The sequence below is a fragment of the Mytilus galloprovincialis genome, chromosome 2 (genome assembly GCF_965363235.1).
Source record: "Mytilus galloprovincialis chromosome 2, xbMytGall1.hap1.1, whole genome shotgun sequence".
Lineage (NCBI taxonomy): Eukaryota > Metazoa > Mollusca > Bivalvia > Mytilida > Mytilidae > Mytilus > Mytilus galloprovincialis.
In genome coordinates, this window is record NC_134839.1 from 1,468,719 (window position 1) to 1,709,681 (window position 240,963).

Sequence of the window (240,963 nt, forward strand, 5' to 3'; positions counted from 1 at the left end):
TTTACATTGTTATAAATCAAATATGAGAACTTGAGTCAAATCGGTGACCATGAATTTGACAGCTAGTGCGCCTTTAAATACATGAAACTTTGGTAATGTTCTTGATTTCCGTTGGCAGAACACAACAACCTTTGTCTTCGATAAATTTACGTTTAACTTCCATCGAACACATGCAGTATCTTTCAAAAACTTAAGGTGTGTTGCATTGATTCGGCCGTTTCAGAGTTAATATGACATTCTCTTTTGTATAATTTATTTTTTTCTTAAATTCATAGAAACATAGAACAGTTTTTCATAAACAAATATGTCGATATTGTGATATTTTTTTTTTTTTTTTTTTTTTTTTTTTTAATTAAAAAAATTAGAAAATTGTCCATTTTGAAAATCTTTTGAGGTAACATTTTGGTATATCAGTTTAGGGATATTAATCCTTCGGGAAATTTGCTGCTTTGTTCATGAACATGTTCCAATTATTGTATATAGAAGACTTAAATATGGAGTATAATACAAGGATCAAGGAACTTGGATGCGTATGCACCCCGCTTGATTGCTAAAAAATATATACATCTTTTGTTTTTCATGATAAAAATAGACCCCCCCTCAAAAAACATATTCACCTTGATCTGCTTGGTAGTATATATTCAATTATTGGTAATAACGTCCCCCTTTCAAAAATCCTGATCCGCCAGTACAACCTGTTAAATAAATATGCATTACAATATGATTGGTCACTGTTCAATGTTGGCTTGAAAAATTAGAAAAAAATAACTAGTAAATCTAAAACTTCTTTGGGCAAACGACGATCTTGACGATTTACAGTGCTGTTGTCAATGATTTTGAGAAACGTCATGTCGGATCTCTGAAAAACCTCAAATAAGGGTCGGTAAGAAACCCTAATGTGTATCATAAAGAGGCATCTAATGTACGGGCAAAATGTTGTAATACATGCATCTGTGTGAACAAGGATGAACATAAGGTAAAGAGAAAAAAGGAATCGCGTAAGAAAATCAGTAAAACTTACCTAAAATCTGTCTCGATATTAAATCCACTTGCAAAATCAAATCCGCATGCAACATCAAATCCACACGCAACATCATCAATATATTTCATCGAAGGTTTTTCCTTTATATACACTATTTTACAAGAAATTATGATCCTCATTGCGAATGTTTATAGTTTAGATTTTACCTCCAAAGGCAAACAGACAGAGGGTGATAAGAAATGCCCGTGCTATCAATGAATACATATCATATGCATGCGAACTCATCATGCACGATTTTTTTATTTTGGACCAAAGACCAATGTTCGACTTTACTTACATCAAGACATGTTATGAATTATTCAGACAATATATTTTCAATTTTACAAATTCTGCAATTGGTGTTAAAATTCAATTTGGAATTAGATTGTATATTTACAGGTAAAACAGTTCGGCTATATAGAAATATACCCAAAATACAAATGCATACAGTGAGGTAAACATACTGTAACCAAAAGAAATTAAAAAAATACACTTAAAAAGTATTTCAGAAATAAGAACGAGCCGTTTTTTATGTGAAGTTTGAGACAAAATGCATTAGCTTTTTAATGAAAAAAAAACCAACATCCAAAGTCGAATGTGTCGGCAAATCGTCGAATTCAAGTTCGATAAAAATTCGAGTTAGAGATGTGCTTCGAGTTAAACTTTTACAAGTGGAATTGTATCTACACATCTATTCTATGTTTAATATTCGTTCTTACTTTTGGAAACTGCTTCAGCAATATGTGGATATGGCATATCTTATTATTATGTTGTCGTTTGTTCAAAAATATTAACGTGTTGATGTACATTTTTGTAAACTTGGGGCGGTTAAGGGAGCTACCATTTGATTTTTATGATGGGGTCTAGGATGAAAAAAAAAATTGCCCTGCATTTTTTAGTTGTAATTTCTGTTCTGCCTTTTTATTTTTCACTCTATTCGGTCCTGTCTGTTTATTAGTTTAACCTGACTTTTATTTTAGATAAATTGTCACCCTGCCCTTTTTTTTTGGCAAAGTGTCTCATTCTGCCTTTTCATTTTTATTACTTAAATCTCCTATCTTGCCTTTTTCAAATATCCTCCTAGCCCCCCAACCATACCCCTAAAAGGCCCTAATAATCAAATGGTAGCCCTCTTAGAGCTTGATATTTTGTATAGAACTAGAACTCCTACCCACACCCTATTTAAATAGTAAGTCCTACTCATCGATACACTGGGATTATTCTATCCATCAAGTGGAAATATTATTCAATGTTAACATACCTTTTAAAAGACAATTTTGATATATAATGGCACATTTGATATCAATTTTGTTTGCGATTGTGTTTGTATATGATTGCACCAAGAGACATATGAGAACAAACTAAATTAGTTATCATCTGAAAGTGAAAAAATAACTGTAGTTACAATAAAATATTGGGTTCGTGCATTATTTTTCCGATTTTCGGTTCTAGTTCAATGAGCCAACGTTTTTTTGCAATTTTTAACTGAAATCTGGTTAGAAACTTTTTTTCTCAATTTTTGTATCTCGATAGCCGTGATCAGGTCCACTCGATTCCAAAATATTGGAAAGCCAGAATATATAATGTTTGAGAGCACAAATAGCCCAGCCTAGAACATTTAATGTCGTCATATGAGGTTTTTTTTCACATTTTGTCATTACGAATCTTTCATAGTTAACTAAGCGATGTCGGTTTTGCTCATTGTTGAAGGTCGTTCGGTGACTATAGTGCATGTATTCGTCTATACTTAATTTGGTCTTTGGGGCATATTTGTCTTATTTGCAAACATACAACATCTTACTATTTGAACCTATTTGAGGTCAACTTTGCCTAAGGGGTCGAGTTAAAACCTAGCATTTTAAAGCAATGTTGGTGATTTTTTTTCGCATTTTGTTATATAGGGGCTTTAATTTATAGCTGACTATAAGGTCTTCATCTACATCTACATGGGTAATCCATAAACAGTCGGTTGACTCATCGCACGAATATGCTAAAATCAAAGTTGTGTCATCCAAAATGTGCTATTTTAAAATCATATGTACAGGTGCCAGTGCAGATAAACACATTTGTGTGCTGATTTACGGATTTACGAATATCTGTGTGCTATGAGGTTAGTCTTGAATGTCTCATAGTCATCAATGTCCAATAGGATAGGCGGTAGTTCATTCTAATTTGTGATGGTTCTTACGAAGAAGCTATGTTTTCTTTGTTCAGAACTTGATCCTAATCTGACAAAACGTCGTTGATGGAACTGACGCGTCATTCTAATCTTGCTGGTGTCATTCTGGAATTGGAAATGCAATAAGTTGGTGGATTACTTTTTGAAATAGGAGTACACGTGATTGTTTTCGTTTCTCCTGTAGTTGTGGTAGTTTTAGGTCCTCTAATAAAGATGTTACTATGTCTCGAGAATACTCATGCCTGATGAATCTGGCTGCTCTCCTTTGGACCATTTCTAGCTGTTGTATGTGTTTTTGGAGATGTGGGTCCCAGGCACTGCTAGCATATTCTAGTGTTGGTCGTACTTGTAAGGGTTATTACATTCTAGGTGTTCCATAATGTGTTTAAAGGTTATGTGCTCTATTACTTTACACGGTACTGATGTAAGCGATACCGGTCTATAATTTACTGGTTTCGATCTATCTCCTTTCTTGAAAAGTGCTGTTATGTTTGCAGTAGTCCAATCGTGAGGGACTTGTTTTAGGCATAATGGTCTCTCAAATATTTGTTTCAGATAAGGCGATATTTCATCTGCTGTTTCCTTTAATATTCTACAAGATATTTTTTCCTGACCACTAGCTTTATTGATATTTAGTTGTTTTAGTAGCTTTGCCATTCCTTTTTCTTCATTGAATTTTGATGTCGTCAATCTTAATGATGGAACAACGTCCTGACTCCCATGTTTGGAAAAGAAGCCATGTCTTCCTTTTTAAAAACAGACTGGAATTGGTTGTTTAGTGCTTCTGCTTTGGATGTATTGTCTTCCTTAATTTGTCCATCTATATTGAGTGTTGATACACCACCACTCTCCTGTTTTCTTGACTTTACATATCTCCAAAACTGTTTGGTCATTCCCTGCTTATAGGCGACTCAGTATTGGTTTCATCTTTAATTTCTAATAAGTTGGACAAGTAGATTTTATGTTCAACTTCTAGTTGGTATTTTATGTTTCTTCTAATATTTTTGAATTTTGCCCAGTCTCTATCTTTTTTTTTTTTTGGTCTTTTTAGCTGTTATATAGTCGTTGTTTCCTACGTATTGCTCTCTGAATATCTCTCGTGATCCAGGGGATGTTCTATCTACTGGTGCACGTTTTCTGTGGTATATGCTCGTCCATGAGTGATGTGAGAAGGGTCTAAAAACGTTTCCCAACAAATTTCGATAGATTTATTATTTGTTCTCTTTATATATTCAGGAAATTCAACCTTCAGTCTGGTCTTTAAACCTGGTATATTCCCTTTGGACTTCAAGAATGTTTTGCGTGGTTTCTTTTTTGTTAGTAGTTTTACTTTAGTTTTTATGTCTACAATTTCTGCCTCGTGGTCGCTTATTCCGCTCTCTACAGATATGTTTTCTATGAGATTTTGGTTGGTAGTGAAAACTAAGTCAATAATGTTGTTTCCTCGGGTTGGTGTAATATTTTGTTGTTCAAGGTTATGTTCGTTAGTGACATTCAGAATGGTCTCATCTACCTCTAAGTTGTACTGTTGTGGCGAACGGATTGAATATGCGTCTTTCCTCTGAATATCAGGGATGTTAAAATCTCCCGTTAGTACTTTATTGGGCAAGTTTTGGTTATGAGTGAGTCTTCCAAGTGATTCGTCTAGTTTTACTGTAGTGATACAGCTTCATTGTTTGGTTGTCTATAGAAACATCCGGTGTATAGGGGTTTGTTCATTGTTGAAGGCCATATGACGATTGCTGTTGATCACATTCAAATCATTTGGCAAAAATACCACATCTATTTTTATACTAATGTTATATTACCAATCGAATACAAAAACAAAACAAAAAAATAAAGTCGAAAGAAACATTAAATATCCGACTATAAAGATCATTCATATTCAACGCCACATATCTCATGATAAAAACAAGAGTGCACACGCTGAAATGTCTCGCCTTCTATACTAATCATTGATATTATGTTGATAGTCCTTAGTATAAAGCTAAGCTTTATAACAACTGTCACATAAACTTAACATTAACCAAGATAACTAAACATAGACCAATGAACCTTGAAAATGAGGTCAAGGTCAGATGAACCATGCCAGGCAGACATGTACAGCTAACAATGCTTCTATACAACATATATAGTTGACTTATTACTTATAGTTTAAGAAAAATAGACCAAAACACAAAAACTTAACACTGTGCAATGAACCGTGAAAATGAGGTCACGATCAAATAAAACCTCTGCCCGCTAGACATGTACACCTTACAATAGTTCCATACAACAAATATAGTAGACCTATTGCATATAGTATGAGAAAAACAGACCAAAACACAAAAATTTAACTTTGACCACTGAACCATGAAAATGAGGTCAAGGTCACATGACATCTGGCCGCTAGACATGTACACCTTACAATCGTTCCATACAACAAATATAGTAGACCTATTGCATACAGTATGAGAAAAACAGACCAAAACACAAAAATTTAACTTTGACCATTGAACCATGAAAATGAGGTCAAGGTCACATGACATCTGCCAGTTGGACATGTACACCTTACAATCGTTCCATACAACAAATATAGTAGACCTATTGCATATAGTATGAGAAAAACAGACCAAAACACAAAAATTTAACTATAACCACTGAACCATGAAAATGAGGTCAAGGTCAGATGACACCTGCCAGTTGGACATGTACACCTTACAGTCCTTCCATACACTGAATATACTAGCCCTATTGCTTATAGTATCTGAGATAGGGACTTGACCACCAAAACTTAACCTTGTTCACTGATCCATGAAATGAGGTCGAGGTCAAGTGAAAACTGTCTGACAGACATGAGAACCTTGCAAGGTACGCACATATCAAATATAGTTATCCTATTACTTATAATAAGAGAGAATTCAACATTACAAAAAATTTGAACTTTTTTTTCAAGTGGTCACTGAACCATGAAAATGAGGTCAAGGACATTGGACATGTGACTGACGGAAACTTCGTAACATGAGGCATCTATATACAAAGTATGAAGCATCCAGGTCTTCCACCTTCTAAAATATAAAGCTTTTAAGAAGTTAGCTAACGCCGCCGCCGTAGCCGCCGCCGCCGCCGGATCACTATCCCTATGTCGAGCTTTCTGCAACAAAAGTTGCAGGCTCGACAAAAACTGATTAATAGTGCCGGGTACAATTCCATGCCACAGAAATCATTTTGACAGAGTTTGCAAAATCTTTTTTTCCCTGGTGGTCCTTGGAGAATATCTTCAGGTTCTCACTATTATTAGTAGTTCTATTGAAAAATACTGACATGGTGTCAGTCCTATGGCAAGTTTTGGTGGTAAAATCCTGAGGACCATCACTTTTCGAGAACTCTATTTTTACTCTTTGAACGGAAAAATCGCCTGTGTAGCATCATGCAAAATCATGTGAACGGAAGATAGTCATGATCAACTTTTCGACACAAGACTAACTTTTAACATCAATTTATTACGATCATTATAACAAGTGTACATAATAATATAACAAGTAAACATTGTATACAATAATTGTTTGCCATGTCAGTCATCGTCTTCATCTTCTTGGTCAGTGATGATCGGTGAGGCTACAGGTGAATCAATATGAGAATTATTTCTGGCTTTCTCTGGAGTCCTTAAATTTTCAATGTGCTTCGCAGCCGTCATCTTTACAGGTGTTGAAGTCATGCTGATTTTAGATGCGCTAAAAAAAGAAGATTTTTTAATAAAAACAATTATCAAATTTACAAAAGATTGTTTTCATAAGGGATGATATTTCATTTTGTTGGTGATTATATTTTGTTTCGCTTTTTCTTTATATGCATCTTGTAGTTTATTTCTACTGACTTGAAAACAGATCGCTGAAGGTGTCTGCTGTTTATTTGTGGAAAAGATTTCTTTGATGCAATCAGAATACATTTGGAATCATTAAAACTGGTTATTATGATTATTCACTGCAAAGAAGTAAGGTTTACAGTTTAATGAAAACTAAAAAGTTACAATACGTGGTCAGAAAATTTAAAAAAAAGCTTGGTTCACATTGATGAGTCATTGATGATTTACCATGGAAACGGTCTATGACGAAATTAGTCCTTTTCGTAAAATTAAGAAATGTTCTTGTATTTTATCATTTTGGACGATAAAAAACTGATACAATCCATGATTTATTCTTTTTCTTTAAATAATGCATGCTAATGCGTCATTTTTTACGTTGCTTGTTGATTTCTCATATATAACTTGCTTGAATGCTTTCAAAAGACATAACATTATCATGATTGCAGCTACCTTTGTTTTTGAAAAAAACTCACGGTTTTGCCTATTGAAAAGCAATTACATTACGTACACAATATTTTGTAAAGTAGATGTAGCAATATACATGCAAGACATAAGAAACACCGGAGAGTACATAGCGAGTGTGTACGTATCGAAAGTTAAAATATATTCTGACAAATAATTCTTAAACAATAAATACATTTCGTGCGTCCGAAACGTGTTCTAGAAATACCTTCTACAGGGGGAACACTCAAACCTTAACATAAACAAATTAATCCAAACCGAGGTTAACATTGTCAAAGGGAGTTGGAACCGAAACAATGTCTTCATTTTTAGACGTTATAACGACTCGTCATGGAGCATACACAGACAGTTTCTGTTGGTTATGACATTGAAAACAGTATTGTATTTCCTATTGTTATTAGTCTTTAACTCCTCTTGTTTAATTCTTTTCGGAAGTTCTTAAATAAAAAGGGGACCAAAGAATAAGGACACATTTCGTATCATGGCCTTGTTCTTCATGTAGCAGTTCTTATAATACTGGTTTGTACTAATTACATAAATATAAATATAAATACCTTTTCTTTAGAGGTTGCATACGTTCTATATCAGATATATCAAAAATTTCCTCTTCCGAACTAGACTCTTGGGAGCATACCGAAAAATTGTTTGACTGGTCCATGCTAGAAAAATAAAATATATCCATGTACATATCCTTTGATTTAAAAAAAAAAGCACAACAAAGAATTGATTTATCATGGAACTTTATTAAACAAGAAGGAAACATCGTAAATTTTGTTGAAAAAATGACAATAGAACATTTCATCAAGCTCATTTTAAGGCATAGATTTATCAAATTTTCATATTTGTATAGATTTATAGAGAGATATAAACATCTTGTAGATGAAACCAAGTCCCAAAAAATAAAATGTGAACTTATTGATAAAGTTTTGATGACCGAAGGTCGATCGTCAGTGCGATATGGAAGCATCGGCTTTTTTTTCGTTTTAATTTTCATTCAAAATGGGAAATAGCAACAAAAAAATGAGAGATTAGATTTAGTTTATTTTCTTGCAAGAGCTTTACTGTGACACAGAACAAAAAAGTTACTATAATTTTAACAAATTTGACCTCAGTTGAGACCCACGGAAATCAAATCGGGAATATGGATAATCGGGATTACTGGTCTGACAAACATTTTTTTTTGTGCCCCATTTATGTGCATTATGTTTTCTGGTCTGTTCCTCCGTGTGTCCGGTCGTCCGTCCTGCTTCAGGTTAAAGTTTTGTCCCGATTCAGGTTAAAGGTTTTAGTCGAGGTAGTTTTTGATGAAGTTGAAGTCTAATCAACTAAGTAAGCATGTTCCCTGTGATATTATCTTTCTAATTTTAATGCCAATTAGAGATTTTTCCCTATTTTCACGGTCCACTGAACATAGAAAATTATAGTGCGGATGGGGCATACGTGTACTATGGACTAATTCTTGTTTAAATCTTGATTGCACCAGCATCAATAAATGTTTTTGTTAAAGAAACGAGCATAAAGTATTTCAATTTTAAAATTTTGACGATTTCGAAGCAAAAACTTATAAGGAAGATGACACAACTGTCACACTATATTTTGATACGTACACACTAACTATATACTCCCCCGGTTTCTTAGATCTTGTATTATGAAGTTGAGACAGACGTACATATACTGGTTCTTTCTTTTGATACCCATTCCCTAGAGTACACAGGCTCAAGTTGTTCAGGTCTACACAATAGTTTCGTCTGCAAATGCAAAACAAAATTCGCATATTTAGTTAATATTATAGTTTGAGGGGCATTTATTTTTATTTTATAACTAGTAACTTTGTATAGAAGTAAGTTTTCGAGATAAAAATGAAAACGAAACGTTTCCGGTTGGGTTATGAACTTATCTCGCCTTTATCATTATTGATGATAAATGATAGGAAAATGACCATTCTCGGACTATAGCCGCACCATTGGATCTTCTTGAAATTGAATTTTTATGATACGCTCACATTAGTGTTCACAGTAAAGAGCTACTCAGCTTTTGCTTCGATTCTTGATGCTTTTGAAATACATTAAGGAACGATTAATTTAACTTCAAACATTTATTGATGCAGGATCTGTTAAGTTTTGTTTTTCATTTTGAGTGTCCGACAAGTATTCCTAGGAGCCAATTTAATATCTAGGGGTCAACTGAGGTCAAATTCGCAATTCTGTCACATACATAAATTTCAAAATATAAATTGCATGATCCAAGAGAGTCGAAAGAGACAAACTTTCACTTTTCTTTCATTTCTTTGCCAATTATCTTTCTATATGAGCACCCATTTATTCTACATCTTTTTTTATTTTTTGCCCATCTTCTGGTTTTTTGTTTCTTTTTTAGTCCATCTTCTCTTTTTTTTTCTCTCTCTTTTTGCATATAAATATCTATTATGGAAGCCCCCATTACAGTGCCCTTGCAATATCTTTCAATTTATAAATCTACAGTGGAAAAAAAACATAATTTCATAAAAATAAAAACCTCGATTCAAATAGGATGTGGTTTTACTAATTTTAGCTTTTTCACAATTTGTTTTTATTCTACTATTTTTTTTTTTATATATATAATTTACTTAATGTGAAAAGTCATAATTTTAGAGAGAAAAAAAACTGACCTTCGGTTCTTCTGAATATAATTGTAAGTGATTAAACTTAACACCACTGCTGCTACAGAAATAGTAGACCCTACTGCCATTCCAAGCCAAAGACTATGATCTGAAATAAAATTAGTATCAGTTTTATTTCTCACCAGGAAAAATATCCGAATCTGGAAAGGCAATTAAGCTACACGGTTACACAATATGAAGGCATGCACTGTATTCAGTCAAGAGTATTTTAAAAAAAGAGAACTTATAATAATGCGCAATTTTCTAAATAATGTCAAACCTGATGACGTCACATATGAAGAAAAAACAGTTCTGCAAATCGTTGAAAAGGAAGGATATACTTAGTTCTAAAAATCATTATAGAAAGAGATTCCACAACTATAACTCATGTATTACGATATTTCTCCACCTCTCAACAATTAAATTTTGTTAATTTTAAAGCTAGGCAAGCCTCGCGCTTTAAATATTTAACTTTCTCAGTGGAGAGACGCATTTGATGCAGTTGTGGAATCTATATAATTATACATTTCAACCCTGACAGTAACTGTAGATATTTATAGTTTTTATACCCCTGTATATTTGTTCTTTCTAGATGTTTAAAAAAAAGTCCAATCATTTATTGTCAGGCAACTCTTTTTTGTTTTATTGGAGAACCAAGTCGTTTGTTAAAGTTGACGCTGGCTTTAGGATACATAATCTATACTCAGAGCGAATCGAGTTGTCTTTCTTTTTATACAGACACTGTAAAATGATATCTTATATTCATGACTGCATGCACTTGCAATAGCAATGTTTAAACTTTTATCAATGGATAGTCTTAGATGCATGGTTTTTTTCATTAGTTGTTAGTGGCTTTGAACTAGCTGTCAGATAACTGCGAGTACTCTCAGATCTGTTCATTGTGTCTTTTTTTTGTCTGAATGTACAAGTACCCGTCCACGTCCACTTGTATTTTTGTACATCTGATGAGTTAAGCCTTTTTCAACTGGTTTTTATAGTTCGTTCTAATGTTGTACTGTTATACCACTGTCCCAGGTTTTGGGGAGGGTTGGGATCCCGCTAACATGTTTAACCCCGCCACATTATTTATGTATGTGCCTGTCCCAAGTCAGGAGCCTGTAATTCAGTGGTTGTCGTTTGTTTATGTGTTACATATTAGTTTTTCTTTTTCTTTTTATATATAAATAAGGCCGTTTAATAGTTTTCTCGTTTGAATTGTTTTACATTGTCATATCGGGGCCTTTTATATCTGACTATGCGGTATCGGCTCATTGTTGAAGGCTGTACGGTGACCTATAGTTGTTAATGTCTGTGTCATTTTGGTCTCTTGTGGACAGTTGTCTCATTGTCAATCATACCACATCTTCTTTTTTTATATATATGACAGGTATTATATATATTACGTTTAAAATAAATACTAGGTTAACATTCAAATGTTTCTTTTTGCAGTTTTATATGATCTTAATAAATCTACTGAAAGAATAAAATTGAGAATGGAAATAGGGAATGTGCCAAAGAGACAACAACCCGACCATAGAGCAGACAACAGCAGAAGGTCACCAACAGGTCTTCAATGCAACGAGAAATTCTCGCACCCGGAGGCGTCCTTCAGCTGGCCCCTAAACAAATATATACTGGTTCAGTGATAATGAACACCATACTAAACTGCATTCAACTTGTCACTCTAATCTCAATCCTTGCTCTAACAGAAGATTATAAAGACTTCGATAATATACGGTTTTGCATTGATGCTGATTATAATTCAATTAGAATAAACAATAAGAAATAGATAAATTTGGTGTATTTACTGTCTTCTGATTGGTTAAAAGAATTAGCTTTATTTTCAATGTTATCAATTTTTATGGAGACACGCCCACTCTAACGTTGTGTATTCATACGCAAACATCTGTGTACCTTGTTATTCGTATTAATATAATCTTTGAGCCTTATTTTTGATAGAAATTTATTTAAATAAAATACAAACATATTGGGACAAAAAGGTTTGAATACTAACTAATGGGCTAGCGTTGTTGCAAATTCAGTAGACAGCAAATAATCATATAGAAATAATGAGTATTTAAAACATTAAGCTATAAACCCTGAAAGTTATAATAATTTTAGAATTGGAAAATCAAAAAGTTTCAAAGAAAGAAATTTTACCGTATAGAAAACGTCTTAAGTTGGATGGTTTCTCAGGAGTTGAACTGGTTGTATTAATTTTGTCTGCCGAAAGGCTCTCATCTTTTCTGTGCCTGTGTTTGTCTTTCTCAGAATGCACTCTCTGGTCACGTAGCTTGATTTTTTCTTTAAATAAATGTATTAATTCCATTCGTTTTCGATGGTGATCTTCATATAATTTATTTGGGTTAAGCATTTCCTTTGGTCTGTTTTCAGTATCAGCCCGTATCCAGTTTCCCGGATGTCTAGTATCATCGTCTTGTTTCTCAATACTGCCTGGCGGTTCACCCAAGTGTCCGAAAGGATCATTTATTTGTCCAATTATTTGATCGTCGCTTTCTGGTACATTCCTAAATCGCCCTTAAAGTATATGAGAAAAAAAATGTCTAAATGGTATCATCATTTTCGTTTGGAAAATTATTTAAGGAATGATTGTAATATTTTTTTGTCTATGATGAAGTAACATAAAAAATGCATATTGAATAACCCGCGTACATTCATTATGATTTAATTCTTAATTCCGGAGTAAATCATGAAAAAACATTGATGACGTCACGACCACATGACAAAATTATGTCTATGAGCTGATAGACAAAACACTGTCAGACAATCAGAAGACACGTTACATCCAAAATTAAATTATTTAGATTTATACTTCAAGTTGACTCTTCCATATCTGACCCGTCATTTTCCCAATATCTTGATATTCGCAGAGGGCAAACCGACATTAAGCAAAACTTCCGATATCTTTGAATAGGAGTAACAGGAATTTGAAATTTAAAGAAACTAAAACAATTTAGTATTGAGGAATTAATAAGGTTTCGTAGTATACTAAGTATAAGCTGTGTAATTTCCTGTATTTTTTACTATCAATGCTCAACCACACGATAGTCCAGATACAGGCTGCTTCCTGAAGTATCAGGATTGCCATTGGATGTTTGATGTGTACTGATTGATATTTAAGTCTTGTACACATGATTTTTTGCATTAGTTGTTTTAGTCTTAGAACTAGCTGTTAGCCTGTCAGTAATTGCGAGTACTCTGAGATCTGTTCTAACTAAGTTAACTTCTTTTTGCTTTTGAGACGCCGTCTACTTTGTGTTTTTTTGGTAGATGTATAAATTTCTATTTGTATCCGTCTGATGAGTAAACCCAAATTGGCCCCAACTTAATCCATTTTCAACTGATTTTTATAGTTTGTTCTTATGTTGTATTGATACATCACTGTCCCAGAAAAGAGGGAAAGGTTCAGCGTTTTCACAAACATTAAGTTCCACTATCTAAGTGACAGGAGCCTGAAATTCTGACGTGTATATATACGTAATAACGTATGAACTTTTTGAAACTTAGCAATTATTTGTAAATCTTTTTTCGACTAATCACTTATGGTTTTTAAAAGCACATCTTGTAAGGGAGCTACCATTTGATTTTTATGGGGGTGGGGGTGGGGGGGGGTGGGGGGCTAGGATGAAATTTGAAAAAAATAGGCAGGACAGGAGTTTTGAGTAAAAAAAAAGGCAGGATGAGACACTTACAAAAAAAAAAGTCAGGACAACAATTTGGGTAAAAAAAGGTTAGGATAAACTAAAAAAAAAAAGGCAGGACCGAACAGAGTGAAAAATAAAAAGGCAGGACAGAGATTACAGCTAAAAAAAAAATGCAGGACAAAATTTTTCATCCTAGCCCCCATAAAAATCAAATGGTAGCTCCCTAAGACTTGTAATTTTTCTTCTTTTTGAAAATCCGTCGTGTCCTTGACACCAAGGAACTCTCACAGTCTCTGATATACATGAAATTGTTTATATACTGCAGCTGTGCTATTTGAGCAGTCAAATTGCATTGACCGTATATTCATATGTGATATACAGTCACTGACCGTATATCGCCTTGTTTATGACGTTGACAATGTGTTTCCGTAGAGTTTTATTTATGACGTCAATAAAACATACAGGTTCGCGGCAATTTTACGTTGTCCGCTCACAATTAAAGAATGACGGTTTTTACCCTAAATACTTCATTTTGAACAGTTATAAGAGTTGCAGTATATAAAGAATAACCATACATTGTCTCGAAATATCAATCTGTTATTTGTACTCGGCTCGAAACAGGTAGAAATGCTCGGCACAGCCTCGCTTTCTACCTGTTTCTAAGCCTTGTACAAATAACATTGATATTTCGAGACAATGTATGGTTATTCTATATATATGTTATAAAATAATGATACAATAAAGAGCACATCGGTCCAATTAATCTACAACAGTCAAGACCAGATTTACTTCACACTTCCTACCCTCTGTACATAATACAACTTCAATGATAACTATCGCGAATGCTTTCCATAAATACATTGTTTTTCACAGTAGGACATTTTTGTTGACGTTCCAAAATATGTATGACGTCACTCGATGACTTAGATAAAGATACGAAATCGGGTCGACTGTGTATGTTTTCCGGGAAAATGTTTACTCAAGTGATTTTGTGAAATGATGATTGCGATATTGACCATTTTTGGCCTAAAAATTAACACGAAAAAGGTGAAATTGATATGAATATTATGTATATGTTTTTGCAAAGTGAAACTACGATATAGTAATTTTTTATGGAGATAATAACTTAAATTCCTAGTTTTCTACCAACATTGACAAAATGGCCTTTCTATTCACGCTGTCGCATATTTTTGGATTGGAAATTATGCCGATAACATACAAATACCACAAAGATATTTACATGGCAGATGTAAACGTAGATTGTTTAGTTGGTACATGCGTGAGCTCTATTTGGCTGGTCCCAAAACCGGTTGAAAATTGACGTGAATTACCTTTTCCGTCCCACTTACTATCTATTGGGTGTTAGGTATGGTGCTTGGATAGGTAACTTTTTCCAACTCCAAGATGTATGATAAGGTCGAGAAATTGGACATAGATGACAAGATTGATGATTGAATCAAGTAGACTTTTCTGTAGGCCTATCTGAAACTTCTAGTAATCATGTCGATTTTCTCTGCCGGTCACAGATACGATTAAATGCATTATATATAGATTATTATCAAATCTTTTCATTTCTCGGCGGTGAAGTAGAGTAAGCATAAAAGTATATATATATATATGTAGATCTATGTAGATTCAAGTTTTTCAAATGTTACATGGGGTATTCTATTAGTCGACATCCTCCTATCCTCCGGCCACCTAAACCACAAAAATGTGGAAACGCCTTCATTGAGTGCGCTTTGTGATATTAAAAATATACAAAATAGTGTTTTATTCTTCAATTTAATTCTTTACATTGCCAAAACATATAATGATTATTAATACGACTAGAAAACACCCGTGATATCGCGGGTCCGTGATTGAATTCTAGTATATAACTATGCGTAAGCCTTATTTTAGTATTGGTATTGTTATCTGATAAAGCCGTTCCGATTATAAGATGAACAGTTTTCTCTACTTTCAAAATCTTTCTGTTTGAACCCGTCGACCTGGAACTTATAAATTATTGGTAATATCAATTATTTGGAAATCAAAAGGGCCTGGAATGGGGTATTTTTTAATCAACAGCATTGTCCTATATTAGTTATAAATAAAGTTGAATTCTTTGATTCGCTGTTATACGTAATGCTGGCTAACAAATTGAAAACTGTACCTATACGCCTTATTTTAAGTCCAGATTTTTAGTATTCGAATTGTCATCTTAGAAAGTCATACTGATTAAAATACTACAATAGGGAACAATGTGACATTGACAATGCTTGAATTTAGTAGTGTCAACCCTGTGATTATGACCCATGTATATAGCAAAATCCTAAATAAACCGTTTGGTGGTGCGCCTGTAAGATGCGGAACGTACAGATCAGGTAATAGGTAACAGGTGAATATATATACTATTGGTGTCGGGTATCGGATTGGACCCGGAAATTGTTAATTATTGGCAATATTGATTATGTGGAAAACATAAGGGTCTGGGGTGATGTAATTTTTAATCAACACCATTGTCCTATATTCAATTCAATTCAAATTCAATTCAAATCTTTATTGCCATAAAACTACATATTTATAGTATATGTGACACAACATAACAAAATTAAAATAGAAATAACAACAATATTTTAGCCATATACAAATGTGATTTCTTTGATTTGTCATTTTTACCCCATGACGGCTGACAAATTGGACCTCGTTATAGATACACTGAGGAAAACATGACAAATCGGGGAACATTCAAAAAATTGTTCAACCACAAAGTTTGTCAAAATATGTTTCCAAATAACATGGCATCTGTCAATGTTGCATGGTGCTGTTATGTATCGCACAAATAACATTTTTCACTTCTTCAATTTGAAAGATAATTTTTTTCACTTCTCCAAAGATGTAAAACTAAATAGCATCAACTAAGTAATAAAAATGACAATAATATAAAAGTTGTTTGTATGACTCTTTTATGTTGTCTTTTTCAGTAGCGGGAAAGCTGACCATCATAATACCTATTGTATGTGTGCAAGCAGAAGCAATGTGTAAAAATGAGAAAACGCAGACGACACATGGTTAAACTGTATTGAATTTCTATTAAAAAATCAAATTCCATCTAAGGTGAGAGAAAAAATTATCTCTGCATATGTTGGTAGATCTACAACACACAAAATATTAAACTAAAATCTGTAGATTCTGTAATATTTTAGTATATGTATAAAATAGTGAGCGGAAATGGTGAATCTGTCACTGAGAAAACAACCTGACCAAAGAGCAGAAAACAGCCGAAGTCCACCATGGTCTCAGCAAGAAAATTCCGTACCCGGAGGTGAGCTTCAGCTGGCACTAGTACAAAATGTAAACTAGCTCAGTGATAATGTCACACTATATACAAATGAGTTTATTTAGATATTTAACAAAAATATTTTTGTCTTTTTATTTGAACACTTTGCTGTTTCAAAAGAAGACCCTAAACCAACCACAAAATAAGATATATATGTATAGTAAAACTAATTTGGTGATGATGTTACTATAAAACTATTGAGCCCTCATAGAATAGACGTATGACAAAATCTGTATCCAAAGTTACTGACGGACTGGAGTTGAATCTAACAATTGCACCCCTTGACTCTGGAGGGAGTGATGAACAGCAGTAACAAAATGATTCACTATGAATGCCATAAGTTCACATTTCGTTTTGAATTTTTTAAGAACCAAGAAATTAAAATTACACTTCCATCATTGGATAATGTACGCCACAGTGCCAATATAAAGAGATAATTTTCTTTAATTTTCTTAAAGATAATTCAAATTGTTGTACTTGTGTCTTAATATTGCATATAGGAATTAAGTAATTTATTTTGAAAGAGATTTAATCGGAAGTGTTTTCTGCTGTGCGGTTTCATGGATATCCTTTTTAAACAAATTACAGGTCGTGAAATATTTTCTTGTAAAATGAAGCTTTAATAATAGCGTAGAAAACTCAAAACAAACTGTGAAGAATTGAACAGATATATTTTTCTCTTAAAAAATATGCCTTAAGCATATTTTTCAGTTTTTGAAGAAGCCGTCGAGAAACCATGAAAAGATGTGAAGAATATTCTTGTCGCAACACTAGTCATGCACATGACAAGTTCCCGCCAAAATTTTGCCGCAGGGAGCAGATGGTGAATCGTTTTCCAAAAACAATCGAAGCTTTAAATCGGTGACATTCTTGTCAAAATAATTACCATAAAAGTCTCTACAGGAGTAAAGAAATACTGGAAACCTTAAGGTTGTTAAATTAAATACGCTTCAGGAGATCTTTTGTCAGTTAAAATACTGTTTTCTACTCCTATATGACACAACAAGCAACTGACATTGTATAGAAACTAGAAGGAAGCTTGCAGGAAGTCAGTTGTGAGAAATTCCCATATCAGTTCCTTTCAAAGTTGACTTTATGTCTACGATCAGACATTTGTATCTAATGCACCGTGCACTAAGGGTTAAAAAATCGAAATAATCTGAAGACGATTACCTAAACCAACATGCACACACTGCATGCAGTCGCACGGGCTGGACTATCTTCTGGTCATCAGCTATGGGCAATTTTGTTCCTTCGGATTAATTTCACTTCAAAATTATTTATTTAATATTTTAGTTAGGGACGATGTAGGATAAAAAAAAAACTTAAATTAAATAGTTTGGGGTTAAAGGGGGGGGGGGTGGTAACATTGCTGCAAGTTTTGTTAATCCAAAATCGATATTACATATATCTATATTGGTCAATCAATTGTTCCCAAATAAAATTAAGAAAGGGGGGTCAGTGAAAACAACTATACATATTGTGCAATCCCATTTTTTACAATTGCATGTATGTGTATATTGCTCTTAGTGAAAAATTGTTTTTCAACTCTGCACACTTTACCAATGGTATGCCTTTATATTCCACTTAATTTGTGTAGAGACAGTTTTAGTTTGCCTCAACCATATTTTTCTCTTTTTCCAAAAATCCAAAATTTGGAAACAAATTCGGTTATTTTAAAATTGATTATATTGAAACGATTCTCTGAAATATACATAATTACATATGACCTTATGGTTACCTTTTTGTGGACCAATGTCCCGTGTTGTCATGTGTTGTGTGGATATTACCCTGCGTTGTATTGGTGTTGTCTGAAGATATTGTCCCGTGAAAAGGTCATGATACGAAAAACATTTAATTTTATTATACCTTTCATATATTTTAAACAATTCTATTGGGTGAAACGTTTTCACGTGACATGGAATAATTCAGTTGTTTTTCATTTAATTGCAAGGAAGGATGAATAACCCTAAAAATTTCCACCAGCGGCGAATAACCTTTTGAGTTTGTTGATTTGTACTTGAGTTATCTCCCATGAAAATGACGTCATAGACGTAAATAAACAAAATGACAGCGTTCACGTTACACTGGAAGCACAGGCGCTTGGGTCTATGATACAGATTTTTTTTATTTTTTTTTTTTTTTCATTAAAATATTCAATTTTTTATATTTATAATACATATCTATCACTTCTGTGCATGTCTCACCTAGTTTCGAGTGATTTAAACGACCCAGAGAAAAAAAACCAATTTTACTATCCATACTAGTATGGATAGTAAAATTGGGTTTTTTCTCTAGTATGGATAGTAAAATTGGGTTTTTAAAATCAAATATAGGGGGAGTCCCTGGGGGTCATCCCCACCCCCTTCAATTTGAGAAAATGCTTTTATCTTGTAAACGGTCCAGATCCCCACCCCTAAACCATATATATTCTTGAATGGGACGATAAAACAAATCAAATAAAATTAAAGGGAAGTCCCCAAGAGTCATCCCCACCCCGATCAATTTGAGAATGTGCTATTATCTTGTAAATGGTCCAGATCCCCACCCCTAAACCATATATATACTTGTAGGGGATAATAAAACAAATGAAATGAAATAAAAGTGATGTCCTTAGGGGTTCACCCCACCCCCTCTCGTTTGAAAACTTGTAAACGGTCAACATCCCCACCCCTAAACCATATCTATTCTTGTATGGGACAATAAAACTAATCAAATGAAATTAAATGGAAGTTCCTGGGGGTCACCCCCACCCCGTTCAATTTGAGAATGTACTATTATCTTGTAAACGGTCCAGATCCCCACCCTTAAACCATATATATTCTTGAATTGGACGATAAAAGAAATCAAATGAAATTAATGGGAAGTCTCCTGGGGTCATCCCCACCCCGTTCAATTTGAGAATGTGCTATTATCTTGTAAACGGTCCAGATCCCCACCCCTAAACCATATATATTCTTGTAGGGGACAATAAAACAAATGAAATGAAATAAAAGGGAAGTCCCGAGGGAGTCACCCCACCCCCTCTTGTTTGAAAACTTGTAAACGTTCAACATCCCCACCCCTAAACCACATATATTCTTGTATGGGACACTAAAGCTAATTAAATGAAATTAAAGGGAAGTTCCTGGGGGTTGCCCCCACCCCGTTCAATTTGAGAATGTGCTATTATCTTGTAAAAAGTCCAGATCCCCACCCATAAACCATATTTATTCTTGTAGGGGACAATAAAACAAATGAAATGAAATAAAAAGGAAGTCCCGAGGGGGTCACCCCACTCCCTCTTGTTTGAAAACTTGTAAACGGTCAACATTCCCACCCCTAAACCACATATATTCTTGTATGGGACACTAAAGCTAATTAAATGAAATTAAAGGGAAGTTCCTGGGGGTTGCCCCCACCCCGTTTAATTTGAGAATGTGCTATTATCTTGTAAAAAGTCCAGATCCCCACCCATAAACCATATTTATTCTTGTAGGGGACAATAAAACAAATGAAATGAAATAAAAAGGAAGTCCCGAGGGGGTCACCCCACTCCCTCTTGTTTGAAAACTTGTAAACGGTCAACATTCCCACCCCTAAACCACATATATTCTTGTATGGGACAATAAAACAAATCAAATGAAATGTAGGTAAAGTCCCTGGGGGTCACCACCACCCCTCCTGTTTGAATACTTGTAAATGGTGGAGATCCCCACCCGTAAGCCATATTATATTCTTGTATTGGACAAAAAATCAAATCAAATGAACATGGGACCATATAAATGGCGAGTTATGGGAGCTTTGTTTTGGGAGACTTCGTAACAGCATCCTGTTACAATTACTTGTTTACCATGGGATTGTCAGTTTATTTTTGAGTTTTTAGTGCATCTATGTAGCAACATTCCAGCAGCACCTCCCGATACGATATGCCCGGGCTTGTATTTCCTATCATGATTTCCTTGATAGAGGATTGCTCCTCACAAGGAAGCTATTAAACAAAGAGTTTAAAATATTAAAGTTGAAATCATCCCTTTGTAAATTTTACGGACGCCATCACGAGTTGGTTGACCATTATCGAATAACCGTTTCACACATGATATCGGATATGTTCCTTAGGTCGTAACTACAATACCCTTCCCTTCACGAATGTGATCTACCGAATTAGACAATCGGATTTGTAATAACATAAGCAACACGACGGATGCCACATATGAAGCAGGATCTGCTTACCCTTCCAGACCACCTGAAATCACCCCCAGTTTTTAGTTGGGTTCGTGTTGCTAAGTCTTTAGTTTTCTATGTTGTGTCTTCTGTACTATTATTTGTCTGTTTGTCTTTTTTATATTTAGCCATGACGTTGTCAGTTTATTTTCTATCTATGAGTTTATGAGTTTGAATATCCTCTAGTATCTTTCGTCCCTCTTTTTTAATTGTTATCTTTCGACTCTTTAATTATAACAACATCATCTGTTAAATACATTTATTAAAAAGTCTAAATCCTGAACTAATTCAGAAGGCATAACAATTTAATTGAAAAAGTCGGAGGGCAGTATGTCCTTGAAAATGCATGAATATTTTACATTAACTTTTGTTTTATGATTTATATATATGAAGGACTCATATCATTATGGGGTCCAGATCTATGGTAAATATGACGTCATGCCAGCCCAAATCTATGGCAGATATTTTAGAATACTAATCTATGACAAATTGTTTTCCTATCTATGACGGATTTATGTTATTTCCAAATATATGGCAGATTTTCTGCAAATGGAGCACAAGTCAAGTTAATTCATATCTGACAAAACTTTTAACAGAAGTACAGATATTCAGCATAAACAAAGCTAAAATTGCGAAGGATTATTTGATCTAATAGAATGGATGGATAGTCCATAATATAGCTGAAAATGCTGTAGATTAAATTTTAAGAGTATCTTAAGCTAAAAAAAAATGGCATTTCCTGCTCCTCATGTTGCACACGTCACTCTTTCATAAGGTAACGAAACTACCGGTAGTATGTAAAAGACAGTCTAAGAAAACATAATAGGTGTTCAACCACGAAAGAATATCCATAACCATTGGTGAAGTGAACTTTCCGTAGTGGTTAACCAAATTTATAGATGGCGACCATAACATTTTCTACGTGAGGAAGTGATACACACTGCTACACACTTTATGAGTGAAATGATGTGCCCAGGGAAAATAAGCATTTCCTATTCTATGCATGGAACCTTGTTAATAACCTTGTTATTTAATCAACTAGTCATGAGGTACAGCTACTTTATTTTAAGCAATCTTTTTGTACATGTCTAAAGTTGCATCTCAAATGTACATCTGTAAAGCTGTGTATAAACTGTGCATGTGTAAAGCTGTGTATAAACTGCACATTTGTGAAGCTGTATATAAACTACATCTGAAAAGCTGTGTATAATCTGTACATATGTAAAGCTGTGTATAAACTACACCGGTAAAGCTGTATATACTATGTACATCTGTAAAGCTGTGTATAATCTGTCTATCTGTAAATCTGTGTACAATCTGTAAAGCTGTGTATAGACTGTACGTCTGTAAATCTGTGTATAAACAGTACAGCTGTAAAGCTGTGTATAAACTGCACATCTGTGAAGCTGTGTATAAACTGTACATTTGAAAAGCTGTGTATAATCTGTACATATGTTAAGCTTTGTATAATCTGTAAAGCTGCATATAATATGTACATCTGTAAAGTTGTGTATAAACTGTACAGCTGTAAAGCTGTGTATAAACTACATCTATAAAGCTGTGGATCAACTACATCTGTTAACTGTGAATATTCTGTTCCACATTTAATGTGTATTACATGTTTTCATTTTTATCCGGAACAAATTGAACTGGACCGTTTCCTTAAATCACCGCATTTATCGACCACCTTTAATTTATGTGACACCGTCCGCATCAATATTTCAACGCATGGAAAATGGACGACTTTTCTACTTTCTGAGGAAATCGAGACATACCACTGTCAAGTACGTTTGATTCATTCATAAACTATGATAAATTATTCTGTTTAACTCCGATATTTTTAGATAAGTGATTTATAAATACATACGAACTGTAAGTTATTTATTTCCGAGAAATGAACTGTAAATTCTACTTTCGTTTTTGACACGTTTAATAATCTTGTATTTAACTTTCATATTTAATTCGTACACATTGTAAAATATTGTATTTTTATTTCTTTCAGTTTACCAATCTACTGACTACTTGTAACCTTTCTGGTGGAATATATTAATTACAATTTATCAAAACAAGTTGTGTTCGTTATATATTCATCGAGATTGCGATTGCAGTCACCTGGTTAAACTAGTTGAGTCCGGCTCAGCATAGTGAATAATCTGTATATCTGTAAAGCTGTGAACAATCTGTACATCTGTAAAGGTGTGTATAAACTGTACATCTGTAAAGCTGCATATAATATGTACATCTGTAAAGTTGTGTATAAACTGTACAGCTGTAAAGCTGTGTATAAACTACATCTGTTAAGCTGTGTATAAATTACATCTGTTAACTGTGAATAATCTGTATATCTGTAAAGCTGTGAACAATCTGTACATCTGTAAAGGTGTGTATAAACTGTACATCTGTAAAGCTGTGTGCAATTACATCTGTGAAGCTAGGTATAATCTGTATATATGTTAAGCTTTGTACATCTATAAAGCTGTTTATAGACAGTAAAGCTGTGTATAAACTGAACATTTTTAAAGATGTGTATAATCTTTACATCTTTAAAGCTGTGTATAATCTGTTCATCTGTAAAGCTGTATATAAACTGTACAGCTGCTGTGTAGTAACAGTACAGCTGTAAAGCTGTGTATAAACTGCACATTTGTGAAGCTGTGTATAATCTGTACATATGTAAAGCTGTGTATAAACTGTACACCGGTAAAGCTGTGTATAATCTGTAAAGCTGTATATACTATGTACATCTGTAAAGCTGTGTACAAACTGTACAGCTGTAAAGCTGTGTATAAACTGTACATCTGTGAAGCTGTGTATAATCTGTCTTTTTGTAAAGCTGTGTACAATCTGTACATTTGTAAATTTGTATATAGACTGTACATCTGTAAATCTGTGTATAAACAGTACAGCTGTAAAGCTGTGTATAAACAACATATTTGAAGCTGTGTATAATCTGTATATCTGTAAAGCTGTGTATCTGTACATCTGTAGAGCTGTGTATAAACTGGTCATATGTAAAGCTGTGGATAAACTACATCTGTGAAGCTGTGTATAATCTGTATATCTGTAAAGCTGTGTATAAACTCTACATCTGTAAAGCTGTGGATAAACTACATCTGTGAAGCTGTGTATAATCTGTATGTATGTAAAGCTGTGTACAATCTGTACATCTGTAAAGCTGTTTATATAGACAGTACAGCTGTAGACTTGTGTATAAACTGTCCAGTTGTGTAAAGCTGTGTATAAACTACATCAGTAAAGCTGTGTATAATCTGTACATCTTTAAAACTGTGTATAAACTACATCTGTAAAGCTGTGTATAAACTACATCTGTGAAGCTGTGTATAATCTGTATATATGTAAAGCTGTGAACAATTTGTACATCTGTAAAGGTGTGTATAAACTGTACATCTGTAAAGCTGTGTACAATAACATCTGTGAAGCTAGGTATAATCTGTATATATGTTAAGCTGTGTACAATCTGTACATCTGTAAAGCTGTTTATAGACAGTAAATCTGTGTATAAACTGTCCAGCTGTGTAAAGCTGTGTATAAACTGTACATATGTAAAGCTGTGTATAATCTGTACATCTTTAAAACCGTGTTTAAACTATACATGTTTTAAGCTGTGTATAAACTGTGCATCCGTTAAGCTGTGTATAATCTGTATATCTGTAAAGCTTGATATAATATGTACATCTGTAAAGCTGTATATAATATGTACATCTGTAGACCTGTATATAAAGTGTATATCTGCAAAGCTGTGTATAGACTGTAATCTGTAAAGCTGTGTATAATCTATACATCTGTAAAGCTGTGTATAATCTATACATCTGTAAAGCTGTGTATAATCAGTTAAGCTGTGTATAAACGGTACATTTGCAGGGCCGTAAATTACATAGAGGCATGTAGGCAGTTGCCTCCTATTGTGGGCTCACTGACAAAAAAAATAATAAATGGAGAAAAAAAAACACTGAAAAGAAAAAAAATGGTTAAGATCATGCATAATTTTTATAGCACTGGTTATAGTTAAAACAACAAGGTGATTAATCATAATTTCATGCAGGTGTGTTCAATATTTGGATCTGAACGGTCGGTACCCAACTCAACTCCTTTGCATACATAACATTTTCCCACCAAAAACTATTGCATCTGCATACATAGAAGTGACAATGTTGGCAATATTAAATGCATAGTGCTAAAAAGATGGGATTTGTGCAGTCAGAACAAATCACCTTAGCATTTGACAAAGCCAGAATAAATTTTTTTGGTGTATACAAACAATGTTACGTTTTAATAATTTGAACTTGATAGATAAAATTATGAGTTATTGAGTATGCATTTTAATTTTAAGGTTTGAAAATTGTGTCTTTGAAACGAAGTCAAAAGTACTTCGATTTGGACAACCAAATAAGCCGAATGAACCACAAAAAATTACCAACTTCAGGGGCTTTCATTTTAAGTCTTAAAACTTAAATAAAAATATCTTGTAAAGAGTCATAAAGCAGGATATAGCGAAAACAAATCTTACTCTACCGGGACACGTAATCTAACTCTGGTTTAGAACTATTTTTAATATATTCCAGGCGCATATTTATTGAAATGTAACAATAAATTAACAAGTCTTGTATTCTTGGGAGGAACATTGTATACAAGGAAAAGGCCTGAAAAAATATCCTTTTCTGCAGGGAATGGGTCCAAATATTTTTTGCCTCGCTCCGGTCTGCGATAATAAACTGCCTCCCCTTACAGGGCAGGTAATTTACGGCCCTGATTTGTAAAACTGTGTTTAAACTATACATCTGTTTAGCTGTGTATTAACTGCGAATCCGTTAAGCTGTGTTTAATACGTTCATCTGTAAAGTTGTGTATAATCTGTACATCTTTAAAGCTGTGTATAATCTGTTCATCTGTAAAGCTGTGTATAAACTGTACATCTGTAAAGCCGTGTTTAAACTGTGCATCGTTAAGCTGTGTATAATCTGTACATCTTTAAAGCTGTGTATAATCTGTTCATCTGTAAAGCTGTGTATAAACTGTACATCTGTAAAACCGTGTTTAAATTATACATCTTTTAAGCTGTGTAAAAACTGTGCATCCTTTAAGCTGTGTATAATCTGTATATCTGTTAAGCTGTGTATAATCTGTACATCTGTAAAGCTGCATATAATATGTACATCTGTAAAACTGTATATAAAGTGTACATCTGCAAAGCTGTGTATAGACTGTACACCTGTAAAGCTGTGTATAATCTATACATCTGTAAAGCTGTGTATAAACGGTACATTTGTAAAGCTGTGTTTAAACTATACATCTGTTAAGCTGTGTATAAACTGTGCATCTTTAAAGTTTATATATCATTGGCGGATCCAGGGAGGGGGTCCGGGGGTTGGAACCCTCATTTTTTTTAGCCGATCAGTGAATTTGAATAGGGACAAAAAGTTGGATCCCCCACCCTTTGTCCTGGGTTGTTGCCCCCCCCCCCCCCCCCTAAAAAATGGCTGGATCCGCCCTGTATATGTAAAGCTGTGTATAATCTGTACATCTGTAAAGCTGTGTATAAACTATACAACTGTAAAGTTGTATATAAACTGTACATCTATGTTTACAATCTATAAGTCTCTTAACAAATCAAAATACAGTATGTATGAAATTAATTAAACAGTTAGCATGCGATTTCCTTCGTCATTTTGAACGGTATTTGAACATACGTATGTGTTCCGCCAGTGTTAGCGACAGCCCAGCATTTTAAGACGGTATTTAGTTGTTACGTTACAGTTAAAATATGCAATCTCAAAATCTGCCATAGATTTTGAGAAAATAAAAAAAAATCATGAATTTATAATTTTGTTTGTGACGTCAATTTTGTCACAGATTTTAAATCAGTCATATTTTTTTTTTTTTTTATCTATTTTTCCATTTATGTTTGTGTAAAGAAAATTCATGATTTTCGAGTAAAGTTTATACGACATATACAATATATCACTCTGATGCTACTTTAAAAAAAATACATTAATTGTACCCGTATATCTGAACTGTTCACTCCGTGTAAATTCTGACTGCAGTTTCTGCATTGTGCATACGCGTGTAAATAACTGTTACTTTCCTAATGTTTAATTTTAGTGTCTTTAATAAATTACAGGCTTCAAAATACAAACACATGCGTGAAAATATTACTAACAAGTTCTTTTGTTATTGCAAGTGTTCTGTGTATTCTAAGGTCAACCTATGTATTTTGGGTGTAAATTGAGAACGCTGTAGAAATTATAGCTTCCAAATGCATTTTATAAAAATATTGGATATTCTTTTAAAATAATATTCTTATCTTTGATCAGTGTAGATTAAAAAATAACAGGTGAAAAGTGCCAAGGTAAGTAGTAGAAATTATCATTCAAGATTATTCTATAGTAGAATAAAATCAGAGTTATACCTGCATATATATAACATACAAAAATTGTAAACTGATTGAAGAAAAAAAATGAAAAAGTTTTAAAAAACGCCAAAGCCGTTATGAACATGGAGTAATTCAGATATTATTCGCATATTTTTGCACAAAAAACTCACAATAGAAACGGACAAATGAAAACAGTAACGTACTTTTCATATAGATCTATAGACACGGTTGAAAGTAATACTATAGTAAGTGTGAAGTCAATCTAACTGTGACCTGTCATGAATTGCAACTTCAGTGGTCAATGAGTGAAGATATTTGCCTACATTTTAATGTTTTAATGTAGTATGACTTTCAGGATTACAGAAATACGAAGATCGATGATGATATTTAGGATTTCTAACATTTGGTAGCCATATTTATATTGCGTGGTACTTTAAATTGATTTATTTTGTTTTTGCTAAATAGGCTATTGTTTACGAAATATTCATTGATAATTGTATAAATTTTTTATTTATCTATTGGCTCTTTTACTTTCTTTCTATTCTGTAAACCCAGTGCATGTCCAATTTTTGTTTTGTTGAGTTTTATATTGAAAGATCACGCATGTTTCACCGATCAAAACACTTGAAATATGATTTACCAAAATAACCAAAATAAACTTTTTCTCGGAAACAACATAGTACTTAAGAATGGGTCAATGGTACCAAAACGCCACAAGGAGGCTCTTGCCTAGCTACTTACTTTTATTATATATTATTATTATTTTTAATACTTTGTTTACTAGTATTTGGATGACTAGTCAGATAGTTGTACAGCAAGTACAATGTAGCTATAGCAGTTGTTTCTCGACTAAATCAGAAACGCATTTTGGATGCTGTCAATCATATCAAATATCTGTATCTAATTTGTATCCATGTCACGTGATTGACTTCAGATGTATCTAAATACTAACAGTATTACAATGGTGTGAACAAGTGCATGATTGATGTTTGTTTACGTTGAGAGCCAATGATATATAAACATGGAGAATATATCCAAAAGTTTGATTAAATATTGCGAGTCTTGTAGCAACACGAAAAATTACCTCACACGTGCCGCACGAGGATTTATGTAATGCAGCAGAAGTATATTTTTTTCCTGCGATCGTGTAAATATTTTGTGTGTCTGTTCTTGAAAAAAAACAAAAATATGTCTTTTGGTACAATGAAGGGTGTCGTTAGAACAAGCAAACAAAACCATAAGACATGACGTTTGTTTATAAACCAAGAAAACAATCAAGACATAGAACAATGACGGACCACACACTAGTATTTGTACGCGCACAATTCTCTTTTCTTCCTCGATGAAAAAAAGTAGTTGGTGTCATTCTTTATAGGCCAAGGAGTATTTTTATGTGTGCTAGAACACGATCGATTAGTGTTTCATACTAATATCGAGGCTGATTATCGTCATTTTCTTGATTTCTTCTAAATTTCAATATGACGTCATGAAAAAAAGTCAACATGCCTGATGAAATCACATACAAAGAACACAACTTTCCGCAAATGTTTTTAAAGAAAGGATAAACGTTGTTAAGATATCGTCTAAAAATCATAAGAGAAATAAATATCAACAGTTAAAACCTAAAATTTAATTGTCCCGAGTGGAGAATATCGTAACACACTCGATGCAGTGGTGGAATCTATATGTCTACACATGAGGCTTTCCAGTTTCGTTTGTTCGGTAGTGTTTCCTTGCGAATTAAGAGCCGTATATTTGCGCTACTAAAGATATTATTGTCCCTCTCAACATTTTGTTCGCATATAAAGATACTGCAGTTATTTATTGTACGGAACACCATGCAGCCAGTCGTTTTTTTCAATGAACATGCACTTTCTTACGTGAATGCCATGTGCAAGCAATATCAAAGTTTGATCATGGTGAGATTCGAAAAATTACTAAAAATTACTAATTTAACGATAGTAGGCATTACGAAGAGTTTTAGTCAGAATTATTTGCCTCCCTAAAACGTATGGAACTCAACACGACTGGTGCCGCCTGTGGATGGGGGAATCTGCTAACCCTACCACAACACCTACAGATCACCCCTATTAATTTATGTTGTCCATGCAGTCGGTAGTTTTCTATGTTGTGTTGTTAGTACTGTTTTTGTATGTTTGTCTGTTTGTATGTTTGTCTGTTGGTCTTTTTTTTTTTCTTTTTTTTTAGCCATGCAAAGCTTTGTTCATTTTCTACTTATGTGTTTGAATATAACTACCTTTAGTATCGTTCGCCAGTTTGAATATAACTACCTTTAGTATCGTTCGCCTCTCTTTTACTAAAAAGTTTAAAATGCTACATTCATGCACCAATGCTCGAAATTATACTTGTATAGCAATAATAAAACAAAAGTAAGCTATTTTAATTGTGCTATATACCATGAACAACCGTTATTTGGCCCGATTGTTTGCAAGATATTTTGTAAAAGAAATCATAGTTTTGCTAAATTGTTTTCCAAACTTTTTTTGTATATTTGTAAGGGAAAGTTTGATTTGGTCTGTGAACCGAGATTTATCGTTTGCAACTGTGAGTATTCCTAGGATAAAATATCTTTTTTTCTGGCAGTAGAAAGCTAGACCCTGACCGCGGAATAAAAGCAAATGATCAGAAAATAAGAAATATACATTTTTCATATTGAATAACTTATGGCCTTATGGCATATTCTTAGCACTTCAGCTCCAAAAAAAAAAAAGACAAAATATTTTATTCCTCATACACAAAGTTGAAACGTGTACAAGAGGTCAGACTACGTATATAGAAAAAGTGGCTATCACACCTCTTCAGTTTCCACCTTATGATTATTATGTACCGTTCAGTGTAAATTTTGTCAATATTTACAAACAAATATGCTTCTGTATATACACATGGGACACATATTAAACATGTACAAAGATTGTGTAGCATGTGGTCTTCGTATATACTTACACAATAACAAAATAAGCATAATAGTACGATATAAATATAACATTGTGTCTCTCTTATGCGTCTTTTATAGATTGTGTTGCAGACCTACAGTAAAACCTTTAAAAAAAAACATACAATGATGTGTTTCCATAATTTTTATTGTAAAGCCAACTTTCTTTTCAAAACATTTATCATTATATATATATATAGTTTATCTGTTGACAAAACCTCAGAAAAAGCGTTATGCCTGAAACAAACGGAGAATATAGATTAATCGGCTAATAAAAACATACAAAATTTAAGATCATAAATTAAAGACGATTTTAAGATTTACTTTTCCTATTATGTGACAGAAGAAATATCAAGCCGTTTAGAGAGAATATCTCACAATTTATTCAATGACCAGCGTATTATCCCCGCTGTTTCCATAAAGAGATAATATTTCCAAATCTGGATTACATGAAGTTTGTCGATATTAAATCAAATATAAAGAAAAATACACGTAAATTGTAGTAAAATAATGGATATTTTAACATTCATCCATTATGTGTATTCCGAAAGTATAATTATGATTGTACGCTCCTCCTTGTTTTAGAAAAATGATTGATTGTTTGTCCAATGAAAATTCGATGAAGTCGGATTATTCTCAAACTGTCAGCCAAATATCTGTTACAAGTGTTGAAATCTACATTCTCCAATCAGGCTCCGCCTATTTTATTATCAGAGAAATTCCGCTTGAGGCGTAATAGTGCTTCAATCTGAGAACAAACAGAACGTTAGACTATCGCATTAGAACAGTTTTACTTTGCAGATTTAAATTTTTTGTCATAACAAAAACTTAAGTAAATATTAATATTTAAAGGTGTTTGAAAAATCTTTTACAAAACAAAAAAATCTTTTAAGAAGCGAAAAGTTTTTTTAAAGACGACATTTATGTTATTTTCACGCGTGGACATGCACTAGGACACTTAAGGTTAAATTCGAACAGTGAAAAGTGACCGATTTCAGTGAATGTATACATGAAAGAAGAGGGAATGGTAGAGAAATCTAACCTCACCCTATCAGAGGGGGGATTTGAGACCTCTCATTACTATGGCACTGATTCACACTTTGACCATCATGCTGGAAGCAGGGTAAGTTATAATTATTTTTCTTATTATTTTATTTTATTTTATTGAAATGCAATTTGTTTTTTTGACAATAAAGCATGAAATGTATCAAATTATCGGCATACAGGAGCGTCTGTCAAGGAGGACAATATCAAAACAACCATAAGGAATTCCCAAAAAAAGACTTGAACTTACATTTCTTAATAATATGAACAAAATGCAATATTTTTATTATTTGCTAATAATATTATTACCATACGCAAAAGTAGGAAAATAAATGCGTGTGTAACAAACAAGAAAAATGATGAAATGAACTTTGAAAATTAGAAATTACGTCAACACTGCCCTAGACTGCATTTGCAGAGTCGAAGAATTTTTGTTGAAATATTTTTCAAAAAAATATAACATATTACAATTTTCAAAGTTTTGTTCAAAAGCATCATTTCATCAAAACAAAAGGCGGTATTTAGTATGATATTGATATTGATATTATTATTCCTAGATGTATCATTAATATTAAAATGATGTTGATATTTTTTAAAGATTTAATCCTTCGTTTTTCTTAAATTCCAATATTTGAAGAATTGATTTGAATAGGAAACTTGTTAACCATATTTCGTTGAATGCTATAATATGAAATTCATGGAATATACGTTTTAAATTATTGCTATGTTTTAAATTAAAAGTTGTCAACTATTTACGTGCAGTGGATAATATATATCTATTTCAAAAATTCAATTCAGTTATATATATTCATTGTCATATAAACTCTTAACAACAAATTTGTGACAAATTATCTCTTACAATCTTAAAGAGTTTGCTTTGAAATTAACGAATGCCATAATTTGTTAGTTGTTTTATGAGAATTAAATGATACAAATTGCAGACGAAAAGTAGACAGAAATGTTACAAATTGAATTACAAGATGGTCTAAAAATTGAGGAATAAATATGTGTGACTGTGATAATCTGGCGGCATGTTTCGTGTTGTACAAACTCGCTAATAATTGGTGTAAACGAGATTAATCTAACCGCAAATTAACCGATAATAAAGTGGATTTCCTTATATTAATAATTTGTAACATTTCCTGACCCTTTTCTGTCAACTGTTAAAATGAAATAAAGAGAAACTTCAAAGCGGAGATCTATTTAATATTTCCCCTATCTCAATATTAAAGTGATAATTTGAGAAAAAGACAATAAGAAGAATAAGGCTAAAATACCAAAACGTTGCAAATACATGTATATATATATATATAATGTTTGCTGTTTTTCTGTGTAGCATCTAGACGATTCGGTGCTTATTAAGTTTGATAGATGGACTGTTTTATAAAATATACAAATATATTTTTATGTCCACTGTCACTTTTATTTTATTTTTTGAGAATCACAAAATATATAAGTTTCAGTTGTTGTTTTGGAAAAATTTTTATGAATTATATTAAAAAAATTAATTCACCAAATTAGGACACGGCATACAGCTTATAAACAATAATATGTGCATTACAATCTAGACAGTAGATATGTACTATAAAAACACAAACACTCACCAAAATTACAACATATTTTAAGTCAATTTAATATATATTTTCATATTTTCTGAAGAAAAAAATGATCATACCAGATATATTGTATTTTGTTGTATTGTATATACGAAATAAGACGATGTGGTATGAGTGCCAATGAGACAACTCTCCATCCAAGTCACAAGTATATATATGCATGCATGCATACTATATACATATCTATCTGCTGCGAATTGTTTACCGGAGAAGACTTGTTTTATCACTTTTTCAAATTTAAGCAAGTAAAATAAGCGTATATCAAACAATGTTGTCTATGCATACAGCAGTCTAATTATTTTGGTTTGTCCTTACATATTTATTTCAAGTATAAATTAACTTTCAATTATAGAAACAAAACGGAGAAATCCCAGCTATTGGATAATAATTATGTAATATGATTTTTTTGTTATTTGAAATTTTCAGATATCATATTCTGTTTTGTTTTAAACTTTAAATGTGCATTTTTAAAACCAGATGTTCGGAGAGTCTGTAACAAAAATTAATCCTGACACATTCTTTTACATAAAATCCATGGCTAAGTAGCCTGATAAAACCCAGAACAGTTTTATGCATGCTTATTTTTTATGTTGCTTTCACGGAAAGAATTTTGCATTTAAAATAGTTCTCTGTATCCTGGGTGTTTTTGCTTATCAGGAAAGTGTCACCATCGAAATACATCGGCATTTATCACTCGTGTAAGATGCTTATCGAAAGTTGGTGATTGTGTCAGAAACCGATCGAAAGTGACGCCTGAAATTAAGGGGAGCAGATTGCAGATAATATTTATGTTGTTCTCAAATCGTTGTGAATCTATTTATATAAGATTTGACATGTTTTTAGAAATTCTAGTCATTGAACGTAATTCAAGTGTAGCAAATATATATATGCGCAGATTTTTTTCATTTGTTGCATATTAATATAAAATATAATGGTTTACTTTTACAAATTATGACTTGGATGATGAGTTGTCTCATGGGTACTCATACCACATCTTCTTATATCTTTTATATATTTACATTATCACAAAATGAAAATACAATATTAACAACATAGTACTTCCATAGGTATACCAATGATACCTACAAGTTTTTTTTTTATTGTGAAATATACACGGAGGTGTCTGATCCTATTGCTAATGCTATTGACAATAAAATATGTTTAAACTAAACTGCTATGGAAGTTTAACCTGAAACTATGGGACACAAATAAAACATTAATCAGACAGGCGTTTTAGCCAACGTAATGGGCGTAACAAAATGTATTCAATTTTTATGATTGCATGTCTTCAACCCAATTTTTTAATTACACTGGTCACATTCATACGACTACAATAACATTTTAATTTGATAGTAAGCAGATGCGTTTGATTCGACAGAATGCCGGTAGTATCCGATTATTTACTCGAAAATTAAGTAAAGATGGGTCACGTGCCTATAATAACATACTACAGTTATTTTAATTACCAAGTACTTTTGGTTAATTGCTTTAAGCATACGTTCTAAATAATAAAAATAAATCTTGGTCCAATTGTACAAACGATTTTTATAGAGTTGAAAATCTCGAGAATTTGTCACGCCGATGATACCCGTACTGAAAATGTCAGAAAGCTTAATTAAGCAAATCGTCTGACAGAAAAAAATGTCTTTAGGGAATGTTACAGATTTTTTCCAAAGATCGGTTTTTCTCACTGGAACAATATTTTTAAAAGTATATGTTTTTTTCTATTTATAAATTATCTGTAAACTTTTTTACCAAAGTATTATCAAATTTCTCTATGATGTCTCTCTATGCAGACAAACGACCATTTTTACAACTACAAACAATAACTTAGAATAAACAATATATTCATTATGATATTTCTCCGAAACTATTTTTTTGTTTAGACATATTTGTATTCTCATTGATTTCGTGTGGGAAGGTTGTATTTTTCATTTAATCATAGATACACTGTATATAGCAAAAACATAATATAAAAAAGAAGATGTGGTATGATTGCCAATGAGACAACTATCCACAACAGACCAAAATGAACTTAAACAGACATTAACAACTATAGGTCACCGTACGGCCTTCAACAATGAGCAAAGTCCATACCGCATAGTCAGCTATAAAAGGCCCCGATAAGACAATGTAAAACAATTCAAACGAGAAAACTAAAGGCCTTATTTACGTAAAAAAAAATAAACGAAAAACAAATATGTAACACATAAACAAACAATAATCACTGAATTACAGGCTCCTGACTTTGGACAGGCACATACATAAATAATGTGACGGGGTTAAACATGTTAGCGGGATCCCAACCTCCCCCTAACCTGGGACAGTGGTATAACAGTACAACACAAGCCCACTTTTGATATTGCATTGCTACACAAAGATACTCGAATTAGAATATGAATTTAGTAAGCTATAATTACTAGTAATTAAAATATTATAGTACAAATTATTTGCATCAATGTTTCTATTAAGATAAAATGGTTTATTCCTAACTTTTATCAGTCTTTCGTAATACCATATAGTATTCGTGTTTATTATGTGTTCTTTTTTTGCAGACTATGCCAGTCCTTAATAAGTTTGAAAGTCAAAGTTTTTGTGCTGGATGTGGTATACGTATACTAGATAGGTACTACTTACTAGCTGTAGATAAACAATGGCATGTATCATGCTTAAAGTGCTCAGACTGTAAAATTCAGCTGGATTCAGAGCTCACCTGCTTTGCAAGAGGAGGGAACATATTTTGTAAGGATGATTACTTCAGGTGAGAATTTACTTCCTGTTTGAAAACGAAGTTTTAGCTGACTATGCGGTATGGGCTTTGCTCATTATTGAAGGGCGTACGATGACCTATAGTTGTTAATTCCTGTGTCCTTTGGTCTCTTGTGGAGGGTTGTCTCATTGGCAATTATACCACATCTTTTTTATATTGACATATATATATATATAGATATGTTGGTATTATCTTGACTTTTAACTTTGCTCGTTATGTAAACTATTCAAATGATGAAAATTTAGGGGGCATTTAGTATTAGTTTTTTCTAGATAGCACCTTTCGGTCACGGATCTAGGATTGGATGTTGAGAGGGTCCTCACAAGTGTTAGTTAGAGGACCCTATTTTGACCCCCCCCCCCCCCCCCCCCAAAAAATAACATTTTTTAGATGGAGCCCATGCAGTCCGAATCCGCGCCAACCTTTTATAACTTAAGGCTCAATAAGTCAAATATATATATATATATATATATGTGTGTGTGTATTTCACTTTGTCTGTATATCCATATCGTGGGTTGTTGAGGTCAAGCTGTTCTATCCTAAATATAGAAAAAGATAAGTTATAGAGAGAATCAGGCAAATTTTACTGTATTGGTCCAATGTTGGTCGTTCGTCTATTCAAAGTATGCTTCTAAATACGACAAAAAGAGAAGAAAATAAAACATTAAAAATTCATTGATACATGTGAAAGATGTTCTCATTTTATGTATTTTACCACAAGATGTGATTTTGTAGAGTATTTACTTGACAATTGTATAAATTGCAAAAAGCACGTTTTACAAACAAATGCCCATGAATCACAAAATATAACGACTTATCATCTATTGAAAGATTATAAATAATTTGTTAAGTTAATAGAAAGTTTTTTCACTTTATCTTACGATTTCAATAAAGCTATTTAGAAATCTTAATTTTTAAATATCAAGTCTCCGGTTGAACATTAACCTTGTATATGAAAGGATACGAGTATTTACCCGGAAATTTGGTTCCATCCGAGATTTCTTTTTCCATTTACTTATTTAAATATTTGTTTCAATTTTACAAAATGCCAAAGGGTGTTCTTGAATTAATAAAATAAACATGAAACATTTGATTTTACTTGTTTCAAGTAAGGCTTTTATAAATTATTTAAATATTTACTGATCTTGTATGTCGAAAAGTAATCATGTCAGACGACTTAAATTCGGTCTTTTTAATTTTAGTAAAACTGAAGTTTTCAAAATTGTGAGTTCATCATACAGACGGTTAGATTCTTTGGAAATTTAAATATACCAATTGTACTAACATGTTTTCTTCTTATTCTGTATATTACTATGTATGTCTATTATATTTTTATAGTTCGTACTTCAAATTTAAGTAGTAGATTATTTGTTCCCATATATTATTGGTGTTGTAATTTTGAAGATTATAGTGCTCTTCTTGGAAACAAACAATGCTAGTATTTTTCTTCGTCTGTTAGCAAGTTTTAATCTTAAATTTCAATAGTGCATGTAAATTAAAGCACACATGAAACTATGTTATTATATGCAAAATTATCTTTCTTTATACCTTTAATATCTTCGGTTTTTTTTAAGAAATAAAGAATTTTTAATCTTGAACTCAAAAAAATCTATTTTCAAAAAATATAAAATGATTAAAGTTATTGTTGAATATTTTTTTCCAGTAAACAAAGAAACACAGTCATATTCCCCCAAAATGAAGTGTCAGCTTGTGTACTAAGTGTACATGCCTAAAACTAAATTGAAATATGCGGGTATGTCAAAGGAAACAATATCGATTAGCCAAATCAATTTGTAACGGAAAATGTTCTTTTTTATTCACTACTTAGCGACTCATATGTCGGCGGGTATCTTTTGTGTAACATTGGTAATCTGTATTCATACCTAATAATTTTATATGCCCCGCATGGCTTGGTATTCATCGTCCATACAATACAGTAATTTTCTAGCGTCATTCTCAACTCTCCCGTTTATTTAACCTTGCTATACGAATCTTGGTGGTCTTATTTCCCCTTTTCAATCCGTGTAAATATTTGATTAAGTTCATCATGTAGTATCATATTTTAATATTTATAGGAACAAGAGTGCACTTTAAAGGTAAATAACTACCAAGCATTGAGAATAAGTTAATGAAAAGGAACTTTCTTTTTCTATAGAACCAGGTATTAGCGCATGGGTTCTATCCCTGTTTGTTCTTTTGTATGCATAGGGGTTGTGATTTCTAAAATTTCCAAACGGAATTGGAGATCAACTCTGTATATGAAATAAGAGACAGATTTCTCTTTTTAACATAAATATAGATAAAACTCAGTTCGATATGAAATTTACATAGAAAATTGATATATATATATATAGCGTTTTTCAATCGACCACATTGATATACTATAATCATTTGCATTTTTGTTATCCATTAAGCAAACAAAGTAAGGAACTGGCTTGAAAATCTTCTGTTATAGGCTCCATATACATATTGATAAAAGTTACACTTTTGTTGTGCTCATATTGTATTTCATGGTATATCTTTGGATTAATTCAGTTCGCTATACAATTGTGTGAAACAACATTAAAGTGTTTTTGTTTCTTTTTCTGCACTTACATTCTGCATCAGTATACTTTGGGCATTGCACACAATAGTGTATTACTGCACTGTTTATGAAGTCGCTCTGAAGTCCAGTTGCCGATATTAGAGTGTAGGACAGCTATGCAATATATATACAACTTACTTTCTCAGAAACTTCTCAAACATATTATACCTAAATGTGTCCCAATGCTTACTGGAGACATCAAAAGTCTATAAATAAGTCTGAGTATAGAAGCAGTCTTCTTCCTATGTCTGTGAAAGTTAGAATGAATACTTCTTTCATTGAATTCATAAAAATCTTGCTTAACTGTAAGGACCTAAAGTGCATTTTGAACAGCATATCGGACTCACGTATGGCAAGTATGTCTGTGACCAAACCGAGCATGCGTAGTTTCAAACTACACTTATAAGGAATCATACTACGCATAAGCGCGGGTCACGATAAAGAAATCCAACACATTGCAAAAACGCTTATAACCTAAGCAGAATATAAGTTGCAAAGTTTTTTTTTTCTAATTCATCTAATAACTTAACGTTCTTATTGTAAAGAAAATTGGCCAAGGGTATTTTGGAGCTGTTTTTTTTCTTTCTACGACGTAGAGACATATATGTAGTATAGGTACATAAGTTTCTGTATATACATTTGCAATCAAATCAGCATCATTATGCATATACATAGGGCCTCTCGTTTATTATATACAGTGTATATAGAACACACAGTCAGCTTTCAGTCAAAACGCGTGTGAGGTTTTAAACTATGAATTTGATTTTTTGAAGAGCAAAATAAAGAAACAAGATATTTTTACGTGACGAAGATAAATATATTTCTGACAAAATCTTTCAGTTGGAGTATTTATAAAAAGTCTTTAATCTCTAAAACAAACAACACAGAAATTTGGAGTTCTTGTGTTAGAAATGTGCCGATATTTGTTAACCTACAAAGAGATTTAAACTACTCTTGAGTACAGCCTTGATTTGTTCAATTCTCCTATTGAATTTCGATCAAAGAGTGGTTTGCTCATCTAAAACAACGACAGAACTTCGAAACCTCGCGTACAAGCAGACGACAAACTGCAAAATCACGTCATCACGGCATTCATGCATCAACACACTTTTAGTTCTAGGTTTAAACAAAGGAAATTGTGTCATTTTTTCTCCAAAATTTAGGCTAAATTCATGATAGATTCGAAATTGTGTCAGGTTTTTTTTCCAAAATAAAGGCTTTAATAACAACATTCCTAATTTTATCAAAAAAATATGCAGTACATACATGTATATATAAATCTTTGACCGAAACAGTTAAAAAAAAAAACCTTTTCGTCTATGCCTAAAAAAAAAAACCTTTTCGTCTATGCCTTTTAATATGTTTTATGTTTATTAATCTTAATTCGATCTCTTTATTTTTCCTGAAAGAGAAAACAATATTTAATATGAACGTAAGAGATTAACCATTCTTCCAATTGCAAATGATTTAATAAAAACTTTGAAAATAAGGTGTGAAAAAATAAATAAATGGCCATTTATCTGGAAATAATATACATTTCTGTGTATTGATATTTTTATTACAATAATTAGAAATACTCAATATCAGTCAACTGTAAAAATTGGCACCAGAATTCCATGCTTTTAAGATTTTCAATTATGAATTTCAGAAAATATTGTTGATCCGTAACTTAACTAGAATTGATAAAAAGTCACCGAAGATATGAAATGCTATACGTATTCACTACTGCTAGGTGCTAATCTGTCAGTTCGGAAATTATTACAAAAATATTTAGTTATAATTTGTCGTTCCGGACCACCAACCTTGACGATCTATTTCGTCGTTTTCCTGCTTTTTAAGCATTTTAGAAGCAGATTATATCAATGCATTTAATACAATCACTGTTGCAGGAATCGCTAGAGTTTTATTGACAGACGAGACTTCGAGTTCATTGGCGGGAAAATGGCACGGGGCGAAACTGAGCTTGAAAATGTCATTGGAAACTTGATTTTTCATTCGCATGATTTAAATCTTTGGTTTTGTCAGTTGGTAAAGAAATCGTACCTGAGTGCTGTACTAAGTTGAACTACTGATTGGAGGATAAATTGTTTTACCAGAAATAAGACCGGGAGGGTACTTCGGTGCGTAACACTCGGATATCACTATACCAGTCGCAAGTTTATATGTTTTTATACAATGAAAGAGAAACATATTTCGAAAAATATCAATATTTCGGTTTATTTTCAATTAATTTGCTTCTAATTTTTGGCGTAATGATATGTTTTTATTGAAACGAGCAGAAATAATTGAACCAAATGAACTTTGATCCTTGAACTTCGATCGTAAGATAATGATATTCGATTGGTTACGAAATACCTTATATACATAACTGCATAACCAACTTCTATGATTAAATGGATATATATATATATAATATTGCAACTCTTAAGTTTTTAGCTGTATTACGAATCAGCAGTTAACAATAACATGAAAATAAAGAGTTTATTTTAATTGAAAATAATAAATTTTAGACTTAGTCATATTGATATAGGAGGAACACGTCAAGTTGTATACTTTTTTCGAAAACATGAAAAAGCAGTCAAGAGTTCCACTTGTATTTAAAGAGACATCAAAACTTGAAACCTTAAATACTATAGACATAATATGACGATCCGATTGTTTTACATAAAAAAATGTAGTGCAGATGAAGATCACATGTTTGAGTGTATAAAGATTTGCATAGAAATCATCGATGAGACCTAACAACACATTAACGCAACTGTTCTCTTCCTCCGAGAATAACGTGTACACCAAGTTCAGAATTTTATAATCATTATCAATTTGTTTTTACATTTGTGTTTTTTTGTTAAGTGCCTTTTTCCAATTAACTTAAAAATGACTTTCAATTGTCAGTGTATTTTACCTTCGATAATCAATGTATTCAACCTTCGATAATCCGTGTGTATCATCTTCGATGATCAATGTATTTTACCTTCGTCCCTTTTTTATGTATTACTTTAGAGTGCAAGTTTACCTTCGATAATCAATATATTTACATTCGATAATTGGTGTATTTTACTTTCGATAATCAGTATATTCTACCTCAATAATCAATTTATTACTTTAAAGCGTATTTTACATTCTTTGATCCATGTATTTTACATTCGATAATCAGTGTATTTTACCTTCGATAATCAATAACCTTATAAAGTATTATTTTCGAGTATGTTTTACTCTCTATAATCTGTGTTTTTTACTTTCGAAAATCAGTGTATTTTAGCTTCAATAATCAATGTATTACTTTCGAGTGTATTTTACCTTTGCTAATCAGTGTATTTTTACCTTCGATAATTAATATATTGACTTTCGAGTGTATTTTATCTTCGATAATCTGTATTTTACGTTCGATAATCAGAGTATTATTTCACTTTTCTTATCAGAAAAAACAAACGATTTTTCTCTACACTGGCCAAGTATCTGAGAGTATCTTTACGTTATGCTTTCAATATTAAGCAAAAACAGGTGGTCAAAAAATTGCAGGTGTTTAAAGACCAACGGAACTCAGCAAAATTCTTCCTGTAAGAAGAGGTCAAGGATCAAAGAATATAAAATTTGCAGAAATATGATGAGCATAGTTTTATAGTTAACTAAACATTAATCAAATTAATATAAAGGCATACCTGAGAAAGAACAATACAGATGTTATGCCAAACCCGGAACAGATGACGGGTCTGTACCAACTGTTGTGTTTGAAATTATTTTTACCAGATGTAAACGTACAAGTTGAAAAAATAAAAGGACGATCTGTATAAAATTTACTTATATCTCAACAAAAACTATATTCAAAGTAAACATTGAAGTATTTATTAGGTTTAAGTGCTAACACGTGCAGCGTTCCCCGCCCAGTGTACTCCCACCGCCAAACATTCGAAGTAAATACAGATAAACTCTTGAGAACCGTCCATTGGTCAAATTTAGGTTGTCAGTTGCAACGCAAAATATTCGGATAATCATTAAATGAATGAACATTTCGACTAATTTATTAATTAAGCCTTTACGAGTAGTCCTCGTGGCAATAAGTGTAAAAATATTTATAACCTAATTGAAAGCACCCGGTATCGCATGTGATAACAAATATACGTGTTTTAATAAAGAAAAATATGCAAGTACACCATCCATCACAAGCTATTATTTTATTATAACTTTGATTTTTAAAATGATGCACCTTTAACTATGCCTAATACAAATGTAAGAATATGCTTTTTTCGTTTGAATTTTTCACAAGTTTTTTAAGTGTTTCATGTTATTGGAAGTCTTGTAGTTTGGATAAATTCATTGTTGCAGAATATAAGGGATTATGGGTAATTTCAAATGATCGCTATGACATGATAGTGTATAAGTGGTCGAAGACAATTATCATTCGGAAAAAAAGACCAAACATAAAACTTAGGAAATTAGTTTGAACTAAAACGTAAAATTCGTAATTTATTTAAGCAAACATATTCTTTATAATTAAAACGCCATCGCTCGAATATTTCTGTGTAACGAAAAATAGAGGAAAGTTATTCTACAAATATACATACATGTAATACCAACAATATATGCACACAGCCTGAGACAAAACAGCATTGAATCGAATTCCTGAAGTCTTAAAAAAAGAAGAAAAAAATAAGTTCTTAAAGCACCAGAATTTATTAATACAATTCAAAATAATAATGAAAAAAGATTTTAAGTATCCGTTGAAGAAATATAATTGTCAAAATATAACTTTAAAGTTAAAAAAAGTTATGTTAAATCCCCAATGATTTCTTTGCATTTTAAAAAAAAAAGAGATTTCATTGAATGAGAATTCTTTACATGTTATGGGTGGTCTGATATTTAAAAATGAATCATGACAAAGCGATTTGAACTTTTCTTTCAGGGGCGTTTATTTGGTTTCCGGATCCACTAAGATACAATTGCATCCCACCCCAGTTCTAAGTATACCAACAATTCTTTGATTATCTTTTGAGATAGCAAAGGAAAGAAATATCTTTTCCGCTATTTCGAACCAAAACAGGTGAGCCTTTAAGGCGCACTTGCACTTGTATATACTAGCTAGTACTCAGTTCAAAAATGATGTAAATACATTTTTAAGGGATGTTTTGTTTTAAAGACTGTGACGGCGTGTTATAAGGACATTAATGTTCTCTTTCATTTCTTATGAAGGGGTTAGCAGAGGATGATAACCCCCCCCCCCCCCCCCATTTCCCCGACCAAAACTTTTGACTCGGACAAAAAAAAACAAAAACAACAACTTAAATTAAAAAAAACAAACAGTTTTCATATTTTATCATTTTCGGTAAAGCCGACCATACGGTATAGGTTTTTCCAATTGTTGAAGATCGTACAGTTGCCTATTAATGCTTACATCCACTTCATTTGAACTTTGGTAGATACATGTAGCAATCTTATTGGCAATCATACCACATCTATTTATTTTTAAAATAAATGAGAACAGCCAACCATACGTAAATCAGAATATGAATCTTCTTTTAATTCCTCCTTTTTTTCTGTAGAAATGATTTAAAATAATCCATAATCAGGAACTATCGTATTTTAAACATAGCTTAAGTACTGACCTTGTTTCTTTTGTTGACACACTTTTATTGTTATATTTTCTGAACATCTATATCTTGCAGGATTTGTATATAAATTTATAAAATGATTTTATTGTCTTTCCAGACGATTTGGAGTAAAAAGATGTGCGAGATGTCATCAGGGGATTGCAGCAAACGAACTTGTTATGAAAGCGCGGGATTTGGTCTATCACATAAACTGTTTCACGTGTTCATCCTGTCACAAAGCACTTTCAACCGGAGACCAATTTGGTATGAAGGAAAATCTTATTTACTGTCGAAATGACTACGAGTTATTATTCCAAGGAGAGTATTTTCAAAGTTTAACAGACGATTTATCTTGTCATACAGATGGACATTTGCCCTTTTACAATGGTGTTGGAACTGTACAAAAAGGACGCCCTAGGAAAAGAAAAAACTTACAAGACAATGACTTATGTCCCCCAGGAATGGGTGAGTCTCTTATTTTATAACTTTTATGTTTATCAGACAGAAACTACAATAAAACCTGCTTAAGAGACCACGTGTATTAAGCAGACATCTGTATTAAATAAACACCAAATTTAGATCCCCCTGTAGTACATGAATTGAACATTTATTAAAAGATTATGCATGTAGAAGAATGCATCTGACGTAACTCAGTGGATTATGCATACATATGTTTAATCCAATCATCTATACGAGACGGAGTCTTGTGCAATGGACATTTCCTTTTTATTTCTTTCGGTTTAAAAAAGTTTTGACAGGAAATTGTTCATGAAATATGATGCAGTTTCAAAAGATTTAAAATACATGTTTTTCCACACAACAATATGAAAGCTAAGTGATGGTACTAGTATTCCCTTCGCGGAATTTAGAGCCTTTGGGCTACTCCGCCGAAAGTGTGCCAACTAGTTCCCTAGTCCACTCGACAGACTGAGCTTGAATGAGATTCAGTAAAGACCAGAGTTAGCTTAAGCAGCTTATGGATAAGTGCTTTATAAACCATGTGCTTGGTTTCAGATAGTTGCTTTTATTATATTTTTTCGGTTTGTTGTATATAAACTTGCGTACAAGGTTGATTTTTTCTTATGCTTGCCTTCCTTTGAAATTTCTCATACCTACATGACCATAAAGCGAAAAGATTAAACAATCACACATCAGATTAAGGAAAAGGATTAAGGAGACTTTGTATATTTTTTTTGTCTGACGATTGTAAACAATAAAAAAATCCGGACTGGATTCTCGGAAGACATTTTTAAAACGTCCTTTATTGTTTTATTTGCGTTTACAGTGTATATATTATTGTTGGCAATAATAAAAGGAATTCTCAAGGTCCGGAGAATTATGTTTTATTTTATTGATGAATACGACAACAGGAAAATGAGGCATTTCTGGGTTTCTGTAAATTAAGTCTGTCTTGAGGAGTAATGAGGTGTCAGATATAAACGTTCGGAACTCTCAATTCTTCGATGAGGGATGAAGGTGACGAATGATAACCTACTGAAATCGGCAATGGTTTAAGAATTCCCAAGAAGTGTCAGAGTTGGAAAATGAATCCATTAATCATGAGTCTTGAGCTATCAAGATGGTAGTTATTTGTATAATATGAATAAAAGAAAGCATTGTATACAGCAATTTGACATTAGCCTAGCCGTCCTATATAATGCCATAGGTAAACCTAAGCTTCGGATCATTGCTGGACAGTTATGGAACAGAATCGATGGCCAAAGTAACCCTTAACGATGGATCTATAAAGTTTGCATATTTTAGCGCATAAATCAGTTGCGAACATATTTTCTGTGTTCAATCTTTTCAAAAGTTATAGTGATACTGTTTTCCGGAGCACAAATGTTCTTCCCGGTTTTTTTTTTGGCGTTTGTTACTGCAAATGTTTGCTTTCACTATTTGAATTTCATACTATTGTTAGCTTTTTTGACTTCTCAACTAGCTGTTTTCGTCTTCTGTCATCTTGTATTGCTAACGATCTACGTCTAAGTTTTTTTTAGTATTTAGAAAATGTTTTGATTGATATAATATCCAAAAACTTTTTTTTAGAATGAGATATTATTTGAATACTATATAATAATAGTCTTTTATTCAGAAGCAATACAGCTTATAGAATTTATATATACAAATATAATAGCATCAGTGAATAATTACATACATGTTTTATAATTACAAACAGTTTGTATCAATGGCGGAGAATGACAACAAATAATATAAATAATGAAATATAATGAAATAAATGAATGCACACCCATTTTAATCAAAAGTAAGAAAACGAGTACAAAGACCCTTTTTAAGATTTATAAATTCTATCAAAGCTGTTTCTATTCTGTCACTTGTAATAGTGCTTTTTCGTGTATAATCCTATAAAAATATCAGAATTTGCAAAAAAGAAACATAGTGACCTGTAAGTTTTTAAAACCTTTTTGAAATTAGCCCGATATAAATAACATTTTGGCAAAGTAAAAAAATATCTCCAACCCTCATTAATATTATGGACGTGCATTATAAACTTCTTTGTGTAAAGCACAAAAAGGCTATATAGCATCGTGTGAAAACCTTTCCATAATCATTTACAAAGTAGATGAAAAAGTTTCAATTACAATATGAAAAAAATATATAATAAATTTAAAATCTTGCTGACAAAGTTTTTTGAGAGGTCAGGATAGATCTCTCTTGCACTGTACCGTATTATTGAATGCATGATATTTAATTTTTTTTATCGACCAGCGATAACCTCAACATAAGTCATATCTTAAATGTACCAAAATGACATTCTAAAAATGTTGTCTTAAGTCTTGCATAAGTTTATTTAATACATGTTGTTCATAATCCGTTGTGTATTTTATTTCTGATAACAGTGAAAGATTTTTGGATAAACTGAGAATTTTGATAACAATTTCATCAAATTTCCAAGTTTCATCTGATATTACGATATTTTTACATTTTAGAATAACAAATATTTTTTTCTTCACATTTTTCCCTCTGGTCTTTTATTTACTCAAAAACATTGTAGATATTGAATTATACTATGTTCCGATTCAAATCAAGATAACGTAGGCTTCAGAAGTAGGATAAATTCTAAAATTCTGATTAAATGTATTGATTTTTTGTATGTGCTATTTAATACATATTTTTTTTAAATAAATAAAACTAAATAAAATAAAATACATTTTTGAATTAAACTACATTAGTAAAATGTCAATTCGGAACTGACTTCTGCTTTCTTTCACACACTAAGAATTTTATCTTAATTTCTTTTAAATTGAAAATTAATGACGTTGACCCTGCATCATTTCATTATCTCTCAATGCTAATGACAGATTTAACGTAACAAAGACGTAACGTCGAAATGTATGATAGTAACGCATCATTGCCTGTCATCGCTTTCTATCTTATAAAATCAACTGTGAAGATAACATTAGAAAATTTACAAGATATTTTTTTTATAAATATTTTAAATTTGAAAAAAAACTTGTAAACACGTATGTTTAAAATTCATCATTGATGCCACTTTACAATTTATAAAAAAAAATAAAAAATGCAGTAAATGAGGCAACTCTCATCAGAGACCAAGTAATGCACTAGTTTTAGTATTGGTCACCGTAAAACCTTCAACAATGGGCAAAACCCGTACCTCATGGTGAGCGATGGAAGGCCTTGAAATGAAAATGTAAAATAATGTTTGTTTTATTCATCAACAGCGCCGTCAAAATCAGTCCAGATCAGAGCACTAAAATAAAAAATGAAGGAATTTAAAATAACACAAAGAAACGCTTGCAGTTCTCTGTTTCAAAAAAATATTCTTGTTTTTACATATATTTAGTTTTAAAATATATCATTTTTTTTTTAATATATTAAATGTCTTAGACAACTCGTCAAACTAAAAAAAAAAAGTATGTGTATTTTTGTCACTGCAATCCCGCCTTCCAAGATCAATACAAATTAATAAAAATTGATTGACGGAAATTGACAATCAAAAGGAAGGAGCTAAATGTAATATGCATTATCAGAATCAATGAAGAGAAATCCGACCTTATTATACTCTTGTTTAAATAAGAGATTAGTTTTATTAAGAATCTCGTAATTGAAAACGATCTAGCCTTTTGTTGTTAATATGATTATGAAAAATCAAATAGGAAATTCATAGCTCTCTGAATATTATTGTTTGTTTTCATGCATAATCGAATGGTGTTGAATTATTTTCATGAAAATTGAAAATGACAGTATTGCGAAAATGTGTCAAGACGCAATTTGATATTTAAATGTTTGATTTTATTTCCAAAACGATATATTAAACTTGTTGGTTTATATAATGCACAGGACGTATTTTATTTATTTCAAGGTTTTGATCGAAATGATAAAAAATACAAGGCAGTATTTCGTTACTCAAAACGTTGCTCATAAAACTCCAAAGTCCTTTCTGGCGCGCTTGTCGGTCATTAGTCAAACTGGAGACCTAAATTCCAAAATGTCAAATGTCTTGAAGAATCAGAGATATGCGCATCATAAAATTAACAATTTGTATAATTATCGAAAGTTGTACATTTATTAAATCTCAGTGCGCGTGCCATATTGTCTTTAATGGTATAGCTGATACAGACAAATTATGTCTATTTTATTTTCAAGATGTAATCTTGGACGGGGTCGTGGCACCTACAACGGATAAATTCTGTCAAAACTGATTTTTAAGATAACAGACATTTTCTGACCACATAGCAGAGAGTCCTCGGATGTTTTCATGTTGGTTTTGTGTAAAAAAAGTAAAACTAAAATACTGAACTCCAAAAGCAAATTCAAAAAAGGGAAGTCCATAAAAACAAATACTATAAATATACACGAAAGATATGTTCGAATCAAATAGCTCCTCTTCTCGTTGTTTTAACTTTCAGTGCTATTAAATATGTTTAGCTATGAGCTCTTTGTTTATTTTTTAAGGGGACAACGCGTGTTGAATGTTGTTCGTATCTTTGAGTCCCCATAAAGAACAAATGCATATCAAACATACATTCTTTTGTTATTATGTCATCTTAATATTCATAGTTATTGCCAATTAGACGCAAATATAATCGGGAGCTTGTATTTCATAAAATAATGCACAAACGGCAATTTTTACTGTCAAACGAAAGTAAGAAAAATCTGTCTCACTGAATTCGAGTAAGCTGAGATTTGAAGTTGTTTTTAACAAAACGTGAGAAAATATATGTCATCCTTTATTTTGATTCTACTTAACACACCTGAAGTAAACCTCTAAACAAAGTATTGATAATCTGACGATTCCAACTGCGGCCATGACCGCGAACTGTAGATAATCCGATCCCGCGGCCATGGTCCCGACAGTGGTAATTCAATCCGCCATTGTTTCATACCTTTTCTGTTTTTCAGATTTTACAGCAGGGGTTTGGACAAAATTGTGACAATTTTCCCATTCATTCGCCGTCTCTAAAATAAATACAATAGCTTAACAATTGGTCAAGTACACTTATAACAACTGTACTCGTTCGGGCTTCAAGGTGAGATTCTAAGATGGCGGTCGGACGTTATTTAAACAGCTTGAAAGGTTGACATATTTGTTATTTTGCATAACATGTCTGAAGATTCTTTTTCCCCAAAGCAACATTTCAGTGAAAATTCGGATGTCGAAGAAATGAAGTGAATTAAATGTATTTGCAGTTATATAACATGAATAATAAGAAAAAAAAACACCTTTAAAACCTAGGTTGTAATCAAAGTTTGATGTTTCTGATCTGCCTACTGAATCTGAGCTCGAAGTACAAACTGAAGTCTGATAAATTTGAAATAGTTTTTAACATAAAGTAACTACATTGGGTGCTATTCATGAACAACGCAAACAATAAAATTGAGAATGGAAATGGTGAATATGTCAAATAAACAACAACCCGACCAAAGAGCAAATAGCAGCCGAAGGCCACCAATTATTGAATCAGTTTGTGTGTACCTTCCAAATGTTTGTTAAAACTTCGAAGTAGGTTCCATATCATATGGAAACATGGTTTCGGTGTGAAGCCTTCTACGTTCTCAGATGTAACGTTTCTCTTGTTTTTCTTACCTAAAAAAAAGTTTTATAAATTTACAATCATACAATGATAATGTTTGAAAGCGGTTTATTAGCGCGTTCAGTGACAAGTAAAAAACCATAAAAATCCTTTTTTTTTCTAAAGTAAAACGAACTAAAACTTTTTTCGGCCGACGTAAGAATAAAAAGTAAAGATAGCTGTTGAAGTTTTTCTGGTATAAATGTGATTTTATCAGTTTATTTTCCGTTAAATACAGATGTTTTGTTACAAACTTTAGATGTTTTCAATATCACTTAGATTATCTACCTTCAACATAATTCAAAATTGTTCTTTCCTATTTTTTATATAGGAGAGTGTATCATCAGAATCGTTATCACTTAGACGCTTTTTTCAAAGAAATGTCATACCATTTGTGAAGACGATACGATAAAATTGCCGTCATAACGACGTGCTTTTTACAGAAATCTTTTAAGAAATATGAGCCCAATCTATAATATAACAATTTAGCGTCAATTTGTTATTGTACAAGGTTATCATAGGTTTATGATAACTGATACATATTGTTGTACGGTTATTATCCAGGCAATGGGAATCTTAATAAAAACACGGGCTCAACATTTGTTTCAAATCAAGACCAAAGCTGTTAGTATATATATTTAATTCTGTGAGATTCGACTTGACTTCAAAGATTTCACCTCGATAATATATCTACATTTGAAAATTGATTTATTCACTGAAAATCAAGTGCAAATAGAATTCCATCCTACAAGCTCGGTTCATTTTGAAAGTTTATTTTTGCCTCAGTTTTAAATCGAAATTGTGTTGTGTTGCGTGCCGTTTTGGTTTGGTCGTACCGAATTGTCTTTGTTTAGGGTAGTATTTTTAAGTTTGTTTTTTGCAAATAATTAATTGTAAAATAGATTCCATTTAATTTACTATTGTTGTTGGATATATCGAGTACTTTTGAAGATGTAGTGGGAGAAATGTGAATTAAAGCATGCATGCTTATGGAATCAATTTAGTAAAAGTATACCGATTTTGACAAGAAAATGCAACAATTGAAATATTGAACAAGAATTTAGTTATTTTCATTTTTATTCAATCAAAAGGTTCATTCTTTGAGCATTGACAATTTGGCATTTCAGAATTCTGTTATCTTTCGTCATCTTAGATGGAGAAATAGCAGAGCACAATGGTTGTTGATTTTCAATCAAGTCGGCAAAATCTTGACGCAAAAATGCAATTTAGTAATTTAAATTTGTTTTAAATTAACATTTATTTGTAATTTAAATTTACACTAACAAATTATTTTTCTTTAGTTAGATTTTTGTTGCTTGATTTCATTTTTAGCTCACCTGGCCCACAGGGCCAAGTGAGCTTTTCTCATCACTTGGCGTCCGGCGTCCGTCGTCCGTCGTCCGTCGTTAACTTTTACAAAAATCTTCTCCTCTGAAACTGCTGGGCCAAATTAAACCAAACTTGGCCACAATCATCATTGGGGTATCTAGTTTAAAAATTGTGCCCGGTGACCCGGTCAACCAACCAAGATGTCCGCCATGGCTAAAAATAGAACATAGGGGTAAAATGCAGTTTTTGGCTTATAACTCAGAAACCAAAGCATTTAAAGCAAATCTGACATGGGGTTAAATTGTTTGTCAGGTCAAGATCTATCTGCCTTGAAAATTTCAGATGAATCGGTCAACCCATTGTTGGGTTGCTGTCCCTGAATTGGTAATTTTAAGGAAATTTTGCTGTTTTTGGTTATTATCTTGAATAATATTATAGATAGAGATAAACTGTAAACAGCAATAATGTTCAGCAAAATAAGATTTACAAATAAGTCTTACTACCGAAATGGTCAGTTGACCCCTTTAGGAGTTATTGCCCTTTATAGTCAATTTTTAACCATTTTTTGTAAATCTGAGTAATCCTTTACAAAAATCTTCTCTGAAACTACTGGGCCAAATTAAACCAAACTTGGCCACAATCATCATTTGGGTATCTAGTTTAAAAATTATGCCCAGTGATCCGGTCAACCAACAAAGATGGCCGCCATGGCTAAAAATAGAACATAGGGGTAAAATGCAATTTTTGGCTTATAACTCAAAAACCAAAGCATTAAGAGCAAATCTGACATGGAGTTAAATTGTTTATCAGGTCAAGATCTATCTGCCTTGAAAATTTCAGATGAATCGAACAATCCGTTGTAGGGTTGCTGCCCCTGAATTGGTAATTTTAAGGAAATTTTGCTGTTTTTGGTTATTATTTTGAATAATATTATAGATAGAGATAAACAGTGAACAGCCATTATGTTCAGCTAAGTAAGATTTGCAAATAAGTCAACACGACTGAAATTGTCAGTTGACCCCTGTAGGAGTTATTGCCCTTTATAGCTAATTTTTAACCATTTTTTCGTAAATCTTAGTAATCTTTTACAAAAATCTTTTCCTCAGAAACTACTGGGCCAAATTTAACCAAACTTGGCCACAATCATCATTGGGGTATCTAGTTTAAAAATTGTGTCCGGTGACCCGGTCAACCAACCAAGATGGCCACCATGGCTAAAAATAGATAATAGGGATAAATTGAAGTTTTTGTTTTTGACTTATAACTAAAAAATTAAAGCATTTAGAGAAAATCTGAAATGGGGGTTTAATTGTTTATCAGATCAAGATCTATCTGCCCTGAAAATTTGAGATGAATCGAACAACCAGTTGTTGGGTTGCTGCCTCTGAATTGGTAATTTTAAGGAAATTTTGATGTTTTTGGTTATAATCTTGAATAATATTATAGATAGAGATAAACAGTGAACAGCAATAATGTTCAGCAAAGTAAGATTTACAAATAAGTCAACACGACCGATATGGTCAGTTGACCCCATTAGGAGTTATTGCCCTTTATAGTAATTTTTTTATATTTTTCATAAATTTTTGTAGATTTTTAGAAAATATTTTCCACTGTAATTAAAGGGCCAAGTTCATTATAGATAGAGATAATTGTAGCAACAAGAATGTTCGGTAAAGTAAGATCTATAAACACATCACCATCATCAAAACACAATTTTGTTATGAATTTATCTGTGTCCATTGTTTAATATGCACATAGACCAAGGTGAGCGACACAGGCTCTTGAGAGCCTCTAGTTTGTAATTTAAGACTTTGAGGGGAGATAACTCAGAAATAGTATAATTTCTAGAGGAATCTACATAGCTTTTTTTATGATATAGCAGGAAAAAACATAAGGTAACCAGATTTTCTCGTTTGATATTATTGAAGCATTTTCTCAGAGGTATCTTCTAGTATTTTATTTTAAAATTCTTTCATTTAGTTTTCAAGGCGCGGAGACATATTTTTTTTTGAACATATCACAATATAAACTTCATTTTGGCAAATTAGAAAATGATCTTATATTTTTTTAGTTTATATTCTCATGCTTTTTTAATAGGAAACTATAAATCTAGAATGCAAATTTCCTTTTGCCGAATTTATATTTACCGATAAATAGTTTGTGAAAATATATCTTGTGATTCAAATAATAATTTAGATCTTTAAAATCTATGTTTATAAAAATCTTTTCACTCCGCCAACGGACTGGGATCTAGATAACTATACATGACGAATGTTATAAATATAGATAATAAGATTGAAAAGATAAAATTATAGGTGCATATAATGTAAATCGAACGGTTTTTCCTCGACAAAATATCAAGAGGCTCTTCCATATATAGTAATTGACATTAAAAGATTTTTGGCTGCATCTCAGACTCAACCGACATCTGGTAGCGGATGTATCAATCTGTAAACATCCTGATGGGATTTTAATTTCGATTATTTTAAGGGTGTGGGTGTTAAAAAATAATTTGGACAAAACATGGTTTTATCAGTTAATTGAGTTAAGTGTTGGTCCTTTAGAGATATTTTGTCACAAATACTTTTACGTTTTTGGCATGGTGTATTTTAGACCAAAACAGTCTATTTGGTCAGACCTTAATATTGAGACAGCAAAATTATCTTATTATGATATGAGATAAAGAAATATAAATGTAGATTTATAATTAAATGAACAGTTTAAATTTCATTTCAATGTAAAATTGATAGTGTATCATTTTGTGTCTAGGTGATTTTCATGTTGCCCATCAAATGTCCTTATTAATTAAAACAATACATATTCTTATTGTTATTGTTAAAAGAAAAACATTGAATGAACTTATAATTAAGCAACTAATTTTATGAAATATTTCCAGTAATAATTTTATAATACAATGTATTATATACATAGCTAGCCCCTCCCCACATTTGTGGGAATTCTTTTGATTTTTTTGTGAATCACGGAAAAATGATTGGAACAGGCCCCTCTTATGCCGTCAGTGCCACCCACCCACCCCCTTTTCTCCTCTCTTTTATGAAAATTTCTAGATCATCCACTGATTTCTTCGGTCTCGCTCCACTTAGATTTTATGCGATTCTTTCAGTTTTGTTATGTTTGTCTGTAAATTTCAATTAGATTATGATGGCTAAAGGATGTAGTAGTAACTACACTCTATATAGCTAAATTTCAACTACAGCACACACACATACACACATACATATAGTATAGTTGTCATTTAGTCTCTCGAGTAGATGACTTGAATATCAAAGCTGCAACGGATTACAGACGGTGTACAGACTATTTCGATGGTGTAAAGTACTTGCCATTGTTTGACCTTTATATATCAAATTTTCGTGGAAGTCTTTTGTGGGTTTGAAACAAAAAGGGCTAGCATTTTTATTTATCTACTAGTATATAAAAAATAATGCAATCTCGAAAAAATCTTTGCATTTTTTGTATGCTTTAATTCACTGTTTGATTCGTATAGAACTTTATACTATTTTCTGTTCATCTGACCTATTAACACTTGTATCTTTCGTGTACATCGGATGGAGTCAATCCTTGAACGGATCCCAATACTTGACACACTGAACCATAAAGAATTCCGAAAGACCGGACGAAAAGGAAGTAAGAATTAGGACACAAGAAATCGGCAATTGACCGGTCTTAGCACCCAATATACATGAACAGTAGCCGACAGGATGTATATAGCGAGTTTATCCAGAAGTGGTTTAAAACTTAATGATTAATATCCTTACTAAAACACAAGTGGTATTTTCCTTATACGTTTAAAATCCGATTGAATTAATGCTGTAAATTTTCATTCATGTTTCACTATCAATTTCTTTTAATGTTATGTAATAACTTTTTTTTCTAAATCTTCCAAGTATGGGATTGAATATAAATATATTTAGGTTTTCAATGACGACGAGGGTGCCCCTCAATTCAGACGGTTTGGTGCATTGTGGGAATGGATTAGTGTTTTGACATTGTGCACTCAGTTGAAAAAGTCTTACGAGAATATTACATGACTATAAACATGATAAAGTAACAGTTACATTTTTATGTGAAAAAAGCAGTATCTTGTGGAGAGTTGTCTCATTGACAATCATACCACATCTTCTTTTTTATAAATATTGGTTGGTCTCGACTTCATTTACCATCGTAACCATACCGCTAGAAATGCTCAACGAAAGTCGTTATGCTCATTTTCAGCAGAAGTTGAATTTCTAGATCGGTCCACTTGTCCATACAATTGAATTAACTATAGTTTTAGGAATTGTAAGGTACTTTAATGATTATTCTCAAAACTACCATGGATGATCGCTGATGTTCTTCTTTCATGAAATCGGAAATGTTTCGTTATGTTTCATAAAAAGGATGCTAGCCACTGTATAAATAAAGTTGACCAGTTCATACACTGTGTTGAAAATCGAAAATGCCAGATATTCGTGTAGCACATTTCAAACATTATCTCGGCGTATTGTAAACGAGTAGGTGTTAGCTTCCTTTTAATGTTCATTCATAAAACCAGAGACATATTATACAAACTAATGTTGAAGATGTAGTTTAAATATTAAGAGTTTGAAGTGTATGTCGTTTTCACACGGAACATCAAAAATCAATTCCTTTGATATTATGTTAAAGTTTTAATTCCCGAATGAGAAACAATACACATATTTAGTTGAGTATTTACAGAACTGTTGACCAGGTTGTTTATACTTTGAATAATTAATAAAAAGTGATTAAATTTTTGATTGCTTTTGAAGTGTAAATAAGGTCACAGAGGACAAGGTCTTTCGTAGAAATATGAAACATTCATGGGTTATTTTTTTAATCGTTTTCATTAGTGGAATAAAGTTGAATTTGCTGAATTCAGTTAGAGATGTTTACTTTTCTTTCCTATTTTAGAAAATTGAAAAATGTACCAACAATTATTTTTTTATGTTTAGGCCTAATTACTGTTTGTTTGCTTAATTTTATATTGATAAATTTTTCCGTTATATTTGGTTCTATTTTTCTCTCATGCTATGCCGCTCAAACTGGAAATCAGCTGGTACTTTATAAGGCCAATTAAAATTAATTGATAGATTTTCATCCCCGCCCGCCCCTCTGAAATCTTTCCGCCCCGATTTTTTTTATTTTTGAAAAAAAAAAAAAAACGATTTCCGGATTTTGTTCATTTCCGTTACCGGTAACCGTCGATGATTTTGTTTCATGTAAAACTTCCTTTCTAAAATTTCGGTTTTCGTATTTCTCGTATTCTTACTGAATGATTAAGTCCATATATTCTGCTGATCTATGATGACAACATCATTTCCCGAGAATAGAGATTGATTACGAGAAGGGCGTGAAATATTCGGGTTACAAGTAATACGATGTGTCCAAGGGTATCAGGTCCGTTCGCGCCCAATATACTTTCGCACCCTACACGTTCGCACCTCGCACGTTCGCACCCAAGGTCCGTTCGCACTTTACACGTTCGCGCCCAATTTTAATTCAAATTCCAGTTGAATAATTGGAAAATCATGATTGTTGTTTTTAATTGCTTTCGTGTAAATACTGAAAATTCAATTTATTTATAGCTTGGTATGAGTAAATGATTGAAGATTTTAAACTTGTAAAACACAAAAGATAATTTAATTGTTTTTAACAGCTTGGTACCTTTGATCTGAAACTATGAAACAATAAACTATAGCAATACACTAACCAAAACATGATTAAGAGTTATTCACGTTGACAGAATCCCAATTTATTTAGAAAGGAATAATATTTTCTTTTAACAATACACTATCCAAAACATGATTAAGATTTATTCAACACAAAAAAAAAAAAAAAAAAAACGCTGATTCACTTTATTTTGAGGACAATTATACTTATAAGAATACTACTTGCCAAGACTTGATTACAAAGTTATTAAACACAAAACCAATTAAAATTGGGCGCGAACATGTAGGGTGCGAACGGACTTTGGGTGCGAACATGTAGGGTGCGAAAGTGAAAGGGGGCGAACATGAGTGGGTGCGAACGTGAATGGGCGCGAACGGACCCGGATCGCCGTACGGTCACAAATGACACAAATCAGTAAAACACCTTGGATTTATTTTATTTATGCAATGACTTTGTGTCAAGAAATCTGGCCTGTGAATGAAACCCAAAAGCGTTAGAATCGTGGAACACATTTGACTTGAATAAAGAAATTAACACAAGCATGAACTTTTTAGATTGTTGACCGTATAATTATATATTGAGTTAAAAAAAAATCGACAAACATACGCATTTTTAATTTATTAATTATAGCAAGGTCTTAGATTTAGATTTAGCCTTAATTTCGTTTTTTGTAGAAATAGAGAAAACAACCTCTGTCCAATACCCACGATAGAGTCATTAAACAACTTTATGTTCTACATTGTAATTGTATTTGCATCTTGATGATATTAAGGCAGCAACCATTTGATTTTCTGGGGGGGGGCTATGGTTTTTTTTGGAAAAAAAAGTTTGTTTCCAGTTTTTGGAGAAAAAAATAATTTGTTTTTGATTCTGAGAAAAAAAAATTGTTTGTTTCACCCTCAGCTGTCACTATATGTAATGCTAAAATTGAAAGAAAAAAATTGTTTTCGACTTGTTGCGAAAAAAATAGATTGTTTTTCGCCACAGGCGAAAAAAAAAGTTTGCACAGAAAAAAAAACCATAGCCCCCCCCAGAAAATCAAATGGTTGCTGCCTAAGGACCAACCCTATTATTTAAACACTGTTTGAGTTTTCATTTTATGCTGTACTTTTCGTACTTTTGTTGAATACCAATGCATTTGCTTCATTTTATAAGAACAACAAAACATTGCTTAGAAAGCAAAATACATTTGATGTAGGTAATCCAACTGAAGAGAGCATTTCTCCACATTTCTGCTGTTTACTATAAATTAGGTTTCTAAAGCGGCAATTACATGTAGCACAGTTGTTGCCAATCAGAGATATATATTTATGAATTTGAAAAAAGCGGCACCAGCATATGGAGTATATGTGTCTCAATTGATACGTTACTTTAGAGATAGCTCAAAGTACGTTGGTTTTGTTGAACGAGGAATACTGCTTTCTCAAAAGTTGCTAAGACAGGGCTATGAATCAATCAAATTAAGGTCATCACTCAAGAAATTTTATGGTCGCCATCATGACAAAAGTGTGTCAGAAATCATATCTCAGTGATATTCTTCCTCAGTCATAACAACCTTTCATCATTACCGAACTGAACAAAGAAATAACATGACGGGTGCCGTATACGGTGCAGGAAATGCTTACCCTTCTGGAGCACCTGATTTCACTCCTGGTTTTTAGTGGAGTTCGTGTTGTTTCGTACTTCTTATTTGTAACCGTTGATGTAAATGTCTTTGGTTTTATAAGTCTTTGGTTACTCCTTGGTTTTGATTGTTATTGTCTTATACACGATACCTTATGGATGTATTATATATGCTTATTCGATTACAATTGCATATATGAATAACACATGACAAAAAGGTTTCATATGAAATAAAATTTAAAAAATAAAATCCTCCCACCCGCCCCATTTTTTTCAAAAATTTAGATGAAAATCTACTAATTAATTTTAGTTGGCCTAAGAATGAGGAGATGTGATATCATTGCCAACTAGACAACCATATTGTACTTCATCAATATTTCATAAAATTGCATTGAAGACCTGTTTGTGACCTTCTGCTGTATGTTGTCTGCTTTATGGTCGGTTTGTTGTCTCTTTGACACATTCCCCATTTCCATTCTGAATTTTATGTTGCATATAACATACTCACCTATTTTGCGTTACTTTGATTTCTGTTAACCTCTGCCATGCAGACGTTATATATATTTCTCGAATTAGTACTTTAAAAATTCAGAGAAAACAAAAACAGTGCGGTTGCGTTTTAAAATAACGTTTGCCTATTATGTTATTTTTATTCAATAAATCATTTTTATGTTTAAAATCCTCGTATTCAGTAGCTTTTAGATCTCTGTGACTTGGACGTATGTGCCGGATAGAGAAACTAATTCAAATATTTGATTTTTCTAATATTGACCACACTTGTTAGTCTATAAATAAATAGATGCCTCTTTACACAAGGAACCTGATTTAAATATAATATTTTAGTTATACATGCTCCCTTTTAAGTATAAATTCGAAGCAAACAATATAAATTTATGGTTGTTGAATTTAACAAAAGATTGACGCCTTCCTGACTATTTTTCTTGCAACAATTTTTTGTTGTACAATACATGTATCAAACATAATAGTATTTTAATAGACTTAATCCAGTGAATATAAAAAAAAAACAAATTCAATTTGTATTTCTGAAGTATTTATTAGAGCTAAACTGTGTGAATGTACGTTCTGACAGCAAACAAACGACACAAGCAATCAAGACAGGAGGTTATTACATTTCATAAACACTATGATTGTCAGAAAGTTATTTTAACGGACACTGTTTGCAGCAGAGCTAATTTAGTCCTCATTTTGACATCAGAAAAGGTAAAACTGAAATATTTATTACTGATGACAGAACTGAACTGTTCATGCAGCTAACTGTCTTTGGAACAAATAATTATATTTCAATCAACAGTCAATCTTGTAATTTAGAATTTACTTCACATATATTTCGTTCAACCTTTGTTTTACATTTTTAGCATTTGAATTTTAAACAGCCCACCCAAAAAGTTGCAAACATGAATGTTTTCAGTTGGTTTTACCCGTAATAAAGAAATATTAACTTTACTTAGTTTTAAGTTCTTGATTTTTCGTCCAGTGAATTTATCCGTGTATTCTTTATTTCATTACCCCAACACTAGCTTCCAATGTACCCAAAACAATTTTCATGACCACCAGTGCCATTATTAAAAGCTGATGCATATCACTTGAGTAAGCAGGTGATATAGCGATCGTGTTATTTACTGCGGAGATGATTATCCTCCATGGAGCGCAGTAATTTGTAGCTGATGATTTAGAGTGTTAAAACTATTGCAGAAATCTCCTGTTCTCCGCGGGGAAGTTCGGTACGTAGTTATCACCGATAACGAGCCAGTGATTTATTATTACCCCCAAACTGACATCAAACGTCAATCCCATACGAGTCACACAGACATTTTTAGGATCTGCTGTAAAATATTGTTCGTAATATTGATTTGATTTCGTTTTTAATGTTTAAACTATTTCATTTGAATATCATGTCAAAAGTTCCTAACACAATATGTGAAAATCCAAAAGGTGGAAAAAGATAATTAATTTCCGTATCTTCAGCCCAACCTTATTCTAAATAATTCTGAAGCATTTGAATGACTCGTTTAATTTTATGTTTTTGGTATAATAATGCAATTTGTACAAGTTATCGAACTAACTTTTTTCATTAAAAAAACACTCTATTTATGCATTTTTAATTTTCAATTAAATATCTGCAAAGGTCAATATCCTTTGCGCAAATTTATTTTTGCTTAATTATTGAATAGTAAAAGACTTAATTATTACGACGAAAAAGAGACTATATTTATCACCATGTTTTACACACTGCCTTTTCATGTCATGGAGTTTATGGTTTTCTAAACTTGCACATTTTAGCAATGAAAAGCTAATGAATGTTTCTTCGCGAACAGCATATGAGTGGCTACCTGAAAAATAAAATTAATGTTGACAGGAACATAAACTTTATCATGCGATTTTATCTTCACTATCAGTTTCGTTTATCCTGTATATAATTTGTAGTTCATAAAACGGGGTCGAATTTTTATTTAGGAGAAGGGAGTTGTGTAAATTTCACTTAGATGAATAAACAACTACTATGCCTAATAATTATATCATAAAAGTGAAGAAAAAAAAGGTTCACAGAGTGAGGAAATATTTTATATGTAATCTTAAAATATGAGATTATGATATGCATTTTATCAAAAGCTTCAATTGTGTCTTTCATGATAAATAAATAACATGAAGCCATATACCAACCTCAATAAAATGTTTTCTCTTTGTTGCCTACTTCGGAAGAGACAACATACTCTGCTTCAAATGTAACTCATGTAACCATAGTCAGTAATTTACAATATTGTGATATAAGTGTGAGGACGTGAAATGTAATGACAACATAATAAAGTCACTTCTATTTATTCAGATACGATGTCCACTATATCTGTATGTAGTCTTCCCTTGCGATAATTTTCTGAGACAGTTATATATGGCTCTGGCAAAAATGGAAGTCTTGATTGACAGTGTTTGACGGAGTTAACTGTTAAATACAAAATAACTTCGTTTTATTTCGACTGGGTCAACCCTAAAGGTGACTTGGGAAATAGAATCAGGTATTTTTATCTTCTTCCGACCATAAAGAACCTTCTTGGCAAAAGGGGGCGTCTGTTTGGTTAAACGGGATGAACAAATTGTAGAAAATCCTATATCATGTAATATGTGCATTATAACAGTAACAGCTCTGAGGGCCATGGTCAGTGGATAGCCTATTACAAGGCTAAAGTATCGCTTTTCAATATACCCTCATGTTCCAGTGGCATTCCTAACTTCTCGCCCTGTATCCAGGTCATCCGATATAACATGACCTACCTATTGTATTAATTGACGGTTTGTTCTCGTCCTGAGCATGTATGTAATATTGGCCACTGAACTTAGAAGTAAACAACAATAAACCAATCATGTGTGCGGCTCTAAACAATAAATTTTATTCACCTGGTTTTTTGAGTTGCCAAAAATCTCAATATATAATTAATGTTAGCGCTCGGTTTCTAAAACCTAGACGATTTTCAAAATTACTTAAACCATGATTAAAAGTTGTATAAGTTTTGATCATAAAATGATGGATGTGTAACCTTTCTTTAATAGAATTCATTGTAAAGACCTTACTAACCTTTCTCTTTATGTGGTTTACCAAAACATGTTAATAAACTTTCAGTGGGGCCCAAATTGAGTGGATCGGGGTAAAACACACTTCAGCAAAGTCAATCTATAGAATTAATGTGATTTATTGTTAAAACATAAATTGTTGAGAATGCATGAAAGAAGTCAAACTGATGCGGAAACCATGTTTGAAGCGTCTGATGAATGAATTGTATGAATATTGCTTGGAATATCAATCAAGAAAAACCAGTACAAGGTTTATCACTTTTTGTGTATCAATTGTTTCAACCACATGAGCAATCGACACATGATGTGATTGTATTTTTTTTTCTCCATTTCTGATAAAAATAGGACCAGTTAAAACGTAGAAATCAAAATTCATATGTTTTATGGTGTCTTTCAAGTATAAAGTGTGTAGGTCTTATCCTAGAAAGTAAACATGTACTTGCTTAATTTATTTTGTCTCAATGTGTTGATTTAAAACTTGACATACATACTTTCACAAGATATAATTTATAATAATAGACCCTTGGTTGATGTCCTTTTTTTGCATTATTGTGTTGTAGGAATACTGTCTCATTTTATGATATATTCTTATTTTCTAAGAACCAGAATAATTTGCACCAAACTAAAATTTAGCTGTGACAGAACTGTTTACTGATTAAAATATTTGAATCAGAAAATTCAGAAGTTTAAAATGAAAAGATAATGAACATGGTGCACTGGAAGATATACTTATCTCATAAATTTAAAATAAATTTCAAATGCTCTAAGTTAAATTTATTGGAATTTGACAATAAATCATATTAAAAAAAACTTTTAAGTCAAATTCATGTAAATATTTGTTGAAAAGGTGTGGAGAACATGTAAAATAGTCTGAAAAAGTAATGATTTAAAATTTACCCAATAATATAAATACGTACGGTATATATACGAAATTTTTTCTTCTACAAAACCGAAAAGAAATTGCACTTATCGATCTTATGCTGGTTAAACTACATTGAAAATAGTGTAAATGTTGATTAAAACTGCTTTCACATAAATTTGCAAGTGCTGAGAGTGGCTGTAAACTTTAGTGCCCAATAAATATATATATATATATAATTGAATTTCACTAAACTTACATGATATACACACAATATTTGCTAAAAGAAAGGTTGACACACATATAATAGTGATACTGTAAAACAGTAGCTAAAACATTGTCAAGCATGACCTTGGTCGTTTGTATACAACTTTCTGTGGTAAATCGTGGATGAAAAGCTAATAGTTACATAACGTGAGCATAGTTGTTTGTTTAATATGGATCAGCAATGCAGGGAATTCAGTCTGATTTAGGCGTCATCATATTCATGACGTTCACGCAACCGGTTTTCTCGTCAAAAATGCATTAGGAACACTTCGTATTGACGGACAAGGCGCGGGAAACATGGTGGTCTGTCGTAAATGAAAATATCTACAAACAGAAAAACTGTCAAAATCTATCGGTAGCTATAGATGATATTTTCGCGTCTGTAGTGACATCATATTCCCACTCTGACTGCAGAAGCGGTGAAAATGGATCTTGCAACCATCCATGACACGTTTACCCAACCATACGATAACATCCGTCAATCCAGAATACCACACATTTAGATGCACTGTCGTCTGCAAATCTACGTTTTTGCATATCCATATGTATTTCATCAATTGGCATGATTTATTGCTACTGTTTTTATGCATTTTGTTTGAAAATTAAAGATTTGAAAGCCTGAGCTAAAATGTGCCGAAAAGAGATGATATATACAATAGATTTTTACATTTGATAATAGTATTTTAAGCGTTGGATGCCATGAATTAAAAGGTTTTTTTAAGATGATAATTTAGTATGTATATACGCTTTGAGTTGATTTAAAGACCAGAGAAAATCTTGCAATGATTGATTCGAGTTTTAAAAAAATATGTAGGATATAGTCATAATTCAAAGAAGCATAGATATAAGTGATTATAGAATATGCACTAGAAATACGTAAGCGGCTTTTTAAAACGTTAATCTATGCAGACTAATCCGTCTTCAAATGGAACCCCTCAGAGGCGGATTTAGGGGGGGGCAGGGGGCCCGGGCCCCCCCCTTTTGGGGAAAAAAAAATTTGGTTGCTTATATAGGGAATCACTGAAGCGTGACTGGAGCGGGCCCCCTCTTAGGTCAGTCAGTGGGCCCCCACTTATGAAAATTTCTGGATCCGCCACTGCCCCTGTTAGCTATATTTGGGTTTGTTGGGATGAACGTCCTTGCATACTTTATAACATATATATGTGTATAGATTGTTGTGGGCTATAAAAAAAACTACATGCACAAGACCGTGAAACAAAACAAAAGACACAATGAACACATTGTGTATATATACTTGCATGTATTTTGGTATCGTTGAGTTTCTGTCTTATTGACGTTTACGTCAGCAACGGGCTTTTGAACACTGAATCACGGCATTTAAAAAAGCTTCTAACCCCAGATGTTTCAATATACTTTTAATATCGACTATTGTTAACACTATATATATGTCTAACTTATGTTATATTTTGCAGGTTTAGTCCCTGGTGATGGTTCAGATAGAGGAGGCGACATGATGAGACAGGATGGCTACTGTAGTCAGCAACCTCCGCGACAAAAAAGAGTCCGAACTTCATTTAAACATCACCAATTACGAACAATGAAATCCTACTTTAACCTGAACCACAATCCTGATGCTAAAGATTTGAAACAACTTTCTCAAAAGACTGGATTATCAAAACGTGTACTACAGGTAATGATTTTTTTTTATATATAGCAGTTTTCAATACATATAACAAAAAGGGTATGCATATATACTAATTTTATGACGACACGTGGTTCTATAAAGATTTAAAACGATTCAGAGCTTTAGAGCTTTAAACCCAAATGGAACAAAACAACTTAAAACAATTAAAAAAAAATTGATCATAAGTTTCATGCATGAAATTAAGTATAGCAATGTGAATCAAAAGAGACTGCTGGATAAACGTACCGGACGTTTAATAAAACAGAAACCTCGCGAACCATAGATAACTATAGATGTCATTTCACAGTCTTCTTCTTTATAGCTGTAAGATATGTCAAGCTCAAAATCAACCTTTGTTATACACTTAAATTGTTAATGAATCGAACAGACTATATCATACATAGATTAGTCTTTAGGATTCTACAAATGATGGAAAACATGAAAATATTATGTACATACCAAAACTTGTAGGCTTCATCCTTCAGTTTGCGACTCAAGGGGTACATATATACGCGAAACATCAGTCTATTTAGAATAATAATAATTTATTTGCTAAAATAAAAACCAGATAGAAAGACTCACTTCTATACTATAGAACTTTTTATTTTAAATATTAGCATTTATTACATTTTAATTATTTCCATTTCTGGGAATATGACGAAAAATAAATATAAACCCTTGATCTGAAATTCGAAACTTATAGCCTAGGTTGGTACATAGAGGCATGGTTAGTAGTATGTGTATATTGTTTATGCAGTAGAACAGGAATGGCTAACTCATTCTAGTTTTAGTGCACGGAAGTTGTGTCGCTAACTGTTTACTGTTTCCGTTTAGTTTTTGTTGACTATATTGTAACAGTTTGTCTTTCCCCATGAATTGATCCTTTGGCCTTGTAAACATAATTTCTGTTACAAACTTAACAAATTATATGCATATAATTCAATCAATATTAATCTCATTTTCAGGTATGGTTTCAAAATGCTCGAGCTAAACACCGAAGAAATCAAATGAAATCGGATGGAGATAAACCAGAAAAGGCCGACGATCAATCGGAGTCGGGAACAATGGATGACGACAAAATTAAAGACTCAATGTCAATGTCGGAAATTACCGACAGTCAATCTCCTATGATGTCGGATATAAGTGATTCACCGTCTTTGTCGGAATTACAAAGTGTTCATGTCGAATCCGACCACTCTACAAGTAGTTTATCAGACTTATTTACAAATTCAATTAACTCAATCAATTGATATTTGTCATGACAACATTTCTGTGAATTTGTGTTTTTAGTGCTATTTTTACCTCTGTTTAAATGTTTTATTTTTGTCTGTTATGTACTAATATGTTTATACATAATATTAAGATCCCATATTTCATTTAACCAAAACCAAAATTAAGAAGAGTACACTTATTTTACGTGCAGTAGATATTTTTTTGTAAGTGGTTCTTTCTTTTTAATTTTCTTAATTTTTTTTATGAATGTTTTAAACATTGTTTGACGTAGGGGAGCTACCATTTGATTTTTATGGGGAGGCTAGGATGAAAAATTTTGTCCTGCCTTTTTTTTATGTGTAATCTCTGTCCTGCCTTTTTATTTTTCAGTCTATTCGGTCCTGCCTTTTTTTTCTTAGCTTATCCTGACTTTTTTACAACAATTTGTCATCCTGCCTTTTTTTTTGCCAAGTTACTCATCCTGCCTTTTTTTCAAATTTCATCCTAGCCCCCCCCCCCCCCCCCCCCCCATAAAAATCAAATGGTAGCTCCCTAAAGTGTGAATGACATCTCATGTAAGGAACTAGTTATGGTAAGACAGTAGAAGGACCATCTCATTTTTCGTCATAGAACAATTTAGAAGGAAAGGATTAAGCGCCATACATAGTAAAACCAATTTATGCACCATTTTTAAGTCTATTTTTTTAGTGAAAAGTACAATTATCAATGACAGTTCTAGCAATAGATCCACGCTTCTCCTTCTTTACTACTAAAAAAGTAGATTTAGCAATCATTACAAAAATTGGCGTGTCCTGAAAGAAATACTAAAGTACGGAAAACAAACACTCGTAACTAAGTTATTTTTGTGAACTCAATTGCTACAAGTCTATTCGTTCAAGTCTAGATAACTTGAAACTCGACTGTTCCTAGTTCACTCATTCTACTCTAGAATAAAGATAATAATACTATAATACAGACTACTTAAAAAAATCGAACTATTTTATCCATGAAAATGATTTCTGTGCAGTTCATAATATTTACCGAGCATGTCCGTGCTAATTCTTGACGTTTCCGATACCTTTATCGATCCCATCCCATTACAGCATACGTCACATTATTCACTTTACTCTCCTCTCTTTGGTTTCAAACCGCATAGTTCGTTCCATTTTTAATCAAACTGTAAATGCAAACAGTTAACTTTTTAATCAAACCATCCAAAATTATTGTTAGCGGTGTTATAGTGAGGGCTTTTCTCGCTAAATTGGGCAATCGAAAATGCTAGTGAACTGATAAATAGTGTGTTAAAATGGACTGGAATATCCACTAGTTATTTGAAGTTTTCTCAAAACATTTAGCACCCTCTTTCTGATGTCGTATTCAAGCATTATGCGTCCCAACTGTCGACTTTATATTTATTTTTGGCATTGTACACGACCTATTTCTTGTATATTGCGACGATTTTGGCAAGGAGAATGTCTTGATTTATTTAAAATTCAGTATCTTTCGAGATTTTTTTCCCGTACGAGAATTATCAGTTGTTTTTGTGGTTTTGGAATTATAAAATAACACATTCATAATTTTTTTTTAAAGTTGTGAAATGATAACAACGAAACCAAAATATAGATTAAACTTACAATACATCAGTTTGATTGCAACTCATTTGATTGTAAATTTGCCGCGTCTATATTCTACCCATTTACCTAACCTATGCAAACCCAACACGACATCCAACCCTTTTACCTACAATAGGATAATAGAGAAGGCTATTTGACTTGCTAAATATGTATAATCATGAATTATGCTTTTAAGGCCTAACAAAAAAAACTTATGTTTCCACTCACTTTGTATCTACACTCGAGATTATTTTGTTATTTTTTTAAACATACTCTATCATAGTCGGAAGACTGTTTCCCATGTACAACCCATCAAAACCCTTTTATAAAACAATCATTTATCTATCTATCTACCCTTATTTTATCATCGCATTGTCGGGAACACAAGTATTTTTTTTAATTATCATTTAAATTATTTTTTTGCAAAAATTTAGTATGACAATCATGAAATATTTAGAATCAAAAGAGGATGATAGTGTATTTGTGTTTATATATATTTATGTTTGATAATGTTCGTTTGTCATCAGGACAAAGGTACGTTTAAAATGGAACTTAGATGTATCGTATATTTTGTTGAATTTTATAAATAAATGAAAAAAAAAAATCTTATTTTTACAACTCCTATACTCATTCAATGAATAAGAAATATAATTGAGAATGGAAATAGGGAATGTGTCAAAGAGACAACAACCCGACCAAAGAGCAGACAACAGCCGAAGGCCACCGATGGGTCGTCAATGCAGCGTGAAACTCCCGCACCCTGAGGCGTGCTTCAGTTTTAATATATCGAAATTTGGAATTTATCGACTTACTTTAGGAATTTCTACCACAGGAATAGATCGCCTGAGCTATATCTAGCAAAATCCTTCGGAGTTTTGAGTCATCGATGCTCATGAATTTCGTTTATAAACCTTGTTTACTTTTCTGATTCAATCGTCACTGATGAGTCTTTTGTTTACACTCTATAAAAATAAGATATTTTCAATGATTGCCACTGATACAACTACCCACAATGTATCAAATAACAATAATACTATCAACTATAGGACATCGTATAGTAAAAAAGATACAATGGGGTCGTTTAAAATCACACGTCGAGTAAGTTATAAACGGCACCAGAAAGAATAAACGTGAAACAATTCACAAGACAAAACTTACGGCATGATTCATGCTAAAACAATAAATGAACAGCAATTATGTTAGACGATAACCAACGACAACGCCTGTCATGGCGCCCAGAATCCTGAATTGGTTCATCCTTGAATTTTCAAAGAGAAGTGATCTTTCGGTTCTTGTGTGTGTTGTTCTTTTGCATTTAGGATTTGTTCGTTTAGGGATTTTGTGTCCTGAATTGATACATTCATGTTGATATTTCCACATAATAAACCGTAATTCGTAAGAGACATATATCGCCATTGCAAAAAAGAGACACGGACAAACAGTAGACCACGTCAGAAAGAAACTGAGATATCGAGAAAAAAAAATACAAAAAAAAAACCAAGACACTTAACGTACTATTAACTTGGACGATAAATAGTTCCTGCTGCACATACAGCTATGCTTTTTACTGTTCATTCCTGTAGATGCTCTAATGTTCTGTAAAAGTGTTGAGTGGACTTGTTGGGTTTTTTTTGTTATTGTTTTTTTTTTTTTTTTATTTTTTTTTTTGTATTTTTTTATCTCAGACGTCTATCTGAGGACGGTTCAATCATATACACTCAATGCTCTAACATGAATATATAGGAGAATTTATATCATGGGTAGATAAAAATTCTTTCAAATGTGACAAAGACTTAAATGTGTTAAAATTAGATATATTCCCACATCAAGCACAAATATAATAAATAAGGGTAACGGTGAATGCGTCAAAGAGACAACAACCTGGCCAAAGAGCAGAACAAATGTTTACAAAAGAGAAAAATAGCTCCAATTAACTTCTCAAGGAATACCAGCATTGCACTTTCACTGTTTATTACCAGTTTGAGAAGGTGCATTGGTAATTTTAAAAGAACGACGAAAATAGGACAGGAAACTGGCTTTTTTTGACGAATACAAAGAAATACCCTCAACAATCTCCTTCAAGAACTTCACAGGGAGGACCCCGCTGCAAAATTCATGAATTATTTAAGAATTGACAAAACGACATTAAGTCCTCAATTGATGAAGTTGAACCTCTCATCGAAACAAATTCAATAAATTCATCTTTCATTTCTTTCTCCGCAGCTGGTAATTTTCTTTTTAACACCAATATTGCTATACTGCTTTTGTTTTATAAACTAAATATTACATCATTTCTAAACCGCATTATGATTAACTTATTCCTGTCAAAGTCTATCAAAGATTCAAGGAAAAAAGGATGAAACTGTAAGTCCGTCAAACGTTTTGATCAAAGTTATCTTTGGCACTTGTCACTATAAAAAATCCTTCAAAACTTTTAAGTTCGGAAGGTGTCTCCTTTCTTATATCGCTTTAAAGGTATGTCGAAAATTGGCATGAAGAAAGGTGATACCTGTACGATTCAGGACATACCTGGTTTGTAAGAGGTTAAACTTAAGATAAAAAATTTAGAAAGCTATGAAAATTGCAAAATTTGGTTGAACAGATAGGGACTTTTAATTGGTGGTCTGACACCTGAACGCACACGGAAAAGTAGTTCATTTAAGACACAAGAACGTAGAATGAGGGAAATATATCGAGAAAAAAAACTTAATTATATAATTATGGTTTAATAGACATACCGGCTACGAGATATAAAAAAATCTAAAGTATGTTTTTTTTTTTGTTCAATCATTAAAATTTAACGAAAGTGAAATAGCGAAATAATAATTCACATTTAGCAGCGAGTATAGTTCATTTTTTTCAAATTAAGCTGAGAAACATTGATGATGAATTATTTACTTGCAAGGGAATAATTCGACCTCATTGAATCCGTATTCAGGTGAACTTCAATTTAACCCCTTAGCTAGAGATGGATAACGCATGCATTGTGCGGTTCGGTTATTTAAAGGAAAAGAATGTCAACATTGAAAATGAATTCAATAGACAATAGACAATACTTTATTAATAAACCTCAGACACATAGGTGTACAAGAGGACATCATATATACACGTATGCACATGATTATACTCAATATATTTACACTAAACATAATAATGCTACAAACATGGTAAAATATAGCAAAATGTCAAGTTACAAACTACCATAACATTCAACTCAAAAAAGACTACATAAATCACAAGTATCGTGTAAGAATTTTTAAAAACATTGCTAAATTTTTGTCAAGTTCTACATGACAAAATTTTAAAAGCTGTTTAAATTTGTACTCCGTTGGATTTGCAGTATAATATTGTGGTATATACTTATTTCTAAGCAGTTTTATTTCCTGTTTTTGACATTTAAATAGATAATGAAATTCATCTCCTATTCCATTTTCACAGAGATGACAAATTCGTGCATTTTTTTGAATTCCGGACCATCTTCCCGTTTCTACAGGAAATTTTAAATTTGAACATCTGAGTTTTGCCATATAAATCCTGTCACACAGCTTCAACTTTATGAAATAGGTTTCCAAACGAAATTCCTCTTTATAAAATGAATAAAATGCACCTCTTGAAGAGTTATTCATTTGTGAAAACCAATGTTGGATGAATTGGTCATTCAGTTTTTGTGAAATAATGTTCTTTAAACCCAGTTTATCCAATGGAAGTTGATTTTGCCAAATAAAACTAATTCCATTTTCGTCAAATATGGATTTAACGTACGTAATCCATTTAAATTTTGTGGGGTTTTGAAAATGTAATTTGAGCATTAATTTATACATAATGGAAGATAAATTCGAAACAAAGGTATATCATTTGATTGACTGATCCGATTCACGAAAAATACTTATACAGGTAAAAACAATGATTAACAAATGTTTTTAATCTATAATATGAAATTAAACAAACCTAGAAAATCCAATTGCACGAGAGTTCACTTCCTATTTTTATCTATTTTTATGTTTATATTGCTTATGTGACCCTCGGAGGTCTTCGGAGATCAACTCGATAGTTAATTAGTTGGAATCAAGACAACAATACACTCGAATCGAAGGTACATATTATCGAGCCCATGTCCTGTAAAATGTTTTTAGACTTGTTTATAATTAGTATGATTGTTTTACATGGCTATAAATCAATTATGAGAATTTGAGTCAAATCAGTTCTTACGAATTTGACAGCTTGTGTCCCTTTAAAATTACAATAGCGTTGGGAATATTTATAACTGTAGACCAATCTAAAACTCAATGTGATTTGAAACATAATGTTGATTTATAGACAATGCATATAACAAAATATTAATCTAGAAGTTTCGTGCAATAATATAACAGCAGCCAACTGTTCTGCATCAGATGCGCACTTTGACAGTAAATATAACTTCAGTGATGCAAGAAGCCAATATATTTGAAAATCAAAAACTTATATACAAACATGATGAGTTTATATATATATGCAATTTCAAAAATCTGTAAAAAATAATATTGAATGTCTGCATTATTAAAATAGTGATACGCTTAATTAATAGAACTATTTTGATACATAAAAAAAGTAGAAAGTCCAATCAGAACTCGATCAGTTTCCATAAATATTTTTTAAACAACAAATTACAAAGTATAAGAAATTAGTTTGTTGTATGATTTTTTTGGTTACATCTCTTGCCCCGCAAACAAAGGACGGATCTTTCTACATGGGAACTTGCAATAGATTGAGACTATCCATGTCTTCAGATGCGATAACATGTGCCTTATCAACGCCGTGAAATTGATGAAGAATTGTATCGAGTTAAGATAAGTTACTTATTTGATAACAATTTGTTTGGCTTGTCGGAATTGGTAATGGATTATTTCCGAACTAATGGTGTAATTAATTACACACCAAGAGACATTTCACATCTTCAATGTAGCAATTGACAAGAGTACAGACATCACTTCGCGTCACTAGCGATACCAAATGACGTTCGATTTGTCAGCTGTAAGGGTCTTATATGACAGTATAGAGATATTCCGATGACAAACTGAAAGCAGGTACCGAGCTTAATAAAGTTGAAAATTGTTGGTTCTGTCAGAAAACCATGATTAATGAAATATTGAGTCAATATACTGGTTCACAATGACTGTTATTTTATACCGATTGAAGAAATAAAGGATTACTCTTGATATGATCACGAAACATCTAGAATTTATTTATTTTTTAATTCCGAATTTCGGCAAGAAGAACATGAAATTTTATCAATGAAAGATATCTCTAAAATTTAATGACAAGTATTCAAAAACATTAAATCATTGCACCTAGTATTTACTCATCAATCACTATTGTACTAATATAATAAGATCAGCACATTTTATTTGTTTGGTGATCAACTCACTACCTGAATTGAAGCAAGAAACAACTTCATTTAAAGTTAATATAAAAAAGAAGATGTGGTATGATTGTTAATGAGAAAACTCTCTACAAAAGACCAAAATGACACAGAAATTAACAACTATAGGTCACCGTACGGCCACAAGAGACCGAAATGACACAGAAATTCACAATTATAGGTCACCGCATAGTCAGATATACAAGGCCCAGAAATGACAATGTAATGTTATGTAAACGGAAAAATTAACTTATAAGAATTGATTGCTTTTTATCAATGATTTTATTGGTGTGTGAAAGCGTTGACCGAAGCACATTTTGAACAAAGCGCTTTCTACAGCAAAAACATGTGCGCAGGATCAACACTTTTACAACCCTATAAAATAACTAAAAGAAGCATTCAATTCTTATAATTACATTTTTATGCAAGAACCATAAAATTAACAGGTATACCAAGCTTTTCAAAGAAGCCAGATTATTTAATTTCACTTTCAGATATATTGATGATGTTCTTTCCGTAAACGATCCGAACTTTTCTGATTAGGTTCCATTAATATATCCGCCAGAACTAGAGATTAAAGAAACAACAGACACGGCTTCCTCCGCCTCATTTTTAGACTTATATCTCGAATTTGACTTACACAGTCATCTTAGTACCAGAATCTATGACAAACGAGACGGTTTTAATTTTGAAATTATAAATTTCCCCCACCTTAGTAGCAATAACCAACTTCACCTGCATATTTCCCAGCTTATTCGATATTCAAGAGCTTGCAGCTCCTACTCAGACTTTGTAAAACGTCATCAGTGTCTGGGTAGAAAGTTGATGACCAGGGGTATGTCAAAGAACGTCTCTTCCTTTTTTCTAAAAAAGTTCATCGGAAGGTACCAAGACCTTGTTGATAAATATTCCGTATCAACTTCACAAATAGTACACGATGGTCTTGATGTATAGATTCTGCGTACTAGTGTTGTTTATCATCTTAACAACGTGTTTTATAGTTCTTTCATTTGTCTTTGTTTTATTATTAATATTACTTTTACTGTTGAATGGTTTTATGTGATATCCGTTTGACGTGGCTCGGTACTTATACATCTAGTCAATGTGTTTGTATTGTCTTTCATTTTTTGGTGGCGTGTTTTGTATATGCGACTTTTTGTATTTCTTTGGTTCTTATAACGTGACTCTGTACTTTAAAAGATCCCGTCAGTATGATATTGTTCTATTTTATGTCATTATGATATGTTTCTATTATGAATTACAAAATACGTTGAACCATAAACGCCAAAATCATTCAATCGCGTAGTGGAATTAACTATTTGTGGATTCTTATAAATTCTATATATAACTTTTGGACTATTTTCAATCTCGGTCTATTTCTGAAATTGATTCTTACATACTTTTGATTTTTAACCCTATATGCTAACATTGCCTATGTAAATTTTAAAAATGTTTGTATGCACATTGAACGACAAATCTATGTGACGTATAAAATTTTCTGACGTCAGATACACAAATCAATGAATGTGTTTGTAGATAGATGTTTGTGTGTTCTGTTAAGTTGTTCCTTTTTGAAACTGTTTTACGATGATGACTGATGTACCAATATTTTGACTATTTCATTTATTGTGTCTGTTTAGTTAACCTTCAATGTAAATATAACGTAATTTGATGAGACTGTCATCAAAGTGAGAGGGTTAGCGCTATAAAACCAGGTTTAATCCACCATTTTCTACATTTGAAAATGCCTGTATCAAGTCAGGAATACATGATGACAGTTTTTGTCCATTCGTTTCTGATGCGTTTTGTTATTTGATTTTGCCATGTGATTATGGACTTTCCGAATTGATTTTCCTCTAAGTTCAGTATTTTTGTGATTTTACTTTTTTCCCATTGCTTTTCTGTGTATTGTTTTATCTTGTCACTGAAAAAGCACGTGCCGTCATAGCTGTTGTATTGCATATGGAAATAAAACTATGAATTTTGAGTGTCTCGAGACTGATTGTTGTCTAAAATTAGAATTATACATTCCAATACTACATACATGTGATGTAATTATACTCCAATAACACCCAAAAACCTTTTGGTTCTGAACAGATTCTGAACAGTTTTGGTAATTAACATGGTCTAATAAAAGTATAAACCAAGGGAAATTCAAGAGTTCTAACACACTTATCACATACAAGTATTTTGAAATATGCAAATCTAATAAGAATTGTCAAATATTCAATCAGTTGTGTTATTGTCTTTGTAAATAAAATACGAGAACCGACCTTGCAAGACAGGCCCGTAGCCAGGAATTTCCAGGGGGGGGAGGTCGTTGGACTCATGAACTCGACTTTAACAGTCACAATTTGAACAAAACATTGACTTTAACAGTCACAATTTGATTTCAAGGGGGAGTTCTTCCGAACCCCCCTGACTACGGGTATGCAAGACCCTCATGGGTAATCTCAAGGTAGTTAACACCACCCCTCGCCAACTACTAGTAACTAGTACACAGTATACACATATAGTCTCCTGTTCTACTTTGAGCGAATTGGCTTTGCATGTAATTTTCAAATTGCAAAGGAGTAGGGGCATTAGGGCCTAGAAAATAAAATGTTTGAAAACCATTTCAAATTGGCACATAATGTTTAGAAATGCATCGAGTCAAGAAATATAAATGAAAAACATGAAGATTTTTATCTGATGACGTCACAATTACGTCATTATATGTACTGTTTTCACATAAACGATAAAAAAAATACAGAATTTATGCAGTTTTCTATCTTTATTTCCGTTGTGGAAAAATCCCGCACAGCCAAGAAACAACAACATAATTAGAGAGACTCTTTACTATAACTATTGCCATAATCTCACCAAATATAAAGTTGTTTCTTGGGTGCTCACATTCTTTGCCAATCTAAAATAAACTTAAAATTTGATGAAAAAAACAAGGAAAATCACGAAATTTAACATAATAGTCAAATTAAGTCATGATTTGTTGCCATGGTAACTTGTTCGATGTCAATTTTTTTTTGTGTTTCTTAGTTCCTGATACCTAAGTCAAGTTTTCAGTTATTTAAGAATATGTATGATAACTTATAAATTTGCAATAATTTTTGGGCCAAGTAAGGGCCTTATTGCCCCTACTCCTTTATTTGGGTTCTCTGAGCGGAAAATGCAGAGTGGCTTGTTTAGAAATGAGACTAAAAAGAAATTGCTTTGCATTCAAACCCTAGGCCTTTCGTTGGAAGGCGACCTAATTTCATGAACATTTGTAAATGGCAATTAAGACAACATTTTTAGCATGCAGTTAATATCTTAAGTTATGGAATTCTAGTTCATTTCCAATTGCTCCTGTTGAAAAAGACATTTTTATCTTGCATGTTAGGCGTCAGTTTAGTTGGTTCTATGTTATCAAAGCCATTGTCTTTGAAACAAACTGAACAAATCACTTGACAATTTTATCTGTTTATCTCCAATTTCAATTGATATTTAAGATGTTTATTTCTTTTTCATTTTGCCTCTGGGAACTATTTTGTGCTTGTCTTAGTGTAGATTTATCGATGTTAAGAGATTCCCTAAGTCCCATTCATCCGCTCACACGAGACAGCTTCTCATTTTCATTACGAGGCTCAGCTGCAAAAGAAAGGGTGGTAATTAGTGTCGCAAAACTGCCGTGGAACATCCGGGTCACGGAGTTAATGTTCCGAACGTTTCATGTTGAACTTCTTGTATTCCAAGGTTTTTTTTATAAATATGGAAAATATGCCCAGGGATAAGAAATATCCCATGTCGATTTATTCACTCAATTTTAAAAGTCGTAAAATTTTTATTCGTTTTCGGGTTTACCATACACACACGTCGCCTGAACCTACAACTTTCCTACAGCTGATTCGAATAAAGGTTATTCCATTGGGAACATAAAACTATAGTCTTCTCTATACTGAAGTGAAATAAAAGAATTATGAATTGTTCATCACGACTCGTTTGTCTTTTGATCTCACATGTAAATCATTCAAAACTTGACTTAACCACACCCACCGGTGGTAATAAAAATAGATAAAGAATCCTTAAATCTTGTACTGTGAAGCTCTCTTGATATATGCTGAAGAGAACATATGGATGAGAACCATGCAAAACTAATAAAATAATATACCTGATGCAATAAGCATTTCTCGAGTTTTCATATAAGAGAGAGCTATAAGATTTATTTTTCTTTAGTTTGATATACAAAAATCAAATTAGCTATATCTGTTTGTACCCCAATTGTTGCCACCTTTTCAAAGAAGTAATAAAGATTTCCAGACTGATTATATGACGGGTGGCGCAAGTGAAGCAAGAGCTGCATATCCGTTTAGGGTACATACGTTCCGTCAATTTATGGTCGAGTTCGTGTTCTACAATTTAGTTTTTCGTGTATAGAGGATGAGATTTTCTGTACATTTTGAAATTCTAATTATTTAATTTTGGCCAAATTCTTGTTCTCACTTTGTTGGGGTAAATACTACTTTTTTTGTTACAACATGCAATGTTGATATCAAATCTCAGGTTCCTGGAAATCTAAATGGGACGCATCTTATCCTGATGCATTTTTATTCGTTTCGTTAATTTTCGAGTCTTTTTTTTAAACTGTTATAAATCGTGTTTTAAATCTTATTTACATAATCATTAAACTTTAGAAAGACTTTATTAGCATTTTTTTTTAGGAAATATATGTAGTCTTTTGTTGAACTCATTTTGGATTGGATTCTTGAAGCTGTGGGCTCTTTTCGTCTTTTTTTAAATTTGGTTTATTTATTTTGATTGTACCCTTGATGTCTTCTTTTTTTATGATAAGCACATTCATTCTTAATCTGCAGGACTTCTACTTTTGTATTAGCGGACGATGTATAGCACAATTACATAGTCTGGTAATTCGAGGTTAAAAGCAATCTTAAAGTTGGAAAATGTTTTTGATTTAGAATACTTCGCCTAAACCTAAAGAATACAAAATTGGTCGTATAAAATGAATGACAATATTAACCTATTTCAAATGAATTCATCAATATGTTGTCTTTTAAATTAATACATTTAGACATTTAGCCTACTAGTATATATAAGATTGTGCATACATATAAGAATATGTGGTATTAGTGCCAATGAAACAACTCTCCATCCAAGTCATAATTTGTAAAAGTAAACAAGTGTAGGTCAAATACGTACTTTAACACGGAGCATTGGATCACACCGAACAGCAAGCTATAAAGGGCCCCAAAAATGACTAATGTAAAACAATCAAATCTATATATTGATTGATTGTTGCTTGCTTAACATCCAGTGGCAAATATTTCGTGCATGTTCAGGACGATATAATCAATATGAAAAACATTTATGAAGTTACCTGAAACGATAGTGTAACATAAAAAACATCACAACATAGAAGGACATGCAAACTTTAAAATATCAATTGAAATGGCTTAACTCAATCAAAAGACATCTGAAAACAAACAAGTCAATATACACTGAACGAATACATTTGATCAATAAAAAGGGTTGAGATAATAAATTTCAGAAATTCAACAATATGCTTGAACAAAATGTCACTATATACATGATATTACGATGTAAGCCTCGAACAAAAATGTACACATGTAAAAGAAAATAATTAATCGTCCTGATCAATCTTGTAATAGTTTTCTATTGTTTAGTGTTTTATAGATTGTTCGTTCTTTTTTTTGGGGGGTCAATTTTCGTCATTTGCGATGGAGATGTCAGTTTTTCTTCTTCTTGGAAGTTAAGAATGTCCCTTGGTATCTTCCTCCTGTTTTTGTTCTTGACTAAATTCAGTTTAGTTGCATGATGGTAAAAATATATTTGGTGTGGTATAAATGCTTAGTAAATTGAATGGTTCTAACTGTAAACTGCGTTTTCGTTTAATATTATAACCATTCTCTGATAGGCTCACACTTTTATCATTCCGAACAAATAGGTGATGAAAAGGTCGTGAGATCTTTAATGAACAGTCTTACATCATTGTGTTGTCAGTTTCATTTTCCAATTGTCTATTTACGAGCCGATCAGCTCATAAAAATGGCGGTTATTGTCGCCCTGTCGCACATTACCTCGTTAACCAATTAAGGAATATGCAGACACAAAGCGTATTAACGGATATCTGAGGCGGTGTGATATAGATCCTCACACCCAATAATACATGGAAAAATAAATATTTAGTTATGAATGCATTTATTGTAAGCAAAAACAAACGGCATCAGACACAGTTCTATTCTTCTCCTTTGTTAATTTTAATAACTCCAGTTACTATAGTTCAGCTGTCTTTTAATTAGTTTCATGATAATCTAGTGCTAAATCAGATACTATCAATATTTTTTTTGTGGTTAAGCATCGTTTATTCAATTGTCTAAATCAAATCTGAAAATCCTAGTGAATTTCTATCATATACCCCCCCCCAATAATAAAAAAAAACAACTAACATGGGACGTGGACGATATATATGGCAAAAACAAGGTAGAAAATTCCTTTACCCTACATAAAAATCGGCGGATTTGGTATTGTTACATGTATCGAATATGACCGGTCTGATCTTAGTAGAAATGAAATTCTGCCATTCTATCACTAAGCCAAACAAGCTAGACTTATACAGTGAGTTTGATCCTAAAATTTGTATGATGATGAAAAAGAAAAAGATCGTGAAAACATTAGTAACTTGTTGATTCCTTTCCTTCTTTGTATGGTTAGCAGATCATATATCACCTTATGAAATGGGTCTGTAAATATATAAGAAATCGCAACTTTAACTAAGCAACTCGTTTTGGAGTTGGAAGGTTACCATTGCGTCAAAAATAGTATTCCTAAAGAGACCGCTTGGTTTTGATAACCCTTTCTTTATGTAAAAATTGAAATATGTGATTACGGCGGGATTTTAAAAAATCATTGCGGTATAATCTCTATAAAAATGTTAAAAGCCTACATGTAACAAAATATTGTCTTTTTATCTATATGAGTATCTTAAACTTATTCAATGCAGAGAAAGAATTTACTGACCACATAAACTTGTACACAAATCTATAGAATATTAAGTAATTTTCTGGAATTTACTGCTTAGAATTCAAAATGTAAGAAACAGTTAGTGACCTATTGAAATTGTTTTCTCAAAATGGCAAACGACGATACTTACGTCGCCGTCGACAGACGACGGACATGCACATACAAAAACACGGAAATTTTGGTCCGAATAAATGTTGGTCTGTGTTGACGTCATAAAGATATCTATACAACTAGCATAACAATCGTCGTGAATATCAACACATTGCAAAAGTACACACTATCAAACATTTTACGAATGGAAAGTTTCCCGACATGAATTCAGAGGAGCCGGAGAGGAAAAAGAGAAAAATGGAGCCTCATATAGGCGGGGATAGTTGCCAGATTCAAGAACAGTCACCTTCGAAATCGTTTCATAATCTACCATCTAGCTCGGCAAGTGGAGATTTCAACGATGTCGTGACAGGGCACCATTTTGTATCGGTTGCAACATCCAGTAGTGGCAAACCCGAAGACAAGGACAATCTAGTTTTCTTTAGACAGAAGTGTGATCTTGGCGATGAATGGGAATACAAATATCCAATTCCTCTCAGTAAATATCCGAATAGACAAATTAAAACTGGAAATATTCATTATGATGCCATGATACCGGACCTTGAACTTTTGGGATACAGACCGTTACAAGTGATCGCAAAGGGTAGGTCTGGAACGATAATTTTGGCACAAGATCTGCACAAAAAACAAAACTTTGAGGAGAGCGAATTTTGTCCTGTTGCTTTAAAGCTAAACACAGCAAAGTCCCGGAGCCGATCTCGTTACTCTTGGAAAACCGATATGACATTTGAATTGAACCATCTAAAACAATTGCACCATCCACATGTTTTGACTTGGTTAAACAGTATTTGTTACGAAGGTCGGTATGGTGTTGTTTTAGAATTTTGTGAAAATGGTACTCTAGAACAACTTCTAAAAGTTCATGATGCAAGATTTTTGACCGAATCCGTTACACACAAGTACTTCAATCAGATATTTTCAGGAATCGAATATTTGCATCTCCAAGGAATCGCACACAGAGATTTGTGCACAGAAAATATTCTAGTAACTTCACGCAATTCTTTAAAGATATCAGACTTTGGCCATGCTATAGTTTATTTTTCTGGAGATCCACTGAGGACTGACAATTGTGGAACTACTGGATTTCAAGCTCCAGAAATACTGATGGATCATCCATACGATCCCAAAGTGTCAGATGTATGGTCATTAGGGTGCATTCTATATTTAATGTGCACAGGGAGGTATCCATTAGGTTTAATCAAATCCGAGTTTTTGAACCGTGCGTCCAAAGAAATAGAGTTCCCAGAAACGCGTGTCTTGTCATTAACATTTGAGCTGAAACAACTCGTAAAAGGATTACTGACATTTTGTTCGCACTCCAGATTTTCATTAAATAGAACCAAATATAGCGAATGGATGTTGGAAAAGCACACAAAGGTTCAAATAGGAAACTTTTACATGATTCGTCAACCCAAAAAGATAAGAGAAGGCCAAAGGGAGCAAGAAATTAAAACTCAGTATGGAATATAAGATGTAAATCAGGCAAAAACTAACGGACAGGTTCTGTGTTTCGATATGGCATTTCAGAGTTCATTTAATTTAGGCAATGGTTACGATTACCCGCAAAAAGTAACAATATAGTCAGTATGAATAATCTTCATTGCTACAGTACTCTCGAGACTAGTTGGTATAATTTTTTAGTGCTACCTGCAAAATTATACGTTTGCATTTTATGTTGTTTGCAACATTTGGGATACATTGTACGCTTCGTGTTATTGTCCAGTATACGTTGTTTTACATATTTGAACAAATTTATATTGATAGAAAATAGATTTTTTAAAAACTTTTCCCCAGACTTATCGGAAAAACAAATTTTGGTCAGGTTGAGATTAATGTCAAGTTTCGGAGCAATTGTCAGAATATGTTTTGCGGGTAAAAATAAAATCTATATTATAATTGTTACTCGCAATTTCCGTATATGACATCGGGTCCTGGCAAGAAATACCTTTTAGCAAATAGTCTCGAAGTTACTTTTTAAGTGTAATCGTAGCCAGTACTTTTAATATATGTTAGTTTCGACCTGCACTCGACGTTCTAATGCTAGGTGGTCCAAGTACTTAGTCCGGTTTCGTTTCAATTATGGGTCAAGGTTGTTCAAGTACTTTACTGAATTCCGACTACAAACACAGACCCTGTCCATATTATCATGCATGTAGCTGTGATAGAAATGAGACAATTAAATATTTATAAATCTTTTTGTTTTGTTTTCCATGTAATTTATATTTGTTTTGTTTTTTAAATAATATGTATTCTTTAAGTGAGTCTAAAACTTAGTTTTTGGAAATACCCCTTCAAATACTGCAAGATATATGCATTTTTGAAATACAATGTATTTTGCGTATATGTTATGTAAATATACTGATCAGAAATATTGCAAATACAACACACACTAAAAAGGATATACCATTATTGGCATTAAAGCTACTTTATTGTAAACAGCTTTTAAAAAAAAGTGTCTATAATAGCACGACTAGTCTGCAATTAAATTGTTGGCTTCTTGTGTATTTACAAATCGTGGTTAAAAGAATCTATGAAAAAACAAGAATGTGTCCACAGTACACGGATGCCCCACTCACACTATCATTTTCTATGTTTAAAGGACTGTGAAATTGGAATAAATTCTCTAATTTGGCATTAAAATTAGAATGATCTTATCAAAGGGAACATGTATACTAAGTTTCAAGTTGATTGGACTTCTACTTTATCAAAAACTACCTTGACCAAAAACTTTAACCTGAAATTTGCACTATCATTTTCTATGTTCAGTGAACCGTAAAATTGGGGTCAAAACTCTAATTTGGCATTTAAATTAGAAAGATCATATCATAGGGCACATGTATACTAAGTTTCAAGTTGATTGGACTTAAACTTCATCAAAAACTACCTTGACCAAAAACTTTAACCTGAAGCCAAAAACTTTAACCTGAAATTTGCACTATCATTTTCTATGTTCAGTGAACCGTAAAATTGGGGTCAAAACTCTAATTTGGCATTTAAATCAGAAAGATCATATCATAGGGCACATGTATACTAAGTTTCAAGTTGATTGGACTTCAACTTCATCAAAAACTACCTTGACCAAAAACTTTAACCTGAAGCCAAAAACTTTAACCTGAAATTTGCACTATCATTTTCTATGTTCAGTGAACCGTAAAATTGGGGTCAAAACTCTAATTTGGCATTTAAATTAGAAAGATCATATCATAGGGCACATGTATACTAAGTTTCAAGTTGATTGGACTTCAACTTCATCAAAAACTACCTTGACCAAAAACTTTAACCTGAAGCCAAAAACTTTAACCTGAAATTTGCACTATCATTTTCTATGTTCAGTGAACCGTAAAATTGGGGTCAAAACTCTAATTTGGCATTTAAATTAGAAAGATCATATCATAGGGCACATGTATACTAAGTTTCAAGTTGATTGGACTTCAACTTCATCAAAAACTACCTTGACCAAAAACTTTAACCTGAAGCCAAAAACTTTAACCTGAAATTTGCACTATCATTTTCTATCAGTGAACCGTAAAATTGGGGTAAAATCTCTAATTTGGCATTAAAATTAGAAAGATCATATCATAGGGAACATGTGTACCAAGTTTGAAGTCGATTGGACTTCAACTTCATCAAAAACTACCTCGACCAAAAACTTTAACCTGAAGCGGGACAGACGGACGAACGGACGAACGAACGGACGAACGAACGGACGAACGGACGCACAGACCAGAAAACATAATGCCCCTCTACTATCGTAGGTGGGGCATAAAAAACATCCATTATCATTGAAGATGAATGATAGATTGTGGGTTGCTCAATGTCCAGTTGCAAATATTTCAAATAATGGCGTTAAACTCATAAATATAACAATACCGGCTAATTCAGTTTAAACAGAGTTGTTTGTGGCATATTTAGTAAAAATCATTTCAAATTCATTAAAAGTGGTAAAAAGCAATTGCATAGCATATTGATTGCTTGCAATTTGATTCATATGAAGTGGCAAATATTTCATACATATTCAAGAGAAGAACAAAGTAAAATTTCATTATTTTGTTCGACCGGTCAAGATGAAGGGCAGGAATAACGACACTAGAAAATAAGGCTGCGGACCCTTTCTCCTCTGTAGATTTCAGTAGAAATGGCTTCTTTCCTATCGTGCATGAGGCATAATATAGCAATAATAAAACTTGTTTTATAAGTGTAATCGATTTTACCGATGCTAAATATGTTAAAATTTTAGCCTCCTTTATTTTGAAGGTGAATATTTTAAAATAGTATTTATATAAACGATATATGAAACCGTTTAAACGAAAATGTCATTTGAGACACATGTATTACAAGTTCAAATTTAGCGTCAGCAGCAATGTGCCCTGAGACTTAGAAACAGCACTTTTGTTCTATCATTGCAGTTTTTTTCCTCTAAGAAAATTAGTTATGTAGAATGTGTAGAAGCGACAATGTAGGTTGTACCTTGAATATAGTAAGCAATCATGCACAAATTAATGAGCTCATAAAACCGTCTATTGTCATATCTAAGATACTTTTTTTTTTATTTTTATAGTTTTTGTCCAGTACATATCAAATCCATTATGTTTTCAAGAATTTCTCTATTAATTAATGATCGCGGTCCGGACGTCGTTTCCCCGTGTGCTTCTATAACAATACAATAATCTAGCGTACACGTCTTTCCGGTTACCTAAACCATCTCACAGAGCTATTCCGTTCTTTAAAGAAACTCAATCTCCAAACAGTCAGTAAATCATGGATGAAAATCGTGTTTTTGTTGTAACGAAGCCACTTAAATTCATTAGTTAACTAACGGAAGATTTTAGCTCACGGTAAGGAAAGAAACCCACCGATTTTATTCTTAACTTGAATTGAGTAGAATCCAATAATCTACGTAAAAGAACAAAAATGCGTTGTAAATCTGTTGAAATATCAGGAGTTGAGTTTTCCGTTTCCTTTAAATAAAAATTATCAGGTCCTGTCTAGCAATTCTTTAATCGGTTGAGATGGATTTTCATGTTTTTTTTAGTCCTATTCATGATTTTATATATATATAATTAGTATAACTCAACTATGTCTTGGACGTCGAAAAAAACCTGCAAGCGAGCGAAAAAGGAGTAGGTCAAAGGGGCTTTTAAAACCATAAATGACCCTCATAATTCTGGGAAAAAATACAACACATTTATCAAAATAGAAACAATGAAAAGGCAAAATGAAGTCAACAGAACACTACACTATATAGAAAACTTAAGATTGAACGACACAAGCCTCACTGAGAACTGAAGATGAACTCATGTGCTTATATAGAGTGGGTCTCATTGGGGTCTAAGCGTGATGCGGGATTGCCGACTTTTTGTAAGCGTGACACGTGAAAGTCAAATTATTGTGCCGTGAAAACAGGAAATGAAGTCTAGCGGGACACGATTATTACAAAAAAAAAAAGAGAATTGCTTACGTATATAAAGTGTAAGCGAGATACGGGAATCTGACAAAACAGTAAGCGGGATCCGGGATCAGAACCCCCAATGAGACTCCCTACAGACGAGCCTCTACCCCATAAATGGTTCCTTCGTGTCCAGTGATTTCAAAATAGAAGAACTGTTGGATGACGGAATTAAGTCTATAGTCGCCTATTTTGATATTTATACTAGGTATTTTTCTCCTTATTATGGAGGATGATAAAACGCAGGATATTTCTATACTCAGAGTGTGCTGAACATTAATTGCATATAAACGCGTACTGCCGGTTTCCTTGAAGGTTTTTTTTTTACATAACTATTTGAATTGACTATAGGTGAAAAATGTCAATATTCTAGTAACATTTCGTCGCTTGTATATTTACCAGAATTCATCCTCTATATTTAGTAATAAGATTAAGCATGATACTATATTCACCGTGTAGAACGCCACATGTGGGGTGTCGGCTATGTTTGACATGGGGTGGCAATTTTGAAGCGACGAAAAAGTAACAAGGTAAGTTCAAGCATCAAAATTTCTTCAAGTATTTTTAGAACTCTCAGTACCATATAATGTATTGCACGGAAGGAACAGCAACCTAATCTATTTCCTGAAAGCAGAAGCAGTCGTATTCAGTGCTCAGTTTTCTCAAACACCTCGCCCTAGTTTTCCGTGTTGCCGTTTTTGAGGCTTTATATGCAAATTTCGATATAAAAAACTACTTTACATAGCTACCCTCCGTATCATTTATATAGAATTGTATTCCTCTCATTGACTTATACCAAATACCAGTTTCTTAAGTAAAATTCATTGGTTTTAAAACTGTTATTCATCAAAATATAAAGTGTCGCTCGGGGTGTCAGATTTTGCGTCGCAAGGGGTAGAGGCTTGTCATAAAAAATACATATTTGCATGTAAATTAGTCTTCATATGATACATTTTATTTCAAACACATCTACTTTACCATGACAAAATAATGGTTTTTCATTTTGCCTGTTTTTGGTCTTATAAAACATGTGCTTTTGATTTCATTCATAGTAAAAAATGACTCAATATATTTAGTTTTCAAGCTGTTAAACGATTTCTTTTCCTTTTCGATCAGTCACTATCATGGTAGATCAGATTTTGCGTCGCAAGGGGTAGAGGCTTGTCATAAAAATACATATTTGCATGTAAATTAGTCTTCATATGATACATTTTATTTCAAACACATCTACTTTACCATGACAAAATAATGGTTTTTCATTTTGCCTGTTTTTGGTCTTATAAAACATGTGCTTTTGATTTCATTCATAGTAAAAAATGACTCAATATATTTAGTTTTCAAGCTGTTAAACGATTTCTTTTCCTTTTCGATCAGTCACTATCATGGTAGATCAGATTTTGCGTCGCAAGGGGTAGAGGCTTGTCATAAAAAATACATATTTGCATGTAAATTAGTCTTCATATGATACATTTTATTTCAAACACATCTACTTTACCATGACAAAATAATGGTTTTTCATTTTGCCTGTTTTTGGTCTTATAAAACATGTGCTTTTGATTTCATTCATAGTGAAAAATGACTCAATATATTTAGTTTTCAAGCTGTTAAACGATTTCTTTTCCTTTTCGATCAGTCACTATCATGGTAGAATGGAATTCAAAACAGTGTGGCTGTGGCCATTGATTGACACATTAAATTCATCCATTGACTGGGACAATTTAGGTGAACGTTTGTATGTAACGACAACTGCTCACTATGTACTTTTTAAAGACACTTAAACTATGGGGTCACCAAAGGTTCTCAACACCTTAATAAAGTAATTCGAAAAACTAATCAGAAATAACACGATGTTTTGATTTATATCAATTATATAAATCAAAACATAAAGGTTATTCCTGATTAATTTTTTGAATTATTTTATAATTAAAGGCGTTAAGAAACCTTTGGTGACCCCACAGTTTAAATGTCTATCGTAGGTACGTCGTGAACAGTGGTCGTTACAGACAAATTTTCATGTAAATTGTCCCAGTCAATGAATGAATTTAATGTGTTAATCAATGGCCACAGCCACACTGTTTTGAATTTCATTCTAAAAAAAGTCAAGGCTATGGCTCAATAAACCAAAATATGGTGGAAAATCACAAAAAAGTCCTCAATATTAGATATGCCCGAAGCATCCACCAGCCAAAATGCATCATAGTTCATCACCAGGTTCATCTAAATGCGCTCGTGCACGCCGCAAAAATCCATCACTCCTAAAAGAATTAGAACACTCTCTCCAATGAAACACTCACCGGCATCTTTTTCAGCGAATGACAACACAACTTCAAGTAATCCTGAAAACGATGATACTACAATTGTAAATGAATTCAAAACAGCGACTCAAAATTTAAAAAAAAAGATAATTTGGCTACTGAATTTCTATCCTTTATCCAAATGGTAAAAGAAAATATATTTCCTTTAGACAATATTTCGCTTCTTCTTTTCCTGGAGACTGTCAGATTCATGTCAAATAGAATTACATCAGAAATGTCGTATCGAGAAACAACAAAGAGGTTTTGGAAAACAGGCTACAGACTTTTTCATGGTAAATTTTTATATTTCATGGGTGGACCAAAAAGTATTGAACAAATAACAGAAAATTTGTCTGAGCGCGGAATGGCCGATCCCCAAGACGCAAAAATCAATTTTGCCGTTCCAAGCCAGAAGATACTATCAGATTTCATCGCCATGGACCTTGATATTCCAAAGACAACTCTCCAGGCATTCTTTATCCGGTATTGAAAATGTTACTTAACCAACAAAATCATGATTTTTTGTTATGTGCTGACGAAAAAAAAGGTAACAGCAGGGGTAGATGGAAAAAGGTGGAGATGTAGATATGTTCGGGTTTGAAGATAGGATTACATTTAAGGAATGAAAAACACTTCTAGAAGACCAGATAAATATTTTGAATGAAACAATTATTGGGTACAGACAAGTTTTGGAACTTTATCTTTGTAAAAGGGTACAAGAAGCACTAAATGTTATGTAATATTCCTGTATATATTTTATAAGACCAAAAACAGGCAAAATGAAAAATCCTTGTTTTGTCATGGTAAAGTAGATGTGTTTGAAATAAAATGTATCATATGTAGACTAATTTACATGCAAATATGTATTTTTTTATGACAAGCCTCTACCCCTTGCGACGCAAAATCGGACACCCCGAGCGACACTTTATATTTTGATGAATAACAGTTTTAAAACCAATGAATTTTACTTAAGAAATTGGTATTTGGTATAAGTCAATGAGAGGAATACAATTCTATATAAATGATACGGAGGGTAGCTGTTTAAAGTAGTTTTTTATATCGAAATTTGCATATAAAGCCTCAAAATCTGCAACACGGAAAACTAGGGCGAGGTGTTTGACAAAAATGAGCACTGAAAACAACTGCTTCTGCTTTCAGGAAATAGATTAGGTTGCGGTTCCTTCCGTGCAATACATTATATGGTAATGAGAGTTCTAAAAATAAGAAATTTTGATGCTTGAACTTACCTTGTTACTTTTTCGTTGCTTCAAAATTGCCACCCCATGTCAAACATAGCCGCATGTGGCGTTCTACACGGTGATATTGTTATTATAAAAATAAGGAGATAAGAAGTGGCATGATTGCCAATGAGAAAAATTACTCCCAAAGTTCAAATGGAGTAGCCTTAAGCAATTATAGGCAACCGTACGGCCTTCAACAATTAGAAAACCCCATACCGTACACGGGAGGTAACTCTACCATTCTATATATATAACGTAATTCGAAAGAAGAATCCAAGGCATTTATATAATCCAAACATGTCTACCGAAATATTGGCCTTCATCGTTTCATCATCTTTGAGAGCCTCCGGTCCCGACCTTTCCACTTTCATTAGATGCAGGATTTTTTTTTATTAGTTGTTAATGACTTTGCACTAGCTGTCAGTAACTGAGAGAACTCTCAGATCATTAGCTGTCAGTAACTGAGAATACTCTCAGATCATTAGCTGTCAGTAACTGAGAGTACTCTCAGATCATTAGCTGTCAGTAACTGAGAGTACTCTCAGATCATTAGCTGTCAGTAACTGAGAGTACTCTCAGATCATTAGCTGTCAGTAACTGCGAATACTCGCAGATCATTAGCTGTCAGTAACTGCGAATACTCTCAGATCATTAGCTGTCAATAACTGAGAGTACTCTCAGATCATTACTTAGTGTAGTTTTGTTGTTGGGATATACAAGTATCACGCCACGTCCACTCTTGTTTTTTTTAATATGTATTTCTATTCCCACTGATTTTTATAGTTTGTTCTTATGTCGTACTGTTACATCCACATTTTCCCCCAGCTTAGTGGAGTCATTGGGATCCCGCTAACATGTTTATCCCCACCACATTCTATAAATATGTGCCTGTCCCAAGTCAGGAGCCTGTATTTAAATATGTCTTTAAATATGTTACTTATTTGTTTTTCGTCATTTTTTGTACATTAAATGATTAATTAGCCGTTAGTTTTCTCGATTGAATTGTTTTACAATTGTCATTTCGGGTCCTTAATAGATAAGATAAGATAAGATAAAGATATTTTATTTCCTAATCATAGGGCTCATAACAAGCATGTAATCACATAAAGTAAAAATAAAAAGCCTTTCTCTCCCACTCGCATACACTCACACATACAACTATCGTTCTGATTAAGGATGATTGATTTTACAGTACAACATGTAAATGAAAAAAAAAAAAAAAATACAGATAAAAATACCAATACAAATGTATTTTTTTATGAGGAGAGTCAGTTGCCTACATTGTATATATGGAAAGAAAGATAACTCTTACTGCCCAGAAAAGAACAATTCAAGTATATAATGTTACAATGAACTGGTGAAGACTATAAATAAGTTTTATAAGTTTCAGTTAAGCAAATATTTAGTTTCTCAATGTGTAAAATGAGGATAGCAATTCACATAATTTAGAGTTAAAATGAAGGCTATCGTTTGACATAAACCAAATAAGCAGATTACTATCGGATATTTGGGATAAATATGGGTATTTTGCAAAGAGTTCATCCAGAAAGGTTTTTCTTTCCTTATTATAAAGGGTACATTTAAATAAAAAATGTTCTTCGTCTTCAACCGAGTTCATTGAACAAAACTGGCATGTTCTCTCTGATCTTGGCAGTGTAATATTTTTTCCATGGTCATCAATTTTTCGTTCGTAACGGCCTCTCTCTATGCGGAGACAATGATTACTTATTCTAAATCTAGTTAGTATAACTCTCTTATCTCTGTTCTTAATATTGAAGTAATCTTCAAAAGTGAAATTATGTTTAAATTTAAAGTAGTTGCTCAATTTACTGTGATCATCTTTTTTAATTAGAATGAAATTCAAAACAGTGTGGCTGTGGCCATTGATTGATACATTAAATTCATCCATTGACTGGGACAATTTACGTGAACGTTTGTCTGTAACGACCACTGTTAACGACGTACCTACGATAGACATTTAAACTGTGGGGTCAACAAAGGTTTCTTAACACCTTTAATTATAAAATAATTCGAAAAATTAATCAGGAATAACCTTTATGTTTTGATTTATATAATTGATATAAATCAAAACATCGTGTTATATCTGATTAGTTTTTTCGAATTACTTTATTAAGGTGTTGAGAACCTTTGGTGACCCCATAGTTTCAGTGTCTTTAAAAAGTACATAGTGAGCAGTTGTCGTTACATACAAACGTTCACCTAAATTGTCCCAGTCAATGGATGAATTTAATGTGTCCATCAATGGCCACAGCCACACTGTTTTGAATTTCATTCTAAGTCTTTTTGATGGCTCCAATATGTTAAAAAATCAGTTTTGATACATTTTCTAAGTAAAATTTTGAATTTATTTTTACTGAGTTTTTTACAAAGTGCTAAATTTAAACCAAGTTTTTCACTAAAAAACTTTATGTTTGCATACCACGATTGATTAGCCACAGCTTTATCAGAGGAGCTTTCAATATAAGCATCACTTAAGAGATCAGTGGGCGAGTTTTCAAGGCGGTGCCAATACATAAACATTTGAATTACTATGTTAATATATAAAGGAAATCTACCTAGCTCTGATATAACTCCAATATTTGTGCAATTTTTGGAGACACCAAGTACATATTTGCAAAATTTAAGATTTAATTTATCAGGTTCCCAATCTTTGAAGATTTCAAAAAGATGCATGGCTCTTCTTTTTGGAGTCAAATTTAACATACCCCATATTTCACAGCCATATAAAGCTATTGGTTTGATGGTGTGATCAAATATATGAAGTAAAGTCTTAATAGATGGAGAACATGACTTAATGTTTTTGTAAAATTTAAAAGAAGCCTTTAGTCCTTTATCATATAGGTTTTTTCTAGCTGCATTAAATTTTCCAGTATTAGTAAGAACTAATCCTAAGTATTTATAGAATTTCACACACTCTATTCTGTTTGCACCTATATTAAATTCATCTGACAGTAGTCTCCCATTTTTATTAAAGATTATAATTTGTGTTTTCTTTGTGTTTATTTCAAGACACCAGTCATTACAATATTGGTATAAAATATTAAGTTGGGTTTGTAACCCCTTTTTATTATCTGAAAATAACACCAAGTCATCCGCATAGAGAAGGCAAGGTACACATTTATTATTTAATTGTAAACAGTCACAGTTGTCCTCTAAAGCTTTGGGCAAATCGTTTATGAAAAATTTAAACAGGTTAGGACTTAAAACATCCCCTTGTCGGACTCCAACTTTTGAACTAAAAAAATCAGTTATTTTATTATCTACCCTCACACAGAGTCTGTCATTGTTATACATACTATTTAGAATTCTATAGAAAAAACCATCAATATTTCCCTCCAACAATTTCAACATGATACCAACGTGAAGCACTTTATCAAAGGCTTTACGAAAGTCCACAAAACATGTATATAGTTTTTTGCTACCACAATTTAAATATTTATCAATAATGCATTTTAGAACGAAGACATGATCTGAAGTCCTGGATTTCTTAGAAAACCCAATTTGAGTTTGATGTATAATCCTGTTTTCAGACAGAAAATTATCTAGTCTGGTGTTTAGAATAATGTTAAACAGTTTGCCAATACTATTATTAATTGCTATGCCTCTATAATTTTCAGGTTTATTGGGATCTTCAGATTTGTACAAAGGGCATATGAAACTTTGAGACCAAGACTTCGGATAGTGACCACATCTAAATATTGCATTGACTAGTTTTAGAAAACATGGGACCATGTGAGATTGTGACACTTTCAACATTTCATTACTTATGTTGTCCAATCCAGGACTCTTTCCGGATTTGAGCTTTTTCAGAGCCTTTTGTAATTCAGACAAAGAAATTTCAAAATCAAGTGGAATAAAGCTTCCAACATTTTTTTCCAATTTCTTTAGTTTTTCTGTAATTTCATTTACTTTGTTTGACAGATTTGGAGAAACAGATGCCAAATTAGAAAAATATTTGAACCAATTCTCTCCATCTATATTGTTTGTGTTATTATTTTTTTGTTCATCTCTTAAGGAGTTTACCAGAGACCAGTATTCTTTTGGGTTTTCGGTTTCCAAATTGTCCAAGCGATCTAAGATAAGCTGTTTGAATTCTTTTTTCTTTTTTTCGCCTCAGTTTTGAGTATTGTTTATTTGTCTTAAAAAAAAGAGCCCCGTACGATTGGGTCTTTTGGAAATTTTGACATTAAATTGCCCTTTTCTTTGACAATTTTTTTAAGTTGTTCCAAATCTTGATCAAACCATTTTTTATTATTTTCGGCGAATTTTCTTTTTTTTTCTTTCTCAAGGATACTTTACATACTGTATCAAAAATCGTGTGGACTTTACTGGTGTATAAATCTATGTTTTCTGGGGTAAGCTCAAGCTTTTCATTCATAAAACTAATAGCTGACTATCAATGATTATATGTGGTATATGCTTTGCTCCATGTTGAAGGCCGTACAGTAACCTATAGTTGTTAATTTCTGTATCATTTTGGTCTCATGTGGAAAGTTGTCTAATTTGTCATCATACCACAACTTTTTTTTTTATACTGCGTGCTTTTAAGTCGTGAAAGTGCTTGTCGGTATACGGGAGGTAACTCGATAATTTATTTTTGAATGAAAATGATTATATATAAATAACATTCAAGTTATAAATAAAGTTGCGTCCAAAGAGCTCTGCTGATTTTCAAAGTGACCTGCGCGTGAACAACTTGGGGACAGGACAATTTTTTTTTGCCCTCCCCTTACTTTCCAAAAACAGTTATTTTATTCGTTTTCTATTAATTTCAATTATTTTCGCGTTTTTTCTGTATCTTAAATATAATACAAATAACTAGTAGTCGGTAGTTGCTATTTACTATCAATATAGTTTGCATTGTTTGTAGTAAATACAATACAATACAATACAATACAATACAATACAATATTTTTATTTTCCAAATTAAAGGGCCCATTAAGAGCATAACATTAATTACAACATGACATAAACATTACAGAGTGATTAAAGAAACATAAAATAATAATTGAAATTCAAATGCATGAAGAAAGGATCAGTGGTCAAGGGGAGATAATTTTGATATATTTTAGAGTATCTAACTAATTTTCTGATTTTCTTAGTTGCAGGCCTTTATCCAGGTATGCACATAAAATAGATAGAAATCTGCTATCTTCATTAATCATGATCCATGAAAAAAGATCATTTATATTTAAACTATCTAAACTGGGGTATTTTTTTATATAATCAGTGATATCTCTTCTGAGGTTATTGTAAATAGGGCATTCCAGAAGAAAGTGCTTTTCATTTTCAATACAATTTGTATTACAATATAAACATATCCTCTCATGTCGAGGTAATATTTCATATTTACCACATACATTGGTAATTCGTTCATGTCTGCCAGTTTCTATTCTTAAACAGTGATTGCTAAGTCTGTATTTTGTTAATAAATGTTTTTGTGGGTGCTTTAAATCTAAATAATTTTCATAGTCAAATGACTTTTTGAATGAAAAATAAGTGTCCAATTTGCCTTGATTCTGTAAATAAAAATCTCGCATTTTCTCCCAATCATTTTGAAAATTTGATTTGAGCTGTTTTTTCAATAAGTTTTTAAATTTATTTTTTCCTAGATTTTTACATATATTTAGGTCAATACCCAATTTTTCACTGTAGAAAATGATATTAGAGAGCCATGAATTATTGGAACTGGTTTGACCTTTACTTTCTATCATTTTTAACTCAGCATAAGCATTTTTCAATAAATCAGATGGAGAATTCTCTAGTCTATGCCAATACATAAACATATGTGTTAGCAAATTTATATAAAGAGGATATCTACCCAATTCAGACAGGACTGCTACATTTGTGCACATCTTTGTAACACCAATAATATACTTACAAAATTTTAAATTTAGCTTCTCAAACTCCCAATCTTTAAATATGTCATAAAGGGACAAATTTTTCCTTTTAGAAGTAATGTTAATAACACCCCAATTTTCACAACCATAAGTTACAATTGGCTGTATACAGTGATCAAATAAATGCAAAAGAGTTTTAATAGGAGGATTAGATGATTTCAAATCTTTATAAAGTTTAAAACTGGCCTTTTGACCTTTTTGGAATAATTGTTTCCTGGCTTCATTAAAGTTTCCAGTATTTTGGATGACTATGCCAAGATATTTGTATTGTTTAACACATTCAATAGAATTATTTCCTACATTAAAATTTTCATTAAGGAGTCTACCACTCCTATTGAATATTATAATCTTGGTTTTCTTCACATTTATTTCCATACACCAATCTTTGCAGAATGTGCACAAAGTATCAAGTCTCTTCTGAAGCCCTTCTTTTGAGTCAGATATTAATACAAGATCATCAGCATAAAGTAGACATGGTATCTTTTCATCATTTAAATTGACATCATCATAATTGTTAGATAATATATCTGGCAAATCATTAATAAACAGTTTAAACAATGTGGGACTCAAAACGTCACCTTGTCGTACACCAACATTATATCTAAAAAAATCAGTTATTTTGTCTTCTACTTTAACACACACTTTGTCGTTACTATACATAGATTTCAAAATGTTATAAAAAATACCATTATTTGTATGCTGTAATAATTTGTATAATATACCAATATGAATAACCTTGTCAAAGGCCTTGCGAAAATCTACAAAACATACATACAATTTACCTTTGCCTCTTTTAACATATTTTTCTATGAGACATTTTAGTACAAAAATGTGATCCGAAGTGCGAGCTTTCTTAGAAAAACCAATTTGAGTTTTGTTTATGATATTATTATCAGATAAAAATTTATCAAGTCTGTTATACAGAATGGTATTGAAAAGTTTGCCAAGACTATTATTGATGGCAATACCTCTGTAATTTTCAGGGTTCTGCGGGTTATCAGATTTGAATATAGGAGTAATGTAGCTCTCAGACCAATTACTGGGATAAATGCCAGATAGAAGAATGGCATTAAAAAGTTTTAGTAAGCAATCTTGCATATAACTCTGTGAAACTTTTAACATTTCATTTGTAATAGTGTCTAGACCTGGACTTTTCCCAGATTTTAATTGCATCAGGGCTTTTTGGAGTTCACCAGGGGTGATTTTAAAGTCAATCTCACTGAATCCAAAGTTTTTCTTTTCTAATAGTTCAAGTTTACTCTTTATCTCTTTTATCTTGGACTTTATGTGTTCATTTTCAGGAATGGATGACAAGTCAGAGAAATATTTATACCAAATGTCACCATCTATGTTGTTTTTAGTTTCTGAATTATTTTCAAGACGGAGTTGATTGACAAGGTTCCAATAATCCTTTGGATTTTCTGATTCTAGATTGCTTAAACGGTCCAAAATATTTTCTCTAAATTCTCTTTTCTTTTTCCTCCTTAGTTTGGCAAATTGTTTATTAAGTTTAAAAAAAGAGCCACGCACTATCGGATCTTTCGGAAATTTTGACATTAATATAGCTTTATCATTAACATGTTTTTTCAAACTCTTTAAATCTTGGTCAAACCATTTTTTATGATTACATGTTTTTACCCTTTTCTTCTTCTTTTTTAGTGATACTTTGCACACTTTTTCGTATATTGAATGAATACTATATGTGGCATCATTCACATTCTTTTTGTCTAAGATAATTTTGTTATTTAAAAAATATTTTAGCTCATTTTGTATGACAGGATGTGTAAATGATTCCTGGAAATTTTGAATACTTTCTGTGTCCCATTTATACCTCAAAGGAAAGTCTTTCATATGACTTTTATTTTTCTCCAATTGGAAAGATGCTAAAATCTTAAAAGTGATTTTGCAATGGCAATCAGAAACATTTGCCTTAAAATCTGATACATTAAAATATAAAATTTGCTGGAGTAGGCTTTGAGAAACTAAAGCATAATCAACTACACTGCATCCATTAGGTTTGAAACATGTAAATTTACCCGTGCTATCACCACACATACGCCCATTCAAGATACGTAACTGATTACCTATACAAAATTCTAGCAAGTTTTTCCCTCTGGAATCAGTTATTAAATCTTTACTGACCCTTTCCTCTGTGAAACAGTCTACATCATAATTTTCATCAAATAAAGGAACATGGGAGGTGCTGTCACCATCAATATAGTCTTTTTCTGACCCAGTTCTGGCATTAAGATCCCCTACTAACAGGATGTCCCCCATAGACCCATAACTATCAGTTATATCCTTTTCTATTATCTCCAGTAGGTCTGTTAATAGCAAGTACATGTTATTTTAAGAATATGTATGTACTTATAGAAATATAGACAAACGCGTAAATAATTGAAAGTAAGAAAAAGCAAAAAAAACAACAACGGATTTTGGAAAAAAGAGAGAAAGCAAAAAGATTGCCCTGTCGACTCCCGTCAAGCACCTATGGCTAGGACATATGCACTTGTTTCTATCCACGGGAACTGAGATCGATTATCCATATATCTTTTTGGGAAGGTCTACTATCCATATGTACCGTTGGCCTATCCATGGATAGACACAAGAATCTGAAGTGTCTGTGCCCACATGGACTCGGTTGGCAGGGGCGTAGCTAGGTATTCAGTCAACTGTAGGCACCAATCGGCTGGGGGTCTTGGGGCCGATTAAGGCCCCCACCAGGTCCAGGACAGAGCCCTTGAAGGGGTTCAGGGGTCGAAGCCCTCGACGGAAAACGGTTTTCAGCGTTTTAGCTGCAAAATTTTATGTACAAAAATATTAAATTTACTGGTTATTTAATCATAATAATTATAATATACATGATGAAAAGCTCGAAGAATTATGAATAATGTACCATGTTCATCTGACTGGTGAATTGAATAACGCAGTACAATCCGTAATATATATATATATATATATATATATATATAAAAAATATACAATATGCATTGCCATTGGCGGATCCAGGGGGGGGGGGTCCGGGGGTTGGAACCCCCATTTTTTTGGCCGATCAATGCATTTGAATGGGGACATATAGTTGGAACCCCCCCCTTTTGTCCTGGGTTGGGAACCTCCCTTTTTAAATTGGCTGGATCCGCCCCTGATTGCCCAGCGTAGATCAGCATGTCCCTTTAACTAAGCAGTGCACTCTGTTTGCTATTATCATATCTATTCCGTTCTGATTGATATATACGTTTAACTTATTTAATACTAGTAGTAAATATTGATGATCCTTCTTTAAAAAAATAATAGGCACGTGAACAATGATACTACTGTATAATAGAACTATCCTTTTGGCTAGACATCAATCATCAATCTTTTGAATCTTTAACCTTCATCCTAGCCACACAAATACATACAGCCATAGTCGATGCCTAACAAAATTCAAGAAATTCGTATTTCTTTATATCCTCTACTGTAAAATCCCTACCTGCTTAGGAATTTTGAATAATTGTCAGAGGCGGATTTAGGGGGGGGCGCAGGGGGCCCGCCCCCCCCCCCTTTTTGGGAAAAAATTTGGTTACTTATATAGGGAATCACTGAAGCGTGACTGGAGCAGGCCCCCTCTCAGGTCAGTCAGTGGGCCCCCACTTATAAAAAATTCTGGATCCGCCACTGATTGTGACCATTAAACGCAGATTTGAGAGTCCTCAAAATTACTGGAAGCCAGTTGATTGATTGATTTTTTTACAACCAGTGTCAAATATATATGCAAGTTCAGGACCGTTGAATTTTTTTTGCCAATAAATACAATTTGGAGCTAGGTCCTATAATAGGTGTCGTCCAGGACGAAGGTCTGGAAATTTAAAAATGCCATGCATTGGAAAATGAGGGATTATTGGATAGGAGCAGAAAATTTGCCTTTCAGTAGACCAACTACGAACTCATCAAAGAGTTGCATTCTCTCTACAACTAAGCATCGGATTTAGTCCCCATTCTGACCAGACGTGACTGCGTATTTATACATCCTGCACAGCCAAACGGACGACCAATATTTGCAAGTCGGGTGAAGACAAAGTGGAAAGATAGTTGAAAACTAACAACAACTAATTAAAAACTCATGTGTCTAAGTTTAGGTTCATTCAAGTTTTTCTTGGTAGAAGTGAAATGATCTGAACCAAAGTTCTAGTTTATAGTTTCAATATAAGGTAAAATCGTAATAACATTCAATTCTATCCAATATTCAATTCACTAAGGACGAGAGACTAGTGTACACATGACATTCGATAATTAAAGAGTTTTGACAACTTCACCGGCTTTCATCTACAGATAAAGTTGTTCATTATTTTTTTTAACAAAAAAAAAACTATTTGTAAAAAAAATATGTGTAGGCACGTGCCTAAAGTGCCTAACGGCAGCTACGCCCCTGGTTGGCAAATCTAAATGATTTTGAATACTGAAAAATCTTGCGAATATGGATAGTTAAAAAAAAAGTATATCGATGCCCGTGGAAAGCGTTGATAATGTATTATTAATAGACAGGAAGTACGAAAAAAAAGACTTGAAAAACATTGACGATAATTTTACAAAATTTGAAATTGCTATTTCAACCAGCCGCGAGTCCCTGCGGCCAACAAGTAGATAGGATTCGTGATCACTGGGTTTTCAAGCCGAAGTTATGTGATTGTAGCTGCTTATTCCAGTTTCTGAAGCAGTAAAAAAAATGAAAACGGTTAGGTTGGTCTCCTCCGTAAAACATTCAGTAATATCATGGGCGGATCCAGGGGGAGTTCCCGGGGGATGGAACCCCCCTTTTTTGGCCGATCAATGCCGATGATTTGAATGGGGACTCATAGCTGGAACCCCCCCTTTTATCCTGGGTTGGGAACCCCCCTTTTAAAATGGCTGGATCCGCCCCTGAGTATGCCTTCGGAATATACAAATATTAAGAATGTCAAGAATTTCAATAACGGCCGGAAAACAGACTAGAAAACGGTGAACTCGAATTATCATCGATTTTCTCAATCTGACATTTATCAAAAAAGATATATAACTAAATGCATATGTCTATGTTACCAACGATGAAAGTTATGATAGTTTTAAGAAAAGCTTTTAAAATATTGTAACCGGGCACGTCAAGGCACAATGTGTTAGCTTTGATAAAATTAGCTGTCTTGAGCCGATCGAATAAACGGAGAATTATTGTGGAAACCAGTAGGTACCAGTTTACCCGTCATCCAATATATGTTACAAAATGGCGGCGAATTTTGGAGTTCGTCGAGGCATGTTTGCTTAGCCAGTGTCTACATTGCGAAGGGATGACAGAAAATCATGCAATCAGAAAGAATAGACATTTATTATAGACAACACAATAATTGCTAATATTTTCATATTATAACTTTCATAAGTAAGTGTACATATAACAGAAACATTTGCAGTTTACTGTGTAACGAAGGCCCAACAAAAATATTATGAGATGTTTTGCATTTAGCTTACGTGCCTACGTTATGTTTGAAATGGTTTTACAGATAATCTTGACCGGTAAATAACGGAAAACACAGCTTTTATGTATCACTAAGTCTTAAATGCAGTTGTAAGTCTACTAAGATAATAATAATATTGACTATTGAGTATTGTGTTGCTTTGATATTTAAGGAATGACTGTAATATTTTTTCTGTCTGTGAAGTAAAAGTATACAAAATACTACATCCGTTCTACTTAAGCTTGGTAATGGAACTTTAAAACACAACAACAATCCTAAAATTCTTGGAGTTACACTTGACCAAAAACTGACTTTCAATACTCATATAGATAATGTACTGAAAACAGCAAAAAGATCATTAGGTATAATTAGAGAAATTAAGGGTATTGCTAATATTCCAACAAAAAGACTAATAGAAATTTACCAAAGTCTTGTTTGTTCAACCATCACATATGCAAGCTGTGTTTGGCAGATTGGAAATTCAACAAACCTACACAAGTTAGATGAGGTTCAAAGACATGGCCTTGCCTTATGCCTTAATATGCCTTCAACTTCTAGCCTTGAAGTTCTTCAGATAATTGGTGGAGTCTTACCTTTAGAACTGAGAAGAGAAGAAATAGCAATTAGAGAATTGGCAAAAATTACCTCATCTTTTACAACAGTCCCAATTAAAAAAAAGCTAGAAAACTGGAAAACAGAATCTAATCCGGAAACTTACATCTCTCCAATTGGAAAAATGATACTACAGGCAGATGATATGAAAAAGGAAACATCAATTGAAGTAAATAATATTGAACAGCAATATGAATGTCGTGGCATGTGTGCAATAAGAAGGGCACCGGAGTACTGGACTACATTGGGAAGTTCCAAAACAAGAACCAGTGAACAAGCCATTGAAGGACAAAGACTTATAAAACAACAATTAGAAGAACTTCCTCCAAATACAACAGTGGCATTCACAGATGGCTCATGCATGGGAAATCCTGGGCCCTGTGGTGCAGGAGCCATTATATACAATAATGAAGAGGAGGAAACAATACAGTACCCTGTATCAAACAGAGGATCAATACTACTAGCAGAACTAGTAGCCATTAAACTTGTGCTGGAAAAAATAGACAATTATAATTACCGCAATGTTAAACAACTTAACCTATACTCTGACAGTCAATCCGCCATAGGCATTATAACCTTAAATTGGAAAGCAGAAAATTATCACAAAACCATACAAGAAATCAAAAACAGGAAAAAAAAATTGGAACAAAAAGGTTTTATTATCAACATCATTTGGACACCGGGGCACTCTGATATAGAGGGAAATGAACAGGCTGACCGTCTGGCAAAAGCAGCGGCAAAAGAGGCAGATAATAGGGAGGAAATGTCTTCAATCACGACAAAACAAGACATCAAACAAGCGGCGAGAACATCAGTCATTAAAAAATGGAAGACACAATGGGAATCTAGTGAGGTTGGGAGAAGATTTTTTAATCATCACCCAGATGCATCAAAAAAAATCAAACTCGACTTCCCATCAAAAAAACACTTCAATATACTAAACAGTCTCAGATCAGGATACTCCAAACTAAAGGGGTATCAACATTTCATTAACAGACATGTAGAAGACAACATATGTACTTGCGGAGAAATAGAATCTGTAGAACATTTTTTATTATCTTGTGACAATTACAGTTTGGATAGAGAAAAACTCCGCCAGTCAATATATTTCAAAACAGGAACACTTAATCTAGATCTAGAAGAATTACTTAACACAGAAGCCAGTGCAGACATACAATATGCAGTTTCCGAGTTTATAGACGATACTCAAAGATTTGATCATTTGTTTTTATAAATCAGTATCAACAGCGTCTACCAAAATTAAAGTGAAAGTACAAAGAGAAAATACAAACGTGATTAATGTATACAAACGCGCAAGTGACCAAAGTACATATGAGAAAATCAGTGTCAAGATGACGCATACTAAAGACTAAAGACTCTGTGAAGAAATAACATAAAAAATTTGGTGCACACTGAATAACGCGTGTAGCGGATTATTTAACAGTGTGCACCACATTTTTTATGTTATTTTGAATAGACAGAAAAAATATTACAGTCATTTCTTATAATTTAATTCTAAATCCATTTTAAACCGTAGAAAACCATGAAAAAATGTTGATGACGTCACGGTCACATGACTAAATTATGTCTATGGGCTAATAACAAAATAACGTCGGCCAATCAGAAGACGCGTTGCATCCAAAATTAAATTATTCATATATAATTTTGGTAAACCCCCTTAAACTTGCTGAAGCTAGAAATGGGGACAACAAAATTGACACTGCTCTGATCCACGTTCTGTTCTATAAGACAATTATTAGTTGTGTTTATGCCTCAAAAAATAAAAAAATGTGTATTGCAACTAAAATCAGAGAATTAAAAACTAAAGTACATGTATTATAAATTTTGGTGGTAAAATCCTGACCTGAGGACAGCCACTTTTCGCAAATTCTATAAAAGACACTGTTTGGTACGGCTATTTTGAACTTATGGTACAGAAGTTTTGTAATTGAGATATGTCTGGGACTGAGCTTATGTGTGAAATTGCTGTCATAAAAAATATAACATCAGTGTTTTTTTGGTCGAAAAATTTAATGTTTCAAAATTTGTGTTCCGCTTCGAGACAAATTTTTTTTCTCAGCCATTTTAGCCAAACCTTAAACATTCCAAAAAACCCACTACTGTCCTACATTTTATTGTGACAGCATTGAATAATCCTGACCTTCACATTATCCTTAATGATATTCAATGGTAGATTTCGTCATTGTTCTCACCGCATGTGTGGCATGTGTTGCTGTGGAGTGCGAGTTTCATTTCATATCATGCATTTATGGCCACACAGAACTTTTTTATTGGAAGGTTATAATATAGAAATAAGGAGATTATTAGTAACACAGTGTGCAATTGTTCTTATACGAGAATTTATCAGGTCAATAAAATTGATATCGGGTGAGGCGAAGCTAAACCTTATACATTGTATGCCTTTTATTGACCTGATAAATTCTGTATTCAGACGATTGCGCACTGTATTACATATTTATCTTGATTTTGTTATATTACATATTATTAAATTCAAATTCATATTTTAGGACAATATCAACCAAATATATTTAGATATTTGATTTAAAACTGAAAAATGAAAAATGTGACTTTCATTTCATATTATCATGCATTCATGGCCACACAGAACTTTTTTATTGGAAGGTTATAATATAGAAATAAGGAGATTATTAGTTACACATGTACAGTGTGCAATTGTCCTAATACGAGAATTTATTGGGTCAAAATCGGGTGAGGGAAGCCAAACCTTATATATATATATATATATGCATTTTAATGACCCGACAAATTCTGTATTAGGACGATTGCACACTGTGTTACATATTTATCTTGATTTTGTTATTATATATTACATATTATTAAATTCAAATTCATATTTTAGGACAATATCAACCAAATATATTTAGATATATATTTAATTTAAAACTCTGAAAAATGAAAAATAATTTTTTATTTGGTCAATGGTATATGGGAGATAATTCCAATTAACGCAGTAAAAAATTGTACTGAAATTTATTAGGACAATGTCAACTAATGAAATTGCGAGAAATTACTCTAAATCAGGATAAGTGGTATGACCGTATGTGGAGACGACTATCCACCCCAGTTCAAATGAAGTGGATGTGAGCAATTATAAAGGGAACCATACATTTACATGTACAGCCTCCAACAATGAGAAAACCCCATGGAGGGATAACTCCAATTGTTTTATTATGATATAGGCACTACAAATGTATATAGTGTTGTGTAGCACAATTGTACAGTAGGCAAATCTAAACAAACTTTGGTTTGATACAGACACAATTTATCAATGTATTATTTTTCAATTTGTCATTCAAGAGGCTCAGGAAATAACAAGACAGTATAAATGCATGAGAATATCATTTATACAAAGCACTAAAATGATCCTTTATTTCTCCCTGAAGTGTTTCATCTCACAGAGACATCACTTTGGAATGTTACCAGTAAATTTACATGTGCATATTGATTACATTGAAATCTGTGGTAACCTTTCATTCGAGGTAGGGATAGTTAAGAAAATTAGTGTTAGTTTAAACTCTGAGAATTTCAGGGCATATAAACGTTGAAAATACGCCGCACAGCCCTATATTTTGACCTCTGAAAAAAATTGTGGTCCATATGAACTTTCAATTCTAGGATAAGATTTTTTTTTAAATTTCATAGGGCTAAAATTTTTTAATTTGTTGGTTTACAGATCCGCCATCCCGATTTTGCCGATTTCCAGAATAAAAATAAAATTCACTTTTCATATTTTTTCATTCCCGCCGACCCTAACAAATGCAATATCCCTGAAAAATAATTAAAATATTCTTTTTTGTATGAAATGAAATGCAATTATCATTCACTATCAAAATTGATAACACTTTCTGTAATGAAAAAATAAAACTTCCAGTTTACGTTTCTAAAAATAGACAAATCAATTATAACTGACCTTGAAATGTCGTTTGCGCAAATAATTTTGCAAAACGAAACCTGTGTTTAAAACCAATTACACAATAAGTTCGTTTCCCGTATTTGTCATCAGTCCCTAAGATGCATCATCTGATAGAAATAGACTTGTCTAAATGTGGACAGGTGGAAGAAGTCAAGTTAAAGTACTGAATATTAAATAATCATTTGGAATTTTCTAGTTTCATAGATAATAAAAAAATATCGTCCATTTGGATAAAACATAGGAATGCATGACAACAGATTAACCCGATATTCTCGTTTTTCCAGTGGACGAGTCTATTACGTTTGTTGACACGTTTGTTGAAACTTATTTTCGTACGGCATTTTTACATTTTTTTTCTTTATCAGTTTTCGTGCTTGAAGATCATAATTCACCAAGTTTTCTGGAATTGATTAAGAGCTACGCGAATCTGTTTTTCATGTTTGTGAAATGATGATTTAATTTCGTCTTTGTCCGTGCATTCCCCCCTTTTATTTACAAGAAATTATTAGAATGTTATGCAATGTTTATGACAGCTGATTTCATCGAACTAAAATCTTAAGAAATGATGACAAAATAGCATAACAAACATATTGTTAGAAAGGTAAAATATATATATTTATTTTGCATATTTTTCTGTCTTGAAAGATATTTTTTTTTCTTTTTTTTCCCCGACCGACAAACCCAACTTTTTCATGGTTAAAATCCGTAAACCAACAAATTAAAAAACCCTGGCCTAGTAAAAGTGGTACAGTTTTAGCCGTAAAAGGAGTTCCTATGCGTTCTATATATACCGGTTCATATATCCAATGAAATTTTTCAATAAAGTGCAGTGTTCATGTGTTTTAAATATTGAAAATTTATATGTTTGTCAAAGGGTCAAACTAAATTTATATCTTATTATTTAGGCGGGAAAATATGAGAATTTCCTTGTTGAGTTTTGATAATATCTACATCTTGTCATGCATAGACCTTAAGGGAGTTCGCTTCTCAATTTTTAAATTAACTTTTCAAAACACTAGTTTATATTGATAGGGGATTAATAAAGGAATACAAAGAGCAAAAAAAATATATAGGACCGTGCTTGTTTTCGAAATATTAGCCATTGAAATTTTGGCGGGAAACTATTCTCTCTTGACTTTTCATAGCTTTATCATTGACAAGTTTAAGTTCTCAAAAACTATTAAAAAGTAATTAAAATTTTATAAGACTTTTAAAGAAGGCTTATCATTATACATGTAAACGATTTACAAAAAGAAAAATAGGGGTTACCGGGCAAGTTTTTTCAAGGCATTCAAATGGATAAAACCAGAGGATTCCGAAAATCTGACAATATATCCAAAACATGACAAGCCAGCTTCCTTAAAAAAAAGTTTATTTAAGAGTTCTTTCTGTCTTTATCAAGATACACAAGAAGATTTAGATTTGATATCAGTATTACAGCTTTCATGCTTAACTTTTGAGTTCACAAGCCCCGAGCTCATTTTTTTTGAAAATTTTGGATTCTGTTGGCTTGTAGAGAAGAATTTTACAAGTCCAAAAGCAATTTTAAAAGCCAATACTGTAGGACTTGTGGTTAAGGGTTAAAGACTGCAGTATACATTGATTTTTTATCTTGACCCTAAATGATTTTTTAAAGGGAAAATTCACGATTTTTTACTTATGGTTTAAATATGTTCATTATGACATAATATATATATTCACAAAGTTTTATCGCTATATGTGCAGTAATAAAGGAGAAATTCAATAATTAATGAAAAAATATCAACTACTTCCTGTAGGTCGTGACGTTTTCTCCTGATTTTTGCATGCCGGGATTTAAAATACAATCATTAAAAGTCTTGGTTTTTAATCATATTTTAACGTAATCGTAAGCGCGCCGATGACTTATGCTTTATCTAATAACCATCCGATAATAAGAAGATAAAACGCACAGACGTTCAATTGTACTCATTCGTGAGATAAATTATCTATGTTAATCGTATATATTCGAATTATTTTTGTAGACAACACAAAAAGTTATAAATTTATTTTTAATAAATGCATTTTCGGACTGATAAGGTGAACAAATTAAAGTACAATAATCTGTAAAGACAATATGTTGGTGTACTCTTATTGCCCTTTTACTATCTCTGCTATGACTAGGTTTATACGATGTGTGTATCCACGGTTTTGTGGCAATACTCGTAGATGGCTTGTTGAAAGGTAAATTGTTATTTGCACTTCGGTATTTAACCACGCCTCTAGGGCACACCTTGCCAGGTGTGACTGTCTATTCGGATCAGTGGGAGCATTTAATACACACATTAAAAATACATATTCAAGTTGGTGACAAATAAAAAATGGTCGCCGTGGAATTATTTAATTATATCTGGTGCTATTATTTATTTGAATTCAAATAAGTTAATTTACTTAGAAATACACAATTTTCGGTTAAAGACGGGAAACTTTATTCATATGTCAGAATGAAATGATATACAAGCCTTGTCCTTGATTTATGTCTCATAAAAAGGGGGACTTAGAAATTAGAAATAGCTTTACTAAATCATTTTTATTTGTCTTTATTAGGCGAAAAAATCATGTACGAGAACACTTACATTTAGACTTTTGAAAGCCATGTATTAATTAATATCTGAAACTATCTGAAGATAACTCTACCGAAGCGGAATATGATATGTACGAATAAAGAAAAATTACTTTTGTACTTAAGAGGTTCAAAAAGTTGACAGGAAATTTAAGGATCTTCATGGAATGGAATCGAAAAATTACGAATAGATATTCTTTTCAAGTGTGAAAAACGTCAACCAAATTTATTCATAATCGGGAACGTCCTTATTAAAATCTGAGACTACTATAATGTGAAAAACGTCAACCAAATTTATTCATAATCGGGAACGTCCTTATTAAAATCTGAGACTACTATATTAATCGTCGTCTCCCAACGTATATATATACTTAAATAATTATTTGACCAACGATGTTTAAAATTAAAAGACAACGAATTTAATGTTATCTTTCCCTAGTTTTGAATGTTATTATAAGTCTGTTCAACTTGCAAGCTTAAGAATACCCCAATCTAATTAAAATTAAATCCTTTAATTGCTCCTGTTCTGATATGTCGCGCATCCTTGATGCGCGACATATCAGAACAGGAGCAATTAAAGGATTTAATTTTAATTAGATTGAAGAATACCCCTAAAGCGGACAAATATCCGACAAGCAGTTTATTCTTTAAATTGCTGTCATTGAATATCAAGAAAGAAAATAAATCCCGAAATTGATACTCAATAGTTTTCCTAGAAAATATTCACATCCCTTGGGGATTATTAGTGTACGTCCAGTTGCATATATTTTACATGATTGTTGGAACAATTGTGATGATGACGAATTTCGTCCTTTATTCGAGAACAATCTAATTGATATATAAATCTGTGAGTTTACTATGTTCTTAACTTCGATGAACCAAAGCAAGTTATAAATTGACCTGTATTTAAATCAAATTGTTTCTTTTTTTCTTCTTCTTCTTTTGGTATACAATAGTTTATCGAATTCGTTGATTACATACTGTTGGCATACGTGGACTAGTCTATTTACAAAACTTTTACCACAATTTACACAAAATGTATGTTTCTTTCTTATGTTCAATGTATACATATTTTAAATTGCGCTACTGACTATAGTTCCGTAACTTTCTACCCAGGCGTGTGTATACACGAATCGTCGACAAGTGCGCACATTTTTTAAATCAATAATTCTGGTATGTTCCAATCTGTCCTAAACTATTGACAACGAGTATATATTACATTTTCCCAAATTAATCCTTGGAAAAATATGTAAATAGATTTGTATTTCTTCAAAAAAATAAATTTGTATTATTTTTTTTTTATAAATAATATTCTTTACACCAGAAATGTTATTTATAAACTAGCGTATGAGTTCAGCAATGACTAGTATATTATATCACTTTCGGACACGCAAGACAAAAATGTGTATTATACATGCACCTCATAGTTTAAAATGGCAAGTTATAAGTTACGGTCGTGTACACTGATCACTACCTACAGAAGTGAAACGATGCATGAACTTGCAAGCCCGCCGGACAGGAAATCGATTGAATACCTGCACGTGTCACCTTACACCCCTTCCAATACCTTTGGGAGTAATACCTTTAGCCATGCTGGTGATCAGATGAGGGAAGATCCGAATTTATTTAAATAAAGTTTATTACTTTAAAGAATTATGAACGAATTAGATTTTCGAAAACAATTTCCACGGAACACTTATTTATGATTTGAACTTTGACTTTTTAACTAATTACAATATTATCAGTTTAAAAATAACAGACTATATGGTAATTTAAAAAATAAGACCATTTTCCGTATCAAGTTAGTCAGTCAGATAAAACAACCGTACGATTGACAAGATATCGACACGCAATTACGACTACATCGTTTACTGTAGTTTTGTTCCTTTGTGGTTTATAGACATATCGGGATTTTTCATCGGAGAAGGTGACAAGATGGCGGAGCTCAGAGAACTGATAATAAAAATTTAAAATCGATGGTGATCTCTTATTTAGCGGAATAAAACTTTAATATCTATAAATTTGAGCATTTTTATACAGAATGGACATCATATCAATTTTTGATTTTTTTGCGAAGTTTCCCTTTAAGACAGGAAAAAGTGATAAAAGTTGAATTAAACAATTGGAGTTATCCCTCTTTGTACAGATTATCTCCTTCAATGCATGCAATTTTTTAATAAAATTTCTGTAATTTTTCTTATTAATTTTCAAATTATTTTTTTTAAGATGGGAAGAGTCCTAGTTTCTTGCTATAATATGTTTTTAAGCACAGATGTAAGCAAATCCAAGTTGGTTTGATAAAGGATTTGAGATACAGACAAAATTTATCAATTTATTATTTTTCAATTCCTTCATCATATTGTCATGCAAAGGCCCAGAAAATAACAGTCAAGACAGCATACATGCATGAGAACATCATTTATACAAAGCATTAAAATGATCCTTTATTTCTCCCTGAAGTCTCCCTGTTGAGTTTCACTTCTCCCTGACATTCTGAATTGTGAGGACCCCTTAGAAAAAGCCAGTCAGCACAATAATGAATGATATACAAAAAAAATGTATATATGGTTCCACATGACTGAAAAAAGAATAACCAATGCAAACTTTTAGATGGTTTTCAGGACCAACAATAAAATCCAATTTAAGAGACCTATATGTAGTTTATTTTTTGTGGTCTGGACCAACATGACCTTCAGTGTAAGGCAACAATTGTGGACAGTAGTAAAAATATTTTCAAAATATTTTTTTAGAGATACCCCAGTATCTTTTTTCAAGAATGGTAATATATACGTGTATGAGTTCACTTACATTATGCATTTTTAAAAACATACTGATATTAGAATATCATAGAACTGAGAATACCAGGCATTACACATGTACATGTTTGTATACAACCTTGTAAAATGCTCAATCAAGGTCAGCTCTGGCATGTACAAATTTACAAAAAGAAAATCAGTAGATCATGTGTATTGTTGTGTTGAACATGATGTCAGTTGTTGGTATGCCACATTTAAATTAATGCATAAACCAGGGCACAATCTGGGAGCCTTTATATATAGCTAGTTGTACATGTGCATTTGTATATTTGAAGTAGATAAATGAATTCCTAACATGAATTGAAATTTATACAGTTTGAGTCAATGTTTGGTCTTTTGTTAAAAAAATTTAACAAGATTTATATTTAAAAACGCTTGAAAAATACATAGAAAACAGGGTCCAAATGATCCATAATTATATACATATTATTGCTACAGTCAATGACAGTTGTAAATATTAAATTGATGATTGTGAAGTTGGGCCTCTTGGGAGTGATTTACTTTAAAATGTATTACTGGTACTTATTTGTTATTTTCATTGTATCTTTGCAGTTTAAAGTAATTTTCAAAGAACTTTAATTGCTATTTAACGTTGTAGATCTTTACAGAAGTATTTTAACTTTAATTGCTCAAAGATATATGTGCAAAATTGACCTTGAAAATATCGGTTAAATAAAGCCTTTATGGTCAGTTTTTATACGACCGCAAATTTTGAAAAAATTTTCGTCGTATATTGCTATCACGTTGGCGTCTGCGTCGTCGTCGTCGTCGTCGTCGTCGTCCGGCGTCCGAATACTTTTAGTTTTCGCACTCTAACTTTAGAAAAAGTGAATGGAAATCTATGAAATTTTAACACAAGGTTTATGACCACAAAAGGAAGGTTGGTATTGATTTTGGGAGTTTTGGTCCCAACATTTTAGGAATTAGGGGCCAAAAAGGGCCCAAATAAGCATTTTCTTGGTTTTCGCACTATAACTTTAGTTTAAGTTAATAGAAATCTATGAAATTTTGACACAAGGTTTATGACCACAAAAGAACGGTTGGGATTGATTTTGGGAGTTTTGGTCTCAACAGTTTAGGAATTAGGGGCCAAAAAAGGGCCCAAATAAGCATTATTCTTGGTTTTCGCACAATAACATTAGTTTAAGTAAATAGAAATCAATGAAATTTAAACACAATGTTAATGACTACAAAAGGAAGGTTGGTATTGATTTTGGGAGTTTAAGTCCCAACAGTTTAGGAATTAGGGGCCAAAAAGGGACCCAAATAAGCATTTTTCTTGGTTTTCGCACCATAACGTTAGTATAAGTAAATAGAAATCTATGAAATTTAAACACAAGGTTTATGACCATAAAAGAAAGGTTGGGTTTGATTTTGGGAGTTTTGGTCCCAACATAATAAGGGGCCCAAAGGGTCCAAAATTAAACTTTTGTTTGATTTCATCAAAATTGAATAATTGGGGTTCTTTGATATGCTGAATCTAACTGTCATGACTGTGTATGTAGATTCTTAACTTTTGGTCCCGTTTTCAAATTGGTCTACATTAAGGTCCAAAGGGTCCAAAATTAAACTTAGTTTGATTTTGACAAAAAATGAATCAGTTAGGTTCTTTGATATGCTGAATCTAAAAATGTACTTAGATTCTTGATTATTGGCCCAGTTTTCAAGTTGGTCCAAATCGGGGTCCAAAATTAAACTTTGTTTGATTTCATCAAAAATTGAATAAATGGGGTTCTTTGATATACCAAATCTAACTGTGTATGTAGATTCTTCATTTTTGGTCCTGTTTTCAAATTGGTCTACACTAAAGTCCAAAGGGTCCAAAATTAAACTTAGTCTGATTTTAACAAAAATTGAAATCTTGAAGTTCTTTGATATGCTGAATCCAAAAATGTACTTAGATTTTTTATTATGGGCCCAGTTTTCAAGTTGGTCCAAATCAGGATCTAAAATTATTATATTAAGTATTGTGCAATAGCAAGTCTTTTCAATTGCACAGTATTGCGCAATGGCAAGAAATATCTAATTGCACAATATTGTGAAATATCAAATTTTTTTTTAATTAGAGTTATCTTTCTTTGTCCAGAATCAACTTAAATCTTTGTTATATACAATATACAATGTATATTCACTTTTTACTACCAACTGATAAATTAAAATAATCTTTACCATTCAGTGATAACAAGCAGTTTTTTTACATCTTAATATTTTATGATGTATTTAAATGAGTAGTTATTGTTGCAAACTCCATTAGAAATTTTAATTGAGATTAGTTTTGGAATAAGGGAAAGGGGGATGTGATTAAAAAAATTGGGTTCAATTTTTCTCATTTGAAATTTCATAAATAAAAAAGAAAATTTCTTCAAACATTTTTTTGAGAGGATTAATATTCAACAGCATAGTGAATTGCTCTAAGAGAAACAAAAATTTTAAGTTCATTAGAACACATTCATTCTGTGTCAGAAACCTATGCTGTGTCAACTATTTAATCACAATCCAAATTTAGAGCTGAATCCAGCTTGAATGTTGTGTCCATACTTGCCCTAACCGTTCAGGGTTCAACCTCTGCGGTCGTATAAAGCTACGCCCTGCGGAGCATCTGGTTCAACCATAGTATAAGTAAATAGAAATCTATGAAATTTTAACATAAGGTTTATGACCACAAAAGGAAGGTTTGGATTGATTTTGGGAGTTCTGGTCCCAACAGTTTAGGAATTAGGGGCCAAGAAGGGCCCAAATAAGTATTATTCTTGGTTTTCGCACAATAACTTTAGTATAAGTAAATAGAAATCAATGAAATTTAAACACAAGGTTTATGACCACAAAAGGAAGGTTGGGATTGATTTTGAGAGTTGAGTTCCCAACAGTTTAGGAATTAGGGGCCAAAAAGGGGCCCAAATAAGCATTTTTCTTGGTTTTTGCACCATAACTTTAGTATCAGTAAATAGAAATCTATGAAATTTAAACACAAGGTTTATGACCATAAAAGGAAGGTTGGGATTGATTTTTGGAGTTTTGGTCCCAACAGTTTAGGAATAAGGGGTCCAAAGGGTCCAAAATTAATCTTTGTTTGATTTCATCAAAAATTGAATAATTGGGGTTCTTTGATATGCCAAATCTAACTGTGTATGTAGATTCTTAATTTTTGATCCCCTTTTCAAATTGGTCTACATTAAAGTCCAAAGGGTCCAAAATTAAACTTAGTTTGATTTTAACAAAAATTGAATTCTTGGGGTTCTTTGGTATGCTGAATCTAAACAAGACTTAGATTTTTGATTATGGGCCCAGTTTCCAAGTTGGTCCAAATCGGGGTCCACTTTGTTTGATTTCAACATCAATTGAATATGGGGTTCTTCAATATGCTGAATCTAACCATGTATTTAGATTTTTAATAGTTGGGCACGGCTATCAAATTGGTCCACATTGAGGTTTAAAGGGTCTAAAATTGAACATTATTTGATTTCATCTAAAATTGAATTCTTTGGGTTCTATGATATGCTGAATCTAACCATGTATTTAGATTTTGGATATTTGACCATAATAGGTAAATGTCCAATTTAAAATTTTTAAGTTTAAACCGGATTTTTGTTACAAAAATGTCGGTTATTGATTTGGGGATGTACGGCGGTCGGTGGGGCAGGCGGCAACCAAATGTTGTCCGTTCATTTACTCATGAACCGTTCATCCCAAGCTTTTAAAATTTTAAAATGTTGTTACTGACAACAAAATGAAGGTCAAGTTCAAGAATGACGATTTTAACTTTTACCGTTCAGGAGTTATGGTTCTTGAAAGATTGAAAAATGGCATTTCCAGTCGTGTCCGTGCATTTACTCATGAACTGTGCAACCAAAGCTTCCCAAATTTTAATATGTTGTTACTGATGACAAAATGGAGGTCAAGTTCAAGAATGACGATTTTGACTTTTACCGTTCAGGAGTTATGGTTCTTGAAAGATTGAAAAATGGCGTTTCCAGTCGTGTCCGTGCATTTACGCATGAACTGTTCAACCAAAGCTTCCCAAATTTTAATATGTTGTTACTGATGACAAAATGGAGGTCAAGTTCAAGAATGATGATTTTTGACTTTTACCGTTCAGGAGTTATGGTTCTTGAAAGATTGAAAAATGGCGTTTCCAGTCGTGTCCCTGCATTTACTCGTGAACTGTTCAACCAAAGCTTTTCAAATTTTGATATGTTGTTACTGATGACAAAATGGAGGTCAAGCTCAATAATGTCGATTTTGACTTTTACCATTCAGGAGTAATGGTTCTTGAAAGATAAAAAAAATGGTGTTTCCATTCATGTTGTTGCATTTACTCATGAACCATTCGACCTAAGCTCTTTCAAATTTTAATATGTTGATACTGATGACAAAATGGAGGTCAAATTTGATATTGACGATTTTCACTTTCACTGTTCATCAGTTATGGTTCTTGTGATATTACCAGGACACAAATAAATGTTAATAAATCCGGTTTGCTGTCATTGTGACAGCCTCGATCTCTTGTTAAGTTTAAGTTCTTAGACCACATTCATTCTGTGTCAGAAACCTATGTTCTGTCAACTATTTAATCACAATCCAAATTCAGAGCTGTATCAAGCTTAATTGTTGTGTCCATACTTGCCCCAACTGTTCAGGGTTCGACCTCTGCAGCGGTATAAAGCTGCGCCCTGCAGAGCATCTGGTTATTGATTCTTGAAATGTTTTTTTTGGACTTGAAGTTTCTGGTGTCAGCTAGCACCAACAGTTGTTAAAGTTTGTGATAAGGTCAGCTAATGCTTATGGATAACCACTTATGGTAAGTCAATAATATTTGGTATGCCTGTGCAATAGCATTGGCAAATCTCATTTCCTTTGAAATTATTTGACCCTGCCTCTGAGCTATGGTCCATTGAATAATTTGACTTTAAATAAATTCAAACAGTTGTATTGTTTTGTGTTAAAAATTAAATTATTAATTAACCAAAAAAGGCTCAAGCCACAGTGTGAGGGCTGTATAGCCAGTCAAGGATGTTAAAAACTTCCATCATCATTTTATCAAAATACATTTTAGTTAATTACCTTACAGTCTGTGTCAATAGTAAATGATTTGAAATTTCAAAAATTATTAAAAGGCTTATTTCAGAAAAACTATAGCTATACATTGTATTTGATATACAGTTTATACCTTTCAGAGTTCTTAGATAAATGTAAAAATTGTATTAGTATTTAAAATAGTCTTGACTTTTTCCCTGAAAAACTATTTTTCTGCAAAAATAAGAAAAGATGTATATTGAAATACCAAGAATTAATATTATGAACATGTAAGGAATAATGATGACCAGATTAATGAAAAATGCTTTTCTCTGTCACTTCTACTGAGGTAAGCTTGGGCATAAATGATTGTCAGTGTTCTCCCCAGATATTGCGATATTCATATAGCATCCTGGTAAAAAAGGAAATTTGAAATAGCATTTAATTTCTAAAAATTATAGCATCACATCCATAACACAATCTATAAGAAAATGAATTCAGATAGCATCACATTCAGAAATATAGCATCACATTACCATGATGCTAAAAGGCCATGGGGAGAACACTGATTGTAAATGTTTAAATTGAATACAAATGTATAAATAAAAATGTACTTGCTGAAATTTTTAACAAATTGTTACCCCTAGTCGAACTTTAGACAACATAATTGGTAATTTATATGAAAATCACTTTGAGAATACATTTGGTTCAAAGAAAGATTGGTAAATAAAATATTTGGAATCATAATAAAGACCAATCTTTTAAAAGAGTTTATAGAATGAGTACATTTTTAATAGCTGGTTCAAGGACAAAAACATAATTTCCCCTTTCATAGTATACAAATAATATGTTTTGATAAACCTTAATTGATTTAATTCTTATCAAGATGTAGATCAAACACACATGTCAATCATAAAAATTCCTACAATAGGCAATACACAGAGGTATTTTAATAATAAATACAAACTAATTTTTTAACTCATTGTAGGAAATCATATTCTATACACGCAATATGATTGAGTTTTAAATCACTTTAAAAATTTTTGAATGTTACCAACTACAACCACTGGCATTCTTCATGTTCAACACCAGTGCAACACAGCCAACACTGAGGTTGTGAGGTCAAGCCCTGCCAGTGTGGGTGCACTGGAATACCCACACTGGAATCAAATCTTAATTGGCTAGGATTGTCAGTTTTCCTATCAAAGGTCAGTTGTTTTCCCAGGGCAACCTGACTGCCTCCACAAATAAAAGCTGGCCACCACTAAAAAGCAATCAATCAACATGAGTTATTATGAACATGAACAATAGTTATATGTTATTAAATTTGATTTTATTCCAGGTCTGTTATTCAGTTGTTGTATGTTGCTGTCAGTCTTATTTGAGTTTTCTCAATCGTTATGTGATAAATAATTAGCTAGCTATAGACTTGGTTATTGTTTGAATCGTTTCCTTTTTGTAATGTCTGGGCCTATTAAAGCTTACCATATGCTATGGGTTTTGCTCATCGTTGAAGTCTCATGGCTTCCTATAATAACATTTCAAAGACATGGGTAAAGGTTAACTTCATATTGTGTAATTTTCAAACATCAAACTCAAATATTCAAAAATCTTTTCATCAGCAATCGACAAATATCTTAAACCAACTAAAATAAATGACTTCATAGTAAATTAAGAAATGATATTAGCTTTTACATGTAGATTTGTGTTTGAAAAAATAAATAAACACAGAAATGAATTTCTTGCTGTTTTGGACTTGCATACATGTACATTTGTATTCTTTGATTTTTTATCATCTTTTATACTGCCCATGCTATAAAGGGACATTTGTGCACATTGAGGGATGAATCATGCATGTGTCTTATGAGAGTTTTTATGTTCATTTGTTATTTTGGCCAATGTTCATCTAACCAAGTGATGGCCTCAGTGGCCATGTGGTCTAAGTAGTTCTGTAATCACTAGTTAGTCAACACTGAGGTTGTGGATTCCAATGGTTGAGTTAACCCCACCTGTTCAGGTGCACTTGACTTATCTAAATTGACTAGGATTGTCAGTTTTCCTGTTGATGTCAGTGGTTTTCTCTGGGCACTCCTGCTTCCTCCACTAATAAAAACTGACCATCACAAAATAGCCCAAAGTGGCGTTAAAACACCAACTATCAATCAATCAATCTAACCAAGTCTTCCGAAATTTTATGTCTTGGAGCATAAAAACGTTGGAAATCCAGGATAATCTACAAAAATTCTTTGTTTGTTAGATTTATCATTTTCTTTAAAAAATATGGTCCAGCTTGCTCTTTTTAAATGATTGTTGATGTTTTTGTTTGAAGATTATCACGATCATTTAGTTTATGCTTATACATGTAGAATATGTACAGAATCCTATAAAATCAGAGTTCATGACCTCAATGGCTGTACATTTAATTTGTTTACATGTCTCGTATGAATAGGTTAACAACTGCTTTTGAAATAAATGTACTATATAAGTCCCATGAGAAAGATCTTTCAAGAAACCATTAATAGATTTATAATCCTATATCTGATCTTGCTATATCTAATACAGTAAAAAAAGACCTAGATATTTCTTATAACAAATTATATTTTGTAGATGTCCATGAAAACAGCAAAGAATGTTTAAAGGAAGGAAGGTGGCTAACCCAGTTGTACAGGGAGCTAGCAACTATCCCAAAGATACAGGTATTTATTGTACATGTGTTTATTTATAATTTTTTTTTTCTGTACCTTTAAAGTAGCCACAGGTAATTCTAGATACATGGGTCTGTATACGTACCCTTCACTGATTCTAAAGACAATAGGTAACTAGCCAAGTGGTACATGTAGGGATGTCTTACAGCAGAATGCATCGAGTGTGTAGGTAAAGGTAATATCTTTGGCGAGCTTGCTTGCTAGCTGAACCGGAAAGTCATTATTTGGTTAGGTAAACTACCTTCCCAGAGTTTGCGAAAACGGTTTTTGACCCGTCAGTCATGGGACCATCAAAGCAAGATTATTTGTCAGTCCTACAAAATTTTCGCCAGTCCTGAAAAGTTTGTCAATTTTATCCTGAAATAAAAATAATAACATATTTTATCGAAAAATAACTTTATTATTATATTCGTTTTATTTTTCACAGCCACGGACAAATTAACAATAAAGGAACAACTCTGTTCTTCTGATTGTTCTTATTTAAAGTCATCTTCACTATCCGTTCATCGGTTGAATTACTTTCTCAGTATATGTTATCTCCATAGAAGGGTTCAATTGCTGATTGTTTGCCTGGAATGGCTATATACTAGCTACATGAACAAATATAGCAGGCTCGTGGGGATCGCAACTTCGGTTTAAGTTTGTTTATAATCGACTAGTTACTGATAAAAAAGGCACTGCAACAGCCATTTTTTCATCCGTCATCGGGACTGGCACTAGCTTATAGTTTTAAAATTTGTCAATCAAATGTTAAGCATATTTAGTGTACATAATATACATGTATCTTTGAAAAAAACACGAACCACAAAATTTAGGATTGAATATTGTCTCTTTTTCTGCAAGACTGATCAATTTAAATGCTTAGATAACTTTTTGTACAAGCTGAATTTGAATTACCTCCCTTGGTATACATTTTTTGATTGGTTAGATCTAAGTCAAGTAAATTTGCACAGGTTCACTCTTGATTGTTAATTTGCATTTTATGCTCATTTGTGTATTTAAATTTCAAGTTCATCTAATAACAAAAATTATTGAATTTAGAAAAGTACTAAAATGTTAACCATGCTAGGCCATACTTGCCAACTTGCACATGTTCCTAGTTGCAGATTTGGTATTGCTCTTCTTTTGATGTAAGGAAGGGAAGTAAGCTTTTATAGCAAGGTTAAGAAAAGTTTATGAGATATCATTGAAAGTTCCATATATTAATTAAGACTGAAAAAGGTAATGTTCAAACGGACTACCCTATAATAATACATTTGCTAATTGTGTTATCCTTCTGATGACATACGTGTACATGCTTGATGGAACTTCCTGTTTGTGATTAATAAAGAGCCAATAATTCATCAAGATGGAGCATATCTTATCATCAGTATTCTTTTCATCTTTACTCTCTATGAAAACCTTATTTGACAAATATTGTCAAATTTCAATCTATATTATATTGTGTACACATGATGTTTACAGTTCTAAAAAAAGTCTCCTTGCCCTTTCTTTTCAGAGTACAGTTAGTTTAAGTTTTTGGAAATTAGAAGTCATAGTGGTGAGGGTTAAAACCCTACTTCATATAATAATTTGTACATCTATTGCAGCTTTACATTTTTAATTTCATAGACAATGGATTTCAACAAACAAAAATCTTCAAAATTTCGGGCAACTTTATTGAATTTCATGTTACATGAATAATAATCTTCTATAAATTAAGGAAGTTCTGTTTCTAGAAGTACATGTATACCTACATGTATATTGTTATTGGAATATTTATTTGTAATTATGTATGAATAAAAGTATGTAGCATGGACTATGATTTATATAAAAATATACCGATATAATTCTTCCTATTTGTAATGTAATGGTGGAGTGTAGCTAAAGGTTGTCATACTAATTGCTTTCTACGACTTACATCAAATATTCATTTCAAATTATAGCGTTGTGTCAAAGAATATGTCTTCCCTTTTCTTCTTTATTGGATTGAATTGGCATTGAGACCAGAAATATTTATATGGGTATTTAATCGAGCATATTTATTTATTTCGTTTTTCTTTCCCATGGTCCTTTGTGTAGTCAAACGTATTGAAAGTGTTAAGGCCATATATATAGTTATTCTTTGCTGAATAAAACTTTAGAGGGAAGAAGCCTATGTGATAAGGAGATTTCTAAGCACTAAGTTTAATTTTTTAGCACTTGACCAATACCCCTGCTGGTGGACTAATAGTCCCAGAGGGTCTCATCAGCTCTGTATTTGGGACTTATATTAAGTATTGACATGATTAAAAACATACCTTTCTTCAATCGTTATTTTATGAATTTAGAAATTATTAAGAAACTATGGTTCCCCTCCAGCAGTGTTGACCTTAGATTTATTTGTCTTTTCTCTTTAATTCATATTCTTTCTTGGCTGTAAAGTTTTTTGGTACAATATTAGATAATGCAAGTGCGTTCCTGATGAAGGTAAATCCAGAAAAAATTACATGCAACAGACGCATACAATTTCTAAGGTGATATTTTCATATTTATCATACATGTATGATGTATACATCCAGCCATCTCTATTGCTGGAAGATCTAAGAAGACCTAAATAGGTTCTTTGATAAATGTAAAGTGTGTTCATTAATACTCAGTGTGGATTCATTAATTTTTTTGGTGGGTACAAATTTATCAATTTTCGTGGATATTGGAACCATTTTATTTTTATGCCCCACCTACGATAGTAGAGGGGCATTATGTTTTCTGGTCTGTGCGTTCGTCCGTCCGTTCGTTCGTCCGTTCGTCCGTTCGTCCGTCTGTCCCGCTTCAGGTTAAAGTTTTTGGTCAAGGTAGTTTTTGATGAAGTTGAAGTCCAATCAACTTGAAACTTAGTACACATGTTCCTTATGATATGATCTTTCTAATTTTGAAGCCAAATTAAACTTTTGACCCCAATTTCACGGTCCACTGAACATAGAAAATGAAAGTGCATGTTTCAGGTTAAAGTTTTTGGTCAAGGTAGTTTTTGATGAAGTTGAAGTCCAATCAACTTCAAACTTAGTACACATGTTCCCTATGATATTATCTTTCTAATTTTAATGCCTAATTATATTTTTTTTCTAATTTCACGGTCCATTGAACATGGAAAATGATAGTGCAAGTGGGGCATCCGTGTACTTTGGACACATTCTTGTTTGTGGATATTTTATTTTTCATGGATTTACAAAAGTTTGCATTTAAGCCTATAGAAAATATGTTCTTATTCTAACCTTGAAATCCATAGATATTGGTATCCTTTGAAAGATAATAGATCCATATATAGTATATGGTGTTCTTGCTAGGATTTGAATTCAGGGACACAACATGCAAGTTGATCATGTTTATAGATTAAAAATTGAAATTATGAAATGAATTTCTCTCGTCTTTGTTTTTGTTTTTTGTGAGATAACTTTTCACATATTATTCATCTCCTCTAGTAAATTAGGTTGTCCCCTGTCTGTAATTGCTAGGATGACATCCACAATGAGACTAACAGGCCATAAAGAATTAACAGGAAGTGGCAGGAGCTATCAGTCACATCCATATTCTATAAATTTGTGAAATTTCTGATGAAAGCAAATCTTGTATGGGCTTTAATCTTCAGTGAAAAAAGTTTTGAACAACAGAAGACACCATTTGTAATTAACCGGATTTTTGTGACAAAAATGTCGGTTATTGATTTGGGGATGTAAGGCGGGCTGTCGGGCGGGCAGGCGGCAATTAAATGTTAACTCGTAATGCGTAAATGCACAGACACGACTGGAAACTCCTTTTTTCAATCTTTCAAGAACCATAACTAACGGTAAAAGTCAACCAAAGCTTTTATAATTTTAATATGTTATTACTGACAACTATACGAAGGTCAAGTTCAATAATGGCGATTTTGACTTTTACCGTTAGTTATGGTTCTTGAAAAATTGAAAAAAGGAGTTTCCAGTCGTGTCTGTGCATTTACACATGAACTGTTCTACCAAAGCTTCCCAAATTTTAATATGTTGTTACTGATGACAGAATGAAGGTCAAGCTTAATAATGACGATTTTGACTTTTACCGTTCAGGAGTTAAGGTTCTTGAAAGATTGAAAAATGGAGTTTCCAGTCGTGTCCGTGCATTTATGCATGAACTGTTCTACCAAAGCTTCCGAAATTTTCATATGCTGTTACTGATGACAGAATGAAGGTCAAGCTTAATAATGACGATTTTGACTTTTACCGTTCAGAAGTTATTGTTCTTGAAAGATTGAAAAATGGTGTTTCCCGTCGTGTCCGTGCATTTTCTCATGAACCATTCAACCAAAGCTTTTGAAATTTTAATATGTTGTTACTGATGACAAATTAGAGGTCAAGTTCAATAATGACAATTTTGACTTTTACCGTTCAGGAGTTATGGTTCTTGAAAGATCGTAAAATGATGTTTCCATTCACGTTGTTGCATTTACTCATGAACCATTCAATCTAAGCTTTTCAAATTTTAATATGTTGATACTGATGACAAAATGGAGGTCAAATTTGATATTGACGATTTTCACTTTCACCATTCATCAGTAATAGTTCTTGTGATATTGCCAGGACACAAACAAATGTTAATAAATCCGGTTTGCTGTCATTGTGACAGCCTCTTGTTTTATGTTGAATTACAAATTCCGAACAGTTTATTTCTGTGATGCAATACCATTTATGTGGTCAAAAGATAACAAATAAATCATTTCTTTGATACAATAATGTTTTATCTGTGTGGCCTGATCTTTTGCACCACACATGCCATTAAACTTGTGTAGTTTAAGATTTTATGCCACATGTGTTCCTGTGCCACTGGGTCATGTGACTCTTGTCTGTTATGATTTTATTTCATATGGGCTCATTTTGAGCATCACAAATGGCCCAAGGTCATCATTTGCAAGGATTAGAAGTAGAGTATTCAAGTGGCCTAAGTTTTTTTTTACTTTAAATATTACCAGATTACTAGTTTGATAGTGCAAATTCATGTGGCCCTTTTTATACGGCAAATGTCATCAGGTCATGTCTGTGCTTGATGCTATAGAATGTTTTTGTCAGTATTTATCTGTATATTTCCAATGCTGTTTTGTCCAAATGCAAACATGTTGAATAATTCATCTTCTTACCATTGGCACTCGGTTTGACAGTTGGCACAAATTCAAAATGTTCTTACTAAAAGATTTATTTATGTTCACACAGTTCACTAAATATAATCAACAAGCTTCAAAGTTTAAGTGAGATACGGAAAGAATTTTAAATCTGTTCAGTAAAATATTGTATGCATGTATATATACAAAATGACCTTTAATAAGTATTCATTCAGACAGGAATTACAATTATTGATCAGTAAAAAATAGAGCTGTATATATACAGAATATATAAAACTTGCAATTTATGGCTAAATTTATTGGTGTGTTTACTGTTTGAAACAATATCAAAGGGAAACAATTTTTTGGCAGTTTAAATTTTAAAAGATCAAAATTTCCTTTGGTGTAATTGGCACGTTGTTTAGTTTTGAATTATAAGAATTTTTTAAGATATTGAAATGTGACAGTGACTTGATACTGTGTACATAAAAAAATGTAGTTAAAATTTGTGAATTATAGATTTAATATTGTAACCATTTCCTGGTTCTTGGTAAACGTTATATATATGTCTTGATTGGATAGTACATGTATTTCACTGATAACTTACAGTTCAGGACAAATAAGAAATGATTTATAATGGTAGTTAATTAATTAATAATGAATGAAATTTGAAATAATCTAGTTTGAAAAAGATCTTTATCCCTCAATAAGTTGGATAGTTTATTTTACTTGATCCAATCTCATTTCACACACGCTAGTCACACGATAAGGAAGGGCCTCTCTGGCCGAGTGGTCTTAGTAGTTGAACTACTGTATCTCTAGCTAGTAAGTGTTAAGGATGCCAGTTCGAATCCTCAACTATGCAGGTGTGATAGTCGCCAATATTCATTGACTATAAGGATTGTCAGTTTAGTACCAAAAGTCAGTGATTTCCCGAGACACTCACGTTTCCCCTACCAATAAAAACTGTCCACTATGAAATAGCACAGAAGTGCTCAAAGTTTATTCTTGTTAGGCTAAATGTCCCAAAGTTGGTTACTGTTCTTTAACTTTACTTTGCCTCAACCAAACGTTTTGAAACTTATACACAATACTTATTTCCACATAAACTCAGATCAAGTACAAATTTTGGTAGCATCACTTTTACTGTACTTCAGGTATGTCCCTTTGTAACTTTATATGATATATGCAAGCAGGGCATCTTCTGTGTCCCATGTACACAATGACATTGGCCATTTATTCAATTTCTGTGTTGATACCCCCACTTTCCCATGTAAATGTATTTTATATTTTAAAAGTTGTAAAAATAAACCACATCTTCTAATAAATGAGGTATCTTAAACAATTTGTAAGATACTTTACCATTTAGAATGAGAATCAAACAAAATAGTTTTATTCTGGCACTATCTGTTTCAGGGATGATTTTTATCAGTTGATCTACTTAATATTTTTCTCATAAGTTGCTAGACTAAGTACCAGTAAAGGGCTGATAAAAAATTACAATTTGATATGTGATGAAGGAGTTTTCAGATTTTTTTTTATCCTTGTTTATCATGTTTAATAAAAGCAAATTTACGCCTGTATTTTGATTTCATATAGTCTACATTCGTTTGCCAAGTAATTTAAATTTTAAATTCATTTATAGTTGACATTGTATCTATGTTGGCTACATGTCATAGGTATACATAATTATGCCCTGCCCAAAACAAGTTATAAAATCTAAACTCAGAAAAACCCATATTGTATATTAGGCTATAAAAGACACTGACATTAAAAATATGAATCAATTTAGATGAGAATACTAGCAGCCTGATTTATACAAAATAACTTACCTAAAACAAGAACCAATGACAACCATCTTATCTACTAGCTCCTTGGGACAGGCACATGTATATTAAGAATTAAGCAGGGTTAAACATAACCATAAGCATGGTTAGCACTCAACCCTTTCTAAACCTGATACAGTAGTGTAACAGCATAATTTTAGAACAAACTGTAAAATCTGTTGTGAATGAGTGTAACTAAAAAGATCTGTGTAAAGCATAAAAACAACTAACATAGAATAATAGACATAATCCACTAAAATATAAGTACTTGCAGTTACTGAAAGCTAGTTCAAAAAGTCAATTACAACTAATAAATAAATCATGGTTTCCCAGACTAAATGTTCATTTTGAGATGGGAGATAACTGATTACATCATAATTATGACAGCAAAAAAGGGATAAGTTTCTAGATACAAAATAGTTCAAATATATATACTCAAAATTGTAATGGGTTAATTGTAACCATTAGGTGGCAGGCAGACCACTGGAGAAAAAAAAATTACGTTCATGATTCCTTGTGGAAGAGCCCCAAATTTCGTTTCTTTTGAATATCCACAAAAGATGTGGAAGATAAAATTGAGAATGAAAATAGGGAATGTGTCAAAGAGACAACAACCCCGACCAGAGAGCAGAAAACAGCTGAAGGCCACCAATGGGTCTTAAACACAGCTAGAAAATCATACCCCCAGAAGCGTGCTTCAGCTGGCCCCTAAACAAAAATGTATAATAGTTCAGTGATATTTGATCACATCATACTAAGCTCCGAAATATATAAATGAACAAAAATTAAGAGTCCAGTTAGACACATGTAAACATACAAGTTGTTTAAAATCAGTTGAGTTTCCACATTAATGTTTTGTTATTAAGAGTATATATTGTAGCTATATATATAATATCACATTATATAGACAGGTATTCAGTTATTTGTACTTTGACTTTATATTAACTGGACGGCAAAATTCTAAGGCTTAACTTCTTGACCTAGTAAATATTAAAGATCAATATGTTTTCTTTCATTCTTATTTTAAATTCCATTACATATACATGTATATTGGTAGCACATTTATTTCTTATAAGTACAGCAGAATAACTAAAACCTTTTAACAACCTCGTTGTCTGATAAAAAATGGCACTACCACATGTCTGCATTAACCTTATTATTTAATGCAAATCCCACCAATAATCCCATTATCAGGCGCAGTTGTTGAAACAATGACAATATGCATTTAAACCCCGTTATGATTTCACCCTATACTTTAATGGACATACAATATTGAAATTCAAGTCTGAACAAGCCATACTAAGATCCTCTAGTGTTACCTTTAATGGTATATATGTATGTATATTCTGTATGTAAAATTCTTAGCTCTGTTTGTACTGTACAAATATTTCACTCTTCAGTTAAGAAGGACATAATTTTTCGTTGACTTGGTATTCTTGCGTTTCTCTCTGTGTGTGTTGGATTTGTTATTAAGGATTTTTCTTTTCGTCGTTGAATAAGTGAAATTTTGAATATATTTATTTTATAGATGCCTTTATAATTCTTTAAAGGTAAACATTTTAATTATATATATAATGTAAATATGACTGAATGAAATGAAGTGAATTTTGAATGGATGCATGGTATATAATGTTTAAAACGTTGTTTACTGTAACTTATATATATATATATATATACTATGCAGATTGCAGAAGAATATTTTTGGGTAATAAAGACAATTTTGTAAGATACTTATTTTCATCAAATGGATAATCCTTTCAGTTTGACTTAATTTGTAATTATATTAGTTGTAATTTTTTATGATTTACCATGAGAAAGTTTCTAATTCTATTTTTCTGAGATAATTTTTGAATAAAGTAATATAGTTTTTATAAGCAGTAAAACGTATAATTGTTGCAGGTCCTAATTATATGGTTGAAATGTTTTACTTCAGAAAAGTTGGCATTTTCATAAATTAAAATTTTGTCAATTTTTTTAGCTACCGTTGGTTCAGTAAACTTTTTTTAATGGTTGATTGAATACAGATATCTGCAAGAAAACTTCAGATAACAATCTCGGACATTTATCATCTGTCTATGCCTATGGTTTGAAATTGACAAAAAATCATATAGTGAACGCATTGCATCCCCTCCCTACATACATAGAAAAGTACAAACAAAAGCATAAGAACTGGAAATCTGTACTGTTTTAAGTAGAACTAAAGCATATTTGACAAAGTTAAAATAAAATCATAACTGAAGTAAGCTATTGGCAAAGATTGTTTAAAGAAAAAATATCACCCATCTTTCCTTGAGAATTGATCTTCTTTCAAGAATTAAACTGGAATTTGGAATCCCTGATAAAAAAAAATTTACATGGTTAAAAATGCCAACTTAATATTCAAGTGTTCTGTTTGTCTTCTGAGCACACTTTCATTGGTTTCGTTATGACCTCAAGGTCAACTACTTATCATTTTATGTTTTGATGGTGTCTTCAATAAAATCTTCAAGATTTAAAAAGAAAAGAAACTACAATAAAACTTGTGATGTTTGGTCTCTAAATAATTTTTTCATTAAATATGATGTTTTTACCCTTTCTGAGGCCTTTGTAAACTTTAATTTTGTCCCTTTCTATAAAAATCGGTTGTCAAATGTAGACATAATTAAACAAAAGCTTTATAGCCACACTTGAAATTTATTTGTCATGTCATGGGCATTGTTTGTTTTGCTCAAGTTATTACATTCTCTTAATATTGATGGGGAAGCCTCTCTTTCATATTTTTTTTAATCAGATTTGTATAGAATGATCCTCAAGTGATTTTTGGGGGATATAATTTGCATAAGTTGGTTGAAAATGCAATATTTTGCAATTTGTATTTAAAAGTTGTAGAGTTGTAGAAGAGACTTGAAATTTTAACTGACAGTTTCATGTGTTTGGTAAATGTAATACCTGTAACAGTGTGTTGGTATTTACTACGCTTTCAATCTTCATGATAAACTTTGTACCGGTAATCTACAGGCCCAGAGCTCAATTTTTGGAAAATTTTAGTTAAAATCTGTTGGCCTGTAGAGGATTTTTACAGGCCTGACAGCATTTTTACAAGCCTGGGCTGTTGGACCTTTGTTTGTGCATGAATATATATTATAGACTTTTCTTAAAGATTCTTTTAAAAAGTCTCCTACTGATTCTGAATAATTCAAGATTTAAAATGTTCTAGCTTTTTGACATGAGTATTTTTTACCAATCATTGTTTATAATACTGTTATCTGATAATGTAATTGGCTAAATAATATTTGCTAAGTCATGGATTTGATATTTGACATTGAACCTCAATGAACTGTCCAAAATATATAATGGGATTATATTAGATTTTGTTTTTATATCCTATGAGTTATATATATACAACTAGTGAATTCTCTCTCTTGAGACCTTTGATTGTTTATTGCTACATTTGTAGTTATAAATATATATTTAGGTGGTGACAATATATGTACATTGTACAAACATATAGTCTATAGAATATATAGATAGGTGGTGACTTATACATTTTATCAATATATGTACCATGCACAAACAGATAGTCTATAGAATTTATATGTACATGTACAACCTTTTGAAACTTGATGAAAAGTTTGCTTAGCTTTTCTGTAGCAATTTTACATTTTCAGTGTTATCTTTGGATTCAAACATTGAGATATTGCAAACCTAGCATACAAATAAATGCTTTTTTATTTTTTATTTTTTAGACATTGCCAGAGCATGGAACAATGTAGGCAAGGCAAGATCAGAGGTAAGATGGCTATTAAGAACCAGGCAACAACAATTTTAAGGTGACCTCCATTCTTCAACACCGCAAGAAATCCAGATGAAATATTAAAACATGTATATTAATATAAATTAAAAACTATGGTTGTATTGTCTTTTAATAATTTAAGGGCCAAGGTGTCCTAAGTAGTTACTACTGTAATCACTAGCAAGTCAACACTGTGGTTGTGAGTTCTAACCTGGCTCATTGGGGTGCACTGGACTCCAATCTTAATTGACTAGGATTGTCAGTTTTCCTATCAAAGGTTTGTGGTTTTCTCTGTACATTCCGGCTTCAGCCCTCTTCCACCAATAAAATCTGGCCGCCACGAAACAAAAACCAAAGCGGTGGTTAAAAGTGGCTTTACACCAAAATCCAATTAAATCTTTGAAAAATTGTTCCATGATATACAGTAAGCCTTCACATATCAGGGTTCTCGATAAGGATTTTTGAAGGTCAGGTGAGTCCAGGGACTCGTTGTTTTTGGACATGGTGAGTCCAACAGCAAGAAAAGATATTTTATTGCAATAAAATGAATTATCCTAACAGAGCTTATGAAATGACATTTAATTCATTTACTTTGAAACTTTTGCTATAAAATGATGATATTTGTGTTCAAATGTGTTCATTTTATACAAAATATTTCAATCTTGATGCATCTTTGGACTCTGACCAGTTTTGAAAATGGTGAGTCCAGACAGATTTTCATGAGTTCAGGTCTCATGGACTCCCCTTAGTGAGAACCCTGCATATTCAGAATTGGATTTAAATGCATAATAAATACATCATACTTAACTTCAGATTGATTTTCAAGATTAACCTTGCTGTAGAGAATTATTAAAGTTTTGTCTTGTCAATTTATTCAATTTTCAAAACTAGAAAAGATGAAAAAAAATTAAACTTTTCTGTCAATTGTATTTTAAGGGAAGGCTAGTCATATTGGAAGGCATTAAACTTGATTTATAGTATAATTTTACAAAATCAGACAATAAAATTCCGATTGAAGGAACAAGAATTGGTTTTAAAACCTTAACAGGTAACTGTAGCATTTATCATATTATGTTTTTGATTAGTATCGGTAGTGTTTTGTGCCTAATTAAACTGAACAAATATTTTCCAATTGAGTGATTGTATAAAAAATTAAGTCCTGTTTCAACCATTTAACGTTGATTTTATAGCCTTGACATATACTATGGTATGTTCACAATAATTAAAATGAAATTTTTAGGTAAGAGAAAAATTTGTTTTTACCAATTAACTCTTAAAATATATTTATAAAGATAAGGAGATTCGTTATAATTGCTAAGGAGAAAACTTTAAATCAGAGACTAAAAATATGTGGATGTAAACAACTACAGTTCAGTATATAGTATATGACCTTCAACAATGAGTAAACTAATACTGTATGGGTACTGGTAAGAGGCTCTGACAAACCAGATGTGAAATTTTTTCACAGAAGGTAAATGAGTGGTCAAATATTTGCTTGTAAAAAGAATTTCAAATTAAAAATAATGATGGTAGCAAAGAATGACAACCACTGGATGACAGAATATCGTCTTCAGACAGGCACATACAAATGTGAGTGGGTTAAACACCCTCTCTCTAATCAGGGACAGGGTTCTTACAGCCCATTTTAAGAACAATGCTGACTTAATGAATATTGCATAGTTGATGCATACATCAGTTATGCAAGAGTCTACAGTACATTAAGTTTTCAATATGAATCAACACTTCTTGTAATTAGATTAACTCTTTTGAGTATTGTTATAAGCTCTATGAATTTGAGTTGGTTTTTTTAATGAGGCAAAAAAGGGATCTTAGAAAACTATGTTATCGAAGAACTGCTCTTGTGGTAAATTTTAATGTATTTTAAGCATTCTTCATGAAATAAAGCCTTTTGTTCTCTAAAATACAGTCTACATTCAAATTAAAGGAACATAGCTTATAAGATTATTCAAAAACAAGAACACTGAATACAAGTATAATTAAAAACTTTTTTTTTCATTTTGAAAAATGGCAAATTTTTACATGAACCAATTTATTATCATTTATTTGTTAACTTGTTTTGTGTTACATCAATTAAATTTTTTCTATTGAAATATTCAGTATTATTTTTAATTTTATCCTGTATATTTTACAGTTGAGGAAGATAGAACATCGGTTAGGAGATGTACACAGTTCTCCAGTGTATTTAAATGAGACAGGAAATCCAAGTGTTAGAAACTATAGTTCTCTCATGGACAATTCAAACAGCAATGAGTTTCCTTCAGGGGTAGGTCATCATATGTTATAGAATACAAGAACAAACTTAGACAAAGCTTGTCTTTTCACATGCAACAAGTGCATGTAAAAGCAAAAAAATAAGGGAGACAACTCAAATATCAGCTTAGTTTACTTTAGATTTCCTACACACTAACTTAATTTTGGCACAACAAAATGAATTGAAACTTTTAAACAATGCTTATTACCACCAAGATACTTCTGCATATTACTCCTATAGTAAACATGGTAAAAGTTTGTTAGGTTAGGGAGTTATTCTTTTATCTGCATATTACTCTTATAGTAAACATGGTAAAAGTTTGTTAGGTTAGGGAGTTATTCTTTTATCTGCATATTACTCTTATAGTAAACATGGTAAAAGTTTGTTAGGTTAGGGAGTTATTCTTTTATCAGCTTTGTACATTTATAAAGCCACATACTCTAAAAAATATGTAGAGGAAATTTAACTTCAAAGCAAATGAATAAACAGATGAAATAATGGCAATGTTTGATATTGGTTCAAAAGTAACTTGACTTTGTTGTAATAGCATTGTGGTTAAAGTTTTCCTTACTACAAAGCATATATAAACTGCAGACAACTCCATGTTTATTAAATTTAATAATTGAAAACTGTAGAAATTGATTGTATTGTGTTTCAAATAACTTAATTGACTTTATTCAATAAAATCATTCACAAGGAAATAATGTACATTTTGTACAAATAATCACTTTATTTTATATTATCCAATTTTATTGATATTTATTTTTCAAATTGTTTTCTACTGTCTGTTACAAAATATTTGAGAAAATTTTAATTGTCTATTCTTATGATCTAAAAATAATTGCTTAGTACAATACTACTAAACAAAAATCAATGATTTTATTTAATAAAGTAACATAGAGTCAATTTGTTTTTATACATTTCGGAAGTATACCTAAACTACATAAGATCATAAATTAAAGAGATTTTCTTCACTCCTTCATATATAGATTTTAAATGTCTTGACTTTTTTCTAAATTGCTAGGAAACTTAGTATTTTATGGATACTTTTACAGTAAATTGAAGTACTGAGGTTTGGTTTTTCAGCAATACATACATTACGTAATAAAATCTTAGGAATGCATAAAATAAGGTCGTCTTTTTGGCTTAAAACACACAAAGTCTACTTTATACTTTACTTTTACCTGAAAGACTATGGTATACATTTAAATGGTTTTTAAAATGCCTAAGAAAGTTAAATTAGATCTTTGCTTCTTCCATAATTTTCTTCTTACATTTTTGTCATTCGTCTTATTCGAAGTTAGGAACCAAATTCATATCTTGAATGTGTATGGTCCCAAGAAATCTTTGTGCAGTGTTTGGGAACACAGCAAGTCTTCAACGCTATTTACATTTAAAACATTCACCAATTTATAATTAAAACTATATACAGGCTATACTGCTTTCTTCCATTCAGAGCCTGCTTTCAGAGCAGCTATAAATCCCTCTACATTACCACATGCCATTGGTTATCATACTACATATTTCCATTCGGTGAAAAAAATATTTTTCTTTGTTCTATGTATACTGGTTATGATAGAGTCCATCCACATGTTAAGCAATTTTCTCCATGCGTTAACATTGGTTCAAAGATGATTTAAAATTTAAGCTGTTGAAAGCAAAATTATTCAAGTAATTTTTTTTTGTTTCAGATTTCTGTTCATGTCATTAATAGGGAAATTTTGTATCCCCATTCACCAGCATATGTAATATCTATTATAAAAATTAAAATAGAATAAACCTCTTTGACTTTGCATAAAGCTACCAATCACAATAAGCAGATTATACATGCAGATATATATTTTAGGCTGTTGTGGATAAATATGGAAGAAGCAATGTAATGAGAAACAGAGAAACAAGAAAAATCAGCAAAAAAGGTGAGTTGAGAATGAAAGATGCTAAATTTTTTGTGTGATACCACATTCTTGGATCTCAAAAATCCTAAAGTGAAGTCTTTTGTATGCTTCTCTTACAGTGGATTTATTATTATTCGTTGGATACCAATTTTTGTGGATTTCGTTAGTTACTATTGGTCAGTATGGGTGAACCACAATATTAAATGTTCAACCAAGTTTTCTAAAGGCTTGTATGCAGACTGGCAAAACCACGAAAATAAATATCCACAAAAACGCAAGTTGTCCTCAATCCACGAAAAAAATTGAATCCACATTACCACTTTCTTCTATCACAAAAATAATAAATTGGGGACTTTTGTATGCTTCTCCTACATCGATACTGAGTGAGACAAATGCAGATAGTCTTTCCATATGCATGTCCTTATCTGGTTAAGTTTCTCTATTTACATATGAAAATAAGGATATGTGGTATGAAAGCTGATGAGACAACTTTCCACTACACTACTAGTTCAAATGAAGTGGATGTAAGCAATCATGGGCAATGATAAATATGGTCCACTAGCTAATGCCTATAAAAACTAGAGGCTCTAAAGAGCCTGTGTCGCTCACCTTGGTCTATGTGCATATTACACAAAGGACACAGATGGATTCATGACAAAATTGTGTTTTGCTGATAGTGATGTGTTTGTAGATCTTACTTTACTGAACATTCTTGGTACTTACAATTTTCTCTACCTATAATAAACTTGGACCTTTAAATACAGTGAAAAATATTTTGTAAAAATTTACAAAAATTTACCAAATTAGTGAAAATTGTTAAAAATTGAATAAAATGGGCAACAACTCCTTAAGGGGTCAACTGACGATTTTGGTCATGTTGACTTATTTCTAGATCTTACTTAGCTGAACATTATTGCTGTTTACAGTTTATCTCTATCTATAACAATATTCAAGATAATAACCAAAAACAGCAAAATTTCCTTAAAATTACTAATTCAGGGGCAGCAACCCAACAACAGGTTATCCAATTTATCTGAAAATTTCAGGGCAGATAGATCTTGACCTGTTACTCAATTTTACCCCATGTCAGATTTGCTCTAAATGCTTTGGTTTTTGAGTTATAAGCCCAAAACTGCATTTTACCCCTATGTTCTATTTTTAGCCATGGCGGCCATCTTGGATGGTTGGCCGGGTCACCGGACACACTTTTTAAACAAGATACCCCAATGATGATTTTGGCCAAGTTTGGTGTAATTTGGCCAAGTAGTTTCAGAGGAGAAGATGTAAAAGATTACTAAGATTTACGAAAAATGGTTAAAAATTGACTATTAAGGGCAATAACTCCTAAAGGGGTCAACTGACCATTTGGGTCATGTTGACTTATTTGTAAATCTTTTTTTGCTGAACATTATTGCTGTTTACAGTTTATCTCTATCTATAATAATATTCAAGATAATAACCAAAAACAGCAAAATTTCATTAAAATTACTTATTCTCGGGCAGCAACCCAAAACCGGGTTGTCTAATTCATCTGAAAATTTCAGGGCAGGTAGATCTTGACCTGATAAACAAATTTACCTCATGTCAGATTTACTCTAAATGCTTTGGTTTTTGAGTTATAAGCCAAAAACTGCATTTTACCCAAGGTTCTATTTTTAGCCATGGCGGCCATCTTGATTGGATGGCTGGGTCACTGGACACATTTTTCAAACTACATACCCCAAAGATGGTTTCGGCCAAGTTTGGATTGATTTGGCCAAGTAGTTTCAGAGGAGAAGATTTTTGTAAAAGATTACTAAGATTTACGAAAAATGGTTAAAAATTGACTATAAAGGGCAATAACTCCTAAAGGGGTCAACTGACCATTTCGGTCATGTTGACTTATTTGTAAATATTACTTTGCTGAACATTATTGCTGTTTACAGTTTATCTCTATCTATAACAATATTCAAGATAATAACCAAAAACAGCAAAATTTCCTTAAAATTACTAATTCAGGGGCAGCAACCCAACAACAGGTTATCCGATTTATCTGAAAATTTCAGGGCAGATAGATCTTGACCTGTTACACAAGTTTACCTCATGTCAGATTTGCTCTAAATGCTTTGGTTTTTGAGTTATAAGCCAAAAACTGCATTTTACCCTTATGTTCTATTTTTAGCCATGGCGGCCATCTTGGATGGTTGGCCGGGTCACCGGACACATTTTTTAAACTAGATACCCCAATGATGATTTTGGCCAAGTTTGGTGTAATTTGGCCCAGTAGTTTCAGAGGAGAAGATTTTTGTAAAAGTTAACGACGCCGGACGACGACGGACGACAGACGACGGACGCCGGACGCCAAGTGATGGGAAAAGCTCACTTGGCCCTTTGGGCCAGGTGAGCTAAAAAGCAATATGACAGACTTGAAACATCAAAAACCACTAGGCACATATAGAAAGTGTCAGAGTTGAACATTTCAGAAGGCGCTAACCTCCCCTATCTCAGACAGTGGTGTTACATGTACAGTACAACATAATAACAAACTATAAAATAAGTTGAAAAGGGCTTATTTCATAAGATTGATACAAATCAGAAAATCATCAGACCAGATGTGGCAGGGTATTTTTGACTATGACCTATAATTCATGGTAGAGTGATTATAGTTAAGTTCTATTTTTAGATAAAATCAATGATAGGTCACTTCTTGCCCTGTATATAACAACAATGTTAAACTACATTAAGCTGGATATTCCCTAAGTGTAGAACATTGATTTGAATGATACATTAAGCTGGATATTCCCTAAGTGTAGAACATTGATTTGAATGATACATTAAGTTGGATATTCCCTAAGTGTAGAACATTGATTTGAATGATACATTAAGTTGGATATTCCCTAAGTGTAGAACTACATTGATTTGAATGATACATTAAGCTGGATATTCCCTAAGTTTAGAACTACATTGATTTGAATGATACATTAAGCTGGATATTCCCTAAGTTTAGAACTACATTGATTTGAATGATACATTAAGCTGGATATTCCCTAAGTTTAGAACTACATTGATTTGAATCGATACATTAAGCTGGATATTCCCTAAGTGTAGAACATTCTTATAATGACAGGTTAATCCTTGATTAAATAGAGAATTCTTTCTGAGAGACACCGCTATGAACTTAAACTCTGTTGGATAGTTGTTTTGTTGACAATCATCCCACATCTCCATATTTTATAGGCGTTAGAAATTTACGTCTTTAAAATTTTCAAGCACCTTGCATTGTTTTATTCATGGTTTTTATCTTGAAAATTTGTATTTAACAGCAGTTATAACTGGGAAGTTTTAAAAAAGGATACAAGTTATCCATTTGTGATTTCTTAAATTTTTCATGTGTTTCAATTTGTTTAATGGAAAAGAGAAAGTGAATGAAAACTTAAATAAGCATGTTGTGTAAGAAAATTTGACACACCCTCTATAAAGACATCCTGTTTATCGTGAAACCTTTACATACAAAAAAGTATTTTAGGCTTAAATTTTATGAAACTTTATGTGGTAAACATCATTTATTAAAAAGAGTGATTCCTTTACGTTTAATATCAGAAGAGATTCTAACAGTTGTTCTTAGTACATTTGTAAACCTGTATATTTAAAAGATGTTGGTTGAGCCTCAGTGAGACAGCATCCTAACAGTTGTTCTTAGTACATTTGTAAACCTGTATATTTAAAAGATGTTGGTTGAGCCTCAGTGAGACAGCATCCTAACAGTTGTTCTTAGTACATTTGTAAACCTGTATATTTAAAAGATGTTTGGTTGAGCCTCAGTGAGACAGCATCCTAACAATTGTTCTTAGTACATTTGTAAACCTGTATATTTAAGAGATGTTTGGTTGAGCCTCAGTGAGACAGCATCCTAACAGTTGTTCTTAGTACATTTGTAAACCTGTATATTTAAGAGATGTTTGGTTGAGCCTCAGTGAGACAGCATCCTAACAGTTGTTCTTAGTACATTTGTAAACCTGTATATTTAAGAGATGTTTGGTTGAGCCTCAATGAGACAGCATCCTAACAGTTGTTCTTAGTACATTTGTAAACCTGTATATTTAAAAGATGTTTGGTTGAGCCTCAGTGAGACAGCATCCTAACAGTTGTTCTTAGTACATTTGTAAACCTGTATATTTAAGAGATGTTTGGTTGAGCCTCAGTGAGACAGCATCCTAACAGTTGTTCTTAGTACATTTGTAAACCTGTATATTTAAGAGATGTTTGGTTGAGCCTCAGTGAGACAGCATTCTAACAGTTGTTCTTAGTACATTTGTAAACCTGTATATTTAAAAGATGTTGGTTGAGCCTCAGTGAGACAGCATCCTAACAGTTGTTCTTAGTACATTTGTAAACCTGTATATTTAAAAGATGTTTGGTTGAGCCTCAGTGAGACAGCATCCTAACAGTTGTTCTTAGTACATTTGTAAACCTGTATATTTAAAAGATGTTTGGTTGAGCCTCAGTGAGACAGCATCCTAACAGTTGTTCTTAGTACATTTGTAAACCTGTATATTTAAAAGATGTTTGGTTGAGCCTCAGTGAGACAGCATCCTATCAACACAAATAATAAAAGCAATAAACTTATGAAGGTTATTTCATTTAAATAGTCAAGGGAGGATAGGAAAATACACCAACAACCAACATATTTTTGGGGGTAATATTGCACATATGAGAAGAACCTTCACAAAATATGACCTGTGATGGTTGACCCTTGTCACTCATGATAATTCTTTAGCTAGATTTTTTGTTTTAATCCTTAAAAACTTACTGAATGTAGTGTACTGAGGAATCATTATTATTCGTGGAGTACCAAGTTTTGTAGTTTTCATGAATATCTTGGATAAAGCTAAACCATAAATTTCAATTTTGAAAGATTTTTAAATCTTCTGAAGGCTTATAGCTGTATGCAGAATTGGGTAAAATCAAGTGTTTATACAATTTCTTCTTCTTCCACATTTCAAAAGAATTGATACCTACAAAAAAATAAAATGAATCTACAGTTTACATACGCTTAGATAGTGTATTATTGTGTTTACATGTAGTAACTTTGTTTATTTTGTGTGTTGACTATTCAGATGACGAGAATGAAGATTTTACTTCTGCATCTAAGATGGAAGGAAAACGTGTTGATTTTAGAGACAAACAAGAACTAAGAGAAATTAACCCTGATGGCACATATACTGACTTGGCACCAGGGCAATATAATAACTTGACATTTCTCCGTCCTAATTCACCGCCTAACTCTATACAGACTACACTCACTGACTCACGTGCTATCAGGGAAACGGAAATACGATTTCTAAACGAGCCTACCTCACATACTCCACACGATCAAAGACGTGTCGGGACAGAGAATAGATTAACTCACGTCGATGTTATGGTGCCTGGTGCCGCCAAGTCTTCCTCCGCCAAACATACTACGCATTATCAAGGGACCAACTCCAATCCTCAGGAAAACAATAACGAATACAAAACGGCAGAAAATGACAGACTATCGGAAACAGGATCTACTGACTCTGCCCAGTCAGATGACGGGCCAATGAAACGAAAATTTAAGAAGAGTATTAAAGATATAGGAGAAGGTAGGTTAATAGGTTAGTCAAAGATTACTTTAGGTTTAGAAGATGAAACTAAATATCTCAAAATGGAGACAGAAAAGGGGAATACTACTTTACAGATTTAGTGTAACTTTGAAAAGTCAAAACACACCTATGAATGTTTTTAGTGTTTTGAATAGATATTCATAAGGTTTTGTTGACAAAAGTAGCCCTAAAAAAACCAGCCACTAGGAGAAAGAAGTATCATCTCAAGACACTCACTAAAAGAAACTCTTAGATTTAGATTTATACTCAAACTAGGGACTTTTTGTTTTGTAATTTGTATTGATTCAGTCTTAATTTAAAGCAATACAAGAAATGATCACTGATCCCCGCTGATTTAGTTGCCTATATTTATAGTTTTACAAGTTTGACAAGTAAGAATACTAAAACATTTGACAGTTATCGTAAGACCTAAGTACTTGTCGATAGTTTGGAATTAGTATCACGCTGCGAACAGTGTGGGATCGTGTGTATCAAGTATGTAACTGTTTGCATAGGATAACAAAATTATTTACTACATTTTTACAAACTTTGCTGGGGACTTATAGAAGCATCACATCGGAGGTGAAACTCTCTTTATCAGTGTTAGATCATGATTGAGTATGGATTATTGAGGAATTTCTTTGATAACACACTACGATCGTACATGGTCTTTTTCTTAGGTTTTTCAAATGGGTTAGAATTTATTACCTTATTTTGAAGTTATAAAAACCAATTCATTTAATAGAATGGATAAGTAATTGACGTTTTGATAAGTATAGGTAAATGTTGATTTGAAATTTACGTATGTTGATTGCGATTAATTGATAAATATAATCCCAGTTGCTAGAATGACTTTGTAACTAAGATTTTTTTTAGAAGTTGTGTAAAAATGTTGTTTTTACACTTTGAAATTTCATGTTTATAGGATTAGAAGATTCCATAGATTTGCAATAAATTATAAAATGCTGAGTAAGCACATCAGGTTTCACAGTTTCAAATATTGGAAATCAACATTTTTTTCAATTAAGAGGACAAAACATACTTAGCTTACGGTAGTTTAAAAAGAATAATTGTTGAAAATTGAATTGCTAATGCATATTTTAAAGTGAAGTCACTGTACAACATTACATGTATTTAAAAATATTAAATATTTTGCAATGGTTTGTGGTTATTCACAGATCACACATATTACAGATTCAAAGTTTTATTAAACATAATCAAAACCCCTTGTATAATATATTTATCATTCCTACACACTTATTTGCTCTTTAAATGAGGAGGTGATAAAATCCACATTGTGAGCTACCGTACACGTTCACGGCAAGTGATTAAAGCATGAATATAATTATTGTTGTGTTGACTAATGAAAAGGTTCGGAGCAAAGGCATATATTAACAACTAGCTATTTACATTGTGCATTCTAACTTCTTTTTCATTCTTCAACATTAAAGCAAATATGCATGTATTGAATTGATGAAAAGTAGGTTATAGATTGGTATATAGTTTGTTTAAATGATGGTTGCTATACTGTGAACAAACATGTATTGACTTTAGAGACAAACTAGAGAATTAATTTTTGTCAGATTTTTCTGTAGTAAAGACTTAAGGTACTTTACGAATTGGATTATTATGACAATGCAGTGGTGTAACTTGTCTTAATTACCAAAAAAATAGGGATTAGTTTTAATAAATATTATACATTATTGGGATGCCATTTGGACTAAGATATTGCAGGTGTTTTTTTAAGACTTTCTAGGGGATTGGCTTATTCTATCAAATTTTCGTCAACATTTTTCTTGTCATTTTTAAGCAGACACTATGACAAGTACATCCACATGTGTAAGATGTGTCAGCCCTTTGGATCAAAGCTTAGGCTATCTGTCGCTCAGAGAACAGACCTCAGAATCAAAGCTTAGGCTTTCTGTCTCTCAGAGAATCAGTCCTCAGGTTCAAAGCTTAGGCTATCTGTCTCTCATAGAACAGACCTCAGAATCAAAGCTTAGGCTTTCTGTCTCTCAGAGAACAGACCTCAGAATCAAAGCTTAGGCTATCTGTCTCTCAGAGAACAGTCCTCAGAATCAAAGCTTAGGCTTTCTGTCTCTCAGAGAACAGACCTCAGAATCAAAGCTTAGGCTATCTGTCTCTCAGAGAACAGACCTCAGAATCAAAGCTTAGGCTATCTGTCTCTCAGAGAACAGACCTCAGAATCAAAGCTTAGGCTATCAGTCTCTCAGAGAACAGACCTCAGAATCAAAGCTTAGGCTATCTGTCTCTCAGAGAACAGACCTCAGAATCAAAGCTAAGGCTATCTGTCTCTCAGAGAACAGACCTCAGAATCAAAGCTTAGGCTATCTGTCTCTCAGAGAACAGACCTCAGAATCAAAGCTTAGGCTATCTGTCTCTCAGAGAACAGACCTCAGAATCAAAGCTTAGGCTATCTGTCTCTCAGAGAACAGACCTCAGAATCAAAGCTTAGGCTATCTGTCTCTCAGAGAACAGACCTCAGAATCAAAGCTTAGGCTATCGGTCTCTCAGAGAATCAGTCCTCAGGTTCAAAGCTTAGGCTTTCTGTCTCTCAGAGAACAGACCTCAGAATCAAAGCTTAGGCTTTCTGTCTCTCAGAGAACAGACCTCAGAATCAAAGCTTAGGCTATCTGTCTCTCAGAGAACAGACCTCAGAATCAAAGCTTAGGCTATCGGTCTCTCAGAGAATCAGTCCTCAGGTTCAAAGCTTAGGCTTTCTGTCTCTCAGAGAACAGACCTCAGAACCAAAGCTTAGGCTATCTGTCTCTCAGAGAACAGACCTCAGAATCAAAGCTTAGGCTTTCTGTCTCTCAGAGAACAGTCCTCAGAATCAAAGCTTAGGCTATCTGTCTCTCAGAGAACAGACCTCAGAATCAAAGCTTAGGCTTTCTGTCTCTCAGAGAATCAGTCCTCAGGTTCAAAGCTAAGGCTTTCTGTCTCTCAGAGAACAGACCTCAGAATCAAAGCTTAGGCTATCTGTCTCTCAGAGAACAGACCTCAGAATCAAAGCTTAGGCTATCTGTCTCTCAGAGAACAGACCTCAGAATCAAAGCTTAGGCTATCTGTCTCTCAGAGAACAGACTTCAGAATCAAAGCTTAGGCTTTCTGTCTCTCAGAGAACAGACCTCAGAATCAAAGCTTAGGCTATCTGTCTCTCAGAGAACAGACCTCAGAATCAAAGCTTAGGCTATTTGTCTTTCAGAGAACAGACCTCAGAATCAAAGCTTAGGCTATCTGTCTCTCAGAGAACAGACCTCAGAATCAAAGCTTAGGCTTTCTGTCTCTCAGAGAACAGACCTCAGAATCAAAGCTTAGGCTTTCTGTCTCTCAGAGAACAGACCTCAGAATCAAAGCTTAGGCTTTCTGTCTCTCAGAGAACAGACCTCAGAATCAAAGCTTAGGCTTTCTGTCTCTCAGAGAATCAGTCCTCAGGTTCAAAGCTAAGGCTTTCTGTCTCTCAGAGAACAGACCTCAGAATCAAAGCTTAGGCTATCTGTCTCTCAGAGAACAGACCTCAGAATCAAAGCTTAGGCTATCTGTCTCTCAGAGAATCAGTCCTCAGGTTCAAAGCTTAGGCTATCTGTCTCTCAGAGAACAGACCTCAGAATCAAAGCTTAGGCTATCGGTCTCTCAGAGAATCAGTCCTCAGGTTCAAAGCTTAGTGTATCTGTCTCTCAGAGAATCAGTCCTCAGGTTCAAAGCTAAGGCTTTCTGTCTCTCAGAGAATCAGTCCTCAGGTTCAAAGCTAAGGCTTTCTGTCTCTCAGAGAATCAGTCCTCAGGTTCAAAGCTTAGTGTATCTGTCTCTCATAGAACCAGACCTTTGGATAAAATGGATAAAAGAAGATGTGGTATGAGTGCTAATGAGACATCTCTCCATCCAAGTCGCAATTTGTAAAAGTAAAGTGTTAGAGTTCAAAGTACAGTCTTTAACACAGAGCCTTAGCTCATACCGAATAGCCAGTTAAAAAAGGGTCCCAAAAATGACATGTAAAACCATAAAGCTGCTTTTGAATTTATAGAGCTATACAATATAAAAATATTTTGTTTGATTATATAGATTAATAATATAAATCCTGATTTTACAAATTATCAACCACTTTTAAAGCTAAAACAACTTTTAAATCTTAAATCTGAGCTTTGACAGAAATTGGTGACTTTATAAAGCAATCTTTAGAATTGGGAAAATGAGGTCCATGTCCATCAAAGGTTACATTAATTACCATTTATAACTATGTTTTTTTTTATGTTTATATTTGTAATTCTTCACTGCCTGTATTAAATGTTGTATTTGTGTTTGCTTGACCAGTATGGGTGTATTTTGCAAATAAAATTATTATTATTATTATAAAATATGTTACCACTGACTGTTAAAACTGAAATAGTCCACGACTCTAACAGTATGTTTTGAAAAAATGAGGCAACATAAAAAAATACTCAAATTGTTATGAAGTATGTTGTTTGATCTTCAGGTCTGTGTTCCACGTATTATTTAAAAAAGTTATGTAATAGAAATAAACTTAATGAATCTATTTAAAGAATGTCATAACGAAATCCAACGCCAGTACACATGTATGTATAGCCATTGTTGTTCAACAGGTTTTAATGCTAAGAAGATTAGGCCATATTCTTCTCTTGATAGAATTGTTATAATGCTAACAAGCTGGACACTTCAGTTATAAGTTAGATGAAAAGGTCAATAATTAAAAATTGGGGGACATTATGGGATCAGTTAAGGTGATATAAGAAAAGTTTTCTAAAATAAAAAATGCTGATTTTGTCCTCATGGTTTGGTCTCCAGTTGATAGTTGGGTTATTGGCAGTCAATCTCATGCCAGATCTTATTGTCAGGTTAAAATATGTGGTTAGAAAGTCTATTTTAAATCAGTTATATAGTGGAAATACTAAATAAAAACACTGTTCCGCTTAATTAGAAGTACTGTAAAAATGTATAAAAGAAAATCATGGGGACCTCTGAAGCATAATTCTGTTTGTTTAAAATAAAATGGCAAATAGCTCACAAAGACTTTTTGACTTTTAAATTGATCACATGAACTTGAACTTTAGTTCACTGTCTTTTAGAAAGTTAATTATAGTTTACAGAAAGACTACTAGTAAGTAGGTTGAAAAGTCAACAGTTGTATGTTCTAACTTGTAAAAAAAGATGAAAAGATTTTTTTTTCAATGAAATGAAGATAAATTTAACTTTATATGACTTTGTTGTGTTCCTCTTGCTCCAGTAAAAGTATTCATTTCCATTCGGAGAATTCTTTTAAAAGCATGCAGGACTACCCAATTATTGTGATCCTGGAATAATTACTATTTTGCATAAAAAAAAAACCCAAAAATGACTCAAAAAGGCCAAGTCTGAAAGTGTCTAGATAAATTGCTCCTCGGCCAAAGTTATCATTTTGCAGAGGCTGGTAAAGTACAGTGGACTTTTTCACAGAGTTTGTACAGAATAGCTCCTACCATAAATAGATATAAGATGTGGTATGAGTGCCAATGAGACAACTCTCCATCCAAGTCACAATATGTAAAAGTAAACCATTGTAGGTCAAAGTACAGTCTTCAATCCGGCGCCATGGCTCACACCAAACAGCAAGCTATAAAGGTTCCCAAAAAATGACTAGTGTAAACTAAGTTCATTTTAGAAATTGACTTTAAAGTTATGAATGTATACAAGTTATTTAAAAATCTATATCATAGTTTAATTTACTGTCAGTGAGTAGGAACTGGGTTACTTTCAAGGGTTGTCAATTCATTTGGTATCTGAATATCATCCGACTAAAAAACTTAGTACTTGAATACTGTACTTAAATGATTTAAATGATATATATTTTGACTTTTGGTTTTCTGCTTATAAATTATGTAATTTGTTTCAAACTAATATTACAACTGGCAAGGTTGACTGCAAGGTTTTTGTCCTATTAAATGAGGGCTTTTAATTCTCTCAAATTGGTTTGAATTAAACAAAAAATGTATAACTTTCCCCAAACTTACGATCTCAAGCATACAGATGAGGGTTACTTTTTATTATTATTCATGGGTAACTAATGCAATGCCTTGAAATTCTTGTTCATTTATTTAAAATTATGCATTAATGTGTTCAAGCAAATGAGCATTTCTTGATTGATAGTATGTGGATTTTTAAAACACACAAAGCAGGTTTGCATACACTACATTTTTTCATGGATCCACAAAAATTTTTAACAGCTGGTAAATATATGAATCTACAGTATTTCCTGAAACATGTGTGTCTTGAACAACCTGACCAAAAAGCATAAAACACCCCAATGCTTTCAATTGGTCTTCAACATACCAAGAAAATCCAACAAGGTATTGCATGGATATTCTTGAAACCACAGTAGAATAAAGTGTTATGCAACAAGAAGGTTCACTGGTGCATGCTATAGTTACTAACACAATTATCATACATGTACAACTCAATGAGGAAGCACTGACTTTCAACAATTTTTATAGATTAGCCCTTTCAAATGTTCAGAGTTTCAATTTTGATCATTTACGGATTAAAAGCAGTATGGTGCCAATTTTATCAGTTCTCCAATTATTACAGTTACAGAGTTAAGTAAAGGATTTTCTGTAATCTTAATGGTCTTATCTATTGCATAATGGTAAAATATATGATATGTGATGGTTGAAAGCTGGATGAGACATTGTCTAATAAGGATTTATCTTTACATAGGAAATACATTATTTCTTACTATAAATCATTACAGAGCTCACTATAAATGAATTTTCTCTTCTTTTTTTTTAGAATTCATTTTTTAATTGTTTTCAACTTTATTTTTTTTAACGATTTTAGATGAAGAATAAAATAAATGAAATCATTGTTCTTTTAATGTACCCGGTATTTATTTCTAGTTTAGTCTCTTGTAGTGTGGTTTTCGTCTACCGATATATCCCTTCTCCGAACAATTATCCTCTAAATGTATTTCATACAATAATCCTATTAGATGTGACTTGCAGACTGATGTTAGCTTTAGAAAGTTTTTTTCCTGAACCAATATGACTTAATTGTTACAGGTTTATTAATCAGTTAAAGTTTCAGGATAATTCAATACTATCTCACCAGGATGTTTAATCAATATAATATGTTATATCTGGGTGGCTGAGTTCATTGTGCAAAATAGTATATAACCTTCACAGCAACTAGCAAAGTGCGCTATTGCTTGCAATGTCAATCTAGTGTAAGCCTATCCCACTCATTTTGTTATTCACAAATGTGTTTAACCCTGCAGCATTCTGTATATGTCTGTTTTAAACCAGGGTCCTGTTGTTTGTGGTTGTTGTTTGCCAATTGACTTTTTGTTTTTATATCCTCCCCGAAAATATTTTTGGAGACATAATAATGGGCTAATGGCTTTATCTATCTGTCTGTCCTTTCCTCGGTGTGTCATAATTTATTATTTCTGGGCCTATTATATCACATTATTTATGTAGACTATGGACAATTTAGAGCTTGACATATTTTATAGTCACCTCTCTATTATTAAAAAAACTGTATGTTGATCTCTAGATTTTATCTAATTGGCCAAGTACTTGTATTTGTTTGGTTGCTGTCTCATTGAAATAAATTCAACATGTGTATCAATGGTACAAAAACATTGGCATTGGTAAGGAGCTGACATAAAAACATTAGGTTATTGAAGGTCAGTTGTTTTCTCCAGGCACTCCTGCTTCCTCCACCAATAAAAACTTGCTACCATAAAATAACCCAAAAGTGGCGTTAAAATACCAACAATCAATCAATCAATAAAAACATTAGAATAAGATGTTGATCAAGAACATTGTCTCTGTTCATTTGTTAAACACAACTTTAAGGGATGTTGCATTCGAAGTGTGAAAAAGTTTTAATTCACATTACTATAAGATGTGTCACGGTACTTATCTATCCCAAATTTATGTATTTGGTTTTGATGTTATATTTGTCATTCTCATAGGATTTTTTCTAATGCTTAGTCTGTTTCTGTGTGTATGTGTTACATTTTAATGTTGTGTCGTTGTTCGCCTCTTATATTTAATGCGTTTTCCTCAGTTTTAGTTTGTTACCCCAATTTTGTTTTTTGTCCATGGATTTATGAGTTTTGAACAGCGGTATACTACTGTTGCCTTTAATTAACCATAAAAAAAAGACATCAGCACTTTAATGTTTTAGTTGAAAGATCATATCTTGATTAATGAAAAGAATAAGGTAATCTTTTCTCTCTATAGGATAACTGTAGAAAGTGTTTCATCTCCTTTGTTTCATATTCTGTTTTAGAATGAGAGTAATAATCATTAAAACTATTGTAATATGAAAGTGGGAATATTCATCAGCATTCTTTGTTAACATTGTCATTACTTCTCCTTTAATACCTTGAAAAACTTATCGTAACTGTTGTTTTAACGATTTTATAAATATCTGTGATCAATGGTCATTTGAGAGGCTCCCTCGCTTCCCTTAGGATGACATACTTATCATATTAGAACAAATTCCTGTTGTTTTGTTGAATTAGGTGGATCAATGAACGAATTTGACAAGATAATTGTATCAATAATCATTGATTTTACTGATAAAGTTGTAGCTATTTATTATTTTTGTGGAATTTATAGACTGTAATGACAGGTAAGTAAGTGTTTACTGTGGACTAGTTTTTTTCACTGGGAAAATTTTGTTGAGGGACCTTAAGAGAGCTCTTGTTAAGGGGTTGTTTAAAAGCAGTGATAGCCTGATAATAGCCTGATTTGAAGGGGAGTATCGAAAAAAAAAAAAAAATTAATTCAGTTTGAAATGTTTTTGTTGAAATTCATGCTGTTTATTGTATGCTATTATTTAAACTGGAGTCATATGTGCATTTATTTTATTTTAATGCAAAATACTGGACCCAATGTCCAAAACAATTTTTTAAAAAGACTGCATTGTTTATTCATCAGTAGGTATACATTGTTTAAAGTTGCAAATCTAGGAATTTCTAGATCTTGAAGTTCCTTTTGAAAAGGGGCAGATTTAAGTATGGTAGCCAGAGTTTTTTTCAAGTGATGACAAAATATTAGAATAGACATTACAATTTCCAAACCAGGAACCTTTCCTCATCCAAGTATTTTAATGTTTTATTTTACCATATTATCAATAAAAATAGTGAAAGTTACTGAAAAATTTGGGAATCACTGTTAGAACACACAATGAAAATGTTTTTACCACTTCCCTACAGTTAGAATACTCTGTATTGGAAATTGATGGTTAAACCAGGTTTGGTAAAAGCACATTGGGATGGAAATTTGATAGGTTAAACCTGGTTTTATGATGCAAATCACCCACTTTAGTTAAAAGAAAATGAAATAAATAAGTCATCCAGAAAATTTCTCAATAAATAACTTTGTAACATTTGTTATATTCAGACATAATGCTTAAAAGAATGCTCATTTAAACATTGACATTTGTATTTGTGGTTATTAAACTTTTGTATCCTGAAAGTAAATAAAGGAATAGATTTAGGTGCAGATCAAATCATCATTTTCTACATTAGAAAGCATGTTTTAATGAGACTGACATTCCTTCACCTATTTTTATGTGATTTTGAGAACATGAAACCATGTTTCAAAAAATTGCATTTTAATTATTTGTATGCATATTTGGATAAAAATAGCCATATTGCTTTGATTGGAATTTATTTTTGCTTGGATTCAGACGTATTGAACCTTAATTAATTTCAACAAGAAAAAAAGGAATTAATAAATTCATATTGTAATAGATTGTTGTTTGTTTAGTCATTTGAGGCATATGAATGTAGAAAGTACCTTTAATCTAATTTTATTATTTTGCTGAAATAACTAGACATGTGCAAATATTGACTTAATCAAATTTAATATCTGAATACTGCTGCTAATAGGAGAAGAAATATGTGAAATATAGGTTAGGGCACTACATTTGTACTTTCAAACATTCTAAAGAAATTAATTAAATGAGATATGGGTTATATCTTAATGGGACAGCAACCCAAACCAACCAAAACTATAGTTATATGTGACAAAGTTAAGTATAACTTTTCAGAAATATTGCTAGAAGATTCGAATACAAAATTCCCATATTCACCAGAGTTGAATATATTTAAAGTTTTAAACACTAAAGGGTAGATAACCTGTTTTCTGATAAACAATGAACACAAGAGACATTTTATGATATATTATCCTGATAAATAAATGATGATAATTGTTTTTATTGCTGATATCTTTTTAAATATAAAAATGTTCATGCAATTATCTTTTTCTCAATTTGTTTTCTAATTAATATTTCAATTTGAACACTTCATTTCAAATTTAACCACACATATTTGTAGTACATGTAGTTAAAAGCAGCTTTAGATAAGTGTTTCTAGTACTTGTAACGTTAGATAAGTGTTTTGAGTACTGGTACCGACAGCTAAGTATTTTGGTACTGGTACCGACAGCTAAGTATTTTGGTACTGGTACCCACAGTTAAGTGTTTGGAGTACTGGTACCTACAGCTAAGTGTTTTGGGTTCTGGTACCTACAGCTAAGTGTTTTAGGTACTTGTACCTACAGCTAAGTGTGTTCAGTACGTTACTGACAGCTAAGGGAGCTACCATTTGATTTTTATGGGGGGGCTAGGATGAAAAATTTTGTCCTGCATTTTTTTTTAGTTGTAATCTCTGTCCTGCCTTTTTATTTTTCACTCTATTCGGTCCTGCCTTTTTTTTTATTAGTTTATCCTGACTTTTTTTTACCTAAATTGTCATCCTGCCTTTTTTTTTTTGCAAAGTGTCTCATCCTGCCTTTTTTTTTTACTCAAAACTCCTGTCCTGCCTATTTTTTTCAAATTTCATCCTAGCCCCCCCATAAAAATCAAATGGTAGCTCCCTAAGTGTCTTGAGTACTGGTACCTACAGCTTAGTGTTTTGGATACTGGTACCTACAGCTAAGTGTTTTGGGTTCTGGTACCTACAACTAAGTGTTTTAGGTACTTGTACCTACAGCTAAGTGTGTTCAGTACGGTACTGACAGCTAAGTGTCTTGAGTACTGGTACCTGCATCATTGTTTTTGGAACTGGTATCTGTAACAGTGTTTTTATGCCCCACCTACGATAGTAGAGGGGCATTATGTTTTCTGGTCTGTGCGTCCGTTCGTCTGTTCGTTCGTCCGTCTGTCCCGCTTCAGGTTAAAGTTTTTGGTCAAGGTAGTTTTTGATGAAGTTGAAGTTCAATCAACTTGAAACTTAGTACACATGTTCCTTATGATATGATCTTTCTAATTTTAAAGCCAAATTAAACTTTTGACCCCAATTTCACGGTCCACTGAACATAGAAAATGAAAGTGCATGTTTCAGGTTAAAGTTTTTGGTCAAGGTAGTTTTTAATGAAGTTGAAGTCCAATCAACTTGAAACTTAGTACACATGTTCCTTATGATATGATCTTTCTAATTTTAAAGCGAAATTAAACTTTTGACCCCAATTTCATGGTCCACTGAACATAGAAAATGAAAGTGCATGTTTCAGGTTAAAGTTTTTGGTCAAGGTAGTTTTTGATGAAGTTGAAGTCCAATCAACTTGAAACTTAGTACACATGTTCTCTATGATATTATCTTTCTAATTTTAATGCCTAATTATATTTTTTTTCCAATTTCGTGGTCCATTGAACATGGAAAATGATAGTGCGAGTGGGGCATCCGTGTACTTTGGACACATTCTTGTTTGGTATTGATACCTGCAGCACAGTGTTTTAAATTCTCGTACCTAGTTTAATGTTTTGAACACTCAGGTACCTGCATCTTGCTGTTTTGAGTACTGGTACCTGTAGCTAAGTGTTTTGAACACTGGTACCTTCAGCTTAGTGTTTGAGTTCTGGTACCAACAAATTAATGTTTTGAGTTCTGGTACCAACAAATTAATGTTTTGAGTACTGGTACCAACAGCTTATTGTTTGAGTACTGGTACCTACAGCTTATTGTTTGAGTACTGGTACCAACAGCTTATTGTTTGAGTACTGGTACCTACAGCTTATTGTTTGAGTACTGGTACCAACAGCTTATTGTTTGAGTAATGGTACCTACAGCTTATTGTTTGAGTACTGGTACCAACAGCTTATTGTTTGAGTAACAGCTTATTGTTTGAGTACTGGTACCAACAGCTTATTGTTTGAGTACTGGTACCTACAGCTAGTACTGGTACCTACAGCTTATTGTTTGAGTACTGGTACCAACAGCTTATTGTTTGAGTACTGGTACCAACAGCTTATTGTTTGAGTAACAGCTTATTGTTTGAGTAATGGTACCTACAGCTTATTGTGTGAGTAATGGTACCTACAGCTTATTGTTTGAGTACTGGTACCTACAGCTTATTGTTTGAGTACTGGTACCTACAGCTTATTGTTTTGAACACTAGTACCTTCAGCAGAGTGTTTTGAGTACTGTTACCTTCAGCAAAGTGTTTTGAAAATTGTGGAAGTGTTTTCCCAGTGAAATAAGCAAACATTCACACATATGATGTACTGTGCAGCATGTGCATATTTGAATAAGTCAATATCCATAAACTACTAAAAGTACTGGTGTCACTAACTGACATATACTATTATGGCTAATAAAAGTGGGAAAAAGATGTTTTGTGTACTTCACAATACTCCTCCACCTAACTACAATACTAAACAGACACAGTATTATATTTATTACAGTATAGAAATACTATGTATCACCCGAAAACAATTTATTTAACATGATCAAACTAATAATTCAAATACCAACAAATTTGTTTTAAAAGGTCAATTTGTGTAAATGATAGTCACTGGGTGTGTAGTTACATAAGATTTAAAGATTTGTACTTTTCAAATTATATTTACCATGTTAAGATGGTTTGTTGATAAGCAAATGCCACTGCTCAAGAATAAAAGAAGATGAAACAACAAGCCGTCAACATAAGTTTTACCACCCTATAAAGATTAAGACACCAACACAGTTTTTGAAATTAAAAAATATAACCTCTATGTATCCCAAAGTCTAGACTAAAAATTAAATAAATATATAAGGTGATGTGGTATGATAACAAGTAAGACATCTTATATCCACTAGAGTTCAAATAACAAGAATCTTCACAATAAGATGTCACTGTATGCCCTTCAGCAATGAGCAAAACCCATATTTAATGCTATAAAATTGCCAAAAATGTACTGTGGACTTATTTATATATCGCCGAAGAATTCGTGTTACACCATTACCCACAAAAAATTAAAATCCCATGAATAATATGGAATCCTCAGTAGTGAAATTATTTTCACCGAGACCACCTAAGATTTGCCATTAATACCAAATTTTCTTAATAACAAAAATCCTTAAGATGTATTATACTATATCAAAAGATAACAGCTTTACTAAGGTTCCCAACTTTTGACTGACTTGTGACAGGATTATACTTGGCTTTTTTTCAGAACAACTTCCAGGAGTGTTTATATGTCTACTCACCTATCTATCAAAGGTCTTTATCTAAATGTAGTAAAATTGTTTTTAACTAAAATAATCAGATTGATTTGAGTAGAAGAATACTTCTTCAGGTTTTCTTTTGAAACTTGTTTAATGTTGTGCTTAAAAACTTCACTTCTTACATCTGTAAACTAACGTTTTTATTTATTACAATGAACAAGCAATGAACAAGCATTTTGGTGACTTTGACTTGGATTATTTGAATACTGCAACATAATATAACAGTCAATTAAATGTCACTTACAACAGATATATCGTATCTTAACAGTACTATTTTGTTTGAACAACTTCGAAAATGTGTTAAGTGGTATTTCAGTTCTTCACTGTTGCTGCATTCTATCGCAATATGATTTACACGAAAAGTTTGCTTCCCTGTAATTGTCAGTGACAGGATTATAATTCAAAACTTGTTCAAGATATCCGAGCCAAAGTTCTCCATAGTGGCTACTTTAAGTAGTTGATGACTTAGTAGTAGCAATAAGTAGGAAGTCGTTGATGGATTAAAGGGAAATATCAGTATACATGTAGGTTAACTGCCATAAATAGTTTCCACCTTTGAAAAAATGCAAGGGTAATAAAATATTGGCACGCTGCTAGATAAAGAAATGTCAACTATATAAGGATTAGAATGTGAATAAGGGATACTAATGAAATAGTTAACAGAATGTAATTTTAGAGTGAAATAGTGTTCATTATAATTCTCTCATATAAACTGTCTGATTAATTGTCTTTAAAACAGTATAAAAAAGTCATCAAATATATAAGCCTATTTTAAGGCTCATATTTTGGTAATACTTGTGACTGGACATAAAGCAATCATCAATAATTTGGTGAAAAAATAACAATTACAGTGGTAATTAAATTAATTTGTATCCAATGTTAACCTGAAATGCACATCAAAAATTAGACTAAACCAAACTGGAAAAGTACACACTGTGCCACTTTGTTCTTACATAAACTTACATCTTGAACTCATATATAGATATGATGATATGCAACTGAAGGAAAATTTAGATCAGTCTATTGAAATCCAGCTTGCAATTGCTTTTGTTCACAATTTGTGTGTTTAAGGAGAACAATTCAACAATATCAATATCTCTGCAACTATAATTGTAATGAGTGTTACCTTCAGAACTATCCATTTTAATAAGTGGTACAGATGACTGGTTCCCATATAACATAACAACAGTGCTCATCAGGTGACTGGTTTCCCATACATCATGACAACAGTGTCCTTCATCCTATTGATAAAGATCAATTCTAATATGACACTCTTCTTTTGATTTGTAAATAAAGTCATGTTCTATTTCCAATAAAACAATACAAATCCCATGGTCAGTTGTATTTTGTAAGAGACTGGAGATCAAAATGGACATTTATGTTAGTGTTGCTTGCTAAGGAAATTCATTAAAATTATTAAGAAAGTAAGTTAAAATTGAGAATGGAAATGGGGAATGTGTCAAAGAGACAACCTATTTGAGCAAAAATGAAGTGTTAATTTCAGATCCATGTTTTCTTGACACCCAAATAGACCCTCTTCTGACACTTTTTATTATTTAATTTAGAAGATTGTTTAATTTTCTTAAGCACACATATTCATTGGCCTACTTCAGCATGCCTGATTCTACAATTTTACATTTGTGAAATTGAAATTTCTATATAAATTATATCTGAAGATGTCTGCTTGTTTACAGGCATGATAACAATGACTAATTTTATGTAATTGAAAACAACTTGAAATTTATAGAACATTCTCAAGAAGCTGTTATACATAATCTGCATATTCAGTAGCACTTGTGCATTGTTTGTGGTAAAATTTAGAATAGGGTCAACTTGTAATATGATAGTCATAAATGTTTTAAGAAAATCTTGAGGTGTACATCAATTTCTAGCAGAATTTGGTATAAATTATGTTTATAAGTTGTTAACTACTTCATTATTTGAAGAAGTGTTGTCACATTGGCAATCATACCCATCATTTGATTTATATGATAGTGATAGTTTTTGGATGATTTGCCAAAGCATAAACAAGCCTTTAGAAAAATGTATACTTTGTTGTAAACTTGAAGCCATCGTTCTATAATCGTGAAATCCATTAAAAGAAAAGTAATGGCACAATTGATCAAGAATCCAGAGTAAAGTTAACAGAGGCGGATTTAGGGGGGAGGCCCAGGGGGCCCGGGCCTCCCCTTTTTGGGAAAAAAATTGGTTGCTTATATAGGGAATCACTGAAGCGTGACGGGAGCGGGCCCCCTCTTAGGTCAGTCAGTGGGCCCCCACTTATGAAAATTTCTGGATCCACCACTGGTTAAAGTAAATGACAGAATGACAAGACAAAAATGACATTCAAGCAAAGTATTGGAAAGAACAGATGGAACATTGGAAAATAGTCTCTAAAATATCTAAACAATTTTTGCACACAAATAAAGTGTGGGAATGTACAACACAAGTATGAGATAAAGACCAACCAATTACTATAGGAAGTATAAAGAGATAAGCATTGATGTTTTGTCATTTACATGGTTCTAAATACCATATTCATTGACGCATTTAATTAGTTTTGTTTCAAACTAATATTTTATGATATTATTGATTAATATTTGTTGAGTGTTGATTTGAGATAACTATTTATGAATATACAGTCAATAATTTTATATCAGACTTCATGGCCATTTTACTGTATGAAACTATATGAATAATACTAAATTTTTGAAACCTTGAAGGTCTTTGTGATATTTATATACTATGGAAAGTTGATATATATTAGAAATGTTATGTCTCTTGGACACAGTATTGCTTTCAACATTGAGCAGAGTTCTACAACAATTTAAACTCCAAATGATGTCCTCTCAGAAAGAAAAAAAAATATTAAACAATTTAAACTAGACATCTGAAGGCCTTGTTAAAGTAAATCATGGAGAACACAGATGTGGTAGTCACAATTCTATCCTCCTGTCTTCCTGTCTTCCAAATGTGACTTCTCACCAAATTTTTGCTTTGACATGACCACCACAAGTGGTTCTTCTAGTGTGGCAGGAGCTACTTATCTCTCCAAAGAACCTATGTCAAAGTCACTAAATGTTTTTATAGGTTTATGTAACATATTTCTTAATCTTTAGTTATATGAATAGTGAGATTTTGTAGACTGTTGTTAGGCCTTTATTGTGGTCATGACCTGTTTTTCTTCCAATAAGTTAAAAGCAGTTTGTTTTAAAAAGAAATTTAAAAGTTGGCCTAAAAAGGGATTGTAGTTTCTATAATGTCCAAGAAGAAATGTTAAGTGGGAAATTTAAAGTTAGACTTTATAGTCTGAATAAAAAATCTGGTATTGAAAATGTTGCAAAATTTATTACGAAACTGTTTGCTGATTCTGAATTTTGAACTTTAAAAGACTTGGCAGCAAAAGGGGAATGTTTCTACTTTTCTTTTGAAAGTATTTTCGTATTTATTGTCATCCTAAATTTATGGTATACTTTGACCTTGACTTCAAATGTCACGCTTTTCTTGTTGAAATTCATAAAATTGAATTGGTTACTTTGTAGACAAGAAAACACATGTTCTCTAAATTAGAATATAAAACTATAAATTCCATGTTTTAAAACCTTAAATCAGCAGGTTTAAAACAGATTTTAAAGATTTACAACTTTTTCTTATAGATTCTTAACAAAGTCAAGATGTCAACTAAAATTTACAGTTTTATTTCAATTAAATTCCTAGCGATTTCTGCCACAGTGGTAGTGAGGCTCATTTGCATATATATGTTGACAACAAATAATGTGAATGAAAATGGAAACATTTCAGCGTTTGAAAGCATTAATTTATAACGTTGATTTGTAAGTCTGAATGGTTAATCAGTGGGATATTACTTATGTCGCATGGTGGGTGTTTCAAAAATTAATATTATTTTCACATCTTTTTAAATAGGTAATTTAAATTTAGAAAATCCCTGGCTTCCAGAGGAGTTAAATAGTATAATGGTACTTTTTGAACCATGTTATAAGATATAGGATAGATAGTCGATAGATCAGGTTAAAAGATGGTTTGACATTTACCAGGAATTCTCCCCATTGCTTATTTTTTTTTCTTTTTGGCATTTTAATGTTTTGTCATTTGTAAAGCATTTTTTTCTCAAAGCCAGGAAATTGATTTGCAATTATTTAATATTTAGGGTTTTAAAGGCTTTTAAAAGACAAGCGAAGGACCTCAGGGTTTGATTTTCTATGTTGTGTCTTTTTCATTTTAAAACCATGGAGTTGTCAGTTTATTATCCACTTATGAGTTTGAATATATTCTTCTGGTAATTTGTTCGCCTCTCTTTTTTGAAGGCCTCTGAACAGTGAAAATAGATTGCAAAGACCAAAAAAAAGGAATACATTCTATACAAAGATATATGAAAAGGCATAATAACTTTATGTCTTGGATGAATTACAAAAAAAAGAATAGCAGTAAAATACATAATGTAAATAAAAAACAATAAAAGATGAAACAGTAAGTGAAAGAAAATAAAACACGAAATTAAATCATTAATTTAGTAGATACTTTGTTTTCCAAACTCTTGTATTTTATCCAGGTCAGTTTTGTTAAAGATAAAATTGAATAAATATTTGTCATTAAAACAGATGGAAAAATAGATTATTTTAATTTTTAATTTATACCTATAAGTTTAAATAAATAGGTACAATCTTGTAAAAGAAAAAAGAAAAAAATCCCTCACATTTGATTTGAGGTCACAATTGACATTAGAATAGATGAGAGCAATTACTGCAATATATTATATTATAATTGGTCTTGGTTTGATCCTACTCAACAATTACATAATATTATAGATGGGAAATCGTAGATATGTTTACTTTACATTGTAAAGAACTACCTTGAGTAATAGATTTTTTTAAAGCCTAAAATTTTACTTGGAATTTTCTTTTTTAAAAATGAATCATGTTTACTTAAAAATAGGGTTGCACTAGTTAAGAGTGCATAAAATCATAGATTCTTTTTTTCCAGAGAGGTTTAATTTTGACAATGCCATTAATTTATTGCCATGCATAGGCATATTTTCCATAAAAAGAACTTGATAATTTTGACAATGCCATTAATTTATTGCCATGCATAAGCATATTTTCCATAAAAAGAACTTGATACACGAGTGCCTCATTGAAGACACTTTAGACTACTAAACAAAACTATTCTGGAGCAGAATAGAAAACTATTCTGGAGCAGAATAGAACTGTCAAAGTGTTAATAGATTATAATTGAAGGACAAATTACTATTTCATATTTAAAAATAAATAGCTGTTTCAAGTTTTATATACAAGTATATTTTAGCTTGCTGTTTCAGTGTGAACCAAGGCTCCGTGATGAAGACTGTACTTTGACCTATATTGGTTTACTTTTATAAATTGTGACTTGGATGGAGAGTTGTCTTATTGGCACTTATACCACATCTTCATATATCTATAGTCATTAAGTATCCTTACACTGGCTCCTTATAAATAGCTGTTTTCAGCAATTTACAGTACACCAAGGTGTGAATGTATTTAAGTTCAAGGTTGAAAATAATGGTCTTGTTCCTTAGTTAAGATCGTGTGTTGAACTTTAAGATGGCTATTTTTGGTTAATCCTGCTGCTATTCTTTTGACATTTATATCTAATTGCTATTCGTTTATGTAGTGCTAAATTTTACGCCTTATTCTTTTCTAGGTGGCTTGGCAAAAATCAAAGAAAAGATAAAGAGACAACAGGAGAAAGCTTCTCCAAGAGGTAAGTCATGTTAGGATAATCTTCTCCTTTGTCAAAGGTTCACTCCAGGTGGTGACATTTACCAGGAATTCCGATAGTTTTCTCAGTACTCCCTACTATTAAATGTAAGTTGTTTATTCAAACGCTAATCAGAGCGGTAAAATAGACATCTCTGTCCTCAAAGAGTGGAGAAATAGTTGCTCTTTGTAACTAGAAAGAGGTGGTTTAGTTACTGGAAAATCAATTAAAGCCAAATTAAAATCAAGAAGTCTATTTTTGTATTTTAAAGACAAATGTCTTTGCTCAGTAGAAAAAACTTAGGTCATATTCTTCTTTTAGTATTTATCAAATTGAAAATTGTAAGGTACTCACTTTCCAAGAATATGTGGCGTAAAAGTTGAACTGTCTAAGCAAATTGTTGTGTGATGAAAATGAGAATGGAAATGGGGAAGGTGCCAAAGAGACAACAACCCAACCAAAGAATAATAAAAAAAAAACAGCCGAAGGCCTCCAATGCGTCGGTTGGCTTAATTTGTCTTATTTTATAAAAGTATTTGTCTTGATGAAATTCAAGAGTAGCACTAATATTAAATGATAACTTATATTGTTTGAATGGTACCATAGAATACTCTTCAGTTATTCTTACTAACTTTTGATAGCATGTCCACAATCACAAAAAAGCACCCAGATAAACATTTTGAGAATTGTAGATGATTGGAAAAGTTTTGTGTTTACAAGTCTTATTTTGTCATGTATATTTTGATTGAAAACTATTAAGAAAAAACTGACAGACTGCAGATCAAAATGATGAAAAGAAAAGTCACTTTGAATATTATACATGTAGATGTATCACCTAGGGAATTAAATAAAATTTAACCAAACATGCAGAGTGTTTTAATATTTGATCAAGTGAACATTCCATTAATGTGTGTTTGTACAAAAGTAAAACTTTAATCAACGATACATTTGACATATGTGAATATAGCTATTTGATATTGGCATATCTTAAAGCATAGTTCTGTTTGCTAAAAGATAAAGTATTTAACAAGTGAAAATAAGACCTCAGAATTTGGTTTGATTGCAAAGAATTAAAATGGCCATTTGTACATAAAAAATGTGCTGACTTTTTGTTTGTGCAAACTGAAAAAAAAGTTAAAATCATCCAGTTTATATAAATGTAAAAAAAGAGAGAATGATATTACTGTTAATTCATTATTAATCGTTGGATACCAATATTGGTGGGTTTCGTGGGTACGGATGAACCATGAATTTAAATGTACAATGATAAACAAATTTCTATAAAGTTGTATCTGCAGACTTTGGCAGAACCACGAAATCAAATATCCACGAAAATTCAACGTTTCAACAATCCACAAAAAATTGATACCAACGAAAATGAAATAATCTACAGTAAAATAGTAATTTGAAAAAAGAAGATATGATGCAAAACATTTCCAAACATTTTTTGATGAATGAGTTTTAAGTTATTATTATTTAAAAAGTAAAATAACAAAAATACCGAACTCCAAGGAAAATTCAAAACGGAATATCCGTAATCAAATGGCAAAATCAAAAACACATCAAACGAATGGATAAAATTATTCCTTTAAACCCCCTAACAAATGGTGTATTGATGAAGTCAAGTGTGTAAATCCATTCTGATCACTGTCTTTTTAAAGCCTTTATGTAACATTATGTTGGTTTTTTTTTGTAATTTCCCCACTTCAAAGAAACTGTAATTTGCAAAAGTGCATGTCTTAGATTGACATCGAAATTGAAATCTGTGATGAAAATGAAATCTGTAATAGATAACATGTTTTGTTCACTCTTGTATCAGTGACTAGATACCAGTGACAAAATAGATGTTCTAATGAGCTTGACTTGTTTAACATTTCTCAATTAAATATCATTATAAAGTTAATTTTAGATGTAATTTCAAATCAAAATCTTCAGACCTCTAGGAAGCTAAGCTCTTCAAACGTATTAGTATTCCCACACAGAGTGACAGAATTACCAGTTATTTATTATGCAATCGTTTAATTAAAACAGCGATTTGTTATATAATCCCAATACAATGGTGGAAACTGTGTATTGGAATGTTTAACAGGTGTTGGGGGGAGTATTGAAAACTATCACATACCATACCATGTAATAACTGGTATATCATGCCTCCTACAAATGTCTACCAAATTCAGTCGATTGCAGATAATGGGCGTGTAAATCACTTGGTTACATGTACATGTACTAAGTCCATTGTTGTTGAATATTAAGTTTTTAAGAGTTACATCCCTTGAAAATTAAACAGTTTTTTACGAAAAGCTACGTTTATTCCTTGTATATAGAATACATACACATGTTCAAACGCAAATAGTTGAGGTATAAAACTCTTTTTTTCATTTTGAAAATGGGCTGAATTAAAAATATAACTTATTAGGCATTCTTTATGTTTATGCATTCTTGTTTCAGTCTTGAATTACATGTAAAACAAGAAGATGTAATAAAGCATTTAAAAAAAAAACATAAAAAGAGGGTACAGTTACTTTTCCTGATATTAAGGGTTTAATTATGTCCAACCCTGAGCAATTTACAAAGGATAATGTTAACATTTACTAAAAGATACCCTTGAATTTCAACTTAATCATAAAATATCAAAAAGGTTATAATCAGATTCTTAAATGGATCTTCAAAAGCCATACTGCATAGTAAAACAAATACCTTCCTAAAAAGGCATTAAAGGCTCCAAAGTCAGCAAATTTATAATGGATGTATTGTTGAAAAAAATTTTGTTTTTTTTGTCTGCAACCTAAGATCCAAAAATAATCTCTAACCCAAAGGTTCCTAGATTTTTTTTTTAATCACTCAGTACAAAACGTGTCTTTCAATGGTTAGGAACAAGCTCTTATTATCTGCTCAAATAAAAAAAAAATATTTTCCCCAAATTAAGAAGAATTTACTGATTATCATAAATCTACATGCTTATGTAAAATAACATAAGATTCTTGTAGTAAAACAAAAGTCCAAGGTCACAGATATGGTAGTTTTGTTTAGAGCACCCATAATAATCGCCAATAACTTGTGCATGAGTGGAGACTATTAAATTCCTCCCATAATAAACATTACATATACGTGGTATAACTTGCAAGTACCGTTATAGTATAGTTATAAAGTTCAACACCTTAAAGTTTATGATTTAAATACCGGCACATTCATTGGGACAGATAAGTTTTTATTGGAGTCTTTTGTATAGGTTTCAATATCTGATTGTTAATACTGTGCGGTGTATATGATCGAATGCCAAGACTTTTTTCACCTGATTGCGGACTTATATATGTTACCTGTTAGAAAATTATTATTTGTCAAATTTATTTTCCGTTTGTATGTTTATGGAGAGATTTTCGACAATATTTCTCTACATTTGAAGGACTAAAATAGTGCATATACGTGTTTGTTGATTTTGCATATTAAGTACCTGTATCAGATTTTCGGATATTAAATTTTGGATGTATTCATGAATAATGGTAGGTAGTATTGATTGCAAATATTCAGTTACATTGTGTGCTTTTAGAACTACCATATATATACAAAACTTAATTATACTCTGTTCGATATTCATTGTTTGTGTCGAGTGTTTGCATATTTTGAACTAAAATTCAGTAGCCTTCATTGATATTTCATGATTATAATCTAGTGGAATGAATATTTCATTCATTGAAGGCTTCAATGCTGGAAACAGTTTTTAATTGTCTATTAAAAAAAAAATTCAACAATGCATTTAATTCTGCAGTAAATATCAACAGTAATGCTTCAATTCTGGCATAGCCAATAAAATAGAAAAAAAATATGAACGAGACTACAAAATTTCCATCTTTACTTGCAGTTTAATTCCTGCTAATGAATGCAATAGTAAAAACATATGAAATAGAAGACAAAGTTTCCATCTTTTTTGCAGTATAAAGTGGACCAATTTTATTTAAACATCAACTAAAATCAAATGTGAAGCAAGTTGTAACTCCCTTGGGAACCAAAAATGGACTAAGACATTATTGATTGAAAAAACTTATTAAATCACTACAATAAATCAGCAAGAAGAAAACTTTCACTCAAGATCTATATAATATACTTGTACATTAAAGTATGCTGTTAAAAAAAGTGTGAATAGTTAATATATCAATTTAAACTACCTTCGATTGAGTCAAATCTTTTAAGGATATATATAAGCTAAATAAAGAAATGATATTGAATGAGTTCTGTTCCGTCTAATTAATTACACATTATGTTGTAAATGTCTTGGAGTAATTTGTCTGCAGTTCCATTGACATTAGAATAACATGACATGAAAATCACAGCTAGCAGAGGATGAAATAATGAAGAAATGCATTAACCTGATTCATATTGTGTCCTTCGTTGAAGATAAACATGAAAGTGCATTTTTTACTATATGATTTAGTTTTTCCTTACTATATTCCTTCCTGGTTCTGATTGAATGAAGTTGGTGCTTTGCCAAGGTGGCCCTTTTAATCACAAAACTTATATCTGAAGAATGGTTAAGTCCTCATTTTCTTTGAATGTGAACATGCATGAAATATTTGCCACTGAATGTTTTAGCTACTGAGGTGAATTTTAGCCTTAACTTAACTAGTTATCTAATAGTTCTTTGCTGTGTTTCATCTTAGAGAGATGACTGATTAAACCTGAAAAGGGCACATTGTAATATCTTCTTATAAAGGCTGATCAATTAAAGCATACAAAATTACAATGATTATTAGTGATAGATCTGATGGAAGGTACTTGAATGTTCTTGCAAGAGAAATTCTAAAATTCCCTTATCCTAAAGGGTTACTTCGTTTACAAAATTCCTCCTTCTCCTAGTACCATGTATGTTTTAATGTAGCAGCCCTTACATTTAGTATGCAGTATAATCTGTTCTTTCAATGTTGCAATGTTTAAAAGTTCAAATTTGAAAGATAATTTCAAGAAGTAAGTTATATTTCTTAGAAATTACACCTGTAACTAGATATGTTTAAGATTATTTGAAAACTCTCAGACTTCTATTGAAACCGGCAGGACATTAAGATATCAATGTAAACTATACTTTGGTCTTTTATTCTTACAGCTCGGTTTGTTCAGATGACTTATATGACAGTACCTACTTATAAACGTTTCATAGATTAGTTTAGCAAAATGGATAACGGCAATCGACCAATATTCCAAGTTGCTCCTTCAATACCTTGAAAGATAGTTCGTTTGGAGGTCATAGGATCGTGCAAACGCTTAATGAATCTCCGAAAAAAAAATCAAGCGTTATTTATTAGACATCGCCCAAAAAATTAAGAACTTTCCGTTAATCATCAAACAATCAACAAACTACTGGCTACATTTTGTGTGCCTGTTTACGATCTATTAATACCCATAATGCTCTGATAATTGAGGGCAAATAGGTTAATACTTATAGTCCATGAAGCATTAAGATTATTTCAGAACACTTGAATAATACAATAGTCCCTTATACTGTTTCAGAGACTTCATTTTCACAAGTCACTTAGAAATATGATTTAAATAATAAATGAAAATGAATGTAAACAAATTGGTAGCATTTGATATCATTTAAGTGATTGATTGATTGATTGATGCTAGATTAACATCCAGTGACAAATATTTCATTCATATTCAGGAGAAGCACAAATTAATAATTTTTAACAATAAATGGACTATAAAAAAAGTAATAAACTGCCAATGTCAAATTTTGGGCATACATACAGCCTGACTTTCTGAAATAGTTGGAGTGCTGTCATTAGTTTTAATACAGAGTTATTTTCAAAGGATCTCTTAGAAATGTAAAAACAGTATTGTGGGTATGATACAAATAGGTAAAAGTCAAGTTGGAAATGTCCTATATCTAAATATCCTTCAAATAAAAAAGGGTAATAATTCAAGCCTGGAGAAAAACCTGAACGTGCCTTTCTTACTATATATTTCAATATTTCCTTACTATATTTCTTCTTTGTTGTGATTAAATGATTTTGGTGCTTTGCCAAGGTGGCTCTTTTAATCATGAAACTTTGAAAAAAAACTTGTCATCAGTTTGTTCTGAATACATTTCTATACCTAGATATGAGTAAATAAATGAAATACATGTCTTTACATAAAAGGGTTGAACTAATGCTGACTACTCTCATATTAAAATGGTGCATTATATTGCAAAGTGCTAAAGTGTTTGTGATGTACCAAATCAATTTCATGAGAACAAACCAAACAGACCCAAAACATCCATGTAGATAAAAGTACACACAGTGCAGGTGTCAACGTTTTGTATACATATTTATCTTTTTATTATTTGTAGAAATTACTTACCTATTATATATTAAAATTACTTATCTGTATTTATGTGTCTCAAGTATCATTTAAGTTCGCAGAAACTTCGTACCACAAATACTTATACAGAACCTTACTAAAGAAAAGGTCATAAAGGTCATAAAAATTTTAACAGCTTTTAATGTTAATAAAACAAATTTTGTTTATAGTGAAATTAAAAATCTCAGATTGATCTGTATTAATTTCATAATTTTTTGTACAATTGGATCTTGAGAAGCGAATTATGATTAAACATTAGTTTTTACACGGCATGAAGCCTTTTAACTGACAAATTAGCTTATTATTGCATTTTGTAATATTAGATTATTTTTTTTTAAATTAAAAACATATTAAAGATTTTCTGCAATATGATATACCATAGTTTAGCTTACAATTGAAATAAGTACCTACTTCTGTTATAACACATCTTATTTGGACCAAATACAAGTGATTTGATTTTATCTAATTTTTGTATATGTCTGATCATTTTGCAAAGCTCTTGGGCAAAAATACTGTATCATTACACAAAAGTTATTGTCTCCCCTGCTGAGCCATTTGAAACTTATTTGCTCACCATGTTTTGTCAATTTATCAGAACTATAAACAGTCCTGTTATAGAAGTGTGAGGTTTAACTAGCTATAAGTCCAGATTTAACCCACAATTTCTTGGGAGTACGCCTGTACAAAGTCAGGAATATGGCAGATGGTTTTTACTTGTTCTATTGATAGCATTTTCTTTTGTCAGATTTTAATGACTTTCTTTTTAATTGTCCTAGGAGTTTGGTAATTTTGTTATACTTTTTTGGCTACAATCATTGGACATAGTCTGAGTGAGTGAAAGGACATAAATGAAACGGCGTAATAATAGACCAAGGCTGGGGAGTTACTATTTTTCATTTTCGTTAGTAATGTAAGAATGTTTTTAAGCGCTAAATGTTTCGAAGGTCCTTTGAAACAACATAACGTTTTGATTTAGTATAAGATCAGTGTCTTTAAGCACTAATTGTCTTGATGCACCATTTGTTTGACCTTTTGAATTGGTATAAGACAAAGATATTAGGTAAATGATACATGTTTCTTGGAGGTTACAGTTTGTTAGTACTACCTTACATGTAGAAAGGTAGTGGCAAACATATTTATAGCAACCTAGAACATTTATAAAGAAATTATATTAATTGATTTTAAGGAGCCCTTTATAACAATCTTTACACTACATAACAAAAGCTATTAAGTTTTATCGATACTTTTTTTTAACTTAAAGAAAGCAAGGATATTTCAAATACAATTCCATTAAACAAAAACAGGTATGAGTTATTTGAACTGGGGGGACTTGAAAAATTAATGTTCCAATAAAAATAGTGTCCTGTATGAACCTCTTTAAATATATATAAGTAGACTTTCCTTAATATAAGCCTCAACTGGGGCATACTGTTGGCTTTTATTTGAAAGGTATAATGATATATTTATCATTTCTTTTTCATATAGCTTAGGATATAATATGAATAATTAAATAAAGGTAAGCAGGCTAAATGCCAAATTTAGATTGAGTCAGAGTTTAATGGTAGGGCTAATTTTGGATTGGAATAACATTCTTTTCAACAACAAATAAGAGAAATAATTCAGTTATAGGTTACAAAAACTATGGTGGCAATTGGTGTTTGTCAAATCTTTCATCACAGGTTACTCTCTCTGATATGATTAACATTTAAGTGGCTATCTGGTGATTCAATGAGAAGCAACATTCGGTGTATATTTAAAAAAAAAAACTGTAAATTCAGATATTATTAAAATTGAGAACAGAAATGAGGAATGTGTCAAAGATACAACAACCCGACCTGAAGGGCAGAAAACAGCCGGAAGACACCAATGGGTCTTTAATACAGTGAAAAAATCCCGCACCTGGAGGCGTGCTTATCTGTCCCCCTAAACAAAAATGTACACTAGTTCAGTGAAAATGGACGTCACACTAAACTTTGAGTGCATCCATTATTGTGATTGTTGGCCAATCAATATAAATGCAAGTTTGATTATTGAGGTTTTGGGAAAAGCTGCATACTCCATGTTGCAATATCTGAATTTTCTCTCTGACAAATGTCATGTGAATAAATACAAGAAATAAGACAAGTGATCAGACTTCAATAGCAAATCCTTTCGTTGACAAAAACTACCTTTAATTAATTAGAACAATGCTTATTTCAACAATATTGCATGTTAGTACTAGCGTTAGTTGATATCCCTAATGACTATGCTGGAGAAATGAACACAATTAAACATAAGAGCTTAATAAAAATATTGACCGGTTTGAATGGGTTGTATGCAAAGAAAATTATGCATTGAAAGGAATGAATGAGATTCTTAGAATTTCCTTCTAAAATTTTTTTAAAAATTAAAAATAAAAATCTTCATTGGTATATAGCAAACATAAATATGTGCAGAAAGGTTAGAGATTATTGAGTGTTTATGATTATAGCGTGCATGATACGACCATGATCTAAGGGATACAGTATTTACTCCTGATCAGGAATGTTGATTCTACACTGATCCCCGTCTGTTTGGGCTAACTGATGTGAAGTATATGCCAGTGTTTAAATACATATGTATAACAAAAGGCTCATTGACGAAGGAAGACCTATAAAACAACACTAACGGTAAAAGATCTCACATAAAGTTTATAACTGGATCACATTTGTCAATTTAGATTAATGAGAATTACATTGTCACAATAGACATTATTATACCGTTAAATTTTTAGTGTTAAATGGTAATCAGCTGGTGAAACTTCGGAATATAGAAATGAGCAATATATTTAGCCACAAGTGGTCTTTAGAATACGTCTGTGGAAAAGCATAAAATTGAGAATGGAAATGGGGAATGTGCCAAAGAGACAACAACCTGACCATAGAGCAGACAACAGCAGAAGGTCACCAACAGGTCTTCAATGATTCAGTTTTGTTTCCATTAAATCATACCATAGAATATTTGTTTTTTCCATGAAAGTTAATTAGGAAAAAAAAAAATTTTTGCATGTAATGCGTCTTCTGATTGGCTGACGTCGTTTTGTTTATCATATCATAGACACAATTTTGTCATGTGACCATGACGTCAACAACAATTTTTCATGATTTACGCCCGTTTAAATGGAATTTAGAATTAAATTATAAGAAATAACTATAATATTTTGTCAGCCTATTCGAAATAACATAAAAAATGTGGTGCACACTGTTAAATAACCCGCTACGCACATTATTCAGTGTGCACCACATTTTTTATGTTATTTCTTCATATACAGAAAAAATATTACAGTCATTCCTTAAATGTTTATATCCTCTTGTACCAAAAATGTTCACTTAACTTTGGAAAAATAAATATTGGCAAAGACAGTTGTGCAATTTCAGTAGTAGAACTTTCAGCTGCCATAATTTCTAAACTTAATATTTCTCATGCTCAGAAGTATCATTAGGCTATAATTGTAATCTGTCTCTCTGTCATCACTTAATTGCTGCATGAATATTGCCAATTTTTCTGTCTTTTTTATTATATCCTATTTTACTTTGTGAAGCAGTGGATTGTATAGTAATGTGTTTTGCCTGCAACTTGTTAAAACATTCAATGGATTCTAGTGACACTTTGAACAATATGCAGTAACTCTATATTGCATTGTCACTCACTGCACTTAAATTCTTCAATAAGAAAATGATGTTAATGTATTCCATACTGAAAATTTATTGTTGCTTAAATTTGTGTATTGAGCAAAAGATGAAATTTTGTCAAAACATTAACTGTTTAATGTACTCAATAAAAGACTTTATATATTCTGCACCTTCAAACAAAATACAAAGTGAATCTGTTTTATGCATAATGCATGCTAATTTTCTTTTTTAAATCGTTGTTAACTTTCATCAGACCCACTGGAAGTTTAATCCCGAGGTAGGAGTCAGTGTCTGAATTTTGATATCAATTTGATAAAAAGTTAACAATGATTAAATAGTCAGTTTCATATCTATAACAATTTACTGCTACCTACGCCTATTTATTTATAGAATGACAGACAACAACACCCGCTTTGAAGAGGGCTATTATACAAATTGCACCCTAGTAAAAACTTTTTTATTGTTGTTTGGCGTATGGAAAGATATGGCATGTTTTGAAACTCTGCTCTTGTTTATATATAAACTGGAAAAGCTAAGAAAAATAGTTGGTTGATTTTTAAAAGAGGTTCATTTTCTTTTCTGTATATGAAAAAAGATTAATAAACATTTTATTTCTCAATAATTACTTCATGCATATAAAAAAAAAAATATTTAAAAAAAAGTTTCCTCACGATTATGTGATACCTGTATTGTATACATGTCAAAGAAACAGCAATATAACACAACAATGGAATATTAGGCGGACATCTCATAGCCTCCTAGCCTACATCCAATACCAATTGCACTGAACTAAAGGCTCAGATGTTTGAAAGGCTGAAAACATTTAAAAGCAAATCTTGGTTTAACAGATGCATTCTACATTTTACAGTATACCTATATATTTGAACCCATAAATCATATAGATAATTATTTTTCATCTTTTTATACCTGATATCTTACAAAGTTTTGATAAGCATAACACCCTGTATTCCCATATATATAAATAGACCACATTAGTAGTGGGTTTCAGTTAAATGAAAGATTGTGTAAATTTGATGAAGTATTTTTTTTTAAATGTCATAATTATCTATAGAAGCTGTCTTACCCCTTGTAAGGAAATCTTTGTTTGGTTGGATATTTAAAACATGTTTTGGTTTACTGTTATTAGGCCATAAAAAAGATTAGGTTTGTTTGCCCAAACCCTTCCTACCCAGGAAAAAGCTGCCTACTCAAATTCTTTTATTGTCCTGATTTGAAGATTTTTTTTTTTAATCAGATAGGCATGAAGACTAATAAACATCCGATACTTCAATTTCTTTAAAAAAAAAAAAATAATAAAAAAAATGCCTACCTACCTACACACTGTCTCAACCTTGAGTAGGGTTTGGGCAAACCAAAATATTTTTAATAGTGGCCTTATAGGCTTCAAACACCTTTCTTGGCAACTAAAACTAAGATAATTTTGCATATATATTTGATTTGTTATGGTGTCTTGGTTGCCTTGTACTAGGTTACTGGTTATCATTAAATTAGGGATTCAACTCAGTGGCTGAGTGGTCTAAGTAGTTCTACTGTTATCACTAGCCAGTCAACACTGAGGCTGTGAGTTCAAACCCGCTCGTTAAGGTGCACTCGACTCCAATCTTAATTGGCTAGGATTGTCAGTTTTTTTATAGAAGGTTTGTGGTTTTTCTGGGCAACTGGCTTCCTCCACCAATAAAAACTGGCTGCCACCAAAAAGCCCAAAAGTGGCACTTAAACACCAACGATCAATCAATCTGAATTTTCCATGAGTTCTCATATACTCAATTGGTTTACTTTTTATCGGACTATTGATTATATACACATTTTTTCTCCCATGCAAAAATCAGCAAATCAGAATGGGGATTAAAAACACAATGCCAGTTGGGAAGTCAATTGTAATTATACAGTTGTTTCAAAGAAAGTTGAACATTAGATTCAGTAAAAACAGGAAATTAAACTTTTGGACTTGGTAATTAATTCTTGGTTTGATTTCAATTGATTCGATTCTGATATTACGGTACTCCTTCATTAATGCCAACAGAATATAATGTAGGTTAGGAATATTTTCATGTTTAAATAATAAACCATATTCTATATATTGGTTAAAATTTATAAATTATAAAAAAGTCAATGCAAAAATTTGGTCAGGTCAACCTATATTGAACGCATGATAGACTGGTCAAGTTTCATATGTATATCCAAAACCAGATTTAAGGAACTACAAGTTATAGAGTGGTGATCAAAGTTAGATCCAGTCAATCTGACAAGGGACTGGGTGATGATAATGAAGGAGATTTTCTGATAGAGGACCAGATCTAAGCTACTTAAAGTTATAGAGGAATAATAATTTGTCATCTAATGTATCTTGTAATTTAAAAGCTGGTTTATACAAAAACTTGATCACCATGACCTATTTCGTATGTAAGAGTTATTTCTGTTATGTTTGAGGACAGAAGGTAGTAAAATCCATTTTAATCAATTGGGGGTAATAAGGTATCATTTTATGTGACTAATTTTCTATATCAGGTTAATAATGGAAAACAGGGTTTGATCTTAATGAATTGGAAGTTCTCTATTTGAAAATTGGTTTAAATATCCATTTAGAAATGAAATTAAACTAAAAATCAAATTACAGGCTGTTATTGTTATTTCCCTTATACTTGTTGAAGTGCTTTGGTAATGTAACTGGAAGCCTGGGTTTTTGCAGAACTAATCGGCAGTATTATATCAGAAATTGCCCAACTTTAGTTTCACTGTTACATACAATAATAGAAAAGCAAACAACAATTTGATTCTATATATTTTAACTGATAATTATTACAGAAAACCTCTTTACCCCTGGTGCAGATATTGCAATGTAATAGTACATGGTCCAATCTATAACATGTAAACTTATTACTTATGTAAATCTCTCCTGGTTAACTTTCATTTTCCCACCGATTATTTTCTGTAATTACAACAAATGGAAATTCTAAAATCGTAAATAGTGAAAACTTTGAAAACACCCACACTATTATTTTCTAAGGTTACATGTATGACCTTCGGCTTAACATTTATTTAATTTCCATAATATTTGATCTGTTAAAGTTGAAAACTTTACATAGAATCTTGACCTTTAAAAGATTGAGAGATAGAAAAAGGTTTCCTTTATTTACCAACACTGATAAAAAAAACTTGAGATTTAATGGCCCTAGATAAATAGGATCAGGCTTAAAGTTAAGCATTGTTACGGAACATAAATTTCCTATTTTAAGAAACCGTAATAGAATGCAAAAAAAAAAAATAATAATCTTTTAACCACATGTATAATTATTTGACAGGTTATGACCATGTATAGTAACTTTTGAATTTTGAATTTAGCACAGAGATTAAGAGAAATGGTAATTAATAGTCAGGTCATTTATATTTATAATATCAGGAAATAAGAAAAACTAAAAAAAAAAGAGATATGTTGAGAAACCTTTGAATATACATAAAGTAGCATCATAATTGTCAAGTACCCACAATGCAGTATAAACATTTGACAATAAAAACCAATGACTTAAGTTTTCCACAACAGTAGGCAGCGAAATAAGGACTCAATTATATGCTTGATGTCGAATATTTTTGGAAATTCCAGGATTTTTAAAAAAAAATTTTAAGTAATTATATGGACAATGAAGGTTGACAAATTTATAGTTGGAAAACCCAAAACAAATAATTTTGATTTTTTTTATCGAAATTTAATTCAAATTTCTGTAATCATGGTCATGGCTTCATGGCCTTATTGGCATAGGAAAAAGATATAATATAATTGAAGATTTATTACATTTATTAAAACAGCATTTAAAAAAAAAGGGAATTCCACTGTTCTCAATGAAAGCAAATTAACATCTTTGGGGGTTATTAAGAATGAATATTATCAGTTGGGATATGTCCCGGACTATGTAGTATGAACTTAGGCATTGCTCTGTACATGTTTTTTCTCTGAGATATTTTCATTTGATTTGTAATTGAATTTCTTTTTCATTGACAATTATTCTACATCCAGATTCAGGATTTTCTAGCTCAGTTGAAGACCCATTGGTGGCCTTCAGCTGTTTTCTGCTCTTTGGTTGTCTTTTGTTGTCTCTTTGACAAACTGCATGTTGTTTAAATCAAGCTGCTAGCAATATCTAGTTTTTCACACAAAAAATATGTAATAGAACTGTACATGTACAACAGCGTGTAGTCCAGTCCACTATTGACTAAGTGTTAAACATTTTAGACCCTTAAGGGTATATGTTTATTTATAGTTAGTTGGAAAGATTAGCCAATATTTGTATAAGGTCCATTAGTTTTACTGATCCTGTGTAAATATTGTATTTCATCTAGAGCCTTTCACCAGCAATATACTACCACAAAAGAAAAGTCATATTTTGTATATTTACACTAATTCATTCACAAGAGGAATTTTCTCTTGTTCATTTTCACACTGGGTGTTTTGTTAGTAGTATATTTTTGGAAGTTCTTAGGTCTGTTTACTGGTAAGTTTGTATTTGGTTGTATTTATTGATATCATTAGCAAGTCTTATGTGTGTGCATGCACTCTTAAGACACAATTGTATGTTTTGTGTGTGCCAGAAACAGTTTTGTTTTAGGCAACTGAATTTTTACATAGATTTTATGTAAACCATGTTTACTTTGTTCCTACAAGTTTCATTTGAACTACTGTTTTCTTGGTGAAACTTTTCTGTTTTGCTTCTGCCTGCAATGAATCTTCTTGTGTTAAAAAGTGGTACTGGTAAATAGCATCATACTTGTAAGTTACAGAAGTTTTCCTGCTTCTTTCATTGTAATGAATTCTGATTGAAATTACCTCAGTCATGCAAGAGTACAGATGATATTTTTGAAAGTTTGAATACAAAAGTTCATTTCTTAAATGAATCTGATGTCAGACGAAGTTATATATAGCCTGTATGACCCATGGTGTATTATGTACAATAGTAAACAAACTTCCCGACAGTGTTGATATTTCATAGATGGTAATTTTGATATTTACTGTGAAATTTAAGAATAGAATGGTAAGAATAAATTAATCTGACCGACTTGTTAACAAATACTTGACCTTTTAAAGTGGTTAAATAGTAATGCTATTTACTAAATAAATTGTATGATTTCTTTTTTTTTTAATTTGATATCTATATCAGGGACCTAGTCAACCAGAAAGTTAGTACAAATACACTACCTAAGTTTAGTAAGTCTTGGTAATTTAAGCATATTTTGAGAAAGTTTTAGGTAAACCACATGTATGTATTTGAATCTTTCAGTGTAATAGTAAGTACATTCTGCATGCAATCTTCTCAGAGTTCTCAACTTCTCAGGCATTCAGATTGATATCCATTGTTTTTAAAAATCACATAATTAACAAAATATATTAATTGAACCATTACAGCTCTTATATATAATAAATAATATACAATGATATACAGTGTATTTCACATGAGTGCAAATTGCTTTGCATTTTTGCAACTGTCCCAAGTCAGGAACCTAAGGCCAATGTCAGTCTGTATGTTTTTTTATGCCCCACCTACGATAGTAGAGGGGCATTATGTTTTCTGGTCTGTGCGTCCGTCCGTCTGTCCCGCTTCAGGTTAAAGTTTTTGGTCAAGGTAGTTTTTGATGAAGTTTAAGTCCAATCGACTTCAAACTTAGTACACATGTCCCCTATGATATGATCTTTCTAATTTTAATGCCAAATAAGAGTTTTTACCCCAATTTCACGGTCCACTGAACATGGAAAATGATAGTGCGAGTGGAGCATTCGTGTACTGAGGACACATTCTTGTTTTATTTTCAGTTCATTCACCCTAGGGTTTTTGTGGGTTTCAGGTTACTCAGTCACTAATTTTCTATGCTGTCTTATGAAAACTGTTAATGCTTTTTTAAACAAACACTTGAATGCTTTGTCAAGAGAAACCTTCCAGCATATAATGAAGAAATACTTAACCTAGCACCCATTATTTTTTTACTAATTGTTTATTTTTATTTTTCAGAAAACAAAGAATATGGTGAAGATTATGCAATGGGAGGTACAGATATGAACTCTGATCGACTGCTTCACAATGACAATGACCCGGTTCAGACCAGGTCAAATGATTATCATACAGAAGGTCAAGACAAACACCCAAAAAGAAAAATTGCAGCAGGCCACCCGCCACCGTCATACAAAGGTAGCCTTTTACTGTTTTGAATGGGATACTAGGGTTTTTTGTGATGATCGACAACTTTAAAAATTGTATTGGTTGGTACTAAGATTTATCAGAATGGAAAAAAACCAGAACATTCTCAGATCTGTGTAATCAAATAGTGTGACATCTATTTTCACTGAACTAGAACACAATTTTATTTTCGGCCAGCTGAGGACCACCTTCCGGTGCAGGAATTTCTCGCTGTGTTGAAGACCTGTTGGTGGCCATCTGCTGTTGGCTGCTCTTTGGTCGGGTAGTTATCTCTGGCATATTCCCCATTCTCTATTATCAATTCTAATCAAAGTGTGATCATCATCAGATCTATATTGTAATCAGATTAATACATCTTTTTCATACAATGTAGTATATAAGCACTTTCATGTAAAAATATATTAAAAAAATGATAAGATCTTTTTTATCAGTTTAACGATTTGTCTTTTGTGGGCTAGCACATAATGATATTGAAAAATGAGAGCTAGAACAGGTTTTTTAAATCCATTTGCAATAATTATATTAATGATGCAGGCTTAAAAATTACTTGACATCAAACAGCAATGAACATTTTAATTTCGTATTTATCATCCAACTTGAAAAAGCCACCGCAATATTTAATCATGCAGACCATATACTGACAATAATGACGGAGTTCTTTCATCAACAGAATTAATGTCATTTTTTTTATCAAGTCAAAGTAAAATAGATGAAATATTTCCATGTCTTTTTCATTGTACGTTTCCAAAGAAAATCATTGCCTGATTATGTAATAATGACTGCGCCATGCAATGTTGAATCTCTTTTATCGAAAGTAATTACAATTGTTACACGCTGATGAGAAGTAGTTTTATTGACATCCGTTTGTTCTAATCAATTGTTAATTAAACTACTGTAACATTTTATTAAGATGTTTTAAGGAGGGAAATTTCCTTATCAAATTCCTACTGGAAAGATTGAATTTGATCGGGTATTTGATGGTATGCAAATTGCTATATATAGACTCGTAAAATTGAATTATTTCACATTTTCAATCAAGAAAATATGGTACTGCAACCTTGTCGAACTGGGAAAATCATTTTTTTTATGAACAGGAAGTGCAAAATTAGAATAAAAAGATTAGTTTATGCATATGATGATAGGAACAAGTAGAAAGGTTCAATTATACTGACACACAATAATATACTTTCAATGGTATATTAAAACTTGTTGTAACTCTTTTATTCCTCTAGGATACTGTCTAAATAGATATCCAGTTGTAGTGGTCTAAGTTTTTCTATGCCTGAAAATATTTACTATTTCAATTGTGTGAATTCCATTTATACTAGATAGTGATAATTTTTAAATTTGCTGACTCAGGTTTATGTAAAAAAAAGAAAGGTCAAACTGTGACAAGATAAAACAAAATGCAGGTCTTTATAGCATTATAAGTCTCTTGCTGTGTTAAGTGTTATCCTCTATTAAATGGGATTTTGTTTTTGGTGCTATGTGGATTACTTGCTGAACTGTGGATCTTCTGAGAAGTGTCATACTAAATTCGATACATACAAACCAGTGGAAACATTGTCATCCGAAAGGATATATTTTGAAATTGCATTACATAACAAAAGTTTCACCGATTTTTATAAAAGTCGATGACTGTAATTTAATAATAGAATAGATGAATTGATGCATTAAATGTCATTACATGCTATATGCAATGTAACGTCTCTGATTAAATAATGCTTTTATATTTTATAGGTTTTAGTGAAACAGAAGTCAAATATAAACATACGGAAGTAAAGCCATTAAAAGATGGAAAGAAAAAGGACAAGAAAAAGAAAAATCTCAAGGCACAGAAAACTCCTGGTTTGTAATTTATTGAGAAAGAGTAAGCAGGTCAATGAGAATTTTTTTTTCTTCTTACATATTTAAATATCACCAGCTCTTAAGCTAGAATTGTACGTTTTAGAAGTTTCCACTTGAATGTGACTTTTTAAATTGAATATTTTACTAATGCTTACTATGAAACAATTTTAGTTTTGAATTAAAAAAAAAAAGTTTTGGAGTTGGATTTTATGAAGATTTTTATTTTCTTCTGATTAAGAATGTGTCTAATGATAAATTAATTCTGTAGCAGCATTAATCAATGACTTCCATAAAAAAAAAATACAGACAATTTAGTCCCATTTCCTTCCTCTATTACTTACCACCTTACATTCCCCAAGTATTTTGTGTTAATCTACAATACTTGGCTTATATCAGACCTTTTTTCTGGACTCCTTATACCTGTGTCAAATTTATCATTGATATTGGACCATTATGGAACATCACCAGAATGTACATTAATAGTGAAATACAGCTCAGTAAAACCATTTTTGGCAGATGCACCCGGTCCAGATTTCTTGTATATCTTTTGTCTAAAACTTGAAAATTATTGCATGTTTTGTTATTTTGTCATTTATATGTCCATTAATTTATTTACAGAGCCACTGAAGGAAGAAGACCAGGAAAGAAAACTGACCCGTGTTATAGCTAAAGCTAATAAAAAAGATGCCAATAAACAGAAGAAAAATGGTAAGACAAATTGAAAAGCATTTGTAATTTATGTTTCTGTTGATATCAGAAAAAGAGAGCCAATGAATGGCAGATTTTAATAAAAAGTTTCTTCTGATATTTTTACTACCGTTTGAAATTAGATATTATTCTGCAAAAATAGGGAGGCCCTTGAAAATTAGCTGTTCTAAATCAGAATCTAAAAGAATATGTGTATTTTCTTCATTCTTACCCAAAAATGAAAATAACATTATTGGTTGAATTTTCGTTGAATTTTGGTGTATGCCTTTGTAAATACCTTTTTGTAGGGGGATATGGAAAGATTCCAGGGGATGCTAAAATAAATTAGGTTGAAGAAAGACAGAAAAATTGACACATTGTTAAATACCAATGAAATAAGAATTGGTAACCTCATTTTAATGTTCCACCTACAATATTAGGGGGGGGGGGCATTATCTTTTTGTGTTCAACCCAAGATAGTAGAGGAGCATTATGTTTTCTGGTCTGTTTGTCAGTTCATCCGTCTGTCCTGCTTCAGGTTTAAGTTTTTGGACAAGGTAGTTTTTGATGAAGTTGAAGTCAACTTGAAACTCAGTAAATATGTTTCCTTTGATATGATGTGTCTAATTTTAATGCAAAATTAGAGTTTTGACTCAAATTTCATGGTCCACTGAACATAGAAAATTATCATGCTAGAGGGGCATCAGTATTCATGTGCTATGGACACTAAATTGTTCTTTTTATTCCCAGAATGTGATTAATCTATGTAATGTTCCTTCCAACAAATGAATGTATTGGTTATATTCACCAGAGAATGATTTCCCCATATAGGATCTATATAAATTTGACAGATTTTAACCTTAGCTTTTTTAGAACAATGACCTTTTAAACTTAATAAATAAAATATATATGCATTAAACTCTGTCAGAAAAAAAACTTCAGAAAAATTGTATATAAATATTAGTGTCTGACATTACTTTGGTAAATTGAAATTTACTTACTTAATGTAAAACCTTTTAAGTGTTTACAAATAATTACTAACCGTAATCAGAATTAATTTAACTCAAGTGTGGACACCTACTAGTGTAAACTAACATTTACCCAAGTTGATAAAAAATCTTTTTGTAACTAGATTTTCCTAGTGTATAGTGACCAGTTTTATCCAAAAAAATAAGCAGGACAATAAAAATATGCAGGTTAATCTAAAAAAGGGAGTAAAATTTTATGAAATTATGCAAAAAGTTTTAAAATTTTATAAAATGTTATAAATACTGAGATATAACCCTACTTATGTGTAATAAACAAGAGAGTCAAAAATTAGCATTTAACGCCTTTAAAACAATGTAGAAGTTCTACAGTACAGAAAGGATATGACTAATAACTTTTTTATGGTATGAAAGATGTTGAAATTAAGTATAGTAAAACTTTTGATATTTACAGAAATTATAACAACGTCTTCATGGAGAGCTGGACAAGAATTGGTAATGAGGGAGTTGGGACCATTAAAAACACGTAGAACATCACAGACCTCTCAGCCAGGTATAAATTATGTAAACAACCAGGACCCTTAAATAGTTTGACATGTAAAAAATTTGAAAATCTTGTATGTGTTATGTTGAAATTGACAACAACAAGGCGTTATGTTGAAATTGACTACAACAAGGTGTTATGTTGAAATTGACTACAACAAGGTGTTATGTTGAAATTGACTACACACAAGGTGTTATGTTGAAATTGACTACACACAAGGCTGAAATTTTCCTTTCAATTTGTGAGTTTTGCTTTCAGTTTATATGTTGTAAGGAAAAGGCACAAGACTGAAAATCAAGACTTTGATCAGTATTTTAGAAGAAGTAGGCATCAATTTAGGTCAAAGCAAACAGAAAATAAGATTTTGTTTACCAGGTTTGAGATTTTATTTTTTAGGACCAACAAGTGCAGTCATAATCTTATCAACAAGTATTTGTTTCAAAAATCTTATAGGGTGCTTTATTTGATATTTCACATACCAGTATTGGTGTAAAAAAGTGCAAATGTTTTGATGGTTGTTGTTGTGTTGCTACCCTTTTGATGCCTCATATTTTATTTCATTGAAGTTTTCTTCATAAGAGTGTTTTATTGTTATCTCATAAACGTTTTAATTCTGTATTCAGTGAAGCAGACATCAGATAAAGAAATACTCACTAGATGGTAGTTAAATACTTCAACGTAATCTTAAACACATTTTCTTTTAAGTTTAAAACTTGTAGTTAATTGGTACTCAAAGATTTTTTCTGTTTTTCTGAGTCATTAGGTCGCTGTCTCATTGACGTCTATCCTATATCTCCTTTTATTATGATATAATTAGTTTTGCGTAATTACAATGAAGTAAACAAAGCTCTTTAAGGTTTTTTATCATTTGTCAAGATAGATCAGATAAAAATTAAATGTCTGATCAGATAAAATTAAATGGTATTATGTCATTATCAAGTTTAAATGATATAATTTCATTTTTAGGTCAGAGATGTCAGTTTCTTTGAATTCATTTTTGTCTTTCATTTCTTAGTTTTTTGAATTTTTAGAATATATAATTGAATTATGACGTTAGTTCAGGCGTACATTTGCATCACATTGAATGTAATTGTGCTTGTCATACCTTTTAAATTAGGGAGTAGGGGTGTTCTGTTTTATAAAAGAAAATCTAAATTTATATCATAGGTGAATTGAAGAAATGTGGCCTCATCTCTTTAAGTGTTGAAGTATTTAATAACAAGAGTTATTAAATGCTTTCATATATTTAAATTGAATATTATGCATAGAATTTATTGTTGGTAGTCCGATATAGTTTGATAAAGTATTGTTTGGTAAATACCATGTCTTGATATATAAAACATATTTATGTCAAAAATAGTTTTGCAATAATTGCTTACTTTGCATTTAATGAATAGGATTTGTGTGGGGCATCTTGACATGATTTGTGAACGGAGATAAGACATTTTTTTTTATATTACCTGATTTGAACTTTTCACCCAGTGACAGGAAAAAACTACCAATACATTCTACAAGAGATTTGACTTTTTGTTTAAATTGGTCTTGCTCGTACTTCTTTCAGTATGGAATTGGGTATTAAATATGGAATGTCAATGTCAACCAAAACATTAATTTCCCCAAAAAATCCAAACATAAATGGTACAGAAAATATGCAATTTTTGACTTATTTTTATGACGATTTTTTTCTCTATTACATAAACACAATGGAACTTCAATTTTATTATTCTGTTTTCTATTCATGTTGAAAAAGCTATATTTAGAATTTCCTTAACACTTCTTTCGAATACTTAGTTTACAGACTTCATTACAATTGAAACGTGTGACAAATTCTCTACTTGTCTTTCCAGGTGACATTGACAGAGGATCACATATGCCTGATGGTGCATACGGGGGCGCTGAGGAACCCGAACCCCCAGAGAGAAAAACAGCAACAGACATGGAGTTAGAAAGAGCCAGAGTTTTATCGGCTGAAGCAAGACGTGTTCTCAGTGATCTTAATATGGGTGAGTAAATTATCATTGAGATATCTGAGTAAACATTCAACATACCTCGTTTCTAGATAAAGCAGACTCTCTGAGTGGTCTGATTGAAATGTTTCTTCCTCATTGCATTTAGGAGTAAGAACAGCCTCTCTGAGTGGTCTGATTGAAATGTTTCTTCCTCATTGCATTTAGGAGTAAGAACAGCCTCTCTGAGTGGTCTGATTAAAATGTTTTTTCCTCATTGCATTTAGGAGTAAGAACAGCCTCTCTGAGTGGTCTGATTGAAATGTTTCTTCCTCATTGCATTTAGGAGTAAGAACAGCCTCTCTGAGTGGTCTGATTGAAATGTTTTTTCCTCATTGCATTTAGGAGTAAGAACAGCCTCTCTGAGTGGTCTGATTGAAATGTTTCTTCCTCATTGCATTTAGGAGTAAGAACAGCCTCTCTGAGTGGTCTGATTGAAATGTTTCTTCCTCATTGCATTTAGGAGTAAGAACAGACTCTCTGAGTGGTCTGATTGAAATGTTTTTTCCTCATTGCATTTAGGAGTAAGAACAACAACTGTCCTGCTCTTTAGTCATAATCATGTGTCTGGATAATACATATAGTATAAGAATAAGAATAAGAATATTTTATTAGGGTCCCGCCAAAGGCGGTCCCCTATAGTGATCAGTCTGTCCGTCCGTTCGTCCGTCAGTCCGTCTGTCCGTCCATCCGTAACACTTTGTGTCCGCTCCATATCTAGAGAACCATTATGATTTCATGATGTATGTACAACTTCCTAGGTCAAAGGTCAAGGTCAAAAAACTTTGGTTTCAGTTGACAACCCTGTGTCCTGTGGTGAAGATCGTGTCCGCTCTATATCTTGAGAACCGTTATGATTTCAAAGTTTATACTTGACATGTATATGAACCAACACCAGAGGGTGTGTCATAATTTATGAACGACTGCCTAGGGCATAGTTCAAGGTCAAAAACTTTGGTTTCAGTTGACAACCCCATGTCCTATGGTAAAGATTGTGTCCGCTCTATATCTTGAGAACCGCTATCATTTCAAAGTTTATACTTGACATGTATATAAACCAACACCAAAGGGTGTGTCATAATTTATGTGCAACTTCCTAGGTCAAAGGTCAAGGTCAAAAACTTTGGTTTCAGTTGACAACCCCATGTCCTATGGTAAAGATCGTGTCCGCTCTATATCTTGAGAACCTTTATCATTTCAAAGTTTATACTTGACATGTTTATAAACCAACACCAAAGGGTGTGTCATAATTTATTTACAACTTCATAGGTCAAAGGTCAAGGTCAAAAACTTTGATTTCAGTTGACAAACCCATGTCCTATGGTAAAGATACAATTTTTTAATGCACATTATTCACAGCGGGGCCCACAGAGATGGCTCCCATCTCAATGATATCTAGTTATTCCAATCAAGGGCCCTTGATGGGCAGCATAACATGTACACATAGAACAATACATCATGATTTGTAACAGAAAAACATTTTCATATAATAAAAGGAAACATTAAAAAAGTTCAGATAGGTGTTATTATCTTCATTCTATAAAAATCAAATACATTTAGTTCCAGGCAGGATGAGAACCATAAAATCATTACAATTATCATATATGTTTTGATATTTCAGACGTATTTCTACGTGATCTATCCCATGCAGAATGTGTACAAATCTAAGAGATATCTCCTGTTTGTCCTAATGTGCCTTTAATTAATATATTTCTATGTTTTATTAATAAGTTATGCTGTATGTGTATGCATTTATTATTTCTATTTGATTAACTGTTAATCGAAAAAAAACCATTAATCTTCAATACTCAAAACATTGAAAACTCTGGGGAAACATTTTCCAAATTGTAGATTAAATTATTCAGAACTTAGTCGGAATAGTACCTTCCAGATAGTTGAATGGAGAAGTCATTTATAAAGATAAATGTTAATTATATATATAAAATTGACATTCATTTGATATGGGACTTTATCGATATTGGCTTAATTCCCAAAAATCCATTGGAGTATTACCAATTGTAAAACTGACAGGAGGAACTTAGAGGAATACTGCAGTCGATTTTCCTCAAGTTAAAGTTTTTTATATCGATTTTTAAAACACTCTTATAGCACTATAAAACCTTTTTGTTGATTTAAAAACTCAGTGGTTCTGATTGCGAAATTTTTTTGGTACATGCATTCAAGTAAAAATGTTTTCCCCTGCATATATATGTTTTTAAACCTGACAAATATTATCTTTTAGTACATATTCAAGTATTCCAGTAAAAATAAATTCCCCGTGTATATGTTTTTAAACATGACAAATATTATCCTTTAGTACATATTTAAGTCTTTGATAAACATGAGGTGTTTTTTGTTGACTATAAGTAGTCACATGTCTGTAGTGTTGGGGAAATTTGTGTCTTAAGCTTTAGAAGGAATATACCCCCTGAATTACATGTGGGTTAGTCAGATTATATGTTTTTTTATTTTATCAAATTGTATTTTTTGATTGATGGAGATCTTCACTAAGAATAATTGTATGGGTGGTCAAAAGATGCTTCAAAATCTGATAGCTTAAGTTGTTTTTGATTGATTGATTTTTAACCGGATTTTTGTGACAAAAATGTCGGTTATTGATTTGGGGATGTACGGCGGGCAGGCGGGCGAAATCAAATGTTGTCTGTGCATTAACTCATGAACCGTTCAACCAAAGCTTTTAAAATTTTAATATGTTATTACTGACAACTATACGAAGGTCAAGTTCAATAATGGCTATTTTGACTTTTACCGTTCAGGAGTTATGGTTCTTGAAAGATTGAAAAATGGAGTTTCCAGTCGTGTCCGTGCATTTACGCATGAACTGTTCTACCAAAGCTTCCCAAATTTTAATATGTTGTTACTGATGACAGAATGGAGGTCAAGTTCAATAACGACAATTTTGACTTTTACCATTCAGGAGTTATGGTTCTTGAAAGATTGAAAAATGGTGTTTCCCGTCGTGTCCGTGCATTTTCTCATGAACCATTCAACCAAAGCTTTTGAAATTTTGATATGTTGTTCCTGATGACAAAATAGAGGTCAAGTTCAATAATGACGATTTTGACTTTTACCGTTCAGGAGTTATGGTTCTTGAAAGATCGTAAAATGGCGTTTCCATTCACGTTGTTGCATTTACTCATGAACCATTCAATCTAAGCTTTTCAAATTTTAATATGTTGATACTGATGACAAAATGGAGGTCAAATTGATATTGACGATTTTCACTTTCATCATTCATCAGTAATGGTTCTTGTGGTATTGCCAGGACACAAATAAATGTTAATAAATCTGGTTTGCTGTCGTTGTGACAACCTCTTGTTGTTTTTTTAACGCCACTTTTGGGCTTTTTCTTGCCAGCCAGTTTTGATTGGTGGAGGAAGCCAGAGTGCCCAGAGAAAACCATTACCCTTAGATAGGAAAACTGACAATCCTAGTCAAATAAGATTTGAATTTAGTGCACCCGCACAAGAGGGTTCCAACTTCCAACCTCAGTATTGACTGGCTAGTTAGACCACTTGGCCACAGAGGCCCTGTTGTTTTTGAAGAATAGTTTTAATAAAATTAATTCAACAAAACTTAAGAATGGTCAACAGGAGATTAAAAATTTATTATTTATTGAACATATACATGTACCAGACATTCTACATGTAGACATTATCTAACTGGCTAATGCCACTTACTTATCAAGCAAGAACTATTTCTTCTGAACTCTTGGTTTTCAGTCTATTCAAGCTACAAACAAAATGAGCAGACTCTTTATGCAAGACTGGTTTGAAATTGACTTTTAATAAAGTGATTTAGTAGCAGAAATTTACCAGATGATTTTCCTTTATGTCCTTCAATAATAAAAAGTTATTAGTTTTTTCTGTTCTTAAGTGGCCCTTTAAATCCCTTTATTCTTGGAAATATATGTTCTTTCAAGAATTTGGCAATTAATTCTATTTATTTCATGGAAGTAAAGCTCTCTTTTTATTCCTTTTCAAGTATAAATGTACATTTAAGACATTTAAAACCATAAAAGTTATTACAAGTGAAATTGAATATTTAAAATGTGGTAGAAACCCTTAATCAAATAGGTCTAATAACAAAATTAGTATATGGTAAAGTGTCTATTATAACTTTGGCAAAATCTATTTTACGTAATTTTTTAATGAATATTGATGACAAACATGTTTTGTACCGACAAATTGTCTTCCCAAGTCGGGAGCCGGACATTCAGTGGTTGTCAATAATTGGTTGCTTATTTTCATATGTATTTCCTTAATTGTTTGGTCCTTAACTAGGAGTTAAGTTGCTGTCTTATATTTTTAATTGTAAGTTTTCGCTTTTGAATTATTTTGCATCTTGTATTTTCAAGGGTTTTTAAAGCTGACTAAATGGTATGCATTTTGCTTATTGTTGAAGGCTGTAAGATGGCCATATCATTTGGAATCTAGTGAATAGTCATCTCATAGGCAATCATTCTAAATCTCCCTATTTTTATATCAATATTCAGTTGGAGATGTTACTTCTCAAACTTAATATATTTAAAACAGGATATTACAGTCATACTCTTTCATTCATACAAAATATTAGAGTTTTTATGTACAAAATTTTGTAAAACTTAAATGAAAAAACATCAAAGTACAACTGCTTATGTGAAATAAAATGCTTGAATAGAATTTTCATGGTTGAGAAACATAACAAAAGGAAATTTTACTTTTTATGCCCCACCTACGATAGTAGAGGGGCATTATGTTTTCTGGTCTGTGCGTCCGTCCGTCTGTCCGTTCGTTCGTCCGTCCGTCTGTCTGTCCGTTCGTTCGTCCGTCCGTCTGTCCCGCTTCAGGTTAAAGTTTTTGGTCAAGGTAGTTTTTGATGAAGTTTAAGTCCAATCGACTTCAAACTTAGTACACATGTCCCCTATGATATGATCTTTCTAATTTTAATGCCAAATTAGAGTTTTTACCCCAATTTCACGGTCCACTGAACATGGAAAATGATAGTGCGAGTGGGGCATTCGTGTACTGAGGACACATTCTTGTTACATTTTAGTTTTAAGTGTTGATTTTATAATGTGATGATAAAATTGAATTTCTGAATATATCTTTTAATTCTAGATGATGAAGAGAGGAGAAGGGAAGAGTCATCAAAGAGAGCAAAATCGGCAACAAAACGGAAAGCACCAAAACCGTCAGGTATGGTTTTTATTCAAAAAGGATAAATTTTATAAAGTGTTGAAAAGATTTATTTGCATAACTTCAACTAATGTGCCAACTTTTAGTAATTCCTTCGTATCCTCTTGCTCAAACTGAACACTCTAAGCACACAATCCACTGTGAAACATAACTCTGGAATTATTAGAAATAAAAAAGTTATTAAAGGATTTGATGAATTGGTACTTTGCACCTGAGTCAAAGTGACCAAGTTTCGTATCTACTATGAAAATAGATATGACCAAAATTAGAAGAGAAAAAAATACTGAAGGGAACTTAAGAACTAAAAACCAGTGAAATTTTTACAATATCATGTTAATAAATATTTGGACTACACTTCAATGTGCTATTAAATTAAGTTAAATTGACTTTCTATCGAATTCTTGCTTTGAAATGGCATGTTTTGAGGATTACTTATATCCCCACATTTTTTTTGAAGTTTTTTAATTATCTACTTTATGCTGATCTGATATATTTGAAAAATCGGCCTTTCGATGTGGACTTACTGATTACATTGGTATTATGTCAGATCAGGGTACAACTTTTGGCGTCTTGTTGTGTTCAGTAAGATATTAATGAAATTTAATTTTATTTGTTGACCATGTGAGGAAATCAAGCTATTTTTAATAGCAGTAAACATATTTTATAAAGCCATTTGTAAGGCTAAGGAATAGAGGACAATCTTTGGTGAGGAAATCAGCATGAAAATGTTCAGAAATCGTAAAAAGAATGTTTGTCAAAGCCATTTTTCTCGATTTTACATTTTCTCTTTTTCAAAGTACGTAACTTTTGTTGAAAAATAAAATACGAATTACAAACTTCAAATCTGTAAATAAATTTAAAATTGATTGGTAATCCATGCAAATCATAAAATATTTTTGATTAATTCATAAAGGTCACGTTGTAATGTTGACTCAGATATTAAATCATATATCCATTTACATTTCTTTCATTTATGTAGTATAGAACTTAAAATTTACAGAATAAAACTTAAACCCTAACTTTTATTTTGGTGAATTAAGTGTACATGCATGTTTGATAGTGAAAGTTGTGCAGGCTGAATAATATCAATAAGATTAAAATGTTTATCTTCAAGGTCAATGTTCAAAATTTAGTTCAACTAAATATACTACTTTACACATGTCATATGATATCCAAATATTCAAAAGTCAGGTTTGAAAAAGTATTTGAAAGCCTTGATAATATTTAGCATTATTTATGCCCACCACCTGATGTATGATTAGAAAGTCTTTCTCAAAGGTCAAGGTCAAAAATTTAATTCCATATCCAAATTGCAAGTTATTTCCATGTCAGAAGTTTTTAATGCATGGTAAAGATAGGAATGATATTTGATCTTGTTGTTCCTTACCACCAGACAGTTTTCTATGAATAAGATAACGATCTACTTTTTTTTTAAGTGACAATTTCTTTAATGTACATGCAGATGATTACAGAAGATTATTTAATAGATTGTACTTAAAGTTAAATAAAAAGATCGTCTTTAAAGATCAGTGCAAAATTTCCTTTTGGAACTTTGGTCAATTATATTACCTGATTTTTTCTTAGATTTATAAACTAGATGTACATAATTAGAGAAATTGTCTACTTTCAATCTCGCTGCATTCCCCTGCGCTCCTTTTAACATGCCTTGAGTTCACTGTTATTATTTAATAGATTGTACTTACAGTTAAATAAAAAGATCGTTCTTAAAGATCAGTGCAAAATTTCTTTTTGGAAGTTTGGTCAATTATATTACCTGATTTTTTCTTAGATTTATAAACTAGATGTACATAATTAGAGAAATTGTCTACTTTCAATCTCCCTGCACTCCTTTTAACATGCCTTGAGTTCACTGTTCAGTTCCATACAAGCCAAACTTGAAAACAAAATTGCCAGGCTTGTAGTCTCATTCAATTAGTTTTATTTTGAGCTACAATTTAGTTTTTAATTTGGGATAAACAAAGTCTCTGAAACTTGTAATAGATGAACGTCTTTATAGTGTACTATATTGTTGATGGGTAATCAAAAGCTTAAACATGCAATTTCTGGGACATTACAGAAATATTGCTTTTAGAAATAAGTCATCTGATATTTTAAAATGTTATATGTGGATAAAAATATCTTCACAGTATTTAAATATCTTTTTGCAAGGTTGGGACCTATTAAAAAGAAATGAGAAAAGAAAGTAGACTTCTGTCTGGGTTTGTGTGGGTTTCTTGTTATATTTTCATAAGTAGAAAACAAGAAAATCTACAGTTTATTTAATATTAACAGGCAATTGATTAGTCTTTTGGCTTCAACCCTGTGATAATGATTTTGGAAACTATCCCATACTATCATGAGGTGTTCCAAATTAACTTTTAAAAGTTGACTGGCATCATGCCAAACCTATGTCAAGGCCACGTTACCTTAACATGGGTGTACAATGTCAAGGCCACGTTACCTTAACAGTTGCCCATTGATGCAAAAGTTCATCTTATGTAAATTGAGAAATGGAAATTTAAATTTAGCCAAAAAATTGTTGTAACCTTTATATACTTGTTTCAGTAAATATTGTGTTTACAGTAAAATTTGTTGCAAATTGTGTTTACAGTTAGCAATTACTGTATTGACCTGCATGTTAATGCCCAGAGACTTTTACATAAATGATTTCAATGTGTTCAATGAGGTTTGATAATTAAATTCCATCTTCCAATGTTCATTCGTGTTCTACATTGAGGTCTTCACACTTCATTAGACCACTATATTGACTTCCTTTAAGTGATATTTTTTTCATCGTTTCATGTTATTAATATACCTTAATTACAAGGATAAACACATTTTAAATGATATCACGACACTGTTAACGACAGTTTCGGAACAGGTAAAGGGAAGGAAAAGATTACAATATTTCATGCTTTATTGGTTGTTGTCAGATTAATTTCGTCATAAACCGCAGAGAGTTGCATCCATTCATTTGCCGACTAGGGCCATTAGGCTTATATTACCCCACCAGCAGAAAACATGTCAATTGGGACTATTTTAGAAATGGAGCATGTTTAATGTATATAGTGTGTTCAAGCTTGTATTTTGAGGTGCACTTAATACTTTTTAATCCACTCCTATCTTAAATAATGCATGACATACTTGCAGCAAAACTTTTAAGCAAACTATGGTCAATACAGTATTTGACTTACTCCAGTTTGACTTCAATCTCTACTACAATCTTAACTGCTACAAGGAAATGAAATTCTTTCATTGAAAAATCTCTCCTAGTTATAAAATAGTTTATTTCATAGCAAAAGCTTCTGGTCACATATAAAAATAATGTTGGTGAGAGAGATCTCGAAAAAAAATTGAAGAGTTTAATGGATCTGAGGATTTTTTTGGTGAAATTTTGTTGGTGACTTTTTATTTTATGTTTTTTATCAAACCATTTTCAGCTCCCTAAAAATATATTTATTGCCATGTTTTGTCAGTACCTCCAGTTTGACATATTGGGAGGGGGGAAGAGATGGGGGTGTTCAAAGTAATGCTCCATATAATATCCACCATTGAATGGGTACACCAAGTGCTAATCTATTTAGAGAATTTTCCTCCCCACAATAATCAATAGCAGCTTGTTTCAAAGTGGAAAAGCTTTTGTGGATAGAAGCTTTTATCTATTATCAGCTAATCTATGTATGGTAGATGTGTAAATAGAACAATATTTAAATATTTTTAAAACACAGGTTTTATTGATCAGTATTTAATTAAATTTGTACTGTAGTAGTTTTTGATTACTATCAATCTAAAATACAATACTGGGACACATTCTGTCAATATATATTATCTACATACTTAATGAGGGTCACCAAAGGGACAAGTTACAATGCCACCACCCTTGTGAGAAACTTCATCATGAAAAAACAATTGAAAAGTTAATTTATAAAGCCATATTTGTAACAATCGTTTCCATGGTTCACTGGACATTGGCAAAAGTCCAAGAATATTTTGTTTTTGGTTAATAGAAAAGGTTCTAAATATTGACCAAATGACCAGTTAAAGATTGAATGATTAAAGTACATGTATGACTCTTCCTTCAGTCAACAAAATTTGATACTGTAATGTCTTATAATTCAAATGAAGAAATGATGCCATTTTCACAAATGACCAGTCTTTACGCTGAGTGGCAGCTCAGGCTAGTAAAATTGCTCTCTGGCCTGTAAAAATCAATCTACAGGCCAACAGAATCTAACTAAATATTTTCAAAAATTGAGCTCCGGGCCTGTAGATTTAAAAGTTCGTCGTGAAGACTGAATGACATTAATGCAAAAATTGGCTGCAAAGTTATGAATAATACACAATTCAAATCTAGTCTTAATTAAGATATAATGTGAAAAGTGTTTCTTAGGCTTTAATTTAGACATTACAAATATATATTTAGGTTGTAGGATATTTTAATGTTTCCTTTTCATATTTTGTATAAATCTTGCTGTTGCATTCTTCTGTATCGCTACAATATGGATATTCACTGCAAAACATGAAAAAGAAATATTAATTATTTTCAATAAAGAAATCCTACAAAGTTTTTTTTAGTTATATTTTTATTTTCCCTGAGAAATGGTTTCTTTTCTAAAGTTTCAATCCATCTTCAAGAAGCATGAGTTAATTTAAATTAAGTTGTAAAAGGCTTGTTGATGTTACTTCAAAAGTCAGGAAGAATTATCCCAAACAAAATATTTACTCAATACCTATAACCTTGGACAAGGATTAACTATCATTTCCTGCAATACAGACATAATTTAGGGATTAGAGTTTTGTATTTTGTTTCCCTTTCAGAAATAAATGTATCTTGAAAAGTTATTGGATTTGTTGCCAGTTTTTTTTTCCTTTCTTGGGTGAAGTTTAGAAATTACAATAGAAAAACATTGAATTAGAAGAAGGTTGTCTGTTGAAATTTTTTAGACATTGACTGATATTTGGATGTTAATTAATATTTCTTTTTTTTATGACAGAGTTGCATATCTCTAAGTAGGGTATAGGTGAAGGACATTGGTTAGGGGTAGGTGGTTTCTTCTACAAATAGCCTTGATACAGACCATGTTAGGTCCGAATTGAAACATGTCACTATGTCAACATATTAAGTTTTTAAATTTAAGTATAATTTTCTAGCAATACTGTTGGTTTAAATGTTGATATTTAAGTTTTCTAAGCTGATATATTTATTTTGTAATCATTACAGTGTATTTATTTTTTCTTCAACAGCTGCAGAAATAGACAAACATTCCCAGATTAAACAACGACATTATGATGCAGAAGAGATTCGCCATTACATACAGAAAAAGAAAGCAGAACGAGTACAGAAACAAATAGAGGAAGAAAAACGTCAAAAGAAAGCTGACGAACTTCGGCGGAAACAATTAGAAGAATTGTATACAAAACAAAAACAAACAGCATCACATCCTAAAAAATTCAGGGACATAAAACATAAATCCAATAATGAGACATTTTCGCATCCAATGGCGCTTTCGGACTTGCCCAGACATCACCCATTCCAACACGAGAGGAGTCGGCAAATGGTAAAATCATTATATAACATTTACAAGATACAGTAGCATTTTTTTGTTGTTGTAATAAGCGATCCACGAATTTATGTATACCACGAAACGTCTTTTTTTCTCTATCCACGAAAATTGATACCCAGGAAGATAAATGAATCCACAGTATTTAAATAGGTAGTGCACATGAGACTGAAATGCTTCTTTAGCATATCCAATATAAAACTCAGCAATGATTTTAAATTGCTTTTTGATAGATAATGCAAATTCCATGTGTAATAACACTTTAACCTAGGTTGAAATCACCCTAACCTGGAATTTGTTTGACTTGAGAAATAGTCCCTAATTAAGATAACTTGTGATCTTTAAAAAGCGACAATACATGTAGTTATTTCTACAAGGCAGTTTGAAAGCTGAATTAAAGGAATATGTTTAACTGTTGAGAAATAGTCCCTAATTAGAATAACTTGTGATCTTTAAAAAGCGACAATACATGTAGTTATTTCTACAAGGCAGTTTGAAAGCTGAATTAAAGGAATATGTTTAACTGTTTAGAAATAGTCCCAGATTAGAATAACTTCTGATCTTGAAAAAGCGACAATACATGTAGTTATTTCTATAAGACAGTTTGAAAGCTGAATTATTAACTGCCATAGGATGTGTTAAAGCTTTACTACTATAGCCTGTTTGTTTGCTGAATGTTAAGGATCATCATAGAATTTATTGGTTTGTTAAAAATCTTTTTCAAGAACCTGCAAGAAGTTCTTATTAAAATATTTTTTGATTAAAAACTAATTAAATATTTTATAATCATTGATGGGAAAAACTGTTTAGCGAAGAAATTGTTTTAGTGAAATAAAACACATATCAACTTCTTAATACGCAGGAAGTGAGCGTTGCATTTCAAAAAAAGCTTAGTTATGTAAGTTAGCGTTGCATTTCAAAAAAAGCTTAGTTATGTAAGAAAATCCTTTTATGGCGTCATTGTACATTAAACTTCAGTTTATAAGCCTTATTGAATACTTTTTTCTTCTAAATTTTGCTTGTAATAAAATATTTCATGTTGACATGATATGACAAAGAAAACTGATAAGTTTGTCATAAGAAGCACACTGAAAGATCTTTCTTACGTAACATCTAATTGGATGTAGTTAACATATTTGATATAATTCTTGGAATCTGCAACTATTAAATTTTTTTCTACATCTTTCCTTTCATGCTAGAGATAGAATTGTCGCATTAGATTATCAACAACTTTTGAATATTGGATTTGGAATTTTTTTGGGGGGTAATTGTAGAGATATGTATGGAGTAAATAACTTCAAAACAGGAAAGATGAATATTGAAATGTGAAAGAAAACAACTGATATCTGATACAGGTTATGTTAACTCCAGGAGAAAAATATGGAGTAAATTACTTTTAAACAGGGATGATGAATTGATGAAAAGTAAAATCTAAACTACAGATATCTGACTTTTTTGTTACGATTTATTTCAGATGACAAGTGATTCTGATAATTTGGCAGCTGACGAAGAGATGGAGATGAGCGATGGTAGTTCTACTCTTACGGGTGATTCTATGGACGAAGGAACTCCGTTAGATACTCCTAAAGGGTAAACTTATATCTTATTGTTTTATGTAAAAAGAAACATAACAAAAATACCAAACTCAAAGAATTCCAAAATGAAAGTCCATAATCAAATAGCAAAATGAAAGTCCATAATCAAATAGCAAAATGAAAGTCCATAATCAAATAGCAAAATGAAAGTCCATAATCAAATAGCAAAATAAAAAGCTCAAAAACACATCAAACTCATATTCCTGACTTGGTACAGGCATTTGCTAATGTAGAAAATGGTTGAATAAACCTGGTTTAATAGCTAGCTAAACCTCTCACTTGTATGATAGTTGCTTAAAATTCCAATTCAATGTAAATGTTACCTCATGCACATGATTTTATAGAGTACTGTTTCATTTAAATGTAACCAAGAAATTCTGAAAATCAGCTATTTATAGATTTTCAAAGCATTTTCTTTAAAACAAAGGAAGGACAAATATATACTCTTTCAAGAAAGTTAGATTTCATCTTGTATTTTAAATTCCTAAAACTGTATGTGATATCTGAAGGAGTGAAGTAACAGTCTGTTCTGTTCATGCTATAAGCAATTGATTAATACCCTAAATAAATGGGGAGGGGGAACAACTTACCTTAAGCATAAGTTATTTCCCTTGTACAAATAAAAAATGTTATGCCAATAATGATGCTTTGATTTTCTGTTTAGGTTTATATATGAGTGAATAATTTTTTGCATCTTTTTTAACATGTTGCATCTATACCACAGCTCCTTATTTGTTTATACATTTTGTAGTAGACTTATTATATATGAAATCTAAAAAAAAGGATAAATTTATGTCACACCTGAAAATTTGTACATGAATGATATTTTTAGTCATATAGAAAGTTAACCATTCATTTCTTCAACTGTGGTTAATTCTCTTATAAAAATAAACATAAATTAAATTAAAGGGCTGAATTATTAAAGAAGGTTAATCGGTTAGTTATTTAATGTTTAATTTTAAAAACCAGACATTTTATGAAATATATATTCAAATATTATATTTGTATATTTTATATAGGTTTGTTGACTTAATCTAATACATTTGTATATTGACATCTAAAATGGAAAAAAATGTGATAAAATATTGAAGTACATGATCGTGGACTTGAAAACCCTATGATCTGCATTTGATAGATGAATTGGCATGAAAACATTCTGCATAAAAGAAATCATTCCTTTATTCAAGTTTTGAAAACATAAATCTACCTTTTTGTCCAAATGATTAAAACTGTGTGACGCTTAGTCCACCCCCTACTGAAATATATTGCTGCAGTGTTTTATTCTCTTTCTATTTGGATGTAAACAATTTGAAATAAATAGAAAGAGCCACATAATTCTATTATACATTATGATTGAATAAATAAACTTTTGATCACACAAACAATTAGTTCAATATTGTATTAAAATATAAATATTAAAATTCAAACTCGTTTTCTTCATGGTGTTAAATGATTTATGCAATATACTTGAACATAAAAGCTCTTTGAAAAATTTGTTTACAGAATTTCTAAAAATGAATTCTATTGTCGGGGACTTGAAAAGCTGAACATCATATTGACTTTATTAAATCAGTTTGCCAATATAAATACACGAATAATTTGCATTAAACTTAAATATCAAATACTGGGGAAGGTTAAATTTACCATTTCAATCACTTTTTTTTTAGAATTTCATAACGATTTTCAAATATAGTGAAAGTTAGGAGAAAGTCGCCTATTATGCTTTAAGAATTTTCAATGTTTGTTTGTTATATTGAATATCATTCAGAATTCAAAGGTACCAATGGCAATTTTTAATTTTTTCGTTTCATAAGAAAAGTTTTACCTGCTCATTAAAAAGTCATAAATATTCAAAGGTTACGACAAGAAAAGGGATCATTTCAAAAGGCCTTTTTTGCATTCTTCCATGGTTTTAGATTTTGAAATAGACTGCAAACTTTTTTTTAAATGTATAGAGTTTGGGATTGATTATTAAAAAGAATAGTATATTTAATATATAAACGAAGAATACTAAGTCACATTTCTTTATTTATTTTCCAGACAAACAGACGACAAGTCAAAACCTAGTCAAACGAGCCAATGGAAAGCTAGTTTACAAAAAGAACATGAATTTCTCATGGAAAATAACAATTCTAAGACTGTTGGTGGATTTACATTTAATTTAGACAGTGTTTTTAATAAATTCTCTCAGGCTGTAACTAATCAACAAAGTGAAAGTGAAAGTAGACCTTTATCAGGGAATTCTGGGTACATTGGAGGATCAGCGGTTTCAAACCCTCCCCGACCTTCAGCAGAAGGCAGTGATAGGACAAGAGAACAAAGGTTACAAGCTATTAAGGAAACAGCAAAACATTTACAAGAAAAAATTCAAAATGAGGCTAGGAAGTTGAAAGGGGAAGTAGTTGATGATGGTAAGTTTTCACAGTTGCCTTTGAAATCAGAGGGTGATTGTTTTTTAACCATATCTTATCAATATTATTGTTATCAAATATACTGTAGTTGGACGACTGTCACTGCATTTCACAGAAAAGTTCCAACAACTTGTAATTGCCCATTCAGTAGGATTAACACTAAAGTGTCTTTTTAAATGTAATTGATGTCTTTTTAAATGTAATTGATGTCTTTTAACACTAAAGTGTCTTTTTAAATGTAATTGATGTCTTTTAACACTCAAGTGTCTTTTTAAATGTAATTGATGTCTTTTAACACTAAAGTGTCTTTTTAAATGTAATTGATGTCTTTTAACACTAAAGTGTCTTTTTAAATGTAATTGATGTCTTTTAACACTCAAGTGTCTTTTTAAATGTAATTGATGTCTTTTAACACTCAAGTGTCTTTTTAAATGTAATTGATGTCTTTTAACACTAAAGTGTCTTTTTAAATGTAATTAATGTCTTGTTAGTATTATATAGCTTAAAATGTAAATCTTTAAATGTGTTTTAAGTTTCCTTAGTATAATTTCATCTAGTTAAATATGGGAGTTGTCCCATAACTTGAAGTCGTAATATAGTCCTTCTGTTAGGTTGACATAAAATGTACAGCTATATCACTGTCATCAAGGTAAGATCATTTAGATGGGTGTTGAAAAAGATTCAGGAGACTTGTAAATAGGTCTTAAAATGGTTAATACCAGGCCTAAGATCTTGTACCTACATATGTTTAAATCCTTGATAGATGATTTGTAGCTATTGAGAAAGCTTGTCACTTGTGACACTTACATTATTGACACCTGTTCAGAAGTTGCATAGACGTCTGTCCCGTGACTGGTTGACGTTTAGGTTTAAGGTAGTTTACCACAAAGTTGTGGTCTCATCAACTTGATACTTGGAGCATAGAACACATTCTTTTTCTTTATAATGTTTACAGAAAAATGACTGTTACCTTTAATAGCAGAAACCTGAATATGCCTGATATACAGATGTCAAAGCTTTAGGCAGCTGACATACAGCTGTTAAGCTGATTTTAACATTGAAATTTCTTTTTGGAAAAGGAATTTAAGACTTTTTTTGTGATATGAGCCTGTCACAAGTCAAGAGCCAGTTGCTTTGTGGTTGTCATTGGTTTGATTATGTCATACTTGTTCTGGGTTAATTGTTATGGCATATCAAGGCCTTGTTGCTTTCTACATAGTAAGGATTTTGCTCATTGTTAAAGGCTTTACAGTGACCTTAAGTGGCTTATATCCATGTCATTTTGGACTCTATTGGATAGATGTCTTATTGGCAATCATGCCACATCTCCATATTTTAATATTATATCTTAGATAAATTAGTAGATAGCATAACCTAGATAACCTGTATAAAGCAAAATTTGAATTTAAGTCCATATTTGTATCTAAAGTTAAAAGTTTATGTTTTTTCCCATAACCTGTATGTTTGTATTACCTGTAATGCAGAAAGTGCCTTTAATATGTCAGTTCTTAAAGTGATTTATTGAGTGATTGTATCATAGAATTAATCTAAATGACCATGGAGTAACTTCATTTCAATATGATTAAAAGTTTAATTAGATGCAGAAATTTATTATTATCACGGAAAATGGTTGAAATAGTGGTAGTTTGTGGCAGTTCGTATAATAAAAATTGTCAATTTCTAGTTCAGTGAACAAAAGAAAGGAGTCATTAGTTTTGTAAAAGAGTATTTTTAATTCGAGATTAAAAGATTAAGTTTCTGATCAAATATTTTTTGTTTGTATAAAAACATTGAACTGTGTATTCAGGATTTTTCTCAAGTTCAAGGTTATTTCAGTAATGGTTTACCAATAAACTAAACTGATTTATAACAATCCGATATAAATGAAAAAATATCCTAAATGAGATTTTTGTTTAACTAAGTACAAATGCAGTAGGTCACAGTTATATTTTAAAAACTTTTTTTTCTTGTATTTTAGTCATTTTTTCTCCCCCTTCCTTTCTAATTTTACTGATTTATTTGTTGTTGTTTTTTTAATTTGAATTTGAAAACAAATAGAGAATTTAAAAAAAAAATGGATTGCTATGAAAGAATATAACTAAATTACGGATGTAAGCAGAGTTTTAAGAATTAATGTTTTTTTTCCGTGATACTTTATCAGACATGTCAGCATGGTCCCCCTTATGGGAATACCATGCCTTGCAGGCAGAAAACTTTGCTCGGTTCTTAGAGTACAAAATTTGATCTTTTGATTTCTGATTCTGATAAGTTTTACAATGGCATGCCAGACTATGTTATATTTATGATTAAGTTAATCCAAAATATATTTGGTCAAAGGTTTAAAGAAGTCACTTTTCACACATTAAAAAAAAAAAGATATATTTAAAAGAAAATGTTTTGAAATGAACCAAACAGCCTTTTACTTCTAATCTTCTCAATAGTTTCAAGAAATCCCCAAGACGGTTGTCAAATATTATATAGTTACACATTTTTGTTTATGGGCCAGCTGAAGCACACCTTCATGTGCAGGATTATCTTGCTGTGTTGAAGACCCATTGGTGGCCTTCAGTTTTTTTCTGCTCTTTAGTTGGGTTGTTGTCTCTTTGATATATTCCCCATTTCCATTCTCAATTTTATTTCACATGCTAAAATTATCCAAACATTTAAAGTACTTTTGCAACCATCAATAGATGATAAAGATAGGACTTATAGATAGTCTTAAGACTGTAACCAAATATCATCCAAACTTGCTTTTATTTTCTTAATTTAGAATTCAAAGTAAAGCAGATTTAAAGAGGTCAAGATCTAACATAAATTCTGTAATACCTTCATATCTCATTTCACATATAACATGAGTAGATGAATCTAGTCTTTATATTATAGAAATTTACCAAAGTTATCTTATTACAGCGAGATGACCTTTGAAATTTTAAATAAAAAGTGTCAAAGTAAAAGTAAATAGTAAATAAAAATCTATTATTTTTAAAGAAAACTTTAATTACTCAACAGTAATTTCATCCACTTTAAACTACAAAGAGTGTCCCATTCATATAAATTTAACTTTTCAAATTCTATACAGAACCTTTTTTTATTTGTCAATAAAACTAATTAACTTTTTCACCTACTACAGTAGTTTATATTATTGACGAAGTTTAACTTGACATTGTTTATAAATTTCAATTTTTCATTTCAATACAGAAACTTTTTTTTTTGTTTGTCAATAAAACTAATTAGCATGTTCACCCACTACGGTAGTTTTATATTATTGACGAAGTTTTGACATTGTTTATTTTCTATTGTAAAGTGTAGAACAAATTCCATTCACCAATTATAGATTTTGTTCCCCATGTATGTGGTAGATCGTTTTCAGTATTTATATGTTCGTGTACCAAACAATGGGGTAAGTGAGTTTGTATTTTATTGATTGAACCTCCGTAGGTCTAAAAATGCTGATGTAGAAAAAATTGTTAGCTAATGAGAGGCCATCTTTTGAGGGTTATGGTGTCTATATTAAAAATATTAAAGTTCTGGAAAACAAAATTGAAGTCTTCTTGTTTTTGTTGATGTAAAATTTTAATCTTAAAATTTACAGGTTAATTTGTAGGGAGACCAGTAATTGTCAAGTAAGAGAAATAGATTTTAAACCTTTTCTTTAAAGTACATGTATCTCAAATGAAAAAGTGCTTGAATATTCAAAGAGAAAATTGTAAGAAAAGATGAGTTACCTAAACATAAAGTTCATGAAGGGCTTGTGGATGAAAATAGCAGCGGTTCCAAACATCTTGATCAAGCATGAAATTATAAATATATAGGTTCTACAAATAATTTAATTAGCACCCTTGAAAATGATGTTTACCACATTAACATCAAGAAATTGTAAATTTCAAACTTTAAAATGTGAGTTTTATGACATGACTAAGCATATTATAGAGAGTGGATAAATATGCAAGTCAACTGGGTAAAGTGGTTCTGCTTCTCTTATAATACAAAGTGCAAAGTTCAGATTGGAGAAATTACATGAGAGAAATATTATCACAGGTTGTGGTTTATCAAAATTTATCAAACTGGCTAGAACCAGTTTAAATGCATACATATTGTTATCAATATGAAAATGACGAGATGTGGTATGTTAGCAATCATCCAACAGAGTTCAAATAAGTGGATATAATATACATAATTAGATGTGGTTTGAGTGCCAATAAGAAAACTCTCCATCCAAGTCACAATTTGTAAAAGTAAACCAGTATGAGCAATTTTAAGTCTGACAATGTACAGCCTTCAATAATGAGAAGAAAAAAAACAGTGTCATATTGTCAGCGAAGAGTGGGCTATTTTCAACCTTAATATTTTGTACTTACAGATAATAATAATGAATACCTTACACATTAACTGTTTGAATGTCATGATCTTGATCACAGGTTACTGTTGACCAATGCTGAAAAATGAACCTCAAATGATCGTAAACTATTAAACCATTTCTCCATTTATTTTATAAGTTGTTGCTCATATTTAAAAGTGGACTGTGTCAAACATTTTGCTTTTGAATTTCTGAAGTGCTCCATTGTTTTTCCTTTGTATTGGTGTAGGGCGGGTCATTTCTCTTAAATATATTTACTTTTATTAATGTAAAAAAAGATTAATGACCTTGGAAGCTTTTAAGATTATTTGAATTTAAGATTAATTTCCTATAAATTAAACACAAACATGTTGTTGAATACAAAAATACATCTTTAACATCTAAGTCTTGTTGTCTTATAAGCATGAACGACCTTGACAAATCTACTGATCTCTTGTGTTTTAGCATTAATTGACTTTTTTCTTTTATCATAGAAAGGGCAAAGTTGAGTTATGTGGTGAAATTATTTTCTAAAGAAAGGAATAAATAATGGGAAATTGAAACGGAAATCGTTTGAATATCTACGATTAACATGCAAAGTTACAATCTATCTGTCTTATGTTTACTGGAATTGTACATATATCATACAGTAAAATGTTGTTTAAAAAAAGGCAGACTATTCATCACTTGTACAGCATTCATTGCAAAATCTTCAGTTCATGAGAGGTTTTGGTTTGAACAGGTTTTACTGTAAAATAGATAATAAGAGGAAAAAAGTGCTTTTGAATCATTCTGTGTTGGGGTACTAATTTTCATGGATTCCACTGGTTCAAATAAACCACAAATTGAAATGTTAAGCAAAGGATTATAATTCCTATAGACATGTAAGCTGTCTGGCAAATCTGCACAATCAAATTTCCACTTAGGAAAATACAGATTTGACCTCAATCCACGAAAATTGGTATAGATGCTACTAAATGAATCTAAAGTACATGAATATGTCAACAAGACATCAACCTAACAATGCCAACTATACATGTGTGGTTTTTTTATTTGTAGATGGCAGCACAAATCAAAGATGGGCATTCAACAGACATGGTGACGAGGAGGACTTTGTATCAAGATACAACAGAATGACAGACGCTGGAAATGATTACTCAGTTTTTACCTCAAATCTCCCAGGTATGTTTCATCAATAATAATGACTATTAACTTGTAAGTTCCTCTCTAAAAGTCAGCTGTCTTGTGTAGTTTAACAGTTGCTTTTTTATATGAATAGAGTGATTGATTGAAAGGTGATTAATTCTACTTTCTGCAGTCTTAGTTATGTCAGTTTATATTGGTAGAGGAAGCCAGGGTACCTTGAAAGAACTTCGGACCATCTGCATGAAAAACTTGCAAACCCTAGTCAAACTTGAACTCACAACCTCAGCCTTGACAGACTAATGATCTGTGTAAATGAACTACTCATAACAACTTGGTCACAGAGGCCCTGAATAGAATAAGATGCAGAACACAGCAGCACAACAACAAACACCAATTTAGAGACCACCTAACATAGTAATATTTAATGGCAAGCTTTCAATTTTCTGTGATATTGTATATCATGCTCTAAATCTTCTTGGTATTGTATGGTATGCTCTAAATTTTCTAAACTAAATAAAGTCGGGAATGGCTTCAGCAAAGCCAACCAAACATTGAACATTAACACCGAAAAGAAATTGAAACAATTAAACTTGTAAAACTAAAAAGCGTCAAGCAATATAAAAAAGAAGATATGGTTTGATTGCAAATGAGACAACTATTCACAAGAGACCAAATGACACAGAAATTAACAACTATAGGTCACCATACCCCTTCAATAATAAACAAAACCCATACAAAGTTCTCTGTGTATATAACCTTCCCTTGTTGTTTTGATCTGTAGGGAAATAAATTATGAAAACCTATGCAATCTTTACAATGAACTTGAATTATACGTATTTTATTCTTTATGAAAAATAATTGAAAAACAAATTAACAGGACGCTGCTGACATTGTCAAATAGCTTAACAAACATAACATTTGCATAATCCTAAACAATACCAGTAAAAAAATTACATGTTCTCTCTGTTAAAAAATCCATTATTGATTTGAATTCTCCAGGCAATTTGAAAACATACTGATGCATATCAAAAATACTGTAATTTCATATATGTTAAGTGAAATTAATAAATTTACAAACATCCCTTATCAATATTTAATGTACAATCCATTGAATTACTCACATTTATTGCAAACAAACATTTCACATTTTCTTCAAAATTATTGAAACCATTTATTTTGTCTGACATGAATAAATAGAGAGAATTTGAGACTTCTAATTAAATCTTTATTGTCATTGACACATTGTTTACACATCATTGTTCATTTGTTCACGGTAATACTACAATACTACTGTTACAATAATAGGCTCAATAAGAAAAAATGTGTGTTTCCTATTACCCTACCCTCCCTTCTTTTTAAGCTCAAAATAGTCTTAAAGTTTTTTGTCATTTTTAAGTCAGACTGTCCCTCCCTAGGCTCAATGTAAAAAAAAATGGTAAAATAAGAAAAAGTGCCTACCTACTCTTTATTTTTCAAAGATGTAATAGGAAACACATAATTTTTTTTTTTGGCCTTATCATTGATGTAGGTAAAATGTTGGCAGCTTTTACTAATCATTGTTTGGGTTCACCCCACTATTCAAGATTTCGTTTTTGCCATTTGAAGCATTGATAGGATGCCCGCCCTTTTTTTCAATTGGAATGAAGACTAAAGAATTATTTTAAATGAGCAAAATTTTGGTCAAAGAATAAATGTTTTTGGGTAAAGATTGCATGAAATACAATCAAAGCCCTATGTTACTGACCTGATATCTAAATCTTCCAAGGCTTATCACCAGGCGCGTAGCTACGTTTACGTCAAAACGCTTGAATTCTGGTAAAACAATTATTTTAATCTCAATAAATAAAAAGATCTGGGTTAAAGAACACCAGTCTTGTAAATCTTTCTTCAATAGCTTGTAATTATATTCTTAATATACCTGATAAATGACCTCCCAAAGTACATCCAAGAGAGCAAAATCAGACTTATCGCAAATGACTGTATAGTCTACCGACAAATTAAAACTCATAACGACTGCCTCCAGCTTCAATAAGACGTAGAAGCTGCCATACAATGGGAACAAGATTGGATTATGTCTTTCCATCCGGGCAAGTGTGACATCATGAATATAACAACAACAAAAAATCCCATCCACTTTATCACAACATATATGGACACATTTTATAATCGGTAAACATGCTAAATACTTAGGTGTCACCATTTCAGCAGAACTAAAATTGAACAGCTACACCCAACAAACCGCCGCAAAAGCAAATAAATCATTATGTTTCATCAGAAGAAACCTTAAAGTCCAATCGCAAACAATTAAAAGACCAAAGTTAGAATAATATTGTTCTGTATGGGACACATGTACAAACGAAAATATAAAATCACTATAAAAAGTACAGAGACTGGCGACAAGATATGTGTGCAACACATATCACAACACCAGCAGTGTCACTGTGTCTACTACGAGATCCACCTATCTAACATACAAATTCAATGAAAAAATAAAGACCGCTACAAATTTTCTCTTTTCTCTCAAACCATCAAAGACTGGAACAAATTATCCTCTGAAATTACTGTAAAACACTACTACAGAAAACTTCAATGTGCTTCTTGAAGCGATAATCCCAGGCAATAACCACAGTTCCACGGAACCCTTTACGGATCTTTATAATGCACCTAAACATCTATGCAAAATAATCATTTCATATCCATTAACGACAATTGCACAAAAAAGGGTTTTAATTGAGTAATTGCTTTACCCCACGGTTCCTTTTAAACATATTTTAAAGTGACTGGTTTGGATATTTTCTCTGACACTAACTTCCCTTAGATTCCAAATCAACACAATGAATACATTAAACATCAATTTTTTTAAAAATAGTCCCGAAAGTATGTTCAAAGTTGGGGCGTACACTTAAAAATAGCCTAGCTATGCCACTAATCACTACCTTTTTGATATACAAAATATAGTGCATTGATCAAAACAATCTATACATCCTATCCATGAACATTTACAAAAAATTATTAATGTTAATATATGCTCAGATATTCAAGTCACAAAACCATGTTCCACCTGTCCAGAAAATAACATAATTTTTGCAAGGTGCAGGAATCTTATATCTGTTCTAAAAATATAAATGATGTCATTGTTAAAGTCATCTTTAAAAATTGGAGTTATCTCCCATTGTCTAGAATGCTTTATTCAATGCAATATTTCTAATTTTACTTCACACTGATAAATTAAAGCAATCTTTACAATTCAGTTCTTACAAGCACTTTGATTTAATCATAATCTGTTGGATATAAAGCAAAATGTCATTTATAAATTTCTTCTTTGGCTAAGTCGTTTCTTTTCATTTGTGAAGTCTCTGTGATGTGCAGTTACATTTCTAATTTTGTTCTAATGTCAAAGAAATATAATAGATATACTTATATATTTGAAAGGGACATAATAGATGTTAAAAAAGGCCAAAATATTGTAATGTGGTATGATTGCCATTGAGACAACTATCCACCAGAGTCTAAATGCCTTTGACATAGGCAACTAAAGGAGGCACGGTAGTATTTACTGGCCCATAAGGGATAATGACAGCCTTTTTAGAATTTTCACCACTTTTTAACACTGCAAAAAATTCTACATTCACAGTTAACTGAAGTACTTTCATTTTACTATTCAGAAATGAATTTGAATATGTATCATGACCGTTTACTTTTTTTGCTATTTTTAAAAACCTAAGGCCACCAGTACTTTTAGGTCTTTTATGGTGCAGTGAATACAAAATTTAAAAAAATTCTCAAAAATTCATTTTCATCTGTATGTAAAATTATTTCATATTTTTCTACACCTGATTCATCCCTCAGTTTGGGAAAGTATGTTCAGGTCCAGAGCTGGCATGTCAGTTAACTGCTAGTAGTCTGATGTTATTTATGTATTATTGTCGTTTTGTTTATTTTCTTTGGTTATATCTTCTGACATCAGACTCGGACTTCTCTTGGACTGAATTTTAATGTGCGTATTGTTATGCATTGGCTAGAGGTATAGGGGGAGGGTTGAGATCTCACAAACATGTTTAACCTGCCGCATTTTTGCGCCTGTCCCAAGTCAGGAGCCTCTGGCCTTTGTTAAGTCTTGTATCATTTTAACTTTTAGTTTCTTGTGTACAATTTGGAGTTTAGTATGGTGTTCATTATCACTGAACCAGTATATATTTGTTTAGGGGCCAGCTGAAGGACGCCTCTGGGTGCGAGAATTTCTCGATGCATTGAAGACCTGTTGGTGACCTTCTGCTGTTGTCTGCTCTATGGTCGGGTTGTTGTCTCTTTGGCACATTCCCCATTTCCATTCTCAATTTTATCAGTTGATACTGTAGTTTTTGTCCAATCACACTGTTTAGATACATTTACCTAAGTAGGGTAGACAAAAGAGCAACATAAATTCTGGAATGCAAATACTACTGTGCTACCTAAACATCAATGTTCAGCAGTCAATAATAAGCAAAACCAAAACCGTTAAGTCAGCTATAAAACACCACAACCTGACAAAATGTTAATCATTTTCAATGCAGAAACCAATACCCTACTTCTTATTAAACCATGCTGACTTTCTTTATGCAAATGTAGTTGCTTTAATTTGGTCATTAAAAACATTTTAAAAGTAGAGTACTTCTTATTTTTTCTTTATTATTTGTATAATTGATTTGATAACATTTTTTTTTTAAATTGAATTTGTATTACACAAAATATGATTTATTCACAAATATACTTGTTTATTTAATCTACAAATTATTAAATGAAATACTTGGTAATTTCAAATTTTGAAAAAAACACTCCATTTTTAATCAATGATGCACTCACAAATTGCTATTAAAATGTCAAATTTTGGGAGTGGCTTTAAATTTTTGTTATTATACCGTTAAATTATATTTCTGATATAATTCATTCAGTTAATAAAATATACTTAACCCTGCTTAAAAATTTCGCAATTTTGCATTTCAAATTTAAACTTTTTGTTACCAAATAATATGATATGTAAAAATAGAAACTGAGATAATATAAAATACAAAAATTCCTAAATAAAACATTCTTAAATTCATATTAAAAATATTTTCAAATATATTATAGAATATCTGACATCTTTTTAATGTGTATGATCTTTGCATATTTTATAGTTTTTGTAATAAAACATGCATTTGTAGAGTTATTTTTTAAGGATTTGACAGTTTGTTTAAAAATGATCTTTTGTTGACTTTGTCAATTATCTAAGAGCCTGTTGTGAGGAAATGGTTTTTCTTTTGCTTGAAGTCATTATTTCATATTCATTTTTTTTTCTGATTTTCATATAATATATTCCTGATGATTATTTTGATAATTACAAAAAAAAACTATAACCTTCCATCCTTTTCATTATGCTAATTTAAGATAATAAGATGCAAACTTCATATTTAATTCATTTTACTTAAAGGTTACATGCTTATATTTATCTAGTAAATATTTGACATTGATACTAAAAGTTAAGCTAAAGGAACATAAAAAAAAACCTTGGGTGAACTAAAAGCTTACTATATCATGTGAATGATATTGCTTATATTGCTGAAAAACAATATCTTGGCAAATGTGGCTGGCTGCTATCCTTTATTAAAAATTATATCTTGGCAGCTGTAGCTATTTATATATTGCTGAAAATCATAGAGTGGAAGCTATGGCTGCACATCCATTGCTAAAAATCGTATGATGGCAGATATGGTTGTTCATACATCGCTTAAAAAAACATATTGTGGCTGCTTGTCCATTGCTGAAAAATTGTGATGTCAGCTATGGCTGCTCATACATTGCTAAAATTCTATTGTTGCAGCACATCAATTGGTGACAAGTCAAATGATGGCAGAAATGGCAGCACATCTATTGTTCAAAATCATGTGGTGGCTGCTATTGCTGCACATCAATTGATAAAAAAATCATGATGGCAACTATTGCTGCTCATCCATTGGTAAAAAATCATGATAGCAACTATTGCTGCTCATCCATTGGTAAAAAATCATGATGGCAACTATTGCTGCTCATCCATTGGTAAAAAATCATGATGGCAACTATTGCTGCACATCCATTGGTAAAAAATCATGATGGCAACTATTGCTACTCATCCATTGGTAAAAATTTACATGGTGGCAGATATTGCTGCTCATCCATTGGTAAAAAATCACATGGTAACATATATGGCTGCTCATCCATTGGTAAAAAATCACATGGTGACAGATATTGCTGCTCATCCATTGCTTTAAATCATGTATAACCACTAAGGCTGCTCATCCATTGCTGAATAACAATTATGACTTTTAAAGGTTTTGAAGAACTGGGCTGTTGGGTTGATGACTGATTAAAGTTTCCCCTACCTTTTTATACATATTAGAAATAATGTTTTTAACATAGAATGAAGCTGAAATATGCATCAGTCTTGCCTTTGTTAATCTTATAAGGACGTATATGAATACACATGGATATACAACTTGCTAATACTTATTCAACTTGTAATTTTAGGTAATCAAAGAAACTCCACATTTAATGACACAGATGACAACCCTGTTGAAGCAGCAGCCATAAGAATCCAAGCTGCATACCGTGGACATACAGTACGACAAAATCTAAACAGTTGGAAACTTCCATCAGGGCAAACTGTTGGAGGTCACATCAGACGTGCTGGACAAGACGAGGTAGGTTTTGAGATTACTTTTAGATTTTAAACTTTTTTTCTCCTAACAAACAGAAGCTGTAATATTATTGTGTATGTTCTATTCTTCTGAAAGACTATTCTTCTTTTGAAAGCCTTCTTATGACCAGAATTAATGAAAACAAGCGAAATTTACACAAGAAAATGAAATTTCCTTAGTGAGTGACAGTGACACAGTATTTTGATTCATTCTGGGTAGCAAAATACTTGAGACAAGATTTATTGAAACCTTAACTATGAAAAATAGTTGTGAAGTGTATGACTACAGTTGAAAATTGAAATTTCAATAAGAATGGTAATATTCTGTTTGTGGATAAAAAAAAACTTTGTTTATCTTGCATATAATTTTTGTTTAGCTATAGGGGAAACTTTTACTCGTCAGTATATTTCTGAGCTTTTTGTAACCTGAAATATATTTAATGACTGATTTGTGTTTCAGGATGAATCATCAATAACTGAGACATCAACATTTAGTGAGATCACATTAACAGAAGATTCTGAAAATTCACTATTGTCTAATCGGAGACCAGTAAGTCTTATAATGTGTCTAATCAGTAGATTTGGTTTCCTCCACTGTCAGAGATGTTAGTTATTACTTGGTTCAAGTTGGAAAATGACAACTATTAACAAATGAATATATAATAGAAGCCAGCACATATTTTGGGAGGTTCTTTTTGCTCATGATGAGGATAATTTTATGATTATAAGTTTAAACTTCAATATTCAGTGTTTCAAAATCTGCAAAATATTACTGGATGAGAATAGTTTTTTTCTCTTAAAATACAAAACTCCTGATTTTTTATGAGAATATCAGGAGGGATACTGGACATCCAAAGGTGCTTAACAATATAAGAGTGGAGGAGCACCATCTATGAGGAGCACCACCTTTGAATAGCTTGTCATGATCCCCTGGGTTATCTGGTGATTTTCAACAAATCGCAAAGAACAAACAAAAATTTGCCTTTTTTAGCTCACCGTTCCAAAGGAAATGTGAGCTTTAGCCATCACTTGGCGTCCGTTGTCGTCCGTCTGGTGTAAACTATTTCAAACATCTTCTCCTCTGAAACCACTGAACCAATTCCAACCAAACTTAAGCTGAATGATCCTAGGGTATCTAGAATATAGTTTGTGTTTTATTTTCTGTTTCGTCAAAAAACATGGCCACCATGGCCAAAAAATTTGAATAATAGAACATAAGGGTAAAATGCAGTTTTTGGCTTATATTTCACAAACCAAAGCAGTTAGAGCAAATCTGACATGGGGTTAAAGTGTTCATAATGTAAAATTCTATCAGCCTTGAAATTTTCAGATGAATCTAATATCCCATTGTTGGGTTGCTGCCACTAAATTGGTAATTTTAAGGAAATTTTGCAGTTTTTATACGCCTGTCAAAATTTTGACGGGACGTATTATGGTATACAAATGTCCGGTGTCCGTCCGTCCGTCCGTCTGCCCGGCGTAAACATGTCGCACCGTAACTTGAGAACGACTTATCCAAATTTCATGAAACTTAACATAGTTGTTTCTTATGATGGTCAAATGATCTGTATACTTTTTGGTGAAAATAAGATTAAAACTTTTTGAGTTACGGCACTGGGTAACTAAAACAGGGGTGTGTTTTTTTCACATGTCGCACCGTATCTCAAAAACGATTCTTGATTATGGCTTAAAACTTTAAACACTTCTTAGTTATATTAATCTTAATATCTGTATACTTTTTGGTGATGATTCAAAATTTTATTTTTGAGTTATTGAGTATTTTGTAAAAAAGGGGGAGGTTTTTTTACATGTCGCACCATATCTCAAAAATGATTTATGATTATTTCTTAAAACTTTACACATGTCTTTGTTATATTAATCTTAAGATCTATATACTTTTTGGTGATGATTCAAAATTTCATTTTTGAGTTATTGAGTATTTTGTAAAAAAGGGAAGGTTTTTTTTTACATGTTGTTCCGTATCTCAAAAACAATTTATGATTATTGCTTAAAACTTTACACACTTCTTTGTTATATTAATTTAAAGATCTGTATACTTTTGGTGATGATTCAAAACTTTATTTTGGAGTTATTGAGTATTTTGTTAAACAGGGAAGGGTTTTTTTACATGTTGCGCTGTATCTCAAAAATAATTTATGATTATTGCTTAAAACTTTACACACTTCTTTGTTATATTAATCTAAAGATCTGTATACTTTTTGGTTTTGATTCAAAATTTTATTTTAGTGATATTTAGTTTTTTGTAAAAAAAAAAAAACAGGGATGGGGGTTTCACATGTCCCGCCGTGTCTCAGAAACTATTTATGATTATTGCATAAAACTTCCACACAAGACGTCAGGCGTATCATGCGCGCAGCTGTTTATTTGTTATTATCTTGAATAGTATTATGATAAAGATAAGCTGTAAACGGCAAATATGTTCAGCAAAGTAAGATCTACAAATAAGTTTCAAACACTTATTAATATACATTAAACCCAAAAAAAACAAACTACAATGAAATTGGACACTTCAACTATAAAGCGAAAGATAAAAATTAAGGTGAGCGACTCGTTTTAGAATCTAATGCCTTTCACCAATATTTTCACAAACGTACCCCAAACATTGTGATTGGCTTATAACAACCTAAACAGTAGGAATTCAAACAAAGATGTCATTTTCATTTTGGGATACGAACAGTGAAATTACCCATAATCTTTTAAATTCTTAAACAGAAAGTTGTTATTGGAAATTGAATCAGCAAGTATGTAAAGTTTATCAGGTCATGGGTGTAATATGCAGATATCATGTGAGCTAACTGGAAGAACACATATTTTACCAATACTCTTTATTTAAGTACTAAGGATAAATGCATAAGCTCGAAATGTTTAAATCCATTCTATCAAAAATCCATTTATTCAAGAAAGAGCATATTTTCTTCCTTTTACATATACTAAATTAAATTTCTTTGTTAAATATTTCAACATTATTGATAATGACATAAAAATGAAAGCTATGAATAATATCGAAAAAAAAAACAAGGGCAAAGAATTGGAATATATTAAGTTTGTTAATATTGTTCCATCAATAATGAATCAGTGATATGAAACAGTGATAACTTCACATGGCTTTATGTTATTTGAGTGGTAAAATTTCATTATTTTTTTTGTTGCATCAAAATGAAAAATTCATGACAAAACCAGTGTGAATTGTTTGCAAGATGTAAATGTGATCTTTATTTAAGAAATTGCTTCTACTCATTATATTACCATTTAACTTTCTATTGATTTATATAGATAGTTAAGTTAAATGGTGCATATACTTTGGCTGACCTTTTTCATAGAAATGTGTTAATGTGTTACACATTTCTCATGAGATTACAATGCAGTCATTTAGTTTAGTGATTGAGATCATGAATATGCATATTTATCCCTTGAGGGCTCCCACGGGATCATTTTTTCCTTCACGAACTATTTAGTAAATGTTATATTTTACCTCTTTAGTTCCTAATTTGAAATTAATATTCATAGGAAATCATTAGATATGTTTATTATTTATGTACCTCTAAACAAAACATTAGAAATAAAAGTAAATGAACACGTTTATTATTGATGTTCGGAATAACGTAATTTCAAAAATTTATCTTGAGGTCTTTGCGTTATTTGTTGTCTGTTGTCACTTTTATAAAGTATTGACTAGACGAATGCACAATTTTTATAACTTTAGGGAACAGCATATTTGTAAACTAAATATTTAAGCTTTTCATTGATGAATATCATTTTCATGTCAGATACATTTGCGAAATGGAACAAAGACAAATTAATGAATAAAAGTACAATATTTGGTATTCATCTTTGTTTAGTGGTTTGAGAGTTGTAGCTGTATTGTCATTGATGACTTTGATCAAAACCAGTTAGAATAAAATGTGTTACCTTTAAATTCCTCATTCGAGATTAAAATGCAAAGTGAATGCATCTCAGATATAGTTCAAATCATTCCCCATCAAGTCAAAGAGAGTAATTATTAGTTAAATTGTAAATCTCATGTTGGTGTTTCGGGTAAATTGTAAATCTTATGGTACTGCATGTAAATTCTAAGTCTTGTGTTGATACTGCAGGTAAATTGTAAATCTCATGTTTGTATAACAGGTAAATTGTAAATATCATGTTGGTAATGCAGGTAAATTGTAAATCTCATGTTTGTATAACAGGTAAATTGTAAATATCATGTTGGTAATGCAGGTAAATTGTAAATCTCATTTTGGTATAACAGGTAAATTGTAAATATCATGTTGGTAATGCAGGTAAATTGTAAATCTCCATTTGGTATTGCAGGTAAATTGTAAATCTCATATTGGTATTGTAGGTTGGTTCAGGGTTACGAGATAGAGATTTTCATGCTGGCGGACATCGCCACCAAGGTCCTACAGAAATGGTCATACCACGTCCTTCAACACAACACAGAGGAGGAGGAAAATATTCATGGGAGGAATCTCGTCCAGATCCAGATAATGTCTTCAATGTATTTGCTAGACATCAACGAAATCAAGGTACTTGATACATATTTATTAGTGGTATAAGCTGTCAGTGGAAATTATTTCAAGGTATCTATTTTTAGTATAAAAATATTTGAAGTTCAAATTTCTTCTTTTTCATGAATATAAAAAAAATTGAGAATCGAAATTGGGAATGTGTCAAAGAGACGCGACCAAATAGCGAAAAAAAAAAGCTGAAGGCCACCAGTGATCGATGTCAATTAATCAATTATCTTTTACATTTTTTATCTACAAATGTCTGTAAAATTGTGAAGTGTCAGCAGTCTGTTGGGTACTGTTTTTCTACAAATTAAATGTTGTTATTTTAGTATTATCATTTCTGATATATTTTCACATGTATTAAGTTCAAGATTAAGATGTAAGTAGATATAAATCCTGAATTTAATTTATTGTTTTCTTAGATATCCTGTAAATTCATTCAGCAAGTATAGACTAATTCAGAAATTATTGGTGCATTTATTATTGAGAAATTAGAATTTTAGACAAAAGTTCAATTTTAAATTTGTGCAATATTGAGAAACTTCCTATTTAATTCATATATAAAAAAAAATACAAGTTCAAATTATTGAGATTATAACCCTTTCACATTTTTCTCAATAATAAAAACATCGCAATAATTTCTGAATTTACTGTATGTAAATATTTATACTTCTAGACAAACAACGACAAGGATATTCAACAGAACCAAAGAAAATGGAAGAGGAGTACAGAAAGGAACTGGTTACCTCACAACATACAGCTCCAAAGATTAGGTCCACACAAAATAGTCTGCCTAGAAACAGAAGTCCAGGAGTTGGTGCTAGAACAAATAGTCCTGGCTTTGGTTTGAGGAGTGAAGCATCAGTACATCATAGTATTAAATCAAGGTAATACGACTGCTTTTAGGCTGTTTTGAATTTTCAGAATGTTCAGCAATGGTTTTAAGGCTTTTCTACCTCGGGCATAGATTACCTTAGCTGTATTTGGCAACACTTTTAGGAATTTTGGATCTCAATGCTCTTCAACTACGTACTTTATTTGTTTTTGTTTTTTTAACTTTTTTGGATTCAAGCGTCACTGATGAGTCTTTTGTAGACGAAACGCGCGTCTGGCGTAAATATATAAGATTTAGTCCTGGTATCTATGATGAGTTCATTTGTGATACCTACTCATTGTAATTTACTCATTGAATATTTCCTTATAATATCATATATTATGAATAAATATGTTTTAAATTCTATTAAAAAAGGATATATCCCTAAAGAATTGGAAACATTTATATATATTGTATGTGCTGTGCAAAATATATACCTCTTTCATTATAGAAATCAATTAAAAACAATGTAAACTGTAAATGTTAGACTGAGCTTAGGGATTGACCTAAGTTCAAATAGAAGATCATTAGAATTTTTAATTTTTTTTCAGAAATGAAGACACCAGACCAAAGACTTCTGTGAGCTTTAAACCACTACCATCTGAGAGTGAACATGACGACACATTCCAAGAAGTTTCCTATTCTAGACAGTTTGAATTGTAAGTTACTTGTTTGGGTTTATCAAAATCTTCTTGTGGGCCTTATTGCTGCAGAGTATTTGCCATCTTGCACAACTAATGTCCCTTTCCCTGGGTACATTATGTAAAATTGAGAAAGGAAATGGGGAATGTGTCAAAGAGACAACAACCCGACCATAGAACATATTATATGTTTAATCCTGTGATCATTATAGGGTTTTTTGCTAGGTACATTATAAGTTTATTTATTGGTACATTGTAGGTTTATTCTTGGGTACATTGTAGATATTTAATTGCCCATAGCTCATAAAGAGCGTTAACTTATCTTTATTAACAAAAAAAGAAGTATATAATAAATTATTGTTTATATTTGTGACAGTCAATTCTTGATAACTATCAAAATTGTGATATTTGATAATGTGTGAATTTTCATTTAGGTGATGCACATCTCTATTATTAATATGTCATAAACCACGATATCTGAATTAACATAATAAAAAAATTACAAACAGGATTTCTTTTATTCATTTAAATTGTTTTAAACTGCAAAAGTACACATGTCATTTTGTTATATAGCCTATAAGTTTTATCTTGTTTTACAGATTAAGTCTTGCTCAGTCAGAATAATGTGACTCCGCAGGTTTATATGTCTTCCTGATGACCTTGAGAACTAACATGTTCCAAATCTGGTTCAATGTGTAGGTCTAGAACAAAACAGGGAACATCTAATTTACAGGTTCTTGTTCTAATTTGCATGTAATGTTCTCCACTAGACATTTAAGAACGTCCATCCCTCAGATATAGCCTCATGTGATTTTTTTTTACAGGAGTAAAGATGACAGAATTAAGCCTGAAAAAGCTTCAGTGTTGTCTCATTCCAAACCTAGTCAAAAACATTCTGCTGATACAGATACAGATACCTCAAGTATAGAAGACTTCTCTAGAATAGAGGTTTGTTTAAAAGTATTAATGAAATCTGTATCTCATTTCTGAAAACAAACTGTCCGTCTGAAATGTAAATGCATAAATAAAAGGTTTTAACATGTATTGCATTTAAATATACTTAAGACAAAGAAAGTACAAACACAACAAAGAATGAATAAAAATAAGGAGATGTGGTGTGATTCCCAATGAGACAACTATCCTCCTGAGTGAAAATGAAGTGTATGTATTCAGTCTAGACCACCATACTGCCTTCTATAAATGAGGGAAAAAGCTATACGGTACAGGTGGCTATGAACAGTTCATACATAAAAAAGTGAAACAGCTCAAATGATGTCTAATTTATAAGACAAATTAACAAAAAAAAAGACAGACATGAACCACAACAACTAAACATTTTTTAAAGATCCATGACAATGAGCCATTGCGGTCAAGGTTGACTTTTTCACTGTTTTCTGCCCTTTTTATAAGACCGCAAAAATTTTAATTTTTCGTCGTATATTGCTATCACGTTGGCATCTGCGTCGTCATCGTCGTCCGAATACTTTTAGTTTTCGCACTATAACTTTAGTAAAAATGAATAGAAATCAATGAAATTTTAACACAAGGTTTATGACCACAAAAGGAAGGTTGGGATTGATTTTGGGAGTTTTGGTCCCAACATTTTAGGAATTAGGGGCCAAAAAGGGCCCAAATAAGCATTTTCTTGGTTTTCGCACTATAACTTTAGTTTAAGTGAATAGAAATCTATGAAATTTTGACACAAGGTTTATGACCACAAAAGGAAGGTTGGGATTGATTTTGGGAGTTTTGGTTCCTACAGTTTAGGAATTAGGGGCCAAAAAAGGGCCCAAATAAGCATTATTCTTGGTTTTCACACAATAACTTTAGTATAAGTAAATAGAAATCTATGAAATTTAAACACAAGGTTTATGACCATAAAGGGAAGGTTGGGTTTGATTTTGGGAGTTTTGGTCCCAACAGTTTAGGAATAAGGGGCCCAAAGGGTCCAAAATTGAACTTTGTTTGATTTCATTAAAAATTGAATAATTGGGGTTCTTTGATATGCTGAATCTAAAAATGTACTCAGATTTTTGTCGAGCCTGCAACTTTTGTTGCAGAAAGCTCGACATAGGGATAGTGATCCGGCGGCGGCGGTGTTAGCTCACTTTTTAAAAGCTTTATATTTTAGAAGGTGGAAGACCTGGATGCTTCATACTTTGTATATAGATGCCTCATGTTACGAAGTTTCCGTCAGTCACATGTCCAATGTCCTTGACCTCATTTTCATGGTTCAGTGACCACTTGAAAAAAAAGTTAAGATTTTTTGTAATGTTGAATTCTCTCTTATTATAAGTAATAGGATAACTATATTTGATATGTGCGTACCTTAATATAAGCAATAGGGCTAGTATATTCGGTGTATGGAAGGACTGTAAGGTGTACATGTCCAACTTGCAGGTGTCATCTGACCTTGACCTCATTTTCATGGTTCAGTGGTTATAGTTAAATTTTTGTGTTTTGGTCTGTTTTTCTCATACTATATGCAATAGGTCTTCTATATTTGTTGTATGGAATGATTGTAAGGTGTACCTATCTAGCGGGCAGATGTCATGTGACCTTGACCTCATTTTCATGGTTCAGTGTTTATAGTTAAATTTTTGTGTTTTGGTCTGTTTTTCTCATACTATATGCAATAGGTCTTCTATATTTGTTGTATGGAATGATTGTAAGGTGTACCTATCTAGCGGGCAGATGTCATGTGACCTTGACCTCATTTTCATGGTTCAGTGGTCAAAGTTAAGTTTGAGTTTTGGTCTTTTTATCTAATACTATATGCCATAGGTCATCTATATTTGGTGTATGGAAATATTTTATGATCTTTATGTCAGTTGCGCAGGTTTTATTTGACCGTGACCTCATTTTCACGGTTCATTGCACAGTGTTAAGTTTTTGTGTTTTGGTCTATTTTTCTTAAACTATAAGTAATAGGTCAACTATATATGTTGTATAGAAGCATTGTTAGCTGTACATGTCTGCCTGGCATGGTTCATCTGACCTGGACCTCATTTTCAAGGTTCATTGGTCTTTGTTTAGTTATCTTGGTTAATGTTAAGTTTATGTGACAGTTGTATTAAAGCTTAGCTTTATACTTAGGACTATCAACATAATATCAATGATTAGTATAGAAGGCGAGACATTTCAGCATGTGCACTCTTGTTTATTATTGGCCCAGTTTTCAAGTTGGTCCAAATCGGGGTCCAAAATTAAACTTTGTTTGATTTCATCAAAAATTGAATAATTGGGGTTCTTTGATATGCCAAATCTAACTGTGTATGTAGATTCTTAATTTTTGGTCCCGTTATCAAATTGGTCTACATTAAAGTCCAAAGGGTCCAAAATTAAACTAAGTTTGATTTTAACAAAAATTGAATTCTTGGGCTTTTTTGATATGCTGAATCTAAACATGTACTTAGATTTTTGATTATGGGCCCAGTTTTCAAGTTGGTTCTAATCAGGATCCAAAATTATTATATTAAGTTTTGTGCAATAGCAAGAAATTTTCAATTGCACAGTATTCACCAATAGCAAGAAATCTTCAATTGGACAGTATTGTGCAATAGCAAGAAATTTTCAATTGCACAGTATTGTGCAATAGCAAGAAATTTTCAATTGCACAGTATTGCGCAATAGCAAGAAATCTTCAATTGCACAGTATTGTGCAATAGCAAATATTTTCAATTACTCAGTATTGCGCAATAGCAAGAAATATCTAATTGCAATTTCAATTGGAGTTATCTTTCTTTGTCCAGAATAGTAGTTGAATCAACTTAAATCTTTGTTTTATACAATACAGATATATAATTAATATTTCAATTGGAGTTATCTTTCTTTGTCCAGAATAGTAGTTGAATCAACTTAAATCATTGTTTTATACAATATACAATGTATATTCACTTTTTCTACCAACTGATAAATTAAAACAATCTTTACCATTCAGTGATAACAAGCACTTTATTTTACATTTTAATATTTTATGATGTATTTAAATGAGTAGTTATTGTTGCAAACTCCATTAGAAATTTGAATTGAGTTTGGAAAAAGGGAAAGGGGGATGTGAAAACAAATGGGGGTTGGGGGTTAAATTTTTTTCATTTCAGAATCCAGCTTGAATGTTGTGTCCATACTTGCCCCAACCGTTCAGGGTTCAACCTCTGCGGTCGTATGAAGCTGCGCCCTGCGGAGCATCTGGTTTTATAAATAGAATAGAATCAATGCATGCAAAAAAAAATTCTCTTGACTACAGACAATATGCATCAAATAAAATTGATAAACTATATTGTAATTTTACTGAAGTAAAACTTTCTTGTTATTAGGAACCAGACAGACGTTACCCACATGTTGTACCAGACGATGACAACTCAACAACGCCTAAAGCCTCATTACGATACTCACCTGACACATTAGAGAGGAAGTTCTATTCTGAACTCAACCAGTTAGAGAGTATGGAAGAGTCCATGCGACAGTTGACAGGGGTGGAGAGGACCAGAGCTGTCTCTATGGCACAACAGGAAACTGTTTCACTTGCTCAGATGTTGAAGGTAGATATGAGATGTTTCAGGTGGTACCCAACACTTTCACTAAAAATAATTTGGCTCTTTTAACTTTCATAAAATTTTGTCAAAGTATTTACTTTCACACTTTAACAAAAATATAAATATTTTAAAAAATTTGAACCAACCGTTGAGTCAGAAAAATTACACTGGTTATAAAAGCAATTTAACAAACACCAATTTTGATCATTGAGAAGCTTAATATTCCTTTTACAACACAACGTAATTAAAACATTAAGCTGACTTTACAGAGTTATCTCCCTGTAGTGTTAGGTACCACCTTAAAAATGCAGCTTCAGTGAATTTAACCCCTGAAATGATTGTCTGAATATACTGATCAATCCTCTTGTCAAGACAAAGGTTAATGCAGCAGGAAATGCATTTATGGTTTTGATAGGAGTTAGTATTGACCAATTTTTAAGATTTTTGGTTACAAAATGATGTGTTTGTGTATAATCATATTTATCAAGTAAACTATTTTAATGAAAATTACATAGTGTATGGATCTATCAGTTCTAAAAAATGGTTTAACTACAGGAAGATAATTCTAACTCAAAATTTTATAGGAGATATTGCCTAAATGTTTTCGTTGCTACACTAAAGCTCATACAACATATCATTTAGTTTGATGTTCATTCTGCCAAACTGCAAAATGAAAGCTATCTTTACATTTTGGTGCTAACAAGCACTATGATTTGAGTTCACTGCACATAATATACATTATCAATTATCTCTTCTAGGCTCGACAGCAAACTCATGAAAGAGACATGAAACTTTTGGAAATCAAGGTTCAAAAAGAAAAGCAGGAAGCAGCCAGAATAGAAAAACAAATGGAGGAAGCCAAACAAAGGAGTAAAGAAGCATCACAGAATGCTAAAGATGTCATGATGAGGGTACGAGGGGATGGAAGGGAGGCAGAGCCTAGCGCAAAGTACAACAATAACAACAAACTTGACAATAGTGATAACATCAGACCCAAACGTGCTGTTAAACAAGTAAGGACAAATCAAATACATGTACATTTGTTTCCTGCCTCCTGGCATACAAAATTGGGTAGTACAGTAGGTAAAATTATTTTGTCTTGAAACCATCCTCAAAACACTAAATTATGATGAAGTATAGAATCTTTTTTGTTTTTGTTATTACAGAATTTTATCTTGTAAAAAAAAACCAGTTCAAATATTAATTTTGTTTTGAAAACATTTTAAAAAATGCTACAAGCTAGGTATATTATTTTTTACATTTTGGGGTCGAAACAATCTTTCTTAAGCCTTTCAAGATTTTTGCAGAAAAGGTCTGCCTAATGATGTAATATTTCCCCAATTTTTTTTTTGGTTATGCTAATTAGAACTGTTTTAAGTCTTCAAATATATATATGATCATTCAAAGAACAAAGGTAATAATAAAACATTATTCCTTGTATTGCAGAATCAGTCAAGCAGTGATTACAGGGCACCAGACTCAGCCAGGTCATATAGTGAAAAAACATCCCTGAAAACAGCACCCTCCTCATATAGTGAGAAAACCAAAACAGCATCTTATACATCATCAAGGTGAGGTATTATGCAGTTAAATTGTATTCAGGGATCTCTCCATTTAATTTGTTTGTGCCCTCGCCAAGGCAGAGGGGGCATTAGTTTTTACCCTTGTCTATCCCTACGTCTGTATGTCCCAAAGTTAGTTTCTGTTCTCAAACTTGAGTTGGCCTCAACCAAATGTTATGAAACTTTTACACAATGCTTATGCACAGAAAACACCAATTAGGTTTGAATTTTGGTAGCATCACTTGAACTGTTTTTTTTATGTATTTGGAAGATGATCATTGACATTGAAAAGGGTAACTGAATGAACATAAGCTTTTGAATCTGTGCCTTTTTTCACTATAATCCTTACTAAATCTAAATATGGAGTGGCAAAAGATATCAAAGAGATAAACAAATTTATCAAAAATGTACCAACAATGCCATGGCAAAAAATGAAGTAAAAAAAAGACAAACAACAGCACATGAAACAAAAAATATTGAAAACTAATGGCTGAGCAACTCAAACCCCACTACAATCAAGAAGATTTCAGGTGTATTGTAGGCAGTTTCTGAACCATGTGGCAACTTACAACTAATTATAATTGTGAGACTTTTTTGATAAAACAGAGTTGCTGAATCTTAAGTGAATCCATCAGTTCCAGATATCAATGCTTTGCCAGAAGAAATTGTAAATAATATTTTAATTAATTCTTGTTTAACATTTTCAGGAGTGTGTCTGTAAAGACAGCAAGCGATACCCAGAAGGGTCGTGACAGTGACTCCTCCATCCGATCTGTCAGTGGTGCTGATGCTAAAGATGAGTCAAAGTCAGAGAGTATATTAGAAGAGTTATCTCAAGGTGAGCGAAGGTGTCATTAGAAACGTGTGGGTAATTAGAGTAAGGACAGTTTCTGAATTTGTAGATGTGAAAATATTTTTTTGGGAGATGTATTAAAGTTGAGACCAGTAATAGTATTTGTATGTTAAAACATAGAAACAGGCATACAATAAAGACAGCAATTGGCACATTAGTTTTTGCATAACCCTTTCCTCCATAGTGACGCCTTTTGACGCCACCCCCTTTACTCCATAATGAGGCCTTTTGACGCCTGTGTAGTACCTCAGTTGAAACGCTTTGACTACAAAGTGTCTGCAGTAGACTTAATAAAATTTGTATCCAATATGAAAAGAAATATCGTAGGAATATCCTACTTTAATTCATTTGATGAATTATTTGTTTTTCGCAATGCATTAATACTTTAAAGCATATTTTTAGCATTTTATTGAAAAATCCTTATGCGAATCAAGTATGCAAAAAAAAAAAATTCAATGGAGGAAAGGGTTAAGGAATTTGGCTTGAGTGGCATCTTAAAAGATGCAAAAAAAAATATAATTTTAAAGAATGATTAAAAATAGTGTAATTAATTTCATGTTCAAATTTCATTTTAAAAAGATCCAACAAATTATTTTACAATTGGAAATAGGAGTAAAAGCTAGCTTTCTGCTTCAATCTACTTGAATATTCACTCTCTAATCTCTACGACGTGAAGCAGTCTTAAAAAACTTGTTTATTTTACAGCATCTGGTGATGAATATTCTATTAACTTTGATGACACAATGACAGAAGATGAAATTGAAGAGAAATCATTCAAGGCCATTTTACCGTCAGAAAGTCATCGTAAACGTGCCAAAAAACATCACCTTGATAATATGTCTGTCACATCAGATGAAGGATCAGGTAAGGAAAGATACCAATCAGAAAATCCTAAAAATAATATTTACATCACTGGTAAAAATGTACTTTTGGCTTATAGTAATTTCTCCATCAGATTTATGAATTATTTGCCATAATTGATTTTTAATCCCCTTATATGGAATGGGACATTGAGTTTTTCCCAAGCTTGTTTGAAGGTCTGTCATTTAACCAATAAGGGATGAGAATATTTCATAGTATATTATGTACATTGTATGAACTAAAATACAAAATGACATTTTATGACTTGATGTGCAGACATACATATTTATATATGTTCTTAAATTTTGGATTTTAATACATGTACCTGAAAAAAGCTCTGTTCCAACTAAAATTTAATAACAAATATATTTCACGGTATTTTCTATGACATACACATGTAAGATACAAGTAAAGATATTTTATGCTTATAGAATGTTAATAATATTTGTAGTGCCAAGTACCCCTCGAATTTCGGTAGATGATCTTGGGTCATATGTTCTGGGAGAAGATTCCTTTAACAAATTTACAGAAGAAATGGTGAAACAGTTTATGAAGGAAGAGGAAATGAGAGCCCAGCACCAGACTTCTCTTCTCCAACTTAGAGAAAAAGCTCTTGTAGAGAAAACCAAAGCTGAACTAGAGTGGTTAGAACAACAAAAGGGAAGAATTAGAAACAAAGGGGCTGACGATTCCTATCCACAAATTATAAAACGTCAGAGAGGACTCAAGATGAAACTTCAAGAGCAACAGGTAAAATTATCAGCTATATTTAAGGAACGTTTTTCCTTGAAAACCGAAAAAAACATTCAAGATATAAAAGATAAATAGTTTTGACTTATTAATGGAACAAACGTTGCTACATCTAATTTGTTGTCTTTTTATAAAATAACAATTATATGGAGTTTAAATTTGCATCAGATGGGCCAATGCAAGATTGCTACCTTCATGTTAACAAAAAAATCTTTCTGGCTTCGTTTTATACAGCTGCAAAAGTTTTGTTTTAATTTCACACATTAACAGAAAAGAAAAAAAAATTGAAAAGTACAGTTATTTACTGTATTTTATGAAATTATCTTATTCATCTGTCTATGAATAAAAGATTCTTTTCACTCTAATTCAAATTCTAATGCAACAACGTTTGTAATGTTCATTTTGATTGGATAACGTCACTTTCTTACATGGCATCAATTGACAATTGATGCTATGGGCCGTACGCGCAAGGGCAGACGGCATATGACAGATTTTAAATACATGTTTTAATGTTGTTTTCTGTCAGTTTCATTAGAATGGAGATAACAATATTGTATTTTAAGCTCCGACGGCATCAATTTGGGATTTGATGGTTGCAAATACCCGTTTACTGTCTCCTCTAACACGTCGCCAGTAAACTTAATTTGTGACCATCAAATCCCCAATTGATGCCGTCGGAGCTTAAAATACAATACAGTTATCTCCTAAAGGCAATCGCAGAAAAGATTGAAATAAAACTTGTGATACTGGATTTGAGATTTTTTTAAAATAAACTACAAAAAAATTAATAAACCAACTTATATTTCATTTGTTGAATGTTTCAGGCTGAGATCAAAAGAATGAGAGAGGCCAACAAAGCTGCTTCAAGAGAGAGACAATTATTGTTACAGCAGCGTGAAGAAATCAGCCGACTCAGGCAGTCAACTAAACAAGTAAGGGGAGAGAACTCAAGAAATTTGATGAAAATTAGAAATCATGAAACTGATTTTATTTTACCTGTAAGAAGATGAGATGAGAAGTTTTTGCCTATAATCCTGATTTTGTAAAATAATACTCTGGCTGGTTTTAATATTTATCCTTTTGAAATATAAACATATTCATGGAAGACGATTATAAAGCTTCTCTTTATATTTTCTATTTCTATTTAATTTTTTTTTATGGCATGTATATCTTTTTTCGAACAGAGATATATGTTATAGTGATTTTCTTTTCCCACTTTTAAGATTTCAGTTTCAAATTTTTATCTTTTTTTCTATAGTTACTCTGGTTTCCTGGTTCTTTCTTATGTACTGAAATTTATATCTACTTAAATTTTCTGATATAACTATTGAGATTGAACAGTAATTTCTTGTTAAAAATATGACAATTGACAGTACTTTATGTTTAAAATGTAATCAAGTTTAAGCAGACTTTGATGAGCATTTTTTTTTTCATCATATTGCCTTCAATATATTTTAATAAAAAATATGAGGATTGGTCAAAGGGAAGTAATCCTGATTTATAACTATATACTGAAAAGATTTTCTCTTAGATTAATTCCTTATTTTACATCAAATACAAATAACATCTTGAATAATTACATGTAGTTTAAGATCATTTACAAATTCTAATATTAAAGAATGCAAGTTATGTTTCAGACTAAAGAAAAGCTTGGTGGTAGATTGGGTCGTCCAGCAGAAGTCCACACCGAAGATGAATTTTATGTTGTAAGTACCTTACTGTTATTTTTAACTTGGTGTACCAGTATACATTCATTTACTTGAATTATTTCAAAATTTTGATGGAGTACAACTGTTTTACAAATTTTGAATTCATTTATTGACTGCATATAAGATCTTTTGTAATGAAACAATGCTCAATTTCTACACCTATTGCAGATAAAAATATGCTTTTACAAACAGAAAAGACGCTACAATCTTCAATAAATTGAATAACCTTATTCAGATTTCCTGTATAAATGTAGAATTGACAATTTTTGTACATTTTATAGAATGAAGACGAAAAAGATACAGATAATGAACAATCTCAAAGGAAAGGTAAGAAAGAATTAAAAAGAATAAGGAAAGAACAAATTTTTGTTAGAAATGAAGGAAAGACAAATTTTCAGTTTAGAAATAGTTTGATGGCATGCTATGTTTAAAGGTAGAGTCTATCACTCAACAGCTTCATTGTATTACATTTAGACATCATCAATTTGATTTAAAATTATCTTTGTTAACATCTATAGCATGTTAAGTATCGTGGATTCATTAATATTCAATGGATACTAATTTTCGTGGATTTCGTGGGTACAGGGTTACCACAAATTTAAACGCTCAACCAATTACAAATTTTCTAAAGGAATGGTTGCATATTTTTCCCAAAACCAGGAAATGAAATATCCTTGATTTTGCAAGTTTTCCTAAAACCATGAAAATCAGTGCCACGAAAATAAATGTAAAAATATTGGTACTACAAAAACATTTCATTCATTTATAATAAATGGCAATTTATGTACTGGTTGATATGTGATCGATCAAAGTAGTAGTACAAAATATTGATTTTGCAGATTATAAGTCAGACTCTGAGATTTACACTGAACCAAAAGCTGCTGGTGGGGAGAAAAGTCTGGATAAGTTAAAGAAACTACACCTGGACGAGAGATACCTGACAAAACGAGAACAACGATTACGAGAGAGAAAGAAATCAGCCAAAGAGTTGTTAGATTGGAAGAAACGATTGGACGAGGAAGAACAAGCTGTGTTTGAACTAGAGAAGAAAGCATTGAAAGTTTGGGATCATAATGAAAAGGGAGGAAAAAAGAAAGAAAAAGAACCTGAAAAGTCAAAAACTCCATCAAAAGTCAAAGGTAAATGATAAGACTCAATTAATTCAGTTTCTAATAATTGTGCTTAAATACAGCTTATTTTGATACTATTAATGGTTTATTACCAAAGTTGAAAAATGGGTCCCTAATTAGATTTATAGATTCATCATTATCTTGTGCTGTTTTGGCTATTTGAACATGTCGACTTGTCTAGTCGTGACTTTTTTTTTTACCAATTCATCAATTTGAGGAAAAGGAAATCTTCTACTTCCTGTTGGTTAATCCCTTAGGTATCTGAGTATTGTTGATTAAGGAAATGTTGAATACAACTGTGAGACAGCAACCCAACTACACAAAAATAAATAGGAATTGGGAAATATTAATATCAACTTCTGACTTTAGGACTCGTCAGAAGACAATTTGAATTTCTAAAATTCCTTATAGAACTAAGATATTGCAGGTGTGTTCTAGTACAAATTGTATAGAATAGAATAAGAATAAGAATATTTTATTATTCCAATCAAGGGCCCTTGATGAGCAGCATAACATGTACACATAGAACAATACATCATGATTTCTAACAGAAAAACATTTTTTTTTGTATATGAATAAGAAAATTATTTTAAAAATATATTTGAAACTGTGGTTTTATCATTTTGCAGAAGCTCATCCCCCATCAGTAACACAGGATGATACTATTATCTCTGAAGCAATAAGTTTGGCGAAGGATGAGTCTATAACTAATACTCCACGGCCAGTCAGTGCTAGTGAGAGTTCTCCAGAAGATCGACAGAGATTAGCCAGGAGTGAAAGTGAAAGTTCCATTATTGAAGAAGTCAAGTCTGATTATAGTATGTCAGAATCAACTACACCTGTCAAAAGTCGCAAGTAAGTCTGCTGTTAATTTACATTCAGGTTAGGTAACTTTTGTGAACAAAAAGGCATGAACTAAACATGCTAAAAGATGTCAGATTTTGGTTCAATTTCTTACTTATATGATCTTATATTACAATTAAAGATTGTAGAGTTGCCTCCCATTGTCAGCATTTGAGCATTGCCTTATCTCCATAAATTACTAGATAAATGTATGCATGGTTCCAAAAGAACACACACTTGAAAAATTATGTTTTACCCTGGATAAAATTTAGTTTACTCTTTTGAGAAAATTAAGTGATTACTCTTTTGAGAAAATTAAGTGATTACTAAGTGACTCCCATCAGAACCACTTTGAATTTAAATTAAACGCTGTAGATGGTACTATTTTTTTTTTCTATCTTCTGATAAACAAGCAAATCTAGAAAATTTTGGAAATTATTTTTGCACTCATTCTCTTATTCTCACATTTACTTATATATTTTTATTTATTTTTATAACAGGTCAAAGGCACCAGATTCTGCCACTATTAACAGCCAGTATAGTGAAACGTTTGAAGATGCCACTAGTGTTCAACAAACAAAAAGTAAAAAGTCCCCACGGTCTCCGCTTGATAAGCTTAACAAGCGTGGTTTTCCAATGGGGGCACTTGCTGGAAGAAATATTTCCTCGCCACGCTCTTTGTTTAGTAAAACAAGGAGCTGTTCAGAAAGTGAATCTGAGGAATCAATATCACAAAGTCATACAGGTTAGTTCCTTTTAATTGTTGATTACTGTAAATTCAGAAATTATTGCGATTTTTTTTATTTTTTGCTAAAAAATGCAACAGGGTTATAATCGCAATAATTTAAACTCGCATTTTGAAATTTAAAATGAATTAAACAGTTTAGGATTTTTCTCAATATTGCAAAAATTAAAATTGCATTTGAGTCAAAAATGACAAATCAGAATAATAGATGCATGCAATAATTTCTGATTTTACAGCGGTGGAAATAGTAGGTCTAATACTAATTTGGGAACAGTAGGTCAGAAAAAACTGTCACAAATTAAAAAGATCTTGAATTTCCACATCTGTTCACATGTTGTTCAAAATTTACTTTTATTTTTAAAAAATGATTAATTTTGATAAATGTGTGTTTTTGCTAAGATTTAAACTCAAATCAATATGTAAGTATAATTTCTATTCCAAGATGATTCTTTATCAAAATTATTGGTTGCCCACCATTTACAAAAATGCAAAATAGATAGTGCCTGAATTTTATCAAAACTTATATTTACCCTATTAGGTCATGTATCATACACACTTTTTACCTAAGATATATAGTTTGGATATGGGATGTGTATTATTCACACTGAAGAGTTTAAAACTTTGTTTGTTCTTCAGTTCATTTGTAAATCAGCTTCTGTTTCGAGAAATTATATGAAACTTGGTAGAAAATTTTCATACTGTTAAGGTGTACAGTGTAATGGAACTGCATGTCTAATAGGCAGTCATTTCATGTGTAACACACTTTATAATAGTGTTTTTATACTGGCTAAGCACGAAAGTTTCACCATAAACTTATGGAATTGTATGAATATTGTTAAAAAACGTAAATGATATACTTAAGAAAGATACTCTTTAGCCAGTTTAAACATAAAAAGGACATAATTAATGTTATGCAAACCATGTACAAAGATATTATGCTCTCTGTTATAACCGCCATTTAGCCTTAAAGTTTTGCAGCTCTCTTTGTTTCTATGTGATGTAAGGTTGCTGTCTCCATATTTTTGTATAGTGTATGTAATGTAAGTTAGAATAGTACTGGATGGTTACTTTATACTTTTATAGATTTATCCTATGCTGAAACTATGTCTGATCTCAGTGATTTCGAGGGTCGCGTACGAGCCCTGAATGACGAACTTCGTCATCGAAAACAAGTTGCTGATCGTCTCAAAAGAGAGAGAAAAAGAAGGAAGAGGGAAATACTGAAAAGTAAAGAAGATGCATTAAAGAAACAAATAGAGGTATTACATGGTCTTTAACAAATATAGGATAAAATCAATTCCATGTATACTAAAAGTATACTTTTCTGGTTATTGGTATCTTTGGGTTGATGTCTATCTGTAATGTACCCAACATCTTTTATAATTCACAGTGATTGAAAAATAAAGGCTTAGAAATCTAAGCAAAATACCAATTTGGTTGGCAGTTTACTTCTCTCTTGAACAAAATTTTAGCTACTATAGACTAATTAATCATAACTCCTGCAGTTTCTAAGGCAAAAGAATTCCTATTAGGACACACTCTTATGTCATTATTTCAATATTTTATTAATAATATATTTGTCTAGCTGTGCTATTTGTAAGATAGCTCATTCATTTATTAATGTACACATGAAAAACAAAATATATTTGCAAAAAACCAACTGCTGCAATATGTCACAATTTGTGAATAACAAAACTTTCAAACCTTTTGATATTTCAGGCTTACGACAACCAGATTAGTCAGCTGAAGACTGAGCTACAGAAAGAAATGGAGCATGAACCTGTCAATAGTGTCAAACCTCAGATCAAACAACCTAAAGTCAGTCCTCCCAAAACCCTTAAAACACCCCTCAAACATAATGAGGAAGCTAGGACATCTAGTAACTCAAGCTATGATGAATCTGCTCAGAGTTCACCATCTATTTTAGATGATAAAGGTGAATTTATATTACTCTTTTTCAACATTTATTATAAAAGAAGAAAAAATCAATTGCATGATTTGGTAGTGTGACACAAGTTTGTGCTTCATTATATTAGAGCTGATCAAAAATTTATAGGATGTGGGAATGAAAATTTTTGTAAGGATTTTAATACAAATGAAATTATTTTACGGATGGTTAGGGTCTTAGATAAGTGTCTCCAATTACCCTCCTGTATTTAATTTTGTAACATTCCTTAGTTCATCACACAAAACAATTGAAAATGATATTCAGTCTGAAATTTAGTGAAAGTCATGTAGAGCTACTCGGTACAAGAATTGTGTTACTTTTCAAACTCTGTGAAAATTTCTTCTGTTAAAGTATGCAAAGAAGCCTTTTGTATGATTACACAGTACATCAGAAAAGCTATTTGCCAGATCCTAATGGTATTATTTGGTACAACAAATGAATGTGATGCAAACCAATTGAACATTAAAATCAATATATATGATAAAGTATAATATTAGAATTGTTTGCTTCCAACAATTAATAGAAATTGACCAGCAAATTTTAAAGCTTTAGTTCAAGCCTTATATCATTAAAAATATGAAAATTTCCTTCTTATATAATTTTCTATATTATTGTTTCAGAGACCAAACCAATTTCACCTGACCAAAGACCAACACCTCCAAAATCACAAATTCCTACAAAAATTTCATTGGACAAAATTTCTGAAGGAAGTGAATCATCTAAATCTCTGGCAACGGTAGAGTCAAAGAAGAGAATTACAAATGGGGAAGATGAATCCATTAAAGAAGAACTTACCGAACAAATTCAAGAAGAAATTTCTGAAGCAGACAGTTTCACAGACAAATCAAAAACATCTTCCGCATTGCTTAAATTACCTAAATCTCAAAAATCTGAGGTCAAAAGCCCAAGAGAGGATACAGATAGGAGTCCAAGAGACTACTCTTATCAGGATGACTTTACTGAGGAGATGACATCTCATAGACAGATCACAAGTGCCCGAAGCTTGCCGCCAGATAACATAGACTTGAAACCTCAACCGTCTCCACGATCGATTACAGAAAATGTGATCTCGGAAGTGATAAGTGAACATGTATACAGCAATGTTGACGATGATGAGTCATTCATTAAACCTTTAAATAATGTCCATAATGATAACAATGAGTATGACGAAAGTGACATTGAACCAAAGTCACCTCCTTCTACGACAAAAACAGATTCACGACCATCCAGTGGTAAAAGTATTTCAAGTTTCTGCGAAGAATCTGAATCTGATCGATCAGAAATAGAAAAGAAGCCAACTCAAATTACCTCCCCTGATAAATCTCCTATGATTCCTGGAGGTGTGTTCGATATTGATCAGTTGATTGGACCAGATCAAGATTTTGACGAGGATGAGGAAACTCCATTGGCTTCTCCTAGAGATGAGGAGCCTCCATCAACTACAGAAGATGATGAAAGAACAGAAGATTTTGTTAACTATACTGTTGGAGATCGTGTTCAAGTAACAGGTCCCAACGGCACTAGAAAATGTGGTACTCTCATGTTCAAAGGACGGGTAAAATTTGCTCCAGGTATTTGGGCGGGAGTGGAATTAGAATCTCCAGAGGGGAGAAATGACGGAACTTATGATGATGGTCAGCGATACTTCACCTGCCGACCAAATCATGGAGTAATGGTCCCGGCAAATGACCTTTCCAATGCTCCTCTTCCGAAAATGAGGACAAGCCAGGAAAGTTTAATTAGGAGCAGTATGGAAAGTAATTTAAGTGGAGATACGTCTGTTGACCAGGAGGATTTAAATCAACTTATCCAAGAAGTGGACGAGAATGTACAAAACTTTGAAGATGATCAGCATAAACAGGAACAGGAACTGTTGGCTGACCAAATTACAGATAAAATACTGGTAGACTTGGTAGAGAAAGAACGCAATTTTATATCAAAGAAATCTCCGCCAGTGGCTCCAAAACCTCAGCGAACCATAGACAGTGTTCTACAGAATGGCTCTGAACCCATTTTAATGAATGGTAATGCAAATGAGCAAGAAAAGGAAAAATTTGTAAAGAAAAATCTAAAAAGTGATAATTTGACAAACAAACTTGTGGACACATTATTAGATGATGCTTTGACTAAGATGATCACAACTAGAAACAAACAACGAAGTAGGGGCGGAGAAGTTACAAATCTAATAGATTTTGATGATTTCCCCGAGGAACAAAAGGAAATTAAATCAGAAATGACACCATCTGAGGAACTTCTTGTGGTTTTAAATAAACCTGAACCAACTAATGTGCCTTCTGATGTGCCTCCTCGACCTGGGTCACCTTTGCCAGATCCTAACAGTACTCGACAGGTATGGTACATTATTATATACTTAGTAATAAAAACAGATAAATTGTATGTGTCATACAGTCAACAACAATCCTGCTGTATCAGCTATCTGTGATGATATCGATATTGGTCACGGTTGTAAAGACTTTATTTCACCATCCGAATGATGTCACATCATTAACATCATTCACTGCTACAAAAGCTTTTTAAAACCCTAATCTGTATGACATCATGTCACATTAAAAACATCCATGTGAGGTGTATAATAAAGTGTATATGATATGACTTTTAATATCTCAGATCATATCAACCCACAACCAATATAATACTTCAAGCAGAACTCTTGGGATTATATTGATATCTCCGGTTGATACGGATGTGATATTAAAAAAGCCATATGATATTCTCTATTTATTATTGTATAGTTATTTAACTACAAGTGTATTTTTACAAAAAGAGAAGACTTATGCAAATGCATTGACAGCATGCTTTCGTACAGAGTTTGATGAGGAAAAATATCAATTGATATATAGATATTGGAGATTTGATATGATGGCCAATGAGAAAACTATCCACAGATTCCAAATGACATAGATGTAAGGAACTATGTCATGTCCATCAACAATGAGCAAAACCCATACTATATAGTTTGCTACACAAGTTGCACACATGGCAGAATGTAAAACAATAAATTGAAACAAGATCATCAACAGCCTGATGAAATTTGTAATTTTATTTCTTGATCATCCAAAAATTGAAATGGTGGTTAAAAAATTCAACACACATTAATGAGCCAAAGGTGAAATTTCCCACAAAAAGACATTTCAGTATTGACTTAAGACATGAATATTCATTTAAAGAATTTTAAATTACTGTAGCTTCAAAAATTACTGCAAACAGTTATAAATAGAGTGGTGAACAATGATATAAAAAAAATATATATATTTGTGTGGATAAAATCTCAAATCAAAGAGTTTAGTTTTGATTGCAAACTTCTTCCATCAACCATAACAGCCACACGGAAGCGGGTCAAATGTAAAGATCACGCAAATTGGTAAATTGTTTTGTTTCCTTGTTCTGTACATTCAAAATAAAAACAAGAAACATTAAGAACATGATTTATATATGTTTTTGGGTTTTTTTCAGAATCACTTGAAAACATTACAACAAGATATCGCTGATCTGTTAGGAGGGGAGGAGGAATACATAGATGATGATATTAATAAGCCTGATAAACCTCCCCCTCCTTATCCAGAAAGTGAAGGTGAAATTATTTACTATTTAATTCAACTTTAACATCAATATACAGTTATAATATTTTTAAATTCAGAATAGGAAAAAATGATGTTAAAATTTCATAACCCCGATAAAAAGGGTTAAACAGCAAATGACATTTAGAGGAACACTGCTATCTATCTAACCCGACAATTTCTGTCTGTTCATTTATTTTTTGTTGATACATTGTTATAATTTTCATAGATTGAGAGAAAATACTTTTTCAAGGGAAATTTATTTCTTACTTTTGGCAAATTCACCATGCAAACCTATAGAAAACTTATTTTGTTGAGCATATTTTTGTCACCTTTACTAAAGATACCCACTAAAACTATTTTCCAACAAATGATAATGAATCCTCAGAAATATGTACTTTAAACAAATGTGGTCCGTCAAGGATGGGTGTGGTCCGTCAAGGATGGGTATGGTCCATCAAGGATGGGTGTGGTCCATCAAGGATGGGTGTGGTCCATCAAGGATGGGTGTGGTCCATCAAGGATGGGTGTGGTCCATCAAGGATGGGTGTGGTCCATCAAGGACGGGTATGCTTTCTTTTGTTGTGTTTGTGATATGTGGTAATATGACAGTCAAAAATATAGAGTCACATCTCTAGAGAAATACAAATACATGTATCTAAATGGTTCATGAATACTTCATAACACACCTGTTTAAAGTTAATAATATCTTTTACATTTTCAAGCATTTGATATGGAATAAAACAAAATATTTATTATTACAGAGCAAAGACTTATGAAAGCCGAACTTCAAAAAATGGTTTCAGAAGACCTTTACTATGCAGTGCCGCATGAGTCGGAGGAAGTCCGTGGCATAGTGGCAGATGTTGTCGAGATATATTGGCAGTCAAGACGTCATGGTGAACCATTAGACAATGTTCAAATTCCAGATAATTATTTTTCAAAAGAGGACATTAATAGTGATTTAGATAGTAATAGTAGACGTGTGTTTAAGACATTACTGTTTGACTTGGCAGGGGAAGTAATTAGAGACATTTATAAAGACGAAGAGGAGGAACCGCCTCCGTGGCAAAAACCTAAACGTAGACATCAAAAACATTTCAGAGGTGCTTCGCCTCCCACAACGATGGAGAATTTGACTCCTATTGTTCAGCAAGCTGTGATAAACACTCTAGGTTTGAATGGCTCTCGCAAAGCCGACCGAAATAAATGGACGGTGCGTAAACGAAAGGATCACGTAGACAATATTCTTGTTGAGGAATTACGGGAAGAAGAACCACGGTGGATAAATTATGATGAGGATGAATTAGCTGTCAAAATGCAACTGACTGATACGATATTTGACATGTTATTGAACGATACTGTTCAAACTATGAACAAAGTGTATCAGAAAAAGAAAAGTAACAGAGTGTGATCTATATGGTGAATCATGAAAGCATGAGGTGGTTGTAAGTCCTGGAATAAAGGTGTTTGTGCTGCATACATACAAGTAAGGTTGTCATGTGACACTCATGTGATATTTTGTACGGGAGGCGGTAGTCATGTGATATTGTTACAGACTTTGTAAATAGAAGGGACTATTTATTTTTTGTATAGAAGTTAGGCGAGATATCCAGTGATATTGTGTGGTGCTATTTATGGAGGTCATTTCTAGATTTCATTCATCATTATGATTAAGTAAAAAAATATGGGATTAGAACAACGTTCCTGTTATTCATTCACTTTAGATTCAGATTTGCAAACAAATATTTTTGGTTAACTGATCTATTGAAGAAAAATATTGACCTATGGAATTTATATTTGAAAAAAAAGGACAATACTGAATTTGTGAAAAACTTGTTCATAATCATGAAGTACCTAAAAAGAAAAATGCACTTGGTAACAAAATAGAAAATTATATATCATTGTTTGAAGTTGAAAAACATTTAAAACTTTTTAAAACAATTGTATAGGGATTTGAGAATGCAACCATACCTTGAAAAAAAAGCATCAAAAACATTTGCTCAAACTAATTTGAGTTGCTTCCCTTTGCTCATATTTAACATTATGAATGAGTAATAATGAATCAACACTGTTGAAATGGCGTATATGAAAAAAACATTCCGTCCTGTCATTTTCATATCATTACTACATCATATTAAAAAATGCTGAATTTTCTCATTGTTAAAATGGCTGAAAAAATCCGTCCTTATGAAATCCCACCTCAATTTTGTTGTATACTGAAAGAAATAAACCTTAACAATTAGCATTATTAGTTATATTGAGATTTAACATTATTGTATCCAAAAGGCACAATTTTTGTCTGTATAGTTTGAATTTTTATCAAAATTTCAAACACTGCCATAGTAAGTATAGAACTAAACAACTTTTAATTTTTGTTTTTGTTACATCTAAGGGGAATTAACTTTTAATTGTAAAACAAAGATACATGCTCTCTGTAATCAGAAAACTAGCTCAACCGGCACTGCGAGTAGGCTGCCATGCCAGCAACACACTACTTTCATTTAAAGGTTTAATGATGCGAAATTGACTGTAGCCACTATTTTAGAGATTGTAATTTTGTAGAAAAATACAAAAACATTGTATGAAAAGGGTGATGAAAATATTTGGCAAAAAATTAAAACTCATCAAATTTGTTCAAGCAGTGAGATTGGAAAATATAACCTTGGATGAATCATCATACTTTTTGCATGTGAAATTTGTGTGTAACTTTATATTTGTTTAATACACAGAATTAGCATTTAAACTTTAAAATGGATTAGTTTGTTTTTCGTAGAAAAGAAAACATATATCCGGTTCTGTTTAATTATATTTATTACAAGACAGATAATGCATTTATTATTGTGTTTTGAAACTGAGGCATTTAAATTTTCCAATGATTTGAATAGAGGATTTTAAAAGGTGCACCCCGCTGTTTGTTTTGTATTTTTTTTAAGATTTCATTAATGATTTGTGTTAATTTATATTTAGTTCAATGGAAATCCAGGATTTTTAAAACATTCTAGGAAAACTTATTCTCCGAACTATTGTTTTTCTAAGTAAAAAAATGAAAAACGCAAATATAAGCATAGGTTCACCATGGCAATACAAAGATAAATTCTAGGAAATACAGTGCTATTTTATTAGTGCCAAATGTTTCTATGTGCCACTTACAAATGACTTATATTGTATTGATTTATTGCCTTTTTGTGAATTGAGAAATTTACTATATTTATATTTTTAAAAATGTCAATGTAATTAAGAGGCTGTCCAAGTAAATATCAGGCAAATCCTATGATATGGATGGCACAACATATTTTTTTTTTCACACTGAATTTTTTATTCCAATGCAATGTTTATATCAAACAAATGATATATATGTCAAAAATATTTTTGAATCAACAGTGGATGGCTCAGAAAATGATTTTAAATTTCACTAACAATGCAACAAATTTTTGTACAAAATGAAGAGTTATCTCCCTTTTCATTCAATGAATTTTCAGTACTTTCTATGTATTTTTTTTTTTTTTCGCATTATTTGTTGCAGTTAACAAAAAAACAAAATTTAACTTTAAGAAAGAATGAATTTGTGATATGAAATAGATGAAAAAAATTTGAAAACAAAATATGTCATGTGCCACATTTTGCCTGGTTTTTCCATGGATACCCTCTTAAGTAAACTCTCCATAAAATACAGTTGAAAGTGTAACAAGTTTTGTATCATAGGGCATTTTTGATTGAATGAACAGTAAAAAGTACATTTTGGTCTAAGTTTTCCACTGTTCAAATGCTTTAGTCTACCATTGTTTAGCCACTCCATTTCTGAAGATGTTTCTTTAGGAGTTCAAAATTATATTAAAGTTTCCAGGGTTTGATTTAAAAAAAGAAAATTGTTTTCAAAATGGTTAATTTTAAATCTGTACCAAAATTTTTAAAGTAAACTTTGTCTCTATTCTGCTATGGGAAGCTTACAGTTTATTTTCATAGGCGGATCCAGGGGGGGGCTGGGGGGCCCAGGACCCCCCCTTTTGTGGGGAAAATTTGGTTGATTACAAAGGGAATCATTGAAGCATGACTGGAGCGGGCCCCCCTTAGGTCAGTCACCGGGCCCCCTTAGAAAAAGTTCTGGATCCGCCACTGATTTTATTAATTTCCATGATACTATCTTATCAGTGCTTTTGATGAGGCAACTCTGATGCTTCAAATACTGTGTAAATATTAACTGTAAAGGGAAATAACTCCAAATAATTCCTCAGCTTTATATTTTACAACATATAGTTTGTATATTCTTAGAGGGCAGCATCTGTTTATAACTGTAGATGACTATTTATTTATTACATTGTATACAATGTACAGAATTTTTTATTTATTATATTTATTAGATCTTGTACAAGTCGTTATACTTTAAAGAAACTCAATATTTGCCCTGTAGAATCCACCGAGGTTTACATGATATTATTATATATTGTTTATAAATAAGTTATGTTTTATATTTGTTATAAGATCTGATTTTAGAAAAAAATATGTTTAATGAAATTGCTGTTTTGTGTTTTGAATGTGGTATTAAATCAGTTTTTCTTTCTCAAGAATCAATCCATTTTGACAAATTTGTTAATGAATTACTGAACTTGTTGATTTTTGTCTCCTGTCTTCTAAATGTTTGAAATAAATGACTATTACTTTATAGTCTATATTGAATGTTACTATCTTTTAGAAGGTTGTGCACATGAAAATAAGGATTTTCGGTTTTTATTGATATCACAAATAACAAAAGTAAAAATTTCTGAGTATAAGAGATAAAACATTTTTAAAAGGGATGAATACTGCAATAAATGAGGGAAAGTTATTGATGCCGTAAATTTCTAAAATATTAATATTGTTTTTTCTCGTTAGACGATTAGATCCACTTACTTTTTACTAGATTGTTTTAAGACCGAAGATCTGCATCAACTTTAATTGACCATTGCTATTTAAAATGTACCTTCATATCTCTACTGAAAAATAATTCACTTCAAATTTGATTGATTTTGATTACACTTTATTAGTCTAATGAACTCTCATCATCTGATCAGAAATTTCAACCATACAAGGTGCACATACATAAAATGACAACAAACTGATATATCAATATAAAAACTTTTTAAATTGTGTTATGTCAACCAATAAAATTAGTTAGTTAGTCATGTAAATTTAAACTACATTTCAAAGTTTTAAACATCACAATAACCTCCTTACTTGAAAAGTTCTGTTCTATAAAAAAAAACAATGAAATACAAAGTAAATCATTGGCAGATCATTTTATTTCATGTTTATCATTGAATTTATTTGCTGCTGAAAGTTCTTCCATTCAAACATAGTAATAAGCATTTCACATTTTGTGAATATTTATCTTTTGATTATTATGGGTGTTCTTTGTGACAGGCTGACTGAAAAAAGAATTGGGGAAAGTTTTTTTATAAGTTTCAGCCATCATAAAACTTTAGGTCTAAATCCTGCAAAGTTGTGAAATATAGGGACCAATTTACTCTAAAAATTCATTCATGTTTTCAATTTTTTTTATTTCTCTTGGGCCTACTTGTTTAAGAATACCAATAAAACTCAACATAAAGAGACACAATATGTAGTCAGTATTAGTTTTACAATTATGAAACAGTGTCAATTGTCCATTCTATGTTGACAATGTAATTAATCTATAAATAGATTTAGTCAACAATAATATTTTGTATTTTTTCATAAGAATATTTTGTATATTTGTAGTCATTCATTTCATTTTTGTAATCTATGCAAAAATTGTAACACTTGTGCTTCTCAGCAGTAGAGGCATAGAAAATAAAATCTAACATAAAAACAACTGTCTACTTGTTTTTACTTTTTCTCAGCATTACAACTGGAACCAATCAGATTATCAGAACAGGCAACAATAGCCAAGAGAACACAGTTATTTTATAGTGCATTTCTTTTAGACGATAAATGGAAAATTAAAGAATCCCACCTGCGCTTTCTCTTATATTTTTAGACAAAGTGTGTTGTACTAATTTTAGTACGGTGACCAGACTCAATTTTTTTAAGATTTAATCGTCAAAGATACTATATGGCTATATTATATATCATTGGATTCGGAAAAATTAGTACTTTTGAAATATCGATGTCGTCAAAAAAAAATGTGGTAACAGTTTTGCATAAAATAAGGTCAAAGATCAAATTCTGTTTTTATTTGTTTTCTTCCACACTTTCAAAATTTGAAGATATATACAACAATTTAGGTTAAATTTTAGAAACAGACATTTCTTCAAATCAATTAACAATGAATTATCTTGAAAGTGTAAAAAACAATTAATTAGGAAATCGATTTATTCTGGAAATTGGCGTTTTTCAAACGCTTGATCTGTTATACACATATTATGTTAAAGTTACAGTAGTTACCTTGCCGGCTGCCATTCAACCTCAGCAATAAAGGATAAATATTATTATTTTACCCGAAGCCTACTACCATGATTGAAGGCGTGTTTTGCATAAGCTCATTCATATAATTCTTTAAATCTAAAAAGCACTCAATACCTCGAAAACAGTTACAATTCAAAACTCAAATCAAACAGATCCACACAACAGAATTATGCCAGGAGTATCTTCTGATTCATCTGTCAAGGAACATGATTTGAAATATCTACATAATTACGACCATTTACAGGAGCAAAGCTCAAGACATGTAAAATTTTGTTGCGAACAAACGAATGACTTTTTACATGGAGATTTTCCCTTCAATGAAAACACAAGATCCTGCAAGAATTCTGCTGACATATGCCCTTTGAAATACACGGGGTGTAATGAATCATTTAACTCTCACCAACCGTATTCTAAAATTGACGGAATAGGGGGTTTAGCAATGTGTAATGCGGTCCAAATTTTTAGTTTGAATCGAAGTAAGTAAAACATGCTGCTTCAGTGTCGCCTCATGGGGAGGTAATCTGACTAAACTTACATCTTTTCTGGTGGCAAGCTTGATGTGCATTTGATAATTATTATGATTGGATGGTTTCAAAGAGATTTTTCAAATCATAAAGCTTTGGAATTAACTTTCATGCCCAAACAAGGCTTCATCTTTGTCAATATTACAGAAACTCTAAAAACCTATGAAATAGTCGTCCGACACAAAGTCTTGTAGACAGTTTGCTTACCTACTCCAAACAGAGACGAAGTTGTGTCGTACAGCAGGCAATAGTTTACAAATATACATGTAGTTAAAGAATGGTTGAAAATCTTCGCTCATCCTTTACACTGCTTATGTTCCCCATCTTTACCCACAACTCGCTTGTGTGTCTCATATAATTATAGTAGTGAACACACAGAACAATCACATTTGTATTAGAGGTCCGTATGATTGTTCTTCTGCTATTTCCCATTTCTCTTAACTCCGGGTCTAAGTTAAAGGCATCATAGGGGATTTGTCAAAGTGTTCCAGTTAGGAATACTTCTCTCCTAAATAATCTGATGGAAGCTGTAGACTTTTTGCGGCGTTTCCTTTCGACAGACTTCATACAGTTGTTCATGTCGTAGCGGTCAAAAACATCTGCAACATGTGCTTTTGTGTGCGTTGTAGAAATTAATTGGGACATATTTTTTAATAGCTACAAGGTCAGCGAATGTTTTACCTTTCTTAACATCAATACATGATCTCTTATGTAAGTTGTGAGTGATGGTGCAAAGGAAGGCAGGGAAAGTTCACAAGTGACTTCAGATTTTAATTTGCTTCACAAAATCAGACTTGCATGACTTTCTCATGGTGCCGTCATCTTGAAAAAGAAAAATTGGAATGGAACATACAGGGTGCGATAGCACATGTTCTATGGTAACATCATCTCTACCTTTTGTCAAAATCAGTGCACGTCTAAATACAAGTTATGGATTTATGAGACCTAAAATTATTTTCCCCAAATTTAAATTTAAGGTTTGTTTTTGTTGTCATGTTAGCAAACGTTTTTAGTTTTGCCTTTGATATTGAACTATAAAACTCCGTACTGTACTAAAGAAATAGCACACGTGATGAAATGTTTAGACATGTTCAAGCCTTCCTCGACAGCGGTGAGCAAAAAATCTCGAATAACTCTTGTAGCATGCATTATAGAAGAGATATTGATATGACATGGAGGATGGGATTCCACAACAAAGGGATCAGATCAGTCATGGTTCTTTCACATGGTCCACAATGGCAATAACATGTTCTTCATCTCTTTTCATTGCTGTTAATTTTGTTTCTTCTTGTGAATTTGCATCATTTCTAGCCCCTTTCAGCGTTACACAACTAAGGGATTCTAGGAAATGTATAGTAAGGATCAATCTAACAAGTGCAGATTTTTGATTTGTTATGCCTACAGTGCCACCTGATCCCCTTGAGGCTTTTATAACGTCTTTTCTGTTGCCATGTCGGTCCATGTACCGTTAAAGTGTCCAGATTTATGTCTAAAGGCAAAGTAGCCATCTATAAAAGGTGATCGAATATTCTAAGAAAGTTGAAGCATATCGAGTATGTAAATTGGCATCCACCTTCAGTAAATGGTACGGTTGGTAACGAAAAAATAAGGTAACATTTGAGATGACGATCTGAAGGAAGTGACCAATTTCCATCTCGTTCTGCTCTATCATTTGAGAGCAAAATGTCTACTGCTTCAAGGAACATATCCCAGTATTTGAATGTATGTGATACAGCACATCCCCATTACTTATATGTCTCTATAAGAGGATGTATATATAAGCTTCGAATAGATC

At 32.0% G+C, this 240,963-nt stretch overlaps 4 protein-coding genes and 1 long non-coding RNA gene across 11 annotated transcripts; 4 read left to right on the forward strand and 1 right to left on the reverse strand.

Annotated features, from left to right (window-relative positions):
• Positions 1-6,662: 6,662 nt before the first annotated feature.
• On the reverse strand, positions 6,663-14,729 carry LOC143062656 (uncharacterized). 2 transcript variants are annotated; one of them, XM_076234343.1, is made up of 6 exons: positions 14,613-14,725; positions 12,305-12,682; positions 10,154-10,253; positions 9,114-9,254; positions 8,061-8,165; positions 6,663-6,913 (listed from the first exon to the last, which is right to left on the reverse strand). In XM_076234343.1, exons 1-6 carry the CDS (start codon positions 14,668-14,670, stop codon positions 6,754-6,756), a joined length of 942 nt encoding a protein of 313 aa, XP_076090458.1. In that variant the 5' UTR covers positions 14,671-14,725; the 3' UTR covers positions 6,663-6,753. The 2 variants fall into 2 exon arrangements, with proteins under 2 accessions (XP_076090458.1, XP_076090459.1); XM_076234344.1 differs by lacking the exon at positions 9,114-9,254 and having other exon boundaries at positions 14,613-14,729.
• An 8,198-nt stretch (positions 14,730-22,927) lies between these two features.
• Positions 22,928-23,400, forward strand: LOC143062070 (uncharacterized). Its single transcript, XR_012974526.1, has 2 exons — positions 22,928-23,115; positions 23,334-23,400. It is a non-coding gene; the product is annotated as an uncharacterized LOC143062070 (long non-coding RNA).
• A 7,983-nt stretch (positions 23,401-31,383) lies between these two features.
• LOC143062657 (LIM/homeobox protein Lhx9-like) lies at positions 31,384-66,830 on the forward strand. The gene is made up of 5 exons (XM_076234345.1): positions 31,384-31,798; positions 35,891-36,096; positions 44,393-44,739; positions 65,118-65,335; positions 66,295-66,830. The coding sequence occupies exons 1-5, from the start codon at positions 31,685-31,687 to the stop codon at positions 66,577-66,579; spliced, it is 1,170 nt and encodes a 389-aa protein (XP_076090460.1). The 5' UTR covers positions 31,384-31,684; the 3' UTR covers positions 66,580-66,830.
• Positions 66,831-80,805: 13,975 nt separating this feature from the next.
• Positions 80,806-82,890, forward strand: LOC143062658 (testis-specific serine/threonine-protein kinase 4-like). Its single transcript, XM_076234347.1, has one exon. The coding sequence runs from the start codon at positions 80,897-80,899 to the stop codon at positions 82,163-82,165; it is 1,269 nt and encodes a 422-aa protein (XP_076090462.1). The 5' UTR covers positions 80,806-80,896; the 3' UTR covers positions 82,166-82,890.
• Positions 82,891-100,811: 17,921 nt separating this feature from the next.
• On the forward strand, positions 100,812-238,052 carry LOC143062659 (centrosome-associated protein 350-like). 6 transcript variants are annotated; one of them, XM_076234348.1, is made up of 40 exons: positions 100,812-100,986; positions 118,647-118,735; positions 129,382-129,425; positions 131,581-131,712; positions 133,547-133,616; positions 138,692-139,198; positions 158,409-158,468; positions 174,466-174,642; positions 176,392-176,499; positions 177,118-177,207; positions 178,627-178,725; positions 180,564-180,719; positions 185,843-185,920; positions 191,165-191,478; positions 192,956-193,071; positions 195,117-195,487; positions 200,883-201,005; positions 207,492-207,664; positions 208,121-208,210; positions 212,024-212,207; positions 212,869-213,079; positions 213,618-213,725; positions 214,532-214,655; positions 218,024-218,248; positions 219,001-219,255; positions 219,689-219,813; positions 220,512-220,642; positions 221,363-221,521; positions 221,970-222,268; positions 223,093-223,266; positions 223,906-223,974; positions 224,259-224,304; positions 224,817-225,116; positions 225,737-225,962; positions 226,451-226,695; positions 227,779-227,954; positions 228,415-228,631; positions 229,264-230,993; positions 232,118-232,235; positions 232,986-238,052. In XM_076234348.1, exons 2-40 carry the CDS (start codon positions 118,669-118,671, stop codon positions 233,633-233,635), a joined length of 8,547 nt encoding a protein of 2,848 aa, XP_076090463.1. In that variant the 5' UTR covers positions 100,812-100,986; positions 118,647-118,668; the 3' UTR covers positions 233,636-238,052. The 6 variants fall into 6 exon arrangements, with proteins under 6 accessions (XP_076090463.1, XP_076090464.1, XP_076090466.1 ...); XM_076234349.1 differs by having other exon boundaries at positions 223,093-223,200; XM_076234351.1 differs by lacking the exon at positions 138,692-139,198 and having other exon boundaries at positions 100,813-100,986.
• The last annotated feature ends 2,911 nt before the right edge of the window (positions 238,053-240,963 follow it).

Excerpts from the sequence above, each read along its gene's own strand:
- LOC143062657 (XM_076234345.1), top strand. The coding sequence starts at position 31,685 with ATGAAAGAAGAGGGAATGGTAGAGAAATCTAACCTCACCCTATCAGAG. Across the intron at positions 31,799-35,890 it reads ACCATCATGCTGGAAGCAGG|ACTATGCCAGTCCTTAATAA; the intron begins GTAAGTTATAAT and ends CTTTTTTTGCAG. Across the intron at positions 36,097-44,392 it reads TGTAAGGATGATTACTTCAG|ACGATTTGGAGTAAAAAGAT; the intron begins GTGAGAATTTAC and ends TTGTCTTTCCAG.
- LOC143062658 (XM_076234347.1), top strand. The coding sequence starts at position 80,897 with ATGAATTCAGAGGAGCCGGAGAGGAAAAAGAGAAAAATGGAGCCTCAT.
- LOC143062659 (XM_076234348.1), top strand. The coding sequence starts at position 118,669 with ATGTTTAAAGGAAGGAAGGTGGCTAACCCAGTTGTACAGGGAGCTAGC. Across the intron at positions 230,994-232,117 it reads ATCCTAACAGTACTCGACAG|AATCACTTGAAAACATTACA; the intron begins GTATGGTACATT and ends GGTTTTTTTCAG. Across the intron at positions 232,236-232,985 it reads TCCTTATCCAGAAAGTGAAG|AGCAAAGACTTATGAAAGCC; the intron begins GTGAAATTATTT and ends TTATTATTACAG.
- LOC143062656 (XM_076234343.1), bottom strand. The coding sequence starts at position 14,670 with ATGTATTTATGGAAAGCATTCGCGATAGTTATCATTGAAGTTGTATTA. Across the intron at positions 10,254-12,304 it reads CTTAAGACGTTTTCTATACG|ATCATAGTCTTTGGCTTGGA; the intron begins GTAAAATTTCTT and ends ATTTTATTTCAG. Across the intron at positions 8,166-9,113 it reads GGGGAGTATATAGTTAGTGT|CATGGACCAGTCAAACAATT; the intron begins GTACGTATCAAA and ends TTATTTTTCTAG.